The sequence below is a fragment of the Xenopus laevis genome, chromosome 7S, assembly GCF_017654675.1.
Source record: "Xenopus laevis strain J_2021 chromosome 7S, Xenopus_laevis_v10.1, whole genome shotgun sequence".
Classification (NCBI taxonomy): domain Eukaryota; kingdom Metazoa; phylum Chordata; class Amphibia; order Anura; family Pipidae; genus Xenopus; species Xenopus laevis.
In genome coordinates this window covers 23531053-23819410 of record NC_054384.1, presented here as the reverse complement: position 1 = coordinate 23819410, position 288358 = coordinate 23531053, and the positions used below count along the sequence as shown (strand labels likewise).

Sequence of the window (288358 nt, the reverse complement as noted above, 5' to 3'; positions counted from 1 at the left end):
ATTGGGCGCTTCATCAGAGGAGGTGTGGCTAATGCTGGTCATGTCCCTTAAGTACCTGCTGGATTACTTAATGCAGGTTCTAGGGTTGGATACGTGCACAATAGTTACCAGCAGAATTATTTTCTACAGGTTCAAGGGTGACATATGTGTTACATACCAATCCAAAAGTCTATTCAATTTGCCACTGTGTGCCCATTAGCCCCAGTTATTCTACTTATATTTCATTTCAATCCACATTGTAACATTATCTTTATACAAATCACTTAACAGTTCACTAATATCGGAGACATGACCATATAATTGCAGTGACATACAGGGGAATGTAATAAAAGTCGCAAAGAGCAAAACAATTCGCACCAATAAGACTAAAAATCCACATCTCGCAATGTAATATTGTTCCTTAAACTGTTATTGCATTGCGAATTTTAATTGCGCATTGCGAATTTTAATTGTGCATTGCGAATTTTAATTGCGCACTCATAAGAAGTGCTTGAAGGTGTCGTAATCTTTTGGAGCAAACATAACGACTTTTTCAGTAAGAAGTTTTATTACATTGACTGCGCATAGGCGCAAACTATAAAATTCGCAAACGGTCTTTCACTGTCGGAAGTGGTCGCTAAACAGTTTCCGTGCTCGCAAAAGCTATATTAAATTCGCACAAAGCAAAATTTGTTCGCGCAAAGGCATAACTTTTCGCATTGCGAATAGTTTTTCCGTTATCGATTTTTATTACATTCCCCCGTAAGTGAATAAAGTGCAATTGTGCAAAAAATTTATTAATTAATAATAAATCACTAATCAAAATACAATAAAAACATTTTTTATATAAAAATTCATTCACTTTAATCCCATACTGATGTAAGAAACGGTTTTAGTTCAAAATGGCTATTCATTCCCTCAGGTATAATTGTTCCTAACTTAAAGATCCAGTTAGATTCTAATCTTAGTAATTTTGTAGTTAAATTGCCCCCACTATTTTCATGTATTTTATCTATACCAAACATCCTTATTTTCTGGGGTATGCCATCATGGGCCATTATAAAATGTTTCAGAATGGGATTGTCGACATCTTTATTGTCAATACCTCTTAGATGTTCTCCCAGTCTGACCCGTAGCTGTCTGATTGTGCGACCAATGTATAAAGCACCACATTCACACTGCACTGCATATACTACATATCTAGTACCACAAGTGATCATTTTACCTATTTTTAACTCCTGGCTTTTATTTTTATCACTGAATTCTATAACTTTTTTACTTTTATTGTTTTTACAGACCACACATTTTTTACAAGGAAAAAAACCTTTCAAATCAAGCCACGTCTTTTTCTCTGCTTTTTTATTGTTTAGTCGATTGGGAGCTACTTGATTTGCTATAGACTTGGCTTTCCTACTAATTACCATTGGGGTTAAATTTAATGCTTTTATAGTAGGGTCAGTGTTTAAAATATTCCAATTTTTAACTATACTTTTTTTAATCTATCGGAACTGTACAGACAAGGAAATCTTTGCTCAACAGGCTAAGGAAGAATGCAATAGGTTAAAAAGTAGGGGATATAGTAAAAGAGACATATCAGAAGCAATGGAAAAATTAGAGAAATCGAAAATTTCAAAAAAGACTAAGGACAGTATGATAATAATGAATAAGCAAGAAAAAGGAGTAAGATGCATTTTAGAGTACGGACTACAATATAAAGCTGTTAAAAAAAGTATAGTTAAAAATTGGAATATTTTAAACACTGACCCTACTATAAAAGCATTAAATTTAACCCCAATGGTAATTAGTAGGAAAGCCAAGTCTATAGCAAATCAAGTAGCTCCCAATCGACTAAACAATAAAAAAGCAGAGAAAAAGACGTGGCTTGATTTGAAAGGTTTTTTTCCTTGTAAAAAATGTGTGGTCTGTAAAAACAATAAAAGTAAAAAAGTTATAGAATTCAGTGATAAAAATAAAAGCCAGGAGTTAAAAATAGGTAAAATGATCACTTGTGGTACTAGATATGTAGTATATGCAGTGCAGTGTGAATGTGGTGCTTTATACATTGGTCGCACAATCAGACAGCTACGGGTCAGACTGGGAGAACATCTAAGAGGTATTGACAATAAAGATGTCGACAATCCCATTCTGAAACATTTTATAATGGCCCATGATGGCATACCCCAGAAAATAAGGATGTTTGGTATAGATAAAATACATGAAAATAGTGGGGGCAATTTAACTACAAAATTACTAAGATTAGAATCTAACTGGATCTTTATACCTGAGGGAATGAATAGCCATTTTGAACTAAAACCGTTTCTTACATCAGTATGGGATTAAAGTGAATGAATTTTTATATAAAAAATGTTTTTATTGTATTTTGATTAGTGATTTATTATTAATTAATTAATTTTTTGCACAATTGCACTTTATTCACTTAGTCACTGCAATTATATGGTCATGTCTCCGATATTAGTGAACTGTTAAGTGATTTGTATAAAGATAATGTTACAATGTGGATTGAAATGAAATATAAGTAGAATAACTGGGGCTAATGGGCACACAGTGGCAAATTGAATAGACTTTTGGATTGGTATGTAACACATATGTCACCCTTGAACCTGTAGAAAATAATTCTGCTGGTAACTATTGTGCACGTATCCAACCCTAGAACCTGCATTAAGTAATCCAGCAGGTACTTAAGGGACATGACCAGCATTAGCCACACCTCCTCTGATGAAGCGCCCAATAGCGCGAAACGCGTCAGGAGGGTGTGGTTAACAACAGGTAGGCAGACTGGGGGGGAGACACTGCTTCGTGGTGTGTGTGATTTGAACATTGATATGTCATTTTTTGTGGTATATATGCACCAATAAATGTTTTTAAGCGAGAAACTGTGCATGTCTTTGATATTTACTATAATTAGTGAGAACCCCTAAGCTTAGCTTCTCAAGAGCATGTGAGTGTCACAGACACTTTACAAGATGGTGACCCCCTGTGACAAGTTTGAAGTCCTGGATAATTGCTGCTATTGACAAGCTGAAACTTTAGGCTGGTGCGATAAGTTCTGTATATAAAATATGACATTTTAGTCATATTTGTTTCTAGGGTTTAGTTTGCCTTTAACCGAACCTAAGAGCGATCTTTAGTTAATGCTTTAAAAATGTAAGACATTTAGATATGGAAATGGTTTACTGGATGCCTTAGAGAGGAGTTAAAGGTAATCAGGAGACAGTTCAATGATCCATTGTAGGTAATTCATCAATATCAATTGCTCAGGGCTGGCAAAAATGCTTTGAACACTGCAGACAGAAAATAAGAGAGGAAGAGAAGGGAGAGCAAAGGTGATCATTTAGCATACCTTGTAATATAGCACTAGAGCCAAGCCCATAATACAGGAAACCTGCATTCTATTAGGACTCATTAAGAATGGGGGGGGGTCAGGGTTCAGCTAGTCAATGCAGTTAGTTGTGTACAGCATATATATTAATCTGTGCCAGTATAGGCACACAGCAACAATAATATATAATATTGCAGATATATATCTATAGCTTAGCTACAAATGCCATATACATTTGTTTTTAAAGGTCTACTTTCTTCTTGTGCCTTCCTTATAAATATGGCTCTATGCCATGCACCTTACTTGTCTGTGTTGCTTGTATTAGAAATTGTTAATATAGCATACACAGACAATCCTGGGAACACTGGTTCAAACTTAGCCTTACGCCTTGACAAGGCCATTATTGCGAAACGCGCGTCAGCGTTTTGAGTCCTTTTAACCTTATTTTTAAAATCACTAGAAGTTAATTGGGGTTTTGACGGAATAGAAGGGGTGGGGAGGATTTAAACCTCAACCAGTGCTCGGTTCTTTACCTTTTCTCTGATACTAAAGCTCACAAGAGCCCGTGAATTTGTGTTTTTTTAGGCTTATATAGCTCTTTTCAAGTCTAGGACTTAGATTAACAATCGAGACCACAGTCCCTGGGTATTCTGCCTTCTTTGTCTTTGTGGTGTCCTTGGGATAGAATAAACCTAGGTAGTAGATTTGGGACAACTCCACCTTCTCTTCATTTCCATTTCTGACTCAATTCCTGAACCTGAGCATTGTGTGTTTTTTAGTAATTATTCTATTTATTGCGGTCTCTGTCTAATCAATTACCTTATTTATAGTTTATTGCAAAGCACTGTTAAGCACTTTAAACTCTATGAATTAATTTTCAAGTTTGAATGAATTTATGTTAATTACCAGTCATTATTAATTATCGAAACACTCAAGCACTCTAAAAGTATTGTAACTTAAACTGACTGGAGGAGGTTTATCAGTAACTTCTATGATAACACACCTTTTGTAAAAGGATATAAATGAGTGTGAAATAGAATTGATGGTAGCTAAGTTTACTTTTTTTAAACCCTACTATATACAATAGAATGAACTGTATTATATTTGTAAATTTATTCAATTAAATCAAGTTTAAATTAATTGGTATTTCAACCGGTTAAATTATAGCACAAGCACTTTTTTCTTAATTCTTGCGATTACCACAAAGTAATCAGTAATTTTGCATGCAATATAGAGTATATTCAATAGGTAGTTGAAATTTGATTTGAGACTGCTGAGCGAGTTTGAAGCAAGTGGGGTACTTTTTGCTTTCTTATTACTGGTTCAAACTTAGTCATCTCCCCATGTATTTCTAATATTCCAGTGCAAGTCCTCAAATACTTATTAACCTGCCCATGTATATTGATGCCTAGAGTGTTCTTCATTTAGAGATACATGTGAGGTGTAACCAGCATCAAAAAAGACAAGACAGATCTATATCACTGTCACTGTCTCATATGCATTGCCTTATATTGTACAAATTTCTTGCAAGAGTGGCAGCCATAAAAAGGGAACCCATTCTAACATATATAGACTGTATGTATAGGATCTATTACACAGGATGCTTTTGTAACCTGGAGTTAGATAAGCTAATTTGGATCTCAGTACATTAAGGGGCCAATTTACTTAGCTCGAGTGAAGGAATGAATTAAAAAAAAAATTTGAATTTCGAATTTGGCTACTTTGACCATCGAATAGGCTACTTTGACCTTCGACTACGAATCTAACGATTCGAACTAAAAACCTATTCGATAGTCGAAGTACTGTCTCTTTAAGAAAAAACTTTGACCCCCTAGTTCGCCACCTAAAAGCTACCCAAGTCAATGTTAGCCTATGGGGAAGGTCCCCATAGGCTTCCTAAGCATTTTTTGGTTGAACGAATAGCGATAAATTCTACGACTTCGATATTCGAAGTCGAAGGATTTAACTTCGACAGTCGAATATCGAGGGTTAATTAACCCTCGATATTCGACCTTAAGTAAATTTGCTCCTTAGACTGCTGAAAATCATGTAAACATTACATAAACCCAAAAGGATTGTTTTTATTTCACTAAGGATATATTATATAATTCAGTTGGGATTAAGTACAAGGTACAGGTATGGGACCTGTTATCCAGAATGCTCGGGACCTGGGCCTTTCCGGATAATGGATCTTTCCATTATTTGGGTCTTCATGCCTTAAGTCTATTAGAAATTCATTTAAACATTAAATAAACCAAACAGGCTGGTTTTGCTTCCAATAAGGATTAATTATATTTTAGTTGGGATCAAGTACAAGCTATTGTTTTATTATTACAGAGAAAAAGGGAATCATTTTTAAAAATTTGGATTATTTGGATAAAATGGAGTCTATGGGAGACATCCATTTCGTAATTCAGAGCTTTCTGGATATCGGGTTTCCGGATAAGGGATCCTTTACCTGTACTGTTTTATTAACACAGAAAAAAAAGAAATCATTTTTATAAATAGTAAATTCTCTAGAAGGAAATACATTTTAAAAATCTGAATTATTTGCTTAAAAGGGAGTCTATGGGAGATGGCCTTCCTGTAATTTGGAGCTTTCTGGACAATGGGTTACATATATGAGGGGATTAATTTTAATCAAGAGACTTTAATGGAGACTCCATTTTAATCAAACAATTTTTAAAATGAATTTCTGTTTTCTCTGTAATAATACAGGAGTACCTTACACTTGATCCCAAGTAATTAATTATTGTTGAAGGCAAAACATTATATTGGGTTTATTTAATTTTTAATTTGTTTAGTTGATTAAAAGATTTAAAATATGTGGATCCAAACTACAGAAAGACTCCAGGTCCTAAGCATTCTGAATAACAGATCCCATATATATATATATATATATATATTATTTTTATTTTTTCTGCTCAGTACATAGAAATGACAATTGTTTTTTCTTCATCATACAGTAGCCCTAAATTATTTTTCTAAACAAACTGGTAAAGAAAAAAAGTATACTATCAAATATTTTGGTTTTAAGGAATACGTTTTTTAAAATATTTGCCTTATTTTCCAGCACAAAGGCAGACAAGAGAGCGGCTGTTTCATTCCCACAGAGCGGTCTGATTGAGTCTCTCTGGGGAAAGCTCTGCTGCTACTGATCAGACAAAGCTGGAAGTCACATGGTTAAAGGGGGAAAACACGACTTTCCTATGAAGGAGTGTTTGTAACATTCTCACTCGGTGGCCTGAAAGGGTGAACAGTAAAGTCTGCATACACACATAATCACAGAGAGTTGTGTCTTGCAGAACTCTCTGGGTAATTTCGTCTACCACCTATGATATATGTGCCCTACAATATGTTGCACAGAACAGTGGCCCAAGCAATTTTAAGTTTTCTACTAGCCTTGCAGCAGGAGGCCAGAATCAGTTTTTGTGTCTGCATTCTCCTAATCGTCCAGTGCGTTTTTGGATACAGCAGTTACTGAGATAGATATTTATGGGGAACTAGGACTTTCTTTCTAAAAAGTTGAAAGTTCCCTATAGCTGTTATGGAACTACACTCCCAGAATGCCAAAAGCAGATTGATACATGTAGTCTGTACATTCCAGATGTCTATACAGTTAGACTTTATGCTGTGGCAAAACTGCGTTCCCATGAGGCCATGCAGTTGCCCAATGGCCGGTACATATGAACTCTCTGCTCCACAGAACAGTGAGCAAACCCAAGTTACCTGATTACAATGTTTTACAAGGTTATCGTGTGGTCCTGATAACAAAAGGTCGATGAAACCACTTTTTCTTATAACACAGCGATGTGTGGGGCCCTCCGACGGGCTTCCCTGATCAATATCTGTCCGAAAGTCGACCAGATGTCGATCAGGTCATGGCTGCATCTGTTTGTTGATGTGGTCCCGCAATCCAACCGCCTGTATTGCCTGCATTATGATCTGATCCTTGGATCAGCCCGATGTGGGCATATGGGGGAGAGATCCACTCGTTTGGCAAAATCACCAAACGAGTGGATCTCTATGTGTATGGCTACCTTTAAGGTGGATTTGGTGCATCCCATATCTAATTTTCTGGCCTAAATGTGTGCCTGAAAGGTTGCTTTGAAAGACAATCTGTGCCACAGGATTAGGAAAACTCTACAACTTATAATAATATTATGTCTATGCAGTGCAGTTTTGGACTCCAGTCCTTAAGAGGGATATAAATGAGCAGGAGAGAGTGCAGAGACTAAGTGCAACTAAACTGGTTAGAGGGATGGAAGAATTAAATTATGAGGGTAGACTGTCAAGGTTGGGGTTGTTTTCTCTGGAAAAAAGGAGCTTGCAACGGAACATGATTACACTTTTACAAGTACATTAGGGGACATAATAGACAAATAGCAGGGGACCTTTTTACCCATAAAGAGGATCACCGTACCAGAGGCCTCCCCTTTAGACTAGAAGAAAATAACTTTAATTTGAAGCAACGTAGGTGGTTCTTTTGGTCAGGACAGTGAGGTTGTGGAATGCACTGCCGGGTGATGTGATGGCTGATTCAGTTAATGCCTTTAAGAATGGCTTGGATGATTTCTTGGACAGACATAATATCCAAGGCTATTGTGATACTAAACTCTGTAGTTAGTATAGATATGGGTATATATAATTTATGTGAAGGTACGGAGGGGTGTGTGTATGGATGCTGTGTTTTCAGCTGGTTGAACTTGATGAACTTTGTCTTGTTTTCAACCCGATTTAACTATTTAATATGTAACTATCTCGGCACTGATCTTTTCCATAAAATCATAAAATGTTACTGTGTAAAATCAGGAAACACCTGCAAGTTTACCTTTTGAAACTGTCTCTATGTACGTTTGTTGTCTTCTTCCTGTTGTAAACACAAAAGCAGGCGTTGCTACTAAACACACTTTATATACTAAGATTTAATTGCATCACATTGACTATGCCAAAGGCAATTGTTTGTTACAAAAATCAGACAACAAAACTTGTTTTTGCACTAGAGAAGGTTCTTCTGTACCCCTAGTCAATTCTGGCCCCAAACTTCAGAGGGGGCTTTTTCAAACCATGAACATGGGTAAGAGGAAGAGAAATGTGAGATTAGTGTGAGGAGGTGTCACTTCATGTAAATGATGCAAATTATAACATGAATGGGGCAGAGATACCTATAAAATGATCTCAGAATTGGAATGGATCCTCTTATGGCACCACAGAATAGTATGAATATACCTTATGATATTACAGAATGATATACATATACCTTTTGACATCACAGAACGGGCCTGAATTATGTTGTGTGTCTGCTCATGCCTGGATAGAAAGAAAAAAGAGTTTACTTCTTGCCATTTACTGCAAATACATGACATCCAACAGAATTGCTAAATAACATTACAAGTAATACAGCACTACACAGGGTAAGGTTTATATTTATGTCAAGGGTATGCGGCCCCCCAGCTGTTGGAGAGTGCTTGTAGGTCTAGTTCTGACATCTGTTTTTGTGTAGAATTTATGCCCAGACTTGGGTCAAGGCCTTCAATTACCCTGGGACCCAACTTCTTTAACTTAGTTATAGAAAATAAAGTTATGCATACATATAACTCCAGGTCTAAATGAAATAGGACCTGTCTGGGTAAAAAAAGTGGTAACACTGCTGTGTGTAGAAATACCATACAATTTAAAAGAATGTTTTAGTGAAGATTGGATGGAAAAGGACATTGATTTGATAGGTTCAGACATTCACAACCCCCCTTTGTGGCTACTCACTAGTTTCCCTTCTGGCTCCCTAACATGAATCATATTTCACTCTATGTAACACTTACTCCTTGTAAATGAATGTCTGTGACCTTAAACATCCCCTAGATATCATTTACCTACCTACCTACCTACCTACCACTAAAAGCTGTGCCATTCATTAAATAATTTTACATGTATACAAGTGACTTACTTTATATAGTAGTCAGTGACCTGTTTGACTAGACTTATTTCTTCTATTAATTTATATTTCGAGTCATTTGTTTGCAGATTCCTAATGACCATGATTGAGTTTCTCAAACCTTTCAGGCCTGCTGTGCATTACACAATAACAATTAAGAATATATTTTCAAACTGTCATAATTTTTTGTGCACAGATTTTAAAGGTAACTTTATCTGTCATTATGTAAAGGGGGAACTGTCATACCTTTAAATCCAACTAAAAAAGTGACAATTCTCTGGTCATGTACCTACTGATATATGGTGATTCATATAAGCTCGTTGTGAGACTATAGCTTGTCAGTTTGTTACTCTGTTTAATGGCCTTCTTTCATATAAGCCTTTAGATTTCATGCTTCCCATCATGCCATGTCCAGGCATTATGCATATTTAAGATGAATATTATATTCATAATGTTATAAATGGTGCAAAATGTGCACCAGATCTAGTAACCAATGGCAACCGGCTTTTAAAAAGTTGACTACAAAATATTGCTTACAAAAGTTGAGAGTGCTAGAAAGTTGTTATGCAGTCCCTCAGTACTACCTGCACAATTGATATCTGGCCTCCAGGAAAATAGAAGGATTATACTGTGGGACTACAGAGGCCGGTGGGGTTAAGTCTGGTGACAGAAGAGGAGATTAGTCTCCAAGCGATAAATCGGCGCTACTGCGGGTGACTAATCTCCAGAAAATGTCTTCCCACTGGTGAATGTGAATAGCCTATGGGATGCCATTCGTGTTACTACGTTTTCCAAAGTCGCCCGAAGTTTCCTTGTGAGGCAACTTTGGAAAAGCAAAGGGACACCAATTGCATCCCACCAGCGATTTACATTCTTGCATGTGGGAAGGCATTTTGGGTAGATTAGTCGCTCGCAGAAGGGAAGATTTATCACTATGGTTCTCGCCCAATGGGTTTAAAAACTGCCCAATAGATAGGTGGACTACTTTTTTTCCCAGATATCAGACTTTCAGGGAGTCCTGTGGGCCTATAAGCTGTGGAAAGCTCAAGTCTGTAACTTTTTTCAGCGTGCGTATGACTGCTCACTTGGGTGGCAAAGAAACAAACTCCACCTTCTGCCAAAAAGTGAAGTGCAACACATACAGCAATACAAATGTATTACATAATGGAAGTCTCTACATTATTTCAAGTACTGCTAATTCCGGATTTTGTAGGACAATTACCTACAGTGAGCTGCCTTGGTAACGAAAAGTTTGAAAACCAGCTGAAGGCACAAACTGTGACCAATGGCATTTAGGCATTTTTTTGACATAACATGACATTCCTTTCAATAGTGTTTTTGCAAATGCGCAGTAAATAATACATTGGTCACAGCTTGTGCTCTCAGGCTTTGCTTTAATTGGAACTAAACAACTTGAAAAATGACTGCAAGATAACTGCTTTTCCAAGAACATTTACTATGTGTTTTTCGTTTGTCTATTTGTTTGTTTTTTTGTTTGTTTGTTTTCAGAATATTTGCTGTTTTGCGTTACTGATACTTGGCAGATAAAGTTCAGCAATACTTTGATAAAATCTAGTTGAACAACACTTGTTGCATGATTCTACATTAGGTAACAGAATGGGCAGACATACGACCACAAAATTTGACAGATTTACTAGAATTTATGGTTGGGATTTTGCAGTGATATAGAACAATCACAGTATAAAAAACAGGATTGAGACCTTTCATCCAAAAAATGCAATAACGTTTTTTGGCACAACTTTGTACGCTTTTGCTTACAGTTTTATGTTGTATTCTGGGTTTGTTCATTTATTGCAGGTGCTATATATATAGTGAATAAAGTACCCCCTTTTGTAAAATATAAGGATATTATAAGTTACCGAGGAGTTTCATGACCATATAAAAACACGAGGCCGAAGGCCGAGTGTTTTTATACAGGTCATGGAACTCCGAGGTAACTTCTAATATCCTCATATTTTACAACTGGGGGTACTTTATTTATTATAATACACAAATTTCAATGAGTCATGTGACAGAAATGACATCAGAACTCACCGTTTATAACTGATGACATCAGAACTCACCGTTTATAAGGATATAATTTACAGGATATTCATGGCTTTTGTGTATTATATATAAATATATTTGACATGTAAATAGCTAGTTATATTTCAAGGTATTAATTCTGTCCCCAAACCCCAAATACTGTGGCTTCTGGGGCACTTGGTAAGAATTCTACCACTGAAGTTGTTACCTTAGCAGATAAAGTTCAGCAATACTTTGATAAGATATTGTTGAACAACACTGGTCGCAAGATAGGCCACCTGGTGACAAAACTGTGCTTCATCCACACTGAGTGCAGTGTTTAACTGTTTTACATCATTCATTTCCAGCCTGTTCGTTCTACATAAGGTAACAGAATGTGCAGATATACAACCACAAAATGTAGCTGCTACAATAAATGCAGTTTACAAAAGCACTTTGCATGCTACCCTGCAACTTGCAAATGACTTACTGAGATTTTAATGACAGTGAGCTAATTTAAAGGAAAACTAAGCCTAACTAAAGAAGTATCTATAAATGTTGTACATTATGTTTTGGGCTTCTGCACCAGCCCAAGGCACCCACAGCCCTTTAGCAGTAAAGATATGTGTCTCCAAAGATGCTCCAGTAGCTCCCCATCATCTTTTCTGCTGATTCACTGCACATGCTCTGTGCTGCTGTCACTTGCTGAGCTTAGGGACTGACTAACAAGTTCAATATGTATAATATGATATTTTTAAACATATTCATTTTTAGGGTTACGTTCTCCTTTAAGGCAAGTAGTACACAAATTATTAGCATTTTTTTGCCCTTTGCAATCAATGGCTTGGTAGGCTGGAACAAAATCACCTGTAAGTGCTGGTGCAATCTTTTGTCATGGCGGTCTGTGCTTCCAAGCATAAAAGTGAAAGGGGATATATACATTTCATAAACGAATTTAAAGCCTGCAGGCTAACCCTATCCCAACCACTGCTCCCCCCTCATGGGGACTCCCTGCTTTAACAATTTATTCTCTAAAACTCAGTTATAGCCACAAGAGATTGCTCTAGAGCAGTGATCCCCAACCAGTAGCTCGTGGGCATCTTTCAAACTAATGAGATTTAATATTTTTTTTACTAGATATTAAATTGGAGTAATATAATGTAAAAACAGGGCTGTTTAGATGTTTGGAGCTCTCTTTGGAGGATCTTAGTGAGATGACTGCCATGGTCCTACTAGGTATGATTTTCTTGAAGAATCCTCATGCATATGTATTTAGTTTAAGATGCTTACTTTGGAGATTCGCATATTGCAAATGTTTACATCGTCTCTGTAAACCTGCCCTAAACGTACTGCAAGTTGAAGACCTTGGGGTTAGATGCAGGTGCAGCCTCCAAGGAGGGACCCAACCTCCACAAGGATCCCGTAGTTTTCTGTGTATGACATAAGTATTTGAAAATAACTTAATACGGTTGACTAAATGGAAAAGGATATTGTCAGGGGAATGGATGAACATGTGTTATCTAATATTTGGAGTCCATAGCCCTGCTACATTGATGAGACCAGCTTTCTCCAAATAATGCTGATTCGGTAATCTTCTGAATGAGACTGGCGCTTTGGCTATTTTCGTGACATTCGGCGCATGTACAGTTGTCGCGAAACAGAAACTTGCTCCAACTGCACATCCCCGCCACGAGAATATGGCGCCCGTGATCTCCGATGCCTGAATCTGAGCCGAGGGGTAAGTAAAACGTTAGGGGCATTTGCCCGGGGTAACACTGGGGGGAGGAGGGAATGGGTTTTAAGTAGGGTATGGGGGGTAAGGGTTTTTTAACCTTAGGTTCAAATTCTCCTTTAAAGATCTTAATCATGAAATTGGAAAAGCTGAAACACCTGTACAGTATAGGCTCTATTATCCAGAATGCTTGGGACCTGGGGTTTTCTGCAATTTGGATCTCCATATCGTAACTTGCTTAAATTAATTTACACATTAAATAAACCTAATAGGATTGTTTTTTCACAAACACGGATTCATGCAATTTAGCTACTATCAAGTGCAAGGTTTTGCTTTATTATTACAGAGAAAAGGGAAATCCTTTTTATAAGTGATATATAGCATTGGCAGTAGTTTCCTGTAATTTGGAGCTTTCTGGGTGATGGTTTCCAAGTAACGGATGAGATACCTGTACTTCCATGCCTTGCAGCGCTGTTTCTGGGGCTGATGCTGCCTGAGGCCACAGCCCAAATTCCACCCACTCCTCGCTTAAAACTTTTGAGATGGAGCAGGTCAAAAGGGGCCACATTGCTAATGCAGAGAGCGCTATTCGAAATCGAAATTTAATAAAAAAAAAAATCGAATTTTCCAAACTCGGGTGAATAGGATTGACCTGAAAAGTTTTAAAAACTCAATTTGAATGTCAGGAAGGCTGCAAACAACTCCAAATTGATCCCAAAACGTCTCCCATTAACTAAAACAGGAATTTGACAGGTTTTAGGTGGCAAATAGTAAAATTTGAGTTCTTAAACGGCCAGAGTATGATAAATCTTAAATCAAATTTGAAAAAAAAAAACTCGAATCGAATTTTAACAATTCCCTAGTCGAATTTGACAGTTTTGGCCATAAAAAAACTTGAAAATTCTAATTTTTCGATTTGACCCTTGATAAATCTGCCCATAAAAGTTGCTTTTTGCCTCCCCTGATATTGATAACCAGGTGTTGCTGTCACCTGGCAGGATTTTCCCTGATGCTTTGATGTAGTAGGTCACTATATAACCAGAAAGTATTAATTTGCCTCTGAGTATATTCAGTTATGGTCCTGCTACAAGAACAATATTACATCTTTGTTTCTGGCTCTGTTAGCCGCCACATGGAATGTGAAGCAAATTCCACCCAAATTTATGAAATTGTGAAACTCTGATGCGGTACATGTTTTCTGTGAATCCCATTATCTCATTTACTGGAACTTTGTTCTGAAAACCTTCCCCAGAAGCTACTGGGATAATACCTGTAGGGCAGTGTCCAAACCATATTGTTTTTACTATGTCCAGAATAGTTGATTCGGTGTTATTGAATATGTGAAAGAATTGGCTTGCAATTTCTTTCGAATGTTCCAAGCATCTAGCCAGCTAATTAAATGCCAGTAAATTTGAAAATCGCCAATGCACTTCAGCATTCATAACACTTTGGGCTTATAAAATGTTCCTATTCACTATTAAATCACCAATTTATTTGGCTTTTCTGAGTTATTACATTTCTTTCTATACTGCAATACAAAAAAGAGGTATTATTTTGTGTTCTGTGCTGCAGACATCATTTTGCCCGTGCATTGTTACTGTCTGGAATAAATGGGGGGAGATGTAATTTATCAAAGACATTGGCGCCCATTAGCAACACTTTAGCTTTCACCATGTCTGTAAGTAAGTGGGTCTGTATAGCTAATGACAAAACTTTCACTGTACAAGAAGTATTAGATTATTCTTAAAAAGCTAGTAAGTGACTGGCACAACTAAGTAATAAGTAGGTAAATGACATTTCCTGAAGTACAGGTATGGAACCTGTTATCCAGAATGCTTGGGCCTAGGGTTTTATGGATGAGGGATCTTTCTGTAATTTGGGTCTCCATACCTTAAATCTACAAAATAATTATTTAAGCAATAATTAAACCCAATAGGCTGTTTTGCTTCCAATAAGGTTTAATTATATTTTAGTTTGGATAAAGTACAAATCACTGTTTTATTATTACACAGAAAAAGGAAATCAATTTTAAAAGTTTTATTATAATGTATTACTGGATAATGGCTCCCAAACCTGTACTGCCATGTTTATGTATTTATAATTGCTTAATAAAGGTGACACAAACCATTCATAAAATGGATGTAATTTCACCCCTCAACAACAGAAATCCGAAAATTAAAGAGCACTCATCAGTTAGAATTATTGCTGCTAGTGTAATGTTGGGGCATTGTGTTGTTATGTAACATAGTGATGAGCAAATCTGTCCCGTTTTGCATTTGCCGAAAAATTTGGCAAACTGTGAAAAAATTCCCAAAACTGAGAAAAAATTGCGAAACGCATTGAAGTCAATGGGTGTTTTACGTGCAACTTTTTTTTACGCGCGCAACAATTTTCGTTACTCAAAATGCATGTCAATGGCCGTGTTTTCTTATGACGACTTTTTTTGTCCTAATGCATTTAAGTCAACGGCCATTTTTTCTTATGGCGACTTTTTTGTCCTAATGCATTAAAGTCAATGGGAGTTTTTTGTTATGGCGACTTTTTTCTCCAAATGCATTAAAGTCAATGGGCGTTTTTTCTTATGGCGACTTTTTTCTCCAAATGCATTAAAGTCAATGGGCGTTTTTTCTTATGGCAACTTTTTTGTCCTAATGCATTAGGGTAGAGACACACGTTCAGATTCGAGGAGATTAATTAGTCAGCGACAAATCTCTGCTTCGGGGTTCTCCCGAACTGCCTCCCGCTGGCTAGAAAATCGCCAGCGGGATGGCAATCAGTGCGCTTGTTTTCCGAAGTCACCTGAAGTTGCCTCACGAGGAAACTAGCCGGTAGGAGGCAGTTCGGGAGATTAGTTGCCCCGAAGAAGAGTTGATTTATCGCCGGGCGACTCAATCTCTTCCCGAATTTGAGCGTGTGACTCTGCCCTTTACATCAATGGGCATTTTTTCTTGTGTGACTTTTTTTATCCCTATGCAATAAAGTCAATGGGTGTTTTTTCTTATGGCAACATTTTTTGTCCTAATGCATTAAAGTCAATGGGCGTTTTTTTGCTGAATTTTTCCTGCGGCGAAGAAGATATCTCAATCTGCGCTGGGTTTCATGCAATAAATCAGAAGACTTTGTGGTTTTCAAGCAAATATGACAATTTCTCTAGCGAAAAAGCTGGAAATTTTCCAATACGTTACAATTTTCGCCAAAGTCTGCTTCGCCTGGTTCTACTTGGCAAATTGTTAAGATGAAGCTACATCCTCTACATCACTATGTCAGTGACATCATATCCTGTATTCAAAAAAGTCATAAAAATATAAAAACGCTTGTGTTTTTTCATATTTTAATGTGGGATTATTTTTTTTGTCTTTATTTTGCTTCCTTGGACATTTTTAACAATAAGTGGCCACTTCCAGCAACATAGGTACATATGACCTTTATGCCGCCAACATATTTAAATTGATGTAAGTGTAAGCATGTTAGCAAAGTTTTGCTAGGTAGAGAGTAACGCTAGAGAAAATTCATTAAGACACTTTCGTGCTGATCAATTTTATATACTCTAGCATTCATTTGCCAATACAAATTTTCACGTTTTGATGAATACACCTACTTGTAGTTAATTAATGTCTGATGTAGTTACGTAAAGTATGGTGAAGCTTTCCGAAGCGAAAATTTGAACCTAAGTAAATTTGACATGGCTTGATTCTTATATCATGTTTATAATAAAGCACACGTTTTGTTTGATTTCTTCTATACACAAAATGGATCCGTGCCTTTGCAGGTGAAGGACTTGGAGACTACCCAAATGGAACAGCCACTAAGGTTATTGTAAGGCCATTGGGAGGTGGGATACAAGGAGTCAAAAAAATCACTGCTCTAAGTCAAATATAATAAAGGTCTTTTGAAAGCAGAAGGTATTTCCATACACATTCACAGAAACTGTTCTAATTTTTCAGGTCTCTACTACATGATTTGGCTCAACATTATTTAAAGCAAAGGATTTGAAGAACATTCAGACAATACAACCATTAAGGTTATAGGGCAACTAAAGTGCAAAACGTAAATATCCTTGTTATCCATTCTACTCCCTTGAATGTGCTATGTTCTGCTCCGTTCAATGCCTCCTTGCACCACCTTTAGGCTTGATAATGCCCACTTTCTAGTAGTTCAATGTAATCAGGACCACCATCAGGAATCACTGGGCTGCTAAATTTGAGGGTTCCCTTCTGGTGTCCCAAATTATATATTCATTGGTTTCCCAGAGGAAAGCCTGCTATAAGTAGAATGGGGCCTCAAAAAAAAAAATGGCCCAAACATTCTTGACGTTTATGTTCATCCATGTTAAATTTTTGTAAAATACTTAGTCATTATAAGTTAATGTAAAGCAATGTGTAATTTGTTGGTGCTATATAAATAAATGATGATGATACACCTCACTGTTCAGAAGCATACTTTAGGACAAGTCTGATGGAATAATGGGAAGCATTTTCTGAGATTTATTGAGTTAGGGTTGGTATGTCACCAGCTGAGACAGTAATACTGTACATTTCTTTGGTCTGGGCTAATGTCCCCCTCACCAGTCTCCAATGCTGACCTGGATCCGACGACTCAGGGTCAGGGCAGACAGGCAGATTCAGGGAGATTAGTCGCCTGGCGACAAATCTCCTCTTCTTCGGGCAACTAATCTCCCCAAACTGCCACCCCTGCCTTCCCGCTGGCTAAAATGTAAATCGTCAGTGGGATGGCACTGGGCATGAGTCGTTTTCTGAAGTCGCCCGAATTTGGCTCACAAGGAAACTTTGGGCGACTTTGGAAAATGAATCGTGCCGAGTGCCATCCCGCCTTCGATTTACATTTAAGCCGGCGGGAAGGCAGGGGAGGCAGTTCGGGGAGATTAGTCGCCCGAAGAAGAGGAGATTTGTCGCTGGGCGACTAATCTCCATGAATCTGCCTGTGTGCCCTGACCCTAAGAATTTAAGGAAGTATGTACGGGAAGGGGAGGGAGAGGGGGAAGGGTATATGAGTGGAGCCAGTTTAGGGGCACCTAGTTTGTAAATCTGGGCCTGAGTCTGGGGACATTATTGATGTATACTGCTGTGTATACAAGTAGTGCAGGGTTGGACTGGGGGGCCCACTGGGACTGCTGTCCAGGGCCCCCTCCAGCCCCCCCCGCTCCCCTACTCTGACACGCCACAGGCATGCATGGAGGCGCTCGTGCGTGAACGGCACCACACGCAAGTGCTGCTCGGCGCGTATGCACTGATGGCGCTGCGCATTGTCGAAAAATAATTATTTTTTGTAGAGAGGGGTCTTCCGGAGAAGGGGTCTTGCCCAGCAGGGTCCCATGAGGGTTGTGGCCCACCGGGTTTTTTCCCAGGGTCCCGCCAGACCAGTCCGACACTGAAGTAGTGTAATATGTAGATAGAAAATATACTTACATGCTTATCAATAATTACATTTCTGTAAATTGAAACACCCCCAGCCACTCACCCAGTCCTCTACCATTATGCTCCTGGCCTAACCCAGCTCCCCCATATCACAAACTGACACCCCAAAAACACTCTAAACCATGCCCTATAACATCAATACACCACCTCCTTATGTAATTGTTATAGTTCACTTCCTTGGGACAACAGCTATAACATTTGAAAAGATGGCACCCATAAATTAATATCTATAGCAGATCTATTATACTGAAAATATAGAAGACACTGAGATATACAGTATCAAGCCTCTAGCAGAAAAATAACTAAGCCATACCAATAGGCTGATAATGATCACCACAGCAGGCTTCTTATCTCCAAGCAGCACCTACACTTGATCAGTGTTAGACAATTGCATATTGCCTTTCCAGTCAAGAGGTGTAAAACCATCCGAGTGGGAATTCATTTGCATTTGACAAACATTTGACAGAAGTGTAAAGCCACCTCATACTATGTACAGGGAAATATTTGTATTAAAATTGCTGTTTTCCTTATGTAAAGTGAAGGGTTTTTTTGTCTATCCGTGTTCTCTCTATAATAAAAGGCTGTGCATGAATAGAATACACAAGTTATTGCAGTCTAGTAGCTTTTCTGGTGCAGGATAAACTACAAAGCGTGCAATGTTGACTATAGGGATATTGTTTCAGGGCAAGTGCGGCAATGATCAGGCCAAAGAGTCTTGTTCTACTAAGTTCTAATGATCTCTCAAGCCTTAGCTACATTTCAGAACATTTCAGTGCTTACAGGGTTTCAGTGGGAAAACAAAATACTTGAAACTGAAGCCCTGCCTACAATAAATGTATGATGTTTGTAATCGTTATGCAAACAGTTACAACACATTCTTATTCTCTCTTTGTGCCTCATTATTTTTCTCAGTTACTTCTCTTTGTTTTAGATTTCTTCAAGGGTGATCCTGCTGCCCGAGCAATGCCACCCCTCTCCTGCTCTGCAATTAAAGGAGAATTCAACCCTAAACTTAAAAACCCCTACCCCCCTATCCTACATAGACCCCCCTCCCCTCAGCCTAAGTGTTACCCTGGGCAAATGCCCCTAACGTTTTACTTACCCCTCGGTGCAGATTCAGTCATCGGAGTTCATGGGCAACATCTTCAGCCGCTTCGGTAGATTTTGTAATGAGACAGGCGCTTCAGCAATTATTGGTGCATGCATGGTTTTCTCATTCCAAAGAATCGGCTGAAGATGGTGCCCATGAACTCCAATGCCTGAATCTGCACCGTGGTAAGTATAACGTTAGTGGCTTTTGCCCAGAGTAACACTTAGGCTCGGGGGAGGAGGTCTTTGTAGGGTAGGGTGTAGGGTTTTTTTAAGTTTAGGGTTGAATTCTCCTTTAAAACGTTAGCATCTGAGCAGGTCAAAGGGGGGCTGCATCACTAGTGTAATGAGCACTATAGTGCTGTCTGTACCAGCAGAGCCGAATTTCCGGTTCAAAAACTGCAAATTCGACTCTTAGGGGCAGATTTATTAACGGTCAATTTGGAAATTCTAATTTGAATTTTCAAATTTTTTTTTTTTATGGTCAAAACTCTCAAATTTGAATTGTGAATTATCCAAACTCAATTTGAATTTTAATTCCAATTTTCAGAGATTCATCAAGCCTATACCCTGGGAATAATTCAAATTCGACTATTGCCACCTTAAACCTGCCACGTTCATGTATCATCATTTATTTATACAGCGCCGACAAGATACGCAGTGCTTTATGTATAAGTCAATGGGAGATGATTTGAAGATGATATTAGCCTTCCTGACATTCAAGTTTTGTTCAGAGAAAAAACTCGATTCAAGTTTAGTCGAATTTGATTCAAATTCAATTCGAGTTTTCGGGTTGGTAATATTCATTCAAGTTTTAGATATTCAATTTGCTTAAATAACCCCCCAATCAAATATCGAGAATATTCAAAATTATTCTAATCAAAAAAACTTGAATTTGAAATTCGACCTTTGATAAATGGGCCTCCCCAAGTTACAGGAGATGGCTTTTTGCCACCCTTTGTTAATAGTCGCTAACTGCCGCCTGAAGAAATATTCTCACCTTGCCTCCTGGCAGGAGCAGTCCTGGATTTCCTCTCTTTGTATTCATTTACCTTCATCAAATGTATTAGGCATAGAATGTGCAGCAAGCACTACTAGTTAGCATCATATTATTGGCACCAAGGGTATTACATTTTTTGTAATGAACATCTAACCCACATTGTTGTGAAATTTGTCTATTACAAGTATGGGACCTGTTATTTGGAATTCTTCTGACCTGGGTGGTTAACTTAAGTCTACAAAAAAAAATATTTAAACATTAAGGGGGTTATTTATCAAGGTCCGAATTTATCTCCGAATCCCTGAGTGGGCCTTTTTTATGGAGAAGAAAGCCCACAAAAATTGGGTCTAGCATATTCTGAGCTTTCCCTGAAAATTCCGGATTGTTAGGAGTTTTCCACAAAAAAGACTATTTTTTCAGAGTTTTTTGCGCAGAAACCCGGAAATCATCGAATATCAGTACAGACATCAGCGCAGACACTGGGACTTTGCAAATTGACTTATACAGGACCTCGAGAGCTTTTAGATGCCGGGGTTTCAGATTCAGAGTTTTTAGACCATCGGACTTTAATAAATCTTGAAATATTTTTCGTTTTTCAGCTACTAATTATTTGGGGTTCGGATATTTGGACCTTGATAAATAACCACCTAGATAAACCCAATTGGCTTCTTCTGATTTCAATACGGATAATATTTTAGTTGGGATCAAATAGAAGGTGCTGTATTATTAAATGTCAGCTTTGTATTAAACTTTTCACAGCATCGTCATCATGTATTTAAATAGTGCTAATAAGTCACGGGACACTTCACAATATTTTATTACTTGTGGCCATAAAGGGTGTAACAGGTATCATGTGCTAAATTTACTATAACAGGTATCATTTACTATATTTTATAGTGTGACTCAACAAGTAGGATCCCTGCATTCCAGGTTAGTTTAAGAGAATCATATCACATTTATTGCGCTGTATATTCAACAATCATGCCTTTTCATAATTTGTTTTGAAACAATGGACTTTCCTACCCTCTGGGCTTTTGGGTTTAATACTCTATTTCGCAGATAAAGGACATGTGAGCTGCTTACAAAAAAAAAATAGATATTTGTTATCAGCATGCCAAAGGATTATAGAGCTTTTATATTCACTGTATGTTTTGTTTGTAACAATAAACCTGTGTGACAATGTGCTTTTGCAAACCACAGTTTTTCATACATGTATATATTGTTGCTTGATACTTTGAGCCTGGACATTTATATGTAGTTAATACTTGTGGTTAATTAATTAGTGAAAACCCATGTTTTGGGCTGTTGTGAACAGTTCGGTCTGTGTTGCAGAAGTCTTGGATATTTAATGATAAAACTCTTGAGTGTACTTGGGATCTGCATTTTATAATAAGTTATAGTCAGTCAGAACATCAACGGTAATACAGTATATTCTGATATTGAGATGATCCTTACCAGTGTAAGGCAAGTGTAATTTTCATGATTCGTTCACAAGTCTTTTGTAACTATTAATGCAAACTGCTTCAGGGTGGCAGTAGTTCTAGGGTTCCCCCATAGGTGCATGATTTAGTACAAGAGTTAGGATGCAATAGTGCTTGAAGGAGAACTAAACACCCAAATGTGAAAAGCCCCATCCACTACCCTCCATAGTGCCCCCTCCCTGCTTTCTCCCCTCATAGTGGATTAGTGAAAAATGCGCCCCTAATTGTGACTCTCTTGTATCCCTGCAGAGTAGTGCAGCAGAGCTCAAGGGCGCCATCTTCCGCCTTTGGTTTTGTTCGGATCCTCTTTCTTCCCTTTGACTATTTATAGAGCTTTCTGGCGCATGCACAGTTAGCGAGAACAGCAGACTGGCTGCAATGCCGCATGCCTTATATAGCTCAGTGTCAGTGTTTCGTTCCTGAGAAAGATGCAGAAGATGGCGCCCTTGAGCTCTGCTGCGCTACCAGGGGTGCTCCACCAATGAGGCGAGCTGAGGCGCTCGCCTCAGGCAGCAGCGCCAGATACATTTCCAGGGACGGCAAAAAGCCGGAAATTCGGCTTTACTAGTGCGAGAGAGCGCATTTGCACTCTCCGCACTAGTGTTCCTGCCTCGGATGCCTCCCCTCCGGATAGGTAAGCCGTCGAGGGGGGGCGGCATTTCTTCATCAGAATCGGCGCAGTGCGCTACTCTGCACGGATAGGTTAGCTTCACAATGGACACATTTTTTACTAATGTACCATGCAAGGAGGAAGCATGGAGGAGGGTACTATGGAGGGTAATGGATGGGGCTTTTCACATTAGGGGATTAATTCTCCTTTAATGCTACTACAGGTATGGGACCTGTTATCCAGAATGCTCAGGATCTGGAGCTTTCTTTTCATTTGGATCCAGTAACTTAACTATACCATGTGGGGCCCAGGTGCAGGCCGTGCATCCATCCACATGTGCAAGAACCCCCGGTGGGCCCCAGGGGGGTGCAGGCCCTGGTGCACCCCCGTAGTTCCGCCGCTGTTTGGATCTTCATACCTTAAGTCTACTAGAAAATCATGTAAACATTAAATAAGCCCAATGAGCTGGTTCTGCTTTCAATAAGGATTAATTATAAAATTAATGGAGTCTATAAAATGGAGTCAATGGAAGATGGCCTTTCCGTAATTCAGAGTTTACTGGATAACGGGTTTCCGGGCCCTGGCGCACCCCCGGTAGTTCCGCCTCTGGTTGGATCTTCATACCTTAAGTCTACTAGAAATCATGTAAACTTTAAAAATCAGCCCAATAAGCTAGTTCTGCTTTCAATAAGGATTAATTATATCTTAGTTTGGATCAACTACAAGCTACTGTTTTATTATTAAAATCATTTTAAAAAATGTAGATTACTTGGAACATGGTCTTTCCGTAATTCAGAGCTTTCTGGATACTAGTTTTCCAGATAATAGTTCCCATATCTGTATATGGAAATACAAGGAGCGTGTTTGGACACAAGCTCCTTTATCAGGTGTATTTACTAAAGTGTGAAGCTTCTCTTCGTCTAATTTCACCAAAGTTCACCTCAATTAGGCATATTTTCACAGCACATCTCATATTTATAAAAGATTGCAAGAACACTTTTAAAATGGAAATTAACTGAATTTTCTCCTGGCGTAAATTATCTGTGAAAATGTGTCTATTTTCCCCAAACAAATTCTCTAGAGGAAAATTCTCTAGAGAATGCTTGCCATGAAGAAATAATGCATGTGGGAAATTAGCATGAATGCTAAATGATGTAGGTAATGACATTTCTCATTGGAGAGAATTACCTCGAAAAAACATTTTAATTTTTACCAAAGCAAAGAGAATTTTTTTAAAAATGCTAATACAATTTACCAAAATTGGCCATACTCATATTTTAGTAAATTGCTGATTTTTTAGCGAATTATCATTTTTTGCAAAAATACACCAAGGGGCATATTTATCAAGGGTCGAATTTCGAAGTAAAAAATACTTCGAAATTCGACCATCTAATTAAAATACTTCGACTTAGAATATCGAAGTCGAAAGATTTTTCACCGGATTTGGCAATCGAATGATCGAAGTAAAATCGTTCGAATCGAACTATTCGTATGATTTCAGCGATCGATCAGAGGATTTTCCATCGACTTCTAAAGACTTAGAAAAATGTTGCAGAAGGTCCCCATAGGCTAACATAGCACTTCGGTAGGTTTAATTGGAGAAATATTGAAGTCGAAGTTTTTTTAAAGAGACAGTACTTCAATTATTGAATGGTCGAATATTCGAACGATGTTTACTTTCGAAGTCCTAGTATCCTATTCGATGTTCGAAGTATCCAAAAAATTGCTTTGAATTTTCTTACTTCGAAAATTCCCTCAAATTCACTTCAACCCTTGATAAATCTGCCCCCAAATTCATCCATTAGTAAATGATTGATATCAATGCATGCAGGTTTTGCATCCATTTTAGCGCAACTGTACTTGTGACTGAGTTTGTAAATGAAATTTTGTCAATTTTGTGTTGATATTTTGTGCCTACTTTATTCTGTACCATATCCTCAGAAGACTGTGTCCTGCCAAAAGTGATGTAATGTAATTTGAACTGCCTATTGGCTATAAACCATTTATGTCGCCTAAAATTCAGTGTCTACAAGAATTAATGATTTTTGTTCACTGAGAAGAATCTGCATTCCTGGCAACACTTGGGATGATGAACAGCAAAGGTGTAGAGTGAAGTCTATTTTCACACTTCTACTTTAATAACTTCTTACCTGTAAAAGGAACAGTAGCACCAAAAAAATTAAAATGTTTTAAAGTAATGAAAATATAATGTACTTTTATGCTGCACTAGTAAAACAGAGGTGTTTGCTTCAGAAGCCCTACCCTATATACACAAGCTGCTGTGTAGCCAGGGGGCAGCCATTTAAAGCTAAAAAAGAGAAAAGGCAAAGGATACACATCAGATAAGCTCTGGAGTATACAATGGGATTTTTCAAAACATATCTGTAATCTGCTGTGTAACCTGTGTGTGAATTGCTGCCCTCATGGCTACACGCGAGTTTGTTAAAATAAACCAGTGATTCCCAACCAGTAGCTCCTGAGCAACATGTTGCTCACCAACCCCTTGGATATTGCTCTCAGTGGCCTCAAAGCAGATGCTTATTTTTGAATTCCTGGCTTGGAGACAAGTTTTAATTGAATAAAAACTAAGAATAGTGCCACGTAGAGCCTCCTGTAGGCTGCCAGTCCACATAGGGTCTACCAAATAGCCAATTACAGCCCTTAGTTGGCACTCCATGAACTTTTTGCATGCCTGTGTTGCTCCCAAACTCTTTTTATTTTTGAATGTGGCTCAAGGGTAAAAAGGTTGTAGACCTCTGATATAAACTATAGATGTGATTCTGAAGCGAACGTGCCAGTTTTACCAGAGCCGGGCAACACTACATTATTGTTACGGACAGAGTCCCAAACCCAGAACTAGCACCAAGGTCCCATTCGTGGCTCACTCTTCCGCCTCGGGGGGAGCCCTCCGCTACTCGGGTGCTGCCAGGTCTTGTCTTGAGAGGACCAGGGAGAGAGTTCTGGGCAGGCAAGGTAACCGAATGTAGTACTGAAACTGAGAATAAGAAGCGGGGTCGAGGGACAGATTCAAAGGAATAGTCACAGGCCTAGTCAAGCATACCATTATAGCAGTACAAGGCAGTATCCGAGAAAGAATCGTCAGTACATGGGCAAGGGTCAGGACAGGCAGCGAACTAGACAAGGTCAGGGACAAGCAGAGTCAAGAACAGATCAGGAACAGACAGAAATAGACCTTATGGTGGGCAAGGAAATTGGACAAGGCCCCTTTAAATATTTTAAATTCACGGCAAGTGCGATGACGTCAGATGCAACACTCGAGAGAAAACCCAGAATCGGCGCAAGCGTGTGTCATTTGCACATTGGCAAACAAAGAGGAAGGAAGTGCCGGGCGTCCCCACTGGGACCACTAGACAAACAGGTAGCCTTACAATTTTATTGTCATTCCTTTAAAACACTTTCATTTTTTGGTGTTACTGTTCCTTTAAACTCAACTTTAGGGTACGCAACCGAGACAGCTCAACAAATGCATCCAGCTTCATCAGATCGTTATAATTTGTAGTAATTACCAGTCTGGGATATCTTGATTATTTGTACAGTTGTTTTGGTATAGGGTTGAATTCTGATTCAGAATTTTACAACCTCAATCTTAAATCACCACTGAGTAATTTAGTACAATCTTTTTGTAAATGTTTGGACAGAACAGATTCGTTTAGAAAGTGTCAGTATTGTTAAACCTATCATAATCATAGCCCCCCTCCCTGCTCCACCCGCACAGGAGTTAACACAAGTAAATACCCCAAAGCTGGTAATTACCCCTTGTTGCGGAGTCAGCGCAGTGGAGCTCACGGGGGCCATCTTTAGCCACTTCAGTAATTTTCTGGTCTTCTTCCTGCTTTTCTGTAATTTTCGTCACTTTCGGCGCATGCACAGTTGTAGCGAACCGGGAAAATGCTCCAACTTCACATGCGCTGATATGGAGCTTCCTGAGATTACCATAGCGGCTAAAGATGGCCCCCGTGAGCTCCACTGCGCTGACTCTGAAACAAGGGGTAATTACCAGCTTAGGGGTATTTACTTGTGTTAACTCCTGTGCGGGAGGGAGCAGGGAGGGGGGACTAAGGAGAGTAGGTGGTAGGGGGGTTTTATTAGAAAGGGGGTTCAGTTCACTTTTAAGGGCCCCTAGAATAAAAAAAAATTTTGTCGCTCGGACTTAAAGGAACAGTAACAAAAAATGAAAGTGTTTTAAAGTAATAAAAATATAATGTAGTGTTGCCTTGCACTGGTGCTTCAGAAACAATACTATTGTTTATATAAATAAGCTGCAGTGTAGCAATAGGGGCAGCCATTCAAAGGAGAAAAGTGTCAGTTTACACAGCAGATAGCAGATAAGCTCTGTAGAACATAAAGGTGTTATCTGTTATCCACTATTTAACCTGTGACATATAGACTTTTTTTAATTTCCACCATTACTAAACAGCAGTTTGTTTATATGAACTATAGTAGTGTTTCTGAAGCAAACAGATAAGTTTTACCAGTGCAGGGCAACAGTACATGAAATTTTCATTACTTTAAAACAATTCAATTTTTTTGGTGTTAATGTTCCTTTTAATCTCCTCCAGAGAAGGCAACAAAACATCCTAAGTTCTACCAATATTATTGTGAATCACCAGTGGAAAAACATATGCATTGCAAAGTAGCCTGAAGTAGCAACAAAACATCCAAAGTTATCTTTCTACCAATATTATTGTGAATCACCAGCACGGTCGGACTGGGGGGGGCCCACCGGGACTACTGTCCAGGGCCCCCCGACCCCCTACCGTGATGCGCACTGAGCGCCTGCGTGACGGCGCGGCTCAATGCTCCTTCTTGAAAGCCGCCGCCCAGGGCTCTGTATGAATGTTGCTGCGCGCATGTGCAGATGGCGCAGCGCGGCGCCTAAAGAAATCTTTTTTATTTTTTAACAAATGGTCGGGAGAGGGGTCTGGCCCGGTGGGGGCCCATTAAGGGTCGGGCCCACCGGCTTTTTTCCCGGTTTCCCGCCGGACCAGTCCGACACTGATCACCAGTGGAAAAACATACTGTATGCTTTGCAAAGTAGCCTGAAAATGTATTGAAAGGCAAATTTGTCCTACTAAACGATGCATATCTGATGCATTAAAAGCAGCATTACCAGTCAGTAGATGGTGCAGAGCTCAATTCCATGTGAACTGACATTTTATTTATCCTGCCACATGTCCCGGGTGTACATGGAATTGGCACTCTATTTATCCTTCCATGTGTTCTGCAGATATCATACATGGAGATGACACTATATTTATCCTTCCATGTGTTCTGCAGATATCATATATGGAGATGACACTATATTTATCCTGCCATGTCTTCTGGTGTATTATACATGGAATGGCATTGTATTTAACTGCCATGTGTTCTAGTAGTATTATCCATCAGTTTGGCATTACAATTATGTATGCATGGATTGCTTTCATTAGTCTCCCCAAACACTAAAATCAGCCTCTGTCTACGGGCAACACTGTTCAGTAAAAATAATAAAAAATAATAAAAAATAGTTTATTATTCTGTGCAATGCAACAGTCCTGAGCATCCGTAGCCTGCAAGGTAAATGAAATCAGATGTAAGGCTGATGTTGAAAGGTGGAAAGGAAGTCTTTGAAAATTACCAAGAGACCTCATTCCTGGATAAAATATGCCATAGCTGTATAATTATTTTTTTTATCCAGCAATTAGTAACATACTATATACACACAAATCTTTTCTTTTTCTTTTCCAAAAAAATAAGAGCATAAATTAATAGGAACTGCACAACCTGAAACGAGATTGTGTGGATTACAATGGCAGGGTACAAGCCAAGCTTCTCGACCCTGCAAATCCTTTTACATTCACCATTATTTCACAAACACAACAAACAACGTGATAATGTCATCCCCAAGGCCATATGGAGTCTATAGCAACACCAAAGACGTTGGGAGAAAACATTTCAAAGTTTAAATAACTGGAAAAATACACAAGAATATCAGATGTATCGTTTATTTATTTATATAGCAAAAACAGAGGGCATTTAAGGGCCCCTACCCTGCACATGGCATTCATACACTCATTAAATGGCATAATCTTTTTAGCATCATCCAGCCTAATTACAGTGTATCATATATATTGTATAATCATCCCTCTAATTGAAAAGGGCTAAGTGATTTATGTTATGCAGACATGTAGGACTCTAACGGGGGAAAGAGCAAAACAATTCACACCAAAAAGAATAAAAGTCCACATTTTGCAATGTAATATTGCTCCTTAAATTGTTATTGCATTGTGAATTTTAATTGCGCATTGCGAATTTTAATTGCCTGCTCTTAAGAAGTGCTTGAAGGTGACGTAATCTTTTGGAGCAAACATAACGACTTTTTCAGTAAGAAGTTTTATTACATTTACTGCGCATTGGCGCAGACTATAAAACTCGCAAACGGTCTTCCACTGTCGGAGGTAGTTGCTAAACAGTTTACAGGTTCACAAAAATATATTAAATTCGTGCAAAGCAAAATTTGTTTGTGCAAAGGCATAACTTTTCGCATTACGAATTGTTTTTCCGTTACCGACTTTTATTACATTCCCCCGCAAGTCATTGCAGAAGTGCCTAGAATAGACAAACAGTTCAGGTACTAAACTCATTCTATAATAATTAAGACCAGAAATCAATGCCCTTTCATGACTCAACTGCTTTTCCATGAGCATTACATACATCTGGGCTTGTGTCTATTGTACAGATTCCCAAATATCCTTAATCAACCTCTATGTTTAATAGCCCATAAGAACAGTACACCAGATGAATATTCAATCCAACGGCTTTCCTTGCTTATTACCTGAGGCTGGACTGGTCTTTGGGGAGCTTTAACAAGTTTATGCAAAGATACAGACGGCTAATACCAGTAAATCCATCCCCCCAGCTTCAATGAAGAGGATCTGAAAGACCATTATATATGCTGTATATTTTAGAAGTGGGATGAGGGGTTAACGAAAGGTTACTTGGCAAAACTGTAAACTCATGGTCCAGATGTGATTAGATCTGCTGATTTATATTGGAAAGATAAGTAACGTGAGTTGCAGGATATCCTGAAATTTGAGGGGCCCCTGATAGGGGAAAATGACAGACTGCTCATAACCATTTTGGATTTTGCAAGTTACATATCCCAGAAAACTATGTTTATCATACTGCCACCTGCTGTTCTTTTTGAAGGAATATTTTAGCATGTGAAGTGTATTTCCTAAGCAGATATTTACATAGTGAAGTTTTTGAACTGTTTTGCAACATTTCTAGGTTTACATAATATATTTGGTTTGTAACTGGACTCTGGAGATATGACACTTACAGAAACATAAAACCTCTGAAAGAGGGGAAGAATATACATTATTACCTCCAGCACTCAGTGCAGAGTTCCACCCCTTTTACAGTACAGACTGCCAATAAAGACAAATAATACATTGCGTTATACTGCAAGAGGTACATTGTATTACATAATAGCAATGCCCATCATTGAGCTTAAAGAAGGACACATTAAGGGCAAGGCCAGACATGGCGTTTTTATGTTGCATTTTTAAAAAAGTGTAAATACGCCACTGAAACCACACGCAAACGTCAATATGCGTTTTTCGTTCGTTTTTTAACACGTAGGTTTCTTTTTCCAACATGCACTTCTCATTGATCTCGTTCCCCATAATTCCGCTGGTTAGTAATAGAAAATAGAAAAGCTATTTACATGCAAAATGGAGCAGGAATGATCGTCAATACGCAACATAATTACGTCATAAAAACGTTTATGCGTCATTTATCTCGCAAGAATGTGGACGCCATATTTAAAATACTCTGCATATTCATGCAAACTGTGGTTTCAAACATGCAGATCCCATAGAGTCTATTGATTTGGTAGTTTCTTAACGTATTTGTCGTTTCTGCTGAAAAACGCCAACCGGATTTCGGTTTGCAAGCGCCCTGTGAGAATTGCCATAGTGTGTTTTCCATTAGTTTCAGTAGTTGTGCAGTTTATGCATATTTATGCCGGACAGAGCTTTTTTAAAAAAGCAATGTAAAAACGCAACTTCTGGCCTTGCCCTAAAGGTGACATTTACCCTCTCATTTGCACCCTAAATCTCCAAAGAAGGCAGCCCATACTGCAAGTGAATATACCAGGCAGAATCCTTCCTGTCAGTGCTACAGCAGTCATGTTTAAATTAACATAGATTACCATGCAATTTTTTGTTTGCTGCTGCTACATTATAATCAAACTTTAGAAGGGCAGATTTTTGGAGCCATTTAGTGACAGCAGCGGCAAGGTGTAATGTGCAAAATGCATGTCAAAGGCACCATGTTTTCTTTACTTTGACGTCAGCCCCACTGTCAGTAGCTATGGTTCTAGGTCTTCTCTAGAATGGAGTCCAAGAATCTGTGTTTCCCCAATGAATACAGAGATGCTGGCATTCAAAAGCTCTGAATTCATAAAGGGTAGGTGAAGCATGTAGGCATCCATCCTCCCAGGGTCGTGGCTGAGGGTCACCAAAATAAATGAAGCCTATAGAGTTGTTTAGGTATTCAGCCTGAGAATAAATACATGCCACCAGTGAATGCATGATTTGGGAGCAGGATGGAAAATGTCTCATTGCCATTAGCTTTAAAGGGATACTGTCATCAGAAAACATGTTTTTTTCAAAACACATCAGTTAATAGTGCTACTCCTGCAGAATTCTGCACTGAAATCCATTTCTCAAAAGAGCAAACAGATTTTTTTATATTCAATTTTGAAATCTGACATGGGGCTAGACATTTTGTCAATTTCCCAGCTGCCCCTGGTCATGTGACTTGTGCCTGCACTTTAGGAGAGAAATGCTTTCTGGCAGGCTGCTGTTTTTCCTTCTCAATGTAACTGAATGTGTCTCAGTGGGACATGGGTTTTTACTATTGAGTGTTGTTCTTGGATCTACCAGGCAGCTGTTATCTTGTGTTAGGGAGCTGCTATCTGGTTACCTTCCCATTGTTCTTTTGTTTGGCTGCTGGGGGGAAAAGGGGAGGGGGGTGATATCACTCCAACTTGCAGTACAGCAGTAAAGAGTGATTGAAGTTTATCAGAGCACAAATCACATGACTTGGGGCAGCTGGGAAATTGACAATATGTCTAGCCAATATGTCTAACCTGTTTGCTCTTTTGAGAAATGGATTTCAGTGCAGAATTCTGCTGGAGCGGCACTATTAACTGATTCATTTAACTTCTAAATTAGGATGGAGCATGTAGGAACTTGTAGTCCAGCAATATTGTGGTAGAAAAACACTACCATAGAATCCTACTGTGTCTTTGAAAAGCTCATTAACCTTGCATAACCGTGCTGCTGCCTGGCATTATCAATTGTTATAGCATGATAGGAGCTGTAGACCAGAAACCATAGCAATGAATTCTTAAGAGCTGCCAATAAAATATTTTCTAATTCCAACAGGTCCCGCGGTCCAAATCATTCAAGACAAACTTCCAATGAGAATGCACACTCCGTTTACCCTTTAATTTCCCTTCTTCTTGATCTTGTCAAACTGCCGTAATCACAGAACTGGGCATAGCTCAAAGACTCACTTAAACTGAATCATCACTGTGGTTGTGCTCTTATTATGGAGAAAAGATCATGGTTAGGTAGGAAACCTGGGATCAGCGAGGCAATAACCTGTGGAGAGTGCATCCCTAAATAATAATGTGGGCATAAGGGAGGTAACGTGTGTGTGTTTATGTCTCGTATTGTTTGCTATAATGAGTGACACAAGATAAAGGAAGGCAGCCTTGTACATAGGTTGTGCCTAGATATTGTAATTACTCAAAATCTAGGTAGAACTGTCTCTTTTTCACAAGTAAATGGGTGCTGAGCAGTTACAATCTAAGTTCACAAATTAGGGTCTCAACAGTTATGTATTGATGCTTCAGTATTCTGTATTGTTTTTTCATTTTGTCTAGCAATAAGCTTGATAAAATACTAAAGATCCAAACAAACCCTCTTGCCAAAGATCCTTGGCCTGACTATGGTCCCAAACCAACTGAATTTAGTGTAGCCATATCAATTATAATGTAGGGAGCTGTAGTTCAGAAACTATTGCATTAAATTCTAAAAGCAGCACTGCACAATAAAACATTTTGCAAGTCCTCCAGGGCCAGTGGTCCAATGGATGCAAAACGGTCCTCCAGTGTCAATGCCTGCTCTGTTTATACTTGGCTCTCTGCCTTTTGTTGGCAGTAAACACTCAGCAATGTATACTGTATGTCAAAGAGAAACTTGGAACAGTAGAATATATAGATACAGGATATATATATATATATATATATATGGGACCTGTTATCCAGAATGCTCGGGACCTGGGGTTTTCCGGATAACGGATCTTTCCGTAATTTGGGTCTTCATGCCTTAGGTCTACTGGAAATTCATTTAAACATTAAATAAACCCAATAGACTGGTTTTGCTTCCAATAAGGATTATTAAATCTTAGTTGGGATTAAGCACAAGCTACTGTTTTATTATTACAGAGAAAAAGGAAATCATTTTTAAAAATTTGGATGATTTGGATAAAATGGAGTCTATGGGAGACAGTCATTCCGTAATTCGGAGCTTTCTGGATATCGGGTTTCCGGATAAGGGATCCTATACCTGTACTACTGTGCTGCTAATACTCTAATGGTTGTGCTCTTATGGTTTTCCTTAAGTTCATTTTTAGCACGTTATAGAATGGCTAATTCTAAATAAATTTTCAATTGGTCCTCATTATACATTTTTAGTTTTTAATTATTTTCTTTCTCCTGACTCTTTGCAGTTTTCAAAGGGGGGGTTACCAACCCTGTCTAAAAGAACAAATGCTCGGTAAAACTAAAAATGTATTGTTATTGCTACTTTTGAATAATTTGGACCCTAGCAACAAGATTGCTAAAATTGCAAACTGCTGAATAAAAAGCTAAATAACTCAAAAATCACAAATAGTAAAAAATGAAAGCCAGTTGCATATTGTCTCAGAATATCACTCTACATCATACTAAACGTTAACTCAAAGATGAACAACCCCTTTAATGTGTGGTGGTGGTTATGTGGCATACATGGAAGTCACTGCATGTGATGAAGATAATAGTGTCCAGGAACTACTGAAAAAAAATATTTAAGAATAGGCAAAGAACACCAAATTAATTCCATAATAGAACACAGTATGGTTTGTCAAAGAGCTAGTATAAACAGATAGGCTCTGATTTTTTATTGAGTTTACATTTTCTCAAGTACAAACTAACAGAACACTTACATATTAAGACATTAACACTAATAACCTTCTAGTTTATTATTTTCTATTATTAACATTTTATTTTAATACAACAGTGGTGTAACAGAGAAACTTGCCACAATTACGCATCAGGCATTTATTATTTCAATTTCATATGAGTGAGGAATTGATTGTACCATCTCTTTTTTAGATATCATGAGAATAATTAAATTGTACATTTAAATGTAAAGACATTTAAGGAGCTTGTACCAAGCCGTGTGCCAGGCTACTTATCAAACCTTTGCCATCTGGATAAACAGCAGTATTGTACATTCCTACATAATAAAAGTATATTTATTCTCCTGTTACATTGATTGTGTATTATACAAAAGGCAGGATGTTTCTGAAGACAATGGCAGAGCTACACAGAACAGCAATTTAAGCATCTTTTGTGAAGCACAACAAGCTGGGAATAGCTTTGCAACGGATGCTTTTATCGAAAAATGTTTTGTTTTTCCACTACTGAAAAATATGCACTTCCAATTTAATATTTCACCTTGGGAAAGCATCTTATGTGTGAATACATGGTAAGGGTACACTTGAACTTATTATTTATCCCACGTATCATTCAAGTTTGAATCATATTGTCATAGGACTATCTTAGGATAACTAATCTGGAGATCAACATCATCTGGAAGACAACAAGTGGATTGTTGTGTTGTAGACAAAGCAGTGAGAGAATCAAGAAAAAAATACATTTGGCACAAGCCTGCGTGTGGCTTTATTAAATAGACAATCCATAATTCAGTTCTTTCTTCCACTGTAGTGAAATACAGTAGCTATGTGATAGGCTGCTCTCTGGTCTTAATCACTGCTCCTCTCTATAGAGGGTTAGAAATGTATTTTATTATTTATGTTGGGTTGTAATTGACTATATTCAACAAAAACAAAACAAAAACAATGACATTTGTTTCTTTTCAACTGCGATGGCAGCTGTTAATCTCCCTGTGTGATATTGGCATCAAGCTAATGAATTATTAGGCTTTGATGCCCGTATGATACCATCTGATGCCACTGTATATTTGAGAAGAAGCAGAGACACTATTAGCTTTATTCACATCAGAAAAAGCTGACTTTTCATAAACAAACTCAAACCATCAATACAGTTAATATTAGTCTTCGTCTCTTGACATATAGAAAAATGGATTAGGAACACTGGGAGAATTTGTCTCCACACTTCTGGACTTTAAAAGTCATATGCACTGTGGATATTACTCTTTAAAATAATATTAGTATACCAGCACCAGTGTGAAGATGTGGACCAGAATGGGTTATTTGGGAGAGGGATTAAAGGGGACCTGTTACCCCAGGAAAAAATTCTAAATCCTTTTCTATCATGCTAGCTGAGAAAAATACTTTACTTACACAATTGATATTCATTACATTTTGTTGCCTACAGTCTTGGAATTCGCAAACACGCAGGTGCCATTTTTAAAACACTGTGTGGCAAGTTTTGTATCACCCAAACATCTTGGGGCATATTTATCAAGGGTCGAATTTTCGAATTGAAAAAACTTCGAAATTCTAATTCAAAAAGACCAACCAAAATTAAGTCAAAGTTTTTTTTTGGTCGAATAGGTCCGTTTTCAATCAAATAGGTCAGTATTTGGCCGAATTCGAATCATACAAATCAAAGTAATATCGCATTTGATCGAATTTGATTCCAGATAGGTTCTAGGAGGTCCCCCATAAGCTAAAACAGCAATTTTGCTGGTTTTAGATGGTGAATGGTCGAATCTTTAAAGACACAGTACACGATAAATTTCTATCTTCTAGTTTTTAAATTTTTTTCAAATTCTCATCGAATTTGGACTATTCCCTTGTCAAAGTACACAAAAAATAGCTCGAAATTAAAAATTTTTTCAATCGAAAATTCACCTCGACCCTCTTGTGTAGGGATGTCGCGGACTGTTCGCCCGCGAACTAATTCGCGCGAACATCGACTATTCGCGTTCGGCGAATGTTCGCGAACGTCGCGCGACGTTCGCCAATTTGGGTTCGCCTTAGCTGGCGCTTATTTTTGCCCTCTCACCCCAGACCAGCAGATACATGGCAGCCAATCAGGAAGCTCTCCCTCCTGGACCACCCCCACACCCCCGGACCACTCCCCTTCCATATATAAACTGAAGCCCTGCAGCGTTTTTTCATTCTGCCTGTGTGTGCTTGGAAGAGCTAGTGTAGGGAGAGAGCTGTTAGTGATTTGAGGGACAGTTGATAGTAACTTTGCTGGCTAGTAATCTACTTGATACTGCTCTGTATTGTAGGGACAGAACTCTGCAGGGATTTGAGGGACATTTTAGGTTAGGTAGCTTTGCTGGCTAGTAATCTACCTTCTACTGCAGTGCTCTGTATGTAGCTGCTGTGGGCAGCTGTCTGTCCTGCTGCTGATCTCTCATCTGCATCTGTTCTTCAAACAACTGCCACCTAGCTGTCTAAATATCAATAATAATACCGTCTCCAGAAACACCACCCGAGTGACGTTTTTCAAGCAGCAATAATATATTCCGTATCCAACGGCTGTAGTGTATACGTTGCCCTTGCAGGCATTATTTGCCCAGTCTTTAACCAAGTGCCACCTAGCTGTGTGAGCTTTTTCACATTCCGTGTCCAGAAACATCACCTGAGTGACGTAGTGTGATTTCTGCCCTTTACAGCACAAAACGCAGCGCTGTGTCAACAATGGATTTTTCAGATACATTTTTGCCCTTGATCCCCCTCTGGCATGCCACTGTCCAGGTCGTTGCACCCTTTAAACAACTTTAAAATCATTTTTCTGGCCAGAAATGTCTTTTCTAGCTTTTAAAATTCGCCTTCCCATTGAAGTCTATGGGGTTCGCGACGTTCGCGAACTATTCGCATGTTTTGTCGCAAGTTCGCGAATATGTTCGCGAACATTTTTTCCGCCGTTCGCTACATCCCTACTCTTGTGTATGTATCAGAATGGAGAGTGCAGTGATATCTAGGAAGGAAAGTGAAAGTAATAGACCTTTATATATATTTACATTTTATAATGATTTATAGTATGTTATAGATGCACCTATTCCAAGCTACTTTTCATTTGAACTTTATTGTTTCTTGGTGCAGGCATGAGATCTATTTTCCTGGAATGCTTGGGACCTGGAGTTTTCTGGATGAGGGATCTTTACGTAATTTGGATCTTCATACCCTAGCTCTGCTAAAAATGATTTAAACCTGATAGGCTTGGTGTGCCACCAATTTAGATGCTTGCAATCTAGTTAACATCATGTACAAGGTAGTGTTTTATTATTACAGAGACAAAGGAAATCATTTTTAAATATTAGAATTATTTGCTTTGAATTCTTTCTGGCACTCTCCTGTTGATTTCTGGCCCTCTCCTGTTGATTTTATATTCTGACATCAGAATAGCTGCCTGGTTTCTAGCAAGCAGGTTTTATATACAATTTCCGAGCCTAAGGGTTATGCCTATAATGTATATATATAAATAATTGAGACTACTTGTACATTATAATAGTGATAGCAACAGCATAGCTTATTTTAGAGTGAACGACCCCTTTATAGGCATAGATTTGGTTGCCACGAGAAGGAACACTGCAGCACTATGCCATACAACTAATTAAATTAAACAGTGTTCTTCATGGGCTTTACTTGCCCTTTGAAGTGTTATTATCATTTATGATATAATAACCCCCTGTGCATTATCATACAATTAGATTTTTGTTGTTGGGTTGTGTTTTGTGACACATTAGAGGTAAATATTTCATATTGTCATATCTGTAAAATGTAAATGCTTTTATGTACTCTGCCTTAGCTAACCTTTCTTATCTTTTCTACTCTGATTGTTAAAGCGGTATCTCGGAGCAGCAGTGCAGGAAATGTTAATAAGCTTTCAAATAAAGGTAACTGATTACAGTATTTGTTGTTCTGCTAAACATTTGCTCTGATGCTGGGTTTATTCAGAACTAAAATTCTTGCCATTAAGCAGAAGATAGAGGAGCTGCTGTTGTTCAATAGAAAGCAAAATCATATGAATAGCTTTCATGCAAAATAAAATAATTTATATTTTGGCTATTTCTCTTTAATGACAGAGCTAAAGTGTGGTTGCCATTCCTAGATTATAACTAAGCCTCCCCTTATCTCTTATATACTGATTAGTAATGGGCGAATTTATTCGCAAGGCGCGAATTCGCGGCGATTTTGCGCGATTCGCGGCAGGCGAATAAATTCGCAAAACGCCTGCGAAAATTCGTGAAAAAAAATTCGCCGGCGTCAAAATTTCTTTTTGAAAAACCGGACGCCGGCGTCAAAAATGGGCGCCGGCGTAAAAAACGGGCGCCGGCGTCAGCGAAGCGAAGCGAAACGGCGCAAATTCGCCCATCACTAATACTGATTTTCTGGTTTTGACCCAGTGCTTGCTACTTGGACTTTGTTTGCTAGTTGCTTTCCCAGGCCATTGCCAGCCACTTGTCCAGACCACTGCTTGTTATATGGACTTGTTTTTCTGATGTAGTCCTTGTTCTTTAGTCTTTCATTACCTGGAAACGTGAGTGCTGCTGGGACAGGTCTTCACCAATGCCCTTTTGGGGACCCAGAACTTTCTTCTGGAGACTATCAAAGAGAACCTTAACACTATGGAATTTGATTCAAAACATGGTAAAGGCAAGGACTAAGCACAACTGTAAATTATTTTATAATTGGGAGTCCATACATCTGATTTCCGTATATCTTTAGACATAGCCAGAGGGACATGCCCCGACTCCAAAGGCAATCAGCACACAAAAAGTTTTATATCAAAAGATATACGTCCCAAGGCTTATTTTCAGTAACAATAAATTATTTATTAGTATTCACATTTTAAAAAGGTTTTTGACACATACTGACCCCACTGACCCCAAGGTGGGTCATGTGGGGTCAGTATGTATCAAAAACCTTTTTAAAATGTGAATACTATGCAGAACTGTAGTCAAGGACAGGCAAGGAGTCAGGTCAAGCAGAGTCAGGTATGGAGTCAATAACCAGGAAATCAGAACAGTAAACAAGGCTTGGGAAGGAACTGTAATAACAGATCCAGCTTCGGCAATGTCCATATTTTCAAACTTGGCAGCAACAGTGATGTTGCATGACGGAAAACCGCACATTTGCACAGATGGACCCAGGGACTGACATGCTGAAGGGTAACGAGGATTGACAGTTTCCCAGAATGCCTTTCAAAGGGTTAATAATAAATTTGTGCTCTGGCTATATCGCCTACAGTTTACATTAACCAGAAAGGGTGTTAGAAACTTTAGCAAATAAAAATATCGAAATCGTAGTCGAAGTTCGAAGTAGCCCATTCAAAGGTCGAAGTAGCCCAAAAAACACTTCGAGATTCGAAGTTTTTTTACTTCGAATCCTTTACTCGAGCTTGGTGAATTGGCCCCCTAGTGTTTATGCTGAAATACTGCCAATGTTCTGGGCTAAGCAGTAACCAAATGTAGCCTGTAGATGTCATATGTGAACACAGAGTTTTTGTTGTTGGATTTTAATAAACTGGGAGCTGGAAATCAGCTGGAAACCTGAATGTAATCAAGATAGTTTAGACAATAGAGTTTAGTTTATTCTATCATTCTATATTGCATAATTTGGAAACTGAACTTTTGTGTGACTTTGGCAAACAATAAAAGGTTGGGGTTACAGAATATTTCACTGAAATGTGTTCACATGCTTATACTACAATATCTGTGGCATTTATGGCATAGAATTAAGGGTAGAACGACACTGATGTTTTTGGCACAATCCGACGTGCTGCGGCGGAAATAAGGTGAGAGATAGAAATGTCGGATGAAGTCGCATGTTTGATGTGACGCGACACGACTATCGGATGCAGATGCTGCACGATGCATCTGCGTCTGCATCCGACAGTCTGTGACTTCATTCAACATTTCTATCTCTTACCTTATTTCCGTCGTATGCAACTTGTCGCAGGCATTTTGCCGCAGGCGTCGGATCGCGCAGTAAATGTCCGTGTAGTTATACCCTTAGAGATATTTTTACCTATTACCCTGTATTTTGCAACTTTCATCATATTTGCATTTACATAATATTGCAGTCTAAACCATTTTAAAAGAAGAGTCTCAGACAGATAAATATATACACTGCAATTTTAGGGGGTGACATGTAGGAGGTTATTTATCAAATTCGAGTTTTTTTACTATAAAATCCAAATTTTTTAAAATGTATTATACCCCGAGGATGAAAAAAGTCAGAATCTAAAAATCTGGCATCTCAGACCTGCTGAGGTTGTATATTAGTCAATGGGAGAGGTCCCTATTCTATTTGGAAGTTTCTGTGGTCTGCGCTTGAATTAGCCCGAAAATCAGACTATTTCGGGCTTTTCAGGCAAAAATCCCAAAACTTCTGACTTTACAGGAAAAAGTAAAAAAAAAAACGAGTGATTCAGGGAAAAATCTGAAAGATTTGGATTTTCGCTCCATTTTATCAAGTTTTTACCCAATCCGAATAAATCATGCTTTTTTAATAATAAAGGTCAATAATAATAATAAGGTCAAATCGTGAAGTTCTAATTTGCTTGGACTTTTTTAAATAAAATAATCAGAAAAATTTGGATTTTGATAAATATGCCCCCTCGGTGTTATTTTTAGATAATAAGTTGCTATTACGTATGTTAGTGCTTTTACCCTTTACTGACAATTATATGAATGAACTTGATGAACAATGATGGACTTGGCAAAGCTTTAACTGTTAAATGAAGGTGCAGTTATGAGTGACAAATGAGTATTTCCTATTCATAAACCAATTTACAATTCATAATAACATGGGAAATGCTGCTACTGTTTTGGCAAGACTACACAGACTTGCATTGTGTTATATTTAATGTGAGGCTTTTCTTTTTTTGGAGTGTGAAGGAAAGCCAAAAACTTTGTCTTAATTTCGTATAGAATTCCCTTTACTTGGGAGACTAATGACCTGTAGCTAGGATTAACAAGATTTAGCACAGTTGTGAACAATGCTTAAATGTCCTTTTGTCAGATCATCCTTTTTAATCTGGATAACCATAAACTATACTTTAGTCATGGCTATTATAAGTCATGTGAGTCATGTGACAAAAATGACATCACTAAGCTCCGTTTATAAGTGATGACATCACTAAGAGCCTTTTATAAGGATATAATCTACAGGATATTCATGGTTTTTGTGTATATGTATGGATATAGATGTGTGTAATTTGGAAAACTACATTATACAGTATTCTCCATATGGTAGTTAATAATGTTTCATCTATAATTAAGTATGCAGTGATTAGTTTGAGGCCCTAGGAGGCACAAATGGTAGAGATTTATGGTGTTTTCTCTACCTGGCCTGCAGGAAGTGTGAGCTAAACAGAATTAGCGAGCAGCTTCCAATTTACTGGTATTTTTTACTCTATAGTCTTTGTGCCTCTCTGCCCGGTTGGCTCACCTTAAGAAATAACCCCCATGACTGCCAACAGTGGTCCAGAGCCAACCCATCGATTTTACCAGCGCCACTCTTTTTACTACGCCTTATTTCTTATATGATGGATTCAGTGTATGCAAGAGAAATATAAGACCTGTGGATACACATTAGTGAATTACATGTAGCATGGTGAATGGGTGAGTGAGAAATTACCTTCTACCTTTCAATAATTCTACTATAAATAAAGGCTTTTAGTAACATTGCATTGAAAGAAAGAAATGTCTGCAGCTGTACATTAGAGGGAATTCACTTAATAAAGGGCTACTGACTAGCATAATGTACTTTTTATAGGCTGCCTTTGTAATTGTAATTGTAACAGAGCCAACATGCAGTTATAAAAAGAAAACATTTGCGGAGACATGCATTTTAGTCCAGCAATCCAGGGGTTAAATCATCATCATGTGGTAATTACTTGGGCTGATACATTCAGATTTCTATACTTGGACTCCCTTTCTATCTGCTGGCAGGCTCCTGCCCTTTCTAAAAACTGTAACAGGAATGTTGAAAATTAATTACTCACATTCCCCAATACAGCTCGATATTTCATTAAGGCCAAGTCATTACCTTTATCATGAACTTGCTGCCCAGAATAAACAGATACAACGATTCCCATAGGGAGGAAGCACACCAAACATATGATTTTGCCTTTTAGGACATTTATTTCAGCAGTGTTGGCACCACTGCTGTGTGCTGTGCCAACACTGCTGAAATAAATGTCCTAAAAGGCAAAATCATATGTTTGGTGTGCTTCCTCCCTATGGGAATCGTTGTATGAAAATCAGGCTTGGAAGTAGCTGGAGGAGTTGAATGCACCCTAAAGAAAAAAGAAAAGTAAGTGGTGTGCCGAAGAATATGTATGCTGGTATATGCAGAATAAACAGATAACAGGCACAACAGGGCAATTTTTGTGCTCACAGCCCCCTTGCAATTGTATCGTCTGCACATAAATGACACAATAAAATGCAGGGGAGTCATACAGCCCCCTATTATGAGCTGGCTGCCCCAAAATGAGCTGGCTGCCCCAAAATGTTCCTGTGCTTCCCCTAATAGTCTGTTCATACCTTCTGAGCCATAGAACGTTCTTGTTCTTCTTCAAAAAAACCTTCTTTAAACCAATAAGGCCTGTACAAATGAGTGGTTTACTAAATGGTTGTTCTGCGGTGAATCTTGGTAGCTGCTTCTCTTTATTATAGACCTAGAACATTTCATTCCAAGCTTTTTGCTTCTGGTAACTGCGATGGTGCAATTTAGCATCTGCTGTATGTTATGTGAAATCTGGGATACATAAAGGAGTTGCACCCGAATTCCTTTGCATGTAGCATCAATGTGCTTGTTAATATTAAAGTAATTGTTCAATATAAAAATAAAAACTGGGTAAATGGATAGGCTGTGCAAAATAAAAAATGTTTCTAATAAAGTTAGTTGGCCAAAAATATAGACTGGATGTCTAACATAACAGCCATAACACTACTTCCTACTTTGCAGCTCTCTTGGTTTCCAGTGATTGGTTAGCAGGCAGTAACCAATCAGCAGGCCCAGATTTGGGGAAAGGGCATAAAGGCCCGGGCCTAGGGCAGCAGAACTTTAGGGGGAGGCAACCCACCCGACTAAATCTGCATTGGTTCGGAAGCACTGGGGATTCGCAGGAGATACAATAGTTTTTAAAATTTCATGTGCACCAATCCCCAGTACTCCGGACCTGGTGCTGAAAATTTGCACATGTGCACAAAGGAAGGGGGAGACGGGGGCGATGAACAGCAGTGGGCCTAGGGGTGCCTGCTATGTAGATCCAATCAGTGACTCTGGGGAGGGGCACATGGATCATAACTGTAGCTTTTGAATCTGAGCTGAATGCTGAGGATCAATTGCAAACTCACTGAACAGTTATGTCCCATGTGCCCCCCCTTAAAGGAGAATTCAACCCCTTATTAAAAAAACCTTACTCCCTACCCTACATAGAACCCCCTCCCTCCAGCCTGCTGCTACCCCAGGGAAATGGCCCTAACTTTTTAGTTACCCTTCGGTGCAGATTCAGGGATCGCAGTTCATGGCAGCCATCTTCTGGGAGGGGAGTCTATGTAGGGTAGGGGGTACCGTTTTCTTTAATAAGGGGTTGAATTCTCCTTTAAAGTCACCAACTAAGAGTTAGAGAGCTGAAAAGCAGGTAGTGTAGTAGTGTTCTGTTATGTTATGTTGGACATCCAGTCACTCCCGTCTTTATACATTACATTTTTGCTTATTAGAAACATTTTTTATTTTGCACAGCCTAATTACCCAGTTTTTATTTTTTACACTGAACTGTTAATTTACTGTGCAATGCATGGCCATGTTGGATTTTTTCACAGAAGTTCAATCCAGGAAGAGAGAGAGAGGGAGAGAGAGAAAAGAAAGAAGCATCATGGGCAGTGCCGGGCAATGGCAGCTGGGTGCCCCAGGTAACCTGGAAAGCCACGTTGCGCCCTGCCCCCACGCATGCGTGTGCAATCGGGAACTGGCACTCGATTAACATTCTTCAGTAGTGGACATGGGGTAGGCTGCTTATGAGGTACGGGCCTGGCGCCTCCAAGCTTTGCACCCTAGGCAAGTGCCTTTTCTGCCTACCCCTAGTTCCGGCCCTGAGCAAGGAAGGAGAAGGACAGAAAAAAATGTTGATGTTATTCTGCTTGTGCAAGTGTAGGTGAGGTTATACTTTCAATCCAACTATTTCTGATCTGATCTTACTGGCATGTCTGTGGTTAATGGAGTGCTCACTTGTCAGTTCTACAGTGTTTTTTACTGGAACAGCTGGGGTTAATATGGGTTAATATACAATCCATTGTTTGTAGAAATTGCAATGACACATCTGAATTTAATATGCTGATTATCCATTCTCTGAAGCAATTACACTGGCACATCTAGGGTTGATATGTCTCCTATCCATTTTATGTAGTTATTATATTTGCACATCTTGAGTTAATATGCTCATATCTATTTTCTGTAGCAATAATACTGCACATCAACAGTTAATATGCCTGTTATTTATAGTCTATAGCAATAATTTGGGGGCGGCTTCGAAGCAAGCAAAGAACTTTTTTTCAGGCAGCGCCTTAATATTGGCTGCAAAAAGGTCCCCCCTAGGGTTGCCACCTGGCTGGTATTTTACAGGCCTGGCTGGTAAAAATAATGATTGATACCAATGTTACTAAAAAGAAAGAAAGATAAAAATATAATAAAAGATTGGCCTATCTCCTAGTACATGTAATTTTTTAACTTTGTTATTTTCATGTAGTATAATGCTCAGTATAAAACTCTCTACACTACCATTGTCATCTTATCCAACTCAAGATGGGTATGTGCAGGAGGAGTGGAGGGCAGCCCTGTCTCTTGTTTTAAGGCCCCCCAATAAACGGGCCAATCAAAGCTGCCGACAGATCAAGTCAGCAGTTTATTGGCCCGTGTGTGGGGCCATCCGAGGGGCTTCCCTGATCGATATTTGGCTGAAAGTCGGGCAGATCTCGATCAGGCAGGTTAAATAATCCCGTCGGATCGTGGCTGCATCTATGCATGTATGCGGTACTGCGATACGACGACCCGTATTGGATCCCTAGGGCCCGCGATTGGATCAGCTCGATATCACCCTCTTCAATGTAGGCATATTGGGGAGAGATCCGCTCATTTGGCGACATGTGACCAAAAGTGCGGATCTCTATGTCTATGGCCACCTTTAGACAGGTCCCTCCATTTTATCAAATAATTCAGATTTTTAAAATGTTTTTTCTTTTTCTCTGCAGTAATTAAACGGTAACTTGTACTCTATCCTAACTTGATAGTCCAGACCTGGACTGGCAAACTATGGGTTCTGGCAAATGCCAGAGGGGCTGCTGTAAGATGCCACAGACAGACACTATTTAGTTGGCTGTGAGTAAGGTTGCCACCTTTTCATAAAATTCATAACGGCCGTCATACCTCCCAACTGTCCCATTTTTAGAGGGACAGTCCCTCTTTTGACAGCTCAACCCGCAGTCCCTCGTTTGGAAAGTCCCGTTTTTCTCCGCACTGAACAGCCAGAAAAAGAAACAATGTTTCTAACTTAATTGGCCTTTGGCAGAGAGCCCAGAACAGCCACCGCAGCAGATAAGATACTTTTGTAACAATTTTAGTAATTGTAACAATATAAGATAACAGGTCCCTTGGGAGACGTTAGACTCACAGCTTAAAGGGCAACCTGAATTAGCAAAACAGTAATAACTGAAAAAAAACAACACAGAAATATGTTCAAACGTTCATAACCTGCCAATTTTTGTAAAATGAACATGGTAATTAGGGGGTGTGGCCACAAAAATGGGCATGGTCAAAAATTCACTGCGCTACGAGTGTGCCAACTTTTTTGTCCCTCTTTTTATTTCCAAAATGTTGGGAGGTATGCCAGTCAGTGGTGGGGGCGGAAACAAAAGGAGCGGGCCTTGACATAAAAGGGGGAGAAGCCACATCGTGATGGCCAGAAGGCGGAGAAAAGGTACGTTTTGAGCGGATTGGTGGTGGACCAAGGGCTTTTTTTAATTTACTGGCAGCTACATTGCCGGTAAATTCGTAATACCGGCCGGGTGGCAACCGTACTTGTGAGGGGCTGTTTGGGCCTCTGTGTACTTGAAATGCCAGGGCCTATTTAATTCCCAGTCCAGATACAATCAATGCTTATTGGAGGAAAAGAATCCTATTGGTTTTATTTAACGTTTAAATTATTTTTTAGTCTGGAGATCCAAATTACAGAAAGACCCATTATCCAGAAAACATCAGGCCCTGAGCAATCTGAATAACAGATTCCATACCTGTATCTAGAGGGTAAGTTGCATTTTATGTGGGTGCTCTGTAGCTGCACAACATCACTCATACCTCCCAACTGTCCTGTTTTTAGAGGGACAGTCCCTCTTTTGACAGCTCAACCTGCAATCCCTCAGTTGTACTAGAAAGTCCCTTTTTTCTCTGCACTGATCAGTCAGAAAAAGAAACAAAGTTTCTAACTTAATTGGCTTTTTGCAGAGAGCCCAGAACAGCCACCAAGTGCAACTAAGATACTTTGTAACAATTTTGAGATAAGCAAATAAGTAATTGCAACAATATAAGATAACAGGTCCCTTGGGAAAAGTTAGACGCACAACTTAAAGGGCAATTCACCTTCATTGGCAAAACTATAATTGAAAAAATGTTCAAACTTTCATAACTCTGCCAAATTTTGTAAAATGAACATGGTAATTAGGGGGTGTGGTCACTAAAATGGGCGTGGTCAAAAATGTTGTCCCCCTTTTTATTTCTAAAATGTTGTGAGGTGTGACTATACCATAATACACTGACTGAAATATACCTAGTTTGCCTTCATAGCAATTTCTATAGACATTAAAACCCTACAATCTAATTTAACATTCAGCCAAAAAAATAGTGAACTCATAAAAGCTCTTCACATTCACACAGAAGTACTGGCACCAGTATATTACGCAGTACAAGGAAAGCTAACTCCAATTTGTTGCTAATAAACACCGCCTCTTTTTTCGGCTCCAATAAAATCGGCCGCAGAGAGAGAAGGCGGGGGCAACACAGGGCACTATCATAGGCAAAACTAGAACAGTTGTGAAAGCGAGGCTTGGAACGCATTCCTGTAGTAACTTGTATTTTTGCTAAGGGTGGTCATAGCGGATTATGTGGCGTAAAGCTTATGGCCCTGCCATGACACGTGTTGCGTCAGTGCCTGTTTAGGACCAAGGTGGGCGGCAAATGGACCTGGATGAGGCTTTTCTTTATGTAGGGGAATTCGGCTGGTGCCAGAAGCGGCTGACTGGATTCCTGACGCTGCTCCAGGTCGGTAAATGAAGGGTTTAAGATTCCTGTCTCAACTCAGAGCTATTGACCATATGCTAAGTTGTGTGAGCTGTAGGATCGAATGTCTCCGCAGGCGGCGCTAGAGAGTGTCAGTCAGTGCAGATGCGCCCAACACAGGCGCTGGGCTGATTTATTAAATGACTGTAGTAGTCTCTGAGGGGAACGCCATTTGCTTATTGTACCATATACTTTAGCAGAGTTAAGGGAGCAAAGCTAGGTACTTTATAAGTTGTTTGCTAAGTTAAAGGCATCTTCATTAAAGGGGAATCCAAAAATAACATTTTGCCCCGAGGAAAGAAATTATTTTAAGCAACTTCATAGTATAAAATAATGGTGCTGTTAAAGGGGACCTGTCACTCAAAATATTATTCAAAATCCTGTTTTATTACATTAGTCAAGCACAATGAACTTTTATTATACTCTATAAATGATTTGAATCTTGTTTCCTTCAGTCTGGGAACTCCTTATTATAACAAGCAGGAAGGAGCCATTTTGTGGACACTGTTATTAAGACAAGCCTTGTATCATCTCAGAATCTTGTTTGTGCACCAGAATGGGGGACCTGATGTCCATCCCCATGCCCTGGCTACACAATTAAACAGTGAAGAGAACGGGGGAATGTGGGGAGAGAAGTGACATCTAGGAAGTGCTGAATGGAAAGTGATTTCCTGTTCCGCCTCAATGCCTAATGCGAATGCTAGGCCCACGATCGGATCTGCCCGATATTGCCCACCTCTGTCGCCAAACGAGCGGATCTATCCATGTATGGCCACTTTAAGGCAGAGAGGAGGGGCAGACAATAGTTGATTGACAGCTGAGATTTTGACAATTACTTTCACTTTCCATTCAGCACTTCCTAGATGTCACTGCTCTCTCACATTCCCCCATTCTCTTCACCATTTCATTGTGTAACCAGGGCATGGGGATGGAAATCGGGTCCCCCATTCTGGTGCACAAACAAGATTCTGAGATGATACAAGGCTTGTCTTAATAACAGTGTCCACAATATGGCTGCTGCCTGCTTGCTATAATTTTGAAATCCCAGACTGAAGGAAGCAAGAATTAAATAATTTATATAGTGTAATTAAAGTTCATTTTGCTTGACTAATGTGATAAAATAGGATTTTGAATAATTTTTTTGGGTGACTGGTCCCCTTTAAATTAGGGATGCACCAAATCCAGGATTCAGTTCGGGATTCGCCAGGATTCGGCCTTTTTCAGCAGGATTCGGATTAGGCTGAATCAAAATCCTAATTTGCATATGTAAATAAGGGGCGGAGAGGGAAATCACATATGCAAATTAGTATTCGGATCCAGTTCGGGATTCGGGGTTTCGGCCGAATCCAAAATAGTGGATTCGGTGCATGCCTAGTTTAAATCCCCTTTAACTAGCCCTACACAATTAGCACTCATTTTGAAGCCAGCGCACACCATAAATTGTGGAGTGCGCAAAGAATTTTTGTGAAACCACAACATTTAGTAGTAATTCTGTTCCGAGCACACCGTTTTTTAAAAAAAAAGTCCACACGAAAGAAGAAGAGATTGGAGAGAACATTTGTCCTACAACATTTGTATTGGGTGGTTCTGGTGTTACTACTAAATGAACCAATCCATTTAAGAGCACGAGTAAATAATTGTTTTATAGCTCTGATTGTAAAACAGCAGCAGCCATAAAGTTGGTCAAATATTTGTCTAACGTTAGCTGAAAGAACAAACAATGTGATGTAGTCCTTGTGGCACAGAGGAAGGCGCAGTATTGGCTCTTTATTTAGGGGAAGGTATAGATAAATAAAAGCTGCTTCTTATTATTCTTTGGGGTTAACTTTTAGTATGTTCTAATTCTAAGCAACTTTTCAGTTGGCCTTAATATTTAATATCTTCTTCCGACGCTTTTCCAGCTTTTAAATTGGGGCCACTGACCCCATCTAAAAACGACTGCTCTGTAAAGCTACACATGTATTATTATTGCTACTTTTTATTACTCCTCTTTCTATTCAGGCCCCTCCTATTCATATTCCAGTTTCTAATTCACATCAATCCATGGTTGCTAGGGTTATTTGCTGAAATTGCAAACTGGAGAGCTGCTGAATAAAAAGCTAAAAAAGGCAAAAACCATAAATAAAAAAATAAAAACCAATTGCAAATTGTCTCAAAATATAATTCTCTACATCATACTAAATGTTAATTTAAAGGTGAACAATCCATTCATGATGGGGCCAGCCACTTGATGAGATGATTTTGCTACATCATTACATATACTTAATGACATGCACACAGAGAGGCTCTTGTGGATTATAGTCTTTTGGCTTTTTCTGCTCATAAAAATGAGCATGTTTTGAGCAGTGCTGAGGCTCTTATGCAACAGTGTAATGAAGCTCAGCATTATGGGGAATGTTAAGAACTGATTTAGGCCAGTAGAGTATGGGGAAATTGAGAAAGTCTTGATGCCTATGGGATTTTTTTTTCAAAAAAGTTGAAAAACTGTATATGTGGCACAGCCTTTTAAGTGTAAACCGGTAAATTTGCCAGGTAGAAGACCTTTTCAGCCATACAGAATCATCAGTATAACCCTAAGGTGCAAAAAATGAACAGTGTGTGTATGGGGGGAAATGTAATAAAAGTTGCAAAGAGGAAAACAAAATGCACAAATAAGATTTAAGGTTTGCATTTCACAAAGTAATATTCTTTTTTAGACTGTGGTTGCATTGCAAATTTTAATTATGCGTCACACATTTTTAAGTAACCTTTCAGTAAGACGTTTTATTATATACTCTGTGCACTGGTGCAAACTATACAATTTTTCTTACACGGTTGAATGTGGACAGCAAACAATTTCCAGGTTCACAAAAGCTATATTAAATTCATGCAAAGGAAAATTTGTTTGTGCAGAGACATAATATTTTGCATTGCAACTATTTGGAAAGTAAGGGATTTTCTGTAATAAATATGCAAAAAATGTATTGCCCAGTAAGCCTACAGAAGGTTAAAGGGAAAGGAAACCTAGTCGGCGCAAACCCCACCCCCCCTCCCGTTTGTTGCCCACCCTTGCCTTACCCTTCTGCGCAGGTCCAGTCCAGGGAGTTCACAGACGACATCTTCTTCCACGCGATCTTCTTCCTGCTTTGAACGGCGTTTTGACGCATGCGCAGTAGGATCATTTCGCCTGTACGGATCTACTGTGCATGCGCCAAAAGTCACGCGCATGCGCAGTAGATCGTACCGGCGAAATGATCCTACCGCGCATGCGCCGTTCAAAGTAGGAAGAAGAAGATTGGTTTGCGCCGACTAGGTTTCCTTCCCCTTTAAGCCTAAGGGCAGAGACACACGCTCAGATTCGGGGAGATTAGTCGCCCAGAAGAATAGGCGATTTCGGCCAACCTTGGAAAATGATTTACATTCTAGCCGGCGGGAGGCAGTTCGGGGAGATTAGTCGCCCCGAAGAAGAGATTTGTCACTGGGCGACTAATCTCCCCGAATTTGAGTGTGTGTGTCTGCCCTGAAAGGTTGCCAAATGAGCGTCAACACACAGATGTGACCCAAAAATGCATGATTTTTACCCAAACATTGGTCAGGTAGGCAAGGGAATTCCCAGAGTAAGCTCCCATGTTGGGTAGTGCCTTATAATGCTTGTTGTGGCACTCACTCATTATGCGTGTGCCCCAAAATGGCCATTCCACCAGAAGCTCCCCCCCCTGTGTAATTAAAAAAAAAAAAAACTACTGTTACCCCCCCCAACCAGAGAGCAAGCGCTATTAGCTCTCGCCTTTGGTGGAGGAAACTATTTATATATATTTATATATTAACAGGTGCCCCGATTTTATTATAGCATATTTTCCCACAGAATAGCAGATCCTAGTTGTATCAGAGTGTATGTAGCAGCAGGAATACTTGTTAATAATTAAGTTTTCACTGATTGATTCATTGATAAGCGTCTGCACAGCAGCTATTTTACGTATTAATAATTAACCCTTAATTTTATGTGTTGGTCTGCAGCCGTTCTATTGTTTACTGTACAAGATGGGAAAGTAGCTCTTAGAATTCAGTTGGTATCCCCAGTATTAAAACAGAAACATTTAAATGCTAACATTCCTAAGAATAACATTTATTACAACAAAATAAAAAAGTATTGTAACTATTTTCAAATAGTAATACATATTAACAGGTGCTATTTTATGCACGGGAAGCATATAATCCTGGGGTTATACAGCAGGACAAGGCTACTGAAGGAATTCCTTGCTTGTTTTCAGCAATATTACCACTTTTACTAATTCATGTTATTTAGAAATTCCATTGTGAGCTCCACTGGATGTGCCATTGTAATGGCCTGATCAATTCACCCTCCCCCCCAGTGATCCCTGTTTTTTGATAGGAGTTCGATGCTAAGGATTGAGATAAGCCTGAAAAGCTCTGATTATATATTCTGCAGGTCTTTGCTGCTTGTTCACTTAAACAGCTGAAAACATCATCAAGACATCATAGATTGAAAACATAAAATAAACTATTGAACCAGCGTAGTAGGGGCCACTATAGTTTATTCTGTGTCTTGATGCACATGCTGAAGCTGTTTCCTAGTAAATAACCTGTAAGAGATAAAAATAATCGTATAAAAATGAATGGCAAAAAATTCGAATCCGAATCCTACTGAAAAAAGGCAGAATCCTGGCCAAACTAATCCTGGATTCGGTGCATCCCTATTACTGATAAATCCCTAAAACCAAACATAGAAGCATAATAATAAAAAAAAGTAAGTGGGCAATAACATTTGTTTTTAAATCCCCTGTACTCTACAAACAATCATGCACATGACCTGGCTTCACACTCCCACATACCACAGTGAAGTGTGTGCCTAGTGAATATAATTGTACACGGTTACCAGCACTGTGTCTAATGAGCAGGGTTGCGAAATATATCTACAAAAGAAATCTTACAACCAGATCACCTAAACACCATCTGTCATTATGTCCTGGGGAATAACACACCGTTAAAGTGTTTGCATATAGAAATAGTGTCCATATACATTGTACTTATGAGTCAGAAACAAAAACAAGTGGCGCATTTCAGCATCTTGCACAGCTATATACTTACTACCGCCTACACACCACTGCTGCATTGTGGGCCTCCCTCCATGTGGGGCATCACCCCATTTATACTTTTCCTGAACACAGCTCCGCTTGGAGGGTTTAGAATTCATATTGATTTTGTGAGGTTTTGAATCAAGGTAATTCATTTCTACTAAAGCCTTTATCTTGCATGACAAATATGTGTGTGTGTATAAATATATATATATATATTATTTTCCTTATTTTACTTTAAACCGAGTCCCAAGATCTATTTTGTATTGATGCATTTCCTGGGCATTCAGCCTGTTTTGAAAGATGTCATAATTACATTTGTAAGTTTGGCCGCTGTTTTGATTTCCCAGGTTGCAAAGAAGAAGAGCTGTATTCAAAATAAAAATGACTTTGGGGATGAAGTTCCCCTGTTACAAAAAAGAACAGCCTTCAAAGACTCCTCCTGTTTGCCTTATACTTGAAATAGCAAGTATAAGGAAACTGTATTGGATACATAGATTGAAAATGCTCTTCTTGCTTGAGGAGGGAATAGCTTGTCTAAGCAGTAGCCTGTTGTCTACTTAGGGTCTGGCCACACAGGTAGATTCGAGGAGATTAGTCACCAGGCGACAAATCTCCTCTTCTTCGTGGCGACTAATCTCCCAGATCTGCCTTCCGCCAGCTAAAATGTAAATCGCCTGGGGGCAGGCACACTGAGCTTTTCATTTTCCTCATGAGGCAATTACGGGCGCCTTCGGAAAACGAAGAGCTCCGTCTGCCTGCCCCCAGGTGATTTTCATTTTAGCCGGCGGAAGGCAGATCGGGGAGATTAGTCGCTGCGAAGAGGAGGAGACTTGTCATCTGGCGACTAGTCTCCCCGAATCTGCCCGTGTGGCCAGACGGTAACTCTGGGGATAAAGTCATACCCCCAATAAAAGTCATTTTTTTGGAACCTGGTCTACTAACCAACAGCAAACCCACTGACAGGTGCATTTACTGGTAACCTTTTTGACAGCATACATCTGATCTGGTTACTATGGGTTACAAGAACTGGCACAAATGTTTCACCTTTTATAACATAACCTTGTTTGTCTGCTAACTGTATTCTTCTGCCATAGAGTCCTTCAGGCCAGATTCACAACTTTAATTTTAAAGTAACTTAATGCAGTTTGCCTGATGTGTTTCTTCACAGGCTAAAATGTTGCCTGTTGCCTAATGTATAGTAAAATACAATATGACAATATAAAGAAAAATAATATTATAGAACCAAAACGTCACTGTTAAAGAGCTGTATTAAAGGACAAGTTAACCCGAAAATGGCTGGGTGGAATAGGATACGGAAAGTAGCAGAGCAGGCTGTATTACATATAGAAGATAACCAAAGATAATCGGGCATAGCAAATAGGTAATCTATAGACTCTCTGCTCATTTAAGTAACATGTATTAACTGTATTCTGCCAGACTGTTCAAAAGCCCAAAAGAATGGGCCCAAATGTCCTACCTACTTCGTTGAAGCCATTTTGGAATTAAAAACATGTTATAAGGGTCAGGCTAAATAAAAATGGAAAAACTGTTGTGAAAAGGCCGAATTACCATATTTGCATATGCGTGGAGCTGCAGGCATTGAATATTCCCTTTACAAATTTTCATTTCCATATGCAGGTGGAACGGGACCTGTCTTGGCTGAGGATTTCTTTAGAGATAGTCGTAGAACAGAAACATGCAGTCTTCTTGTGCTTGCTTCCGGTGTTGCCTATAGAAAATACCCTAGTATAGGAAAACACTGTGGCAATGCAGGTTTATTTGTATCCATTACTATTAAATAGTGAAAGACTGTTCTGTGCTTACATAATGCCATATAAGTTCAGTATAACTCCCAGCATCCCCTAACAGGCACAGGTTACCACTATCCACATAATTGAGTTAAGGTTTTACAATCTATTTTATTTCTAAAGAGTGTGTAACAATTCTCAAGATACCAAGCAAGTCAGAATAACACCCAGGAGTAACACCCAGGAATCCAGTGAACACAATACACCGAAGCAGTTGCTATGACAACTCATGATGTAAAATGTATCTAACAAGAAGGCCTCTCCTTTGTAGAAAAATAAAATAGGCACAATATTTAAGAAGAAAAATCTTATAAAATACAAAGTAATTTTTAGACCTTGAGAGAGTTTTCAGTTGGCTTCTCTGTTTGGCAGTCCCTTCCTTCCCCACTGAATATAATGCAGACCCTCCGGCAGGGAAAAGAGCATTTATAAAAAAATATTATTAATCGTGATGAACGAATCTGTCTCGTTTCACTTCGCTGGAATTGCTGGAGTCCTGTTTTCATTTGTAAGTAGCCTATGGAGGGATCGCACCAGCCCAGGGTGACTGAAACAACTCAGGAAGATGATTTAGTGGTGTCGGAGGGTCGCCGTTACTAAGGTTCGCCAGGCTGGGGGCTGCTTTGGGGAGCTTTTAGCTGCTTATATTTCTTGTGAAGCTTCTTTTCACTGAAACCGACACGTTCCTATTTGTATAGGAACGTGTCAGTATCACTTTAACTATCAGGAGCTGATTGATACCAAGATCACAGATTTGAGTCTGATCTGTGTATCTAGCCAGGGGCTGATGTGTGTGTGTATATATAGTAGGGATGCACCGAATTCAGGATATCTTCTGCCCAGCCGAATCCGAATCCTAATTTGCATATGCAAATTAGGGGCGGGGAGGGAAATCGCGTGACTTTTCAGAAAACAAGGAAGTAAAAAATGTTTCACCCTTCCCACCCCTAATTTTCATATGCAAATTAGGATTCGGTTCGGTATTCGGCTGAATCTTTCGCAAAGGATTCGGGGGTTGGGCCGAATCCAAAATAGTGGATTAGATGCATCCCTTATATATAGTGAATAAAGTACCTCCTATTGTAAAATATAAGGCTATTATAAGTTACCGAGGAGTTTCATGACCATATAAAAACAAGAGGCAGAAGGTGACTTCTAATATCCTCATATTTTCCAACAAGGGGTACTTATAATACACAAGTCCAAAATGACATCACTACTCACTCACTAACTGATGACATCACTAGTTGCCATTTATAAGGATATCATTTTACGAGATATTCATGGCTTTTGTGTATTATAGACGAATACTGCAGCAGCGTAAGTCATAACATGACATTCAATAGTCTCATTTTCTCTGTGCTGCCAGAAAGTGAATAATCTAGCTGTATATGCGCTTTGCCTGTTGGGATATGCTGATTTAAATTTACAGCCTTGGATCACAGAGTGCATCTCTGCAGGCAAATTTTTCTTAATTAAGCGACCTTAGCTGTGTTAGTTGATGGTAATAATTAGTAATCATGGTTCCATTAGACCCCTTCCTCTAATGTAGCTGAAGATTATTAATGAACTGGCTTTGCAAACAAAGCTTTAAAGTTCTCAAACCCATTGTGAACACTATACAGTGACTGCAATAGACCATGATTCTGACACTAAAAATGTCAGAAGATAAAGGTTATAAGAAATGTGTAAACTGTATTGCTGAATATATTGCTGGTCGGAAAGATGACCAAGCCCTCATGAAGGTAGAGTATTTACAATATCGCTGATGGTGAAGAACCATTGACTGAAAATCCCTTTCCTGTAATCTGAAGAGGTGACCTCTAATCCCTTCATTTCTTTAAGAAATGAAGGGATTAGAGGCTCTTTAATTTCTTCCTATAGAACGGTGCTCAGAACTTCTATGGTTACTCAGTTTGAAGTGTACTTTATTATCTAGAGATAGCACTGACTGATTAAAGTGTCGGAGTCTATCCACCATGATACCAAATCCTTCTCAAAACAAAACATTCAACACATCGCCCTTTTTTAGCATAGACTTTCTTTTATCTTATTTTATCTTCATACGCATTTGCCAATAAGGTGCCCAATCCTCCAGTTTATTCAGATTGCTTTGCAACAATTTTGCATTATCCTGTATGGAATTTTTTAAAATCGGCAGGAACCATAGAGTTAGTATTTGCAGTACAACGTCTAGCCCCCCCCCCAGCAAATCTAATTGCTAATTATTTTCCAAGGCCAGTGCTACTTTTAGGAAGAACTGTACTGGCCTAGGAAAAAATAAATGTATTGTTGCGTCGTCCTTTCCTTGTCCTATAAAATAATTGGGCCAAGATCCCCTATGGTACTCTAACTAACTTACTTTATTGGGTCAACAAGTCTTTGTAATATGGCTTTCAGTCGGTTCTTGTACAAAGTATTTGTTTGAGGACAATGTTCATTAATAGTAACCTTTGTGATAATGTATCAGTTGGTGTGGCTGAGTTGAAATAAAACTTCGTTAAATGATATATCTCTACCTCTCTACTGTTAAGGTTTGAAGCACCCACTTTTCAGAATACCTTTTGAATAAAAAGGTATTCTGAAAAGTGGGTGCTCCAAACCTTAACAGTCCAGCTACTGTGCAAGCTCAGGCCAACATATGAAGCAAGTTCCTCAATGAAATAACTTCAATAATGTTATCACATAATGAAAATGTTAATATGAAAGTTAATAATATGCTCAATGTTTTGGCGGTGGGGGCAGTGTTGTTTGCTATAATACTTCTAATGACCATGTTTTAACTACACATTATAAATAAAAAGCACAGTATTTACTAAGGATGCACCAAATCCAGGATTCGGTTTGTGATTTGGCCAGGATTCAGCCTTTTTCAGGAGGATTCGGCCGAATCCTTGTGCCTGGCCGAACCGAATCCTAATTTGCATATGTAAAATAGAGCAGGCTAGGGAAATCACGTGACTTTTCATAATAAAAGAAGATTTTTTTCCACTTTTTCCTTTCCTGCCCCTAAATTGCATATGCAAATTAGGATTCGGTATTCGGACAAATCTTTCACCAAGGATTCCCAAATAGTGAATTCGGTACATCCCTAGTATTTACATAAAAAAAAATGTAATCTGTTTTTTGAGATTTATCATACTCTGGCCCTTTCAGAATTGAAATTTGACTATTTGCCACCTATAACCCGACGCATTACTGTTAATGGGAGAGGTCCAGGGATCAATTTGGAGATGTTTGAAGTCTTCCTGACATCAAATCTAGTTTGATCAAATTCAATTTGAGTTTTCGGGTCTTATAAATTAGTCCGAGTTTTAATAATACCATTTTATCAATAAATTTCGCCAAGTCGAATTTTCGAATTCATTCGAATTTGAAGGAGTTTAAAAAAAAACTCACATGAATTCTAAATTTGACCCTTGATAAATGTGCTTCTAATTGTGTAATTTAGTATAATATAAGTGAGCAACCCGCTTAGTGCAAGGAGTTTCTTAATGGCAGCACCCGCTTGAATTCCAGGACCCAGTTGTCCCTTATTTTAAAGTCAGTAGTAGCGGTGCACTTCTAAGACTTTGTGGGTGCCTATGGAGAAAGGAGTGTGCCAATAGTGTATTAACTCTTTGGTGATTTAGCCGTGTGTCAAACTAGATCTACTCACATTCGGTAAAGGTGGTTACAGAGCAAGTATCAGTACTTGTTCAGGATCTTGATCACGATTAGACCTGCCAAGGGAAACTACTATAGTGAAGTACTGTAGATACCCCTCATGTGGCATACAAATCGTACTTACAGGGTTGAAATTTCGAGATCGCTTGGTCTGTGAGGATGTCCCCATCCGCTGGTTTTACTGCACAGGCAGCGCTTACCATACAGATTTGGAAATCACGGGATTTCTTTTACCGGTTTGGTTTCTTCCTCGTGGACCGCTACTCTGAACAGTTCCGCTCTGTAAGCGTCCTCCGAACTCTGCAAAACTTTGTCCAATGGTTGTTTTGTGGGTGCAGAAACTTAGATTTTAAACACAGGCTCATATATCGGGACTCCTCTCCACTTGAATAAACTTTATTTCCACTTAAAAAGCCCAACACGTTTCATATCAAATGAATACAGCAAGGCAGTAAGTCAATTAAAGGGGTTGTTCACCTTCCAAACACTTTTTTTCAGTTCAGTTGTTTTCAGATTGTTCCCCAGAAATAGACTTTTTCCAATTGCTTTCCATTATTTATTTTTTATTGTTTTTCCAAAATCTAAGTTTAAAGTTGAATGTTCCTGTCTGTGGTGTTTGAGTCTGGCAGCTCAGTAATTCAGGTGCAGACTCTAAACTGTTACAATTTTGCAACATTTAGTTGATACATTTCTCAGCAACATCTCTGGAGTATTAGCAAGTATTGTATCAATTCTAACAGCTGCCTGTAATGAAACCAGAGATTCTGCTCAGCAGGGAGAAAGATAAGAAATGTATCAACTAAGGGGCACATATACTATTGGTCGAATATCGAGTGTTAATTAACCCTCGATATTCGACCCTCGAAGTTAAATCCTTCGACTTCGAATATCGAATTTGAAGGATTTTAATCCATCGATCGAACGATTTTCCTTCTTTTCCAAATTGCCTAGAAAGCCTATGGGGACCTTCCCCATAGGCTAACATTGGTGCTCGGTAGGTTTTAGGTGGCAAAGTAGGTGGTCGAAGTTTTTTTTTTAAAGAGATAGTACTTAGACTATCAAATGGTCGAATAGTAGAACGATTTTTAGTTCGACCTTCGACTACGACTTTGGATCTAACGATTCGAAGTAGCCAAAAAAATACTTCGAAATTCAAAGTATTTTTCCTTCTAATCCTTCACTCGAGCTAAGTAAATGTGCCCCTAAATGTATCAATTTATAACAGTTTACAGGGTCGGCGACCCCCCTCCCAGAGCTGCTATAGATGGTGAAAAATTATACTTTACACTTCAATATTAGAAAAACGGTGACACATAAAATAGAAAGTAATTGGAAAAAAGTCTTTATTTCTGGTGATCTATCTGAAACCGAAAGCTGGAAAGAGTCAAAAGAAAAAGGCAAATAATTTAAAAACTATAAGAAATAAATAATGAAGACCAATTGAAAAGATGTTTAGAATTATCCATTCTATAACACACTAAAAGTTAACTTAAAGGTGAACAACCCCTTTAATGAATTTTAAAATTCTCTGGCTGAGCTATGGCCAGTTTATGATTGCTGTTACAGCCAGATATTCATTCACATTCTGGTTTTTGCAAGCCATAATAATATCTTTCATTTTTATTGGTGCCTGGTGGACACCGCTGATGTCATTGCACTGAAACCTATCATACTGTGAGTTGCAGTAGATAGATGGGCTATATATTTATAATTTTGTCATAGTTACATATTTGCAAAGTTTTTAGTCTGTATAATTTTGGTTAAAACGTTCCCAAAAGGACTGCTTTTAATTTGCTGTATCACTAAAGATTTATTTTTTTGCCTTGAAAATGATTGAGGCGAACCATTTTTATTTTCCATAAATGATGCTTCAGAGTGGCTCTTAGTGACATTTTCTCAAGTGCCTAACTAATGCATTTCCTTTTCAGTCAAAAGAGAAGCTAGGAACTGAATAGAAAGGAACTGAATAGATGCAAAGTAAGGACATGTGTGGGTTTAGGAGTTATTATGTTTGTGTTTAAATGAAGATATCCATTGATCTGTTACTTATATTTCCATTAACATATCTCTGTATCCTGTTTCTTTTTGTAAGATTTACGTGGCTTGTCAGTCCATGCTGATCGTTTTAGTGGGTGCAGTGCCGGAATATCTTATCGACAATGAAGATCTCTCAACCAGCAAAGAGGACTATATCAAGCATTTACATGATGCCAATAACTTCACTTCTATAGTTTCAGAGGTTAGTATGATATTATGTCATAACTTTCACAAATATAGTTGTCTACTCACTATTAAAGGTGATCCCGTGCTCCTCATTCAAACCACTGCCTGGTTGCTTGGGAAATTTGTATCCTAGCAACAGATACCTGCTGGAATTTCCAACTGGAGAGAAGCTGAACAAAAAGCTAAAAAAGAATAAAAAGTGAAATTGTCTCAGAATATCAAGCTATCATACTAAAAGTTAATTTTAAGGTGAACATACCCTAGTGGGTGTTAATGCTTTATTGCTCCATTCTTGTGTAGGGCAGCTGAACTCCTAAATTAAAGACTGGTATCTGCTTTAAGGCTTTTCATAGGCCTGCTTACTTTCATAGCTTCCACTGTGTTATATTGTGTTTTCAGGTGTGCTAGATTTCATGGAGTTAGCATTCCAAAATCGCCCCTAAACAGACATTGGCCTCCTGCCTGCCCCGTGTACCATTGCATACCTCCCAACTGTCCCGTTTTCAGAGGGACAGTCCCTCTTTTGACAGTTCAACCCACAGTCCCTTGTTTCTACTGGAAATCCTGTTTTTCTCTGCACTGAACAGCCAGAAAAAGATATAAAGTTTCTAACTTAATTGGCTTTTGGCAGAGAGCCCAGAACAGCCACAGCTGCAGATAATATACTTTTGTAACAATTTCAAGATGAGCAAATAAGTAATTGTAACATATAAGATAACAGGTCCCTTGGGAGAAGTTGGACTCACAGCTTAAAGTAAGAGTCCTGCAGCGGGTCAGGTACCCGCGGGTTACCCGCAAAAACCCGCGGTACCCTGTGAGTCGAAGTTCCGGGTGCGGGTATAGACGCAGGTTTGCGGGTTGTGGCTTTTTAAGACATTGATATTGGGATAGAAGATGGCGTTGGCTACAAAACATAATCATGCAAGACATTCAGCTCAGGACTGGGCATTTCTTCTGGGCATTTAAGAGTTTGCTTAGTAAATGTCAGAGTGGTTCAGCAGTGATAAATGCAAGGCCATGCATTTGGGGAATAGCAATCGGTAAGCAAACAACTACATGAAATGAGACTGTAATAAATATAAAGGAGAGGAATTGCTGTTTATTATGTATAGCAGACTCTGAGATTTAGCATAGATAATATTTATTGAAAGTTGTATTTTTTTGCGTAAAGGAGACGAAAGGTGAACTAAAAGTATTGCTGAATAGAAAGGCATCCTTGTATTTAACTTACTGGGCTTAGTTATTTGTGTGTTTTTTTGCTTGCTGCTTCAAGATAGGGAGTCTCTCAATTGGACGACGTCTCCAAAATAAGTCTCCTTTTCCTCCCCACTGCTTCGGGCTGCCTTGAGTCTCAGTGCGCATGCGTAAATAACGAATCGATCCTCCTTGCTACGATGGTGCGCTTATAGTTAGCTCAGGGCAAGGGGAGGCATGTAAAATGTAGGCATGGGACGTAGCGTTTACCTAACAAAGATGGCGGCGGCATTCGCAGACAAAGGTTGTAATTTTGATCAACAAGACAAATTATTTACTTAGATCGTGTGCTAAAAATGTAGTGATTGGCTAGAACAGTGTGTGAACTGTTACAGTGGGAAGTGGTTAGTTGTTACCTTTCGTTCTTCTTCAAAAACGCTATGTAATGTTTGATAGAGTATATTGACTGTTGTACATGCTATGAGTCCTCATTTAGAAAAAATGGGGAGAAAGCACACAATTGGCACTCAAAGGTGAATAAATACATTACTAGAGCTCAGATCATCCCCTTGCGTAATGAACTCCTCCTTATTTGTGCACTGGTAATCTATCAGCCTTACACGGACCAATCATGAAGTAGCTTCTGTGTTCCTATTTGCCCTGCAATTGGGAGGTATGCAATTTTTATAACAGAATTCTGACCATGATGGCTTTATTGGTATAGAAACACAACCCTGTGCTTTTGTGTTACGGTGATTCTTGGGCATACCCTACCACACCCCACCACATGCCAAGTCTTCTCTCTCTTAATAAAGAGAGAAGACCTGAGGCAGAAGCGCGCTAAGGGGCACAAGAGCTCACCCTTAGTGCTCATTCAGGAAGCATTTCTGCCCCAGGTCTGACTGCAGTCTGCATCTTGTACTAGTCATTTCTGTTCATATTACCTGACATAGGGCAGTCATTAAAGGGGAAGTATATGAAAATGTAATATAAGCTTCAGCGTACTGAAATCAGAAACGTTCTAAATACAATTCATTAAATATTCTGTACCGTTTCTGAAATAATCAAGTTTATCTTCACTATTCCTCTCTCGGCATCTGTTTCTCCTCATTCTGTCTTCATGCAGGAGTTGGGTGTCAGATGAATGATCCAATATATCTTATAGAGGGGCTCCTTTTGCCTAGAAGATGTATTAGAGCTCACTCAAATAATAAAAATCACCGGAAATCCTGTCTCTCTACATGCAGGATTTCTGAAAAAGGCAGTTATTTAGTTTAGATTTTGTTTGTACTGGAATCAGTTATTTGAGTGAGCTCTAATACATCTACTTGGAAAGGTGCCCCCCTATAAGATATATTGGATCATTCATCTGACACTCAACTGCTGCATGAAGACAGAATGAAGAGAAACCGATGCTGAGAGAAGAATAGTAAATATAAACCTGATTCTTTCTGAAACAATGAAGAATGTTTCATTGTTTGTATTTAGAAAGTTTCTTATTTTAGTATGATGAAGCTTATATTGAAATTTTCATTTTTGCGATAGTTATCCTTTAATTACCCTTTGTGTCCTGCATCTGTCACAGCTCCTTGATTTGTATGCCTGAATTGCATGAGCGGTAAAGAGAATAAGGAAGGACACCTGTGTGCCCCCCTCTCATGACCTCCCTCATATGAACTCCCTCATGAACACAGCACAGGGAGCACTGTATTCATGGGGCGACTGCAGCAATTATTTAAAACAGGAATGTCTTTTTAGTCATAAATAACCCCTATCATCCAAAACTCACTTGTATCCCTTTAGGGTTCTGAGCATGATTAGCAAAAGAAAGAAAAAGAAACAGATTTTCATATAAAATTTTAAAGGAGATATTTTGTGAAAAATAAGAAAGTACCAGTGCATTATACTCATTTAGATATAGAAGAATTGTGCTCAAAAAAAGTGTTTTAGGCTGATTTATTGAATATTTCTGCAAAACCGTAATGATCCCTCCCTTCCTTTCCACTTCCTGCTCCCTGAATCCCAGCTGTGCAGGGGAGTCGGCGGCTGGTCGGTCACTGGAGGACAGGAACCAATCAGCAGCTAGCAGGACCTGATAGGGAACTGAAGCCTGTCTGTGCTTGTGTGACTGCAGGGCTGTGATTGGCTGTCCCCTGCCTACTGTGCTTCTGGCAGGGACCGTTGGGACACGCCCACCCCTCATTTGAAACAGGGACCAGACAACATCTATAGGGAGCTCCAATAAAGGGGCTCTTTTTATTGATAATATTAATTTTTAGCACCATGTAAAAGCAACACCATATTCTACTTATAATTGCCTACAAAATTTGTTTTTTTTTTTTTCATTTATCCTATATGTCTCCTTTAAACATATTGAAAAAGGTAATTTTGTGATGTCAATAATAGAAGGTGAATATTCTGGCTGCTACTGCTTTATAGCCAACTAACTCTCCAGCCTTCGATATCCTATATACTAACCGAAGGCCTATCTATGTCCCGAGTGGAGGGGAGGCAGATGCGCACGCAACTTCGGTTAGGATCTATGAGATGCGCGCGCAACTTCAGCCGAAAGACATAGATGCGGCCTTCGATTAGCAGATGTGCTGGAAGGTTAGGATCAGAACAGGTTAGGATCGGGGAGGCAGATGCGCTGGAAGGTTAGGATCTAGGGAGGCAGATGCGCTCACCGTCTCCTTCTGCCTCCCGCCGCCTCTTCTTTCCTGCTCACTCAGGCGGCGACCACTGGAAGGTTAGGATCTAGGGAGGCAGATGCGCTCACCGTCACACTAGGGGAACCGGTTGCGTACCTGCACGAAAGTCTGTATAAGCGTCGGCCATCTTGCTACTCCTCTGCGACTTTGTCATCCGCCCACTGCCAAATCCGCCCACTAAAGTCTGTATAAGCGTCGGCCATCTTGCTACTCCTCTGCGAGTTTGTCATCCGCCCACTAAAGTCTGTATAAGCATCGGCCATCTTGCTACTCCTTTGCAAGTTTGTCTAATGGCGGCGCTAGCGTCACTCTAGGAGGGGAACCGGTTGCGTACCTGCACGAAAGTCTGTATAAGCGTCGGCCATCTTGCTACTCCTCTGCGACTTTGTCATCCGCCCACTGCCAAATCCGCCCACTAAAGTCTGTATAAGCGTCGGCCATCTTGCTACTCCTCTGCGAGTTTGTCATCCGCCCACTAAAGTCTGTATAAGCGTCGGCCATCTTGCTACTCCTTTGCAAGTTTGTCTAATGGCGGCGCTAGCGTCACTCTAGGAGGGGAACCGGTTGCGTACCTGCACGAAAGTCTGTATAAGCATCGGCCATCTTGCTACTCCTTTGCAAGTTTGTCTAATGGCGGCGCTAGCGTCACTCTAGGAGGGGAACCGGTTGCGTACCTGCACGAAAGTCTGTATAAGCGTCGGCCATCTTGCTACTCCTCTGCGAGTTTGTCATCCGCCCACTAAAGTCTGTATAAGCGTCGGCCATCTTGCTACTCCTTTGCAAGTTTGTCTAATGGCGGCGCTAGCGTCACTCTAGGAGGGGAACCGGTTGCGTACCTGCGTGGGTGGCCATTTTTAGCAAAACGGGCTATATTATCTCCAAAAAATATTGATGTTGACATGATAAACAACCAAGTGATTGCATTACTTCCTGGACAAAGCTGTGTCTTTCTGAGTACTGACTGTATTGATTCTGAAGACGAAAGTGAGAAACTTAACTTCCCATTAGAATATTTAAACACTATCAACAATGCTGGATTACCACAACACAATCTTATACTCAAAGTAGGAACAATAGTCATGCTGTTAAGAAACCTTAAGGGTAGGGGCACACGGCGCGATTTCGCCGCGATTCTGCGCTAAGCGAGTTGTCGCTGCGTTTTTTAAGCCGAAATAGCTTTGCTAACTTTGGCGCTGGCGTCAATGCAAATCGCGGCGAAATCGCTGCGCTAATTCACACGCGGCGATTCGTTTTCTATTGTCGTCCGAAGTTGCCTCGCTGAGCGTTTCCGGGCGACAGTAGAAAAAGAATCGCCGCGTGTGAATTAGCGCAGCGATTTCGCCGCGATTTGCATTGACGCCAGCGCCAAAGTTAGCAAAGCTATTTCGGCTTAAAAAACGCAGCGACAACTCGCCCAGCGCAGAATCGCGGCGAAATCGCGCCGTGTGCCCCTACCCTAACACTAAGCAAGGTTTATGTAACGGTACACGGTTGGTTGTGAAGAGCATGAGACAAAATGTTATCAAGGCAGAAGTGCTTACAGGATCCCATAGCGGTGATACTGTTTTGATTCCCAGAATTGACCTTACCAGTTCTGACCAGGAATTACCTTTTAAACTTAAACGACGACAATTCCCCATTAAGGCTGCATTTGCCATGACAATCAACAAATCACAAGGACAAACATTGGATAAAGTCGGCATTTACCTATCTGAGCCTGTGTTTGGTCATGGTCAACTTTATGTTGCATTTTCAAGAGTGCAGCGTTCATCTGATGTTAAAGTCAAGATTTTAAGTACAGCTCACCAGGGAGAACTCATTCAAGGACAGGAGAACATTTTCACAAAAAATGTTGTTTATAAAGAAATTTTTCAGTAACACTTTACTACCAATAAACTCAAAATTTAAGAATTCTAATAGCAGATAGGTAATAACAAGCAATAGGCACAGATTCACTCTACATCCCCACAAATTAGCGTCGCCAGTTGCTGCCTGGGGATGCCGAGTGAATCAGCACCCATCGCATTTTGCTGCCTCACTGTTGTTACCATTCTTTCATTAACGATTCTTTAGAGAATCGGGGGTTTACTGGTTTTTTATAAAAAAAAAAACATTTCTCTATACAATAAACAAACAAACTCAGCTGCAGAATCCTGTAATTTGGACCTAGGTAGTCATTATTAGTAACTGTTCAGCCATACAAATGCCAATAATAAATGCACAATTCCATAGCAACTGGATTTCTTAGTAGCCGGTATTTAGTTATCGGTGTTTTGTTGCTGAATGGTGACCTTTAGCACAGCATACATTGTCCAGATAAAGGGACTTACATTGTCAGCCTGCGCTGTTCTGTTGAGCCCTTAGGATATATATAACATTTGCATAGTGTACCTCATCATCTGGCCGCTTTAAAGGAATTCAACATTCAGTTTTTAAATAAAAAATATATTTGCTGTATTTTGTTTTTTAATTTAAACATTTTTTGTTTTGAAGCTATGGCTACAAGAACACAGATTAGAGAAAGCTGCTGAAGCAGAATCTAAACATTGACGAAGTCCGCATGATTTAAGCACCAGGGCCCTTCTATTTCTAAAATACTAGACACATGATTTAATTTGATGATTAAACAGGTGTTTTATCAGTTTTTATATAGCAGCGCTAGTTTTTCTGCAAATGTATGATAATGTATGTTTATTTTAAATCTGACGTTTCAATTTTGGAGCAATTATTCTCTGTGATGGCCCAGGAGACATTCTGTGCTTCCTATTATTTCATTGTGTTTTATCTGCAGCACTGGGTTCTTTCTTTTATCATCTTTTGCATGCTTCTCATCCTTTCCAATGCTTTGCTCTTGTTTAATGGTCAACTTGCACAAGTCTTTAAAGAGACAGTACTTCGACTATCGAATGGTTGAATAGTCGAACGATCTTTAGTTCGAATCGTTCGATTCGAAGGTTGTAGTCGAAGGTCGAAGTAGCCATATTCGAACATTCGAAATTCAAACTTTTTTTCCTCTATTTCTTCACTCAAATAAGTAAATGGGCCCTGAGTATTGGGGAATACACGTTCTGTGTTATTTTATGGTGTGAGAAATTTTGGAGGGTATTTTTGACCCCTTGGTTGGACCATGCTCCCACACTGACTTGGAGAAATCTATGAAAGTGATAAGAAAAACTGTTGCAAGTAAAGCACATTAAAAGGTAGTGGAAGATAGACTAGGGTTTCTTGCCTGCAGTGTGTTTTTAGCTTCCTAGACACACTGGGGCAAATTTACTAAAGGGAGAAGTGACGTCATTTCGGGACTTCGCCTATTTACTAACGGGCTCTGGTGTAAATTCGCTACAGAAGGAGATAGACTATCGCTACTTCGCACTCTTTTAACACCAAATTAATTTTTGCTTTGGCGAATGGACGTAACTACGCAAATTCACTAAGATGCGGATTTCAATGAACGTTACCTCTTGCGCAGACTTGCCTTCGCCACATCCGACCAGGCGAAGTGCAATCGAGTAGATAGGAGTTTCTCAAAAAAAAAATTGAAAATTTCCCAAAAAACGCTGGCGACTTTTCCTTTTTCCAGGGGGAAGATCGTACATTTTTTTAGGGTACCCGGCTTCTCCCCTACATTTCCTAACATATGGCACATAAACTATACACTGGGCTCATGTGTAGGGCATTATAACAACTCTATTTTATTCTATTAAAGGACAAGGAAAGTCTAAAATAGAATAAGGCTAGAAATGCTGTATTTTGTATACTAAACATAAGCATGAACTTACTGTACCACAAGCCTAATCAAACAAATGATTTATGCTTTCAAAGTTGGCCACTGGGGCTGTCATCTTGTAACTTTGTTATACATCTTGGCCTGACCCTGACGCTGCACATGCTCAGTGTGGTCTGGGCTGCTTAGGGATCGTCATAAACAAAGCTGCTTGAATTCTGCTTGGCTGGTAAGTAAGGCGGGAGCTCCCCCTGCTGTTCATAAGTATGATTGTTTCCCTGCTCAGCAGTTAGGGACCGTCTGACAATTCCTATCCACAGCAGTAAATGAAGGGAGAATTTCACTGCATACAGTCAGGTTTCTTATCAAAACTGTACACATTTTTTAATTAAAGTATATTGGAGAAAGATTTATTTTTCATTAAAGAATGTAAAAATGGGATTTTATTGTTTTGCCTTTCCTTGTCCTTTAAGGTTCCCTGGGCTTGTGTAGTGTAATGTATTTGCTGCAACATAAATTGTCCATTGAAATTTCACTTCTTGGCGTATGCAAATTAGCCAACGCTAGCGCAACTTCGCTTTGCTTGCAGAATTAATGCTAGCGAAACTTCGCCATCGTTCGGTACCCTGGATGCAACTTCGCATTTTAGTGAATTAACGTTGTCCTGGTGAATTTTCGCCTGGTGAAGTGTGGCAAATTTCCGAAGGTTACTGAATTTGCCCCACTGGGTCAAAACAACTGATATCACCTTTCATTTAACTCTCAGACAATTACTTGTCGATAAAGTGTTGAATTTACTACTCTCAGGCATTTTTCACAGAGGACAATGGAGGGTGAATTTGGTCATCCATTTGGGATGGAATTGAGGCTTCCATTTTATTGCTCTTATTTTCGACAAAGGTGCTGGTGGGTTCAGGCGGGAGCAAATATTGCTCCTGGGCCCATGGGGCTACAGTTGTTGGGCTACTTCTGTGTACTTTATCTTTTCCTTACCATAATCTCCACCACGTGTCCTTTGCTTTTCCAAGTGAAGTGTAGGCAGTGGCGATTAGTAGCAGTTACTAGACTTTTCTCAACAAGTTTTCCTCACTCCAGAGTACCATTGCTCTCATACCGCGAATAAGCACAAAAAATGTAACACTTGATTTAAAAAATGTAGCAGTTTAAATGTGCATGCAATATTTAAACACAAACAGGATTCCAACGTTTTCTTTACGATTCTATTTAAACCCCTGGACTACAGCCATTGTTCACATTTTACAGCTGCTCTTAAAGTTCAGCTACTGAATTCATGACCATGCTTTTTATTTATGGCACTGGCCTTAGTTCAATTCATTTACATTCACACATTGTGATTTAATAGTTAGAATGGCGTTTCACAACAGGTTATATTGTTATTAACCCCATGGGCTCCAGAGAGATCGCTGCATTTCGTGATGAATCTTCAGCAGGGAAGCTGGATTTGCCAGAACTGAATTTTAGTTAAGAACGCATTACCTTTTAACACATATTTTGCCTGAGGTCCACAACAGGGTGATGGTTGTACAAAGGAAACGGCTCTATTATTATGCGCCACTTCTAAAAATAAGATGCTATGGCAGCTTGTTAAGAAATATTCCAGCTAAACTATAGCTCTTGGCAGTCTCTCTCATTCTCTGCTCTTTGTTATATTGAGACATGAACCGTGAGTATAGAAATTCATTTTGGACAGGTGGCAATTCTGCAAATGTACTCTTTCTCAACAATGCCACACTGTTAAAAGGCCCTAGCTGACAACCCTGAAAATTGTCTCATCAACCGTTAGAAGTTGTGAATGAATATATTTTGTTTTCTTTGCAAAGTTCAAGGTGACTGGCACCTTACCTTTTAGAATGTACTCAATTTTTCCTCTAAAGGAAAAGTTCAACATACACAGAGTTCTAGAATAGATAGCAGAACCTTACATGCCATGCAACTTTTTAAGGCGGAAAAACAATTGGAAAAAAAAGTTGCTTTTTTGAATTAAACTGACATTATCCCCTATATTCTATATTGCTGTTGTAAGGCTTTCCCTGGCTTATAGAAAGGTATTTCTAGAAGTCCCCCCACCTCCATCCAAATTCTTAGAAGAAACTATACCCCTTAACTAGGGATGCACAGAATCCACTATTTTTGATTCGGCCGAATCCTTTGCCAGAGATTTGGCCAATTCGAATCCTAATTTGCATATGCAAATTAGGGGTGGGAAGTGGAAAACTTTTTTTACTTCCTTGTTTTCTGACAAAAAGTCACGCGATTTCCCTCCCCGTTGCTAATTTGTATATGCAAATTAGGATTCAGATTCGGTTCAGCTGGGCAGAAGGATTCGCCCGAATCTGAATTCTGCTGAAAAAGGCCGAATTCCGGACCTAATCCTGGATTTGGAGCGTCCTTACCCTGAACACACACAAAAAAGCTACAATGTAATACTTTTACTAATACTTTTGCATATAAATAAAGGGTTTTTTAATGAAAACATAATATAAGTTGCTGCAAAGTGTCTGTGAATTATAAATAGACTTTGTTTTATTGAAGAAATCAATTTACTTTTCAAAACAGATTTTAAAATGAACAAAGTTCGGATTTAGGCAGAAAGAGGCCAATGATCTTCCTTATTTTAGCCAAATAATATAAAGTACACCCAAAAGACAAATGAATATATACATTTATTCTCTAACTCTATAGAATAGAGATCTCAGGTGTTGATATGTGCAGGTGTACATACGTTCTAGTGAGGAACCCAATACTTGGAGTTGGTGTATAGACTATCAAAGTATAGAAAAATACAGGTATGGGACCTGTTATCCAGAATGCTCGGGACCTGGGGTTTTCCAGATAACGGATCTTTCCGTAATTTGGGTCTTCATGCCTTATGTCTATTGGAAATTCATTTAAACATTAAATAAACCCAATAGGCTGGTTTTGCTTCCAATAAGGATTAATTATATCTTAGTTGGCATCAATTACAAGGTACTGTTTTATTATCACAGAGAAAAGGGAAATCATTTTTTAAAATTTTGATTTGGATAAAATGAAGTCTATGGGAGACAGCCATTCCGTAATTTGGAGCTTTCTGGATATCGGGTTTCCGGATAAGGGATCCTATACCTGTATATGGTTTTGCATGTTTCTTCCATTATTTTAATTACACAAGAAAGTGTTACTTAAGTAACATGCAAGTAATGTGGAACTAAAAGATTAAATAAATGGCGTTCTGCTATAGACTGATTTGCCAGGCTATAACATAGAAAAAAAAAATAGTATTGTAGATATCAAGTGCATTCTCGTTTCTTCCCTCTTAATCACAGAAATCCTTATTCATCAACCTTGCCCGGGTTAATTAAGAGCCTGAAGTCACTCGATGAACTTTGTGATAATTGGGTGACCTAAAATGCCTTGTTGTCAACTAAAACTTGTTGTTGTGAAATTCTTAATACATTTTTTTAAAAAGTATTTTTGCATATTTAATATTGGCTAAAATGTTTTTTTTAAGAGCTTAATGTGATTCATGAAAACCAGTCCACTTCATGAAATGGTCTCTGCAGGTCATAGCTTGTGTAGTGTGTCCTTTTACAGCTACACAGTAAAGGCTATATTCTGCAAGGCCTTTAACCCTCAAGACGTTGAGTTTCACGCCTGGTAAGCACTTGTGCAATCAATGCTGAAAAGCCTTTTTTTAATATTAATTGAATAACTGATTGCCATTCATGTAATTGAGTGTCATTGGACCCTGGTTTTGACCTTCTGAATCTCTATCATTTTGTGGATGGAAAAGCATTCATTGCATATTGAATTAGTTTGGAAAAATCATTTTTAAACACAGTTTATCCACTGACAAATGCCCTTCACATTTTAAAGTCTTATGGTTAATCAGTGGCTCTTTTGTATTTTCCCTTTGGGAAATATGAATTGCTCTCCCCATGCCGCCTGCCACACCGATTTTAATGGAAACCACTTGAGTTGTACTTTGTCAGGCTCTGCTGGGGTTTGATCCTGAGACCTCCTGGTTACTGGCTGCTCGTCCTAACCACTGGGCCAGGAGAGCAGCCAGCAAGTTCTTATTTATATGGCTGGGTTTTGGGAATAGCCATATCACCCCATCATCCTTATTGGTGGATTGGGTTAGCCAATCATGACTAACCCTGCCCTATATAAGGACAGTCCTCCTTACAACCAGTGCCTGAGCATTGGCCTAATATGACCACTGTGGCATTGTCCCTGGCTCTGGTTCTCTAGCTCTGGTGTCCTGACAGCTCTGGTGTCCTGACCTTGCCTTTCCCTGAGCTGTGGCCTAACCTGAGCACTGTTGCCTTGTCCCTGGCTCTAGTTCTATATCACTCTTGTCCTGACCTTGCCTAGCCTTGTCCTGACCTTGCCTAGCCTTGTCCTGACCTTGCCTAGCCTTGTCCTGACCTTGCCTTGCCTTGTCCTTGCCTAAACTTGCTCCTGCACCAGTCCTGATTCTGTTCCGGCTCCAACTTTGCTGCTGTCTCTTCGCCTGCTCTGTCCTGTTCTGGTCTTGTTCCTGTCTGGCTCTTCACCTGCACTGTCCTGTTCCAGTCCTACGTGCATCCAGCTCTGCTTTCTCCTTTCACACCGTCCCACTCCTGTGCCTGTCCTGTTCCTGTCAATGCCGACTCTTCACCCTGTTCCAGTCCTTATCTCTCTCTGTATCCCGTGTGCACATACAGCGCTTGCCTGAAAGACTCAACCTTCTCACCTCTGCCTCCACAGCGCCCCCTACCTATCCCAGACATTTTATATCTGAACATCCACTAATGTCCACTAGGTCTACAAGGATGACATTTCCTCTGTCCAGTTTACTGGTCTCCATAAGGTTTACACAAACCCATCATTCTCCAGGTACTTAACTTGTAGTTATGAAAACAAGAGTCCAGCCTTTGCTTATGAAGTTACTTATCACTGTCAGCCTTGCTTCTAATATTAGAGGACTTATAAAGCCAAAAACACAGTGTGAAATGTGGAGAATAAAAGCCTGGCTGTTGTCATTGTGTGCGTTCTTTCCAAGCCATTTGGTTTGCAGACTACCATAAATATTCTGTACAAATTGGGGTGTATATATTAACATTGGAGACAAACATCAATGGTGGTTTCCCATAACAATCAATCAGCAATTAGATTTGAACAGTGACCTACAAGGTACAAAATCAAAGCCAAGATCTAGTTGGTTACTGTGGGCATCATTGGTGCCAATCACAGTTACCAGTAACTGCATCTGCCTTGAAAGATCAGTGGAATTTTGGATCAACTCACAGTTTGATCTGCTATCATTGGTTGTTCTCATATGGGGCCAGATTGCATTTCAATCAACTGTTAGGTTAGCACACACATGGATTGCAGTAGATATGGTAGTAATAAATATTTTGTCTAACAGTATTACGTAGAGTATTTACAATATTACCAACAACACAAGCGAGCAATAATTTCCTGTTTATTTCCAATTTGTTAAGTCTCTTAAAATAAATGGAAAATAAATTGTACTTTATAAACAGCATCAAGTTTCTCTTATTAAAAGAAAATCATGCAATCGAAGTAATTGTAGCAGCATTACATGAGATAATTGTGCATTTTATTGCTAGTAATGGTAACAATATATAATAGAATTCTTTATTTTTTTGTAAGCTTTTTAATGTCATTAATATATATTTTTTTATAGCAGGATCATAGCCTTTACAAATCCATCATTAATTATCTGTATTATTTTTAACAGTGGCACTTAATCAAGCATGAAGCATACAAAGTTAACTTGGCATCCTCATTGTTTTTCGCTGGTCTTCTTATTGGAAATGTGTTTTTTGGACCCTTGTCTGACAAGCTAGGAAGAAGGCCAGTATATTTATCAGGTATGTGTAAAATTTGCCATATGATTCTCTTTTTAATTGTCAAATTGTCATTCAAGACTGCTGCCATGTACTCTGGGGAAAATATGGTTGTAAGCAGAAAAATCTAGCATATTTATTTCCTCCAAATTCAAATACTCAACTAGTTTTATTTTAACCTGATGATTTAAAATGTGCCGTATTTTTTTTTATTAATATACATTTGTATTTTATTATATAAGTTTTAATATTATATTACTTTAGTCATATATAAAGTACTGTAAATATAAGAAATAAAGTAATATAAAAAAGGGGTTGTTCAACTTCCAAATGTTTTTTTTTGAAAGCTTTCCATCTTATATTTATTTACAGTTTTTCCAAAATGTAAGTTTAATGTTCCTGTCTCTGGTGTTTCAGTCTGGCAGCTCAGTAATCTAAGTGCACATTCTGAACTGTTAACAATTTGCTCCATTTTGGTGATACATTTCTGTGGAATATTAGCAACTGTTGTATCAATTTTAACAGCTGCATTTAATGGAACTTCTTTGTAGGGACAAAGATAAGAAATGTATCAATTAAAGTGTCAATTTTGAAGTAAGTCTGTGACCCCCCCACTTCCACCACAAGTTGCTTTAAAAAAGACCTAAGGAGGTGAAAACTGACACTTTATAATTAATATTGGACAAACGGTTACAAATAGAAAGTGATTGAAAAAAGTCTTTATTTCTGGAACTGAACTGAAGACAACCCCTTCAAAGTAAATTCATCTTCAAACGACCTGTCAAGGTATACAACTGATTCACATACAATTGTTTCCAACATTTGGGTCTACATCTATACACACACACTCATACACTCATACTCATGTATTTATAAAGCCCCAGCATATATATTCATATGTGTGTTCATTGAACATACAGATTTACATAGAGTGCACAACAATCAATAACTGATACAAGAGGTAAAATATAACTGTGAACGAAACATTTAGATCACATTGTATGGACATTTCTCGGGGCCAAAATATGGTGAAGGCCACACAATTTGCCTAAACATTGGGTTTTTTTATAATATGTTTTCTTTGTACAGAAGTCTTGTTGAATACAGTTTTATTTACATTTTTCTTGTGCCCAGGAAATGCACATTAGTTAGAATTGTAATCCTGTATGCTTTATAGATAGATTTATATCTGTGAGATGAGTCTTCACATTTTTTATGAAGGATAGACACTGTTCAGAGCACTTAGCACACACCAACATATTGATGTATTGGATGAGAAGGATTCAAGGCAGTGATTCCCAAATTCTAGGGCTCGCTTCACTTGGTAGGCCCAGAGAAGTGTTTGTTCTCTATATATTACTTGATATATATTTATTTTCAGTTCTGAATATCCAAAACCCCAATGTGTTCATATTTTTATAACCTTATTCATGGGTTCAGGGGACCCTTACAAAATGTTAAACTTCAAGTGGATACTGGGACTTAAACTGCCTCTCTTCTTTCCATACTGTGTGGTGCACAGACAATGCGGAAAGCAGATGGACAAGGTAAGGAATGTGTTGAATGACAGAGTGAGCCTAAGGAACGTTGGGAAATGGTTTGTTTGTGTTAGGGACAAACTCACCTTTTCTTTTCAATTTGTGGGATCGGGTGTGTCTGTTTAAGAATAGAGACAAAATTTGAATTTATTTTTGGAGGTTCATACTACGGATACATTGAATCCACTTTTGCTATTTTGGGCACAGAAGGGTTAAAAAGAAAATAAATCTCCTTGTTATGTGATGAATAGTCACATGATTTAAGGGGTTGGATTCAGTTCATCCAGGTACATGGATTTGGATGAATATAAATCCTGCTGAAAAAGGCCAAATCTTGGATCCGGTGCATGCCTAGACCAGACAGTGTTTATGTTCCATTTCCCAGAAGTCCAACTGAATGAGCTCATGTAAGAAAAAGGGTATATTTTCCCTTTAAGAAAAATTGCTACAATATTAGGAGTGGCAAAATCTACAGTTTGGTTCATCTGGAGAAAGAAAACACTGGTGAACTCAGCAACGCAAAAAGACCTGGACGTCCACGGAAGACAACAGTGGTGGATGATCTCAGAATCATTTCCATAGTGAAGAGAAACCCCTTCACAACAGCCAAACAATTGAACAACACTCTCCAGGAGGTAGGCGTGTAGATATCCAAGTCTACCATCTAGAGAAGACTGCATTAAAGTAAATACAGAGGGTGCACTGCAAGGTGCAAGCCACTCATAAGCATCAAGAATAGAAAGGCTAGATTGGACTTGGCTAAAAAAAAAAAAAAAAAACATCTAAAAAAGCCAGCACAGTTCTGGAAAAACATTCTTTGGACTGATGAAACCAAGATCAATCTCTACCAGAATGATGGCAAGAAAAAAGTATGGAGAAGGCGTGGAACAGCTCATGATCCAAAGCATACCACATCATCTATAAAACATTTGGGAGGCAGTGTGATGGCTTGGGCGTGCATGGCTGCCAGTGGCACTGGGACACTAGTGTTTATCCATCATGTGACACAGGACAGAAGCAGTCGAATGAATTCTGAGCTGTTCAGAGACATACTGTCTGCCCAAATCAAGCTAAACGTAGTCAAATTGATTGGAAGTCGTTTCATAATACTGATGGACAATGACCCAAAAAATACAGCCAAAACAACCCAGGAGTTTATTAAAGCAAAGAAGTGGAATATTCTTGAATGGCCAAGTCAGTCACATGATCTGAACCCAATTGAGCTCCATTTCACTTGTTGAAGACTAAACTTCGGAAGGAAAGGCCCACCTACAAACAGCAACTGAAAGCCGCTGCAGTAAAGGCCTAGCAGAGCATTAAAAAGGCGGAAACCCAGAATCTGGTGATGTCCATGAGTTCAAGACTTCAGGCTGTCATTGCCAGCAAAGGGTTTTCAACCAGGTATTAGAAATGAACATTTCTTTTCAGTTTTTTAATTTGTCCAATTACTTTTGAGCCCCTGAAATGAAGTGATTGTGTTAAAAAAAGGCTTTAGTTCCCCAAATTTTTATGCCATCTTTTTGTTCAACCCACTGGATTAAAGCTGAAAGTCTGCAGTTCAACTGCATCTGAGTACTTTCATTTAAAATCCATTGTAATTTACAGAACCAAAGTTAGAAAAAAGTGGTCTCTGTCCAAATGTTTATGGACCTAACTGTATATAGCCTAATGGGATGGCTTCGTTATTTTTAAATTGTCTTCCTTTTATGCCTGATTCCATCTTTCATATGAGGGGTCACTGACCCCAGTAGGCTAAAAACTGTTGCTCTCTACAATGTTATTGTTATGTTATGTTTTACTATTTATCTTTATATTCAGTTTTTTGCCTTTTGAGGGCTATTTGCCTTTTAAAGATCAAGTGCATATTGTTTCAGCATATCAGTGTCCACATTAAACTAAAAGTTAATTTATAGGTGAACGGCCGTTTAAATTGCACATTATTGAAAAGTTACACCTAAGGCTGATTTAGCATATACAGGAATATAGTATATAGGATATAACATATACAGCAACAGGCCCATGTGCCCTTTTAAGAGATATACAGACATAACCCACTTGGAGCTTTGGACATTTTTATCCATTCTGTAGGTAACAGTAGTTGGGTTTAATACGTGTTATATATCTTTATAGCAAGCAAGCACACATTAAGACATAACTATATATAACTATAAAATTAAAGTCCAGGAAATAAACCGAGTGGCTTACTTTTCAGCAAGACTGGTAGCCCCTGCTAATTTGAAAAGTGTTTTTTAAATTTGAACTTGACTGACTTTTTTGTCTCTTTTTTCAACTTACCTGCCAAGTGACTTTTCTCTTGTGTAAAACGCGGCAGGAAGGAAAAAATAACCGATAATTGAATCTGCCAGCTAGCTGAAAAAAAAAAATGTATGCTCTGCTGCATTCTCTCTATTTCTGAAGTCAGATATAAACCTTTGCATGTATATCTGAGAATATTGCAAAGTATCATTTTCTTTTATAGCAGGAAGATACTTTAGAAATACAGAAATGTACAATGTAACGGGAAGAAAGATTTAAACAATACATTTTGTTAGCTAATTCTAGTATTAATGTGATAATACAACTTGCTCGTGTATGAGCACATAAAACATTCCCAAATAACCAAATAATTGCTTTCCATACTTGGACTGACTGCTAGTATAGTTTTTTATAATTGCTCAGCCTCCTGAAACTAAAATAGCCTTTTCATCCTTAGATAAAATTTCCTTATGTCACAATAGGGAAAAAAAACCTTGCATTTAATCTTTAGCAAGCATTTACTTTGTGAAGGCAAAGCTATTTATTGGCTATTCATATTCTACTGTGCCTCTGACAGTTAAAGGGGGGGGTTCGCCTTTAAGGTAACTTCTATTATGTTATAGAAAGATCAATTCTAAGCAACTTTTCAATTGGTTTTCATCAGTGTCGGACTGGGACACCAGGGGCCCACCCAAAAATCTTAATCCAGGGGCCCACCCAAAAATCTTAATCCAGGGGCCCACCAAAGAACCATAGACCAGGGGCTCAATCTCAGTACTATTATAATTATTCTCCTCACTCAACCTCTATTCTCCTAGTCTCTATTCTTTACATACAATACATACAATCTATTATTCCATCTATTTAGCATCTTTATTCTCAAAGAAATAGGAAATGGCAATGTAATAGACCAAATCTTTAGCAGCAAAAGGCCTCCCTGACACCTGGCCCACCGGGAGTTTTCCTGGTAGGCCGGTGGGCCAGTCCGAAACTGGTTTTCATTATATATTTTTTATAGTTTTATAGTTATTTGAATTTTTCTTCTGACTCTTTGCAGCTTTCAAATGGGCGTCACTGAACCCTTCTAAAAAAACAAATGCTTTGTAAGGCTACAAATGTATTGTTATTGTTACTTTTTATTACTGACCCTTCAGACTCTCTCCTATTCATATTCCAGTCTCTTATTCAAATCAGTGCATGGTTGCTAGGGTAATTTGGGCCCTAGTTACCAGATTGCTTCAATTACAAATGGAAGAGCTGCTGAATAAAAAAAAACTAAATAACTCAAAAACCTTAAATAATAAAAAATGAAAACAACTTGCAAATGATCTCAGAATATCACTCTCTACATCCTACTAAAATGTATTCCAAAGGTGAACAAGCCCTTTAAGAAACAACCACCCCAAATTTAGCCTAAATGTCCTGTTTTAATAATCTTTCTATTCAGGTCCTTTCGTATTAATACTTTATTACGACGTTGAAATGAATACATTTCTTCTAGGGCGACTGAATGTAGCAACCCGATAGAAGTCTAAATTCTAGACTGCAAAGCTACCAAGGGAAACAATAGCAAAAACAAAAAAAGACAAATTGCATGCTGTGAATACTGTGAATTTTCAGTGAAACAGAAAACTGTCGTTTAAGCCTGGCTACTTGTAACTCAGGACCTTGTGGAGCCCACTATTTTTTTCAAATATTTAATCTTATGCATATTTAATCTTATGTTTTCCTGACTCACCGCTGTTGCTTCCACTCTCACATGCACACGTTGATTGAATGTGAGGGAAGATGGCTCGATGTTCTGCGATTCCTAGAAACTGATTTATTGGCCAATTATTTCTGGCTTGAGAAGGTGCATTTGTTTACGCGATATGCTCTATTCTTTAGATGGGTCAGTGACACCATTTGAAAGCTGGAGAGAGTGAAAAGAAAAGGCAAATCATTCTAAAACTATATAAAAAAAATTAATGAAGACCAATTGAAAAGTTGGTTAGACTTGGCCAATACAACATACTAAAAGTCAACTTAAAGGTGAAACACCTCTTTAATTTATAGTAGGGAAGAAACCAGTCTGAGTCAAATCAATAAAATTCACTTGTGAACAAAACATTGTTGCGTTTTAGTTGTCGAAGCTGTAAAATTAAAGCATGGGACCCGTTATCCAGAATGGCCGGAACCTGGGGGTTTCCCGATTTGGATCTTCATACCTTAAGTCTACTAATAAATCATATTAACATTAAAAAAAAACAATAGGCTGGTTTTGCTTCCAATAAGGATTAATTTTATATTAGTTTGGATCAAGTTCAAGGTACTGTTTTATCATAGATAAAAGGGAAATAGTTTTTTAAAGATTTAGATTATTTGGATATAATGGAGTCTATGGGAGATGGCCTTCCTGTAATTCTGAGCTTTCTGGATAACGGATCCCATGCCTATTTGTATGTTTGAATTCAGTTTAGCTGAACACTTAAGGACTGATTTATCAATATTTGAATTTGGATTTTTTTACCATTATTCAAGTTTTTTGGATCTAAAACTCACAAACTTGATTTATAACTTCAAATCAAATATTTATTAAGCTAAAAAAAACGTTGTATGTAAAACTTTGGCATCTAAAAACTAGATATGTTATGTTAAAATCAATGGGAATTGTCCTAGACAGACTATTTATTCAATTTTAGTTTGTTTGTTTTTTGAGCTTGTATACTTTATTTCGCTGTATATTTTTCAACGATTTTATTCATCTGAGTTTTTAATATTTAACATTTTTAATAAATAAGGTAATGTTCAAGTTTTTTTTTTTAAATTGTGTGTTTATTTGAAGTAGAAAACTACAAATTTCACAAACCTGAATTTTGATAAATAAGACCCTACAGGGCATATTTATTAAACCAAATTTTAAAAACACACGTAAGTGAATTGTGTCTTCTAGCATGCCCCCCAGTTAAGTGTTTTCCTGACTTTCATATTTATGAATACTATTGAATTGCAAAATAATGAGCTTGTGGAAGAAATACGAATAAAAACAAATAATTAAATAAAGAGCTACTTGATAGACAACTTATTTGAATGTTAAAAACACAAAGGGGCAAATACACTAACCTCCTGAAATTCGCCAGCGACGGCTTCGCTCACATCGCCACACCTCCTGAAATTCGCCAGGACAACCGTAATTCACTAAAATGCGAAGTTGCGTCCAGGGCGCTGAACGGTGGCGAAGTCTAGCACAAGAGGTAACATTCAGTGAAAACCGCATCTTAGTGAATCTGCGTAGTTACGTCCATTCGCCAGAGCGAAAATGTGCCTGCCGTTAGACTGTAGCGCTACCACACACTCTTATGTCCTTCACTAGTGAATTTATGCATGTGCCCGTTAGTAAATCGGTGAAGTGCCGAAATGACGTTATGCTGGCGAGTTTTCATTAACGTTAGTCACTTCGCCCTTTAGTGAATTTCCCCCATACTTCCTAACGACTACTAGACATTATCCATAACCACCATAAACCTTACACCCAGCTACTCCCACTCACATTTCAGCTTTTTTGAGACTATTATATTAACTAAGGACAAATCACACATCCCTGTGCCACAAACAATCAACTGCCCCGAGATAGAGCAGCTTCTTCCTCGAGCTAAATGTAAAATCCACAAGCTGCATCCAATGTACAACAACATCTGTTCAAACAACGAATGCAAAAACAAACAAGCACATTCCCTAAAGAGCACCTTTCTGAATCAACAGAGTTCTACTATAAATCAAAGTCACTGAGCTGTACACGTACCCAGATACCAACTCTAAGAATGCACACTGACTACTGAAGACCAGTTTTATTTATAATATATTTATTTACAACCCTCATGTAGAAGTTCTAAGGAAGGTAGACAGAGCCTTTCACCCCACACTGTATTGTTTTGTGTATTTTTTACATCTTGATTTTAATATGTAAGTTACTGTATAATGGATGTGGCTAGACAGGGAGCTATCCGTGAATTTAGGAATTTAAACACCCAAGGGGCAGCCAGGGGTGACCTAAACAGAGTTTTGATGAAGGCCCAGAGAGAGAGAGAACCGTGTACAGGTATGGGACCTGTTAACCAGAATGCTCGGGTCCTGGGGTTTTCTGGAGAACGGATCTTTCTGTAATTTGGATTTACATACCTTAAGTCTACTATAAAATCAGGTAAACATTAAATAAACCCAATAGGCTGATTTTGCTTCCAATAAGGATTAATCATATCTCTTTTTGGATTAAGTACAAGCTACTGATCCAAAACTGAAGTCATTTCTAAAAATTGGATTAACCAATGACCAATGGATTATTTGGTTAAAATGGAGTCTATGGGGCAAATTCCCTAACTGGCGAAAATTTGCCAGCGACAGCTTCGCAGCTATCGCAACACTTCTATTTGTGCTACTATTGTAGGCTTTTACCAGGTTAAGGGTTAGATATGCAGAAGGGAGGACCGACTGGTTTATCTACAGGTCGGTGGATTCAAATGAACTGATTGCCCCCTGTAACCAGTCATATGACAGGCCATATTTGCCAGCCCCTCCCTGATCTCCCCATCCTTTTCCAGCCCACCATCTGACAGCAAATGTGTCTTGCTTCTGTCCTTTATATACTTGCACCTGCTCTGCTTTGCCTCTCCGTTGACATTAAAGGATTGGTTCACCTTTAAGTTAAGTTTTACTATATTATAGTAGGACTAATTCAAAGCAACTTTTCAATTGGCCTTCATTTTTTCATTTTTGTCTTTTTTGAATATTTGCCTTCTTCTGTTGCCTCTTTCCAGTTTTCCAATGGGGGTCACTGACCCCATCTAAAAAAGAAATTCTCTGTAAGGCTACGCATTTATTGTTATTGCTACTTGTTTTTGCTCAACTTCCTATTTAGGCCCTCTCTTATTCATATTTCAGTCTCTTATTCAAATCAGTGCAGGGTAGCTAAGGTAATTTGGACCCTAGCAACCAGGCTGCTGAAATAGCAAACTGGAGAGCGGCTGAATAAAAAGCTAAATAACTCAAAACTCACAAATAATAAAAAATGACAACCGATTGCAAATTGTCTTAGAATATCCCTCTCTACATCATACTAAAAGTTAACTGAAAGGTGAACAACCCCTTTAAATATGGGTGGGGTTGTTGTGGCTGTATAAATAAGCACAGTGGGTCGGACAAGGTTTGTGTTGAGTTACACTGTAAATGTGTAATGGTCTTATTAATGCCCTGATGATTAACCCTTTAAGTGCCAGCAGAATTTCACATTTTGGTTACGCGAAATGCCAGCCGTTTTTGAAACATTTTGTGCTCTCTCACTTTAGGGGCATTTTCTGAGGGGAAACCTATAGTTTACCTAGGAAAACTATACATTGTTTTTTTCGGTAGAAACTGAGCTTTCTAAATCTGCCTGAGTTTTCATGTATTTCCACCTGTGCAAAAAAATTTATAGTGCTAAATACCAAAAAAAAATGAAAAATTACCATTTTTCATCGTATATCAATTTATACCAGAAAAATATTTCATTTTAGGGATGAAAATCCAACTGATTTGGAAAGCCTTATGTCTCTCGAACGTGCCAATACCAGATATGTATAGTTTTAGGGAGATTTAGGATTTCTGTACAGCAAAAACTCCCGGCAGTATATTACCGAATTTTGAAAGCACTAAGGCAGAAAACAGCATGCTTTAGATTCCAAGGCAAAAAATCCTGAAACCGTAGGTTTACCCCAGAAAACCATACATTTTTGAAAAGTACACATTCTGCCGATTACAAAATGGGTAACTGTCTCTCTACTCCCAACTACCAAACATAAAAGCTTGTCTGAAAATAGCGGTTTTTCAAAAAAAAATTCAAAATTCTGAAAAATCATTTCAAAGGTTTTATTTTGCTGCTCCGCATATCCCAAACTATATTAGGTACCAAGAAAAAGCACCTGAAATATGATTGCCAGGGGTCCACTGAACAGTTTGATACCCATTATGCATAGGTTTACCAAAGTATCTGGCATTTAGAGACACCAATATGAAGTTAGCACATCCAAATTGATCAGGACTTTACTTCAGCTACTGAGAAATCAACAGATTGACTGCATTTTTTGTGGGGTAAAAACACAGAAATATATGTTTACCCCCCAAACCCATATATTTTTGGAAAGTACACATTCTACTGAATCTAAAATGGGTACCCATGCCTTTCTGCTCCAAACTACTGAGTCGCAAGGCTTTCCCAAAATTGTCGGTTTTGGTGAAATATCTGAAAATTGCCTCAAACCTTCAACTTCCCAGCACCATATCGCCCATGTATCATTACGTACTAAGAAAAAGCACCCTAAATATGATTGCCAGGGTTCCTCTGAACATTTTGGTGGTCATTGTTCATAAGTTTACCAAAGTATCTGGCATTTAGAGGCCCCAAAATGAAGTTAGCGCATACAAACAGTCCCGTGGGTAACTTCAGCTAATGAAAGCTCAACACATTGACTGCATTTTTGTGGGGTAAAAACACAGAAATATATGTTTACCCCCCAAAACCCATATATTTTTGGAAAGTACACATTCTACCGAATCTAAAATGGGTACCCATGCCTTTCTGCTCCAAACTACTGAGTCGCAAGGCTTTCCCAAAATTGTCGGTTTTGGTGAAATATCTGAAAATTGCCTCAAAGCTTCAACTTCCCAGCACCATATCACCCATGTATCGTTACGCACCAAAAAAAAGCACCCTAAATATGATTGCCAGGGTTCCTCCAAACAATTTGGTGGCCATTGTTCATAGGTTTACCAAAGTATCTGGCATTTAGAGGCCTCAAAATGAAGTTAGCGCATACAAATAGTCCTGTGGGTAACTTCATCTAATGAAAAATCAACACATTGACTGCATTTTTGTGGGGTAAAAACACAGAAATATATGTTTACCCCCCAAACCCATACATTTTTGGAAAGTACACATTCTACAGAATCTAAAATGGGTACCCATGCCTTATTGCTCCAAACTACCGAGTCGCAAGGCTTTCCCAAAGTTGCCGGTTTTGGTGAAATATCTGAAAATTGCCTCAAAGCTTCAACTTCCCAGCACCATATCACCCATGTGTCATTACGTACTAAGAAAAAGCACCCTAAATATGATTGCCAGGGTTCCTCTGAACATTTTGGTGGCCATTGTTCATAAGTTTACCAAAGTATCTGGCATTTAGAGGCCCCAAAATGAAGTTAGCGCATACAAACAGTCCCGTGGGTAACTTCAGCTAATGAAAAATCAACACATTGACTGCATTTTTGCGGGGTAAAAACACAGAAATATATGTTTACCCCCCAAACCCATATATTTTTGGAAAGTACACATTCTACGGAATCTAAAATGGGTACCCATGCCTTTCTGCTCCAAACTACTGAGTCGCAAGGCTTTGCCAAATTTGGCGGTTTTGGTGAAATATCTGGAAATTGCCTCAAAGCTTCAACTTTCCAGCATCGTATTGTCCATGTATCATTACCAGCATAAAGCATCCTAAATATAAACATAGGGGTCTACTAAACAGTTTGATGCCCAATATGCATAGATATACCAAACTATGTGGCGCACAGAGACCCCCAAATGACAATATGTATAGACATTTTCACGGCTGACGCGCTGGCTGCTGCAATATAACCACTCGGTGTGTGTATTATGCGACATTAGACCACCTAACAGTACAGAGACCCCAGAAAACCATATATTTTCAGAAAGTACACATTCTGACGAATCCAATATGGGTAAATAAGTGTTTCTACTGCAAACTGCCAAACTGCAAAGCAATGCTGAACATAACGGTTTTTATCAAATTTCTGAAAATTGTCACAAAGCTTGAATTTTACCCCATTATATGCCCCACATTTCGTAACTTATCAGCATAAAACATCCTAAATATGAACGCCAGGGGTCTACTGAACACTTTGATGCCCAATATGCATAGATATACCAAACTATGCGGCGCACAGAGACCACCAAATGACAATAGTGTATATACATTTTCACGGCTGACGCGCTGGCTGCTGCAATATAAGCACCTGGTGTGTGTAATATGCGACATTAGACCACCTAACAGTACAGAGACCCCAGAAAGCCATATATTTTCAGAAAGTACACATTCTGACGAATCCAATATGGGTAAATAAGTGTTTCTACTGCAAACTGCCAAACTGCAAAGCAATGCTGAACATAACGGTTTTTATCAAATTTCTGAAAATTGTCAGAAAGCTTGAATTTTACCCCATTATATGCCCCACATTTCGTAACGTATCAGCATAAAACATCCTAAATATGAACGCCAGAGGTCTACTGAACACTTTGATGCCCAATATGCATAGATATACCAAACTATGTGGCGCACAGAGACCCCCAAATGGATATATAGTAGATAAAATTTACAAGGCAAAACAAAATAAGGCAGTAAAGGGTGAAATGCAAAAAAATCCAATAAAACCACAAAAATCAATGTTTTTTTTCCAGACTAGTGTTATCGGCTGTCAGAATCACAGTTTGAATATTTTAGATGGGCCAAACAGGTTCTACGGCTAGAAACAAGTGAACACAACATATGCAGAGCTGAAAATGCAATAAAATGGCTAAAAATTCAATAAAATGGCTAAAAATGCACCAAAATACCCAAAATTGCAATATAATCACCGAAATAACATACAAAAGGTATTGCACAGTACGGTTAGCGAATACGCTATGCGTAATGGCAATAAAACATTTTTTTCAGCCAAAAAAAGAAACGATGCGATAAGAAAAAAAAAAAAAAAGCCACAATGCCATGTATGTGCGTGTGCGTGTGTACAAATGGTAAATTACATGTTATGTGCGCGTGTGTGCGTGTGCACATGTGTGTAAGTGACCCCCCCAATCCCCAAAAATGTATGTGTAAGTGTGAATCTAAGTGTGTATTACTGTAATAAGTGTGTGTTGGTGTGTTTGTGTGTGTAATTGTTGCACTAACCTGAAAAAGTCGCTGGAGACTGTTGCAGGCGATCAGGAAGAGCCTCTGGAAGACATCTGCCTCGTGGTTCCTGTCTGTGTGCTGTGGGGGCGGAGATCGTCGATCCGGTGCAGGCTGCAGCAGCAGGACACGTATGTAACACGTGCCTGCTGCTGTTTTTGGGCCCCTGGGCGATCGCGCCCCAGGGGCCACTCGATCCCCTGCTCTGCTCGTTGCCTAGGGGCAGGGGATCGAGCAGGAACGGAGCGAACGGCTCTATCAGCCGCTCCTCCGCTCCTGAACCAGGAAATGCTGCAGAACGTAGAATCTACGTTCTGTGGCATTTCAAGTACCTTTGCCACAGAATGTAGATTCTACGATCTGTGGCATTTAAAAGGTTAAACCACATTCTCATAAGTATGATGAATACCTTTTAAAGCCATAAAAATCAGATTGAATCTCATTGCACATTTGAGATAATCCATTCCTTCAGTAATTATAAAATGTAATTATAAAATGAACATGGCGCTAAATGGCAAAAGTGTAGTTGCCAGTACAGGTATGGGATCCATTACCTGAAAACCAGTTATCCAGAAAGCTCAGAATTATGGAAAGATCGTCTCCCATAGACTCCATTTTATCCAAATATTTAAAAATGATTTCCCTTTTCTCTGTAATAATAAAACAGTTGCTTGTACTTGATCCCAACTAAGATGTAATTAATCCTTATTGGAAGCAAAACCAGCCTATTGGGTTTATTTAATGTTTACATGATTTTCTAGTAGACTTAAGGTATGAAGATCCAAATTACTTAATATCTGTTATCCATAAAACTACAGGTCCTGAGCATTCTGGATAACAGGTCCCATACCTATATTACTATAAGTTAGTAAATATAAATTCTTCTGTGTGTCCAATTAGTCATCCCCTATAAAGTGATATGTACTAATCTTTAAATATAAAAATATTTTTCTAGATGCGATTTAATGATTTTTTGCACCCCCTGTTTCTATTTTGGTATTTCTCCATAATGTGTTAATGTGTTTACTACCTGCAGGCCTGTTTTTTGACATCATATTTGGCTACTTTACTGCTCTGGCACCCAGCTATGAGGTGTTTGCTGTTTCACGTTTTTTTGTGGGCGTCATGAATGGTGGCATGGCTTTGGTGTCGTTTGTATTAACACAAGAATACGTTGGAAAATCGTACTGGGCACTGACTGGTAAGTCCATTTACAGTATATGTAGTTCCCTAATTTCAGGAAGTTTAGGATGCTTCAGGTCTGCGGTTGTGTTCTACTCCATACAGGTGTGTTTGTTTAGTTCATTACTAACACTTTTTTTTGTTAAAATCAACACTTATAGATAGCAACCACTGTTCTCAGAAGGAACAAGCTTTTAGCAAGCCTAGAAAAATAACTCCTCTAGCTGAAAATATATGTCAAGACTTTTTTCCCTATGAAGTAGGTTCTAAAAGAACCTCCTAATTAAACCTAAATTAAAAGGTCTCTGCTCTTTTTGTCACAGGTCAACATCTTTAATAAAAAGAAACTAAGCAACATTGTTGTTGTGTGACCTTTATTAAAAAGTCAATGTTTACCACTTGGGGTGCCAAATGTTAGGCACCCCCAAGTGAATGTATTTACTTACCTGAAACCAGGAAGGTCTATATAAATACACCAGTTAACCCTCAAAGTAATGCTGCTCTGAGTCCTCTGTCAAGAGAAACACCAAATTTCTTTCCTTCTATTGTGTACACATGGGCTTGTGTATCGGAATTCCTGTTTTCATCTTAAACCTACAGGGCTAGGGCTTGAGCATGCTCAGTTTGCTCCTCCCTCCTCCCCTCCCTGCTGTAATCTGAGCTCCGAGCTATGAGTGAGCAGGGAGAGACTCAGGCAGGAAGTGATGTCACTAAGCTAATACGGCAGATGCAATCTTAAACAAAACAGAGAGTTTCTAAAGCTGGTCAGATATGGTAAAGCATTCCACAGAATAAATATAGTATTCTAGCTTGCACTATTGCGGCTAATCTATTGGTAATAGAATGCTTTGGTAGCTTTCCTTCTCCTTTAAGATTAGGGCTCTGTTTAGTGAAATCAGGTCCTTTCTCTCCCAAATCAGCAGACAATATATTACATTTACTTTGTGAGCAGGGCTATTATCCAGCTGGAACAAGATGACCTTCTCCAAACTGGGGCCACAATGTAGAAAACACAGAATTGTTATTAATGCCACTGTATCATTGTAACTGCTGTAGATCTGTAACATTTTTCAACTGGTTGCATTGAGTTATTAGGCTAGTTCGACCTTTACATTTTGAATAACTGTAGACTTGAATATGGAATACGCTGTATGACGTTTAGACAGTATATGATACCTGACCATTCATTTTGCCATTTGATTTGTTTGAATGTTTGTTTCTTCCTTTTAGGTTCTTTAACCAATCTCATATTTGCAGTTGGTATAGCATTTTATGCATTGCTGGGATTTTACATCAGAAATTGGCGGACACTGGCATTCGTGGCGAACTCTCCAGGAATCTTCTTTCTCCTCCTGTCTTTGTAAGTTTTATTGCGAGATGTGTGTTTTTGTCTTAATATATTCATATTTTCATTATATATCAGCAAAATATGGTTTAAAGAACCCCCCAAGGTAATCCAGGGACAGAGACATCTTGCTGCCTTGCTTTCACAGAGCTAGATCATAAGGACAGGAAGCGCAAAACAAGATTTCCCTGTCGGCAAGCAAATTATACATTTCTTTTTCTAAAGAATGGTTAACATTAAACATAATTTTATGTAATTGCTCATGATGTAAGTATCGGGTTTAAAGCAGGGCCCCCTTGTGAGTTAATGTTGGGACAATTATCTCTAAAAGGATACAAACTCTAATGAGATACAATTTAACCTTCCCCTAGGTGCAGTTGGCGTGTATGATTAAATAATTTCTTCTTTTATATTAAGGGAGTACAGGGATAGGATCTGTTATCCGGAAATCGGAAAGATTCTCTGGAACCACAAGGACCAGAGCATTCTGGATAACTGTTCCCTTAGCTGTATGCAGTAACAATCCGCCCTTTCCAAAAGCTCTGTTTGGCAGCATGGCAATGGTTTATCCTTTGAGGTAGAATAAATTGCATAACATAGCTGTCCTTTAAAGAGCGTTTAAATTCTGAATTGACAAGAAAGGAAATGTACTAGATATGTTAGACCCAAGTTTGGAAGTAGCCACTGTAGGAGCAAAAAGACAGTGAAAAGCTAGTGGAACACTTGTAACCCAACTGACTACCCAGTAATGATGTGCGGGCCGACCTCTTTATGGGTGGCGGACGGGTGCAGGTTTAGCTCTTCTCCTGCTCTCCCCGCCTGCCACCGTCGAATGCTGGCTTCTGACTTCCGGGTTTGTCTTTTATAGACAATGTGCGTGCTCGCCCGCCCCTTTTGTGATGTCATCACCGGGGTGGCGCCAAGGGAGGGGTCTATAAAAGCAACCTGGGTGAGGACGGGTTAGCGCTTCACTGCTACCCAGCTCTCCGTTTAGAGAATTTACTCAGAAGTAGCAGAGTCCACATTGTGACAAATGTTGCATTTGATGAATACAATGCATCATCGTTGGATTTTTGCTTGTGAAAAAAATATACTTAATTTTTCAACAGATTAATATAAATTACACTGGTTTCTTTCCTATTGGAAAAAAAGTGGCAACATAATCTTCAATCAGTAAAGTGCAAACCTTTTTCGATAAAATTGTCAGTGTTGGGGAAAAAATGCAAAAAATATGGGCAAATTTTATTTCATAAAAAAAGATTTTTTTTCATCTTTTTGTGCTATTCTTGTTTTATAAAAACAAAAAATGAGCAGCTGTTTGTATAGCATTGATACTAGGGATGCACCGAATACACTATCTTGGATTCTGCCGAACCCCTGAATCCTTCGCGAAAGATTTGGCCGAATACCGAACCGAATCCGACTCCTAATTTGAATATGAAAATTAGGGGTGGGAAGGGGAGAAAATGTTTTTCCTTGTTTTGTGACAAAAAGTCACATGATTTCCCTCCCTGCCCCCAATTTGCAGGCCCGGATTTGCGGCAAGGCCGCATAGGCCCGGGCCTAGGGCGGCAAAAAATAGGGGCGGCATGCTGCCCAGCCGCATTATGGGGACGTTCGCGTCCCCATTCAACTACATCAGCTGCGCCGGCGATCTGGGAAGGTGGACGCTAGGACCGCGCGGCCTAGGGGTGGCCAGAGAGGAAATCCGGCGCTGCCAATTTGCATATGCAAATTAGGAATCAGGTTTGGCTGGGCAGAAGGATTCAGCCTAATCCGGATCCTGCTGAAAAGGCCGAATCCTGAACCGAATCCTGGATTCGGTGCATCCCTAATTGATACATGTTTAATTTAAATGTTACTGGTCTTTAAAAACACATGGAATTATGCACGTATTCCACTACTTGAGTCCGACGAGTCTGTAGCAATTTGTGCATTGCAAAACACTTGTTGCAGGTGGGCATGGTTTCATGTAAGTAAGGGTCATAGCTCAGCATATTTGGATGTATTGTTAAAATGTCACAATTTGTAAAAGGGGTAAAATTGTGTGTGGTCAGATTATATGGTATCAGTGGTAAAAAGGTAGCTGTGTAATATAAAGCATGTCTTCATTTTGTATACACTGCCCCGCAGGGCTAGTAATTTATCAGGGAACGGAATTAATAGAATTTGCATTAGGTTAGAAAACCTTACCTCAAAGCTGGTGATTTATATGAAAATTGCACATTGCAGTTTACAGTAAAACAGTCCCTCACAGTACTTATAAATAAAGAAATAAACACTTGCTGTGTACTACTGTGAATCACTTTCAGAAACTTGTTTTTAAACTTTTTAACCATTTGCCGGAAATAGATCGCTTGCTATTTTCTGTTAACAGCAATAAAAAAAAAATGTAGAAAACCTTTTTTGCCACATCATTAAAGGAACTATTTAGGAAATGATTTATGAAAGATCCATTTGGGAAGTAGATGCCATGTTTCATAATCTTGACTCCAACAGGTATCGATTTGTTCTTACCTACAATGCAGCAATTCCTACAGACAAAATAAAGGTGTAGTGTTATGTCATTTAGGGCTGATCTGCATAAGATTTTTTTCTTGAATACTCTCAGATCGACTAATCTAATTTTACAAGTCGGCTAAAGTTGCTCAGTTGTATAAAAATGAACTGATTTGGAAATCTGACCAATTCGCTACATGGAAGATTTGTAATCCAGCGTGACACAACAAGCTGGGAGCACACAACAAGCGAAGTACAGTAAACATTTGTTTCTTCAAATATAGTAAATGTCAGTGGTGAATGCATATTAACAAGATGGAATATTCTGTTTCATCAGATAATACATTACAGCTTGCAAGATCAGATTTTGCAGCATTCCATAATATCTGACATTGTAATGTGTAGTTGCATGATAGGATTTTGCTAGAGAGAGACAAATCTATTCAAGCAAGAGGTTTTTTTTGTACAGTTTTTCACAAAAAGAGTTTTTTATGGTTTTATAACTAATACACTATACAGGCCAACGGGGTTAACAACCAGCTAGTATACTAGAGCATGGTTTAAACTGGACTCTTAACACTTAAGGCAGGGCCTTCGCAAAGTGGAAGAAATGAAGGCGCAGTGTAGTGCAACTACAACTCCCACAGGGTACTGTGCTTTAACCAATAAAGAACTGGGCGCCAGGAGGTTCTTGCAGTCAAACAGAACAAACTTTTATTTGTCAGAGACAAATGATCCACAGGGTACTTACATCAGTTAAGCGACATTTGCAGAATATATAGGTACACCGCTCAGATAGTATATCGGATGTAGATGCAGGTGCATTCCCTGAGGCTGTAGTCAAGGCAGTACAGCACCTCCAGGTAGAACTACCTCACACGTGGTCTGTATCTCACCCAGTGGAGTGGTCAGGAAGGAGAACCTAAAGCCTGACACCCTATCCACTGTGTCGCTTCACTGTAGGCAAATCTTACAGCCTGGGAAGCTATTCCCTGCTACACTTCATTGATGGAGCACAAAGCTGATCTTGCCATCTTCCCTCACATTTATCAACACTGGGCAAATTTGCCCATGGGCTGTAACCCATGGCAACCAATCAGATTGCTGCATTCATTGTTCTACTTGCAGTTGGCTTTAGAAAGCTAATCACTGATTGGTTGCTATAGGTAACAGCCCATGGGCAAATTTGCCCAGTGTTGATAAATGAGCCTCAACTTGTCTCACTCTCCTAGAGAGTCTATAACAATTATATTCCTTCCACTCACTAGCCTCATTCACGGGGTCCCTGCTCCCTGACTTCCACACTAGAGGTTCAGGTCCTTCTAGAGCAAACTGACTTTACTGGGCTTTGGTGTACCCAGGCTCCCTGGAGACTTCCGGATGGGTCAGCAACCAGAAGCCAAGGAGGAAGATCCAGCCCTTCTTACTCACTATACCAAAGTATGACAGGATGCCTCCTGGACAATAACTGGGATATGTAAATTATAACTAGCTACATGGGCATCTGCCCAGCAACTAGGGAGATCAGGAGGTGTAGGGATTTAAAGGCATATGGGCACATTAACCCTTTGGGTCCCTACAGTTTTGTGGTTCAATGCAGCTAAACATACACTAGCACAGTAACACTTGCAAGCAAATATTATGCAGAAATATATGTATGAAGATGCCCAACCAAATATATTTAAAATACAGTTCATGTTTAAAAACAAACAAGATACATAATTTGGTCTTACTTGGCCTGCTTATTTTTTGTTTAACCCTGGGGGATAATCTTTAGACATACTGTACAGTAGGACCATTGTCTCTTTAAAGGAGAAGTAAAGTCAAAAATCAAATAAAGCTCTAACTGCTGACCATGAAATAAAAGTATCCTTGCCAGTAAGCATTCCCTCATTCATTTTTCTACTAAGGTTTGTGCTGTCATTGTTTTTGAAAAAAGCTCAAAGCTGTATATGGAAGCATTCCCTGGCTGCAGTCCAAAAACGAGTCCTATTAGGGCACACGCATGCGCAATCATTCACAGCAGTGCCCTGCACATGCGCATGAGTATATTGTGGCTTTCCTTTGAAGAGCTGCAGGCACATGATTTAGCCTTTCCTCATTCCTGACCTCTGCCCCCGCCTGCTTTCACTCAACCGCCAATCGCGATGCTTCTTCCCTGTTGAAGCTTACATGGTCCTGCACTTACTCCGGTTTTACTTTACAGCTAGGCAGTGAGCACAGGAGCTGAGCAAAGGAGGTCAGCTAAATATTCCCAGCGTTTTGGTCTGTCTGACAGAGGTCTGTCTAAATACATGTTTAATAAAAGGAAAACAGCGCAAATTAAAAAGCCTTTATTTTAACTTTGTTTTAATGCCTCCTTGTTTAGAGGCTGTCGGTCTGAAATGAGGCGCATGCGCAGTACAGTAGAGGCGGAAGTGAGGTACCGAATGGAAAATGGCGGCGCCAAAGTTTGAACTAACGAACAAGGGTACACAAAGCCACTACTAAATAGACACTTTTTAATATGGCGTTTCAGGAGGGGGGCTGCTGGTAAACAGAAAGAAATAGGTATCGTTTTTTAACTTTACTTCTCCTTTAAAATGACGGGCTAAACAACCTTTTTGTTTCAAAAGGAACACATGGTAATAGTATTTATGTAAAAAAAAACCATATTTTGCCTTTAGAGTGCGAAGGTAAAAAAATAATTCGCAAAAGTGTACATTCAGCCAAATAATGCTAAATGTTCATTGTGCTTCTGGTGGATTTTTTTTTATAGAGGTGAAAGATTTATTAAAATGTCACGAAATTTACCTTTCTTCTTAATTCAGAAAAAGGAATACCTGTGCAAAATAGATTAGTATTAAACTTGCTTTAGTTTATGATCAAGATTAAAAGGGAGGGTAGTTTAGCTTATTGCAGTTTGGAAATATAAATAGATATAGTCATTTAAATCATATTTGCAATTTGCTTTTATTAAAAATAAAAGGGTTGGTTTTAAAATCACTAGCAAAGGTAGTGGTACGCAAAGGGGTATATTTATCAAAGAGTGAAGTTAAAGATCGCCCCAGTCCTCGAGTGAAATTCCACCACTCTCCATTTCTATGGGATTTTGAAAGGCGTATTTATCAAAGGATGAACTTTTACTTTCACCCATTGATAAATACTTTTTCAAAAATCCCATAGAAATTAATGGAGAGTAGCGGAATTACACTCTAGACGACTGTGGCGATCTCTAACTTCACTTTTTGATAAATATACCCCTTTTCTTTCTGCCAGCCAGGGGACTCGCATTGGAGGGAGGTACAGGCAACGTTCACTAGTGCACACGCCCCATAATCAGATATGTAAATGAACGGAGCATGCACAGTAGCGATCTATGCCAGCACTTCCTCTGGTTCTTACTGCAATGTTTGTAACACCATTCTGACGTGGACAGGAACTTATACAGCCAGGGAGTCTGTGATCCTGCTGACTTGGGCAGAGAGGAGAGAACTAAGGGGCAAATTTACGAAAGGGAGAAGTGACTAACGCTGGCAAAAATTCGTCAGCGTGACATTTCGGGACTTTGCCGATTTACTAACGGGCGCAAGCATAAATTCGCCAGCGAAGGAGATAGACTGTAGTGCTACTTCGCACTCTATTGCCAGGCGAATTTGCACTCTGGCGAATGGACGTAACTACACAAATTCACTAAGATGCGGATTTTAATGAACGTTACCTCTTGCGCCAGACTTGCGTTCGCCACCTCAGACCAGGGGATTCGATTAGATAGGAGTTCCTCCAAAAAATTTTTTCCCAAGTCCCAAAAAACACTGGTGACTTTTCAGTTTTTCAGGGTGATAGGCTGCAAAAGATAGTAAATTTTTTTTTATGGTACCCGGCTTCCCCTCTACATTTCCTTACATATGGCACATAAACTATACACTGGGCACATGTGTAGGGCATTATAACAACTCTATTTTCTTTTATTAAGGTTACCTAGGCTTGTGTAGTGTAATGTATTTGCTGCAACATATACGTCCATTGAACTTTAACTTCCCTCTGTATGCGAATTAGCCAACACTAGCGCAACTTCGCTTTGCTTGCAGAATTAACACAGCAAAACTTTGCAAACGATCGGCGCCCTGGATGCAACTTCGCATTTTAGTGAATTAGCGTTGTCCTGACGAATTTTCGGCTGGCGGAGTGTGGCAATGTGAGCGAAGCCGTCGCTGGCGAGTAGGGATTTAAAGGCATATGGGCACATTAACCCTTTGGGTCCCTACAGTTTTGTGGTTCAATGCAGCTAAACATACACTAGCACAGTAACACTTGCAAGCAAATATTATGCAGAAATATATGTATGAAGATGCCCAACCGAATATATTTAAAATACAGTTCATGTTGAAAAACATACAAGATACATAATTTGATCTTATTTGGCCTGCTTATTTTTTTGTTTAACCCCGGGGTTGACAAGTTGAAAATATGATTTAAATATCTGTATGTTTATATTTTCAAACTGTAATAAAGGAGAACCGCCCCTTTAAAGTGGAATTTGCACTCCCTCAAATACAAACTAAATGCATTTATTAACCTTCACTCCTAACGCCTTTTCATTTTACAGTAATATTAAAGCCTGAATTCACATTACTGTTATGCAATTTGCTTTAATATTCCTTTTAGATAGAGGAATATAAATATTGTTTATAATATAAATGCACAATACAAGAGAACCCCTGGGGAATAGTACCGGTTATACAATTGTATTTTCTAAGTTATATCAAGAAAGTTCAATACCTTTCAACCAAGACATTATGAGAGCTAATTTTACCATTCTTATAACATCACTACAATAAAAATACTTATTATTGAGAGCAAATATTTAGAAAACAAATAACAAGTAAAAACTTTTATATTTTACCTTTAAGGTAAGAATAGAAAATTAAAGAAAGAAGAAGACATTAAAATTTTAAAATTCAAAGAGGAGAGAAATTCGATTTTTAAAAATCTGTATCAAATGTGAAATGGCAATCTTTATGTTAAGTAAAAGGGAAAAGGAAAAACCAATTGCAGAGCAAGGCAAATCAAGGTTCCAAAATGATTTAAGTATATCAGTTGTAAAACACTGGGGGCTGAGAGGGTGTGTTCACTTAGAGAACAAAAATTTGTAATTCCATAGAAATAGCCAACCAATTTCAAATCTTAATATATATTTTTAAATTAATACAATTAATGGCTCCAATTCAAGTCACTTCCATGTTTTGAACTTGCCACTTCTGAGGGACTCAAAAGGCTCAATCAAACTTTTCAACTTCTCTCTAAATATAGGTGCTTATAATTTTATCATGTTCAATAAAGCAAGCTTTTATGGGCTTATTTATCAAGAATTGAATTTGAATTTGTGAGGTTTTAAAGTTTATTTTCTACTTCGAATAACCAATTTGGGAAAACTAGAATTTTTGCTTATTTATTAAAAAAATCACAATATAAAAACTTCAACTGAATAAAATAGTGAAAAATCTCAATAACCTCAAAATTGTGAGTTATAAGTCCAAAAAACTCGAATTTGTCAGTTTATAAGCTGAAAAAATGAATTCAAAAATGGCTTGAATTTTGCCTAGGACAACTCCCATTGACTTTTGCATTAACTTGCAAGCTTTTAAATGCCAAAGTTCTACATTTACGTGATACTGACACTAAAAAAATTATTTTTTAAATATTACCGGTAATCGACATTAAAAGTTACCTATAGGTCGTGCTGATCACTTTTCACTGATCGTTCTGCTTTTGTAAGTAATTGTTACTTGAAGTTCCTAATGCTAATGGACTACTGCTACACAAATATGGCAGCCCCCTCATACAGGAACATGGGGGTAAGAAAGGTAATGTAAAAGCATCAGGCAAATCATTTTATGGCAAAATTATAAATAGCATTTAAAGGCAATGTTATTCTAGATAAAAAAAAAAGTTTATTTTCTGGTGTCAGTATCTCTTTAAGTAATACCAAATATTCGAGTTTTTGAAAATATAATTTCAATCTGTACAACCTGAATTGTGGCAAAAATTTTAATAAAACTATTAAAAAATCACTGCCTTAATCTTGCAAGCTGAGTGGTGAGGACTCTCACTGTATGATACAAAAACTGTACAAAAACATATGGGACATATCTGAAGACCCTGATGGAGTACTCCCATCAGTCCTTGGGGAGCTAAACCCTGTTTTCGCCAGGGCAAAACATTTTGTCTTGGAGTATATCTTGGAGCCACCAGAAATCACAAAACAGGGTCTGTAGTATCACCCCATATGTCAGATTCTCTCAGAATCATCTCCCATAGGTTGAAGCAGTCTTTTTTGTTGAGTAGCCGTTATGTTGAGTAGTCGGCTACTCAGAGCTATATTGGATTTACATTAAGCTGATGCCACACATGTCTAAAATTCAGCCAGCTGAAAACATGTGGGCTGAGAATTGGCCCCTAAGCTGCCATCAGACTTCTTCCTTGCCTGCACCCAGAAGTCCAAGAGATAGGCAAGCAAAACTTCTATCTAGAAGGGTCGTTAACATTAATAAGTGAAGACATTTTATTTACTTTTTAAAGTTTTCTATCTGTTCATCCAGCAGATATAGGTATGGAACCTGTTATCCAGAATGCTCGTGACCTGGGGTTTCCGGATAATAGATATTTACTTCATTCAGGTCTTCATACCTTGTCATTTAGAAATTTCTAGAAAATCATGTGAAAGTTAAATAACCCCAATAGGCTGGTTTTGCCTCCAATAAGGACTAATTATGCCTTGGTTTGGATCATGTACAAGGTACTGTTTTATTATTACTGAGAGAAATAATTTAAAAAAAGAATTGGATTATATGGATAAAATGGAGTCTAAAAGACACAAGCATTCCGTAATTTCTGGTTTCTGGAAATGGGTTTTCAGAATAACAAGAAATATCCTTTTTTTTTATGAATTGTTTTATGAATTTAAACAGGGTTCACATGAATTGTATGTGAACCCTGTTTAAACGATGAAGCCCTTTGTATTCTATATGATCTGCTATGTAAACATGAGCACTTGTTCCCATGGCTACACATCACCTTATTTATTTAAACTACAGTAGTGTTTCTGAACTTTTTTACCAATGCAGGGCAACAGTACATTATATATAAATGCATATTAAAACCCTTTAAAACCCTTTAAACCTATACATTTCTGATTCCCACTCCAGACTGGTAAAGGAAATGGATTACCTTACTGATAAGTAGGACACTAGGCTAAACTACATTGGAGATCGACAGAATACATCCTATAAGTCGGATGTACAATTTCAATTTTTTTATAGAGCCAGATGCAACTCAATAAGAAAAACTGTTTATCAGGTGAAAACCCTATTGAAGTCTGTGGGGGAAAACTGGTACTGAATTAGGAGAAACAGCCTTTTCTCCTCAAATTTAATCTCACTCATACATTTTCACATAATAAACAATAAAATAATTATTTTGAATCTGACCTTTTGTCTGATTTGACTTTGCATTACATCATGGGGGAATGAGATTTTGTAACACCCTACAAGATCTCCTGCTGTTGCAGGAAAAGATTTTGTGGGTCATATAAAGTCTCCCATGTAGTTTAGCCATGAGTGGATGGATCCCAAATAAAAGGATCCCTTGAGAGGAATTCCAGAATCAATGCATGTTGAGAATCTTATGGCATATATAAAAGTTGTGTTTAAGTCTGTACCTGTTGTACTAATTTACAGAGTCCCAAAACTCTGATTAACGCCTGTCTCTGTTTAAAGCGTTATCCATGGTAAATTCCAACTTTACCACACAACCCCCCCCCCCCAAGCGTATTGTTAAGGCAAGAATTACAGTTGATAAAGCTAAGCCACTCTAATCCTATAGTAAGCACTTCCCACACAGTTATCCTGCCTTCTGCTCCACAAAACACATAATATGACATGGTGTATTTGTGGTTCCTCACCCTAGTGGGAGATACTGTATCTAATGGGATTAGGTACACCGAAGAATAAATGTTGACACACTGATTAATCTATATTTCCAAAAACAAGGACCATTTATATCAGGGGTGTCCAACCTTTTGGCTTCCCTGGGCCACATTTGAAGAAGAAAAATTTTCTGGGGCCGCACATGAAATACACAACACTTTTGATTTATAAAAATAAAGGAAATACACAGAAATTAACTACAATACCAGCTAGATAACCATATTGAGCTATACACTGGAATATGGGACAAATATAGAGCAACCTTCTCTGCTATATGATTACTAATTGGGCAATAGGTAGTCCCCCTCCTCCCTAGGTCACCACATTGTTACAACCTGGCATAGTAAGCCTATTCCTAACAAGACAACAGACTGAGGTGGTAATGATAACCCGGTAATGATAATCATTACCACCTCAGTCTGTCATATTGTTAGGAATAGGCTTACTATGCCAGCTAGGCAGCTAATCATGTGTTTGGACAAAAAACAGAACAACAACATGTTATTTCACTCTTTTATTTTCTCCATACCTTTTATTAATTGTTCATTTCTTTCTTTTTTTCACTTACTTTCTTTTTCTCTCTCCACATGCAATGTGAAGCAAATATATGGTTGTACAATGCACAAAAAAGAAGATACAAGTAAAGTTTTACAAAAAAAAGAAAAGAGAGCAAAACAAACCATCCTAATGGGATTTTTGACATTGCACTTGACTTGATAAACTACTGCTCAATGGAACCAGATATTGATGCAATAAATTAGAAGTAGTTGCAATTCTCAGTGAATATTCAAGGTGCTCATCAGATAATTTGGTTCTAATTTTGTGGCAAGCAACTCCAAAAACTACATGACTCTTCTCCTGCCTAATGAAAGGCTAGCTTCAGCCTGCAGCTTACTGGTAAACTTTACAAAAAAAGTAAAAGAAAAGAGCAAATTAAACCATCCTAGTGGGATTTTAGAGATTGTGTTTGATAAACTACTAATCAATGCATCAATATCTGGTTCCATTGAAGTAGTTGCAATTCTCAGTGAATATTCAAGGTGCTCATCAGATAATTTGGTTCTATTTTTACTCTTAGTGTGCTTCATTCTTCATTCATAAGAAAAGAGAGCAAAACAAACCATCCTAATGGAATTTTTGACATTGCACTTGACTTGATAAAACTACTGCTCAATGGAACCAGATATTGATGCATTAGATTAGAAGTAGTTGCAATTCTCAGTGAATATTCAAGGTGCTCATCAGATAATTTGGTTCTAATTTTACTCTTAGTGTGCTTCATTCTTGAAAAAAGTTGCTCACAAATATAGGTGCTGCCAAAAAGTGATGACAGGAATAAGGCATGGTTGTGCAGTGAGGGATATTTATCTCTGGGAAGATAGGACCTATAAAAGTCCAGTAAAGACACATAGTCAAAGTTTTCCTTAAGTTGTCTACACATGCAATGTGAAGCAAATATATGTTTTTACAATGCAAAAAAGATGATAACTGTAAGAGTAAAGTTTACAAAAAAAGTAAAAGAAAAGAGAGCAAATTAAGCCATCCTAGTGGGATTTTTGACATTGTGTTTGATAAACTAATGCATCAATATCTGGTTCCATTGAAGTAGTTGCAATTCTCAGTGAATTTTCAAGGTGCTCATCAGATAATTTGGTTCTAATTTTACTCTTAGTGTGCTTCATTCTTGAAAAAAGTTGCTCACAAATATAGGTGCTGCCAAAAAGTGATGACATGAATAAGGCATGGTTGTGCAGTGAGGGATATTTATCTCTGGGAAGATAGGACCTATAAAAGTCCAGTAAAGACACATGATCAAATTTTTCCTTAAGCTGAAAGTCAGATTGCAGCTCAATGCATTCCATTTGAAAATTGGCAGGTAACATATTTATGTCAACTGAAAATGGTGTTGCAAATATAGCAAAATGTTGTTTATTTTCCCTGAAATCCTGAAAACGTTTTTCAAATTCTTGTATCAAATCATAAAGCAAGGCTGCATATTTTTCAGTGTTCACAGGAACATGTTTGGCCAATGTGTTGAAATGCATAAAATTGTTTGCCTTAATTTGATCTTCCCATAATTTTAGTTTAGTTTGGAATGCTGTTATGCCTTGGAACATTGTGTTGATAAGCTGGTTTTTACCTTGAAGACGCATATTTAAGTCATTCAAATGGGAGGTCAAATCCACTAAAAATGCTAAATCTGTAAGCCAGTTTTCATCATCAAGTTCAGGCACACATTTTGCTTTTGATACCATAAATGACTTTACTTCATGTCGCAAATCATAAAATCTTTTCAACATTTGGCCTCGACTTAGCCATCTTACTTCTGAGAAGTAAATGACATCACCACAGTCAGCATCTACACTTCTAAGAAATTCCTGGAACTGGCGATGATTCAAGCCCTTGGCCCTTATGAAATTCACAGCCTTTATCACTATTTGCATGATGTTATCCATTTTTAAAGCTTTTGCACATAAATTTTCTTGATGTACTATGCAATGATACTTCATTAAATGTGAGTTTTTGGCAGCAATTGCATCATTTTCTATTAATTTTACAAGTCCCTCTCTTCTACCTACCATTGCTGGGGCACCATCAGTAACTATACCAGATATGTTTTCAAAAGACAGAGAATATCTATTTAACATATTTTTTACTGCTTCATATAAATCTCTTGATTTAGTTGTGTCTTTTAATGGCACTAAAGAAGCCATCTCTTCAGTAACATTATATTCATTATCAATACCTCTCATAAAAATGGCAAGTTGAGCCGTATCTGTAGCATCAGTGCTTTCATCCACTGCCAAAGCATAATATTTAAATTTAGCAGCTTTACTCTTCAAACATCTTTCAACAGATTTTCCAATGTCTTCTGTTCGCCTGGCTATAGTCTGGTGTGACAAACTTATTTTAGAAATATCCCCTTTTTTTTCAGGGCAAATTATGTCTGCCACACTTTCCATACATTGCTTAATAAACTCACCATCAGTAAATGGTTTTGATTTTTTTGCTATTAAATATGTTACCACATAACTAGCTTTTACAATAGATTCTGTCTGAGTAATAACTTTTTTAAATAAATTTTGTTGAGAAGACAGACTTTTCTTAAGTTCCATTGCTTTGTCCTTACGACACATTCCTTGATACACAGAGAATTTTGCAGCATGTTTTTGCATATAATGCCTTTTTAAATTATAGTCTTTGAAAACTTGCACATATTCACCACAAATTAAGCAGAGTGCTTTACTGTTTGCCTCAACAAAAAAGTACTCTTCTGTCCAATTTTCTTTAAACACTCTTCCTTCCTCTGTAACTTTTCTTTTTCTGTGTTCTTTTTTCGATTCAGAGATTCTGAAAGCCATGCTAAAAAAAATAGGGACTATATTTATTATGTTGTTAATTGTGAAGCATGGCTAGCAATACTTAATGTGCTGCAGATGTACTGCTTACCTGCCTTTCCTAATAACAGGACTGTAGTAGGAGGTTGATGACTGCTATTTTTCTGCACTTTGAAGCTGCACACCACCACATGGGAACAAATAGCAAGAGTTTGCTAGAAGAAAAATAAGGACTATATTTACCAATTATGGCTGCCAACTGTAAAAAAGCATAGCAGGTGATGCATGAGGTGCCACTTAATAATGCTTACCTGCCTTCTAAATAACAACCAAGGCTCACTTGCAGGTTGATAGGTTAAAAATGATAAGCTGTGTTTCTGCTATTGGAAGCTGCACGGGAACGAATAGCAAGAGCTATAAGGAAAATATGTACTATATTACCATTTATGGCTGCCAAATGTAAAACCTAGCAGGCGATGGGAGAGGTGCCACTTAAAAATGCTTACCTACCTTTCCAAATAACCACCGAACGCTCACTTTCAGGTTGATCAGCTCAGTGTTTCTGCTGTAGGAAGCTGTGTACACCTCACAGGAACAAATAACTGTTTAAAAAAGGGAATGCTATGTAAAATGCCCGTTCATGGATGGCACACATCGCATACAAAAAGGGTTGCCAGGTCTTATTTTCAAAACCAGCCCAAAACTAGCCAAGTGGCATTCAAAGGTAGCCCAAAATAAATGAATGTATGAGAAAATATGCCTTTTTTAAATTTTCACTGTTTTGCTAATTTTCCAATAAAGGTAGGTACAGACTTGACCATCACCAGGGGCGTAACTAAAAGAGGCCCAATTTGTAACTGGCGTATTTTCATAAAAAATTATTTATTTCACTGCACATATTGTGCTATGTTTGGGCTACTTTTGAAGTTGAATAAACAATTTATTTATAATTCATTTTTCAGTTACAAAATTAATTCTCTATTTGATACTATGAACTGTGAATTTAATTAAGAAGTGATAATTCATTGCAATACACTTATAAGCTATTAAGTACATTTATCTCATAATTAATTATCTTAAAAAACAAATCAATTGATTATTGGGAATCACAGGGGGCTTGGGAATTCATTTCTTTTTAATTCATTTTTGTATTAATTCTAATTTATTGCACTGCTCTTTAATTAGCCTACTACAGACCTACACACAGTGAATTTAGTGAAAATAATAATTCCAGAAAATTGTGGAATAGGTATATGGCCCAGGGGTGTTATTACACAAATCCCTACTTCCAAATTTATCATGTCAAATACAAAGCACTAAGCCAGACTAAAACAGTAAAAAATTCTGTACCTGTAAAAATACTGTGCAGGTGTATTGTGCTGAACCAGGGGAGCTGAGGTAATAATAATCGGTTGCTGTGGAGTGCAAGAGTGCCAGACTTGCCAGTAAGCTGCAGGCTGAAGCTAGCCTTTCATTAGACAGGAGAAGAGCCACGTAGTTTTGGGAGTTGCTTGCCACGTAGTTTTGGGAGTTGCTCTCTCTCTGTGCCTTTTATCAAGCTGCCAGACAAGAGGGGGCAGGGCCCAGCAAAGGCAGGAAATTGGCGCCAAAAACACGCGCTGCTAGCTAGCAGCAGCTAGCAGCCGTTGGGGAGACTGGAGAACACAGGCGGTGACGTCATACGCAGAGCGCCGGCGCTGACGTCACACGCAAAGCGCCGGCGCTGACGTCACACGCAGAGCGCCGGCGCTGACGTCACACGCAGAGCGCCGGCGCTGACGTCACATGCACCGCACGCAGAGCACAGAGAGGCTGCAGCCAGCAAAACTGTGGGGAGAGGAGGCGTGCCTTTCCTCTGACACACGCTTCCTGCTGGGCCGCACGGACCTCCATTCCGGGCCGCATGCGGCCCGCGGGCCGCGGGTTGGACACCCCTGATATAAAATGTACATAAAATTGTTCCATGCAAAAGAATTCCATCAGGACTCCTAAAATACTGCCGAGGTCAGGAGATGGGAAATTTATAGTATTATTGGTTGCAACATTTAACTATAATATATTGTTGTGAAGTATTGCAATTTTGTAAATTACATTCTCGGTCTAGTATCAGTAAACATGAAAAATGATTTTTATGCTATTAATAAGCTATTTAGTAAACAATGCAGGAGGCAGCATATACAGATGGGGATAATAAATATTAGATATTAATTGACAATTAACATGGCACTCACCCTCTGTTTCTGATCTTGTCATCAATTTTTGCTTAGTCTATTTCTGGATCTCTATAGCTATATTTTAAATTATACTCCAATATTTACAGAATAGAGCTACAGACAATGATCATTGGCACAGATAATAAGAGGGAACATCTTCTTTATCTGGCACAGCTGATCCTCTAAATTACTTCTTCACAAACTACAAAGCAGTGATATGGATAAATGAACTAACTAGTTCAACTAGTCTGAGAAATGATTCAATGTACAGTACAGTTTTACCAGATTTCAGGCTATGGACTGTGGATTTCAGGCATACTCCTCCCATAATCCCATCCCACTAATGTTTCTCAGGACATGTCTACATAGCTTCATAGTAGGTACCAAGCGAACAATGCAAAAGGCCCAAGTAGAAATCTCTTTTATACTATGCCTTATCAGATTCAGTGATTTATACACTTGCACACCTACTGTAAATGACAGAATGATTACAAAATCCCACCTTTATCACAGTCTGTTATATTATTGTATTTTTTAAAGTGGTTGCTCACATTCCAAACACTTTTTTCACATTATTATTTGTTTCTAGATAGTACACCATCTAAACAGTTTTACATTTTTTGTTTTTCCACAACTGAAATTAAAATTTTAATGTTGCTTCTGGCAGGAACATGCTCTAAGTGCCACGCGTGTAGTACCTACATGCTTCAAATTAAAGGGCTTCCTCTCTGCACTAGAGGCATTTGCCGCTGTACAGTGAGTTTGATGCGCCCCAACCCCCAAAGCAACGAGCCAAGAGGGTTTCCATCTCAGTCCTGCAACGTGATTGTCACAGGGCCCAACTTCTTACTGGATTGTTGCAGGACCAGGTAGCTCTGCATGATTGACGCAGGACCCGACTTTAAGCCCCCCAAAAAGTATATTTATCTGCTAGTTCAATTGTTCTTAAAGGTATACAGTCACGGGAAAAAAATGAATCAGTTAATAGTGCTGCCCCAAGTCATGCTCTGATAAACTTCAGTCACTCTTTACTGCAAGTTGGAGTGATATCACCCCCTCCCTTTCCCCCCCCCCAGCAGCCAAACAAAAGAACAATGGGAAGGTAACCAGATAGCAGCTCCCTAACACAAGATAACAGCTGCCTGGTAGATCTAAGAACAGCACTCAATAGTAAAAACCCATGTCCCACTGAGACACATTCAGTTACATTGAGAAGGAAAAACAGCAGCCTGCCAGAAAGCATTTCTCTCCTAAAGTGCAGACACAAGTCACATGCGCAGGGGCAGCTGGGAAATTGACAAAATGTCTAGCCCCATGTCAGATTTCAAAATTGAATATAAAAAAATCTGTTTGCTCTTTTGAGAAATGGATTTCAGTTCAGAATTCTGCTGGAGCACACTATTAACTGATGAGTTTTGAAAAAAAATGTTTTCCCATGACAGTATCCCTTTAAGTAAATGGAAAAAATGTATGTCTTCAGTACTGAAAATTCTATTATCACCTAAAAATATATTTTAAAATAAATAGTGAATAATATGTTTAAATGCGGAGTTAAAAAACTCAAAACAGATGCTCTGTTTTCAACCATGACTATATGCTTGTTTTTCGGTCTACCCCAGCGGTGTCCCACCTGCAGCCCGAGGGCCGCAAGTGGCCCAGGATGGATATGAATGCGGCCCCGCTTGAAATGCTCAGTACCCGAGGAAATGTCATAATAATAAGCCTATTTAATATCCAGGTGTCCGATATTCCGGTGTATAGCTCCATCTTGTTATCCAACTGGTATTGTAGTTCTTTTCTGTGTATTTTCAAAAGTGTTTGTGTATTTCATGTGTGGCCCCAGACAATTTTTCTTTTTCCCCAATGTGGCCCAGGGAAGCCAAAAGGTTGGACACCCCTGTTTTATATGATAAACAATGAAAAACAAATCTGCCTAAGTGACCTTGCTGTTGTCCTGAAAGCTTGCAGATACATGCTCAGTAATCCATTAACGGTATCTCATTTAAATCACTCTGGGAAGTTTCTCTTGTCTTTTTCCCAACTGTGAAGTTTGAAAATATCTTCCACATACATAGTAGCGCAGAAATTTTCAAGCTGCATACAGGAAACCTTTATTAATAACTGGTGGCATGTAGAGCATAAACCATTTTTAAGGATTTTAGTAGTGATTTTTGTTTATTGTTTCTTTATAAGGAGTATTATTATAATACTCCTTATAAAGAAACAATAAACAAAAATCACTACTAGTGGATTTGGTTTATCTACAGGCTATAAAAGCTATAAGTAACTAACTTTCAGTGGTATGAATAACATATATCTGTGTCAAAAGCAAAAATAAAAACCCATGTGATAGTATCCTTTTAAATTATGCCTTGCTTCAGCATTCCCCTTGTTCTTGACACAATCAAGCAGAGCAAATGTATAAGATTGATGTTTTTTTAAAGATTGATAGCTATGACTTGGTGGAACAAACTGTATGTGACATCTTATGTTTCTTTAGAGAACAGGCCACTGTAATTAGAACCCAAACAATATTGGTTTTTTTGTAGCTACATAGCTTATAAGGCAGATTCAGGAATTACCAGTACCTATAATTCCTTTGCAGAAAACCTCACAATTTATATGTGTTTACATTTATTATGCTTTGACATTTAGTTTTGCCACAATTGCAATGGTCAAATTTTTTTTGCTTTTTTATTTTTAAAATAAATAATCTTACAATTTGAAACCTAGTAAGATTTACATATTTTGAACCGACGGTTAAGTAGAAAACATCCCGATGGTGTGCAAAGTTAATAAATCAGCAGCTAAAATGATCTTAAATGCTTTAAAATAGCAACCAAAACCTGTGGAAGAAAATGTAAAACTACAATTCGAATGGATAGAAGAATAGCCAAAATGGCTGCCAATGATCAGCTCCAGGAAGATTTAGGTTTAAAGTTACCTGTGAGTACTGTTACAATTAGAAGACACCTATGTGAAGCCAAGCTATCGGCAAGAAGATGCTGCAAAGTCATATTGTTGGGGGAAAAAAAATAGCTGAGAGGTTACAATTTGCCAAAGAACACATTTACTGATCTAAAGAGAAGCGGTGCAACTTTTTGTGGACTGATGAAAGCAAGATTGTTCTTTTCGGGTCTAGAGGCCACAGACAGTTTGCCAGACAAACCCCAAACACTAAATTCAAGTCATAGTACAGTGTGATGTACAGCATCATGATATGGGGATGTTGGGCCTATTTATCACATACCAGGGATCATGGATCATTTTCAATACATAAAAATACTTGAAGAGGTCATGTTGCCTTATGCCGAAGAGGAAATGCCCTTGAAACAGGGGTTTCAACAAGACAGTGACAACAGCACACCAGTAAATGAGCAAAATCTTGGTTCAGCCCAACAAGACTGATGTTGTGGAGTTGCCAGCCTGATCCCCACAATAGAAAACTTGCGGTGACATCAAAAATGCTGTTTCTGAGGCAAAACAAAGACATGCAGAATTGTGGAATGTAGTCCAATCATCCTGAGATGGAATTACCTGTTTACAGGTGCCAGAAGTTGGTCGACTTCATGCAACACAGATGTGCAGCAGTTCTTATACGACTAAATATTAGTTCAAGGAAAATATTGGAAAATATTGAAACATTTTTCAGTTTATACAGTCAATGTTTGAATTCGTAAAGAAGAATGCAGACACTGTTATTTTTTTGGAACTGCCTAATATTCCCTTTTCTTCACTTTCTGTAAAAGAATAACCCAAATTTGATAACATTTTCTTCATGTTTCGATTTGGAATAGAATGTGTATGGAAATAAAAGCTATTATAAGGATTTTGAGCTTTATTCGTTTATTCGTTTTTTAAACACACTGCTATTATGCTGAACACAATTGTAATTATAGACACAACATTCACTCAGGTCTAGTAATTTATAGCACTCAGGTCGAGTTTAAAATTGAAATGTAGAAAGTGGTACCTGTTTATTTTTTTTTAATAAACTGCAGACTGTGTTATTAGGCCCATAACTATTTGCTTTACGAGTAGTTCACAAGTAGGGTTGTCCTAGGTTGTGCAAGATTATAGTTTGTTTTGGGAAATACAATGATGCTGGGCCGAATAATTTTACAAAGTTAATTGCATTGCAGCTGCAAGATTTGGAGAGCAAGTTCATGAAGTCCCTGGTAATAATTCCTAATCACCAGGCTAAGGGGAAGAAATAAATACTGGTTACAATTACATTTAATTATTCCCACCCACCCAATGTGGTATAATTTAATTCCCAACCTGCACACAGGGAAGAAATTGTAGAAAGAGATGGAGTGACACCCACCAGGCTATTAGATGTTCTAGTAAAATAAAATGTATTTCAGTACAGGTATGGGATCCATTCTATGGAAAACCATTATCCAGAAAGCTCAGAATTATGGATGGCCGTCTCTCATTGACTTCATTTTATCCAAATAATCCAAAATTTTAAAAATTATTTTATTTTTCTTTGTAATAATAAAATAGTACCGTGTACATGACCCATACTAACATATACAGTAAGTAATCCTTATTGAAAGCAGAACCATCCTATTTTGGTTTAGTTAATTTTTACATGATTCTCTAGTAGACAGTGTATGAAGATCCAAATTACGGAAAGATCCGTTATCCGGAAAGCCCCAGGTCCGGAGCATTCTGGATAACTGGTCCTATACCTGTACATGTATTAAAATTGTCCTGTACTCATGCATGCAGCATATGTAGTTAAGGGATGTTTTCTTATGACATATTATAAACACAGATTTTACTCTGTACTGGCTTTCTAATAGCCAAAACTTGTGGAGGAGTAGGCACATTTTCTAAATTAAAGGCACTGTAACACCAAAAAATAAGTGTTTTAAAAGAATGACAATATAAAGTAGTGTGTTGCACTGGTGTGACAATATAAAGGAATATTGCCCTACACTGGTGTGTTTGCTTCAGAAACACAACTATAATGTATATAAACATGCAGCTGTGTTGCCATGGGGGCAGCCAATCAAAGTACAGGTTATGAAGAAGATAGCAGATGAAGACTTCCATTGTATTACCGTATATTACAGAACATATCTGTTAAGTAGCCTGTACCTTTTCTCCTTTTTTTTAACTTGAATGGCTGCCCCATGGCTAAACAGTAGCCTGTTTATATAAACTAAAGCAGAGTTTCTAAAGCAAACACATAACTTTTAGCAATGCATAGCAACAGTACATTATATTTGAATTAATTTAAAACTCTTTCATTTGTTGGGGTTGCTGTTCCTTTAAAATTTCAATGTCAGTGGTTTGAGACACTTTACAGGGTATTGGAGCAGAACCATAGGTCCACTGTTTACCTGGCAGCCTTTTAATAGTAATCTTTAAATGAGTCCCTTCAAGCCTGTGTTTTCTGTCTCAATATATACTGAATATTTGAAAAAGAAATGTATATTCTAAGCATAGTACTATTCTATAGTGAAGAAAACCATCTGCTCCTTTAAGAAATCAGGTTAGGGCATTTTATCTTCCATTGTTCATACTTCTCTCTTTTTGAAGACATTCTACCATTTATGATACCAATCCCATTGAAACTTTATTGATGTTCTGATTGAAGCTTGACATCTTTCTAAAAAAAAAATAATGGTATTTCTTTCTCTTGAAAATAATAGGCATTTGGCCAGTGCTCTTTGCGGTGAATAGAACAATGAATCATTGAGTCTCTTATCAATAACAGTAACTTTTGACTGTCTGACCTAATCAGATAATGGTATTGTTTTCTTATCCAACCCTACACTGTTATTTATTATTAACGTTTGGTTTTTTTGTTGTAATTTCTTTGGGGAAAATTTATTTTGCTGGAGAACATTGTTGAAAATAAGCCTCTGTAAAGTTTTAGCTAATATCTTCTATATTTTTATGGAATTTATGCAGTGTTGCTGCATCACATTGTTTTAGAGAATTTAACCAATTATGAATTTTGAAAACCATTATTCTATAATAGCAATCATCTTACAAATAACCTTTTGTACGATTTGGAGTTCGGACAATGACACTTGGGTCTTTAGTGTTTATTTTAAATGTTTATATAACTCACCCAACCCCTTACTATGTTCCTTTGTTGACCTGATCCTCAACTCTTCTTTCATCACTTCCTTACATGAATAATAAATAATACAAAAAATAAGTATACATATTACACCGAGCTTAAGTTCTATGACACAGTAGGAAGGAGGCCCCATAGAGCTTACAGTCTAAAGGTGGCCATAGACACACAGATCCTATCGTACAAATCGAGGATTCGTACGATTTTCGGATTGTGTCTGGCGGAGATCGGTCGTTTGGTCGATCGGTCAGGGTTGATCTTGACCTGACCGATCCCGCCAGAGCCCATTGCGCATCGTAATCGGATCGTTCCGCCATACGGCTGAACAATCAGATTACCCCTGATATAGCCATGCTCGTTAATGGCATATTGGGGAAAGATCCGCTCGTTTGGTGATGTTGTCAAACGAGCGGATCTTTGCGTCTATGGCCACCTTAAGACAAGTAAAGTAGTTTGTTGATCTACTCATAGCCAGCTTGACATAAGAGAAAGTCTTATATATATTTAGCAGAGAACTGGTCCATAACAAAAACCCAGCCCACTTCTAACAACAGCAACACACTTCATACATATCTCCAAACTTAATTGTTTTGGTTATTGTCAGTTTTATCACTTCAGTTAATCATTTCAATTGCGCTTTGTGTAACAACGTCTTATCCTGGCTGTAAAATTTGTTTCAAATATGCAGCACTTTTCATGTGAGCACTAAAGGAAAAAAAGACTGTAATGATTCTGGCAATAATTAAATTTTTCTACAAAGAGTTATTGGTTCTAATCTCTTCTGGTGAATTATTTGACTTTATAAAAGACTTGTAGCACCAGAAAATGGAAATGTCCTTAGTATTACACATCTGGCTCACTTGTAATATAATTATATTTCTATTTAAAAAAAAAACCTGTTTATAAGAGAAAGGTAATGCATGTGTATTATTAGTGGCCCCATTCAACAAAACTAATTGGGACATGTTTTGCAATGATGCAATTCAACAGAGAAAAGATGACTACGCGCATGGGATATAAATGGTATGTTCATTCAAATCAATAATGTGGGGGGGGGGTTTATTTACTTAAACTCAACTTTTTCTCACTTCATTTAACAAAAAGAAAAGTCGACAAAACTCCCAAACCCGAATTCCCTTAATTTTTCAATAATTATTCTCAATAAAATTGGTGTGACAAAAAGTCACTGCAAAATCGAGCTTTAATTTGAATTGTGTGGCTTTTTAGATTTTTCACTCAGAAAACTTGAATCGGCACCCCAAAAAATAGAATTTATCGGATTATAGTACAAAAACCAATGCAAACACCCCAAAACTATAGAGAATACTGAAGGTAAAAAACACGTTCCAGTTGTTAAAAGGGACCATCTTCTCTTGACTTAACGTGATTTCAACAAGTTTTACCTGGAGTATTTTCGGATTTGGATTTTTAGCATTTTAGAAGCATACTAAATCTCAAAAAAAACAGTGGGGGCAGAGCAAAGGGGCATGTCTAGGCGTGGCTGTAACAAAGATCAGCCATATTTGGTTCCCAGGAGGTTGACACCTCTGCATTTATATTTAGAATCCAATAAAAGATAACACGTATGCTTATAACCAGGGGTTGACTGGAAAGTAGAGGTTGTATAATTTGGTTTAAACCCTTAAGTGCCAGCAGAATTTGATATTTCGGTTACACGAAATGCCAGATGTTTTTGAAACATTTTGTGCTCTGTCACTTATGGGGCATTTTCTAAAGGGAAACCTGTAGTTTACCTAGGAAAACTATACATTGTTGTTTTTTTTTTTTTCAGGAGAACCTGAGCTTTCTAAATCTGCCTGAGTTTTCATGTATTTCCACCCCTGCAAAAAGATTTATAGCACTAAATACCAAAAAAAATTAAAAAAAATCCTATTTTTCATAATATATGAATTTATACTGTATCAGAAAAATATTTTATGCATGGAAATCCAATTGATTTGGAAAGCCTCGTGTCTCTTGAACATGCCAATACCAGATATGTATAGTTTTAGGGAGATTTAGGACTTCTGTACAGCAAAAACTCCCGGCAGTATATTACCGAATTTCGAAAGCAGTAAGGCAGAAAACGGCAAACTTTAATTTCTAAAGCCAAAAAATCCTGAAACAGTAGGTTAACCCCAGAAAACCATATCTTTTTGAAAAGTACACATTCTGCTGATTCCAAAATGGGTAACGGTCTCTCTACTCCTAACTACCAAACATCAAAGCTTGTCTGAACGTAGTGTTTTTTATAAAAATGTATTAAAATTCTGAAAAATCAAGTCAAAGGTTTTATTTTGTTTTTATGTTTACCCCCAAAACCATATATTTTTGGAAAGTACACATTCTGTCAAATCTAAAATTGGTACCCATGCCTTTCTGCTCCAAAGTCACAAAATTGGAGGTTTTTGTGAAATATCTCAAAGCTTAAATTTTCCAGCATCACATCGCCCATGTATCATTATCAGCATAAAGCTTCCTAAATATGAACGACAAGGTGTCCGATATGCATAGATTTACAAAACTATGTGGCCTACAGAGACCCCCTAAATCCAAATAGCGCATATGAATTTTCACGTATGACACTCTGGCTACTACAATATAAGCACCAGGGATGTATATTATGTGCCATGAGACCCCCTAACAGGAATCCGATCTGCTATTCAGAATGCTTGGATATGGAATCTTTCCGTAATTTGGATTTCCATAAGTCTACTAAAAAAATGTAAACCTTAAAGGGATACTGTCATGGGAATTTATTTATTTTTTTTTACAAATGAATCAGTTAATAGTGCTGCTCCAGCAGAATTCTGCACTGAAATCCATTTCTCAAAAGAGCAAACAGATTTTTTTATATTCAATTTTGAAATCTGACATGGGGCTAGACATATTGTCAATTTCCCAGCTGCCCCTGGTCATGTGACTTGTGCCTGCACTTTAGGAGAGAAATGCTTTCTGGCAGGCTGCTGTTTTTCCTTCTCAATGTAACTGAATGTGTCTCAGTGAGACATGGGTTTTTACTATTGAGTGTTCTTATATCTACCAGGCAGCTGTTATCTTGTGTTAGGGAGCTGTTATCTGGTTACCTTCCCATTGTTCTTCTGTTTGGCTGCTGGGGGGGAAAAGGGAGGGGGTGATATCACTCCAACTTGCAGTACAGCAGTAAAGAGTGATTGAAGTTTATCAGAGCACAAGTCACATGACTTGGGGCAGCTGGGAAATTGTCAAAATGTCTAGCCCCATGTCAGATTTCAAAATTGAATATAAAAAAATCTGTTTGCTCTTTTGAGAAATGGATTTCAGTGCAGAATTCTGCTGGAGCAGCACTATTAACTGATTCATTTTGAAAAAAAAAATGTTTTCCCATGACAGTATCCCTTTAATTTAACCCAATAGGCTGTTTTTGCCTCTAATAAGGATTAATTATATCTCAGTTGGGATCAAGCACAAGGTACTATTTTATTATTACAGGGAAAAAATAAATATTTTTTTTAAATTTTTTGGTTTTTAAGGAGAAGGAAACCCTGTAGAAAAAAAAACAGTTAGCCAGGAGGGAGGGGGGTCTACGTGGAGGGGGTACGGGTTTTTTTTCTACAGGGTTTCCTTCTCCTTTAATGGAGTCTATAGTAGATGCCTACTCGTAATTTGGAACTTTCTGGATAATGTGTTTTTAGATGACGGTTACCAGACCCGTATGACATAGGACTGACATGAATTTTTATTCTGCCTGAACATTTCAGTCACATGATAGCACATATGTTTTGATTATGGCTCCTCTTTTGGGAAATAATTGGTTCTAAGCTCTTCTGGTGAATTGTTGTTGAATGCCTATTTAAAACGTCAACCTAGTACAAACATAAAATATTCTGATATTGCTAGTTAATATTTTATGCATATGAGTTGCAGTACTTGTTTTTTTTTTTTTGTGCCTCAGTGTACTGCCCGAATCCCCAAGATGGCTGTATTCCCGTGGGTATACAGCAGAAGCAGAAGCCGTTTTGGAATCCATGGCTGCAGGGAATGGAGTAGAAAGGCCAGTTGTGAGATTGAAATCATGTCCAGGTACTACTGCGAATTCAGCACATAGCGTCTTTGATTTGGTGAAATACGGAGTCCTTCGCTGGAGAACCATTTTATTGATGTATATATGGTACGTACCACAGAATCGCATTGTTAAACAGGCATGATATTTACATGGGAATAACACAGTCACTGTGTATGTGTATATATGAATGGTCTGTTTCTGAATTATTATTAAGTTAGATTTTGCATCTGCAGTACAGTTAATGAAGGGAATCTCTTAATGTCAAAGAAGATTGTTAGGTAGTCCTTTCCTTGTTCTTCCGTTATCGCTTTCTGTTTTTTTTTTCATCTGGCTTTGTTAGCAAATGTTCTCTCTCTGAATTACAAATGTTTTTGTTTTACAATTATTTAAGATGAATGTGATATTTCTGATATTTGTATTGGTATGCAAGTGAGCTGTATTATTCATACAAAGCAGAGTGCTCATGGTGTTGTGTGCTAAGAATTAATTCTCCGCATTTGTGCTCTTAAACAAAAGTGTAGGAGCTTCCATTTTTTAAACTTGTATTGAACAGATTCACGTGTTCTTGGATAGTTTTACTGCTATTGATGTAGATGGGGAAATTAATATTGATTCTTCCACAAGGTATAAATAAACCATTCCACAAATAAGTGCCATTTCTGCCATGATGGAACCTGCCAATAAATACATTTTCCAGTGAAATAATAGTTTCCAGAATGTATGTGAATTAGGCCCACAGTTATGAATGGGTCAGTGTAGTCTGTCATTTATTTGACTGGAATCTGCCTGACACTATCTTGCATAAAGCATGTCTCCCAAAGTTATATATCATGATAGACACTTTGTTATAGTACCCTAGTCATACCTCCCAACTGTCCCGTTTTTAGAGGGACAGTCCCTCTTTTGACAGCTCAACCTGGAGTCCCTGATTTATACTTGAAAGTCCCGTTTTTCTCTGCACTGAACCGCCAGAAAAAGAAACAAAGTTTCTAACTTAATTGGATTTTGGCAGAGAGCCCAGAACTGTCACAGCAGCTTATAAGATACATTTGTAACAATTCAAATGTATCTAGATAAGTAAATAAGTAATTGCAACAATATAAGTACATGAATTCTTTACATGTTCAAAATTTTGAAATGAAGTACACTAATTTTCCTGAACTGCCTCCCCTGCCTTCCCGCCAGATAGAATGAAAATCGCCAGCAGGATGGCATTTAGAGCGCTTAGTTTTCCGAAAGTTTCCTCGTGAGGCGACTTTGAAAAACAAAGCGATCCGAGTGCCATCCCGCCTGTGATTTTCATTCTAGCAGGGGAGGCAGTTCGGGGAGATTAGTCGCCCCGAAGAAGAGGAGATGTCGCCGGGCAACTAGTCTCCCCGAATTGAAGCGTGTCTCTGCCCTAATGGACAACAAAAACAGTCACACTACTGACCTCATTTTTAAATAAGTAAAGCAAAGCAAAAGGTTGGGTAATGCTTTTGATTTACAGTGGAAAGACTGGCACTGCAAAGACATAAGCCATTTTTTGAGTAGGATGGCCAACAAGGGATATACTAGTAAGCTTGTCATAAAAGTGGCGCACAAGCATATATGTCATAAATGTCTTCTCTGCACTTAGTTCAAATTTATATTTTTTAATTTCCTTGATTCAAAATTTTGAACATGCAACGTGTCTCTTCCCTTAAAGGTAGAAAGTGCACATACAATAACCTAAAAAAAAAATAATGGCAACTCTTCACATCAGTGGTTTAAACTGTTAGGTGAAACAGTAAGACCTTTATACATTCACCTTAAACTATCCACTAGTCATAGGGATCTGCAACCTTGGCTCTCCAGCTGTTAAGGAACTACAAGTCCCACAATGCAATTAAGGAGTCTAATGAAGGAGTCTAAAGGCAAATGCATTGTGGGACTTGTAGTTCCTTAACAGCTGGAGAGCCAAGGTTGCAGATCCAGCATACAAAAGAAAACCTTTATGAAATTAATATATAGATTTAGAAGGCCACTCAAGTATACGAATGGCCTACAGCTTAACAAAGATAAATTCTGTGTCCATTTCCTTTTTTCTTTTTCTAGTTTTTTAGATTCAAACTCAAAATTACTGGGTTCAGATAGGTTCGATGTAGGAATCATTGGCAAAATGTAAAGTAACCTTGGTGCAAAAAATATCAATGTAAAAGATTGACTGTATATTTGCCAGTACAAATGGTGACCATACACTAAATGGGCAGATTTATCAAAGGTCAAATTTCGAATAGCGCTAAATTTTTATCTTACTCTTATAAATGCGAATGTACTCACTATTGAAATGGGAGCATTTGAACTTCTATAATACGATCGGATGGGAACGACCCAAAAATTAATTAAATTGAATAAGAAATAAACTTGAATCAAATTTTTCTCTAAATAGAAAAAAAACTTGAATTTCAGGAAGGCTATTAAATTATTCAAATGGGTCAACGGACCTCTGCCATTGACTTGTAAGTGGATTTGGCAGGTTTTAGGTGGCGGATATTCGAATTAGAACTGTGGTCGAGGTGTGATGAATCTCACATCCGAATTTACATTCGAGTTGGTATTTTTAAATTTGAGTTTTGACACACAAACAAATTAGAAAATTCAAATTTACCATTCGAACTTTAATAAATCTGCCCCTAAGTTTCTCCATCTTAATGTGAAATTTGAAAAAATGGGATAGCAAATGGGACTAACCATTGCGTGACCTGATGATCATAAAGATGTCCGTGGATGAGAAAAACGCTTGTTTTAACACCACTAAATTTAGTAACACAAACCAATTTAGGAATCTTATAGCCTGCAGCATAAAGATTGACAAGTAAATAATGAGCACTGATACTGCAATGCACACTTAAGGGTTTTAAGGATTTTAAATCTTAGTGAAATACTGAGATAGCTAAGAAATAAAAAGCTTTTTTGGCAAATTGTTGATAAAGGAATTAAAACAAACTTTGTTTAAAATCAGGACTGTGTGCTGAGGTTTTTTTTTTTCTTAAGGATTAAAAGTGGCAATCAGCAGGTTGACTTATTGCAGCAGCAGATACAATGTTAGTGACAATATAATGGATATAGTCCTGCAAGCTGCCGCTAACAGATTTTTTTCATACTGTTCTTTATCAAAGAACATTATGACAACAATTACAACTAAAAGAGAAGTAGCCTGACTGTGCACTGTCTTATGGAACACTAAATTGTGTAATTATAATGACAAGATTGATCGCTAAAGAATTGACTTTTGATTTAAAATCTTTCCATTGAACCTGGCAATGGTACAGTAGTTCTTTAATAATGACCAGGGAACGTTTCATCCCCTTTTAAATGCTATCCGAGCTCTAAAAAGAATTAAATGGAAGCACAGAAGCAATTAGTAAATCTGGTACATGATCATATTCTTTTGCGGCACCGGGTAATTGCCAGTTTCTCTTATTAAGGAATATGTTTAAAGGCAGCAGATATAAAGTCTGTTATGCTGCTGGGATCATAAGCTGTAGAAATCACTTGTAATTTCCCACATAATAAAAATGCAGCCGGATTTGAAAGGTTTTAATATCTGCTGTTCATAAAGTTATTCTCAATCTTTGCCACCAGTCGACAACATTCTGTCTTTAAATTTAGTAGGGATAAGTAAACATCTTTATGGTGTGATTTTTCTGGAAACAGTATATATTATGCAGGTTGCCAAATGATGTTACATTTCATAAAGCCTAAGCCAAAGAAAGGAAAATCATATATTAGCTGTTTAAAGGGAAACAACATCTGTTTAAAAATATATCACATACAACAAATGCATCTTTAAATATGTTTGAATATTAAAACATGTTTATACTAATATGTTCCATTGAATTATCCCAAAAGAAAATGCTGCCATTTTAAGAATCCCAATCCATCCCTCTTGCTCGATTGAGCCACTGCGACAACACACACCAACAGCATATCTACTGTAGTTACATCAGCCAGTTGATGGACAGAAACTTGTCTTGTGTGTCAGCCAATTTGATTATTTTTTGAATTACATATTAGAATTTCTGCTGGATGTTTTCATTTCAAATATATGGATTCCCTTAAAGACAGCAGCAGCTGAATGAGAAACAGTAGTAGAGACGATTCAAAGAAAGAAATTCAACCAAATGAATGAGTATTGCAGAAAACACTGCTGAGCTTCTAGTCTCCATTACTGGCTATTAGTGATGGACAAATCTGACCCATTTCGATTCATCAAAAATTTGTGAAAAGGCAAAAAAGTCACCAAAAGCATTAAAGTCAATGAACATCAAACCGCTAGACAATTTTTAAACCACGCAACATTTTTTTTACTATCCATTAAAGTCTCTCTGCAAAATCAGGCAAAATATTTTGCTCTTACTTATAGTGGCTCTAGGCAGGGCCAGGAGGGTTGTTGGGACTGAGATTTTAATGGCAGAAATAGTTGCTAAAATAGTCTCTGGAAGCAGTATATATTATGGCAACTTCTATGAGATGTATGTATAACTTTATTTGTAAAGCACTGTGCAGGAGCTGCAGCGCCGTACAATGCATAAAAGTACAGTATAAATAAAAGTACAAAATTACACGCAGGGCAGACAAGTCACAATAAATACAATAAATATGCACAGTACACAGAGCTCATATAAGGACACAGAGCTTAAGTGCTATGTGGTAAGAGACACAGTGGGAAGGAGGTCCCTGCCCTTTAGAGCTTACAGTCTAAGTGGATGGGTGGCTAAAATACAGGCAAATTGGAGGGGAAAAAGTGCACAAGGTAAAGACATTGTCCAGTAGGTACCGGGAGTGGACTAATGCCCCAGTGCTCCAGAAGGTAGACTTTATATAACCAATCTTTATAAGGTTTTATACTGAAAAGATTGAGAGATGACTCCTTATGGAGGAATTCAGGGATGGAAATCCAGAGGTAAGGAGCAGCAAGATAGAACGTTTTGAAATTAGAGGTGCCGGTGGATGTGGATGGTGTGAAAAGAAGTTGGCTCTGAGAGGAGAGTTGAAGATGGCCAAGAACGTACACTGAGACAAGTAAAGAAATGTAGTGAGGAACAAAGAAGTGAAGGCTTTGAATGTTAGTAGAAGGATTTTATATTCTATCCTTTGCATGGACAATGGAACATAGGTATATGAAAGGGACCCAGATTAGGAGAGAGATTGCTTGCAGCAAGTAACAGTAGAGAGAGAGTGATAGCAGATGGGAGAGAGAGTGAAAGCAGATGGGAGAAGAATTTGAACTTCCTATGTCTGTGTGAAGTAGTAGTTGGAGGTTCTAGATTTTTCAGAATGCTATGTAAGGTATAGAATCAGCTGTGTGTGGAATGGAGCTGGCTTCTTCCTGGTGACATGACTAGGTCATGTTTTGATCCATGGGTACTGAACAATACTTCTAGCTGGCAGAACTATTGCACTTAGCAGTGTGCATCATATAGAAGTGCCCTGGCCAATGTAGCACCCTGAGTGTTGCTCAGTGAAAAGGTATGCAGTTGACATCTGGTGGAATTGATGTTTTGATATACATGGATGTTCCTGATAACATTTGGCAGCAAGGTTCACCACACCAACTTGTATCCATATATTAAATATTTTTGGGGCTGTTGTACAAATTACAGGAAAGCCCTAGAAAACATCAGGTCCCCAGATAAGTGGCAGTTGAGATGAAGAAGTTCAATGAGCAAAGCATTCATTTTCGTCTCTGTATAACTGCATGTAAACCTTACAGATCTAACAAAACTGCTTGATCCTTCTCAATTTATCTTAGTGGGAATTTTTATGCAATTGTATTTTTTTTCCCTTTGAAAGTGTGAGCATAACAAATTTTGATTTAAACTGCCAGCTCTGACACAAAAGAAGATTGGATCTTTGCAGGAGAATGTATAATTGTTATGGTGCGGTAAGGTTAGGCGAAGTATAAAGCACCAGTTATGTAGGAACATCTGCACTGTAACATAATCAAATAGATGTACAGCACTGACTAGATGGTATAGCAAAATGCAGAGTATTGCTAAGAAGCAGCTTGTGAAAGGCTCTACTATATTTATGTTTTTTACTGTTTTATTATGGCAGAGAAAAGGAATTATTTTTAAAATTTAGAATTCAGAGCTTTCTGGATAAAGCGTGGAGGTCATTCCTTGTCTGTCTCTCATAATACAATGGGGATGGCACAATTCAATTAGCTGGAGTGCTATTTCCATTTGTACACCAATCTACAAGTAGGGAGGTGTAAGTACTGATGGACTGGGCCAACATATGGGGCAGTTTTGTAAAAAACATAGATTGTGACCCTTTACTAAAATGGACAGGCCCGGATTTGTGCAAAGGTCACCAAGGCTCTGGCCTAGGGCAGCAGGCTTTTAGGGGGCGGCATGCTGCCTAACCACAACCACATTGACTTGGAAGCTCTAGTGCTTTTTACAAGATACAATATTTTTTTTAAATTTCCTGTGCTCCAGACCCAATGCTGAAAATTTGGTAATGTGCACAAATGAAAGGGAGGGGACAGGGATGACGAACAGCAGCGGTCCTACGGGTGCTGTGTAAATCCGGCCCTGCATGTTCCTACAGGGATGTGACTTTAAATTTTATTATATCATAAACATTTTAGTCATGCACCAGAGATGTCCACATATGGGCCCAAAATGTCACCTTATATAAGGTAGGCTTATTATATTAGCCCCATAGATGCACCTAGTTATTTTTCTATCTGTTTATTCTGCATTTGTAAGAGAATTGTAGGCTTAAGACTTGAAATGTGTCTGGGATTTAATGGCATGTACAGAATTTGTTCCAATAATTAGTTGGTCAGGAATAGTTTTGCATTCTTATTTTGACATGTAAGCCTCTATGGTGATCATATAATGAGCCCTGCAGGCTTCAGCAGGCAGTGGCACTTTTATTCTTCTCACACTTCCTTCAAGCCTATGAAATAAATTACAAGATGTGATGGCATGGTAATGAATTTGTTCTCCATGTAGTGCTTTTATACCACCATTATCAGAGCCTAAAAAGAGCCAGTTTTCTTATGTTAACAAGCTTTTGCATTACTGCAAAGAAGTTACAATGTGTGGCCAAGTTTTTGTATTTCAAAAAAGGTGTATTAAAATGAATTTACAACTTCATTCATAGCAGCTGAGCTTGAGTTAGTCAAATTCAAACCTATGCATATCATCCATATTAAGTCAATGTAAAATTTAGCCTAAAGCAGGGAAAATAAATTCATTCGAATTACCAACCCGGCAATCATATTTTCATCCTGATCAATAAAAATTGAATTATTATAATACAAAATATGCATAAATACCCTTTGACATTAACAACAAAATCAATAAATTCTTAAATGTATCTACTGAAGGAGTAATTTACTAAATCGAGTAAATTTACAAGCCACATCCTTATTCTAAAGAACCCTATTATTTGCTGAAAATCAAACCTCATTTTCTCCAGTCACAAGGGATTGTGTTGTGCCACTTTCATGGTCCAAGGAATGAAATATTCCTTTGTTACTTTCTTATACTGACCTTGGTTGTACAGCATTTGTATAGAATAATAATATCAAGCTGAAGGTGCCTTTTTTCAGTTAAAATAAACCTAAGATGCAGAGATTTGCTTTATTTCCATACACACACATTCATTGGAAACACTGCACATTATATTCCCACATCAAAACATGAAAACATGAATTATCAAATTTGTGTTATTCCTTTACAGAAAGTGAAGAAAATGGAATATTAGGCTGTTCAAAAAATAAGTGTTTGCTTTCCTTTGAATCACTGAACTAATATTTAGTTGTATAAGCAGTGTTTCTGAGAACTGCTGCACATCTGTGTTACATGGAGTCAACCAACGTCTTCATTCCACAATTCTTCTGTATTTCTTTGATTTGTCTCCGAAACAGCATTTTTCATGTCACCCCACAGATTTTCTATTGGCTTAAAGGGCACCAATCATGACCAAAATCATTTACTAAGTAAATACACTATGTGAAAGTTCAAGAAATCCGATTTTTAAAACAGTTAGAATTGTTTGTATAATGTAAATGATCAGCTCACTATACCTTCTGCAAGATCTCCCCTATCTCCACTGCAGTTCTAGCTGAGGCAGGCATCTTGGATTTCACTGGCTCCTCCTACCTATATCTTCCCAGCCAACTGTAGCTCTGAAATCTCGCACATGCTCAGTTCAAATTCCTTGTTTGCTTATCAAACCTTCTAAGCTATTTTTAAATCAGCCAAACCTGTGTGTTAGCTGCTGTACAGTAGTGCTGCCACCTGCTGGAAGTTAGCAGGTGGCAGCACTTCTAGTGGATACTTCTAGTGGAGGAGTTTACTAAAACAAGGCATTCTGGGTAGAATACTCAAAGCAGTGTTACAATCTGAGCATGCTCCTGAAATTTGCACATTAGAGTCTCTGTTAGAGTCTCAACATGGCCTCCCTCAGTGAAAGAACCCATTTGACAAAGTAAGGGATTTTTTTAAAACCTGCAGTTTTTTCAAAAAACTATATATGTAGTTTGATTAAACGTGTTTAGCTTGTACTGGTCAGATTGTTAATATGTGTTTGATTTTGGCTGTGATAGGTGCCCTTTAAGGTCCGGGGATTGGGTTGGCCACTCCATAATGTCAATCTTGTTGGTCTGGAACCAAAATGTTGCTCGTTTACTGGTGTGTTTGGGGTTGTTGTTTTCTTGAAACACCCTTTTCAAGGGATTTGGGCATAAGTCAACCTCTGCAAGTATTGATGTATTGAAACCATAGTCCTATGCAATTAATAGGCCCAACACCATAGTATGAGAAACATCCCCATATCATGATGCTTGTGCCACCATGCTTCACTGTCTTCACAATGTACTGTGACTTGATTTCAGTGTTTGGGAGTTGTCTGACAAACTGTCTGAGGCCCCCAAAAAGTACAATCTTGCTTTCATCAGTCCACAAAATGTTGCGCCATTTCTCTTTAGGCCAGTCAATGTATTCTTTGGCAAATTGTAAGCTCTTCAGCACATGTCTTGCCTAATAGTGTCTCAAGCTGCACATCAAACTCTAGGGGAGACCTAATCCGACAATTATATGTTTTCATAAAGCGAATGAAGGTTGTTTGTGATTGAGGCCTTCTAAAGGAAGTCCTGCTAAAAACCCTACAATGAGTAGGGGTTGTTCACATTTGAGTCAACTTTTAGTATGAAGTAGAGAGTAATATTCTGCAATTGGTTTTTATTTTTTTTATTATTTGAGTTTTTGAGCTTACTATTCAGAAGCTCTCCAGTCTTCATTTTCAGCAATCAGGTTGCTAGGGTCCAAATTACCCTAGCAATCATGCATTCATTTGAATAAGAGAATGGAATATGAATAGGAGAGAGGTCCAAATAGAAAGACTATAACAATACATTTGTAGCCTTACAGAGCATTCGTTTTTTAGTTGGGGTCATTGACCCCCATTTGAAAGCTGGAAAGAGTCCAAAGTAAATATTTAAAATACTAAAATGAAGAAAAAATTAAAAGTTGTGTAGAATTGGCCATTTTATAACATATAACCGTTTGCATAAAAAGGGCCTTAACTCGAAAACATAATTATGCCCCTTTATAGGCACCTGGTAAGGCCTCATCTGGAGTATGCAGTCCAGTTTTGGACTCCAGTCCTTAAAGGAAAACTATACCCCCCCAAACAATGTAGGTCTCTATAAAAAGATATTGCATAAAAACAGCTCATATGTAAAATCCTGCTTCATGTAAATAAACCATTTTCATAATAATATACTTTTCTAGTAGTATGTGCCATTGGGTAATCATAAATAGAAAATTGCCATTTTAAAAAATAAGGGCCACCCCCTGGGATCGTAGGATTCACTGTGCACACAAACATACCAACAAACCATACATGTTAGGTCACATGAGCCAATTAACAGACAGAGTTGTGTCTTTTGCTTCCACACTTCTTCCTGTTACAGTTAGAGTTGTAGTATTTCTGGTCAGGTGATCTCTGAGACAGCACATAAACCATCACGAAATGGTGGCTCAAGGCAAGAGATGTAAAAGAGCAATATTTAATTAAATATATATTCCAGTTTGGTTAGATTCTTTAATATGCCACTTAATATGATATGAACTATCTGTTGCTTAAGTGTTCATTTTGGGGGTATAGTTTTCCTTTAAGAGGGATATAAATGACCTGGAGAGAGTGCAGAGACTAAGTGCAACTAAACTGGTTAGAGGGATGGAAGACTTAAATTATGAGGGTAGACTGTCAAGGTTTGGGTTGTTTTCGCTGGAAAAAAGGCACATGCACAAGACATGATTACTCTTTACAAGTACATTAGAGGACATTATAGACAAATAGCAGGGGACCTTTTTCCCATAAAAAGGATCAACACACCAGAAGCCACCCCTTCAGACTAGAAGAAAAGAACTTTCATTGGAAGCAACTTGGTGGTTCTTCACAGTGAGGACAATGAGGTTGTGGAATGTCCTACCGGGTGATGTTGTTATGGGGATTCTGTTAATGCTTTGGTGATACTAAAATTTACAATTAGTTTAGCTACTTGTATGTATAATATATATAAATTTATATGCGCCTACAGAGGGTTCAGTGTGCGTATGTACAGTATGTGCACTGGGTTTCATTTGAACTTGAGGGGTTGAGTTTGATTGACTTTGGTCTTTTTCCAACCCACCTTAACTGTATAATGAACTATGTAATAATTTCAGTGAAAATGTCTGTGGCACACCTGACTCAAATGGCAAAAACTTGATTTTTCACGCAGGATTGGCTTTTTCTCTTTAAGTTTTTTCTGCGTATTACTAAGTCAGGTTCAGACATTTCAGTCAGTGTAATAAATCATTATGAACCTTATGAGACTGGCTCTTATCCTCTATATGTATGTTTATTTTAATTTATATTGTGCTGTTTATGTACGGAATATACTTATATGTAAACGTGTATATCTATAATTCCTTTCATAAAGCAAGTTTTGCCAGAAAGGAAATGGAAATATAGGTATGATCACAGGCATAGTAGTGATACACAACCACTCTTACCACTCTTTGTAGCGTTGCATGCGAACTGTAACACTGTATGCCCAGGTTAGATATACACTCCAAGAAATATATTCCAGCAGCACTCCAATAATAGTGAATAAATGTGGTTTTATTTGTGCCACAAAACAGGCAACGTTTTGGGCTTCACCTGCCCTTTATGATGCTTGATAAAGGAATGGTGAAGCCCTTAAAGGGGTACTGTCATGGGAAAACATGTTGTTTTCAAAACGCATCAGTTAATAGTGCTACTCCAGCAGAATTCTGCAGTGAAATCCATTTTTCAAAAGAGCAACAAGATTTTTTTATATTCAATTTTGAAATCTGACATGGGGCTAGACATTTTGTCAATTTCCCAGCTGCCCCAAGTCATGTGACTTGTGCCTGCACTTTAGGAGAGAAATGCTTTCTGGCAGGCTGCTGTGTTTTCTTCTCAATGTAACTGAATGTGTCTCAGTGAGACAAGGGTTTTTACTATTGAGTGTTGTTCTTAGATCTACCAGGCAGCTGTTATCTTGTGTTGGGGAGCTGCTATCTGGTTACCTTCCCATTGTTCTTTTGTTTGGCTGCTGAGGGGGAAAGGGATGGGGTGATATCACTCCAACTTGCAGTACAGCAGTAAAGAGTGATTGAAGTTTATCAGAGCACAAGTCACATGACTTGGGGCAGTTGGGAAATTGACAATATGTCTAGCGCCATGTCAGATTTCAAAATTGAATATAAAAAAATCTGTTTGCTCTTTTGAGAAATGGATTTCAGTGCAGATTTCTGCTGGAGCAGCACTATTAACTTATTAATTTTGAAAAAAAATTTTTTTCCCATGACCGTATCCCTTTAATGTCGCCTGTTTTGTGGCACAAATAAAACCGCATTTATTCACTATATCAGAGTGCTGCTGGAATATATTTCTTGGAAATACAGGTATAGATCCCTTATCCAGAAACCCAATATCCAGAAAAAACTCAATCACACAAAGGCCATCTTCCACGGAGTCCATTTTAAACAAACAATTCAGATGTTTAAACATTATTTCCATTTCTTTGTAATAATAACACAGATCTTTTTACTAAGTTGCATCAATCCATATTGAGATAAAAAACTCTATTGCTTTTATTTAACGTTAATATTATTTTTTGTAGAGAAAGTATAGCAATCCAAACTACAGAAAGATCCCTTACCCGGAAAGCCCTAGGTCCCAAGCATCCTGGATAATAGGTCCAGTAGTAACTAGGGATGCACCGCATCCACTATTTGGGATTTGGCCGAATTCCAGAATCCTTGGTGAAAGATTCGGCCTAAAACCGAACTGAATCAGAGTCCTAATTTGCATGCCCAAATTAAGGGCGGGAAAGGAAAAAGAAGAAAAAATTCTTCTTTTGTGACAGTCACGTGATTTCCTTACCCGCCCTTAATTTACATATGCAAATTAGGATTTGGTTCGGCCAGGCACATGGATTCGGCCGAATCCTGCATGAAAAGGCGGAATCCCGAGCCAAATCCTGGATTCGGTGCATCCCTAGTAGTAACATGTGAAAGGAGAAGTAGATAACTACATCTAACCATAAAAAGTGCCACATGCTTTCTAAACTACTGTTTTATACAATATTGTGTATTCATTTTAGGCAAAAGTATACGCTTTCAATTCTAACAACACTATCCCTTTAGCTGTGACTACAATTACTGATTTGTCAACACAATATTTACTTTCATTTTTTTATATTAGGGAATCTTTAGATTTTTAATCTAGAGCCTAATTTGAAGATCGTAATATACCAAGAAATTGATTTTTTTTTAGGTACGTTTGCAGTTTGGTTTACTACGGCTTGACCTTGAATGCAGGAGAATTGAAAGGCAATCTTTACCTGAATGTAGCACTATATGGCCTTGTGGAAGTTCCTGCGTTTCCATTGTGCCTGTATTTTATAGAGAAGTCATGGTGAGTATCATTTAACTGTTGCATTTAAATGAGTAATTAGCTGAGTAAATATATGCCTATTACCTAACAAAACTATAGGGGAGCACAAAAAAAACACATTACAATACGTTGTTATATTGATGTGCATCTTGTGAGTAGCTCCCAATAAGGTGTACATTCTGTATGTACTTTTAAAGAGGCCTTTGCATAATGAAAGAATAATTCTAAGCTACATTGCAATATCCCTTAATTACACATTTTTATTACTTTTTAAGGTAATGGAAGTTAATATTTGCTATTGAAAGCAGCATAAATTTACTGTTAACTTTGTACTCCTGGCTCTGACTCCTGAAACAATTTTGCAAGCTAAATGATTTGAGGACTAAGACTTGAAGAAAGGTAGAACCAAACTTTTCAGTTGCTACTACATTTACAAATAATGTTAAAAAACCACTGAAAATGTAATGTGTCTTGAAAAGTTGTTTTTGGGTGGATGACCTTTTTAGGGTGATGGCACATGGGGAAATTTGTCATCTGTGGTTATGTCTGCATAACAAAAACTTTCCATACTATAAAATTAAAGGAGACATTTTATATTATATTCATCTTTAGATATATTATACATCCTTCATTAAAATATGTAATGATGCAGAAAAAAAATGTTTTAACCTAAAATTGTCATTATATCAGAGCTGCAAAGAGAACCTTTCTCTTCAAAGGCTAGACTGAAATGAGGAGGGGGGAGTGTCCCTTCATTCTCTCACAGGAAGTGGTCATAGCATTACCTGATAGGCTGAACTCTGCAATAGCAGGGAAACCCCTACTACCATTAACCCCTCCCACCCTCCTGCCCGTGTGTCTGTTCCAAGTACACTGCCTTAAAGGTAACATATACCATAAATGATCATAATGCTATATATTTGTTATTCTATTAATTAATATAAAACTGTTTTTTCTTATACCTTTCTGTTAAAACATTTTGTTTTAGTGAAGCCCACCTAACTAAACTAATTTTGTTCTTAGACTCAAAGTAGATATTAGAATCAATGTAATAATTATGTCCAGAAAGTGGTTGCCAGTGAGAGAAACCAAGAAACAGGTAGTGCCGGTGACAAGAAGGAAGAGAAGGGTGGCAGGCAATGCTGGTTATGAGAATGGAGGGAGAACCAGTGTGGGGCAGTGCCGGTGACAAGAAGGGATGGGGAGTGGACAAGCAATGCCGGTGCTGAGAAGGGAGAGGGAGCAGGCGGACAATACCGGTGGCAAGAAGGAAGGTGGAGTGGTCAGGCAAGAAGAGAGGGAGTGCGGCGGACCTGCAAGAAGAGAGGGAGTGGAGCGGACATACAAGAAGAGAAGGAGTGGAGCGGACAGGCAAGAAGAGAGGAGGTTGAGAAGGGAGGGGACGAGCAATGTCGATAACTAGAAGGGTGAGGGGGCAGGCAATGCTGATAAAAGACAAGAGGAGGAGAGGACAGGCAAGAAGAGAGGGAACGGAGCGGAGAGGCAACAAGAGAGGGAGCAGACAGGCAAGAAGAGAGGGGGCTGACAAGGGTGTGGACAGGCAATGTCAGCAACGAGAAAGGAAAGGGGGCGGGCAGGCAGGCAATGCTGCTAACAAGACGGGAGGAGGAGTGGACAGGCAAGAATAGAGGGAGCAGACAGGCAAGAAGAGAGGGGGCTGAGAAGCAGGCCCGGACTGGCACTCTGTGGGTTCTGGCAAATACCAGAGAGGCTGTTGTATGGTTCCATAGAAAGTTACAATATAGTGGGCTGGTAGGGGGCTGTTTGGGCCTCTGTGTACTTGGAATGGCAGGGCCTATTTTGACTCCCAGTCCAGACCTGCTGAGAAGGGAGGGGGCGGGCAATGCTGATAAGAAGATGGGAGGAGAAGCAGACAGGCAAGAAGAGAGGGAGCGGACAGGCAAGAAGAGAGGGGGCTGAGAAGGTAGGGGAAGGGAAATGTTGGCAATGCGAAGGGAGAGTGGGCAGGCAGTTAATGCTGGTAACAAGACTGGAGGAGGAGCGGCCAGGCAAGAAGGGAGGGAGCGGAGTGACAAGCAAGAAGAGAGGGGGCTGAAATGGGAGGGGGCGGGCAATGTCGATAACTAGAAGGGAGAGGTGGCAGGCAATGCTGGTAACTAGACTGGAGGAGGAGCAGACAAGCAAGAAGGGAGGGAGTGGAGCGACAGGCAAGCAGAAAGGGGGCTGCAAAGGGGGGGCAATGCCAATAACTAGAAAGGAGAGGGGCAGGCATTGCTGGTAACAAGAAGGGAGGAAGAGCAGACAGGCAAGAAGAGAGGGGGCTGAGAAGGGAGGGCACGGGCAATGTTTGCAACGAGAAGGGAGAGGGGGCGAGCGGGCAATGCTGGTAACGAACTGGGAGGATGATAATGGATCTCATGCATGTATTTTAACATATATCTAATAAAGAGCCTTTAAACCCCCTAGCTGCATACTAGTACTGTCTTTAATTATTTCTTACTTTTTACTTATAATCTTTAACAAGTATTGAAGTAACATTTCAATATTTTCCAATTTACAAAATGCACTTGTTTTCTTAAATTCAGATAATTGTATAACTTGTAGTGACTTGCCCCAGGTTTTATGACAAAAGGTCTACGCAGAGCAGCGCTAGCCCTATTTGTTGGCAAATCACCTTGAAGAAGAGTCTGACATTTAAATGTGCAAATCAATGTAGTAAATTAAGGCTTTTGGATATTTACATAGAAGAGAAACAAAACCATGAATTGTAAAATGAAAGGCAAAGAATATTGCAGACAGTAGTTCACAGAATTCTATACAAAGTGGCACAGCTGTTACAAAGAATACAGCACTAATCTTTATAAAGAGTGACAAGGATTATGCATGTGCCTAGAGAAGGCACTGCGAGACAGTGAATATTTCGGCTGTGTGACTTTAAACTGTGACATCTGAAAGCTAACTTTTTGATTAGATTTAGAGTGCCTTATGAGCCCCTGTAACAGCTGATTAATGAGGGTCAAAGAATGATCCTGCAGCAGTGTGCCTGCTGATTGTGGTCACATAGCAATGCAGAGGAAACTTTGGATTGGCACCTTAGTGATCACTGAAAGCTTTAATGCTCCCATCCAGCTGAGATCTTGATTCAACTTCACTGCCCGGCTCTCCGCCACATCTCACAAAGAAAGTCTTATATGCTAGCCTTAAATGCCAGTTTCTGATCCCTTGACCAGCTGTTTCTTAAGCACCCTAGTACTGTCAAAGGTAGCCTTCGGCAAATTATTTCCTGCAGATCAAGCATATCCTTGTATAAATGCAAAAAGATATCGCATAATAATATTAAAAATAATGACCACTACTAGAACTTTTGGATCTCAATGGTTGCTAGAAGTGGGTGCAGGTTCTCTGTTCGTAATGGAGCGAAAGAAAATACACTGTACCCTATAATAGCAGTAATATCGCTCTTTCCAGAGACCCCCTTTTAGCTTCCATGGTGTTCATGGTGTCCTTATAAACTCAAATGCACTTTTTAAGGAGAATAAAACACCTTAACCAACCTTGTTCTCCTGAATCACAAACCCCATGGCTCACGTGCCTTAAAGGGGTTGTTCACCATTGAGTTAACTTTAAGTATGATGTAGAGACTGATATTCTGAGACAATTTGCAATTGGTTTTAATTTTTTTCAGTCATTTAGCTTTTTATTCAGCGGCTCAGTTTGCAATTTGAACAATCTGGTCCCTAGGGTCTGAATTGCCTTAGCAACCATGCATTGATTTGAATAAGAGACTGTAATATTAATAGGATAGGGGCTGAATAGAAAGATTAGTAAAAATAAATAAAAAAAAGTAGCAATAACAATACATTTGCAGCCTTACAGAGCATTTGTTTTTCGATGGAGTCTGTAATCACCATTTGAAGTTAAATAATTAAAAAAATATAAAAAATAAACAATGAAGAACATTTGAAAAGTTGCTTAGAGTTGGTCATTGTATAACATACTAAAAGTTAACCTAAAGGTGAACCACATACAGTGTACCATAGCCCTAAGAGCCAAACCTCTTGTTAAAAAAACAGAAAGCTACATGCATTTTATGGGGTCATATATAATAAATCCCTGCAGGGGTGCTGTATAGGGATGGTTTTCCCTTCAAAAGGTCCCAATGTAAAAACCTAGGAAGGTTATTATCTCACCAGTAATACAGTATGTAGGGCTCAAGGTGGAGGTATCCAACCAAAGTTGAAAATGGCAGGCACTTCACAGATCTCACAAATAGGCTTGTAAAAGAACTGAGAACTTTTTTAGGCCACAAATTAGATTAATACATAGTCTTGCGCGTTTCGTGCCAGTAGGCACTTAATCATAGGCTGTACACTGTTTTTAGTTCGACTCATTGTAGATGTTTCCTCTGGTTCAAGCACAGCAAGAAATTAATTTAAAAAATGGCCAGACCCCATGTGGCTGGGTACACCTGCCTGAATGCAGCACTCTTCTCTTAGGTAATACATAGTAACATAGTAAGTAAGGTTGAAAAAAAGACACATGTCCATCGAGTTCAACTTTTTTTTTTTTTTTTTATTAACTACCTATCTGCCAGTTGGTCCAGAGGAAGGCAAAAAACCCATCTGAAGCCTCTCCAATTTGCCTCAGAGGGGGAAAAATTCCTTCCTGACTCCAAAATGGCAATCTGACTAATCCCTGGATCAACTTGTACTATGAGCTATCTTCCATAACCCTGTATTCCCTCACTTGCTAAAAAGCCATCCAACCCCTTCTTAAAGCTTAAAGCTAAATCTAATGTATCAGCCTGTACAACTGATTCAGGGAGAGAATTCCACATCTTCACAGCTCTCACTGTAAAAAACCCCTTCCGAATATTTAGGCGGAACCTCTTTTCTTCTAATCGGAATGGGTGACCTCGTGTCAGCTGGAAAGCCCTACTGGTAAATAAAGCATTAGAGAGATTATTATATGATCCCCTTATATATTTATACATAGTTATCATATCACCCCTTAAGCGCCTCTTCTCCAGCGTGAACATCCCCAATTTGGCCTGGATTAGTCTGGCTAATTCCAATGAGTGGTCAGCTATGGAGGCTGGGATATGGAATATTGCCTGGCTCAGGGCGGAACTATCTCTGGTGTTCAGCCAATTTTTGGGGATCCTTCATATGGGAATAATTTGTGATACCTAAAGATGCTCTGTGAAATATGGGCCTTCTTTTGTCTTGTTTCGCGATGAGTTGAATGAAGCCATTGGGTAATTGTTGGAGGCTTTCTCGTTGCATATAAGCTTTTCCAGCAATCTGTATTATGTTTAGTATGCAAATATTCCCTTCTGTGCCTCCTAGAGGCAACAGTTTTATTACATTCATTTTATTTCCACTTATGTTCACTAAAGGAGGTATTTGTGGTTGAGAAATAATATTATATGCTGTGTCATTTCTTAGGTCTGGGAGAAGAAGAGCAACAGCTGGATTTTTGGTTTTTGCTGGCTTTGCCTGCATCTTCACAATATTTGTACCTGAGACAAATGGTGAGTTAGATATATTTTAAAAGTTCAATCATTATTATAATTTAGACAAAGACATGCAATTATACAATTTAATCTAATTATTAAAGAGGTGGATAACGTTTAAGTTCACTTTTACTAATTTATACAATGGCAAATTCTAAGCAACTTTTCGATTGGTCTTCATTATTTTCTATAGTTTTTCAATTATTTGCCATCTTCTTCTGATTCTTTCCAACTTTCAAATGGGAGTCACTGACCCCATCTTAAAACAAATACTCTTGAAGGCTAAACATGTATTGTTATTGCTATTTTTATTACTCCTCTTTCTATTCAGTCCTCTCCTCTTCATACTCCAGTCTCTCATTTAAATGGTTACTAGGGTAATTTGGACCCTGGCAACCAGATTGCTAAAATTGCAAAATGGAGAACTGCTGAAAATACTCAAAAAACACAAATAATAAAAAACGAAAAACTATTGCAAATTGCCTCAGAATATCACTCTCGACACTATACCAACAGTTAACTCAAAGGTGAACGTGTTGAGTATGTAATTAATTTTTTAAACTGATATATCGTAGTACTGGAGACGAATTTAACATCTTGTTGGACCTGGTACAAAATAAGGTTGTAGGCTAAACAACACAACAGTAGATAAGTAGCTGCTTGAAGCTGACTCAAAGAGATGTAGCGTGGTGCTTGAAAGTTTGTGAACCCTTTAAAATTGTCTATATTTTTATGTAAATGTGACCTAAACATGATTTTTAAGTCCTTAAAGTAGATGAAGACGAAGTAGATGAAAACCTAGTCAAACAGATGAAATAAAAATTATTATATTTGGTCATGTTTTTATTGAAATAAAAATGATTCTATAACAAATCTTCTTGTGGCAAAAGTAAGCGAATCAGTATTCACTTAATTTGGCTCAGTATTTTGTGTGACCCCTTGTGCAGCAATAACTTCAACTAAATGTTTGTAGTAACATGATCAGTCCTGCGCATCGGAATATTAGCCCATTCCTCCATATTGAACAGCTTAAGTTCTTGGATGTTGGTGGGTTTCCTCTCATGAACTGCTTGCTCCAGGGCTTTCCACAACATTTCAGTTGGATTAAGGTCAGGACTTGACTTGGCCATGCTAGAACATTCACTTTATTCTTCTGTAACCATTCTTTGGTAGAACAACTTGTGCGTTTAGGATTGTTGTCTTGCTGCATGACCTACTGTCTCTTGAGATTCAGTTCACGGACTTCTCTGGTATAGTTCAGAAATCATTGTTCCATCAATGATGACAAGTCGCCCAGGCCCAGATACAGCAAAACAGGCCCAAACCAGGACACTCCCACCCCCATGTTTCACAGATAGGATAAGGTTTTTATTTTCGAATGCAGTGTTTTTTCTTCTCCAAATGTAACGCTCCTGATTTAAGCCAAAAAGTTATATTTTGGCATCATTCGTTTACAAAATATTCTTCCAGTATCCTTCTGGTTTGTCCGCCTGATATAGCAAACTGTAGCCGGTCAGCAATATTTCTGGGGGAGAGCAGTGGCTTTCTCCTTGCTACACTGTCATACACACCATTGCTGTTGGTGGAGTCCAAAATTATTTAGAGATAGTCATAACCTTTTCCAGCTTTATGGGCATCAACAACTCTTTTTCTGAAGTCCTCAGGCACCTCCTTTGTTTGAGCCATGATGCACATCTACAAATGTGTTGTATGTGTGATCAGACTTTGCTGGATCCTCGTTCTTTAAATAAAACAGGGTCTCTCACTCACACCTCTCATTCCATTGACTGAAAACACCAGACTGATTTCACCTTCATATTAATTCTAAGGATTCACTTAACCATCCATTGATCAGACCAGATGATTTACCCCTAGGGGGTTATTTATCTGATTTTATCCCAATATTTTCTACTACAAACTCCGATCAAATACACTTGGGTTTTTAAGCTTATTTATTATTACATTTTCCCGACAATTTGCTTTGCGGGAAAAAAACTGATTTTCATGATTTTTTTGGATTTGTCACCCAAAAACTCAGATCTCTTATGCTTTTTGCCGAAAACTTTGGGGTATTGCACGAAACCCAGCACACATCAAACAATCATTGGGACTTCTCCCATTGACTTATATGCAACCTCAACAGGTCTGAGATGCTGGATTTTCTGATTCGGACTTTTTCATCCTCGGGGTTTAGTAAATTCTGAACAATTTCAGGATTTTTTAAAAGTCTGATTTTATAAAAAAAAAAAAAATCGCGAATTTTTCAGGACTTTTGCATTCGGAGTTTAGTAAATAACCACCTTAATGTCCAAAATGAAATCTAAAACATAATACTATACACCTGACTGAGCCTGCTTAAAAAAAAATTACAAAACAATGATAATAAAAAGTGGCTTTCTGGGGTTATTCACCTGGCAACACTTTTTTTAGTTTATTTGTTTTCAGATAGTTCACTAGAACTATTTATGGCCTTTTCGACTCAAATGTGAAGGTTTGTTTTTTACCAAACCTTTTTTTTTTTTTTTACTCATGAGCCGCATTCAAATGTAAAAAGGGATGGAGAGCTACATAAATGTGGAAAAGTTCCTGGGTAGGTAAACTACCCCTTTAATTGATAAATGTATGTTTGGCCCTGCTGAGTGGAATCCCTGAGTTGCATTAAAGGAGAAGGAAAGCTACTGAGGCAGTTTATTGCCAATAGATTAGCTGCAATAGTGCAAGCTAGAATGCTATATTTATTCTGTAGAATGTTTTACCATACCTGAGTAAAAAGCTCTAGAAGTTCTCTGTTTGTTTAGGATAGCAGCTGCAGTATTAGCTTGATGTGACATCACTTCCTGCCCGAGTCTCTCCCTGCTCACTTATAGTTTTGGGTTCAGATTACAACAGAGAAGGGAGGAGGGGAGAGGAGCAAACTGAGCATGCTCACGCCCAGGGCAATGAGTTTTAAGCTGAAGGCAGGAAGTCTGATACAGAAGACCATGTGTACACAATAGAAGGAAAGAAATGCCGTGTTTCTTATGACAGCGGACTTAGAGCAGCATTATTTTGAGGGTTTACTGGTATATTTAGGTGGACCTTTCTGATCAGCCTTACTTAGTTTTAACCTTTCCTTCTCCTTTAAAGGCAGCTGTTAGAATTGATAGTAACCAATATTTCCAACATAACATGCTGCTAAGAAATGCATCAACTAATGTAGCAAATTGTAACCGTTCAGAATCTGCTCCTGGATTACTGAGCTGCCAGACTGGAAACACCAGATACAGGAACATTACATTTAAACTTCAGTTTTGGACAAATAAAAAAATAAAACATTGAAAGCAATTGAAAAACGTCTTTTTTTATTTCTGGCAAAGAAAACCATTGAACTGAAAAAAGTGTTTGGAAGGTGAACAACCCCTTATAAGTATACCAAAGAAGCATTTTGTTGTTTTTTTAGCCACCACCATATATTTGATACAAAATACACATTTAGGGGCACATTTACTTAGCTCGAGTGAAGGATTAGAATAAAAAATACTTAGAAAATAAAAAATAATTTCGAAGTATTTTTTTGGCTACTTCGACCATCGTAATGGCCACTTCGACCTTCGACTACGACTTCGAATCGAACGATTCAAACTAAAAATCTTTGACTATTCTACCATTCGATAGTCGAAGTACTGTCTCTTTAAAAAAAACTTCGACCACCTAATTCGCCACCTAAAACCTACCGAGCATCAATGTTATACTATGGGGAAGGTCCCCACAGGCTTTCTAGCCTAATTGGGATTGAAGGAAAATCGTTTGATCGATGGATTAAAATCCTTCGAATCGTTCGTTTCGAAGGATTTAATCGTTCGATCGAACAATTATTCATTCGAAGGAACGAATTGTGCTAAATCCTTCGACTTCGATATTCGAAGTCGAAGGATTTAACTTCGAGGGTCGAATATCGAGTGTTAATTAACCCTCGATATTCGACCATTAGTAAATGTGCCCCTTAATATCCTTGCATTAATGAATATAGAAACATTCTGTATTATTATCATCAAATATAGTCAGCGAAGGGCATATCGAACTGGTCACAGATCTGAAATTGAGATGAGGAGCAATAACATGTTACATTCATATAAGAATAAGATGCTAATAATAGGATTTGTATCTCAGGGAGTCAAGGAACCTTGTAACTCCCCTGCCTGCTTGACACTGCATGACTCACAAATTTTCCTGCTGGGTAAAACATGCTCCATACAGAACTTGACCTCACTGTGATACTTGATAATGTTGTATTTTCATTTCACAGTGTGTTCTCTTTATATAGGATTCTGTCAATCTAGAATTATGCTCTTTACATTACCTGCTCTTAACATTACCTGCTCGTTGCTTCATGACCTGACCTGTGATCATGGCATGTTATTGAGTTAAATCCGACATATTTCTAGGTTATGTTGGGGCAATGGATATTAAATGTAACACTCAATCGCTTCACTATTTCAAAGAAAAGTGGATTGGTATCCTTTTATGTACTCCTTGGGAGACGTTTACAGCAGGGCAGCACTATTGTATTTTACAATAATCATCACTTATTTATTTATATACTGTTTAGAGGCAGCGAGTTTTAAAACTAACAGTGTCGCCCTGTGTGTCATATGTGTTTGTCAGTTCCAAATTTGGTGCAGATGCAAAATAAAGATCAATCACATTTAAATTGAATAAAGTGTGCTTGGATTTGAGTGGCATGCCTATTTTGCCACTGGATATGCCAGTATAGCGTCACATCATTGCAGGTTCTGCTTTTCAGGTCGTTTGCTTCCATTATATGGGGGTCTAGCACACAGGGTCCTTCCATTTGTTTATGGTCCCACACAGTACATGGAAAATCATGATATCTTAGAGTGTTAGCAGAAAATTGCTTCCAGGCATTTTTGTATATCTGGGAATGAGTGCCGTTTGATATATATATATATATATATATATATATATATATACATTTTCAATTCAAATTACTAACACTCCCATTCAAGGCCCTTAATAATGAAGCCCCTCCCTATATTTCATCTCTGATCTCCAAATACTCTCCTTCACGCAACCTTCGCTCTGCTTCTGACCTTCGCCTCGCTTCTCCTCTCATCATTTCTGCCCATTCTCGTCTACAAGACTTCTCTCAGGCTTCTGCTTTTCTCTGGAACTCTCTGCATCGAGCTGTCAGACTTTCTACTTCTTTCCAAACTTTCAGCGCTCCTCAAAGACCCACCTGTTTAAAGAAGCTTATTCAATGTACCTTAATTAATCAATCATTGATGTATCATAAATTACAAAATTGTTTCTAAAATCCTAATGTCTCAATTGTACCCTAACTTTTAGTTGGAAACTCTAATTTGTAGGGCCCTGTAATCCTATTGTACTCTGTAACCCTTGTTTGTTATCTTCCATTTATTCCCTGTTTGTTCTAACTAAAGCACTGCGTATCTTGGTGCTATATAAATAAATTATGATGATATATATATATATAGATATATATATATATATATATATATATATATATATATATATATATATATATATATATATATATATATATATATATATATATCTATATCTATATCTATATATATATATATATAGAGAGAGATCTGGCCAGTTCTACTCTCAACTTGCATCTGATTCATTAAGAATTCATTATACATTTTACATTGGGACTAAGTTTTACCCACAACTTACTTGCTTCTTTTCAAGTTTAAAATTCCCAAACATGTTTGCCCTTTTATTGGCCCCCAGTGGGATCACCTGACTATAGCTGGGAGCTAGGGTGGGAGCTACAACATGGAGCTGGCCACTGCTCCTGTATAAACTATAACAAACAAGGAAAAGTTGTGCTCACCACTAATTTTTAAAACCATTAAGCGGGTTGCAATGAGGCTGTGATCACAAAATACATACAGGTCCTCTACACTCAACCCATTATCAATATATTTAGGACATTCAGGCATTTTGTGCCTTAAGCTACATATATATATATATATATATATATATATATATATATATATATATATATATATATATATATATATATATATATATATATAAACAAACTCACTGTACTATCTACATCACAAAGCACATTTTTTTTCAACATAAAGCAATACTGATTGGATTTTTTAACGAATATAGTGGTGCAAGTGGTAAAGAATTGTAGCAATTAGAGTCCATATGCCTAGCACTTGTGCCATATCCTTAGGGAAGATTAATTTGTATATTCAGAATAGTTTAAGGGCCCAGAGTACAGTGCAAGGGAGCCATAGACTTAAGTACTGGACTCTGGAAATCCTTGCTTCCCCTGGAACATATTCTTTGCACCTCCTGAATGACAAGTAATGGGGTATCAGTGGATGCCAATGTCCCACCTTTATGATTCTTCTCCTGTAAATAGCACCAGCAGCTTGTATAGTGTAAGGCGTGCAATTCTTTGCACTCTAAATAGCGAGTTTTGCACCAATATGCATGAATTATGGAGTTGAGCATTATGGGCCAAAAATATGAAGCCCATTTTTCACCTTTGTATTTTATTATCTTGAGAATAGTTCCATTTAAATGCTGCCTTAAGCTGTTGGGATGTCTTACCTGACACTGCCCGTTATCTTGGATTAAAAATAGAACATTTATAAATTCGAAGCATTTTATTATGGAAAGTTCATACACATTTACATGCATCTCAGACATGAAAGCTGCTGGAGGGCTTGATCAGCAGACCAGTATTTTCTTGCAAAGAATAAATTACCTAACCTTTTAAACACTATTTTTATTAGAGCTCAATTAACTCACAATTTGTAAGAGCGATTCAGCTGTATGGATGGATTTAGACTTAACCCACCTTTTAATATTAGATGGAAATGATTGCTGACTTTTATCATTCCTATTGAAAAGGCTTTTCGGTTTCAGAGGTGTAGCAAGTGAGGAGAGATAATATTCAACTTGCTTTTAAACGATATTGCGTCTACTTGCGTCTATACACACTTCTTTTTTTTTTTTATTTGGCCCTTGCACAAAAATGCTGTTTGATTCACTTTGCTGAATAAGGTTCAAGGTACAAAGCACAGGGAGCATGGATGTGAGAAAGCCCAATAATTAACACCCGCCTTGAGAAGGTGTTCTTTCCAGGGTGCTCCTGGTGCGCCAACACAACTGACTTTCATCAAATAATCTGCTTTCTTTAAAAGCTGTTTCCGGTGTATAAGCATTACCACGCATAGGTAAGTTGCACGCAATATGTGGTGCATGCTGCTTAGTGGGCACCTGCAATTACATTGGAATTCTGGCAAAAAAGTGCAGCATTGTGGGTGCATGTGTTCTTTTCCCTGCCTTTGCATTCGTAAAGGTTAATACCTAGATTGTCCAGCTCATTGATGTGATAAAGGCATCATTTTATTTGTCTTCTTGCTGCCACTGTGCATAGGGTACGTCTCACTTTCTTTCTCAATTATCTGTTTTCTTTAGGCAAATCCTGAATTTGTTTGCAGCAGTTTTGAGATCAGATAGAACCAGCACATCATTCTATAACTTTACGTTGACATGCTTTGTTGAGGTTTGCCTATTTTTAATTAATTGCAGTGCTGTGCATTTTTATACACTTTAGTAAGATTAGTAAAATGAATAAGGAAAACAGTGTTTTAGTTGCGTATGTCAACATATGCTCATTATTTTGGCAGACTGTATGTATACTATTTCCACTTTCAGATTAAAGCAATTTTTCTCCTTCTCAATGGTAAAAAATAACTGATGGTTTAATCTTACTTTCAGCTGAGGTTGGGCAAGAAAATGCATTGAATTGTATATAAAATAGTCTGATGTCTTATCCTTTTCTGTCTTGCTTAACGGCTCAGAACTTAACAGGATATCGGCTTTTTCATTTTCTGGAATATTTGATTTACTGTTACTTTTTGGACAGAAATCATCTTATGATGTCTTATCTGCAGTACCCCGCAATGCAAACCCACTTGATCACACTCTTACAATCTTCTTCCTCCCTGGTCACAAATTGGCAGTGCTGTTGCAACTTCAGAGTTATCTCCAGTAGTGGTGTTCCAACTTCAGAGAATGTCCCAGTAATAAAAACTTTCTGTGTTTATTTTATAGTTAATGTATGGATTTTTAACTTATTTTTTTCAGAAATGTCTATTTCTGTTAAAACTTCCAATATCAGCCTAAAAGTGTAAAATGTTTGTATCTCTTTACAAGGTTAACTATAGAAATTCAGAAAGGCAAAGCTTGCATACTTCCAACATTTTCTATTCAGGTTTGGGACCTGTTATCCAGAATGCTTGGGACCTGGGGTTTCCAAGATAACTGATCTTACTGTAATTTGGATCTTCATTCCTCAAGTCTACTAGAAAATCATATAAACATTAAATAAACTCAATAGGCTGGTTTTGCTTCCAATAAGGATTAATTATATCTTAATTGGGATCAAGTACAAGGAACTGTTTTATTATTACTGTATATGTTTATATTAATACACATTAGTGAAAGTTGCCATATTGCATGCAGCAAAATAGTCCTCAGGCATCAACAGAACAGAACAATATATTTACAACCAGTAGAGAAATACTGTATGGAGGTATGGACTTATTTCAAATAAGTATATATGAATTCTTGTATAGGACCCCTTATACTCAATACCCAGAAAGCTACGCATTAGGGCAAGGCCATGTTCATTACAGTCCATTTTTAAATAATAACAATTTACTTTAGGTCTGTAATAATAAAACAGTGAAACACACTCATACACCCTTCCAGGCCACAGAAGTAGTATAGTCCAAGCAGCTGAATTAAGCCTTAGGTGTTTTGTGCCAGAGGGGCACTTAATCACAGGCTCAACATAAACTAGAATACGTTAAAACTTAATTCAGTTGCTTTGACTCTACTAGTTCTGTGGTCCGGATGTTCCAACCTGTATTTTCGTGTTTCCCTGTTTGGCTCCCTATGCTGAAGGTCCTCTTGTTATTATTAAAGGGGTGGTTCACCTTTAAATTTACTTTTAGAATGTTATAGAACAACAAATTCTAAGCAACTTTTTAATTGGTTTTCATTATTTATTTATTTATTTATTTATTTTTTTGAAAAGCTTTATTAGAAACTTCCATCAATACAAAGTCAAAATGAAAGTACAATAGTGACATACACAAATTATTCACTCAAGTGTTTTCGTCTGCATGTACTTTTCCATCAGTATTACATATCTATCAATAAGATATTAAAGTACCGTGAACATATCCTACAGCATACCCTAAGGTGGTTGATATTCTCATCAAGAAAAGATTGTGTATTGTGGAGAGATTGAGAGAAGGATAAGTAAAGAAGGGGTAACAAGCGAAAGAGGGGGAAGTGGGTGCAGCAGGGAGTTACATGACTCGTACCTCTCATAGATAGGCTTTGTACACGTCTGTGTCTTTAAACAGAAGCCATCTCGTCCAAACCGATGAGAACTTAGCAAACTGATCCGCGGTATAAGACGACATTTCTTCAAATTTATAAATTTCAGAGATTTTATTGAACCAATCTTTTACTGTAGGAATATATGTAGTTTTCCAATGCAGCGGTATTAGAAGTTTGGCAGCATTCAGCAATTGCGGTTCAAGGCCAGAATTGAACGAAGCTGCTGGTTGCGTGTTATGGAATAGCAAAACGCGTGAGGGATCTGCCGGTATGTCCATACCAAGGATCTGGCTGGACAGTGAGCAAATCTCTACCCAGAATGGTCTCAAAAGGTCGCAGGACCAGAAGACATGAAGCATGGTACCTTTTTCTCTAGAGCAGCGCAAACAGGTGCCGCTTGAGTTTTTATACATATATTGCAATTTGGATGGCGTGTAATACCATCTAGTTACTATTTTGTAGTTTAATTCTTGTATCCGGCTGCATTTGGAGCATTTTAATAATCTGGATAACATATTTTCTATCTGTGTCTCTTCCAATTGGATATCTAGGTCTCTGGACCATCTATTTATGTAGGAGACTGATTCCCACTTGGTGGTCGGCTGCAGCAGTTTGTATAAAAGAGAAATGGTATGTCTCGGTGGGTCCTGTAGGGAGCAGGCTGTTTCAAATTTTGTAAGGTCTCTTCCTAAGGTTTGAAGCCCTCCTAAGCTATGGAAGTAGTGGGAAATTTGCGCGTATTTAAGGTGATCCATTCTCTTAAATTGTGTCGAGTTTTGCAACTTGTCCTTAGGGATAAATGTTTTATTCTCCATGAAATGGACCAATTGAAGGTTCCCCTCTATTAACCAGTCTTGGAAGTAATTAAGTTGTAATCCTGGGGGGAAGGCTGGATTGTTTATCAGCGGCAGCAAAGGTGATGGGTAGCTAGTGAGGGAATATTTTGTACGGCATTTGTCCCAAATCATCATTGTATTAGATAGGAGAGGATGGTCCGTATGTTTCAACCGCCTATAAGATCGATCTATCCATGGAAGATGCAATAAATATGTGTAAACAGATTGTTGCTCTATTTCTACCCATAATTTTGTGTTAGCGTAATGGGACCAGTCTACTATTCTTAGCAAGACCGATGCATAGTAATACATACGGCAGTCTGGCAACGCCACGCCACCTTGACGCTTGGATTTGACCAGCATATTGTGGCCGATTCTAGCTTTTTTTGTCCTGCCACACAAACTTCGTAATTATTTTTTGCAGTTGAGTAAATTGTGCCTCCCCTACCTGCAGTGGGAGAGTTTGGAAGATGTATAAGACTCTGGGCATAATGTTCATCTTAACAACATTCATTCTCCCGAACCACGAAATAGGCTTGTCTTTCCAAGTGAACAGGTCTTTTCTTATTTTCGATATCACATGTTTTAAGTTAAGCTCAGCCCACTCCGAGGAGTCTTTAGTGATTTTAAGCCCTAGATACGTAAACGATCTTTGCGCCCATTTATAGGGGAACCCCGTGGACAAGGTAGGGGTTGTTAGATCGGAAATTGAGATGTTTAGGGCTGTAGATTTAGAGAAGTTAATCTTGAAGTTACTGAGAGTTCCATACAGCTGAAACTCACTATTCAGTGCTGGTATAGATGTGACAGGGTTGGTAAGGAAAAACAGCAGGTCATCTGCATATGCAGCTATTTTATGTTGCGTGTTGCGTACGGGGATGCCCGATATATGTGCATTAAGTCTAATGTGGTTAAGTAGGGGCTCCAAAGCAAGTATGAAGAGTGTGGGGGATAACGGGCAGCCTTGTCTTGTGCCATTACAAATATCAAAGGATTCCGACAGGTAGCCATTTATTTTCAGGTGTGCCGTTGGTTTATCGTAAAGAGACATGATCCATGTCAGCATGTTAGGGCCCAGTCCTAGATGTTTTAAACATGAGAACATGAATTCCCAGCTGACCCTGTCGAAGGCTATTTCTGCGTCGGTAGATAAAAGCAAATTCTCAATTTTATGTTTTTTGGCCCAGAATTGTAAGTTAATTAATTTGTTCGTATTATCTCTACCTTCCCGTCCAGGGATAAACCCCACTTGGTCTGGGTGTATTAGGGTAGGAAGAAGAGCTTGTAGCCTACGGGATAGAATTTTCGCCAATAATTTTATATCTGTGTTTATCAGAGAGATGGGTCGATAATTACTGGGGTCTGTCGCATCTTTACCTGGTTTCAAAAGTATCGTAATATGTGCCGTTAGTGAGGACTTATCAAAGGTTTTGCCCAAAGAAATGCTATTAAAAGCTGAACACATATACGGCAGTAACTTGCCTTTGAAAATTTTATAGTAGGGGATTGTGAACCCGTCCGGGCCTGGGCTCTTGCCCGAGGCCGTATCGTTAAGGACCGATTCCACCTCTTCTATAGTAATGTTTTCTTCTAGCTTCGCTGTGAAATCTGAGGAAATATGTTGCAAATTTGCTAAGGTTAAATACTCGTCAATGTGAACTGACCGTAGGTCAGCGGGTGTCGGCGTTGAGCTAGGTAATTGGTAAAGCGACGTATAGAACTCCCGAAAAACTGAGGCTATTTTGTCTGAAATATGTTCCAGTGTGCCTCTGTCGTTGCGTATAGAGGGGATAAAGTTCTTGGATTGTGAGGATTTCAATATTCTGGCCAATAATTTCCCGCATTTATTACCGTGTTCGTAGAAGCGGTGTTTTGTCAATGTCAACACTTTGGTCGTATAGTATTCTAGGTGTTCTGCTAGCTGTTTCCTAACCTCCGTTAGTTCCCGAAACGTATCACGTTGCAGCGAATGCTTATGTGTCAACTCTAACGAAGCTATTTTATCTAAAAGAGTACGGTATTTTTGTTCTCTTTCTTTTTTCTTTCTGGCACCCATTTGGATCAAGTACCCCCTGATCACACACTTATGCGCTTCCCAGCAAGTCACCGGCGAAATTTCCGGGGAGTTGTTTTCATCAAAATATGTTGTAATTTTGGAGGCTAAAGCAGAGGTTAGCTGATCGTCTCTTAGCAGAGATTCATTGAGTCTCCCCGAATTTGTTTTAGGCCGGTTGAGGGGTGTGCGAAGTGTAAGAGTTATCATGGAATGATCCGACCACGTCCTAGGTAAGATTTGACTATTAAGTACGTCTTGAAGGGCAGCGTGCGAGAGAAAGAGGTGATCAATTTTGGAATACGTATGGTGCCTGTGAGAATAGAACGTGTAGTCTTTTGTGGTTGGGAAGAGTATGCGCCAAGGATCCGCTAGTAGCAGTTGGTGAAGGAGTTTTTTGACTTTGGTTATATGTGACCTGGGGACGCTGGTATGCTTTGCTGAGCAATCGAGTACTGGCTCCATGGGTAGGTTGAAATCCCCCCCGAGAATGAGGGTGCCTTCAGTGAAGGAGAGTAGTTGGTCTGTAATGCGAGAAAATTCTGTTACTTGTTCCGAATTCGGAAGATAAATGTTCGCCAGTGTATACATTTTCCCGAGAAAAGTACCTTTTATAAAGATATAGCGGCCCCCGGGGTCGCTTCTTCTATCTGTCAGTGTAAATTCGAAATTGCGAGCTAGTAAAATAGCCACTCCTTTAACCTTTGTGGGTTGAGACCTGCTACAATATATGTCAGGAAAGTGTTTGTTATTCCACTTGGGGGTGCACCCTACTTTGAAGTGCGTCTCTTGGACGAATGCAATACTCGCTTTTCTTTTTTGTAAATCAGCTGAGAGAAGAATCCTTTTTTGGGGGGAATTGAGCCCATTGACATTAATACTAACTATCTGGAACGAGTCTGGCCTATGTCCGGACATAGTACGTGCAAGTAATTAAGGTCAATTAAAGAAAGGAAAAGGTGTCTAGTACAGCAAAGTCCCCAGCTGCACCAAGAGGTTGGATAGAGATTAAGAAGTAAGCGTAGGTTGAAAACAAGGGTAGGGGGAAGGAAAATAGGAAAAGAGGAAAAGGAAAAGAGTAGCACAGTCTCCCCCCTTATTGGAAAGGGAAGAGAGTTGAAGTGCGCTTCTGCTCACAGGAAGCTTAAAGCATTCCCCGAGTAGAAAAAATTAAAGGCGCAAAAGGTGAGGGTTGGTGTTGGTGGAGGTCGTTCTCAAGAGGCCCAGCTAGAAAGCGACCGCCCTCTGGACCCTACTAGATGGGTGACCAAGCCGATGGGGATCCGACTATTTGGCTCTCTAAGAAAGTAGGGGTGCTACCTTCCAGTTGAGAGCGGAGCGTTAGTACCATAAAGAACGTAGCGCTGTCGTTTGTCCGCATTTGCGACGATCTATTGAAGAATTTATCTATGTCCTTCTCCTTTCGGGACGGCATAGATCTTTGCGATGTCCCCTGTGAAGGTTTCGCATGTGATTTCTTCATGATTTCGGCTGTTGCTATTATATCAATTAAGCTTTAAGGGCCAGTGAAGCGGGAGCTCAGCTAGATTGCGTCCGCTCACTCCGCCATCCAAACCACGCCCCCATTGTTTATTTTTTATAGTTTTATAGTTATTTGTCTTTTTCTTCGGATTCTTTGCAGCTTTCAAACGTGCGTCGCCGTCCCCTTCTAAAAAAACAAATACTCTGTAAGGCTACAAATGTATTGTTATTGTTACTTTTTATTACTGATCCTACTATTTAGACTCTCTCCTATTCATATTCCAGTCTCTTATTAAAATCAATGCATGGTTGATAAGGTAATTTGGGCCCTAGTTACCAGATTGCTTAAAATACAAATTGAAGAGCTGTTGAATAAAAAGCTAAATAACTCAAAAACCTTCAATAATAAAAAATGAAAACCAATTGCAAATTATCTCAGAATATCACTCTCATCATACTAAAAGTTATCTGAAATGTGAACAACCCCTTTAACATGTATTTACATAGCGCCAGCATATTTCGCAGCACTGTTGAGTTGTGTCAGTAATAAAACAGTACCTTGCATTTGATCCTAACTAAACTGCATAAATCCATATTAGTGATCCAAATTACATTATCTCCAAGTCCCAAGCATTCCGGATAATAGATCCTATACCTGTATATGCAGGAATGGTTTGTTCTCCTGGTAAGCTATTTAAGTTATTTAAATGTTGTATATTGCTGTTGAAGATGCATGGAAAATAAAGTGTTTGGGAGAATGTTATTATTTGAGTAAAATAATAGAGTTAAAACCACATTAGCCATTTCTGTCTAATGCCAGTAAAATGTACCACCTAGTTGATGCAGAGTTGTGCCTTCTGTTTATACATCTTGAATAGCAAAGTACCAATGAAGCCATATTTCCTACCCACAGTCAACCTTTTTTTAGCATTTGCAGAGATTACCAGATGAGTGGGAGCCAACTGTTCAACCAATATCTTCAAACATATCAGATGCTCATAAAGGAGAGGTTCACTTTTAGTATGTTATAGATGGAGCAACTTTTTAAATTGGTATTTATTACTAAATCTTTATACTTTTTGATTTATTAATATTCATTTTATATCCCTGCCTATTTTCAGCCTCCAATCAGTTGTCATTGACCTGATAAAAAAACTGAACTTGTTCAGTTTTATGACTGTTCATATTTTTTATTGTTTATATTTCTATTCAGACCCTCACCTGTTGTTCTACCGCAAACTGTAATTAAGCCTTAGCAACCAGAAAGCAGTTCAAATTTAAAGCATACCAGCATAAAAATAAAAAATGTTGATTGTATTAAAATATAGCCATTTATATGATGCTAAAAGTTAATTTCAGTTTGAATTAACATAACACATAGCATATGCGGGGCAAGAACACAACAGTATAGGATTTCCGTGGGTATTATAGTGGCTGGCAATGAAACACACTAAAATGTTTTTAGAAAATATCTTTATTATTTTATTATTACGGAGAGAGAGAGATAGAGAGAGAATGATGGATAATGGATCTTTCCGTAATTTGGATCTTCATACCTTAAGTATACTAGAAAATTATGTAAACATTAAATAAACCCCAGAAGCTGGGTTTGCCTCCAATAAGGATTAATTACATCTTAGTTTGGATCAAGCACAAGGTACTGTTTTATTATTAAAGAGAAAAAGGAAATCATTTTTAAAAATTTGGATTCTTTCATTATAATGGTCTATGGGAGATGGCCAGTCTGTAATTCAGAGCTTTCTGGATAACAGGTTTCCAGGCAATGGATCCCATACCTGTATATATGGGGAGGCATTGGGCATGTACTTGTTAAAGGGTCTTCTGTCTACCCCATGTCTTTGTTTGCTCTCCTCTGCTGCTCTCCCCTCTGTCGCAGTGTATGTAATAAAACATCTTACTGAAAAAGTTATGTTTGAGCCAAAAGATTACCAAGACATGTCACCTTCAAGCACTTCTTAAAACGTTTGCAATTAAAGACTAACAAAGCATATTACATTGCAAAACACATATTTTTGTAATTATTCTTATGAATTTGTATTAACTTTCCCCCCATGAGTCCAAACATGCCACGTAGGCATGTGTTAGCCTGGTCTGAACCAGTTCCAATTATCCTAATCAATTATTCTTATTAACGTGGCCATTGATGTTAAAGTTTTTAAAAGTTCTTTGTTATTTTAACACCAAGCTTATCTTGAAACAACAATCGTTTAAATGTCTGATTTGTCCATCAACTAAAAAGACCATTTCAAGCGATATCCTCTAGTTGAAGCCAGGAAAACTGTGGGTAGCTGCCCGATCAATTTTCTGACCAATGTCTGATGAAAAATAGTTAGATCCACGATCTTGCAGTTCTCACTAACCTCATAATAATTTGACGGATTTGATGAGTTGCACTAAAATCAGTCGTTAAAGGGGACCCGTCACCCGAAAAATTTATTCAAAATCCTATCTTATCACATTAGTCAAGCAAAATGAACTTTAATCACACTATATAAATACAGGCATAGGATCCCTTATCCTGAAACCCGATATCCAGAAAGCTCCGAATTACGGAATGGCTGTCTCCCATAGACTCCATTTTATCCAAATAATCCAAATTTTTAAAAATGATTTCCTTTTTCTCTGTAATAATAAAACAGTAGCTTGTACTTGATCCCAACTAAGATATTATTAATCCTTATTGGAAGCAAACCCAGCCTATTAGGTTTATTTAATGTTTAAATGAATTTCTAATAGACTTAAGGCATAAAGACCCAAATTACGGAAATATCCATTATCCGGAAAACCCCAGGTCCCGAGCATTCTGGATAACAGGTCCCATACCTGTAATTTGAATCTTGTTTCCTGTAGTCTGGGAATTCATAATGACAGCAAGCAGGCAGGAGCCATTTTGTGGACACTGTTATTAAGACAAGCCTTGCACCATCTCAGAATCTTGTTTGTGCACCAGAATGGCGGACCTAATGTCCATCCCCATGTCCTGGATACACAATTAAACAGTGAAGAGAACGGGGGAATATGAGGAGAGCAGTGACATGTAGGAAGTGCTGTATGGAAAGTGAAAGTAATTGTCTGCCCGCCTCAATGCCTAAGGCATAGAGGAGTGGAAGACAATATTTGATTGACAGTTGAAAATTGTAAATGAGCTTACAACAGCTATCAATGCTTTAATAAAAAATAGAAAATGTATTTCTTGTTTAATTTGAAAATTACTTTTATTAGACAGATTTTTGTGTCTGGGTAACAGGTCCACTTTAAGCAGAGGAAAATCTTAACGCCTATGGTGAGCTTTACACTCAGCAGATACAGTACTGTTATTCTTGGGATGTACAGATCGCTGACCACCCCTCCTCCTTCCAGCTTCACATAATGTAACAGTTGACCCCCAAATCTCAAGATTCCTAGAGAAAGTGTTAACCATCTTGTGAAACCGTATCCCTTTCGGTGTCCATCACGATTCAACTGCTAGTTGCTATGTGCGACTGGACCTAGAAACTTTTGCTGTTGATAACTTTATGGGGCCTTATACATGGCATATGCATACCCACAGTATTAAGTCCAATTTAGCTTTAGTAATAGAAAATGCTATTATTTATTTCCAAAATATATATTAGTTGGTGGTACTGAGTAAAGTAATTTTATTAAGGCACAGCCCACGGGCTGATGTTTCAAAGATGAAAATGAATCTTACATAACCGTTAGTATTTAATTTAAATGTAATGTGTATGTGTGTGCGCCATCTAATAAACAGGTGCTGATTTATGGAGGCTCTCTGATTTCCATTCTTTCACCGATGTACTTAATTGATTATGTGTATCAAGATTACTGTGTCTAATAATGGGATTAGTAATTTATAGATAGAGAATACAATTTAGTTTAGACTACAAGGGATAAATCAAAAAGATTCACAGACTAATTATCTGATTTCAGATGAAGTAGAATATTCGGTTCCATATAAAACACAAGGTGAATAGGAGGAGGGCAGGGACAGTTCTGTGCATTTCATAAGATGAAAATGCATTATGACTTATCAAAACAAAATCTAAGCATGTTTTATATATCTCTCTTTATATATCTATATATTTATAATATGGAGAGTTGCGTTTGCATATAGGTCAGCACTAATGTAAACATATATGTTAATGTTATTGCCCATTTTAAATGGGGTTTATCTCAAAGTAAACTTTTTCAAAAGAAATGTGGTAAAAATGTTTCCTAGTGTAAATTCTCTGTGAAAAATTGCCAGTATACTTTCCCCATATACAGTGGTGTGAAAAACTATTTGCCCCCTTCCTGATTTCTTATTCTTTTCATGTTTGTCACACAAAATGTTTCTGATCATCAAACACATTTAACTATTAGTCAAAGATAACACAAGTAAACACAAAATGCAGTTTTTAAATGAGGGTTTTTATTATTTAGGGAGAAAAGAAATCCAAACCTGTGTGAAAAAGTAATTGCCCCCTGAACCTAATAACTGGTTGGGCCACCCTTAGCAGCAATAACTGCAATCAAGCGTTTGCGATAACTTGCAACGAGTCTTTTACAGCGCTCTGGAGGAATTTTGGCCCACTCATCTTTGCAGAATTGTTGTAATTCAGCTTTATTTGAGGGTTTTCTAGCATGAACCGCCTTTTTAAGGTCATGCCACAACATCTCAATAGGATTCAGGTCAGGACTTTGACTAGGCCACTCCAAAGTCTTCATTTTGTTTTTCTTCAGCCATTCAGAGGTGGATTTGCTGGTGTGTTTTGGGTCATTGTCCTGCTGCAGCACCCAAGATCGCTTCAGCTTGAGTTGACGAACAGATGGCCGGACATTCTCCTTCAGGATTTTTTGGTAGACAGTAGAATTCATGGTTCCATCTATCACAGCAAGTCTTCCAGGTCCTGAAGCAGCAAAACAACCCCAGACCATCACACTACCACCACCATATTTTACTGTTGGTATGATGTTCTTTTTCTGAAATGCTGTGTTACTTTTACGCCAGATGTAATGGGACGCGCACCTTCCAAAAAGTTCAACTTTTGTCTCGTCGGTCCACAGGGTATTTTCCCAAAAGTCTTGGCAATCATTGAGATGTTTTTTAGCAAAATTGAGACGAGCCTTAATGTTCTTTTTGCTTAAAAGTGGTTTGCGCCTTGGAAATCTGCCATGCAGGCCGTTTTTGCCCAGTCTCTTTCTTATGGTGGAGTCGTGAACACTGACCTTAATTGAGGCAAGTGAGGCCTGCAGTTCTTTAGATGTTGTCCTGGGGTCTTTTGTGGCCTCTCGGATGAGTTGTCTCTGCGCTCTTGGGGTAATTTTGGTCGGCCGGCCACTCCTGGGAAGGTTCACCACTATTCCATGTTTTTGCCATTTGTGGATAATGGCTCTCACTGTGGTTCGCTGGAGTCCCAAAGCTTTAGAAATGGCTTTATAACCTTTGAAATTGAACTCAGGTGTGATAAACCACAGTTAAGTTATTTTTTAACAAGGGGGGCAATCACTTTTTCACACAGGCCCATGTAGATTTGGAGTTTTTTTTCTCCTTTAATAACGTAAACCTTCATTTAAAAACTGCATTTTGTGTTCAATTATGTTATCTTTGACTAATAGTTAACGGTTTTTGATGAGCAGAAACATTTAAGTGTGACAAACATGCAAAAGAATAAGAAATCAGGAAGGGGGCAAATAGTTTTTCACACCACTGTAAATGTAGTGGGGAAATGTCTCTAGAGAATGACGGAAATGTAGAAAATCAGCATGCAGGGGGTGATGTAGATAATGAGATTTAAAAGTGGCTGCTTGATTTTTATAATGCTAATTCGCCAGCCTCAACCTGGAGACATTATTTTTGGAAAAAATTTGTCTTGTACTCTATTTTATTTATCAAAAATGTATCAAAAATAAAATTGGTGAGTTTTTTTTTTCTTCGAATAAACTCACAATTTAAAAAAAAAAAAAAAACCACGGACGTTTGCTTTTTGATTAATAAGTCAGACTATAAAAAAGCTCAAATCATGGAAAAGGAATACCTCAATAGTTGACAAGCTCAAAAAACTCAAATCTCAAATTTAAAAAAAATGGCATGATTTTGCATACAAAAACTCCAATTGACTTCAATATAAAGCTTTTATGTGTTGAAAATTCTCAAGTTTTCTGTGCTTAATAAATACCAGACATTTGAGTTTTTGAAAAAATAATTGAATTTGTGAGTTTTTGTGCAAACAAATATCGAATTGTGGCAAAAAGATTTGTTGAAGTTGAAGGGAATCTACATGTTCGGTGAAACTACTCCAAATTTTCTCTTTCATCCTTTAATAAATATACCCTTTAGGCTCCACTGACAGCCCTGCTAATAGCATCTAAGAGGCTTATTTATTAAAGATTTTAGTGGTTTTAGAGATTTTTGAAACCACAACTAAACTTAAAAACTCTAAAAGCACGATTATCATTACATTTTTCAAAAGTTCAAATTTCAAAAAGTAAAAATGAAAAAAGTGCTGAACGATCTGAAAAAATACAAAAATCTGGAAAACTTAAAAAAAAAAGTTAAACGGACCTCTGCCATTGGCTTTTACATAAACTCGTCAGGTTTACGGTGGAAAATAATCTAATTAGAACAGTTGCCAGGGTCAAGGTGTGATAAATCTCATATTCAAATTCGAGTTGGTGATTTTAAATTCTAATTTGTGAGTTTTGACCAAAAACATTTTTAATTTGCCATTCGAAACTTAGTAAATCTGCCCCTAAATCTTTTAAAGATCTGCATCTCTATCCCCTGATGCCCTTTTATTAGAGTGCAATTGCAGGGATCACTTACTGGCTGCCTGATGAGGTGTGTGGGTTTTTGTTTTGTTATTGTTTTTTCTGCAGCCATAGGCATATTGCTTGGTTTGCTTTCCTAAGACTGCAAAATATTTTTTGTTTTCTTTCAAATGATGATAAAAGATGCCCAATAAATCTCTTTACATAAACCACTGGATAAAGTAAAAAACTTATCAGATAATAAAGAAAGAAATGAGGCATTTTGTAATATAAAAAAAAAGCTATTTTATAGAAGGTTGTATGTATTCAGGGCAATAAAGCACAAGAAACAGAAATATTTTATAAAGATCATTCAGCATCCACCAAGGCGAATCACTTGAACACAAAAGATGAGATGTCTGTTGAAGAGTTACTTGAGAATCCTCTTTGAAACATTTCAGACCTTTTCCACATCAATATTCAAACAATTGGCAATTCAAAATTTGGGCAAATGACTGCTTCGTGCTGTTCCACAATTACACAAACACAAAGAATTCCAATCTAATAGCAATTTCTTGGTTACTTCTAGTTACTGTTGCCATGGAGGAAGAGCGAGCAACAGGAAATATATTGCAATTAATTTTGTTTCATTAATGACTTTCATGGCAGATGAGCTTTTGAAGAAAAGTTCATGCTTTGAAGATAGACAGTGGCGGATTCAGTGTATATTTTAGATTTTGGTTGGCTGCCAATAAGCTGGCACATACATGAAATAGGTAGAAAGAGCTGGGCGGAACACAGTGAAGAACATCTCTGACAGTTTGGATGGAGATAAAGGGGTAGTAGAACTAAATTTCATGTCTTTATAATACAAAGCATATTTGGGGGTTCCACAGTGAAAAATAGAAGCCCCTTATTTACCGTTTAGTGCAGTGCAGACAGTATTTACAGGGTTCTCTGCTTGAAGATTACTAAACTTTTGCCTGATCATGCCAAATAAACATGATCGGTTTACTGAATTTGTAACCAAAAAAGAATGGATTACTGTGGAATCATCCAGTTTGGCCCAGTTAAGGCAGAAATGATGATTCTAAATAAAAGGGTAGCTTGGGAGGCTTGCCTGGTGATTATGGGGCATACGTATTTGGGGCATGCTAAAATAATAAAGTTGTAATGTGATTCATTTCCCTTATGTCACTAGGCTGTCTATTGGAGGCTTCCCTTTGCAGTTATTATGTATTATTGATGTATATTGATCTCAACCCAGTCCAAATGTCTGCCAATTTTAAACTTGTGCCCGCAGTTAACAGCATGTATGGATATGGCATTGCAGTCTCGCCTCTGCAAGGGTCAGGACAGGGAGGACTAATCACTGAGGGAGCTGGTACACTAGAGTGATCTAACCAGTGAAGAAGATCAAGAACCACCACCTATCCCCAATGTGCTACAGGGGATGCTTTGCCAGCCCAAACACACTTTACTAGCATACCAATAGTATGTTTGTATGTATTTGTATAGGACTGTTTGTATACACAGCACTGTACATTCTTACAACAGTATTGCAAATAGGGAGGACAGAAGTTGGAATAAAACACGAATATTAACATTTACAAATATTAGGTGTCCTGTGTTAAAAGACACAAGAGTATGGAAGCCCCTACTTGATAGAGCTTACATTCTAGAGTTGTTGCGCAGTTTACAGTAGTTTTACAGGACATAAGATACTGCCAGCAGTTATTAGAACTCTGGACTATTCATGCATTTCCTTTCTGGGCAAATGGAGGCTTTTAAAGTTTGCTACTGATAATAACTACTGATAATAATCCCCTGTCTAAATTGCCTCCATTGCTAATTTTGTCATGGCCAGGTGCCAGCAATCCTCCCACCAAGGGCCTATTTAAGCCAGCCTCTTTCTACCCCTCCATGCTGGATCACTGAGTCTAGTTCTGTGATCTAGTTCATTCCTTAGTTCCTGCCTTGCCTTGCATGCAAGCTTCATCTGATGTCCTGGTTTGACCCTGGCCTGCTATTGGGACTTTCTTGTTTGCTGCTTGCCCAGATTTTTTGCCTGGATTTGCTGTTGTTTGCCACCTGACCAGACCTCTTGCCTGCTTCACATACTTGTTATTCTTAGCTGCCAGCCTCAATCACTGGCCTTGTATAAGGATTTGTGTCTTTCATTGCACCTTGCACAGAATCTGTTGTGATTTTTTTTTGTTTCTTCTTTATTAATTACTTAATAACATGCCTTCTGCTTTTCATCAAGCCAAACACATGAATTACCAGGTCATGCAGCACAAAGGCTTCTACCTAACAGTCACTCACCTGTGACCAGACCTGACAGATACAAATTAGGTCACAGACAAATTGATACCAAGTTAATGAAAAATGGTCCATGGCTTTGAATTCTGATAATTTCTTTTTGACGAAGCCCCCAATATATATAAATCACCTGCATGTATCAGTTAACTAGTGTACTATGTGTTTTCTAATAATATATATAAATGCTTAGAAATATTTAGCATTTTAATTGTCCTTTTTATCAATAAAACAAAATTGACTTGAATAAATGGAGCCTGATGCTGTGTAAATACAAAATAATTGCTAGCTGCTTACAAAACAGTACTGTGTGTGCATATCTTGATCTTTGCAGTTATAAATTACTTTCATTTCTTTCTAATTTCAGGTGATTTCATAAATCCAACCGTTCTTGCCTTATTTGGAAAATTATCTGTCAGTGCAGCCTTCAATGTGGTGTATATTTATACTTCAGAGCTTTATCCAACAGTAGTAAGGTAACTATTGTGTATTTACTTTCTTAGAAAGGTCTTTTTATACAGTGATTGGCGTTAAAGAACAAAATACCCATACATTATACAGATAGGCTTTCTCTGAAACAATGTGCTTAACCAATATACACCTCAATTCATATTTATTGTGGTCTGGAAAATGACAACTTTAATAAGGCATGTTAAGTATTGATTATCTTCCCTTAGGTATTTATGACTGGAGGAATAGGGCTGAGGCAAATCGTAAAACCTAACAAAGATCAGATGATTCCTGTAGTTTAAAAAAAAAAAAAAAAAAATGCCAAACCATCTAAGTAAGGAACAGAAAAGGCAAATTTTGCAGAAGAGCAACAGGGCAACTAGCTCAAATCAAAGGAAGAAAACCGCTAACGATACAAGAACTACTTAAAATTAAGGATACATATGTGTCATTTTTGAAAATTAGCAATACCATGGGGCAAATTCACTAAAGGGCGATTTTTCGGCAACGACTGCTTACCACACTTTGCTAGCACTCTTGCTAGCACTCTAGCACTCTTGCGCTTAGGTTAATTTGAAGCGCTTAAAGTGGCCACTTTTTCAAACACATGTCCAATGAGCCATAATAAAGACAGAGGAGATCCTCTAATGTCCTAGACATGAGCCCAATTCCTCACACATAAATCTTTAATAGTTTTACAAGGAAAACAGACTAATACTAGCTTAAGATATAATTCTCCACTAAATAATGCAAATTTCAAAAGAAAAAGTAGTAACCTCCATTGTATGCTGGCAAATGCACAGAGTTTGTCAGGTAAAATGAGACCTATAATTAATTGCACCGATTATGATATAATTGGTATCACTGAGGCCTGGTGGGATAAAACATGTGACTGGACTGTGAATTTAAATGGTTATACCCTTTTTAGGAGGGACAGAGGGAATAAAAAGGGTGGAGGAGTGTGTGTATGTAAAGCCTAAATTAAAGCTGTGCACTAAAGAAATAACCATGGCTGGCACTGGTGAGGGTGTGGAATCCCTCTAGGTAGGGATTTTGACTGGGCAAAAGGTTACAAAGAAAATCATCATTGGTGTATGCTATAAACCACCTCGTATAAGTGAGAATGAAGCCCAGCTACTCTTACAAAAAGAATCGGCTTCACACCTAGGTCAAGTTATTACTATGGGTGACTTCAATTATCCAGACATTGACTGGGGTAATGGGGTTGCCAAGACAGAAAAGCTAGTAGATTTATAAATAGGCTGAATGAGAACTTTTTATTCTAGCTTGTTCAAGAACCTACTAGGAATAACTCGCTTTTAGATCTTGTAATAACTAACAATACTGAACTCATCTCTAGCATTTGTGTAGTTGAGCATTTAGGGATTAGTGATCATAACATGGTCTCCTTTGAGATTTTGTCGCAGAGGCAATTCTATAAGGGAGTAACTAAAACACTAAATTTCAGACGTGCAAACTTTGACTGTATAAGGGCATCTCTGCAACATGGGAAGTGGGAAATGCTTCACATAGAACAAAAATGGGAACTCTTTAAAATGCTGCTTAATAAATATTCATGTCAGGATATTCCCCTTGTAAGCAAGGAACAGTGTTGCAAAGCAAAACCTTTTTGTTTCAATAGAAATGTTGGTGTTGAGGTGGGCAAGAAAAGACATGCTTTAAAGCTTTCAAGTTAGCTGGGACAGCTGAATCATTTACAAGGAGGCCAATAAATCATGCAAAAAAGCTGTCGGGCAAGCTAAAATTGATATGGAAACGATATTGCAGCAAGCAGTAAACAGAATCCAAAATAATTTTTTATATATGTTAATAGTAAAAAAATGAAGCAGGAAGGGATGGGATCCTTAATATCAGAGGGGGTCAGTTGGTTGATGAGAACACAAATAAGGAACCAGTTAATGAAGGTTTCCTTCTTAATAGTCCCAATTCTAGTAATACAACTAATGATGCATGGTTCACACATGAGGAAATCCAAATGAGAGTAGAACATGTTAATATAAACAAAGGTTCAGGGCCAGATGGTATTCATCCCAGGGTACTTAGCGAGCTTAGCTCTGTGATTGCCAAACCTCTTTACTTAATTTTTTGGGATTCAAAGAGGTCTGACATGGTGCAGAGAGACTGGCAAATTGCTAATGTGGGATCCCGTTCTCAACCTCAAAACTAAAGGCCAGTTAGTCTGATGTCAGTGGTAGATTGGTAAATTTTTCTAAGGGTTAATAAAGGATAAGATACTGGACTTCATAGCAAATCATAATACTATGAGTTAGTGCCAGCATGGTTTTATGCTTAATAGAACTTGCCAGACTAACTTAATTTATTTTTATGAGAAGGGGAGAAGGGACCTCTATTCTGGGATGGCAGTGGATGTGATTTACTTAGACTTTGCTAAAGCATTTGATACAGTGCCACACAGAAGGTTACTGGTTAAATTAAGGAATGTTGGCCTGGAACATAGTATTTGTACCTGGATAGAGAACTGACTAAAATATAGACTACAAAGAGTGGTGGTAAATGGAACTTTTTTAAATTGAACCAGTGTTGTTAGTGGAGTACCGCAGGGCTCTGTACTAGGTCCCTTGCTTTTCAACTTGTTTATTAATGACCTGGAGGAGGGCATTGAAAGTACTGTTTCTATTATTGCAGATGATACTAAATAGTGCAGAACTATAGGTTCCATGCAGGATGCTGCCACTTTGCAGAGTGAATTGTCTAAGTTGGAAAACTGGGCAGCAAACTGGGAAATGAGGTTCAGTGTTGATAAATTCAAGGTTATGCACTTTGGCAAAAATAATATGAATGCGTGTTATACACAAAATGTGTTGTCTAATTCTGGGCAGTGTTATTCTGTGGCCACTAAAGCAAATAAAGTTCTGTCTTGCATAAAAAAGGGCATTAAGTCAAGGGATGAAAACATAATTATGCCTCTTTATAGGTCCCTGGCCTCATCTGGAGTATCCAGTGCAGTTTTGGACTCCAGTCCTTAAGAGGGATATAAATGAGCTGGAGAGAGTGCAGAGATGTGCAACTAAACTGGTTAGAGGGATAGAAGACTTAAATTATGAGAGGAGTTGGGGTTGTTTTCTCTGGAAAACAAGTGGACATGATTACACTTTACAAGTACATTAGATGACATTATAGACAAATAGCAGGGGACCTTTTTATCCAAGAGGATCAACGTACCAGAGCTGCCCCCCCCTTCAGACTAGAAGAAAAGAACTTCCATTTGAAGCAACGTAGGGGGTTCTTCACAGTCAGGACAGTGAGGTTGTAGAATGCACTGACGGGTGATGTTGTGATGGCTGATTCAGTTAATGCCTTTAAGAATGGCTTGGATGATTTCTTGGACATACAGAATATCCAAGGCAATTGTGATACTAAACTCTAGTTAGTAAGTTAGTATAGATATGGGTATATATAATTTATGTGAGAGTAGGAAGGGGTGTGTGTATGGATGCTGGTTTTCAGTTGGAGGGGTTGAACTTGATGGACTTTGTCTTTTTTCAACCTGATTTAACTATGTACAAGGTACTATTTTACTATTACAGAGAAAAAGGAAATCATCTTTAAAAATTAGCATTATTTGGCTAAAATGGAGATTTGTATTATTTGGTTAAATTGGAGATGGTCATTTTGTAATTCAGAACATTCTGGATAATGCGCTTCTGAATAACGGATCCCCTCCCTGTAATCTAAAATTGATCTCCTTAGAGTTAGTCCACACAAGGAGATTTATGAGGCAACTTCGTGCAACTTTGGAAAACTAAGCGCCGTGAGTGCTTTAGCACATGCGACTTTTCATTATAGCGGATGGGAAGACACGCAAAGGCAGTTTGGGGAGATTGTCGCCCAGAAAAAGAGATGATTAGTTGCCAGGCGACTAAATTTCCCCAAATCTCCTCGTGTGGACTTACCCTTAATGTAGCTTGCAGTGTAATAATGTTTGACACAAAGGAACAATTTCATCCTATTCTGTCTGAAAAATGGACACAGGGAGTTATTGTGTCATAAATTTCCATTTTAAATAAAGACATACCGTATATACTCGAGTATAAGCCGACCCAAGTATAAGCCGAGGTACCTAATTTTACCTACGAAAGCTGGGAAAACTTATTGACTCTAGTATAAGCCTAGACACAACTACAGCCCTGTCTCCCAGCAGCGCACATTCTGCCAAAGCGACCCCCCCATCGATCAACCGGACTTCTTTGCAAAGTTGATGGTGACAGAGAATTGCCAAATGGATTACTGTGTGCATTGTCCCACTGTCCCACTTCCATGTGCAGAGGGTGCTGTGTGATATTGCCATCACTGTTAATCCTTCATATAACAAACAGAGGGCGCTGTGTGATATTGCAGTCACTGTTATTCTTTAATATAACCAACAGAGGGAGCTGTGTGATATTGCAGTCACTGTTATTCTTTCATATAACCAACAGAGGGCACACTGTTATTCTTTCATATAACCAACAGAGGGCGCTGTGTGATATTGCAGTCACTGTTATTCTTTCATATAACCAACAGAGGGCACTGTGTGATATTGCAGTCACTGTTATTCTTTCATATAACCAACAGAGGGCACACTGTTATTATTTCATATAACCAACAGAGGGCGCTGTGTGATATTGCAGTCACTGTTAATCTTTGATATAACCAACAGAGGGTGCTGTGTGATATTGTAGTCACTGTTATTCTTTCATATAACCAACAGAGGGTGCTGTGTGATATTGCAGTCACTTTTAATCTTTCATATAACCAACAGAGGGCGCACTGTTAGTCTTTCATATAACCAACAGATGGCACTGTGTGATTTTTGCAGTCACTGTTATTCTTTCATATAACCAACAGAGGGCGCACTGTTATTCTTTCATATAACCAACAGAGGGTGCTGTATGATATTGCAGTCACTGTTATTCTTTCATATAACCAACAGAGGGCATTATGGGATATTGCAGTCTCTCCCCAAGTGAACTGTTGGTATAGGAATGATTAAAAGTGACTGCAATCTCAGCTACTGCCCGCTGACCCGAGTATAAGCCGAGGTAGACTTTTTCAGCACATTTTGGATGCTGAAAAACTCGGCTTATACTCGAGTATATACGGTAAACAGAAAATGTTGGATTTTACTTTGCAAATAGCAAGAGGTAAGACCTTGTTTGCTACAATGCTTTACTGGAAATTTAAATTGGCTGTTCCTACCCAGTGAGCACCAAGTACCGTACTTGTTGAATACTTATGGGATTCAACAAGTGGGATTACTATATGTGTATTTGGAAATGGAAATGTATAGCAGAATAGACAAAACATTATGCAACTCGACAAAGAAATGCTTCAAGGGCAACTAAAGACCATAAACAAGAAAGATCTTAAGGACAATTTTTAAGCCCAAGCCTCCTGTACTTTGTTGTTTAATACAGATATTACACTTTTTATAATTTTCCCACTGCTTATTAGAAAGTCTTAAAACCTGAGTACTATCCATTCTGTAGAATTTTCTCTTTTGTTCATCTTGGTTTTGAGACACTTACAATAGAAATGTCACAAGCGCATACTGTACTAAATTTAGTCTGAAAGATTATCGGTTTACTTTATTAAAATATCTCGGGCCTGGTGAGTCTTCCTCTGACATAATTATCTCATTAAATGAAAGTGTTAGATTACTACCCACAGTTAGTCACCCTCTTACATCTTCACCTAATTTATTGATGTTGTTGGATTACATTGATGTTGCCTGGTTTTAGAATTAATGAAAGTAAATGGCCTTCCAGATGAATGTTTCAAACTACTGAAGCTGAATGTTAATTTCCATTGAAATAGTAGGAAGCTAAAAGGCTGAAAGCTGTCTCAGCGAAAGGTACGAACTCTGCCCTTATTTGATTCCATTAGGAACCTGAAACTATAAATGTGTTTTGGTGAATCAACAGTACTTTTAACTATTCTGTTGCAAATGAGAATTATTATACTTTATGATTTTATTTTTTTACAGTTTAAGAGGAATGTTAAATATTTGTTGCCTAAAAAGTAAATAAAAAATGACTGTGTACATCAGCATTATCTTTGAAGGGACAGTTATAACATCAAGAAATATATAGCAAATATTCAGAAGGGTCTTTCTTGGTCAGTATAAGTATTTATGATTTCTTATAGCTATTAGTAGAAAATGGGTGTCATTTCCATTCTGCATAGTAACTTCAAAGATTGTGCCTTTGTTTATAGTTAAGATCTGTGTTGCCAATCATTGCACTGAAAGCAGTTTGATTGTCAGCAGTGAATAAGCAGGTATAGATTTCTCTGTTGAGCATCACTGTAGCAATTAGCCAGCAGGTAAGAGTTGCTTTAGGGAGTTAGACTAAATGTGTTACAAACCCAGGAATGAATCACTATATCACTATATTCAGCAAGAGCTCACCAGTAACAAAAACCTGAAGATGCTGTGTATCCTTAAAAGGTTTCAACTTAAAGGACCAGTAACATCAATTTAAAAAAAAAGAAGTTAGTATACATTGAAAGAAAAACCAAGATAAATGAAACTTTAAAATCGCAAAGTCTTTATTAAAGGGGACCGTCACCCCCCAAAAAATCCTAGTTTATCACATTAGTCAAGCAAAATTAACTTTAATTACACTATATTAATTATTTGAATCTTGTTTCCTTCAGTCTAAGAATTCATAATTATAGCAAGCAGGCAAGAGACATTTTGTGGACACTGTTATTAAGGCAAGCCTTGCATTATCTCAAAAGCTTGTTTGTGCACCAGAATGGGGGACCTGATGTCCATCCCCATGCCCTGGCTACACCATTAAATGGTGAAGATAACTGGGGAATGTGGGGAGAACAACGATTTCTAGGAAGTGCTGAATGGAAAGTGAAAGTAATTATCTGCCCCGACTTTATGCCTAAGGCATAGAGGAGGGACAGACAATATTTGATTGACAGCTGAGATTTTTAAATGAGCTTACCAGAGCCATGAATGCTTTAATAAAAAATAGAAATTGGATTTCATGTTTAATTTGAAAAGGACTTTTATTATACAGTTTTTTGTGTCTGGGTGACAGGTCCACTTTAAGAAACCAAAATTCCACTTGCGATCCATCGCGCATCGATCGATTTCTCCTCCCTGCCTTCCTTATAGGAGATAGCCAGGGTGGAGAAATCGAGCACCGCATGATGGATTGTTGCCCTGTCACCTTTTCTGAAGAGGAGTTTCAGTAAGTTATTTCTCAATAAAGGCTTTGCGATTTTAAAGTTTTATTTGTCTTGGTGTTGTTTTTTTTTTTTTCAATGTATACTAACGATAATGTTTAAAAAAAAATGTTTATATTACCGGTCCTTTAAAGGAGAAGTAAAGTCAAAAATCAAATAAAGCTCTAACTGCTGACCATGAAATAAAAGTATCCTTACCAGTAAGCATTCCCTCATTCGTTTTTCTATTAAGGTTTGTGCTGTCATCATTTTTAAAAAAAGCTCAAAGCTGTAAATGGAAGCATTCCCTGGCTGCAGTCCAAAAACGAGTCCTATTAGGGCACACGCATGCGCAATCATTCACAGCAGTGCCCTGCACATGCGCATGAGTATATTGTGGCTTTCCTTTGAAGAGCTGACGTTGCAGGCACGTGATTTAGCCTTTCCTCATTCCTGACCTCTGCCCCCGCCTGCTTTCACTCAACCGCCAATCGCGATGCTTCTTCCCTGTTGAAGCTTACATGCTCCTGCGCTCACTCCGGTTTTAATTTACAGCTTGGCAGTGAGCGCAGGAGCTGAGCAACGGAGGTCAGCTAAATATTCCCAGCGTTTTGGTCTGTCTGACAGAGGTCTGTCTAAATACATGTTTAATAAAAGGAAAACAGCGCAAATTAAAAAGAAGCCTTTATTTTAACTTTGTTTTAATGCCTCCTTGTTTAGAGGCTGTCGGTCTGAAATGAGGCGCATGCGCAGTACAGTAGAGGCAGAATGGAAAATGGCGGCGCCAAAGTTTGAACGGTGGAGAAACTAACGAACAAGGGTACACAAAGCCACTACTAAATAGACACTTTTTAATATGGCGTTTCAGGAGGGGGGCTGCTGGTAAACAGAAAGAAATAGGTATCGTTTTTTAACTTTACTTCTCCTTTAATGAAAGGCTCCTGCCAATGCCATATTTTTGTCTGTTCTCAGCCAAAAAAAATAAATAAATAAAAGCCTAAATCTCGCCTCACAAGGACAGATTGTCTTTTCACACCATTCACACTCACTTTAAGCACCTGCACTTAGTCATTTTGTCAAGTACCATATTTGACCTGTATACATTCCTGTATTGTAGTCCATATCCATGAACCTTCTTATACTTCATAGTGTGGGTGCCATCTCCTGTTGTGTGAATAATAGTGGGGGACACAAGGGTACACATACATCATCACAAGCTTCCTATTTGAGTACTACCTCTCATTGTTAAAGCTGCACTTTAAAGGAGAAGGAAAGGCTTGCAGCACTTGTGGGTGCCAAGTGTTAGGCACCCCAAGTGATTGTATTGATTTACCTAAAACCCCGGGCCAGTGCTCCTATCAGCAGAAAACTGCACCAGCCAAGGGTTATACCAGTGAGCACCACAGAACAATCCACTTCCGTCTTTTTCTGTCTTCAAATTTCCCGGGGCAAACGCATGCGCAGTTGAACGAAATAGCCGACTTTTTAGTTAAAGTTCGGCTTTTCGTTTTACTGTGCATGTGCAGCCCCGTAAAGGAAAGAGGAAGACAGAAGAGGATCACTCTGTGGTGCTCACTGGTATAACCCCGGGCCGGTGCAGTTTTCTGCTGATAGGAGCACTGGCCGAGGCTTAAAGTAAGCCAATACAATCACTTGGGGGTGTCTAACATCATACCTTCCAACTGTCCCGTTTTTAGAGGGACAGTCCCTCTTTTGAGGCTCAACCTGCAGCCCCTCATTTGTACTGGAAAGTCCCATTTTTCTCTGCACTGAACAGCCAGAAAATGAAACAAATTCTCTAACTTAATTGGCTTTTGGCAGAGAGCGCAGAACAGCCACAACAGAAGATAATATACTTTTGTAACAATTTCTATATAAGCATAAGTAATTGAAACAATATAAGATAGCAGGTCCCTTGGGAAAAGTTAGACTCACAGCTTAAAGGGCAATTCACCTTCTGTAATAACTGAAAAAACACAGAAATATGTTCAAACTTTTATAACCTGTGAAATTTTGTAAAATGAACATGGTAATTAGGGGGTGTGGCCTCAAAAATGAGCTTGGTCAAAAAACATTCACCACGCTATGCTGCAACTTTTTTTGTCCCTCTTTTTATTTCCAAAATGTTGGGAGGTATGTAACATTTGGCACCCCCAAGTGCTGCAAGCCTTTCCTTCTCCTTTAAGTGTAAATATTTTATCATAGCTCTGTAGCACATTCCAAACAATAAGACTCTCTGGATTTACTAACTACAGGTCTGCTCCTGGGAACTAAAATGGACTAGTTTGAAATGGGGAACCTTGTTAGAGAGATAATTTGTAGTGCAAAGCCTGATTTTGGAGCTCTGCCCAGCATCAGGGGTTATTAATTGATCACGTATAACGTGTGATAAGAACATTTCCGCAGTGCAGTAAAAGAATAAACAGAACCTGTCATGTTTCAGTCTGAGACATAGCTGGCATGAGCTGGATTTCTGTAGTTTATTCTTGTAGTAAATTGATGGTCCTCAGATAATTGCAGTTGCAAACAGGGTCACAAATGCTCTGCAGTTTTTTTTTGCTGTTGCCTGTCTGCAAAGAAAGCAGTGCTGGAACACATTCGTCTCATTCAAACTGCTATTCTCTATTTGTCATCCATAAACTTTATTCATTGAGTAAAGAGTGGGCAGAGAGAGTCACTATTGTGTTCCGTCCCCTCTTGCTCTGAAAAGGAAAGTCAAGCACAACTTGTAATATTTGTTGCAAAACATTATCAAAGAACAAGAAAAGTTCTTTTAAAAGGCATTTTGATTTTAATTAAAAGTGCTGGACAACACAGAGACACATACTGCAAGGTGCCACAGTGCTCATATAAAAGAATAATTCCCCAGACACAATCACTAGATATCCTTGATACTTACAGCATTGTGACATTGTTACTATATACATTAAACAGATAATTAGCCAAGTACACATAGCAGATTGACAAATTGTTCATATTCGTGTACCATTTCCCAGATGTATATAGCAAGATGAATCCTTTCCTGCATTAACATTTAGGGGCCCATTTACTTAGTTTGAGTGAAGGAATAGAGGAAAAAAAAGTTTGAATTTCGAAGGGTCGAATATGGCTACTTCAACCATCGAATGGGCTACTTCGACTACGACCTTAGATTTCGAATCGAACGTTTCAAACTAAAAATCGTTCGACTATTCGACCATTCGATAGTCGAAGTACTGTCTCTTGAAAAAATTCTTCGACTCCCTAGTTCGCCACCTAAAACCTACCGAGGCCAATGTTAGCCTATGGGGAACGTCCCCATACGCTTCCTAACAATTTCCTGATCGAAGGAATATCCTTCGATCGATGGATTAAAATCCTTCGAATCGGTTGATTCGAAGGTTTTAATCGTTTGATCGAACGATTATTCCTTCGATCGTTTGATCGTAGGAATAGCGCAAAATCCTTCGATATTCGAAGTCGAAGGATTTTACTTCGACCCTAGGTAAATGTGCCCCTTAATTGCCCAGGCTTACAAAGTAGTTACCCAGTGTTCCATAAATTCATTATCTACCTGAGATAAATGCTTATATACAATAAATAATAAAGATCAGCAATACATCATCTATTTTCTAGGAGTACCTTGGATTGTTTTTTTCTTTGTCAAAATAACTTTGCAGGTAGTTTTACCTACATATTTACCCATCCATCCAAAATATACAGTAAGCATCCTTCTAATTTAAAACTTTTAAAAATACTAGGGATGCACCGAATCCTTTGCAAAAGATTTGGCCGAATACCAAACCGAATCCTAATTTGCATATACATATGCAAATTAGGGGTGGGACGGGGAAAACATTTTTTACTTTCTTGTTTTGTGACAAAAAGTCACGTGATTTCCCACCCACCCTAATTTGCATACGCAAATAAGAATTCGGATTTGGTTCAGCCAGGCAGAAGGATTCGGCTGAATCCTGCTGAAAATCCTTGCCGAATCCCGAACCGAATCCTGGATTCGGTGCATCCCTAAAAAATACAATAAAGGTGTTGGAGAAGTACACATTGGGAGATTTATGGGTCCGTTTGCGTGGTAAAATTGACTATTTGTTTCTGCATGTTATCACTGTGAATATGTTCACGCCAAATTATTCGCAGCGACTAAGTTTACTAAACTGTGACGCGCTCAGAAGTCATTGTGATCACTGGCGGTAACTACAGTACATTAACGGACCATCTTACGTTAGCTGTAATTTCTGCAAGTTGCTAGTTTTCTGACGACAAATTAAGTTTGCGAATATTTATGCTATAAAATAGTCTTGTTTTATGGCATTTATTATGGCATGATTTATGGCCAGATATGTATCTTCAAAAAGGCGAAACTTTATAGATATTATCAACAACACGGTAAACAGATTTCACCCAATAAAAATGTATGCATCATATAAATCCACATTTCAATACATCCAGTCACAAGACTTAACCCCTGCCAATAGAATCATATAATAAAATTCATAAACAAGTTTTACCAATCAATCTGTGTGCATCATATAAATGTAGTTTAATCTAGACTGACGAAAGCCTTTGGTCCCTCCTAGCCATAATTCGTCTTTCAGTTGAAAAAGCTGCTGTAGCAGCAGACAAAAGAATAATCCAAAACATCTTTTTATCCTGTCACTTCTCTCTTCTCCTGTCAGGACTGGCAACAGGAACAATGATGGGTAAAACAAGGTGTTATGGGATATTTCCTGTCCCCTTGAGAATTATCTGGCGAAAAAATAATTTACCACCACTATATAGATGGCGGTAAAATTTTCTGAATATTCTGGCATTTATTTTGTCTTTCGCACATTTTGCTGTTTAGTAAACCGCCTGTAAATGTGTACAAAGCGTTATTTTCAGCGAATGCGATAACTGGCGAACACATATTCATGTGCAGAGAAAATTCGCAAATTTATATATACCGCAGGTTAGTAAACTGGCGAAAACATATTCGGCGATAAATTTGCCTAAATTTTATGCACATATTTTACCGCGCTTTAGTAAACGGACCCCATAGTAATAATTAGGTGTAAACTGCAAAATAGGCAGTGTTGCACCAAAATAAAATGTACTTAGTGCTTTTCACTGCTTTATTTATATGCTTTCGGTGTCTACAACAAGTGTAATGTGTTAGAGCTCAGCATACCTAACGTATTTTCAGCAGCATCAGAGCTGTGCTCTCTCTTATTGAATTTTATTTTAAGGTGTTATTTATTAAAGTCGGAATGGAAAAAAACACTTTTTTTAATATAAGACCCAAATTTTTAGTAGATTTTTTTTGGGGGGATTTATTAAAGCCCAATGCTGCAAAAAGTCCAAATTCAAAAATCCAGCATCTCAGACCTGCCGTGGTTGTATATAAGTCAGTGGGAGAGGTCCCTATCCTATTTGGAAATTTCTGTGGTCTGCGCTTGAATTAGTATGAAAATCCGACTATTTCAGACTTTTCAGGCAAAAATCAGAAAAATTCTGGACATTTCGGGGAAAAAGACAGAAAAATAGTACGATTCAGGGAAAAGACTCCAAAAAAATTGTACAATTCGGGTTTTTCCTTAGTGCGAATTTAATTAACATAAGCATTTATGAACAATAATTGCAAGTACTAATTACATGTAACTGAATATAATTCTTTAATGGGTATTATAGGTATGAGACCTGTTATCCACAATGCTTAGGACCTGGGTTTTTTTTCCATAATCTTCATACTTTAATAATAGAAAATCATGTAAACATTAAATAAACCCAATAGGCGGGTTTTGCCTCCAATAAGGATTAATTATATCTTAGTTGGGATCAAGTACAAGCTACTTTTTATTTTTACAGAGAAAAGGAAAATTATTTTTTTAAATCTGGATTATTTAATCATAATGGAGTCTATGGGAGACAGCCTTTCTTTAATTCAGAGCCTTCTGGATAATGGTTTTCTGGATAATGGATTCCATACCTGTACTGAATAAATATATATATATATATATATATATATATATATATATATATATATATATATATATATATATATATATATATATATATATATATATATATATATATTAGAAACACATGGTTATTTGACTTTTAAAATAATATTCTTTAACAGGATTTGTAGAACGCTTAGTTACTGTGCATGGTTAGTAGTGTACCCTGCTGTGCACAGTAAGGATTTGTTTTGGTAAACATTTATTATTATCATGTGTAGGTAGAGAAGTTTGAAAAAAAAGTTGAATATAGCAGATGCAATGTGACCTTGTCAGGATTCATCTATGTTCATACAAGTAGATTTTATTATCAGAAATGTGTTGTTTTCTCTGAGTTCCTCAGTACCACCTTGTGCTGATTTTAATTTTTAAATTACGGCGAGAACTGCAGAGCACATTCAGACCCTGGACAGAAGTTTTCCCTGAACGAGTACCAAGGAGAGGGTTTTTGTGCAGTAGTGCTGCGTACCTAAGTAGCATTACCGTATATAAATACATTCTCCATGCTCTTGCACTTCTGCCCTAGTTCTTTTTAAATAACCCTATATTGGAGGATGTAAAGATACTGTATAATAACATTTTGCATAACAACCAGACACATAAAAAAAGCTTTGCTACAGAGAGATCATCTCATTCTGCTGTGAATAAGTGTAGGCTTTATATTATTTCTTGTGATCATGAAAAAAATATTCATAAATAATATATAAACAGACACACAAGAAGATTGATGTGTCAGTACTCATACTGGGTATTTCTTTTTGTTTTGGTTTTAATTCTGTTTGCTGGAATCCCTTCGGGATGTGAAGAAATGTTCCATGCTTACGAGTTCTCCTATTATGACACCTTTTATTAAATTTTTGAAACAGTGCAATCAAGCCAGCGACATAGCACATCATAATGTATACTTGTTATTTGTTAGTTGTATTTTTTCATATTTTGCGTTGCTAAAAGAGCTATTATACTTAAACTTACGAGCAAGCGAACACCGTGGAGAGAAATCGTTTCAGTGCTTTATACAGGTCACTGTATGACTGAAGACAGTGCTGGTTACAAGAGGCTTTTGGTTTCAGATACACCCTATTTATAGAGTAAGTTTTATAAATCTCTAAAGTCTCTATTAATTGTACATAACTGGTGTGTTCCCTTGCTTTCTAGAGGAGGCCACTTTGTGCAGATTCTAAGTATCCCCAAACAGCTACCTTGGGATTCCTAAGAATTTTGTTTATGTGGTTGTCGCTATGCTGACTATTTATGTTTAATAATAAAATTCTATGAGCACAGTCCACAAAGGAGCATCAGGCACACTTCAAAGAATATCACACTACGCATCTACAAGTTTGAGATGAAGCACCCATCATTGCACCCTACCACAAAAGATAGTCTAGCTGAAAGTCCAGAGGATTATTGGATATTGGGGTTGCTTAGTAGAGATGTACACTGGACTGGTGGTATATTGTGTTATAATTTCCCCTTACAGTATTTTCTTAATTATAAGGAAAGTGATATTCAAATCATTATGATGAAATTAAGCATTGCAATTTATTGTGGATGTTTTGGCTCAGTGAAGTTTAAAGCAGCTTTTGATTACTCTAGTCCTTGATTTCTCTTAAAATGTCCCACTGTCCCCTTTTCACAGGTTCTTCCCCTTATAACATCTAGCCTATGATTAAGGCGGGTTCCCGAAAGCGTTGGGCGTCTAGCACACAGCAACCACTTGTTTTTAATGATACAATAAATTGTGGTTTTTACTTTATGAGACCGTGTGCCCACCAACTCTTTTTTTTTTTTATTGATTTGCATTTATAACATCCACCTTTATTTTTTTTCTTTTTGGAACTCAGGTGAGAACACTTTTCTTTGGGTGAGAGACCAAGCTGGCTAGTGAACCTGAAGCAAAGTGTGTAGATAGTGCAGATTAGTCAAGATAAATGGCTAGAAGAGATTTAGTGGTAGGGTTTAAGCTGAATGGAGCAGGAGGCGAATAACAGAATCCACTGACAAAGCAGAAAATGTTCCTATTAACATTTTATTAATTCTTGGTTAACAAAATTGCATTCTTCCTAGAGATTGAGACTTTTTTTTTTTCTTGCTTCTTCTTACTGGCATTTCACATAAAGAAAAATTGTGAGCTCAAAAATATATACATCAATTAAAACCAAAGTTTACCATAGAATTTGAATGGGAATCTTAATATACCTGTCAGTATTCAAACCCTGAGCTGTGTGGTAGTCTGTGCATTTCCCTGAGGAGCTACTGGAAGATATTGGAGCTCCCTGCTGTTGGTTATCCATGTTGTGCACAAACCTTTCAAACATCACTGAAAACCACCTCACACCGATGCAGGCATAGTCAGGAGATAATTAATATAATGAAGCATAAGCAGCATGAATGAGTTGTGTTCAGCTTAAATTCAGATTTGTTTAGTTTAACTCAATCATCAAAGTATATCTAAAGAATATAGCTAAAGATCACCTGTTTTAGTGGGATTGTGTGTTCAGTGTGTGTCCCAATGTGCACAAAGTAATTATGGCCAACATATAAAACCAGTGGTCTTTAGTCTGGTCAGACAAACAATGATTCATTAAGATGCCTGCAAATATTGTCATTTATAGAAAAGACAAGTTATAAGACTTGCCAGGCATGTAAAGACGCTAGTCAGGAACTTCATCCCTTTGATGATGATCACATTGTCTATAAACAAATAGTTATGATTTGTTACAGCAAAACAAACATGTTCATATGACTGTTCTGATTGTTCCTTGTTTATTTCCCAAAAGTGGTGCAAAATTTCCTATCTAATGACAATATTGGGGGAAATTCACTAAAGGGCCAATTTTGCCTTGGAAGGCTTCGCCCCACTTCGCACCATTTAGTCAGACGTTAATTCGCAGTGCATAATCTAATTAATCAAAATGCAAAGTTGCGTCTCGGCAGACGAATGCTGGCAACGTTTTGGCAGCGAAGATTCGTCGGCACAAGCATTTCATAGCAAACTTTCACTACAGCTCATTGCTGCCTAGCAAAACTTTAACACGCTTACGCTTAGGTCAATTTAAATACGTAGGGTAGATATAGGTCATATATATGTCTTTATTAGAGGTGTTGGTGAAATTGCAAAACAAAGACAAAAGAGATCCTCTATTGTCCTAGACATGAGCCCATCCTAAAACAAATGTCATGCCCCTCAAATGGTATTAAAAAAAAATATTAAAAATGTATATTTAACAGTTACAACTTTTAAACATAATCCCACTTTACATTTTTATATATAAATATATATACATATACATATATATATATATATATATATAATAACTTGGCGAAGCAGGTTCTGGAGAAAGGGGTAACGTAATGGAAAATTCACACTTTTGTAACGATCTATTGCCTGGTGAAAGGGCTCGAAACTTCGTTAGCAATGAATTAGAAGTACAACAATTCAGGGAAGCAGGTTTATCAATTTTTAAATACAAGGGGAAAAAACCTCCCAGGAAAAACAAATTGCATCCAAACTCAACTTTTCTCGGTGACTATTTTCATTCACCTCTATAGAAACTCTGCAGCGTTTACTTAGAAAGTTTTTTATTTTAAAATTAATCGCAACTATTCTCAAGCCTCTGATGAAGTCGGTAAGCGACGAAACGCGTAAGGCAGAGTAGGCAGACGTCACATCCAAGCGTCCAGAAAGGAATCAAGCAGCAAGCTGATCGTGGAGGAAACGCTGGTCGGGACCCCAACAGCATTTGTTAAAAAAGACTTGCAGCAGCACGGACTTACATGGAAAAGTGACTATATGCCTGGTTTTTACTACTGAAATGTGAGTGTAACCGATTGGTTTTTTAGATATTTAATAAAAAGGGTGTTACACTATTTCTGCGCATTTTTAACCTCTTCCAGCATAGAAGAAATATTTTGCAACTTTACATCATTCAACAAACGTGATGTGCACTTGATAAATTTGAACGTTTGTAAGTACCCATCTAATAGCCACCTGTGGTGATTCTTAAAGGGTAACTGCACCAAATAGAAATTTGTTTGGTTGTGGAACTACAACTCCCTACAAAATACTACACTATAAGAATTTTTTATCTCTCTCTTTTTTTCATACTTTTTTCCCTTGAGCTTTTAGTTAGCGCTGACCTTTTAAGAAAATTTGGACTGTATTCTCAAATATGTATTGCTTCACTTTTTCACGAATCCTGGCAATCCCCAGTATTAAATCCTGATAAATGTGCCCCTTGCTGGAAATGTGTTTCTGTGTTTGATTTATAGAATAAAGGGGCCATGTGCAGTAGGCTACTACAGTGCAGTTGTGTTCTGTTAAGTAAGCCTCAATAGTGTCATAAAAGTAATCTAATGAAATGTCTTGATAATTGCTCTGTGGCTCATTAAGTTTCCCAATTCTTAATGTGCCAATTGCTATTTTAATCCATTGAAGGGAAAATAAGATCTTGACAGTCCTAATGTTTAATTATAAAACTTCTTGTTGCTACTGGTTCTGCACAAGAGTCAAATTCCCCACTCCGATCATTGTCTCTAACGTTTCTTGGATTATCACTAATACATCATATGACCTTTTATGTTATTATCCTAACACAATCATAATCATTACTATAATGAAGGTATCCTTTATTCTTGTTAGATCTAATTTGATATTGTCCTGTGATTCATTTGCACAAGAACGGACAAAGAAGGAATGAGACCATTATTCCTCAAATGCCATCCTTTACAATTTTTCCATAAAACTTCATTAAGACAATTTCATACTATACATACTGTAAATATTTATTTTTATTTCCATGCTTTTTTTGCAATACATGTTTATTGTGGAACAAGCATGTTGTACTTTAAAGGGACAAATCGGGGAAGTGGTGGATTGTAAGGTGGTATGTTCATGGTCTTAAGGTGCTTTGTTTAGTTGATTAATGTCTATGATTAAATACAGTTTGGATAATTCAATTTTGCTCTGTATGCTAATTAAGTCTTGTAGTCGTTCTGTATTTTTGCTTCATTTGTCAGGAAATTTTCTTGTGCTGAGTTCACAATTTTGGAGTTGGAGCCCACAAGGTTTCTGGTACAGTATGTTATCGCTTGTGTACTTTATAATGTCAGTAACTCCTGTCTGCATTTTACTGTGAGTACTCTTGTTTTTTTATTAACGACTGCATTGACCAGAGACTTCTATATGAATGTATTGGGAGTAGATCTTGACAATTTTTGTTTAACATGCTGTATAGGGTACAGCAGGAAAATTTTTGCTTTTTGACATGTGTCCGTCCACAAGTGGGTCTCCATTGTTAAGATTTGTTAAATGTTCATATACAGAAGGGTGTTTTGTTTCCAGTTTAACTTTGTTGCATTTTATAGTATGGCAGATGCAGGGAATACATAGGGGCAAATTCACTTACCTCCGAAAATTCGCCAGAAGCCAGACGGCTTCGCTCACATCGCAAAACTTCGCCAGGCCTAGATTTGCCAGGACAACGCTAATTCACTAAAATCCGAAGTTGCGTCTAGGACTCGAACGCTGGTGAAGTTGAGCTAGTGTTACTGCGGCAAGCAAAGCGAAGTTGCGCTAGCGTTGGCTAATTTGCATATGGTGGGAAATTAAAGTTGATTGGACATATATGTTGCAGCAAATACATTACACTACACAAGCCCAGGGAAGCTTAATAAAGGAAAATAGAGTTGTAATAATGCCCTACACATGTGCCCAGTGTATAGTTTATGTGCCATATGTTAGGTAATGTAGGGGGGAAGCTGGTTATCCCACAAAAAATTTACGATCATTTGCAGCCTATCACCCTGAAAAATGAAAAGTCGCCAGCGTTTTTTGGGACTTAGAAAATGTTTCAACTATTTTTTGAGGAAGTCCTATCTACTCTATTGCACTTCGTCTGGTCTGAGGTGGCGAAGGCAAGTCTGGCGCAAGAGGTAAAGTTCAGTAATATCCGCATCTTTGTGAGTTTGCGAAGGAACGTTCTTTCGCCAGAGCGAAGCTTCGCCTGGCATAAAAGCGCTAGAGTCTATCTCCTTCGCTAGCGAAGTTACGCCAGCGACCATTAGTAAATCGGCGAAGTAATGAAATTACGTCACTCTGGCGCATTTTCGCCAGCGTTAGTCACTTCGCCCTTTAGTTAATTTCCCCCATAGTACTTTTCTCCAGCGGATAACCCTAACTTTGATTGTGTTTCTTTATAGTTTCATTATCCATTCTTTTACCAGTTTAGTGATAAGTCTTTGCATCTTGTTCGTTCATTGGTATCCTTCTTAAGGAAATTACTGGATTGTTAGGTTAAGGGCACACAGGTTTGCTGATTGTCATTTCTTCCCTCTGTAAACCCAGGTCTGGCTTCAAATTGTACACTGGAATGTGTCCTTTGCAGGTTTGAACTTCACTTTAAGCCCAAAAAGGCAAGTTGTATGAAAAGAGGTTACAGTTGACATTTATTTAGGGGGTTATTTATCATAATCTGAATTTATCTAATTATTTTCTGAAATATACTCCAACCAAATCTGCACGGTTTATTTCCCCTTATTTTTCAATATATTTTCCTGAAAAGTTCCAGTGTGGGAAAAAACTCTAAAAAATCATGAAAATCATACGAAAATTCAAATCTTGTGAATTTTTCGGATTTTCCACCCAAAAACTCTGCACAAAACCCAGCGAAGATCAGGATATCTTTGGGACTTCTGCTATTAACTTATGTTTTTGTCATTTAGACTTTAATAGACTTAGTATGGGGCTAGAGTGTAATGACTTTTTGCCACCCACAGCTGAAAGTTGAAAGGCACCTGCCAAGGCTGCTACAACTATTTCCTAGTTTTGCCAAATTGCAGTTTTTGACAGTCCAGTCATGTGTTTCCAATTCTTTCCCTTTTATTCCCAATCAGTGTCTCAAACCTCACTGAGGTGTCTTATTTACAATTTAGTTGTCTGGGTTCTCCAACTAACCCCATCAAAGCAGCTGCCGTGTGATTCTAGCTTTCAGATATTTATTCATAACATCTGGCTGCTTTCTGAGGTTTTACACTGAGGAAGTAATTAACTCTGGGCAAAAATGTGCCTTAATTCAGTCTAGAGAGAGACAAGGTGCCCCGGAATATATTGTAAATATCTCATCAAGTAGTAGATGTGGTCCGGGTGCACCAGCCCCAGACCCCCAGCTGTAGGGAGCGGCACGCCAGAAAAATCGAAGAAAGAACAGGACTGTCTAGCACTCAAATGGATCCACAGGACCAGAAAAGTTTTAAGTTAAAAAAAATATATCTTTATTATACAAAGTTAAAAATGTATACTTGCATCTCCATCCGCCCTACGCGTTTCGTACCCACCAGGGCACTTAATCATTGGCTATTAATTCAGTCACCCATGGTAACTTCAACAATGAATATGAGTGAATATAGTTTGTAATTCTCTGGTTGCTTTGGGTTCCCTGTTAATAACTGAACCCCTGTTTATGTCTGATTATGTATAACAGTTGAAATTGTACAATTTCGAATAATTTTCTGTGGAAGAAAACTAGACGTGCTATTTAAAAACCTTCATAAATTGTGAATATATTATAGTTCCTGCATTATCCTCTAGAGTTGTTATTATTCTGAACATTTTTACAGAAGCAGAGGATTTGTACTCATTGGAACTATTAGTCAACCACTTGGTTGGTCGCTTTCTGTAACTGTGCCATTAATTAACCTTAAGCATTTTCTGAATGTTACCCGTACGAGACAATATAATAATGTTGCACTACATAAAAAAAAGCCACGTGATCTTACAAAAAAACAGAAAAATACCCAAATGCAGACATTCATAAATTCTACATGAACAAATAAAAAAGCTCTACAAAAACACCAGGAAAAATGTTCCCCATCTATAAATAAATGCAGCCACAAGCTGAATAAAAGCTACAGAGCAGGGAGGAAAAGAGTTCAAAGGAAATGTGATATTTAAATAGATACTAAGCTAAGGAGAGACTTCAACCATGTTCCTTGCAACCCCCCCCCCCCCCTTCAACCTATGCATAAAAATTGCATTTAGCTGAGAGTTATGCAGAAGTGGCCATCCGATGTTATGTAACACCTACAAAGAAAATAATAGATCATCTGTGCCATATACAGTTAGGTCCATAAATATTTGGACAGAGACCACTTTTTTCTAATTGTGGTTCTGTACATTACCACAATGAATTTTATATTAAACAACTAGGATGCAGTTGAACTGCAGACTTTCAGCTTTAATTCAGCGGGTTGAACAAAAAGATGGCATACAAATGTGAGGAACTAAAGCCTTTTTTTAACACAATCACTTCACTTCAGAACCAAAAGTTTTCTCTGTCCAAATATTTATGGACCTAACTGTAAGCACTTGTCAGTCTTGTGTGTTTGAGAAAGTACAATGTAAACTGCACACAATATTGAAGCATAGACAGGTTTCTGTTCAAATTCTATTCTACTCTATTTACAACTCAGTGTGGGTGGGGAGGGCCGTCACCTCTGTACACCACTGGCATTGGTTTGGAAAATATTCTAGCAAATTAGTACTTGTCCTTTTTCTGATTCATACATTTGTCTGAAATCATTCCGTTTGTCTAAAATGTGCGTAAAACTTTGTTGCTGAAATGTTTTGCAGGAACGCAGGACTAGGTGTTTGTGCAATGGCGTGCAGATTTGGCGGCATCCTTTCTCCTTTCATACCTGCAATGGTAAGATCCCTCTGTCTTGTTTAGTTTGTATTAATTATTCAGTAGGAATCCAGTTTATTTTCACTTGCACTTTCTAAATTTGATGATGAGCTTACTTGCATCTTGCTTGATTGCAAACTGTGTGTCTTGCTTTCTGCACACTGCTCATACACTGCAGCTCCTTTGTTGCGCATGTAATGGCAGGGAAAACAGTCTTTTGCATATGGGAAGTATGCAAATGAGGGTTGCTCACTGGTGTGTGACTTCTGAGACTTAAAGGGGGAACTATCTCAAAAATGAAAATTTAATATAAGCTTCCTGAAGTAAGAAACTTTCTCATTACAATCAATAAATAATTCTGCATTGTTTCTGAAATAATCACATTTATATTTTTTTAATAGAGTAGGCTCTAATTTATCTGCTAGGAAAGGAAGCCCCCCTATACGATATATTTGATTATTCTTCTGACATCCAACTCCTGAATAAAGGCAGAATGAAGAGAAACAGATGCTGAAAGAGGAATAGTGAAAATAAACTTGATTATTTCAGAAACTGTACAGAATTTTTAATTGATTGTATTTGTTTCTTTTTCATTTTCGCAATAGTTCCCCTTTGAGTACACGCAAGCATTTATCCACCCTCCCATTTTGCTTCACATCCTTGTTAGTAAACTGTAAGTAAGACCTTCTTGAGTTACATGTAGTTAAAGTCATGGAGGACATGAGAAGCCTGCACTGAAGTAAATCCAAAAGGATTACAACACTGGTAGGTATGTATGTAAAATAGTCACCAGTTGAGACTTGTGTATTCCTTGACATGTACCATTTATTGATATGTTTGAACTTAAGAATGAATACTTTAAGAAGCTAAAAGCAACTGGTTAATTGATTCAATAATGTAGCTGTATGGGAGAAAAGTAATTAAATGTATTGATTGGATTTGAAAATGAATTAATACTAAGGCTTGTGTCCAAATCCATTATTCACTAAAGTGACACAGGATTAGATACCTCAGCGCTGAAAAAATAAACAAAGTACCCATATTGCAACCTGATCTATAGAAAAGGAGTCAAATGAAAACCATTGGAAGCATGGATATTATGAGTAAAAGGACAAGCTTACCGATTTCCACGATGGGTCCGGGTGCTCATGCCCCAGATCTTTAGCAAAGGGGAGTAACACAGAGACTTTGAATAGCGGGCAGGCACCACTCCGGAACACCAAAAGTAAATCAGTCAGTAGAATCCAGCTGTCCAAATTATTTTTTAAAATAGTACAAAAAGTCTTTATTTACATTATGTATGAAGTATAAAAGCCTGACGCATTTCGTGTCCATAGGCTAATAGGTTAGTGTCCCCCAAGGACACTTAATCATAGGCTAATAGGTTAGTGTCCCCCAAGGACACTTAATCATAAGCTAATAAGTTAGCCTATGATTAAGTGTCCTTGGGGGACACAAAACGCGTCAGGCTTTTATCTTTTATACACAATGTAAATAAAGACTTTTTGTACTACTTTAAAAAATAATTTGGACTCCTGCATTCTACTGACTGATTTACTTTTGGTGTTCCAGAGTGGTGCCTGCCCGCTATTCAAGGTTTCTATAGAAAAGGAGGGATTGAATGGGCTTGTGTTCAGATAAGTAAGGTAGAAATGTCTTCATGCTAGCCAAAGGGTCTATCATAGTTGTGCTTTAACCATTCCAATAGTATTTTATAATGCTAAATGTTCATTGTTTATTCAGTTGTATTTGGCATAAACTGACCAGGTTGGGGGGGTTTCCCTATAAAAGACTTTTATGCAGAAAATTGATCTTATTAAAAAAAAAAAAAAAAAAAAATTACATTTTGGCAAAAAGCCTATGTTCGTTAACTGAATAATGAATGCAGAATGCAAGGCTGCGATTAATTCATTTAATCACTTCAAATATAACTTTTTTCCTCCCCTATAGCTGGACGTGTGAATTAATAACTCGGTCGTTTCGACCTTTTGATGCACTGATTAATTTTTAGAGCTTATCAATTAAAGGCATATTTTAAGAAATACAGAGTGCCAATAATGTTGAATATTTTCTTCTCTTTCATTCATGGTGGCTACTTGCAGATGAAATCCACCCACGTATACAGCTCTATAAGGATCCGTAATCCCAGCCTCCTTTCTACTAACCCCCTCTGACACTAAGCTAATACTGTATAATGATGTCCATGTCTAGGAAATGAGAAACGTGCTGCACCTTCACTTATCCTAAGTAAAATGCGAAATCATTGTTCTTGGATAACCATCTGAAATCCTCTATATCAATGATAACTCTGGTTTAAGCTCTTGCCCATCCTGTTGTTGAGTTTTATATTTTCTTTCTGCTACTTTACATCTTCGTTCTGTCTCTTAGCCCAATCCTTCCTCCTTTTTTTATTATTTCATGATGCATTACATGTTAGGAGGGTTGGTAGTGGGAGGGCATTATACACAGAATACTAATAGAATAGTGCAAGCAATAGCTCAGCATGTTAAATACAAAAAAACACAGCAGTTTGATTTTTTTTACAAAAAAATATTTGCTTAGTGCCATTCATTAATCTCACATACAGTTTGTTTGTTTCATATATTTCATTCTGGCTTATTTCCCACAATCCCCTCAGGCTATACAGGTATGGGATCCATTATCTAGAGGCCCATTATCTGAAAAGCTTAGAATTACAGAAAGGCAATCTCCCATAGACTCTATTATAAGCAAACAATTCTTATTTTTAAAGGAGAACTAAAGCTTAACTGAAGAAGTAGCTAGAAATGTTATACATTACAGTATGTTTTGGGCTTCTGTGCCAGCCCAAGGCAAACACAACAGTAGTAAGTATCTGTGTCTCGAAAGATGCCCCAGTAGCTTCCCATCTTCTTTTCTGCTGATTCACTGCACATGCTCTGTGCTGCTGTCACTTACTGAGCTTAGGGACCCACGCACAAAATACAGTACACATAGAATATAAATGTCACAATTTAAGGCCGATTATTAATTAATACAGATAATTACTACATGGCAGCACAGAAACCAGCACAACTAGCAACATAATTTAATAATCAGCCCTGTAGCATCAGCTTATATTACAGACCAACCTCATTTTCTGCTGGATAATTTGTGACAACCCCTAAGCTTAGCTTCTCAACAGCTGCTCAGAGCCCACTGAGCATGTGAGTGTCACAGACACTTTCCAAGATGGTGACCCCCTGTGACAGGTTTGAAGTCCTGGATCATTGCTGCTATTGACAAGCTGAAACTTTAGGCTGGTGCACTAAGTTCAGTGGCATTTTTAGCCACATTGATTTTCAGGATTTAGTTTTTTAAAAATGATTTAATTTTTCTCTGTAATAATAAAACAGTACCTTGTACTTGATCCTTACGAAGATATAATTTATCCTTCTTGGCAAATGAAACTATTAGGTTTAAATAATGGTTAAATAATTTTTAGCAGACTTATGGTGTGGAGATGCAAGTTACAAGAAAACCCCTTATTCAGAAACCCCCAGGTCGCTAGCATTCTGGATAACGGGTCCTATACATATACTGCGTTCAGGAATGTACATGTTATATGATGGTCAGAGCATTGTTTTCTAATATGCCCAAGTGCTGCATCAATGCTTCATGGGTACTGAAGTCCGCCATGGGCTGGAAGTGAGTTACCTGATCAACTTTGTATTATATGAAATTCTTGTGACCTGGGCTTCCCAGTAAGCAGAATTAACTTGAGTTCCTTATTGGGGCCCCCGTTAGAGTTGAAATAATTTTTAAATTTCACGTGCAATTAATTTTCAAAGAGTAAATCTATAAAAACATCCCACATGTCCACAGATTTTGGCAGCTTATAGCTGGGAAAGCTGATCCAGCAGTTTCCGTTATCAGGATTGATGATGAATCATCAAGTTTTGTGAGTCACTCGTAAGGATGCCTGTCAGTGTAATAAATAGGTATGACAAAGAGAACCATGCGCACTGGCTTTTACTTTTTGACAGCATCATTATATCATTATATTCTGTCACACATTTGTACCCATCAAGGGTCATTTCCTAATGGCAATATTGTTCTCATTAGCATGCAGTTCACACAATTCACTTTCATAGCATAGTACCAGAATTGATGAGGTTAATCAAATTATACCTTTGCTTTCTAAGTGAAACTGCCAAGCTGCTGGTTGGTCCACATGAATATATAATATACCATTATACCAGCTTTCAGTATTTATATATGAAGCTTAATTCCACTTCTTGGTGGCTCAACCCAACACCTAGGGGCAGATTTATCAACGGTCAAAGTGAAAAATCTTAATTTAAAAATTAGATTTTCAAGCTATTTTTAGTGTACTGTGACTCGAATCGTCCAAAATTTATTTGAATTTGAAAAAAATTAGACTATTCGAATATCGAAATTTCTCATGTACTGTCTCTTTAAAACTTTGACTTCGACCATTTGCCATCTAAAACCTGCCGAATTGCTGTTTTAGCCTATGGGGGACCTCCTAGAACCCACTTGGAGTCAATTGGTGGACTTTGAAAAATCAAAGTTTTTTGGGGCAAATACTTTGGTTCGAATTCGATCTAAAGCGGTAAAACTTAGTTTTGATCGATTTGTATACAGCCTATTCACCTGAAGTTAAAAACGTAGATTTTTTAAATAAATTTCGATTGGTCTTTTTTTATTTGAATATCAAGTTGATGGGACTCGACTGGAAACAGGTAAAGCCGCGCACACTCTTAACGCTCCCTCTGCCGGATCGCCTGGTGCACAATGCAAGAGGGTACGGCAACCCCCAAAGTTTCAATGGAAATAGGAAACACTGGCACTCAAGGAAAAAGAATGCAGGGTTACCCCTTGCTGTTTATTTTGTGCGTGTGAGCACGTTTGCATGAAATAAACAGCAAGGGGTAACCCTGCATTCTTTTGCCTTGAGTGCCAGTGTTTCCTATTTCCAGTTTAAAAAAACTCCCATCACCTCAAAATTCATCCCTTGATAAATCTGCCACCTAAAATTCTCTATACGGGAGTAGTTAAAAAATAGTCAATACTAAAATAACTGCTATGGCCATTTCTTAATCGCTAAAAATGAATCCATTAGTTAAAAATCATTAGTTCTTGAATTCATTGGTAAATTTCTTTAAAGAAAACTATTTTTCTATAATAAGTCGGTTATTATAAAACAGCCTCAGTATTCTTAAAGGGATCCTGTCATCGTAAAACATGTTTTTTTCAAAACGCATCAGTTAATAGTGCTACTCCAGCAGAATTCTGCACTGAAATCCATTTCTCAAAAGAGCAAACAGATTTTTTTTATATTCAATTTTGAAATCTGACATGGGGCTAGACATTTTGTCAATTTCCCAGCTGCCCCAAGTCATGTGACTTGTGCCTGCACTTTAGGAGAGAAATGCTTTCTGGCAGGCTGCTGTTTTTCCTTCTCAATGTCACTGAATGCGTCTCAGTCACATGACTTGGGGCAGCTGGGAAATTGACAATATGTCTAGCCCCATGTCAGATTTCAAAATTGAATATAAAAAATTCTGTTTGCTCTTTTGAGAAATGGATTTCAGTGCAGAATTCTGCTGGAGCAGCACTATTAACTGATTCATTTTGAAAAAAATGTTTTTTCCCATGACAGTATTCCTTTAAAGGGGACCCGTCACCCAAAAAAATTATTCCAAATCCTATTTTATCATGTTAGTCAAGCAAAATGAACTTTAATTACACTGTAAAAATTATTTGAATCTTTTCTTCCATCTGGGAATTTATAATTATAGCAAGCAGGCAGTAGCCATTTTGTGGACACTGTTATTAAGGCAAGTCTTGTATGATCTCAGAATCTTGTTTGTGCACCAGAATGGGGGACCAAATGTCCATCCCCATGCCCTGGCTACACAATTAAATGGTGAAGAGAAGAGGGGGAATGTGAAGAGAGCAGTGACAACTAGGAAGTGCTGAATGGAAAGTGAAAATAATTGACTGCCCCGCCTCTATGCCTAACGCATAAAGGAGGGGCAGACAATATTTGATTGACAGCTGAGATTTTTAAATTTGTTTACAATAGCTTTGAATGCTTAAATGAAAAAAAAGAATTTGGATTTCTTGTTTAATTTGAAAAGGACTTTTATTATATAGTTTTTTATGTCTGGGTGACAGGTCCACTTTAAGACTAAAATACAGTGTGCAATAGCTCAGCAAACATAATGTAGATTATTTGCAATATATTAAGCCAGTAACACATCCACACTTAATTGAATAGCTGGGAACGACAGATGCTATCAAATCAATTGATAATTTCCTGATGAATTCGAGAATTAATCATTTAAATTATACAAATATGTTCATGATATATTGTTTATTGGTACTATAGACTGAATGAGATACATTTACTTAATTACGCTGCATAGTTTGTGTGTCAGTGGGTTAAAAAACAAAGGAACAAGGTGCATTGTGGGCAAAAGAACAGTGAACCCTGGGTTTTTTTTTTGCACTTTAGCAAATGAACGTGTAAAAAAAATTTATGGAATAAAGCTTTTGGATCAGTAATTATATTCTATACAATATGAGCAAATAATTCAGGCATAAGTTATTACGAAGAGTTATTACATAGGTTATTACATAGATATAGGTCTGTAGAACCTAAACTGTTTTCCGCAGAGCCAGGGAGAAGCAAATAACAGTGAGCACTAACTTCACAATGAAGGGTTTTGGAGTTTAAATTGCAGTTATCATAGACTAAACAGTATAGCTAACCCGCTGATTCGACTATGAAGCAACCATTGATCTGACTTGCTATAAAGCTAATGAAGTAATCTCTATCTACAGTAATAGGTGACACACTGAGAAAAAGAATAAAACAGTCAAAAATACCGTTTTAGTTGCACCTATAATCACTCTGTTTCCTTGGCTCATTTTAACGGTATAACAATAACAATCCTCCAGCACAATTAAGCAGGACTGTGATCATTGTAACAGTAACAAAAAGCACAAAATAGTCTCCAGCAATGAGGCTGGATTCCTTCTATTTTCTTCTTTCTTTTATGAATACAACTGCATTTGAAAATGGGTTTATCTTCCTTTCCCGTCTTTGAATCTCAACACAGACAGTTAAGTTCAGCCACTTTGTGACCAAATGACCATTGGTCCATCCATGTGTGAGGCTATCCCAAGTAAATATTTTAAAAAAAATCATACAGGATATCCTATACTAAAATTGCTTTTGAAAATTTGCTTCTGAGCAATAGCATTAAAAAAAAAAAAAAGTCTAGGGGGCACATGTACTTAGCTCGAGTGAAGGATAAGAAGGAAAAAAAACTTCGAAGTTTTTGTTTGGCTACTTCGACCATCGAATTGGCTACTTCGACCTTTGACTACGTCTTCGACTTAAAAATCTTTCGGCCATTCGATAGTCGAAGTACTGTCTCTTTAAAAAAAACTTCGACCACCTACTTCGCCACCTAAAATCTACTGAGCACCAATGTTAGCCTTCGATTCGAGGATTTAATCGTTCAATCGAACGAATTGCGGTAAATCCTTTGACTTCGATAGTCGAAGGATTTAACTTCAATGGTCGAATATTGAGGGTTAATTAACCCTCGATATTCGACCCATAGTAAATGTGCCCCTAGATGTCTGATGTTCCCTGTCTGAATGTGTATAAAGTTTTCAGCCAACCAGGAATAAGATGTGGGTCACACACTTTCTTTGTGATCCAGTTGGTTGGCCTGTGGATTTGACCAGTGAAGTTGCAGTAGCTGGACCATCCACATTTATTTCCACAGTATTCTGTTCCACAATCCAATAGAACTTATATCATGAAAATGAGACTTGTTCGAGGATGGCTAAGAATAAGAAAATAGCATACTGGGCAGACAGATATTTTTCTTGGATAAGAATGAGTGCTGAAGACTTCACGGGGCTAAAATAGCTACTAAATTGCCCATAGCAATCAGCCACCACCATAGCAAGTGAGCTTTTTTTTTTCTGACTAAAAGATTGATCAGCTGCTATGAGTAACTGTACTGGTATCAATTAAAGGAAAAGGCACATATTTTTTGCCTAATAAAAGAATTCTAAGCAGTTTTTCAATATACATTCATTACAAATATTCAATGGTTTTTAAGTTATATGTATATGTATTGCTACTGAAAGCAGTGTTTGTCTTTTCCTTTCTATTCCCTGACTGTTACCATATAAGACAAGGCAGCTGATTAACAGACCTGTCTTTGCTGGGGAACTTACAATTTTGCAACATAATTTAAAAAGTAACAACCAGGAGTTACGCAAATGACGCTTTTAAAAGTAATTGTTTTAACAAATAATTTTAAAAGAACAGACATTTATTAATGAATATATATTGAAAAGTTGCTTAGAATTATGTTTATTTTGGGGTTGACTTGCCATTTAAAGCATATGTTAACTAAACTAACTTGCCAAGTGTTTGTCCTAGTGGTGTACAGGTAAAAATAAGTTGTTGTTGTTCAGAGTTTGGGACAACTGTTCTTTTTAGAAAGAAGTAAAAAGGCTCCAGTGTTTCCAATTTATTCCAAACACGGCACCCGGACACATGGCAACATCAGGGGGGCAGTTGTCCCAGGCCCCACAGGGTTTTGTGTCACTTACTTGCTTAGCTGGGCCCCCCTGCTTTCCGCGTGCTACCAGCTTCAGAAAATAGGACAGCAGCTCCATGCATGCAAGATTTCCTCCTATTCAGATTTTCTGTACCCTCATTGATTCTTTAAGGAGAAGTCCCGGTAAAGCTGTACAGGGATTGGATAGGGGAAGTAGAAACTTCCCCTTCAGCCTATCCAATCCCAAGGCAGCTTTATATATTTTATATATTCACTTATATATACTTACCTCACACCACAGACCAGTGCTCCTATCAGCAGAAAACTGCACTGGCACCACGGAGCGTTCGGCTTCCGGCTTCTTCTTTCTTCTCGTGAGTGCACGTGTGCAGTAACGCGAAAAGGTGAACTTTAACAACAAGTCTGCTATTTCATTCTACTGCACATGCGTCTGCCCTGGGAAATTTGATGAACGAAGAAGAATAAGGAAGCAGATCTCCATGGTGCTCGCTGGAGCAACCCCTGGACTGGTGCAGTTTTCTCCTGAGATATATATATTTGACACTTCTGATTGGACTTATGACGTCATCTGGGCGCCAGAATACACTTATGGGGGGTGGGTATTTAATCAACACATTGTTAATGCACAATATCCTTGAGAAAGTTCCCCAGGTGGGACCGAAACGTCGGATTGAGATGTAATTTTGTTCACAATAAAAGAAAACGTTCTTCAGCAACAAGACCGTGTGTGCTGATCCTCCTTATACCATTTATACACTGTTTGATTGTGCAGCGCTGGAATAACCTCGTTTTGAGTGCTGGTACTGTGGGATAATATATATATATATATATATATATATATATATAGATATAGATATAGATATAGATATAGATATAGATATAGATATAGATATAGATATATATATATATATATATATATATATATATATATATATATATGTATATGTAATCACTTGGGGTGCCTTACTTTTGGCACCCCCAATTAAATAGGCCTTTCCTTCTCCTTTAACCAGATTGTGGTTTATCCTGTGCATAGAATATTCTTCCCTGGATATTACCAAGAGTTTTTTTATAATTTTTAGATCAGTAGACAAACACAACATGGATTTTTAAAGAACAAAATAAATGAGTTTCCATGCATATGTATGAATGTAATTTTAGAAGAGGAATCCAACAAATTGTTGAGCAATATGGCACACTGACTGCTTTACTAGAATGCAATTATGTTTTTTTATTTACTGTTGTATGCAAAATTCACATAGCAAGTTGGTTGTGTCCCAGCGCATGATCCCCAACTTGCTATGTGAATTTTGCGTTCTTAACAATAATATGTCTTATTAGCTTTCAGTATTATGGGCTTCTGCAATGTCCAGCATGTTTAAGTAACACTAAATCTCTTTAGCACCATGCTTGATCTAATTTATATTCCATTTCTTTGGGCAATTTTCCTCCTAGAAATCTTTTAATCCATCAATGCCATTTGTGGCATTTGGAATCAGTGGCATATCAGCAGGAATCCTGAGTCTCTTACTGCCAGAAACACGCAATAAACCTATTGCAGAGACCATCGAAGACCTGCAGTCGCCTGCATACCAATTGTTAAGCAGGGTAAGAGTAAAAGAAGCTGTGTTATTGGCAGGCCTGTGTTAGAAGTAACTATTTACCACTGACAATCACAGTGTTTAGCTAAGCTAATATACATTTTTCTGCATCAGAATGGTTTGTAATAAGGTGTTACTTGAGATATGAATAAGTTGAATATAATATATTCTTTACATACATTTGGAGGAATAGAAAATGTGTCATATACAGTTGAATAACTACTGCAAGATTTTGTGACATAAACAAACAATATATTTGCAAATTTTAATGTACAGTTGCATATTGTTTCATGAACATAGAAACCAAGAAAATAAAAATAATTGTGGCACGGGCAAAGGTTAGACCCCCTTCCACTTGTTTTTGCAAAGTCCCTGACCTTTTAGAGAGAGTTGCTTGTATGCCAGAGAGAAACACAAAAGCAAACCTTCATGATTGCATAGGACCTTCAGAAAGGGTTGGCTGACACAGAAGTGGTGTTGCACTGTCCCGCAGCGCTGCAAATATATCAAGTTTTAACACACTGATTTATAGGGGCAGATTTACTAAAGGGTGAAGTGACCGTCGCTAGTGAAAATTCAGCAAAACAGCAATTCACAGGGACATTGACAATTTACTAAAAGGCGTAAAGGACAATTCACTAGCGAAAGTTGCTCCTTTCCCAAGGCGAATTTTCACAAATTAATAAGATGAAGCTGCATCCTCAACAATCCTATGTCAGTGACATCATATCCTGTGTGCTGAAAAAGTCATAGAAAAGACAAAATGCTGGGGTTTTTTTCCTATTTTAATGTGGAATTATCTGTAAAAGTTGTACATGTTAAATATATGTTTTTTTGGGTTTTTTTTTAAATTGTTTACCCATTCCACATTTGTTTTAGGGCGGGCTCATGTCTAGGACAATAAAGGATCTCTTTTGTCTATATTTTGCTTCCTTAGACATTTTTAATAAGTGGCCAGTTTTACCTCTCTAATAAAGACATATATATGACCTTTATGTAACCACCCTATTCAAATTGATGTAAGCGTAAGTATGTTAATGACGTTTCACTAGGAAGAAAGTAACGCTAGCGAAAGTTCACTTTGAAATGCCCTCGCTGAGCAATTTTCTCTGTCGAGATGTAACTTTGCCAGTGTTAGTCTGTCGAGATTTAACTTTACATTTTGAGAAATCGTATGCGCTGTGAATTAACCTCTGACAAAGTTGTGTGAAGTATGGCGGAGCCTTCCAAAGCTAAAATTCACCCCCTTTAGTAAATTTGCCCTATACTTTAGGCATGGGGTGCCCAGACTTTTTTAATTCAACTGTACTATGTCTTTATATTAGATATTGTGGCCTTTCCTCAAAAAAAAAAACCTACCAAAGACTATCACACTACTATAATTCTGCCACTTTGTTTTGCTCCACCCTCACACTTACAAGTATAGTTGTTTGCAGTTTCAGAGTTAATAGAGTGCAGGAGTAACGATTAGCCAATCACTAATGGACATACCATCACTGGTTAATTCCTCATTCTAGTGATAATGCTGTAGTAACAGTCACTGGAATCCACTGGACACTGGCACCCTTTCCCCCTGTAGGCTAACTAAGGATTGTACAAAAAAAATCAATGCAAATTACACTTTGTATCTTCATTATTAGAAATAAGTCAGCAAAATAAACTGACATCACTGCTCTTTCCCTTGGTCATTTGCTCACCCTTGCCGGCAATCAGATCACACATGGTAATTGCATACGGACATGCCATCAGGATGTTGGGTAATTAGTGGTAACCAATGACTGCAGTGGAAAGACAATCCCAGAGGGATTTTTGGGAGAGGAAGCTCTTTTTTGGAGTTAATAGGATGGCAGTTTCGAGCAGAAGCCTCCCAAAGTTTAGGGTGCAGGTCGGTGGATTACTACTCTTATAAGATCAGCATACAGTATACTTTCATAGCTTAAGTTTTTTGCAATTGATTATTGCTCATTAACCAGTTACTTCTGCAATTGATATACCATTTCAGCCTCAAGTTAGCCAGTCATGACTGGCTTTTATTCTAATTTAAACAATCATACTTTGATCCGGTACATCAGGAATTCTACTTCTCTCCCTAACCATTAATTCTTTGTATCAAAACCAAGTGCAGTGCATTTGTGCAAAGATTATTTATTTTTTTTGTGCAGAGGGAAAAATATAAGCGAGATCAGATAGTTATGTAACACCAATTAAATCGCTTCTTGTCAGATTCTGTACAAAAAGTGACTTGGTAATCACAACCTAGCCAATTATAGCAGCATGGCTTTTAATAGAGATCTCCGTATGATTCATTTATTCCAGAAATCCAAATCTGTTACGTGATTAAACCCCTGGTCTCCCAGAGGAGGCACAGACACATTGGTCCTTAGTGCATTGCAGGGCCATCTGGAACAGCAACGGTGCATCTGCAATTTAGACTTACAAAAATACGTCATCGGTATTATCGTGTGTGTTTGTGCCTCTCAAATTTTTTTAGTGCAATATAGATATACAAAGGCAGTCACTAAGAAGGAAGTTGTTTACAAATTAAACCAGCAGTTTATACTTTTCACTCAACTCTATCCCCGATTTCAATGCAATAGCGCCTCCCTACCTTCAGATTTATGCAAATTAAAGGGTTACTTACTCCCAAATCCTTTTTGCATTTAGTTGTTTTCATATAGCATATCAGTAATAAAAACTTTTTCACTTGTCTTATATTTTTGCTGTTTTTATGTTTTTTTTTAAAATAGATTTTCTTCATTTCCACCCTCTCGTGCAGCTCAGTAAGCTTCAGTGACAACTTTTTAATCTGTACCAGTAGTATAAGAGGAATGTCCACAATTAATGGATCGATAACAGTTGCACTGTTACAGGTTGCAATGCTGAAGGAGCACACTCCGTAGTGGATGAATCTGCTGTCGTTGAAAAATGTGTCCGTTAAAAGGTTTCGGGAGCGGGTATAGACTCGGGTCTGCGGTTCTCTGGGTTTGCGGGTCGCAGTTCGGGTCGCGGGTCTTCTCAGTAGCGAGTTGTACTCCTTTTTTTCTGATCACGCCTACTTCCAATGATGTCACTTCCGGTTTACAACGACAACACTTCCTGCTTTACTCCTTTTTTTCTGATCACAGCAACTTCTAATGACGTCACTTCCGGTTTACAATGACAGCTCTTCCTATTTCTTGATGGTCAGCGGGTTGCGGATCGGGTTGCGTATAAGGTATTTGTGGGTCCAAGCTGGTAAGTATCCGGGTGCGGGTCACGGGTTTAACAAATTGGTTCCTCACAGGACTCTATGTTAATGTATTGTAATCCAATACAGAAAGTGTTGCATTCCATGCTTACTGAGCTGTGCCAGGACAACATGAGAGGGTAGAAAATATTTTTTTCACATCTAAGAGTAAAAGCAATCATACAAAGCAATTTCAAATATATATTATTTCTTGCATACTTTTTGGAAACCGCTGAAATTAAAAAAAAAAGTTGAAATGTGAACTTTCCTTTCTTGCTGATTGGTTGCTATAGGTGAGAACTCTAGCAAACTTTGCTCTTTATGTTACATGATACCCTAAGAAAATGTAAATAGCCAAAAATAAGCAGAAGACTCTTGGGACTGTATAATTGGTAAATCACATTTTTAAAAAATATATTTAGTCAATGTTTCTGGCCCTTCCGGGAGTTTTTCACCTTTAAAATTAACATTTGCATTAAGCAGGGAGTGATATCCCAAGACAATTTGCAATTGGTCTTAATTTTTTGAATTATTTAGCTTTTTGTTCGGGAGGTCTCCAGTTTGGAATTGTCAGGGCCCGAAGGCTCCGATGTAGTGCGGACCAAGGAGGAGGCAATAACACCAAGTTCGCGGTACAAAAGGATTTATCGATGGTCGAAAACAGGCAAATGGTCAAATACAGGCAGCAAGGATCAGAGTCGTAAAACAGGCAAGAAGTCGGTACACAGATAATCAGAAAGCAGTAAATCACACCCAGGAACTATGCAAGATAGACCTATAATTGGGCAAAGACAGAAAGGGAATTTGGGAATAAATAGTCCAAAAGTTGGCGCCAAACTTGACGCAGTGACGTCATGACGCAGACGCCGGCGTCCTCACGTTGGCGTTCTGACGCCGGCGCCCATTCTGACGCCGGCGTCCATTCCGTCGCCGGCGACCAATCCTAGGGCGACACGTTTCTGACGCCGTCATACTACGACCAGGAAGAGCCGCATGGTGGAGCAGGAGGTCGCCATCTTGGATGTCCTGTGGGGTAAGTTCACTACTTTCCATTACAGTACCCCCCTCCTTAGGGGGGGCCTCAGGACCACCGAGGCTAGGAGAAGAAGGAAAAAGTTTGTGGAACTTACGAACCAGGACAGGTGCATGTACGTCCGTGCTTTTCACCCAGGAACACTCCTCAGGACCGAACCCCTTCCATTCGATGAGATATTGAAGAGAGCCCCGGGAAATACGAGAGTCCAAGATTCTTTTGACTTCAAATTCCTTGTGATCGTCAATCAAAACAGGAGCTGGAGAGGAAGAAGAAGAGGGGCAAGACATGGCAGGTTTAAGCAGGGACACATGAAAAACATTGGGTATCCGCAGTTCAGGAGGAAGTTGAAGACGAACAGCCACAGGGTTGATGATTTCGATGATAGGGAAGGGACCGATGAATTTAGGACCAAGCTTGGGTGTAGGAATCTTGAGACGAATGTTGCGTGTGGAAAGAAAAACTTTATCACCAGGAATGTATGGAGGGGAAGAAATCCTTCTCTTGTCAGCAAACTTTTTCTGCACCAGGGAACTCTTCTCCAAGTTTGCCGCAGTGGCATACCAAATAGCCAACATGTGAGCAGCTTGGTCATTGGCCGCAGGTACATTGGTAAGAAGAAGATCCTGAGAAAATGCCAAGGATTGAGACCATTGAGACCATAAACACAGAAGAAAGGAGAGTTCTGGGAAGAAGAATGCAGGGCGTTGTTGTGGGCAAATTCAGCCCAGGGAAGGAGATCCGACCAATCATCCTGGCACAAGGACACATGACAACGAAGAAACTGTTCCAAGGCCTGATTAACCCGTTCAGCGGCTCCATTCGACTGTGGGTGGTAGGCGGAAGAAAATTGAAGAGAAATGTTAAGGGCTTTGCAAAGAGACCTCCAAAACTTGGAAATAAACTGGGACCCCCGATCGGACACAATCTCGGTAGGAAAACCATGAAGACGGAATATATGTTTGATGAAAAGTCCAGAGAGTTCAGGAGCAGAAGGCAGTTTCCGGAGGGGCGTGAAGTGAGCCATTTTACTGAATCTGTCGATCACCACCCAGATGACAGTGTGGCCAGATGAAACAGGGAGATCGACAATGAAATCCATCGCCAAATGAGTCCAAGGACGAGATGGAATGGGAAGAGGCAGGAGTAAACCCTTGGGGGGAGAATGTCCAGATTTGGAAACAGCACAGGTGGAACAGGACAAAACAAAGTCTTTGACGTCTTTCCTTAGGGACGGCCACCAGAGCAAACGGGACAAGAGTTCAGTTGTCTTCTTAATCCCAGGATGGCCAGCCTGTTTGGAACTGTGAGCTTGGGATAAGATGTCATGACGAAATTCCGGAGGGACAAAGGCAACACCAGGAGGGGTCTCTGCAGGAGCCGAAGACTGAGCAGAAAGTAACTGAGAGGCACAGGAGGGAAATATGGCGGCGATAATCTTGGTAGAAGGTACAATGGGTACAGGATCTTCAGGACAGGAATCTTCAGGGGCAAAGCTTCTGGACAGAGCGTCAGCCTTCCTGTTTCTGGAGCCAGGACGAAAAGTGATAATAAAATTAAAACGGGAGAAGAAAAGTGCCCACCTGGCTTGCCGGGGATTGAGGCGCTTGAGGGATTGAATAAACTCAAGGTTCTTGTGGTCGGTGAAGATAGTCACAGGAATAGAAGAACCCTCAAGCAAATGTCTCCATTCTTCCAAGGCCAACTTAACGGCAAGTAACTCCCGATTGCCTACATCGTAGTTCTGCTCAGGGGAAGAAAATTTTTTAGAGAAAAAAGCACACGGGTGGAGTTTCCCGTCAGAGGAAGATCTTTGGGACAGAACAGCACCGGCACCCACATCAGAGGCATCGACTTCAATGAAGAAGGGTTGTAAGGGTTCAGGATGTCGAAGAATAGGAGCAGAAGAAAAGGCTTCCTTGAGGGTCTTGAAGGCTTCGAGAGCTAGGGGAGGCCAGTGCTGAGGTTTATTCCCCTTACGGATCAAGGCCAGAATTGGATGGATCTTGGAAGGGAAGTTTTTGATAAATTGTCTATAATAGTTGGCGAAGCCGATAAACCTCTGGACTGCCTTAACGCTCGTGGGAAGGGGCCAATCCAAAATTGCAGAAACTTTGGCGGGATCCATCTTAAAACCTTGAGGAGAAATGATGTAGCCAAGAAAAGGAATAGAAGAAACTTCGAAGGTGCATTTTTCCAGCTTGGCGAAGAGATTGTTTTTCCTCAATCTGGAAAGAACTTCACGTACTTGACAACGATGATCGGAAAGGTTTCTGGAAAAAATAAGAATGTCGTCTAAGTACACGACCACACACTGTCCCAAAAGATCACGAAAAATATCATTAACTAATTCTTGGAAGACCGCAGGAGCATTGCAAAGGCCGAAAGGCATGACGAGATACTCGTAATGGCCATCACAAGTATTAAAAGCGGTCTTCCATTCATCTCCCTCGCGAATCCGAATGAGATTGTAGGCCCCACGTAGATCCAACTTGGTAAAGAAACTAGCCCCCTTGAGCTGATCAAAAAGTTCAGAGATGAGAGGAAGGGGATATCTGTTCTTTACGGTGATTTTATTTAACCCCCTGTAGTCAATGCAGGGCAGCAAACTTCCGTCTTTCTTTTCAACAAAGAAGAATCCTGCTCCAACAGGGGAGGTGGAAGGACGAATGAAACCTCTTTGCAGATTCTCCTGGATATAGGACTTCATAGCAGAAGTTTCGGAGGGAGAAAGCGGATAAGTGCGGCCTCGAGGAGGCATTGAGCCGGGTAAAAGTTCGATAGGACAATCATAGGGGCGATGAGGTGGGAGAGTCTCAGCGGACTTTTTATCAAAGACATCGGAAAAGGCTTGGTATACAGGAGGAAGAGAAGAATTCGAAGACACTGAAGAAACTTTGATGACAGGGGCAGCAGGCAAACAGTTGTGTACACAAAATGGACTCCAACGGGATATTTGTGAGATGGACCAATCAATAACTGGATTATGAACACACAGCCAAGGCAATCCCAGGACCACAGGAGTTGAAGGGCAATCAATAAGAAGAAAAGACAGTCTCTCCAAATGCATAGTGCCCACCTTGAAGGAAAGTTCCTGAGTAGACTGCGAGATGATGGCAGAAGAAAGGGGACGATCATCAATCGCCAGGACACGAAGAGGGGTTGCCAAAGGTTGAAGCGGAATGACATGGTTGTCAGCAAAGGCACGATCCATGAAGTTGCCTGCAGCACCAGAATCAAGGAATGCCTGAGAAGAAATCTTCTTGGAGCCGAACTGGATTTGAACAGGGAGAAGAAAACGTTGAGCAGATGGATGGGGAGAAGAACAAATTCCACCCAGGTAAGTCTCCCCAAGCTTACCTAGGTTTTGGAGTTTCCCGGCTTCACTGGGCATTCTTGGGCGAAGTGAGCTTTTCCCCCACAGTAGAGGCATAACCCAGCAGCCCTTCTCCGTAGCTTCTCCTGTTCGGAAAGGCGTGCCCGACCGATCTGCATTGGTTCTTCGGATGGCAAAGAAGAAGTAGCAGGTGTCACAGGAGGAGGAGGAAGAAGATTAGAAGCCGGACTGGGGAGTAGGGGTCTTTGGAAGCGTGGAGCCAGGGTGGGTTGAAACCTGGAAAACTTCCTGGCACGATCCCTGTCAAGTTCGACTTGGAACTCCCTCTGTCGGGTATCAACCTTTACAGCCAACGCAACAAGGTCCTCCCATCGAGGAGGAATCTCACGGGATACGAGATCGTTCTTGATGCGTATCGCCAGACCGTTGTAAAAGGCAGCATGGTATCCATCGTTATTCCACGAAGTTTCTGCCACGAGAGTTCGGAACTCAATGGCATATTCAGGAACTGAACGAGTCCCTTGCTGCAGCTGGAATAAACGGGCAGAGGCAGAAGTAGCCCGACCAGGAGCATCGAATACTGTGCGAAGGTCCCAAATGAAGGCCCTGGCAGCATCGATTACCGGATCCTCCTTCTCCCAAAGAGGAGAAGCCCACTCCAGAGCTTTCCCTTGCAGGCGGGTGATAATATAGCCCACCTTTGCTCGCTCCGAGATGAACTGACCTGGAAGCAGGGTGAATTGGATTTCACACTGGTTGATGAAACCACGGCATGATTCCGGATCACCGCTGTAGAGAGGAGGTGCAGGGATGCGAGGCTCGGAAACCTGGAGCGGGGTTGCAGGAACTGGCATAGGAACTGGAGCCACAGGAGATAAGGCAGACAGCTTCTCCAAGATTGCTTCTAGTGCCTGGCCGAAGTGGGTTTGCTGGGCTTCATAGGAGTGCATGCGAGAAGCCAATCCACGAACGGCTCTGCCGACATCGGTTGGAACTTGAGGCTCCTGAAGGCCTGAATAGAAAGATAAGTAATATAAAATAATAAGAACAATAAAATTGTAGCCCGACAGAGTAATTGCTTTTTTGGAAGGTGGAGTGTCTGACCCCCTTCTTCAGAAGAAGAAGCCAAATAATTTTTAAAAACTAATTACAAAAATTAACAAATCAAGACCAATCAAAATTTTACAATATCCTAAAAATTAACTTCAAGGTTGACTACTCCTTTAAGGGAGCCTTTATCAAGACAAACAATCCTTCTAAGGGTATATAAACTCCCAGAGCAGTCCTCATTAGAACCTATGTAGCTTTGATGTGCTAAACTGGAAGACCCTTGTCTGCTTTTTTGGTCATCCAAGGAAAGAAATCCAGTAGCACACTTGAATTGATGCAAAATCCATAGTGATTTATTTAGCCCATATATGAACAAACAAGGGCAACGTTTCAATCAATCACTACGGATTTTGCATCAATTCAAGTGTGCTACTGGATTTCTTTGTTTCGAAATTCCCATTGATGACATGATAATGCCATGCATTGCACATAATGTCACTATAATAACTGAACTTCAAAATATTATCCATGCTGGGCAAGTATCAATATATTGGTTTCGGAAGCAACCATCCATGGTTGCAGTTGCCAATGTGAAACATATTTAGGGTGCTCAATATACACAGGATTTCTAAATGAACCTCTTGGATTTGTTCAATATTTTTAAATTCCCATTATGGCTCTGTTTATTTTTGGATCTAATCAGAATATATATCTCAAATGATAAAAACAGACACTTTGTAAAGTCAATTAATTCTTTAAATAAACGCAATAAATTAAAAATTAGCAATGAGAATAAATTGCAAGTTAATTCATTGAGTAATCATTGTGCTTTGCTTGAATTGTCTTCAAATGTTTATGAATTTGTTAGGATGCTAATTAAGGCTAAATTCATAAAGTGATCCTTGTATTAATAAAATATCAGTTATTATATACATGAATCCATGAGGCTTAATCAATTACATGTTAGTGAATGGATGAAATAAACAAATTATTGTATATAAATACTCAAAATGAATGAAAGTGGATTAAAGTAACCGTTAAATGAAAGTCAATAACAGGCAGAAGAAATGCTCAAATTTAATTAGAAACTATAGTTTATTCCCTAACTTACAGGTGCAGAGCTACAAGGCCAGTGGCACACACAGTGTCTATTTACTCCTGCCCAACAGGCATGCTTAGGCCAGAAAATGCATAGTTTAGTAGTGTTTCTGTACTGAGATGTACATCTGCAAGTGCAGTGAATAAGGTGCATCTTTTGAAAGCAATTGGCATGTTTTTTTCCCACAATACATAATTTTTCCTTAAAATTACGGTGTCATTTGTGGAAGCAAATGGGCAATGCTCTTGAGGCATTTGTGCTTACTGCCTTTGTGTCTGATTCCCCAAGTTAACACAATTGCATGTGCACTTTTTCGCAATTTTTTCACATATTTTTTAAAGGAGAACTAAACCCCAAAAATTAATGTGGTTAAAAATGCCATCTTTTATATTCTGAACTTAATGCCCCAGGCTAAAGTTTCAACTTCTCAATAGCAGCAATGATCCAGGACTTCAAACTTGTCACAAGGGGTCACCATCTTGGAAAGTGTCTGCGACACTCACATGCTCAGTGAGCTCTGAGCAGCTGTTGAGAAGCTAAGCTTAGGGGTCGTCACAAATGATCAAGAAGAAAAAAAATCCCAGTATAAAGCCAACAAGTTGTTTGTGGGGTCCGGGTGCTCATGCCCCATACCTATAGCTCGGGTGGAGGTATCCAAACAAAGGAAAAAATTGCAGGCACTCACAGATTCCACAGTCTTGTAAAAAGACTGAGAATTTTATTTTAGGCCACATAGTAAATTAATGCATAGCCAGTGGGCACTAAATCATATGCTGTAAAAAAAAACACACAGGTATAGCAGATATATACCTCAAACCTACCAATCACCAGAATACATTTATTAAACAATAGAATAAAAGAGGGAAGGGGAATTAAAAGCAATGTGCAAACAAGTTGGCATCCAAGGGCATATATTCATAGGAAACCATTTCTGATTAACAAGGAGGGGGTGGTAGCCTGCATCAATAGGTGCAGCAGTGCGTGATTTGGAATGGAAAGCAGGAAGGACTAAGAGGAGCCAAGTGCAATTATATAGAAGTCCAAGTAATGTATTGTCGCAAAAGCCTTTTATGAAAGTGGTGTTACAAACAACATATGTACACCCTATTTTTCGGCACAACTGAACTGTAGCAATTGATGCAGGGCAGGAGGTGGTGGTACATATAAAGAAAAAAAATTCAGTATAAAGCCAACAAGTTTATAATCTTACAGTAGTACGTGGGGTCTTGGTGTTCATTATTTTTGGAAATAAAATCAGCTGCATGACTAAAACCAAATATAAATAACACCTTTCATTAGGAATAAGCAACACATAGCTACAGATGCACTTAGTGTAGCCAAAGAGCATATCACTCTTTACTTCTAATAGCAGTAATAAGAAATGGTGAGTATGTGTGTTCCGTAAAAGCTTTCTCAAAAGCAGTATTTTTTTTTCTTTTGAGAAAGCATGTTCGTAAGATGCACTTTAGGCAATATAAGTTTAATATTTCTAATATTTCCAATTGCTGATATTTGGAGTGCCGAATTATATACTCTTGGGATACAGTAGGAGCTCCATTAGCTGTGTGTCTCATATTTATCAGTTCTTTTTTATTGGATTATTTTTAGCCAATGTCATCAAGTATCATTTGTTTTTATAGCTTTAAAAGCCATATATTGACCAGCCTTCCTGGTGTCTGAACTGGTGGATTTTGTGCTGTTTGGTCATCCACGGGAAAGTTTAAACGGCATTGTTCTATTCGCTCGAGTGAACAAATATCATAGGAGGAACCACCGTTGAAATTCTCGACTGCCACACCTTATGAACTATACTATAGAAATTAAAGTCAAAGGCAAACGCCCAAGAGTAGGGACTTATTACCAGAACTAGAACCTTCTTAACAGGCAGGGAATACACCGGGCATTTCGCAAAATATACGATTTGTAATTCAAGTTCAAATAATCCTTGTCGTGTATATCTGCCCAGAAATGTATTTCGTTAACTTTTATTTGCCCTTTTTTCTCTTTCAGGGAAATGAAGTTCTTGCAAGCACATGAATAAAAGAGAATACCGTGTGTGTGTAAGGCTGTGATTTACAGGGACCAATCTTTTTATTAACAAAAAAATTGAAAAACATCTGAAGAGGAATTAAAAATCAGAGTTACGGTTGCCTGATGGATAGCCTTTAGCATTGCTGTGTATATGCTGCACAGCCTCCCCCCCCCCCAAAAAAAAAAGTCTACTTGGAGAGTTTGCAGCTCGCACAATCTATTTGAGCAGTGTTCTATTAGATGAGATGTTGTTGTGTGAGTTATTGCACCTATGGGTAGGACAATCAATTTAGCAACATCTCGTAGGAAAGGCATTTTTATGCCTCACTCGCTTTTGGCAAACCTGCTGTAAAAGTCCCGTGTCCTCTGTTTTATGGGATTTGTAAAATAGTATATTTAATGAAGACTGAAGAGACAAATCATGTAAATACTGTATATCAGCAGCAAGCGAATAGGCCATTTTCAAGGTCAGGCTTAATAGGTTTTTAAACAGTTTTTCTAGTGTATCCTCTCCTGTGTAGTGTGACCAAATATTGACCTGGTATTTTTGCTGTGCTTTTTATAAATCCAGAATGTCGGGGTTTTTTTACTCTCTTTAAGCTATTTTATACTGAAAAGCATTTGTGCACAAGGCATTTTGCAGTTCAAGCTTACATAAAGTATTAAATGTGCTTACATATTTTAGTTTACTGTATGCAGTGCCCATAATGGACAAGACACAGGTATGGGATCTGTTATCCAGAGACCCATTATCCAGAATTACAGGAAGGCTGTGTTCCATAGACTCCATTTATCCATATAATGCAAATTTGTAAACATTGTAATAACAAAACAGAACCTTATTCACATGTTCCCAGCTAAGATCTAAGTGATCCTTATTGAAGGCAAAACAAGTCTATTGGATTTATTTGACATTTAAAGGAAAACTATACCTCCAAAATGAATACTTGAGCAATAGGTAATTTATATCAAATTAAGTGGCATATTAAAGAATATTATCAAACTGGAATATATATTTAAGTGAATTTTGCTCTTTTACATCTCTTGCCTTGAACCACCATTTTGTGATGGTCTGTGTGCTGCCTCGGAGATCACCTGACCAGAAATACTACAACTCTAACTGTAACAGGAAGAAGTGTGGAAGCAAAAGACAAAGCTCTGTCCTAACAAGTATAGTTTGTTTGTGTGCACCGTGAATCATACAATCCCAGGAGGCTGCCCTTATTTTTTAAAATGGCAATTTTCTATTTATGATTACCCAATGGCACATACTACTAGAAAAGTATATTATTATGAAAATGGTTTATTTACATGAAGCAGGGTTTTACATATGACCTGTTTTATGCAATATCTTTTTTATAGAGACCTACATTGTTTGGGGGGGGGTATAGTTTTCCTTTAAATGATTATTTTTATACACTTAAGGTATGAAGATCTAAATTATAGAAATGCCCCTTATCTGGAAAACCCCAGGTCCTGAGCATTCTTTATAATATATTCGATACCTTACCGTACAGACTGCCTGAGATCTTTCTATTACTTATAACCCATTTCAATCTTCATATCATGCTTGGTCAGAAGGAGAATGTTACTTTTTTTTTTTTCAGGAACATTATAGAATGTGTATTTCTGTTATGCTGAAATCTTGATCGCTACCCAACTGGAAAGTCGTTTACAACAAATGAGAAGTGGTCAATGCCATTTTCTGTTACAGTGTTACTAATGCAGAACTGGACTGGTGCAAATAAAATACAGAATATACCACCTGTTGTGCTTCCCGTGAAAAGTTATTTGTAGAGGTACATAAATCTTGTGTATATTTTGGGATGACGCATAGTTATGAGAACTTCTGAATGGAAATGAATCTGTAATGTTGCAGAACCCCACGTTTTGCCGTTCAGATTGAAATATTTTCTCGTTCCGCTTACGGAAAAGGGAAGAGGTTTATTAATGTGGAAATGACACTGTGCTGTGGCTCAGTATGAGATGCTTTTACCATTTGTTTTGTTCTGCCTCTGCAGTAATTATTCTCGCACCTTTTAGAACACAGCTGAAAATATGTATTTTTTATTTCCCAATGGGTTTGCTAGTTATTCTGAGATTTAATTTAGAAAAGGGATGGAAACTCCACCAAGACTGAGCTGATGTTTTCTTGTAAATATTGTAATTTATATATGTATATTGTAATCAGCATGTGGATGTGTCCTTACTGCCTTCCCTAGAGGTCCCTGTTGTCTCCTGCACCTCCTACCACAACCTAACTTACACATCTGTATGACACAGACAGCCCTCTACTCAAGGGGTCAGCCAGTGGTGTAACTACCATACAGCAGAAACCCACGGTGGAGGAGGGACCCAGGGAACAGGGGGGCCCGGGCTGCGGGGTCTGCTGTAATGTAGTCCCCACATTAGTGTACTGAAATTCAGTGCTCACTCATTCGCTATACTTGCTGTGGGGAGGAGAGAGGACTGGCATGCACAGCTGAGTACACATGCTGGCCCCTCTGAAGATTTTTTTTGTCGGGGGGCCCAGTAGCTCATAGTTACACCAGCAGGAGGTCTCTCCCCCCTTGAATAGAGGCCTGCGGCCATTCAGCAACAGCAGTTACAGACAAGGGCGATCCTGTCCATTTTGCCACCTGAGGCGGCCTTCATTTTGCCTCCCCCCAACCCTTCCCAGGGCACTCACCTTTCAGCTCAGAGTGGGTCTTGGGCAAACTACGTTGTGCCGGGGGGGTCTCTGCAATTGCACTCTCTGCACTAGAAGAGCTCAATTTCCGGGTTGAAAAATGGAAATTCAGCTCTTAGTTACCAGGCAGGGCCGCTCCGGCCATGAGGCAAGGTGAGAATCTTGCCTCGGACCGTGTGTGGAGAGTCCCATCATTTTTCATCTGGCAGAGATCGGTCGATCGGACAGGTTAAAAGGTTTCTGTCAGCTGCCGATAATATCTCTGCGTGTATTGCCGATCGTACGATTTTCAGTGGGAGACTGTCACCAACTTTTGTCGGACATAACTTTCATACGATTGCTGTCAGGGGCAGAACATCGTCTACTTTATTTGTTTGGAATGGTTAGTGGCATGTCGGGAGATGGGGAAGTCTGATCGTTTGATGATACGTACAATCGGATCTTTGCATCTATGGCCAGTTTAAGGTGCAGCAGTCTGGGGAAAGATGTGCACAAGTCAGAACACACTATACTGCTAATTGCAGCCTTTGCACTGTGCACCCAACTTTTTGCAAATAACCCCTCGTGTCTTGAAAAATTATTAAAACTCCTAACTAATCCTCTAATTTTACACTGAGGGACAGATTTATCAAGGGACAAATTGAAAATTAGAATTCAAATTTTTTTATGGTTAAAACTCAAATGCGATTCGGGAGTTATCCATATTCGATTCAAATATTTTAAAAAAAATTGAATTCGATTTTCGAGATTTATCATACTCTGAATTTGACTATTTGCCACCTAACACCTGCCAAATTGTTGTTTTAGTCAATGGGAGAGGTCCAGGGATCAATTTGGAGATGCTTGCAGTTTTTTGGAGAAAAAAACTTGAATCACGTTTGATCGAATTCGATTTGAGTTTTTGGTACATTTCAATTCGTCAATAAATTTCGATTGGTCGAATTTCGAATTTATGGGAATTTAGGGGAGTTTAAAAAAACTGACATGAATTCAAAATTCGACCTTTGATAAATGCACCTCCCCATGTACATTTTTTTCGATTCATTTATTTGTAATGTAAATGTCCCATCAAGAAACATAAAAACTAAAATGTGTTATTTCTTTCATGACATATGAAACATGACATATGAAACACCTAAAACCTGCCAAATTGCTGTTCTAGTCAATGGGAGAAGTCCTGGGATCAATTTGGAGTTGTTTGCAGCCTTCCTGAAAAAAGAAAACTCGAATCGAATTTGAGTTTTTGGGTCGATCCTAATCACCGGAGTTTAGCAAATCAGATTTTATAAATAAATATCAATTCATCGAATTTCAAGTTTATGGGAGTTTTTCAAAACTCACATGAATTCAACATTCATAAATGGGCTTCTATGGGGCAGATTTATCAAGGGTCGAAGTGAAAATTCAAAGCAAAGAAAAAAAATTGAATTTTAACATTTTTTACTTCGAATATCGAAATGTATCATGTGCTGTCTCTTTTATAATTTCGATTTAAGGTCCATACACGGGCCAATAAAAGCTGCCGACCGACCGAGTCGGCGGCTTATTGGCCCGTGTATGGGGGCCCCCGACGGGCTTCCCCGATCGAGAGCTGGCCGAAAGTCGGGCAGATCTCAATCGGATGGGATTAAAAATCCCGTCGCATCGCGGCCGCATCTGTTCGTTGATGTGGTCCCGCGATCTGACCGCCCGTTCCTGTAGGATCTGATCGTTGGGCCCACGATCAGATCAGCCCGATATTGCCCACCTCAAGGTGGGCATATAGGAGAGAGATCCGCTTGTTTGGCGTATGGCCACCTTTAGACCATTCACCATCTAAAACCTGCCGAATTGCTGTTTTAGCTTATGGGGGACCTCCTAGAACCTATTTCGAGTAATTTGGTGAACTTTGAAAAATCTAAGTTTTTTGGGACAAATACTTAGTTTCGAATTCGATCGAACGTGCTAAAACTTTGTTTCGAACCATTCGAATACAGCCTATTCACCCGAAGTTAAAAACGTTGATTTTTTGAATACGCTTTTTTATTCACATTTTGAAGTTATGGCAGTTCATAAAAATTCCCATTACTTCGAAGTTCGACCCTTGATAAATCTGCCCCTATGTGTTTGGTGATAAGTATTTGCCAGCTCTGTTCCTTGTCTGGCAGTGATTTTGGCTTATTTCAGATGACACTTGTGCAACTCAATGTTTAAAACTGTCAGATTTTCTATTGGCTTGATATCAGGGCTTTTGGCTGCCTTAAAAATGGAAGACCTTAACTAGGGTGGAACTGGGGCAGCCGAGCTCATTTAATGTCCAACAGCCTCAATGTCCTCTTACTGAACCTTCACAATAAAGTTTGTCAATTCATTCATGGGCACATATAAGTCATTTTTCTAATATACATTCATCAGCAAACATTAAAGGTTACAGAGTTAACTAACCCGAAATAGGCAAATTAATTGTCAAACTTTATTGTGAAGGTGAACCATCCCTTTAAGGGAAACATAAAATATTATTTATACTCATGAAGGTTATCTTTTCTCTCTTTAATCCATGTAAGTCTGTTTCTCTAATCGTACTATAGAGACTGCAGTGGCACGTATAGGCATCTCGGTAGGAACCAGGCCTCCCTTTCAGCTCCCATCTTCTGTGTGTGGGAACGTGTTGCAAGAAGAAGTGCGCGCAATCCATTCAGACAGATGGAGACGCCGGGATGTGCGTTTTATGTTAAACTGCTGGAACTTGGAGTTTATTCGAATTCTTCTAAAATGGTTATTTCTAGCTGATCGTTTGGAAAACAAATGTGTTTATAAAATGAACATGAAATGGCTCTGAAAGTACAGAAAATGAAATGCAATTAAGAATAAGAAAGGAAATCATAACAGATTACAAGCAGCCCTAAAAGACATCTTCCCCTTTATTTATTATTAAGATGCCCGCCGAGGGACTTGCTTTATGTGCTCCTCTTAAGCAATATTAACAAGGGTATATAAATGCATTGCTGATAATGCACTTTATAAATCTGCTTAATGTCCAAGGGGGATTAATGTTTTTTACCAGGTGTTATCAGTTAATGCCACAACGCAAAAACAAATGAGATGCCTCGGCTTCAATGAACTTAATTAACTGTAATTAAATTGTTTTTGGGTTATCAACATGCAAACAATTATACTTAATTGGGCACTTTTATTACTAGGTTGCATGCAACGTTGGACAGAGAGAAGAAGCATGAGCTATCATAAATCCTATAAAGAGCTGCAATTAGTGCAAGTTGTCTTATGGCCCCCAAGGCATTTTTGCCACCTAGACTTGAGTTATCGGTAATGACACGGTCTCCCTAAACAACATATATATTAAGCAGAAGGCAAAAAAAGAGTAAGAGGCAAACGTCAAAAACATAAATGCGTTCATTTATACGTACAGCCATACTTCTCTTTCATTACAAAGCAGAGATTCATTTGCAGCCTTGCAGTGTGTTCCAAAACTGCATCTACCCGCACAACTAAAAGTACCCTTTCCAAAGAGCACCCCTTGGTGCTCATTACAGCACTTGCACCCAGGGTCTGCACTCTGCACCTTGCCACAGGTTGGTTAGGGGTTTAGATAGTATCCTATTCTTACCACCTGCCCTATGGCACAAGGCTCGATTTCATTTAGGGGTCCCTAGTAGCGCCTCTCAATATCATGCAAATTAGGGGTCGGGAGAGTGGATGCCTACGTGCCCCCACCCATTCCTCATAAATACAGCTCTGACAAAAAAAAAACAGCACTGTATTTATGGAGCAAATGCAGGTGTCTGTACTCCACTTTGGAGCTTAGAGACCTCTTCAATGCTTATACTTCTTCTTGTGCTGGGCCCATTAACATGTGAAACAGGAAAGACTGTTTCCACCAAATAGGAAGCATGGAATTGTCAAGAATATATTTGTATTACTGTATATAACTTTAAAGGGGGCCTGTAACCCTAAAAAATAATTCCAAATTATCTATTGTGTTTGTAAAGCAAAATAAACGTTTCTAACATTCTATAAATTATTAAAATCTTTGTTGCCAGTTGCCAGAATTCACAACCACAGCAAGCAGGCAGCAGTCATTTTGTGGACTCTGTTATTAAGATAAGCTTTGTAACACCTTTTAAATCTTATGTGCCAGAATGCCCGACCCTCCTGCCACCCACCTGAGCCCGACTTCCGGGTCTCTTTTATAGACCCACGGCACCTGCCGATGACTCCACAAAAGGGGCGGGGCGAGAGGCGCGCGTCTATAAATACTCAACACGAAAGTCGGAAACTGACATTTGGAAGGTCGCAGGCGAGGAGAGAAGTAAGAAGAGCTCAACCCGCCCACGACCTGGAAATGATCGTGCGAGGTTGGATCGAACCCGCCTGACCCATGGGTAAACCCGTGGGTCCCACAGGTATCGGGTCAGCCCGCACATCACTAATGCCTATGACTACTAGCTACACAATTATAGTCTATAAGCAGGAAGGGGGAATGTGAGGAGGGTAGTGACATGTAGGAAATATAAAATGGAAAGTGAAAGTAATTGCCTGCCCCACCTCTATACCTAAGGCATAGAGGAGGGGCAGACAATATATGAATGACAGCTGAAATCTTTAAATGAATTTATAACAGGAATGGATGTTTTAATGAAAAAAACTATTTGAGTTTCATGTTAACTTAATTTAAAAAGGACTTGTATTATACAGCTTTTCATATCTGGGTGACAGGTCCACTTTAAAGTTTTAGTTCACTTTGTTACCTTTTTGTAAGGTAACTATGAGAATGGCCAACTGTTTACTTTATTCTTACTTTTTATAGTTTCCAAATAATTTGCCTTCCTCTTCTGCATTATTCAAGGTCTCCAATGGGGGTCACTGACAGCCAAACAACTATTGCTCCGTGAGGCTCAGATTTTATTTATATTGCTACTTTTTATTACTTATCTTTCTATTCAGGCCTCTCCTATTCATAATCCAGTCTAATGTTCAAGCCACTGTCTGGTTGCTAAGGTATTTGACCCTATCGACCTGATAAAATTCCACACTGGAGCGCTACTAAACAATAAAATCAAACACACAAATACAATTAAGACCAACGTATCTCAGAATACTACTCTTTACTTCCAGTGTCGGACTGGGATGCCAACGGCCCACCAGAAACCCATAGACCTTGGGCCCACCAGAAAACCTAAAACCGTGAGCCCACCAGAAAGACAGTGGACCTTTCTAAGCTATTATTCCTCTTCTACTCACTCAACCTCTTTATTCTCCTAATCTTTTATATATAATTACAATATTCTCCCATTATTAAGCATGTTTCCCCATAAAGAAATAGAGAATAACCATGAAATAGGCCAAACTGACACCTGGGCCCACCGGGAGTTTTCCTGGTTTCCCGGTGGGCCAGTCGGACACTGTCTACTTCATACTAAAAGTTACGCTAATGGTGCTCTACCTCTTTAAGACTTGCTTCCAACAAATAGTCCTTTTGCTGACTGTGCTTTCTGACATATTGTGACACTCTGCAGTAAATATAGTTATTGAGGGCATGTCATTTAAAAGGGATGTCTGGGTACTTTTAGCCACACAATGTATATTAATTTTAGTGAAAGTGGCATTTGCTAAAACAGACGTTTGCTACTAATATCAAAGAGCCACAAGGAACATTGAGATGTGTAAATTCTATAATCTACAATAAATTATATTGATATTATGTTACAAGGGTCCAATGAACAAGATTTCACAGACTCCAAGGAAAAGCCAATAGTCTGATGTCCATTTGAAGTATTATTACAAAATTTTGTTGGATATACCCTATGAATTCAAAAGCAATTCTCACCCAACTACCAGACTTTTTGAAGATCGACATAGAGAAGGTTTATACTCCCAAGAAAGGTAAGGTTGGTGGGGATCTGCTGTACTCCGAGGCTCACTTGTAACCAGAGCTTTAGTGGACACTTGAGGGGGGGGGGTATATATACAATATAATGGCATATATAATATGGGTTATACCTGTCTTCATTCTTCTAGGCTCTAAAACATTTCTGCAGAAGACGGCCTGCAGTTGCTATGAGAGATTTTATTAAAAGTGCTAGGTAGAAGTAAATATCTCTGAGTGTATATATTATGTGTTGTCCTCTGGGTCCTCCATCTACATTTAGAATACTTTGCCGAATACTTTACATAGTGAGCGTGCCTGTTAGTTTATTCCAGCGCATCAACAACTCTTAACCCTTAGGTGCCAATGTTAATATGCATATAATGAGACATATGCACATTGGGATTAAGGTTCACAAACATCAAATTCACAGGCTGCTGGCAACTCATTAAGATTTCTTTTTTTCTTCTTGTCTGTAAGTGTACCTAAAGGAAAGTACATTTAAATGATAAAGTAGAACTATATGTAGGAAACATGCAATAAATATCCATGTTATCTTATTCAGTAGCAGAGAATTAGCGTAACTTTGATGTTTCTTGGGGTGAACATGTGATTAAATCTCTGTTATATATTGTATAAATAAAATTATATAATATATATATATATATATATATATATATATATATATATATATATATATATATACAAGTATGGGACCTGTTATCCAGAATGCTTGGGACCTGGGGTTTTCCGGATAACAGATCTTTCTGTAATTTGGGTCTTCATGCCTTAAGTCTACTAGAAATTCATTTAAACATTAAACAAACCCAATAAGCTGGTTTTGCTTCCCATAAGGATTAATTATATCTTAGTTGGGATCAAGTACAAGCTACTATTTTATTATAACAGAGAAAAAGGAAATCATTTTAAAATTTTGGATTATTTGGATAAAATGGAGTCTATGGGAGACAGCCATTCCGTAATTTGGAGCTTTCTGGATATCGGGTTTCCGGATAAGGGATCCTATACCTGTATATATACTGTAAATACACTTGAATTCCAAAAAGATCCACACTCACAGGTCTTATTCACATAAATAAAAATGTTTATATTGCAGAGCTTACAGACTAACGTTTCGGCCTTATCCGAGGCCTTTCTCAAAGAGAAAGGCCTCGGAGGAGGCCGAAAGCTCTGCAATAAAAACATTTTTAATTATGTGAATAAGACTTGTGAGTGCGGATCTTTTTGGAATTCAAGTGGATAAAGTTATGGATCCTTATAAGGTTGCCATGAGGTATAGTGGGCCAACATATGCCCTCTGTGCCATGGGTCTGACCCACCAATCCCTTCCTCAATACACCCACACCTTGCACAACAGGCTGGGCCACTAACAGGACACTTTCCTTCCCTTATGGCGGTCCAGTGTCCTTGCTTGCTGCTGAGGTACAAACTATCTCTGGAAGTAATGCTAACACAAGAACTATTCATAAGGGGCATTAGGCTTCTATTACTAACCATATACAACCAAACCTGACATAACTATGTGCAATGCCAATAGTCTGAAGAAGTATGAAATGTCACCACCAATGTACTGCGAAGTAGTGGAAATACATATTCTGGCATGACTTATGGTGTTTCACCATCTGTTAGTCTAACAGAAAATTCTGGGTTTGGCAGATGCTTTTGGGTGTGTTGGTTTTCTATTACTCTACAACACCTACTAGTAAATTATTTGCTATGTAGAAATAGAATTTCTACCAAAAACAGTGATTGTTCAGGTTAGTGATGTTGGACCGCTATACAACTGTATGTATTATGGTGTGTAAGAGGTTAACTCAGTAGAAATGCCTAAATTAAATTCTTGAGAATGATACAGTGTGCCCTTTCATATAAGAACATCTTTTATTTTGGCATTAGTGTCTATGTTTCAGTTGTTTCTAATATAAGTAAGGATGAAATGGAAATAGAGTAATATTTTATAAAGAGTTTTTGCTGATATATTGGCACAAATACAACATTGTCCTGAAACATTGGCGCTGGGAGCTTTGCTGTGTAAAGCAATCGCAATGCACCAATTATGCTCCTGTTAGATATGGTTAGATATGGTTGATGCAGTTATGTTACTGCTTCATCAAAAGTCATCCATTTCTGCTGCTATATGGAATAAATTCACTTTGCAAGAGTAACTATAACACAAAATTTTAGACGTGCAAACTTTGACAGTATAAGGGCATCTCTGCAACATATTAAGTGGGAAATGCTTTTCACAGGGTTAAACGGAACAAAAATGGGATTTACTTTGCTAAAGCATTCGATACAGTGCCACACAGAAGGTTACTTATTAAATTAGGGAATGTTGGAACATAGTATTTATACCTGGATAGAGAACTGGCTAAAATATAGACTACAAAGAGTGGTGGTAAATAGAACATTGTTGTTAGTGGAGTACAGCAGGGCTCTGTATTAGGACCTTTGCTTTTCAACTTGTTTATTAATGACCTGGAGGTGGGCATTGAAAGTACTGTTTTATTTTTGCAGATGATACTAAATTGTGCAGAACTATAGGTTCCATGCAGGATTCGGCCACTTTGCAGAGTCATTTGAATAGGTTCTAAAACTGGGCAGCAAACTAGAAAATGAGGTTCAATTTTGATAAATGCAGGTTATGCACTTTGGCAAAAATAATATAAATGCAAGTTATACACTAAATGGCAGTGTGTTGGGAGATATATCTAGGGGTTTTTGTAGATAACAAGTTGTGTAATTCTGGGCAGTGTAATTCTGTGTCCACTAAAGCAAATAAAGTTCTGTCTTGCATAAAAAGGGCATTAACACAAGGGATGAAAACATAATTCTGCCTCTTTATAGGTCCCTGGTGAGGCCTCATCTGGAGTATGCAGTGCAGTTTTGGACTCCAGTCCTTAAGAGGGATATAAATGAGCTGGAGAGAGTGCAGAGACTAAGTGCAACTAAACTGCTTAGAGGGATGGAAGACTTACATTACGAGGATAGACTGTCAAGGTTGGGGTTGTTTTCTCTGGTAAAAAGGCAGAGGGGCCATGATTACACTTTACAAGTACATTAGAGGACATTATAGACAAATAGCAGGAGACCTTTTTACCCATGAAGTGGATCACCGTACCAGAGGCCACCCCTTTAGACTAGAAGAAAAGAACTTTCATTTGAAGCAACGTAGGGGGTTCTTCACAGTCCGGACAGTGAGGTCAGTGAAGTTGTGATGCTGATTCAGTTATTGCCTTCAAGAGTGGCTTGGATGATTTCTTGAACAGACATAATATTAAAGGCTAATGTTATACTAAAATTTATACTTAGTATATATATATATATATATATATATATGGGTATTTATAATTTATGTGAGGGTGTGTGTATGGATGCTGGGTTTTCATTTAGAGGGGTTGAACTTTATGGACTTTGCTTTTTTTCAACCAGATAGAGAATGGAGAATCCACCTAGAAGGCCTAATCCTTTTATTTAGATGCAATTAGCTATGCTCTGTGTTTTTATTGGTTTTCTATAGGTTTTTGTAATTTTATGGTAACGTTAGCATGAAAGAGGCCATTTTCTTGTCTGGAAAAGACTAAAAGGTGCTGTCCTCCAGTAAATGTGACTGCAAACTAGTTATGGATGCTGCCCTTCACTTCATAGCTCAAGGGCCTCGGCCAACAAATTAATTGGTCAGATTTGGTTTCTTTTTTTTGGTGTTTAAATTAATTGGTTGGTGGAAATAAAGATCATACAAGTAACAATGAATATCTTTGGTACATCCATGTCACAGAAAGGAACACGTTGCATCTGACTGCTCAGTTAGCGCTTGCTGGCTGTGTCACCGACCTTGTTGGTTTGTCGTGTGTCAATCATGCAATGTTGCAATGAAATGGAGACAATACATTGGAACTTGTAAATAAAAAGATAGGGAGAGTGATGGGACATATAACAGGGATGGGTTAGTCAGGTCCCCATTTAAACCACCATAGAAACACAGAGTATTCTATGTCATGCATATAGTACCTCCGATCGCATTATTAGTTCCAGCTTGCATACTCTCCAGATTCTGGGCCCACGGAGATCACTCCTATCTAGAAGTTTGTCTCTGATGGATTCAATCGCTCAAATCCAATCTTCCTTTGTTATCAGTGTTTGCAATCCTGTAATATTTGGTTGCTTCCAGCTCACAGCTGCCAGAGATCTTACGGCTGTTTGGGTAGTGGCAGACAGGGAGATTAGTCACCCAGCAACAAATCTCCCCTACTTTGGATGAATAATCTCCCTGAAATGCATACGAATCGCTTTGGATTTCCTCGTAAGGCGACTTCGGAAATGTATGCCATCACGTTGGGCGATTCGTATTCTTGCCGGCAGGAAGGCATTTGGGGAGATTATTCGCCTGACGCAGAGAAGATTTGTGGCTGGGCTACTAATCTCCCTGTCTGCCACTACCCTTAAAATATGAGTGGCTAAATGTGGGGATTGTTTTTGGAGTGTATGGCTCTGATTTTCATCCCTAACAGAAAGGTATGTGGTGCTGCAAATATGGTGCAATGTACAACCTTGGAGAGTAGCAGAGTTGCTACCATCTCCCAGAATTCTTAAACCACCGTGTAGGCCCACCAGCCACAATGGGCGGATCAAAGTGGGGACGTATTGCTAGTGCAATGAGCAGAAGACAAATCTACCTTTAACTTTCCCCATCTACCTTTAATTAACTTCAGCCTACTTTTAGGGACTAGCAGCACTGACGTCACCCAAAATACTACTGAAATCACTACTGAAATCGCTTATACAAATATGTATGTCAGATATAAAAATGTGTCCGTTATGCCTAATGGCATCTCCACATATACTAAATAGTTCTATTTTCCTGATCCTTAATTTTTATTACAAGAATTTCTGTTACCTATTGGGGACATCGAAAGAAATAATTAGTGATACAGATGGAAGTCCATCTGTAGCAAAATCCAATTTCATTTCTGTGGGAAGATAAAGAATATCTTCAATGTTTAATAGGTCCCTGGTCATGCAGCAGTTTTATACAGCTTTAAGTATACAATATTCCTGGAATTTACCCAGAATAACACGTTGAAGTATGTTGTAGTTGCAATTAACCAGTATTTCTTAACATTTGAACTTTTGTCACATAAACCAATTCATTAAGCAAATCTTGATAGTGATCACGTAGACACAACATTTTATCACCATATTTAGGGTCAGGGTACATGCTTAGATTCGGGGAGATTAGTTGCCCGGCGACTAATCTCCCTTGAACTGCCTTCCCATGCACTCAGATCGCTTCGTTTTCCGAAGTCGCCCGAAGTTGCCTCACGCAAAAACTTCGGGCGACTTTGAAAAACGAATCGCTCCGAGTGCTATCCCGCCAGCAATTTACATTCTAGCGGTGGGAGGCAGTTCGAGGTGATTAGTCGCCCTGAAGAAGAGGAGATTTGGTGCCGGCCAACTAATCTCCCCGAATCTGAGCATGTGCCCTGACCCTTAGTGAAAACTAGAATAGATGCCATTGCAGTGATTAGGGAAAGTAACCAACCACATGTGCCCATGCCATTCAGTGCCATTTATTAAAGCAATATTTTTGCATTTCTCCAAATCTTATCCAGATTAATTTTTGTTTAGCTTTCTATCCAGTATATATGAGACCATTAAAAGATGACGTGTTATTGGTGGAGGCACCTGAAACAATCGTACTCTGTTTGCCACTGGCTTTATGGTTAATTACAGCTAAAACTCCAGCATCTTCTCTAGAAATGACCCATGAACCCCAAATCCATATTTGCCATAAATACTGGAAATGTCAGAATATGAATAACCTTGCTATCCCAACAATAAATGATCTCCTTTACTGAGCCATGAATCCCCTTTTAAATCCAACTGAATGGCCTGAAAATTATCTGATCCAGACCAATAAACTTTAAATCCAGCATTGTATTCAGTGACTACTCATTTATCTTACAAACCTAGTAACTGGAATTAATACTGTTGAAAATTGCCTCCCAACCAAGATAAATATACTCTACTTTGGGTGATAAAATGTCCCTATTTTGCCTCCACCAAAACAGTCGTTTCAGCTTCCAAACTAGCTTGGAGATACCCAAGGAGGCAACGCATTTTCTACTGTGCCATCAAACTAATACAAATATTTTTATTCCTTTGGTTGCAGCTGTCGCTTTTAGCTTTTAACTGATCTTTCGCGGTCTCTATCTAAGCTTCTCCCCACTTCCATGTGTTCTAAAATCCTCCGTTGACCAAGGTAAAGACTGTGTAAGGTTTTTTCAACCTGCTGGAAATTTACCATAATGCAACTTTATGGGAAACTTATGCAACATGAAGATAAAAATCACAAATTTAAATAATAAACCAAGTTGATCAGATCATACTGAGGCCCCCTAGAGACCCACCAATTAGATGCCAACTTGGTCTGGAGGGAAAGCTTACATTGCTCGCCCACTTAGATTGGGAATAAAGATATGGGTCAGACGCCTTAATCCTTCTTTCTATTAACACTTGCCACTTAATCTTTTTACATATATTTGTATTTTATGTGTTCATTCTTATTAATGTTCTATTTATTCTATTTTTATGTTCTATTAAACATGTTGCAAGAAATGTACAGCACTGTGTATACACTCAGGGCCACATAAATACTAATGTACAAACACACATACAAGTTTTATTCAAGTTTAATTGATTGAACCTCTTGTAATTCCTCTATAGATTGTTGGCCAGAGTTATACATTGGCAGATTTATGTTAGCATGACTTGGATCAAGTTACCCTTTATTAATGTTATTAGCCTTGGATACATTTCCTTGTACATTTGTGTTAAATTGACAAATGTCATCAATCATTTTTTTACAGCCTTCACCTCCAGCCTTGAGGTTACTGGTGCAAACTATGCACATTGCAATTTTTTCTTTGGCTGATCATTATTTTGGTTGAAATGATATTTTCTGTACTATACTGTGTGCTGGGTAGGCTATCATGCAGTGATTTCATTTTACTGTGGAATTACCATTGGGGCTGACTTGCCCCTTGTATTAGCTGGTATAAAGTACCGAGTCCCTGCATGCATTGGGTGCTTGGCTTTTATCTAGATATAGCTTTTTCATAAATCCACTATAAATAAAGTAATTTGTGGGGCAAAGAGTTTAACATTGGTAAATCAATTTGTATATAAAATGTACAATAATAAAATGAAATACAAGAAATCTCGAAGATATAATATCCTACAGCTACAGTATATTAATATATGTGACTTCAGGTTGGGTTTTTTTGTGGCCCAGTTTGTTGCAGTTGCACAAATATTGAGCAAAGCCATCGCACAAGCTGACACCATTCATTAAAGGCAGTTTTCTCCAAAGCTACTCCTTGTAATTTAGTTATATTCGGAACCAATGCATCTGTCCTGGTTTATGTTCTGAAACATGCACAAGTGAGGGAAGCTTGGAAATCTAGTGCCACCTTAAAGACGGCAGTAGTTATAGGGTTCCTCCATTGGTCAGCATTAATAAACTCAGTGGAATTGTGCCTAAAAGATCAGACACTGGAGCAAATTCACTAACCTCCGGAAATTGCGCCATCGACGGCTTCGCTCACATCGCCACACTTCGCCAGGAGAAAATTCGCCAGGACAATGCTAACTCACTAAAATGCGAAATTGCGTCAAGGGCACTGAACGATGGCGAAGTTTCTCTAGTGTTAATTTGACAAGCAAAGCGAAGTTGCGCTAGCATTGGCTAATTTGCATATGGTGGAAAGTTAAAGTTGAATGGACGTATATGTTGCAGCAAATACATTACACTACACAAGTCCAGGGAACGTTAATAAAAGAAAATAGAGTTGCTATATTGCCCTACACATGAGCCCAGTGTATAGTTTATGTGCCATATGTTAGGAAATGTAGGTGGGAAGCCGGGTATCCTAAAAAAATTTAGGATCTTTTGCAGCCTATCACCCTGAAAAACTGAAGTCGCCAGCGTTTTTTGGGACTTTTTTTTGTTTGAGGAAGTCCTATCTACTCTAATGCACTTTGCCTGGTCTAGGTGGCGAAGGCAAGTCTGGCGCAAGAGGTAACGTTCAGTAAAATCTGCATCTTAGTGAATTTGCATAGTTACATCCATTTGCCAGAGCGCAAATTCGTCTGGCGTTAGAGTGCGAAGTAGCACTACAGTCTATCTCCTTCACTAGCGAATTGGCGACATCTCCCGTTAGTAAATTAGTCGAAGTCCCGAAATTACGTCACCCTGGCGAAAATTTAGAAAAATAGTCACTTTGCCCTTTAGTAAATTTGCCCCACTGTTTTAATGCCAAGGGCTTGCAATTATGGCATCTGGATTTAGAACTTTTTTTAGCCCAATGGCATCCATTTCAATTTAAAGGCCAATTGAGCACCCTTTTATGCATCAGGAGCGAGGCCACTTGTGCTGAATACAACTCCCCCTCCTTTTCGGGGGGCGATGACTGCATTTTGGGTAAAAAAACCATTGTGAATTGCATCACAAGTTGCATTTATCATGTTGCAGTTAGTGAACCCTGTTAGCCCCATTGAGCTGCCTGCTTCTTGCGAGTAACATGCTAATGCTGCTGTGACAAGGGCATTGGGACTGCAGCCACTCTAAGGGGGTATATAGGTAGGTGGGATATTATTGCATAAAAATTAACATTTTTTTCCACAGTGAGAAGCCCATTGGACAATCTGACAATACACATGTAAGGGAGACTTTATATTACAGAGAACAATCTATTACCTGCGTGAGACTCCAGAGCAAAGTGTTCCCCAGTGAAAGGACTAGTAAGGAACTTGTAGAATTAGTCTATGGAGGCAAATATAAAGAATCTAATAAAAAGTTATCATTAACACAAAGTGCCTTTAAACAGACTTCAAAGACGATTGCAGAATCTCTATAATGTGGGTAGAAAATGTTTCAATTAAATGTGTTTTGAAGTACAGCCTAATTAAATCAGCCCGCGTATATTGGAATCTCCATCTGAATTCTATATTCTCTACAGTTAGAATGTCAGAGCCAAAAGCATTGTGGGTATTTAATTATATCCCGAGCCCACTTGTTAGTGGAGTCAGTTATGTACTCGCTGACAATCAATTCTTTTCCGGCGCTGCTAATTCAGCAAGCCATTCTCATTACAGGTAAACTTGTTCAGGGAATTATTAGCCAATGTACGGTGACTGATTAGCCGGCATTATTATTTTGTGAATAACCAATGTATTCCTCTACTGGAGGATCAGAAAGTGCCAGTGTCCCTAATTGGTGGAGCACCTTTATTCCTAAAGTGCTTGTTTGCAACTGGGAGTTGAAGGGGGAGATCAAAAATAACCAGAGAAGGAATGTATGAGAACTGACTTCAGTTGCTTTGTATATATTTAAATGGATGCAGTGTTATCTTTTACTGTGTTTTCCTATTGCCTTTGTGCATAGTGTCATTTTTCTAGGTACAGCCAAGGAGTTGTGTAACGTGATTGCATGTACAGTATATATACTTTCTAAAATCTACAAACTTCATATGAGCATAAATATATAAATGTATATTTATACAGAAAGACAGATGAATGTCAGCTCCCTGGGGTTTAGTGAAGGAAGTAGCAGGGGATTCTCTTATTGGCATATAGTATACGCAAAGAAGACAAGTTCATCCCATGATAGTGGGAAGTTTTTAAGACCAGGAACAACAATTAATTAAAGGGTTTCTTTCATGATTTTTATTTCTCAATTACACTGTTTACACTGCTAATAACTCAAATAAAATGTCATTCCTGAACCAGCAAGGGTATTTTTTTTAGTTGTAATATTGGTGTGTAGGCGCCATCTCAGCCCATTTTGCCTGGTCATGTGCTTTCACATGAGCCAGCATTTTAGGATGGAACTGCTTTCTGGCAGGCTGTTGTTTGTCTAACTGAATGTGTTGCAGTGGGACCTGGATTTTACTATTGAGTGTTGTTCTTAGATATACCAGGCAGCTGTCATCTTGTGTTAGGGAGCTGTTATCTGGAAGGGAGGGGGGTGATAACACTCCAACTTGCAGTACAGCATTAAAGAGTGACTAAAGTTTATCAGAGCACAAGTCACATGATTGGGCGCAGCTGGGAAACTGACAATATGTCTAGTCCCATGTCAGATTTAAAAATTAAATATAAAAAAATCTGTTTCTCTTGAGAAATGGATTAAAGTGCAGAATTCTGCTTCAGCAGCACTATTAACTGATGCATTTAATATATATTTTTTTTTTTCCCATGACAGTATCCCTTTAAGCATAGCACTCTTATACAGGCTCCATGTTTTAAAGAATTTACCACAATGGTGAAGGACAATAGAATATAACTGGACCATTTCCCATAAGACATAGAAACAGAAAACTCATCACTGTATAAGGCAAGTTTTTTACATGATAAAGAAACCAAAAACCCATTATATTCTTAAAGGGGACCCTTTATCCCAAAAAAAATTTGAAAATCCTATATTATCACATTAGTCAAGCAAAATGAACTTTAATTATGCTATATAAATTATTTGAATCTTGTTTCCATCAGTCTGGGAACTCACAATTATAACAAGCAGGCAGGAGCCATTTTGTGGACACTGTTATTAAGAAAAGCCTTGTATCATCTCAGAATCTTGTTTGTGCACCAGAATGGGGGACCTGATGTCCATCCCCATACCCTGACTACACAATTAAACAGTGAAGAGTATGGGGGAATGTGTGGAAAGCAGTGATATCTAGGAAGTACTGAATGGAAAGTGAAAGTAATTGTGGCATAGAGGAGGGGCAGACAATATTTGATTGACAGCTGATATTTTTAAATGATCTTACAACAGCTATGAATGTTTTAATAAAAAATAGAAATTGGATTTCATGTTTAATTTGAAAAGGACTTTTATTATACAGATTTTTATGTCTGGGTGACAGGTCCACTTTAAATGTGATGGTGATTGGTGTTCGTTATTGGACTGGCATTTGACTCCCAAAAGTATTTATTTTCTTATCTAATTAACCAGGGGAAAGCTGTATCTTTTCTACAACCACAATCAAACCCAACACAGGGGGACCATCCACTGTACAGCCTTAATGAAGAATGTTTTAGCTGGTCTCTTTCTTTCATCCATACACACATACAAAGAGCAAGAATGCTTAAAAATGTTTTTATTCTGTACAGATGAAGGCAGATCTGGTAAACCCTTTGTATCGAATGAGAAAGTGCATCCAAATATTAGATCAAGTCAAATGTGCTGCCAAAGCAAATGTCAGTGTAAATGTCAAAGTCAGCAACACAGTGAAATTCAACCTCCCGAACTGGAGAAATAGAAGGTTCATATGTAAGGTTCACAGAACCCAGATTATCATCAACAACGTTCGACACTGGAAGGTGTCGCTCACAGTGTGAGCCGGAGAACAACGCGGCGATTGTTTGAGTGCGAGCAAGGACGTTATCTGCTAGTTCCCAACACTCCATATACTGTAAATAAAGTGATCAAATCTCTCTATTTTTGTGTGCCCAGCACTGAACTCAACTAGCTTGTATGGCAATATGGTTATGATGGATTTACTGCACTAAAAGAAGAGTTTATTCAAATTATACCATTGGATATTTCAGGCACAAAATTGTGGGATTGTTTATTAAGTGGATGCATTAAACAAAGTGCCACAATTGTTGCAAGATATGTTTGCACTGCCTATAATATCCACCTCATGTTAGACTGCCTTTCTCATGAGCAGACTGGTTAGTCTCTACCTGTCAGGGCCCGAAGACTCCGGTTGGAGTTGCGGACCTTGGAAGAAGCTGTAGACTCCAAAACAGTTGGTGGTAACAAGGGTTTAAGAAGAATAGTCAAATCCAGGCAAAAGGTCAGTCCAGACAGCAAAGGTTCTTAGTCAGGATACAAGCCGAAGTCAAGATCAGGAATCACAAATAGTTGAATAACACACCCTGGAACACAATGGACTTGAACCTATAATCGGCCAATGAATGCAGGCCTCTGGCATCCTTTTATAGGATGTTGCGCGTTGACGCTGCATGTTTTGGCAAGGAAGGACGCGCTGGCGAGCGCTCCTTACACTACCATTATTGCTCCTTCCAAAAGTTACCTGACAATCAGTCCTCTCCAAGTCGATAAAGGAGGAGGAAGAAGGCTAAATCCTTGGAGACTGCCAAAAGTTAAGGGCCCCCCAGTGATTGTATTTATTTACTGATACCCTGGGCCGGTGCTTTTAGCTCAACCCGGGTTCTTGTCAGAGAGCATCAAGGAGCGACAGTCTTCCTCTTCTACTTTTTTTGCTATCGTGGGGCAAACACATGGGCAGTGGAGTAAAAAAGCTGTCTTTTTTTTTTTGTTAAAGTTTGGCCTTTCGATCTACTGCCCATTTGTACCCATGTGAATAAGAAGATGCAGGAAGAGGATTACTCTTTGAGAAGTCCCCGGGCTAGGGCCACTCTTTGCTGATAGGAGCACTGGGCCGTGGTATCAGGTAAATGATTACAATTACGGGGGATGCCTAACTTTTGGCATCCCCCAGTGATTTCCTATTACTTTAAGGTCTTTGGTTTTTTGGCAGGATATCTTACAGACACAGATACTGTATACTGAAGTTTAGAATTATTAAGGATTATACCCCCAAATTTGAAAAAGTTGACTGGTCTCTCTATTGTAATCTCTCTGTTCCCTGTAGACTTTCTTCATTGTTTGGTCACTGGGATTCCACCCACCTTTCCTCTCTTCCCTACATTAACTTCCCAAATAAATAATGAGCAAAAGTTCTTGGAAAAAACGTCTGTGTTAGTTACAGTATCTCATAGTGTCTGCCCCAAGAGCCCATTGCATTTTCTTCATTCTTAGCTCGCTCTTTGTAAATTCCCTTCCCTATGAACAAAGAGCCATTCAGCAAAGAGCAGATAAATCAGTAAAAGCAATAACCATCCCATGCATCCGCAGCTACTAATTGGATAACTAGGAATTCCAGCTGAGCTTTAATAATTGTAACATGACCTTGTAAATTGTAATCATTGTTAACAAACGTATCAACCTCTGATGTGTTAATAAGATGAAATTACAAGTGATGTCCCTGCTCATTGCGGAATATTTGCAGCTTCATGGTTGGCTGAATATTATACAAGGCTGCTAAAAGGCCTCGTCTGATGGCTTCCTTTTGTTATTAGTAGATATAACAAGACAAGCGGCTCTTTGGCTCTGATGCAAACGGACCCACATAAAAAAGCTCTTTTAATGTACTTTATTGTTTTTTTATTTTAATATATTGTACATTTCAGAAGCTCTGATGTAAATTTGCTCAACGTCTTGCTTGTCCTTTTATTCTTAAAATCTAAGCTTGTTTTGCTGCACAGTGTGGCTGTACTATTCACTTACATAACCACATTCTCCCACCTTATATACCATCAGATTCTTCAGGATAATATTTGTGCAAATATATGGTTATAACCCATTGTGCAGGTAATTTGCCCCAAGCCTGCAAGGAAGTGTTGGATCCACAAGGCATCAGCAGAAGAAGACTGAGGAAGCTTTTTTCCCCGATTATAGCTAAATGTGCAATGCATTGGGTTTTGATCCAGAATTCCAGTGTAATAGTTGCACAGGGGTCCCTTTAATAAATCAGACCGCACATTAAGCCACTTTTTGAAATCAAACTGATGCTATGGAACCATTGAATTACAGTACCACCAACTTGGACTAGGGAGTAATACCAGGGTACAGCACCACCAGCACACCCTGGCCTCTGAATATTGTTGTTCAGTGCTTTCCCTGAAGATGGCGCCTGTGAACTTTGATTCCTGAATCTGCACCGAGGGGTAAGTAAAAAGTTAGGGGCATTTGCCCGGGGTAGCAGCTAGGCTGGGGAGGAGGGAGGGGGTTCTATGTGGGGTGGGGTTTTTTTTCTAATAAGGGGTTTGTTTCTCCTTTAACCACATTCTGATTATAGTGGTTTTAGAGTTACAGTATTACAAACCATGAAAAATCGAATTTTCTGTAAAACCACAATTGCCAATTAATTTATTAAAATAGCCTGATATAAAAAGCACAAATAAATAAAAATGCAGTTTCTGAATACTGATCTGGAAACCTAAAAATCCCTATTTTGGACAGATAGCCACACTCTCAGGATACTATGAGTCTGTGCAATTACTGACCAAGATTACATTTTGGGAATTAAGATTTATGAAGAGCATCACTTAAAGGGGACCCGTCATTTAAAATCCTATTTTATCACATTAGTCCAGCAAAATGAGCTTTAATTACACTGTATAAATTATTTGAATCTTGTTTCCTTCAGTCTGGGAACTCGTAATTATAGCAAGCAGGGAGAAGACATTTTGTGGACACTGTTATTAAGGCAAGCCTTGTATCATCTCAGAATCTTGTTTGTGCACCAGAATGGGGGACCTGATGTCCATCCCTATGCCCTGGTTGCACCATTAAACAGTGAAGAGAATGGGGGAATGTGTGGAAAGCAGTGACATGTAGGAAGTGCTGAATGGAAAGTGAAAGTAATTGTCTGCCCCGCCTCTTTTCCTAAGGCATAGAGGAGGGGCAGACAATATTTGATTGACAGCTGAGATTTTTAAATGCGCTTACAACAGCTATGAATGCTTTAATAAAAAATAGAAATTGGATTTTATGATTAATTTGAAAATGACATCTATTATACAGATTTTTGTGTCTGTGTGACAGGTCCACTTTAAGTTCTGTAAACTTAGTATACAGAGAGAAATAATCTGACAGTGAGACAGTGGGGCTTAAAACTGTCAAAAAACTATTTGGTTTTTACAGGGTCAAACATATGATAGTGCTGATCCTTCCACTGTGATTGTCCCACATGAAGGGGGGGTCAAAATGTACATGAAAAGCACTGACATGCCCTGTAAGCTAAAATGGACAGTATAGGTGTAGTTATAGAGCAGATATGAGTATCACAACTGTCAAACAATTGGCATTTTAATGGCTGTATCTTTAGGGAGTGAATGCAGCTCTTAGAAGACACTTTCCTGCCATGTACTGTAGCAGCACTGTACTAAATGCTTAAAATGGTGATATTGCACCTTCCTGTTTGCTCCGATCATGATGTATCTGTACTTATATTAACCTTTTATTCTCTGTAGTGCTATCATGGATTTGTAGCTCCTTATACTACACTTCTCCTGAGAATCCAATAGATTAAATAGCTTAAAAGCTATGATTCTTACCTAATATCCAAAGAAAATTGATCTTTTAGGAAAAAATCCTTCCTGTTTGCTCCAATCATGACATATCTGTACTTATACTAACCTGTTATTCTCTATAGTGCTATCATGGATTTGTCGCTCCTGATACTACACTTCTCTTGAGAATTCAATAGATTAAATAAATGCTTTGTGCAAAGTCAATTTAGCATCTTTTACAATTGGGATCTTTACTTGCAAGATTATCTTTAAACATTCATATTCCATTTCAAGTTCTGTCTCTCGGGACAGGCAAGGTGTGCTGTAAAATGTTACATGATATGTTGGACACAGCAGCAATATTATACAGCAGAACACTATGGGGTAAATTCACTAACCTCCGAAAATTCGCCAGCGACGGTTTCGCTCACATCGCAACACTTCACCAGGCGTAGATTCGCCAGGACAGCGCTAATTCACTAAAATCCGGAGTTGCATCAAGGACACCGAACGCTGACGAAGTTGCGCTATCGTTACTGCGGCTAATTTGCATACGGCGGTAAGTTAAAGTTGAATAGACGTATATGTTGCAGCAAATACATTACACTACACAAGCCCAGGGAACCTTAATAAAATAAAATAGAGTTGTTATATTGCCCTACAAATGAGCCCAGTGTATCGTTTATGTGCCATATGTTAGGAAATGTAGGGAGAAAGCTGGGTACCCCAGAAAAAATGTAGGATCTTTTGCAGCATGTCACCCTGAAAAATGAAAAGTCGCCAGCGTTTTTTGGGACTTTTCAACTACTTTTTCAGGAACTCCTATCTACTCTATTGCACTTTGCCGGGTCTGAGGTGGCGAAGGCGAATCTGGCACAAGAGGTAACGTTCAGTAAAATCTGCATCTTAGTGAATTTGCAAAGTAACGCTTTTTCGCCAGAGCGAAACTTCGCCTGGCGTAAGAGTGCGAAGTAGCGCTAGAGTCTATCTCCTTCACTATGCCAGCGACCGTTTCGCCAGCGTTAGTCACTTTGCCCTTTTTTAATTTCCCCCTATATATATATTTCTATATGAGACCCACCCAAGTGATATCAAGGGAAACATCTCCTATTTTCACTATAAACATTGTTTAGTTAATCTCATCTAATAAATAGAGTAACACCTCTTGCTATCTCATAAAAATTACTATTTGTAGCCTGTGCCTGTAATGAGTTGCTCGATAGTGTTTGAAAAGGGAACAGAGATTAGAGGTGTTATTATGTGAAATTAGGGACTCCCTGCTTTCCCAGTAATGAGATAAAGAAGGTTCCTCCTCTCCCAGTAGCTTTTACTTATCAGGGATTTGTTCTGTGTTCTGCGGGTATTTGATTATTGTCCTATTTAGACAGTGTGATGTGTACCCTGTGCCAGTAACCAGGAATTATTTATGTTAATAGTTTGTACTTTGTATATAAATATATAGAACTTAGTAGCACTGTGGTTGTAGCATCGTCTGACAGTGTCTATCATCACAGTGAGGAGGGTCTGTGAAGTCCAACAGCCAATAGGGTCCAACTCTATTCACTGGCCAATCAGAGGGCTCATAAGAAGTCAGTGACTGAGTTCATGCAAGAACTTGCCAGTTCGAGTTTTCAGTTGGGGCTTCGACTGAGATAATAATAAAGAAGTTATTTCTTTTTGCTCCTATACCTTGTCCACACTCTCAACATCTTTAAACAGATTAAATCCAAAACCTAGAGATCTTCCTGTATTTTTATCCATCTTAATTGTGTAGTCAGACACCTCACCAAACTTTGAAAAGTAGTCTTTCAAGTCCTTTTTGCTCAAGCTGTCAGTCTAACCCCCCAACTGAAAACTCCAACTGGCAAGTCCTTGCAGGATCTCAGACACTGGAGGTCATTTATCAACACTGGATCAAATTGTTGCGTTCATTGTTCCACTTGCAGTTGGCTTTAAAAAGCTAATCACTGATTGGTTGCTATGAATAACTGCCCATGGGCAATTTTGCCCAGTGTTGATAAATGAGAGGGGTTCTACTCTGGATATTATGGGGCTCATTTACAAAATCCCCTGCCATAAGCACGAGAGCACTAAGGTACCCCTTAATTCTGATATACAGTACAGGATACTTGCTGCACTGATTACAGTATTCACGCCAATATACAGAGATATATATATATATATATATATATATATATATATATATATATATATATATATATATATATATATATATAAAACAACAAATTGACGTAGCACCATTTCTCACACATTTCATTGAGTTGTCCACGATGGAGAGGTAGGGGGGTTGAATGAAAACATTTTATGGGGAATTTACATGACACAATGCTTTTTAGGCACTGACTATATAAGAACATTATCAATTAACAGTCATTCAGCTTCCAATAACTATTCCCAGTCTAACAATGTCCAGAAAGCTGGAGGGAAACAATATAAATATCACAGCAACAGTCAATTGATAGAGGTACATATCCCTCACATCATCCAGCTTTATATACAGTATAAATCTTACAGCTCTCACATCTAAGGGAAAAATCAATAGAATGTCTTCCACAAAATCCTACTTATTTAATTAAAAAAAGTAATTTCATTTTTTATGAGTGGGTGGAAATGTAGATACAGTACAGACAGACTGACTTCTGAGTATAGTCACCCACTTGCACAGACCTGTAGTGAGACCCCCAGAGTCCCATTAAAAGCATATATAATAATACACACACACACATACATATATATATATATATATACTGTATATTACAATAAATGTGAGACGAACGATAGATAGTGTAAACAGAAGCAATAAACAGCATGAAAAATGTTCATACATAGATTTAAACAGTTTGTTTAAAGCGTATGTACAGAAAACTAGGGGCCACGGGGGAGGGGGTTTGTGGTTGGGTTTAGACCCCCTTCTAGTGATGGGCAAATAAATTTGGCAGGCAAGAATTTGCGGCGAATTTCCACGTTTTGGCGGCGGCAAATAAATTTGTGAAACTGCGGGGAAAATTCGCCAGTAAAAAATCCCCCACATCAAAAAAATTGTGTGCCTATCGGGCACTGCCACCAGCCAGGCTGCCTAGGGCGCCTGACCGGGCTGGCCCAGTCGCTGACCCCCTCCCCCCCACATCAGTCCATCAGCAGAAAAATGGGAAGGTTACAAGATAAGAGCTCCCTGGTAGATAAGATACGAATATCACTCAATAGTCCCATGTCCCACTGCGATTCCTTCAGTTACATTGAGGAGAAACAACAGCCTGCCAGAAAGCAGTTCCATAGTGCAGCACTGGCTCTTTCTGAAAGGACATGACCAGTCAAAATGACCTGAGATGGCGCCTACCCATCAATATTACAGCTAAAACTTGTTAGCTTAGGAATGAAATGGTAGAGAAAATTATTTGTAGTATAAACAGTGTAATTTAGAAATAAAAAACTACACCATAAAAATCCTGATAGAATCCCTTTAGTTAGGGTAGGGACACACTGGGCGATTTGGGGAGTTTTAGTCGCCTGGCGACTAATCGCCGCGACTTTTCTCCCCGAATGCCTCCCCTCGCTCTGCGCCTGGCTAAAATGAAAAATCGCCTGCGCTAATCACACGCGGCGATTCGTTTTCCGAAGTCGCCCGAAGTTTCCTCGTGAGGCAACTTTGGGCGATTTCGGAAAACGAATCGCCGCGTGTGATTAGCGCAGGCGATTTTTTGTTTTAGCCAGGCGCAGAGCGAGGGGAGGCATTTGGGGAGAAAAGTCGCGGCGATTAGTCGCCAGGCGACTAAAACTCTACAAATCGCCCAGTGTGTCCCTACCCTTAGAGGTGCATAACCAATTTAAAAAGGGAAGAGTTTGGTGATAATATCTAAAAATTATCATTGATATCTATGGATACCATAACTCTGTGCCAAATAGAATTTCATAAATGGTGTATACAGGAAGTTTTTATAATAAGCATTGTTTCTTAGCCTTGCTTTATTTGATATATGGATATGAATTATTTAGTTGCATGTATTGTATGTTCTGACTTCATGAATTATTTAAGACGATTGTTATGTGAATAGTGCAGTTTATAAGTGTTAATATGAAGCTGGAAGTGTTGTTTATTGTATTGTTAGAAGGCTGATTGTTTAGGGTTAGGCCACTCTTTTCTATTTCTCTAAAGCAAATGTATATAAAGTTTAACTACAGTGAAGCAAAAATTACATTTGTAATCTCAGGGCAGAGACACACAGTCAGATTCGGGCGACAAATCTCCCCTTTTCGAGGCAACTAATCTCCCCAAACTGCCTTCCCCTGCCCCTGCCAAAGTTTCCTCGTGAGACAACTTCGGAAAACGAAGCGCTCCGAGTGCCATCCTGCTGGCGATTAACTTTCTAACTGGCTGGAAGGCAGTTCGGGGAGTTTAGTCCCAGAAGAAGAGATTTGTCAACGGGCGACTAATCTCCCCAGATCTGACCGTGTGTCTCTGCCCTAAAGAATAATAATCAGTGGGGCTGTATTTTTTCTGAACCAGTGATAAAGACCCCCTATTGTTTGCCATTCTCTATCAGGGATCAGCTGTTGTTAAACTAAAACTCCCAGCATTCCCTGAGAGCCGAGGGGAGTGTTGAGATGAGCAACAGATGGAGACCCAGAGTTAAGGAGGGCATTGTGTATTCTGTATTCTGTATATTGAACATTATATTTCCCATGTACATATATTCATGACTAGGCAATGAGCTGCTCACTTTTGTTGTGACATACCTTATTTTTGAACCTTGGGATCCCCGCCTAGATTTTATAAAAATGTAAGTGTACCTATATACATTTATACAGATGTCTTCAAAATAACCAAATACAAAACAAACACAACGAAATGTCCAAAAATTTTTTTTTTTAGTTTTCTATATTTTAATTTTTATATGTAATGAATTCGAAGCAACAGCACCACCTGCTGGTCACCGGCAGTTTCTAAGGTCAGTTCAAAGCAGGGCAACATCACGGTTCTTTAGGATATTAGTAGAAATAACCAGCAGGTGGCAACCTTTATGACGTTGGGAGTTTTAAAACTGCTAATATCTTGAACAGTAGAAAAAAATGTATGGAAATTGCAAAAGTGCTCTCCGAGCAATATTTTTATATTCATTTGTTTTGAAGGTTTACATTACCTTGCCTCAATGTCGTAAAGCATGTCGGTGCATGCCCATGTTTAATTGAATTCCTATCAGGGCCAGAAAGTGTAGACAGAAGAGGCACATGCCTACGGCACAACACTAGGGGAGCGCTGAGCACATATCAATTCTGTCTGCATTCCTCTAGGCTCCAATCCTTATGTAAGTCAGTGTACCAAATCTCCTTATAGCTTTCCTATAATTTCTAGCTCCCTTTTTTTCTACTGACCCTTTCAACTCTCCCTATATCGTCTCTCCATCTTAAGCCTCTTCTCTTATTTTTATATAATGAGCTGGAAGCAGAGACAATCTGCCACTCTGAGGTTGCAGTAAGACAAGGGAATTCCACGTGAGATACAGAAGGCAATGAGACAGATGGGCAACTGGGTGACATTCTCCCAATCCTGTCATTGAACTCATGTAGACCTTTATTCTATCAAGCAAAGTGAAACTGCATCAGCCACATTTAGAATATGAAATATACAGCTGCTAAATGCAATTAAATTCATGTTTTACCTTTAGTATCCATGGGTGAGTATCTCAAGTGGCTCACGCTCATCTGCGGGGAGTAATTGTAACAAGAGGGTGCCTCTCAAGTCCCAGCCTTACATACCATGTTGCACTCATTGAATACAGACATAAAATAGATAAAATGACATCATATTTCACATTTCATCTGATATTTATTTTGCTCCAAGATTTGCTTGTTTTCAATCAGTTATTTAAGAAAAGCTCATAAAGGACAGAGCTTCAGATATAAATCTTCAACCTTAAATGTACAGGGCTCCATTGCTGCTAACCTCCATAAATTACATGAAATGGATTATGTCTGTGCGGCAGAGGCAGCCATATATACTGTTCTCTATGATTATTGATTTAAACAATCAGTGGGTCATTTCAGATTAACCTTTGCTCCTACCAGGTTGTATTTTTCTTAAACTGTTGTATTTGCATTCTTCTATAATATGTTAACATGGCAATAAAGGTTTTCTATGACTTGGACTATTCTACGGTAAACTACTTTTCATTTAAAGGACTTGTACCACCAATAAAATACAATTTTTTTTCTGTTACTTATATATAAGGCCAGTGCCACATAGGTGACTTATTGATATGTTTAAAGGGCATGTAAAGGCAAAAAAAAATAAAACCCCATTTTTTACTTTCTTTAATGAAAAAGAAACCTATATCCAATATACTTTAATTAAAAAATGTGTACCGTTTTAATAAGAAACCTGACTGTGTGCAGTGCAGTGGATAGGAATTGTCAGACAGTCCCTAACTGCTCTGCAGGGAAACAATCATACTTATGAACAGCAGGGGGAGCCCTCGCCTTACTTCCCAGCCATGCAGAACTCGAGCAGCTTTGTTTGTTTCCCTGTAGAGCAGTCGCCGACTGTGTAGAGATTTGTATTGGATTTTATTTTTGCCTTTACATCCCCTTTGCTGTTTCCAACTCCTGCTGCAGGGACAAAGATCATGGATCCAGATTTAAACAGATAAACTGGGATTCTATTTGAAGGATTATTTTGCTGCAGCCATTGGTTCTGCAGAGTTGGAGAAAGTTTGTATTAAACAATACAAAAACTATAAAATCCACATTAGATTACATGACAACACAGAACCCAATGCAGTCTGTATATTCTGATTATTAATCAGTCTTGCTGTATCGGCTTTTGGCAGATATTATTTGATTTGTGCTGTTTTGATAATTTATGACAATCCCTAAGCAGCCCAGACCACACTGAGCATGTGCACAGTCTTGGTCTTTCAAAGATGTTTAACAAAGTTACAAGATGGTGACCCCCTGTGGCCAACTTTGAAAGAATAAATCATTTGTTTGATTAGGTTTATGGTGCAGTAAGTTCATGTTTATGTTTAGTATACAAAATACAGCATTTCTATCATTATTCTATTTTAGACTTTACTTCCCCTTTAAGTCCAATGAAGAGTTAGCTATCTGCGTGGGTTCTATATTCAGTGTTTGGTTTTTTTGGGGTTGGGTGGGAGCATGTCAGTATGCAAGCTCTTGTGATATCAGTGGTGACATCATCAGAGAACTTACATTGTGTGTTTAGGTCACTAATGGGCATAAGCAATGTTGTGTTCCCAATTAGATGGATGGTTGCTTTACTTTGATGTGCCCATCATGTTGACTTTGTGTTGTGATATATATTTTTTTGTATTTATTTACAGTGAGGTTTGGTATTAATTGCATAGTTTATATTTTTTATATTACCTGCTTCTTTGACTTATAAGAGCAGTTGTGGGAAGGAATGAGGATTTGGAAAATAATACGATTCTTATTCCCAATGTTGGGGGTAGTACGAGCCACATAGCCTCTGTAGGTGATTGTTTCCTGAAGACCCTCCAGAAAATATTTTTAGAATTTTAAACCTTTCAAGGTCTGCTCACTGTGCTTCCCTTTTTTTGTCAGTGGTAATTGACAGATCCTGGCTTTTCGATTTCCCTTTAAGGAATGGGGTGCCAGATATTATGCATATTTCATTACTGTATATTACAAAGTTTGAGAACACTATTATACTCCATAAGGAATGCAGGTACAGACAAGGAAATGTATATACAATAATTACATACAGTAATTTATAGGCACCACTTCCATATATGCAAATATAGGCGAATAATGAAGGTACAGATAGGGGATCTGTTATATGGAAACCCGTTATGCAGAAAGCTCCGCATTACGGAAAGGGCAATACAATAAATACGCCTAATTAAATAGTTTTTCCTCCATAATTATTATTAATAATATATTTGTTGGGATCAAGTATAAGGTATAATTTATTGTTACAGAGAAAAAAGAAATCGTTTTTAAAAATTTCAGTTATTTGATTAGAATGGAGTCTATGGAGGATGGCCTTCCCATAATTTGAAGCTTTCTGGATAACAGGTTTATGGATAACAGACCCCATACCTGTATAGGGCTCCCTATGTGCATTGCACCTATAGGTGCTCTCTGTGAAGCTAACTGTATCACTCATAGACAGTTACTTTTAGCAATGTATATATTTCAGCCTTCTATTACAGTTTCCAAAATGCATTGGCCACTTCTGTGATTCTCAGAACATGAAAGGCATTGTGGGAACTGGACTCTTTTTTTTTTTTTATTGGGAAAGTCCAATAAGTAGGGCTATTGTGTGTACAAGAGGAGCACCGCGGGGAGTTGCAAAGGACAGTCGAGTGCTGCTTTTAATACATTGAGAAACAGTTCTAAAAGGACTGAGCATTTCCAATTAATATACTTGGAAAGCTGCTTGGAAGTGCATTAGCCTCCACTATGCAGAATTTTATATTTGGGTTTACTACTCCTTTAACCTGTATATGTTGATGGCGCAGTAGATAAAGAGGATTCTAATTGAGTCAAACTGACGAATTATCATTTGCTTTTATTCATTGCGATTCTAGGAGGTTTAGACTTTCAAAATAAGAGAATGGATTATACTTTGGAAAATTCATTTCTGCAAATGGAGATTAACAAAACAATTGAATTCTCTCTTTCTTTACTTGAATTAAATGCTTTACCCACAGTGTCGCAGTTAAAGGGGAAGCATACCCCCTTTTCAACTTTGTTCATTAAACAGGGCTTGCGCTGAACATACTTATTGCCTAACGTTTTGATTTAGAAATATCCACTGTATTTCTACAAGTGAAAAAGTATCTAAAAGTGAAAATACAATTAACCACAATTAACCAGAAGTCTACTGAAAAGCTTCTGTATAATGAGCTGCTACTTATCTGAAAGTCTAACAAAGGCTTTTAGGGAAGGGAGGGATTTGTTTCTACAGATTTATCGCCCTCTTCTTCGGGCGACTAATCTCCCTGAAGAGCCTTCCCGCTGGCTAGAATCTAAATCTCCGGCGGGGCAATTCATTTTCTGAAGTTGCCTCACAGGGAAACTTCGGGCGACTTTGGAAAACAAATCGCTCCGATTGCCATCCCGCCGGCGATTTACATTATAGCGTACGGGAAGGCAGTTCAGGGAAATTAGTCGCCCGAAGAAGAGGTGATTTGTCGCCGGGCGACTAAATCTCCCCGATTCTCCATGTGTGTCTCTGCCCTTCGTGGACTAGGGTTAAGTGCTCATAATAAAGCTATAGATCTTTTTTCGTGATTAAAGGGGCAGTTCCCCCTTGTTCAACATGAGTCCAATGAATAGGGCTTGTGCTGAATATACGTTTTTGCCCATCTGGTTTAAAGGACTCCCCTTCCCCCAATGAAAAAAGGTTGCAAAATAATAAACCTTACATGTTCTTTAAACAGGGAAAACAGGTAGATAATTAGCTTCCAGCGCACAGAAAATCCTCCTGCATAGTATCTAACAAAACAGTCACAACAAGGGGTGAAGGGAGGGGTTTGTATAAAGGTAATATAATTATCTACCTCACATGGACAAATCACGGAGTAGCTATAGTTTTCCTGTGTGCCCTTTTTAGCTCAATAAAATAGCAAAAATCATAGATTTTTGGTGTTTAAACAACAGGCAAAAAAGTATATGACCACAAGCTCTATAATTTGACAATGAAGGGGTGCGTAGTGCTGCTTTAAAATATAGGCAAAACAAGGTTTTTATAAGAAATAACATAAGCTTCCCAGTATAAGAGAATCTTAATGAGTTATGTCATAAGATTTGCATCAGGCTTAATAGCAGATACCAACCAATTAAATGTTTGCTTTCTAATAAGTAACCAGCAAGTACTCCCTGCTGATTGGCTGCTAAATCTAGTGCAAACATAATGCGACTTTTATTACAGTGCCCCATTTTTACACAGTCAGACGACATTTTCTAGGGAATAAATTAAATTAAATTGTCCAAATATCATTTTGAATGAAAAGCAGCTGCTACTCAATCACAGGGCCCGCAGCTCTAAGCTCTAGTGACGCCAACTGGGAACACTGCGTTAGCTTCCGATTAGATTATTGTTTTGGTTAAAACAGGCTATAAATCCTGACACCTCTGAATTAATGTATTTGGCATGAAAATGCATTTGACCCTTAACCTGCCAGAGAGTCCTGACAACAGCCCCGCGGGTCGAGCTTCAGTACTTGGGCAGGTTCTGACTGCGCATTCACTGGCCATTAAACAACAGAAACAATAAGCCAACGCTTGCAGGGAAATTGGCATGCAACAATGTCAGCCTTCAAATGAGCAAACATCATTCTCATTCAGAAACTGCAGAAATACAGTTTCTGGCGGCAAATATATATTGCTTGGGACAGGTGGATAAACAGACAAACACACAGGGGATTTTTTTTTCCATTGCTGTACAATAAACAGTTTTGCTTTTCAATCAAATTTCCATTCACTGTTCTAAATGTGTTTACTTGAGATGAAAAGCGATTCTGTCTTTTCTCTGCAGTACATAAAAAAAATCTCAGGCTGATGAGCAACCTTGTAAATATATATATATATATATATATATATATATATATATATATATATATATATATATATATATATATATATATATATATATATATATATATATACACACACACACACACACATACAGCAAGTGAGAGATGTCAGGGCTCTATAATGTGCACTACAAACTTTTATTCAGCAGAGAAACTGCTCCTGCGTGAGGAGACTTACATGGACAGAAATTAGCTTCTTTTAACTCTGTCTGTCCTTATGATCGGGAAATCAGCTTTTAATTGGACATAGTGGAAGATCCAATTGGTGGGGGATTGCATTGGATCATGGATGCTTATCTCTGATCTACTTGTTGTCCAGTATTGGACTGGGGGACCTGGAGCTCACTAGGGCTGCAAATTCAGGGGCCCCACACCCACCCCGGGGCCCCCTGTAACAGTTATGTTGTCATTGAAGGATGCCGCAAACCTTATAGTCTTCTTAGCAGCCGTGGTTGGGAGGAGAGGTCAAAGTAGAGCACAAATGTTTCAGGCATGGCCTACAAGGGATGGATAAAAGTGATTTTAATGGCCATAAGTGATGAGTGAAACTGGCCCATCTGCCTTGCATAAAAATTCGTAAATTTTTCTGAGCTGCAATATTTTGATGAAATTTTGCCAAATGCATTGGAGTCAATGGGGGAAATTTACTAGCCTGCGAAAATTCGCCACCGGCGGCTTTGCACCCATCGCTAGACTTTGCCAGGTGAAAATTTGCTCAGACAACCCTAGTTTACAAAAATACGAAGTTGGGTCCAGGGCGCCGAACGCTGGCAAATTTCCGCTAGAGTTACGTTTGCAATCAAAGCGAAGATGCGCTAGCGGTCAATTATGCCTAGGGCAACTTCATTAGAGGTCTTCGCTCAGGGTAATTTGCATATGGCGGAAAATTATAAGGTTTAATGGACGTATATGTTGCAGCAAATAGATTACATTACACAAGTCCAGGGAACCTTAATAAAGAAAATAGAGTTGTTATAATGCCCTACACATGAGCCCACTGTATAGTTTGTGTTCCATATGTTAGAAATGTATGGGGGAACCCAGTTACCAAAAAAAATTATTTTAAGCACTTTTGCAGGCGATCACTCTGAAAAAAGGAAAAGACGCCAGCAATTTTTGGGACTTAGAAATTTACCACTAAAAATTGAGGAAGTCAGAAGCATTCCATTGCACTTCACCTGGTCTGAATTGGCAAAGGCAAGTCTGGGGAAGAGGTAAAGTTCAGTAAAATCTGCATTGAATTTGCAGAGTTATGTCCATTCGCCAGACCGAAAATTCGCCTGGCATTGGAGTGAGAAGCAACGCTCGTGTCTATCTCCTTCACTAGCGAAGTGATGCTTGCACCCATTAGTAAATCGGAAATGACATCACGCTGGAGAATCATCGCCAGCGTTAGTCACTTCACCCTTTAGTAAATGTGGTGCTTAATCTTGCACCAAATACATTGAAATCAATGTTCTTTTTTCCTCTTATAAATGCATTGGAGTCATTGGGCATTTTTTATTGCTCCAAATGTGTTTCCAAATGTGGAATCATTGTGCATTTTTCTCATTTTTTATTCCTTCAAATGTATTGACCTCTGTGGCCATTTTTCTTGCTTCCTGTTTTTTCCTGTTGAAACAAAACACATGGTTAAATTCTGCATGTTTTTTGTTATTAACCCATTGGCTGCTGAAGAGCTCTTAGTTGCCTGTTGCAGAACACATTGCAGTAGAAGATCTGTTGAGTGACTATTACATATGCTAGGCTCAAAGGATATAAACCCCTGGTGCCATACAGTACAATACTATCCACATAGGTCTATTAAAAGTATCTGTAGAACTAAAAATATTATAGATCATACAGTTCTATTGAAATCATTGTTAAGCTGGCAGCATATATGGGCCAGTTCCTGTGAGATCCAATCAACTGCAAGCTATGTTACTTAAAGGAGAAGGAAAGCTATGGAGGCCTTTTATTGCCAATAGATTAGCTGCAATAGTGTAAGCTAGAATGCTATATTTATTTGTAGAATGTTATACCATACCTGAGTAAAAAGCTTTAGAAGCTCTCTAGAGCTTTTAACTCAGGATAGCAGCTGCTGTATTAGCTTGGTGTAACATCACTTCCTGCCTGAGGCTCTCCCTGCTCACTTATAGCTCTGGGCTCAGATTACAGCAGAGAAGGGAGGGGGAGCAAACTGAGCATGCTTACGCCCGGGGCAAGAATGTTTAAGATGAAAACAGGAAGTGTGATACAGAAACCCATGTGTACACAATAGAAGGAAATAAATGCAGTGTTTCTTTTGACAGAGGACTCGGAGCAGCATTACTTTTGTTTACTGTTGTATTTATATAGACCTTTCTGATAAGGCTTACTTAGTATTAACTTTCCTTCACCTGTAACAAGTGGTCACTGACATCAAACCCAGTGAACACACATAGAGAAGAGATGTTAGATGGTTTCTCACAAATGTCTTTCAAATTTGTCCTAATAAAGAGCAAATAAAGTTGGTTCAAATTGCCAGAGGGCAACATTAGGAAAATATCTTGTATTGTGTGTGCAGAATGGAGGGTGATTTCTACCAAGTGTTGAATTATGTATCCTCCTTGCTTAGAAACACTGCATATTGTATTGCATACTCTGAACTGACAACATACAATATTTATTACATGCTAAGTGCATACAACATCTTGTTGTACTCGACTCTAGAGCCGGTTGTGCCCACTGGTGTCACTGCTTGTGTATGCACGCTCTAGTGCACACATTACACTGACCTTAGTTTAAAGTATATGGGTTCCAGGTATTCATACAAAATAATTCACTTATCTTGTAAAAAAAAAATTATATTTTTTTAAATGAAGCAGAAATGGCACAAATGCTCGAATCGTTTTAGACTACAGGCCAATTAAATATCAGCTCTTGCTCGTGTCTTGTCTAAAAATAGCTATGATAACATTTTGTGGCAAGCATCATAATATTTAATGAAAAAGCTTTAATGCTGAGCTACGGAATCCACAGTTGACAGAATGAGTCATGTAATGTCATAACACCAGTGACGGGTACACATTGTTTAATGTATTTTTCCTTCTATGCTTAAGTGGCTTTTATTTAACTTTGCAACCTTTGAAAATAGAACAATATATACAGTACATAATGTATCTGTGGATAGAACTGTGTACAGGTATGGGACCTGTTTTGTTCGGGATCTGGAGTTTTCTGGATAAGGGATCTTGATCTCCAGAAAATCATCTAAACATTAAGGGGCACATTTACTAAGGGTCGAATATCGAGGGTTAATTAACCCTCGATATTCCACCATCGAAGTTAAATCCTTCGACTTCGAATATCGAAGTCGAAGGATTTACCGCAATTCGTTCGATCGAACGATTAAATCCTTCGAATCGAACGATTCAAAGGATTTTTAATCCATCGATCGAACGATTTTCCTTCGATCAGAAATTGCTAGGAAAGCCTATGGTAGGTTTTAGATGGCGGAGTAGGTGGTCGAAGTTTTTTTTAAAGAGACAGTACTTCGACTATCGAATGGTCAAACGATTTTTAGTACGAATCTATTCGATTCGAAGTTGTAGTCGAAGGTCGAAGTAGCCAATTCGATGGTCGAAGTAGCCAAAAAAGAAGTATTTTTTATTCTAATCCTTCACTCGAGTTTAGTAAATGTGTCCCCAAATAAACCCAATAGGCTGGTTTTGCTTCCAATAAGGATAAATTATATCTTAGTTGGGGTCAAGTACAAGGTACTGTTTTATTATTACAAAGGGAAAAAAAATCATTTTTAAAATTTTGGATTATTTGGATAAAATGACGCCTATGGGAGACGGCCTTCCTGTAATTTGGAGCTTTCTGCATAACGGGTTTCCGGATAACCAATCCCATATCTGTATGGGTTTATCATTTTAGAGGTCAATAACTATCTTGACAAGCTCCTATGTTCAATCATACTGAAAATTACTCAGATAGTGGCTCTATAAACACCTAAATTCAAAGTCAATGAAATGCAACTAAAACCTAAATGTGAGCCGTTGAGCCAGCATGACCTTGATTTATTACAGTAATTACAGTCGGTTCAAGTGATTTAAAAACGAGTTTCATTTTCCCAATTTGATATCAAAACAAATCTTTAAATGAAGTGTAATTAAAAAGAAAAAAAGATGATCAGGAAAGGAAAATATTCATTCTGTACCGTACAGATATGGGACCTGTTATTCTGGGGTTTTCTGGGTAAGGGATCTTTCCGTAATTTGGATCTTCATTAGTGATGGGCGAATCTGTGCAGTTTCGCCGAAAAATTTGCGAATTTCCAGCGAAACGGCAAAAACTTCGCGAAACGGCGGCGGCATCTTGTTTTTGATGCTGGCGCCTGTTTTTGACGCCGGCGCCCGTTTTTTTCTGGGGCGTTTCATGAATTTATTCGCGCAAATTCGCCGCGAATTCCCGCCTGGCGAATAAATTCGCCCATCACTAATCTTCATACCTTAAGTCAACTAAAAAATTGTTTAAATATTAAATAAACCCAATAAGTTGGTTTTGCCTCCAATTAGGTTTTATTATATCTTAGTTTAGTACTATTTTATTATTATTATATTATTAGAGAGAAAATATTAGAGAGAAAAAGGACATCATTTTAAAAATATTGGATTATTTGCATCAAATGGAGTCCATGGGAGATTGCCTTTACGTAATTCTGAGTTTTCTGCTTAGCAGGTTTCCGGATAATGAATCCTATACCCGTACTCCTAGCCAACACCACGGGGATTATTTATCAAACTCCAAATACAAAATTAATGAAAAATTCTAATTTTTTTTTTTCAGTCCTGAGACTGAAAAAAGTTCAGAATTCGAAAATCCGCCATCTCCAAGCTGTCGGGGTCCTGTAGAAGTTAATGGCAAAGGCCCCATTTTGCCCCGAAATTCTGGCTCCAAAAGTCAGATTTTGGCGGGTAAATCTGAATTTTTGGGTGGGAAATCAGACTTTTGTTTTTTCTGATTTTTTGCCCAAACTGATTTTGCCAAGCTTTTTCTATGATAAATGAGGTCCAATCGGCAATTCGGAGTTAGTCGGGCTTTTTTAATAGAAATAATGAGATAAATTTGGACTTTGATACATAACCCTCCATATGTTTAAATATGCACAGCTTCTGTGCGTAGAGATACAGAAATTCTCGTTGCAATAATTTCCACGAATCTGAGCAAGAATATCGCCATAAACTTTGTTTTCCAGGAAAAAAAATATTTCGGCAAATTTATACAAATCCAATAGGATTGTTTTGCCATCAACATGGATTTATGCTGAGTAATTAAAACAAGGCACTGTCTTATTTCTAAAACAAATCAGTCAAAAATAAAGAATTGCTTAGAGACTCAGTGGGAAATGACATTGGGGTAGTTATGGAGAATTCTGGGTAAAGGGGATTACAGATTATATATCCTATACCTATGTATATACTGTATATATAGAGAGAGACAGGGAGGCAGAGAGAATAGAATGCTTGGTACTTGGGTCTCTCTGAATAAGAAGTAAGGGATATGGGGTATTTAGTATTTTGGAGCTCCGCTCCAGCCTACAAAAATCATGTAAACATTAAAGAAACCCAACTGGATTGTTTTGCCACTGAAATGGATTCATGCAGTTTAGCTACCACCAAGTACAAGCTGCTGTTTTGTTACAAACAGAGAAAAAGGAAATTAAGCAAAAAGAAAGAATTGTTGCTTAAATAGCGCTGTATGGAAAATGGGCTTCCTGTAGTGTTGAAACTTTCTGGATTTCTACATAATAGATGGCATAAATAGCATTTAATATTCTACATTATCTACAGTTAAAAAAAATGTCAACTATAGTAGTTAAAAAAAAAAAAGAAAACCAAAAAAAAAACTCATTGAATAAAAGTACAGGTATTGGATCTGTTATCCGGAAACCTGTTATCCAGAAAGTTCCAAATTACAGAAAGACTGTCTCCCATTGACTCCATATCAATATCAATACCACAATCAATAATCAATATCAATAATCCGAATGTTTAAAAATGATTTCCTTTTTCTCTGTAATAATAAAACAGTACCTTGTACTTGATCCCAACTAAGATATAATTAATCCTTAATGGAAGCAAAACCAGCCTATTGAGTTTATTTAATGTTTATATGATTTTCTAGTAGACAAGGGCAGATTTATCAAGGGTCGAATTTGGAAGTCATGGGAGTTTTTTTGAACTCCCATAACTTCAAATAAAAAAAGGCCAACTGAAATGTATTAAAAAACTCCACGTTTTTTTTCCTGTGGGTGAATAGGCTGTATTCGAATCGTTCTAATCGAAGTAAGATCGTATTCGATCGAATTCGATTCGAAGGGGCAAATTTATTTAGCTCGAGTAAATGAATAGAAGAAAAAATACTTTGAATTTCGAAAGTTTTTTTTTTGGCTACTTCGACCATCGAATTGGCTACTTCGACCTGCGACTACGACTTCGAATCAAACGATTCGAACTAAAAATCGTTCGACCATTCGATAGTCGAAGTACTGTCTCTTTAAAAAAAGCTTTGACCCCCTACTTCGCCAACTAAAACCTCTTATGATCGAAGGAAAATCGTTCGATTGATGGATTAAAATCCTTCGAATCGTTCGATTCGAAGGATTTAATCGTTTGATCGAACGGTTTTTCCTTCAATATTTCGAAGGAATTGCGGTAAATCCTTCGAATTCGATATTCGAAGTCGAAGGATTTAACTTCGACAGTCGAATATCGAGGGTTAATTAACCCTCGATATTCCACCCTAAGTAAATGTGCCCCGAAGTGTTTTAAAAGAAAACAAAAAACTTTTGTGAAGTCCACTAATTGACTCCATATAGGTTCTAGGAGGTCCCCCATAGGCTAAAACAGCAATAGTTGAAGTCGAAGTTTTAAAGAGACAGTACATGATCAATTTCAATATTCAAATTTGGAAATTTTTTTCAAATTTGATTGGAATTTGGACTATTCCCTAGTCGAAGTACACAAAAATAGCTCGAAGTTCAGACCCTTGATAAATCTGCCCCTTAAGGTATGAAGATCCAAATTACAGAAAGATCTGATATCCGGAAATCCCCAGCATTCTGGATAACCGGTCCCATACCTGTACTAGACATTTGTGCCTTAGCCCCATCAGTGCTGTGATCCTGACTCACCGAGGATCACTTAGGCTTCAGTCTGAATCAATGAGTCCGACACATTGGGGTTGACGCTGCATTTTGTTAAAGAAACTATTGACTTTGGATAAGTGGGAATAATGATGACAGTGAGCCTTTAACCTCACTCACATATTCAGTTGAGGTGTAATTGCATGGTCGGCTCTATTCATGGTGCTTTTCCGTGAAGCTGATAAAAGTTCAGCTCCCTGGAGCACATGGCAGAGAGTATGAGCATTTCCTAATCAGAGCAATGGCCAGCTCTATGTAATACTAAACACATTTACAGCCACACAAACAGCCTCAATAGGACAATTAATGTTAAACGTTAAAGGTTCGTGTTTATTTTTTAATTGAGGTTATTGAATGGTGATAGAATACACTTCCCAACATCTACAAAAATTCACAGGTTTTTTGTTTTTTTTCATGCTAAAACATCACCATAAATATACAGGTATGGAACCCGTTATCTGAAAACCCATTATCCAGAAAGCTCATAATTAAGGAAAGGCTGTCTCCCATAGACTCCGTTGTAATCATAATAATCAATAATCCAACTTTTTAAAAATGATTTCCTTTTTCTCTGTAATAATAAATCAGTAGCTTGTACTTGATCCCAACTAAGATACAATTAATCCTTATTGGAAGCAAAACCAGCTTATTGGGCTTATTTAATATTGATATGGTTTTCTAGTATGAAGATAAAAAGTACAGGAAGATCCATTATCCAGAAAACCCCAGTTCTGGATAACAGGTCCCATACCTGTATACATTTTCAATCTCACAACAAAAATCTCATTGTATTAGTTTAATAACCATTTATTTCAATTCTTATGGTAGTTTTCTTTATCTGTTTGGATGAACACATTTGGGGGCAGATTTATCAAGGGTCGAATTTCGAGGGTTAAAAAACCCTCAAAGTAAAATCCTTCAAATTCAAATATCGAATTCGAAGGATTTTAGCGCAAAAGGTTCGATCGAAAAATCGAATAAAAATCGTGCGATCGAACGATAAAATCCTTTGACTCGAACGATTTTAAGCGATCGATCGAATGATTTTTATTCGATCAAAAAAAAAAAAACGTAGAAAAGTGCTCTGGAAGGTCCCCATAGGCTAACATTGCACTTCGTTAGCTTTAATATGGTGAAGTATGAAGTCGAAGTTTTTTTTAAAGAGACAGTACTTCGTTTATCGAATGGTCCAATAATCGAACGATTTTTACTTCGAATCGTTCAAATCATTCGATTTCATCCAATTCTTTCGAATCTGACCAATTCGATGGTCGAAATACCCAAAAAAATACTTCGAAATTCGAATATTTTTGCATTCAAACTATTCACTCGAGCTTAGTAAATCTGCCCCCCTTGGTGTGCTTCCTTATTTCCTTCTGTTTCAGTCTCTTCAATAACAAGTCCGTTCCATTCTACAAGGGCCATGTCTATAGGGGTGTTTCTGTGCTGGTGTATCTATGATGATCCGCATCCTTTTACCTTAAAATTGTTTACTTCTGCCCAGTGTAACAGACACATCATCAGTCTCTTAAGGGCCGATTTATCAAAGGTCAGATTTTAGCAGTTTTAGAATTTTTTTTGAAACCACAACTAAACTCACAAACTCTAAAACTATGCATGTTATGAGATGTATTAAAAAATCCAAATGAAAAAAATATGAGCGGAAAATTACACGCTAAAACATACAATTCCCAAAAGTCCGAATTGACTTGGAGTGGTCCAATAGGATCAGTTCAGCTCCCATTGACTTCTATAGGACCTAGACATATCTACACTTAGGGGGTTATTTATCGAAGTCCGATTTTATATCAACATTTTCTGCTACAAACTTTGATCAGGTTTTCTACGCTTATTTATTAAATTTTCCCTGAAAATTTGCTTTGCGGAAAAAAAAGTCAGATTTTCACCTGAAAACTCAGATTTTTTCATATTTTTTACCCGAAAACTCAGATTTCTTATGCTTTTCGCCCGAAAACTTCGGGGTATTGCATGAAACCCAGGGCACATCAAAAAATCATTGGGACTTCTCCCATTGACTTATATGTAGTGTTGGGCGAATTTGCGCTGTTTCGCCGAAAAATTAGCGAATTTCCCGCAAAATTCGCGAAACGGTGAAAAATTCGCAAAACAGCGCCGGCGTCTCGTTTTTGACGCCGGCAGCCATTTTTTCTGCGTCCGTTTTTTCTCAATATTTTTTTGACGCCGCCAAATTTTCGCTGGTGTTTTGCGAATTATTTTGCCAGTGGCAAATCGCGCAAATTCACAGCGAATTCGCGCCTGGCGAATAAATTCGCCCATCATTACTTATATTCAACCTCGACAGGTCTGAGATGCAACTTGCTAAAACTGTTTTGCAAAAAATGTTCACAGTCGTGGCGTAACTCAAATGCAGATTGTTCGCATATGTATTTTTGCCATATTTAAAAAGGTCTTATGGAAAATCACAGTTTGATTAGAATTCTGTTTGCACATTCTCATCCAGCTTTATAAATATAACCACGAGCAGGGCAAATATATTCATTGAGCGAACCAGTCTCCCTGCAAAAAAGTTTATAAATGAGCCCCACTGTATTTTGGGGCACTTTGTTACTCGCAGGAGAACACCCTGTCTGCCATTGCTATTAGAAAATGTAATTAGTTTAATGCTTCTATTAGGAACCTAAATGCTAGGGGCCGATTCACTAACTTCGAGTGAAGGATTCGAAGGTAAAAAACTTCGAATTTCGAAGTTTTTTTTGGGCTACTTCGACCATTGAATGGGCTACTACGACTACGACTTCGAATCAAACTAATCGAAGTAAAAATCGTTCGACTATTCGACCATTCGATAGTCGAAGTACTGTCTCTTTAAGAAAAAACTTCGGCCCCCTAGTTCGGCATCTAAAAGCTACCGAAGTCAATGTTAGCCTATGGGGAAGGTCCCCATAGGCTTGGCTAACTTTTTTTGATCGAAGGATATTCATTCGATCGTTGGATTAAAATCCTTCGAATCGTTCGATTCGAAGGATTTTATCGTTCGATCGAAGGAATTATCGTTCGATCGAACTATCTGCGCTAAATCCTTCGACTTCGATATTCGAAGTCGAAGGATTTTAATTCCTAGTCGAATATCGAGGGTTAATTAACCCTCGATATTCGACCCATAGTGAATTGGCCCCTTAGTGTTTTCTTTCTTGTAGAAGAAATACTTTTCCACTACGAACTGTTGTCTCTCTACTGACTGGTGAGCCTCTGAGTACTGTTAATTAACATGAAATATGTTTAAAGGAAAATAGTTGCCACAAAGGAAAAATTGTTTGCGTTGCTCATTTTTTTTTTTTTTTACTGTTAACTGGGGGAATGTAATAAAAGTAAGTGCAATGTAAACAATTTCCCTTTGTGAGAATTTTTACTTTGCGCATATTTAATAGAAATGTTGTGCCAGCAGAAGAAAGATGAGATCTTTTATAGTTTGCACCAGTGTGCAGTGCGTTTAATAACACATCTTACAGAAAAAGTTGTTGTTTTTGTGTTAAAAAATACATTTTCAAGCTATACAGTATGTAATTAAAATGATCATTATATTTTTTCCATTTATGACTTTTATTAAATTAAAGCAAGTTCTCTTATCTACTCTTTTGTTGTCTTTCATTTCATATTAAAACATTCCTTTGCCCTTTCTCTTTTTTGTGCTTTCTTTTCTTTCTCCTTCTATTTCCTTCCTCTTTATCCTTTTTGCCTCCTTTCTGTTCACCCTCCTCTACCAACTTTTAGGGGGTTATTTATCAAGCTCTGAATATCTGAACCTCAAATAATTCGTAGTTTTCGGAGCAAAATAAAAAACTTTGAATTTTCCGAGATTTATTAAAGTCTGAATCTGAAACCCTGGCATCTAAAAGCTCGAGGTCCTGTATAAGTCAGCAGGAAGGTTTCAGTGTCTGCGCTGATGTCTGTACCGATATCCAATGATTTTGTGGTTTCTGTGCAAAAAACTCAGAAAACTCCAAAAAAACACATAGTTTTTGCCCAAAGCTCTGAACAAAGTTTTCAGGGAAAGCTCCAAAGTTTGCCCGACCCTATTTTTTCTGACTCTTTTTTTCATAAATAAGGAACATTCGGGAATTCGGAGTTGCTCGAAGTTTGATATCAGAAATACTATAAATTCCAACCTTGAAAAATAACCCCCTTAATCTCCTCTCTCCTTCAGTTTGTCTTATCTTATACCTACTGCCACCTTATTATTTTTTCTCTCTCTTTTTCTTTCCTTATTCTCTTTTCCGCTGTTAGCTTCTCCTCTTCTGTGAATATTTGGTCAGTCATTCTGTCCTAGTTCCTTGAGTTTTTTCAAACTGGAAAGTAAGAAGGGAAAGAGAGGAGGGGAGAAAAGGAAGAAAAGTGTCCAGACTTGTCTGTGTGCTGTTTTCAATGTGCGTTTTTCTGCTGTGCTACTGGAGACTTTTGGAGTTCACTGCTGCTGGATATCTACATGAGCATATGCTGTATGTCCTCTCAGTCTCCTCAGTTGTCTGTAATCTCGTTATCAAAGCCCTATTTAAGTTAACTTGCTCCTCCTGCCTCTTTGCTGGATCATTGACATCCAGTTCATGCCTTGCCTTATCCTTATCATCTGATTTTTTTACTTGACCCGTTGCACACCCCATGGACTTGCTGATGTTTGAAGCCTACCTAGGCTTTTTTTTGCCAGCAACACAGACTTTCTGTTGTTTGCTGTCTGCCCAAACCGTATGCCTGCTGCATAGAATGGTTATTGTCTGCTGCCTGCCTAGACCATTGGCTTATCATTGCACCTTGCACTTGCTATTTTGTAGGGATGAACCGAATCCAAGAATCGGTTCTGGATTTGGCCAGAATTCGGCCGAATCCTTCTGCCCGGTCGAACGGAATCTGAATCAAAATTTACATATGCAGATTAGGGGCTGGGAGGGAAATTGAAGTAAAAGATGTTTTCCCCTTCCCACCCCTAATTTTCATATGCAAATTAGGATTCGGATTAGATTCAGTATTTGGCCGAATCTTGCGCAAAGGATTCTGGGGTTCGGCCTAATCCAAAATATTGCATTCGGTGCATCCCTACTATTTTGTTTACTGGCTTATTCATTAATTTCCCCATAACGTGGCTTCCAACTTCATCAAGTTACTAACATGCCTTTCCGGGGCTACACAGCACATAGTGTCCTACCCACCAGACTTACATCTGCGATCATACCTGACAAAAAGTTGGCTAAAGCAAATAAGAGAAAGGGATATATACATGCAAAAATTTCCAAAATAATCTAGTTGCTTGGACAGAGGATAAGAACTTCTTCCCTGCATGATACTGAAGTGAAGAAGTTTTAATCTGGACTCTGATAACCCACACGGACAGCCCTTGTGAGGCAACTTCACGCGACTTTGGGAAACGAATCGTTCCGAGTGCCACCCCGCCTAGAATTTACTAGCTGGCGGGAAGGCATTTAGGGGAGATTAGTCACCCGAAGAAGAGGCGATTTACCGCTGGGCGACTAATCTCCCAAGAATCTGGCGTGTGTCACCACCCTAAAAGATAAAATACTGAGTGGATATGCAGCTTGTTATTATATTCATGTACTTGTTTTGTTTAGTTTCAGCTGCCTCTCCTTTTATAACGGGGGCACTTTGATGGTAAAAAGAAAACCAACAGCCCCTTTTTTGCAAACCAAAATAACACAGTCTTTATATGAAAGCTAAAGTGAAGGGTTAGAGCATTACCAAGCTTTACAATGTGCAGAGACTATTGTTGAATTGCATACTATGGACTTATATATGAGCAGGTTAAATAAATATAATTTATAAAACCTTTGCCATTAAAATTGTATTCAAAGGCTGTACTAACATAAGTGATGCAAATCAGCCTGCATATTTGTCACTGGTAGTTCTTGTACAGGTAATCATTTTATTTTTATTAATATTATATATATATATATATATATATATATATATATATTTTTTTTTTTTTTGATATATCAAAACCATTGGAAAGGGGTTTCGGGAGAAAATTTGTTTGTGAAGAAACTAAGAGAAAGTCATTTACAAATGCTCTTGATTAAAAATTAAATTTCCCTTTTGTGCTCCAAGCAGGCTATAGATTTTATATTTCCTTATTTTTCATTAATAAGAATGCATGAAATGAAATGAAAAGTTAAGGATTTGCGAAGCCTCCTTCATAATCATTTCCCACTAGGGATGTAGCGAACGTCGGAAAAAAAGTTCGCAAACATATTCGCGAACTTGCGCAAAAACGCGAGCGGTTCGCGAACCCCATAGACTTCAATGGGAAGGCGAACTTTAACATCTAGAAAAGACATTTCTGGCCAGAAAAATGATTTTAAAGTTGTTTAAAGGGTGCAACGACCTGGACAGTGGCATGCCAGAGGGGGATCAAGGGCAAAAATGTATCTGAAAAATCTGCCTGTGTGTGCTTGGAAGAGATAGTGTAGGGGGAGAGCTGTTAGTGATTTCAGGGACAGATGATAGTAAGTTTGCTGGCTAGTAATCTGCTTGATACTGCTCTGTATTGGAGGGACAGAAGTCTGCAGGGATTTGAGGGACATTTTAGCTTAGGTAGCTTTGCTGGCTAGTAATCTACTGTTCTCTTTAAACAACTGCCATACGTTGACCTTGTAGGCATTGTTTGCCCAGTTTTTTTGGACGTAGCCACTGAAGCACAGTTGCCATAAAAAATATGCCATATAAATGCTGAAAATAGTAATTTTTCGCCATACGTTGACCTTGTAGACATTGTTTGCCCAGTTTTTTTGGTTGCAGCCACTGAAGCACAGTTGCCAGAAAAAATATGCCATATAAATGCTGAAAATAGTCATTTTCTGCCATACGTTGACCTTGTAGGCATTGTTTGCCCAGTTTTTTTGGTCGCAGCCACTGAAGCACAGTTGTCAGAAAAAATATGCCATATAAATGCTGAAAATAGTAATTTTTTGCCATATACGTTGAGTCAACGTATGGCAAAAAATGACTATTTTCAGCATTTATATGGCATATTTTTTCTGGCCTCTGTGCTTCAGTGGCTGCGGCCAAAAAAACTGGGCAAACAATGCCTACAAGGTCAACGTATACACTACTACAGCGGTGGATACGGATTACGTAAAATATATTATGGCTGCTTGAAAAAAGTCACTCCGGTGTTTTTTCTGGAGACGGTAATATTATGGATATTTAGACAGAATGTGAACAAGGTCACACAGCTAGATGGCGGGTTGAAGAAAACAGTGTGCAAATAATGCCTACAAGGTCAACGTATACACTACTACAGCGGTGGATACGGATTACGTAAAATATATTATGGCTGCTTGAAAAAAGTCACTCCGGTGTTTTTTCTGGAGACGGTAATATTATGGATATTTAGACAGAATGTGAACAAGGTCACACAGCTAGATGGCGGGTTGAAGAAAACAGTGTGCAAATAATGCCTACAGGGCAAATAATGCCTAAAAGGTCAACTTATACACTACTACAGCGGTAGTAAAATAAAAAAAAGTAAAATAAAAAAAAAATGAATATTAAAAAAAAAAATTAAAGTTGGTGCTGCTGAACTACTAGGAGCAGCAGATTAGCACACCAGTCCCACTCCCCAACACTGCTAGACTAATAGCACTGGGCTCTTATAGTAGTAGTAGTAGTAGTAGTAAAACAACAAAAAAATAAATAAAAGCAGTCCTTACAAGGACTACTGTTATTGCAGCAGTCAGCAGATGAGATCAGAAGCAGGACAGCTGCCCACAGCAGCTACATACAGAGCACTGCAGTAGAAGGTAGATTACTAGCCAGCAAAGCTACCTAAGCTTAAATGTCCCTCAAACCCCTGCAGACTTCTGTCCCTCCAATAACAGAGCAGTATCAAAACGATTACTAGCCAGCAAACTTTCAACTGTCCCTGAAATCACTAACAGGCAGCAGCTCTCTCCCTACACTATCTCTTCAGCACACACAGGCAGAGTGAAAAAACGCTGCAGGGCTTCGGTTTTTATAGGGAAGGGGAGTGGTCCAGGGGAGAGCTTCCTGATTGGCTGCCATGTACCTGCTGGTCTGGGGTGAGAGGGCAAAAAAAAGCGCCAACAATGGCGAACCCAAAATGGCGAACGTCGCGCGACGTTCGCGAACTTCCGGCGAGCGCGAACACCCGATGTTCGCGCGAACAAGTTCGCCGGCGAACAGTTCGCGACATCTCTATTTCCCACACATCTATCACTCTAAAATGGGAGAGGAAAGAAAATACAATCAGTAAGACTAGTGTCCACTAGTGTACACACTATGGGGGTTATTTACTAAAGTCAGAATGCAAAAATCAAGAAAAATTCGTAAATTAGTCTTTAAAAAAAATCACGATTTTTTTTGGAATTTATGAAACCCAGAGGGTGGAAAAGTCAGAATCTGAAAATCCGGCATCTCTGACGAGGTTGCATAGAAGTCAATGGGAGGAGTCCTGATGATTTTATTGATTGCGCTGGGTTTTGTACACCAAAAAAATCGTAAAATTGGATGAAAAATACAAAAATTTGTGAAAATCGGATGAAAAATCAAAAAAATTTCGAAAATCTATTTTTTTCCCGCAAAGCAAGTTTCTTGTAATAATGTAATAATAAATAAGCTTAAAAAAGTTTGTAGCAGAAAATATTGAGATAAATTCTGACTTTGATTAAAAAAAAAACCCAAATGTGCAACATCTCTTGTTGTCTCCCCTCTGTGCTCACCTTCATCCTGAGTTAGCGTGAGAATAGAATGAACATTAGATGTTCCCACTGATAAGCCCTTTGTAATAAAACAGATGACTTGTGATCACTGCTGATGATCAATGATGCCAAGGTCAGGACAGATCAGTAATAATGGTTTCCTCAGAATATAACAGGACCATAATAACTATAAATCACTCGAAATATATTGAGTCTCTGCGGCTCATTATGTACCTTAAATTTTTAAAAACGACCCAAGCTCACTGAGGAGTGATCGACAGACAAATAGACACTCACAAGCACTTGAAGAATAACGCGTGACGGTTTTATTTCTTTACAAATACTGCAGTTTGGCTAAAATGTTTGTGAACCTTGGGGGATAAAATGTTTTGTTTCCTTGTATTGATACAGAGATTTTATACATAAGAGGTACTTTATCAAACTCATCAATATGCAAATATTAACAGTGATTTTGTTCGAGGAAGTTAAGCCGCCGCAGCTCCATTCTGAAAGTTTTATGAATTCACAAGAAAAAAACCCTCTATTTTCTCTTATCATAATATCCCCCAAATCCATATGGGTTTTAGATTGATCTCAAGAGGCTGACGACAATCACATTTTTCTTATAATTCTCATATTTCCATGAGAATTATAACCACATCCCCAGAGCACTTTTATTTTGTTGAAAGTTGCTCGTCTTTTCCGGAAATGATTGCTGCCCTATTCATTAAATCGTTTTTATGGGATTCCAGGGAATTCTGGATGGCGATATAAATGATCTGCAAATGTCTTAGGCCTGACAATATACACAGTTTGCTTTATCTGTATATCAGCAGCATCATATTATAAATTAGTTCCATTAGTTGCGATTGTGTTGGAATCTGAATGAGATAAATGAACTCTGACACCATCATTTCTTGTCAAACAAATCAATACCAAGCCAAGCATTTTCCAGGCAGCCTCACAATGTATCCGTGCAATACCAACGTGTTTTTTTTATTTGCTCCCTTTTTTATTCTCTTTATTTATATGTATATCTAATATCTCACATACGTATAAAGTCCGTGAGACTGCTGCACACACCTTAAAGGAGATACTGCCCTGGCGCTAACAGAAATAATATACAAAGCTTGCAAAAATGCTGTTGCATTCTAGGGACTTTTGCAAGTACAAAAAGAACTTTATTTGGATCCAATAATCTAAATAAAGTTCTCTAAATTCCCTAGAGTGCAACAGCATTTATGCAAACGCAATATCTAACATATGTATATATATATAAATATATAAAATCATACAAAGCATTACAAGTACCAAGAGATTGTGCTAAGCTGGTAAACGCGAAACTGAACATAAACATTCTAATTTATAGAAGAATGATGGACTAACAGAATAAGTGCCTAGCATGGTCATTTCAGAGAGAATTCATGTTTTTATTTTTCTAATTTCATTTCCAGAAAAACTGAAAATACTCCTTAGTGTAGCTCCTTCCTGATCATTTTGGGGGAGATTTATCAAAGGTTGAATTTCGAAGTGAGATATACTTACCATTGGAATGGCTATACTTCGGGGCCCATTTACTTAGCTCGAGTGAAGGAATAGAATAAAAAAACCTTCGAATTTCGAATGATTTTTTTGGCTACTTTGACCATCGAATTGGCTACTTCGACCTTCGACTACGACTTCGATTCGAACGATTCGAACTAAAAATCATTCGAATATTCGACCATTCCATAATCGAAGTACTGTCTCTTTAAAAAAAACTTCGACCCCCTACTTCGCCACCTAAAACCTACCGAGGTGCAATGTTAGCCTATGGGGAAGGTCCCCATAGGCTTTCTAATGTTTTTTTGGTCGAAGAAAAATCGTTCGATTGATGGATTAAAATCCTTAGAATCCAACGATTCGAATTTTCGTTTGATCATACTATTTGCGGTAAATCCTTCGACTCCGATATTCGAAGTCGAAGGATTTACGTTCGGCAGTCGAATATCGAGGGTTAATTAACCCTCGATATTCGACCGTATGTAAATCTGCCCCTTCAACTTCGAATATCGAAGTCAAAGTTTTTTTTACCGTTTTGCGGTCGAAGTCAAATCGTTCGATCGAACGATTAAATTGTTCGAATCTAACAATTTGAATGATTTCAGCGATTGATCAAATGATTTTACTTCGACAAAAAAAAAAGTAGAAAAATGCATTAGAAGGTCCCCATAGGCTAACATAGCACTTCGGCAGGTTTAATTTGGCGAAGTAATGAAGTCGAAGTTATTTTAAAGAGACAGTACTCTGATTATCGAATGGGCGATAATCTATGGTGATCAAACAATTTTTACTTCGAATCAAATTCGAAGTCGTAGGGGGCCGATTCACTAACTTCGAGTGAAGGATTCTAAGTAAAAAAACTTCGAATTTCGAAGTGGTTTTTGGGCTACTTCGACCATCGAATGGGCTACTACGACCTTCGACTTCGAATCGAAGGATTCGAACTAAAAATCGTTCGACTATTCGACCATTCGATAGTCGAAGTACTGTCTCTTTAAGAAAAAACTTCGACCCCCTAGTTCGCCATCTAAAAGCTACCGAACTCAATGTTAGCCTATGGGGAAGGTCCCCATAGGCTTTCCTAATTTTTTTTGATCGAAGGATATTCCTTCGATCGTTGGATTAAAATCCTTCGAATCGTTCGATTCGAAGGATTTTATCGTTCGATCGAAGGAATAATCCTTCGATCGTTCGATTGCACTATTTGCACTGGGAATTAAAATCCTTCAACTTCGATATCCGAAGTCGAAGGATTTTAATTCCCAGTCGAATATCAAGGGTTAATTAACCCTAGATATTCGACCCTTTGTGAATCGGCCCCCAAGTATTTGATGGTCGAAGTATCCAAAAAATTACTTCGAATTTAGAATTTTTTTACTTTGAAAATTCCCTCTTATTCACTTCGACCCTTGATAAATCTGCCCCTTAGTTTAGCTCCTTCCTGATCATTTATAGTTTATCAGAGACTTCCTAGTTGTGGCTAGTGATGAATGAAATTTTTTGCCAGGCATGGAATTGCAGCCAAATTCCCGCAGTTTGCCATCTGCCAAATTTTTTCACTAAACTGCGGCAAAAAATTCACCGCAATGAAAAAGTCTCAAAGACAAAAAAGATGCTGAGACAAAAAGGTGGCCGCAAGAAAAAATGCCCACTGACTTTAATGCATTTAGAAAGTGAAAAAAAAGTCATGCACTTAAAAAATTGTCACAAGTTAAAAAAAGTGCCTATTGCCTTCGAATTTTGTGAAATTTTCAGCGGTTTCGCAAGTTTTTTGACTAAGTGAAACAGAACAGATTTGCTCATCGCTACTTGTGGCCCTCCAGCTGGAATTATAACTCCCACCATCCCTTTTTCTGAAGTTAAGGGGGTATTACAGTGCCTCTATAAGGTCTCCTTGTTGCACATCTCTGCTGCATATGACACTTTGGGGCAGAGGAATCAAACATTAAAAATTCAAGGTGAGATTTCTTGGTAATCTCCTCTGGTTTATGTTACCTTATTTACCAAAGTTCTTGATTAGGTTAATTGGGTCTGGACCAGTCCATATTGATCATGCTCATTTGAAATTGGGATGGAAATGGCAACATCCTCTAGTGATGAAGGATAATGTCAAATTTCCAACAAAAAAAGCGCAAATATCTATTTTCATTCATTTATGTGGCATCTTGGTAAGTCTGAGCTGGAGGGATAAAACATACTGTAATTCATAAAGCAGTTCATTCTTAAACATACTGTAAGTAGAATTAGTTGACATTTGTGGCAAGAAACAACATAACATCGATAAACAAATCATTAATACATCTCAGGATAAAATCGTTTGAAACGTACGATCGTAGTACCATCAGAATACGATCGTTCGATTTTTGAATGTCGGAGGATTCTATTCGATGGTCGAATTTTGAAGTATTTTCCACTTCGAAATTCGACCCTTGATAAATCTGCCCCTAAGTCTACTAGAAAATCATGTAAACATTAAGGGGCAAATTCATCAAGGGTCGAATTTCGAGGGGTTAAATCCCTCGAAATTCGACTGGGGAATAGAATCGAATAGGCAATTCGGACGAATTTACGCGCTGGCGAATAGTCGAATTGGCGAATATTCGCCAGATGAACAGGCGCTCGATCGAATATTCGCTCGAAGGATTTTCGTTCGATCGAATGCCTTTTTATTCGATCAAAAACTTGGAAAACAAGCCTATGGGACTTTCCCATAGGCTTTTAAAGCATTTCGGTAGGTTTTAGGTGGCGAAGTAGGCAGTCGAAGTATTTTTAAAAGAGACAGTACTTCGACTATCCAATGGGCGAATATTCGCAGCGTTTTTGCGCTCGATCTATTCGAATCATTCTACTCAGGCGAATTTACGCCAATTCGATAGTCGAGGAGTACAAAAAACCACTCGAAATTCGAAGTTTTTTACTTCGAATCCTTCACTTGAGCTTGGTGAATCGGCCCCTAAATAAACCCAATAGGCTGGTTCTGCTTCCAATAAGGATTAATTATATTTGAGTATAAAGTACTGTTTTATTATAACAGAAAAAAAAGGAAATGATTATAAAAATTTGGATTATTTGATCATAATGGAGTCTATGGGAGACGGTCTTTCCGTAATTCGGAACTTTCTGGATAACGGGTTTCCGCATAACGGATCCCATACCTGTACTGAGATAAATTCGGACCTTGATAAATAACCCCCATAAAGTCCGGTGATCCAAATTACAGAAACATCTGTTATCTGGGAAATCCCATGTCTTGAGCATTCTGGATAACAGGTCCCATGCCTGTACCTTTATCTGCAGCTCATGTGTGTATTATTTCTGATTTGACTATGAATACAAAGGGTTACTAAATCAGAGCAAACAAAACCAAGGAACTGTGAAAATACATGAAATGCGAATGTCTAATGGGACAGAAAATGACATGGGATTATAAAAATGCCTCGACAGTATGATGTAAGTATTGGCTCGTGTAGTATGTGATTGTCTATTTTAGGAAATAGTAATAGAATAGAAATCATAGTAGCAGCAGCAGGAGGCTCTGTTTTATTTCTCCTTTTACTCACTAGATGCTTTCTGGCAAAAGTGAAGTATTACAATATCCTATTTCATAGAAGGCCAATAGGTATTTCAGTATTACTTTTCTAGAAGGCTGATTGATACGTTGTGTCAATGTGTTGATGGAATGGACGAGTAAGTGGCTGGGAAAGGATGTGCGTTTTATGTTGAGACAGTGACCGTCATCTGTCCAAGAGACACTCGTACAAAAGAAAGATGAATATGGAGTTGCTACACCGACCCCTAATTGATAGCAATGCCGACATGCTTTTTAAATCACAGCTGCCCAGTAGAACTTGTGTAGGGCTATAACACGAGATTGTATTTTTTTTTTTTTAAATGACGATGCATCTAAGTGCAAAATTACCTCTAGCAAACTCACTTGGGGGAATGAATGAAAAAGACTGAGGATGCTTCCTGCAAGCTTTATCCTGTCATTGAGTCTGACAGTCACCGTAAAGCATCCAGCGACGTTGTGCAGCTCACGGATAGGAATCATGTAGACGATACAGACAGATACTGTACAAGTGTAGCCTTTATTTTCCTAACATATGTGAACAAAAGCTGGGCCAATGCCATGGCGAGAGCAGATCATTTATATAATGCATTTCCCCATTACTATAGATTGTCTTATTAGATTATCACCTCTATTTTCCTTTCATAGTTTATTCATTTTGCTTTTGTTTATGTTGCCTTGACATTTTTCCCTGAGACGTATCTGTCAAGAATATTATCCAATATGGCTCTTTGGAGATAGTAGTGTCTGACGTTTACTCTGTATGTGTCTGTTCCGCTTGCTCAATTTATACTCCTGCCAGAATCCTCCTCCATAACACATTGCCCTGTATTGAAAGCGCTAAATCTCATCCAAGATTAAACACCATCATTCTTCGGTTCTCCAATTTGGATACTTGAATTGTCCATTTATTTTGACACCAATTTGGTTTAAGTACAATGCTTCACATGAATCTAATACAAATTCTGTGTTTTATATTAATTAGTATATTTTTAGACTTAGGAGGTTATTTACTACGGATGCACCCAATCCACTTTTTTGTATTCCCCGAATCCATCTTGGAAGAATCGGCCGAATACCGAACCGAATCCTAATTTGCATATGCAAATTAGGGGCAGGAAGGGAAAAAGTGGAAAAAAATCGGTTTGCTTCCTTGTTTTGTAATAAAAAGTCACGTAAAATCCCGCCCTCCAAACAATTTGCATATGCAAATTAGGATTCGGTTCGGCCAGGCACAAGGATTCGGCCGAATCCGAATCCTGCTGAAAACGGCCAAATCTTGGCCGAATCCCGAACTGAATCCTGGATTCGGTGCATCCCTATTGTTTACTAAACTCCGAATGCAAAAATCACTACAAATTTGTGTTTTTTTTTTTTTTTTAGAAAACCAGACTTTTAAAAAATCATGAATTTTTCGGAATTTATTAAACCCCGAGGATGGAAAAGTCAGCATCTGCAAAATCCGGTATCTCAGACCTGTCGAAGTTGCATAATAAATCAATGATGTGCGCTGGGTTTCGTGCAATACCCCGAAGTTTTCAGGTGAAAAATCTGAAAGGTCATGAAATTCGTGAAAATTGGATAATAAAATCCCAAAAAATCATGAAAATCTGATTTTTTCCTGCAAAGCAAATTTTCGGGAAAATGTAATAATAATTAAGCATAAAAAAACCCAAACAGATTTGATCGGAGTTTGTAGCAGAAAATATTGAGATCAATTCGGACTTTGTTAAATAACCCCCTAAATAAAGTACCGGCATATATTCTGTAGAATTAAAGGGCATTTAAACTAAACGGCCATTTTTCTGACCATTCTGACCATTTTTGCCCTTCACGTTAAATTTCTGTTATTTTTATTTTCACAGATATTAGCAGTTTTATATAACTACTATCATAGTTATGCAACAAAACTGATACACTGGCTGAGGGCTAAATGACTAATGTAGTTCAGAAGCTGCTCTGTACAGGTCTCTCACCACTTGTAAAGGATTTTATACATGAAGAGTGATACAGCTTTCCATTTCAGTGTATACAATGAATATACGGACTACACGCCATAAAGTAAGACAGAGCTGTTGTAAGTTTTCAAAAAAGGATATAGAACTAGTCATGAATATCCGGAAAGAGATTCTTCCATGGACAAATATAGAAAGACCAGAACTTTGTCATTAACATATTTATTGTCAGACATAAAGTAGATACAGATATGGGACCTGTTATCCAGAATGCGTTGGAGTTTTCTGGATAATGGATCTTTCCGTAATTTTGATACCTTAAATCTACTAGAAAATCATTTAAACATTAAATAAACTCAAAATTCTGGTTTTGCCTCCAGTAAGGATTAATTATATTTTAGTTGGGACCAAGTACAAGGTACAGTTTTATTATTACAGAGAAAACGAATAGTGATGGGCGAATTTGCAAAAAATTCCGCGCGAAATTCACGAAATGTCGAAAAATTCTCGAAACTATGCCGGCGTCTTGTTTTTGACGCTGGCGTCCGTTTTTTTGATGCCGGCGTCTGTTTTTTTGGCGAAAATGCTCCGGTGTAAAAAAAACGGACCATTTTTCTATGCCAGTGAATTTTCGCCAGCGAATTTTCACACCCATTTTGCGAATTTATTTGCCGCAAATTCGCGCCTGGCGAATAAATTCCCCATCACTAAAAATAAAACTTTTATTAAAAAAAAAAAATTGGATTATTTGGCTAAAATGGAGTCTATGGGACACTGCCTTCCTGTAATTCAGAGCTTCTTAGATAATGGGGTTCCAGCTAATGGATCCCATTCCTGTACTTTTTATTGTGACACACTGTTTATTGATCTGCATAGCAACCACTGGCATATTTCTATTCATACAATTTTTAATTAGATAGCGGTCATCATACTAGCCATTCCTCATTAGCACTAATGGGTTTTCACAGCTCTGTATGCAGAATTGCTCTGGATTAGGAAGTTCCTGCTCCACAGCCTTAAGGATTCTTATGAGTAAACTAACAGTTCATTCTTAGGGGAAACAGCTCTGCTAATTAAGAGAAGAACTTCTGCAATTGGTTTTATTGATGTATTTATATTGAATATTCTTGAAGTTTTATTTAACAAAAGTGATATGGAGAGGGGGAATATAATAAAGGCTGCCAGGTTGGGAGAGAAGATGTTCCATGCTTTGATGTTTTTCTTGAAAAATGTGGAACAAGGCATTACATATTATAAATGTTACATCACATGTTCTGGAATCTGCAATTGGTCTTCTTTTTTTATATGTCATATTTATTTACCTGTGTCTATGTCAAGTTCTAAAGGAACTTTAAAAACTACTCCTAATATTATTTTCGTATTCAGTTTTGATTGCCAAAAATGATAATGACCTATAAAATACACAAGAGCATCTTTTTTTTCATTTCATCTGTTATACACCTGCAGTGCAGAAATTTTAGTTTTTATTCTTTAATCAGCAAGAAAGAGCAGTTTTTGTTTTACAAGAAACATTTAGGGGCAGATTTATCAAGGGTCGAAAACTTTGAAATTCGACCATCGAATTAAAAAGTTTCAAATTCCAATATCGAATTCGAAGCTTTTTCAGCAAATCTGTCAATCCTGCGATCGAATAAAAATCGTTAGAGCGAACAATTAAATCCTTCGAATCGAACGATTCAAAGGATTTCAGCGATCAATCAAACGATTTTTATTCGATGTGTAAAGACTTAGAAAATGGTTGTAGAAGGTCCCAATAGGCTAACATAGCACCTCGGCAGATTTAACTTGGTGAAGTATTGAAGTCAACGTTTTTTTAAAGAGACAGATTATCGAATAGTTGAATATTCGAATGATTTTTACTTCGAATCGAAGTCGAAGTAAATTACTTTGAATTTCAAATTTTTTTACTTAGAAAATTCCCTCGAATTCACTTCGACCCTTAGTAAATCTGCCCCTTAGTAAATGTACAGGTAACAAATGAATGTCTAATATATGTTCAAATATACTCAGTACTGCTACTGTTACAAACTCGCCACGTTAGAGTCCTGCAGTGGGTCGGGTACCCGCGGGTTACCCGCAAAAAAAGCGGGCACCATGCAGAATGAGGGGAGGATTTTCAGGTGCGGGTATGGATGTGGGTCGTGGGTCCATGGGTCGCGGGTTGGTTTGCGGGTCTTCTCTAATTTTCTTATCTTATGTAATATTGTCTATATAATACTCCTTTTAAAGTTTTACAAAACGTATTTCTGTCCCGCCCATTTATGGTGATGTCACTTCTGGTTTGCAGCATCACTTCCTGTTTTATGGTGGTTGGCGGGTTGTTGGTCTAGTTGCAGATAAGGCAGTTGCGGGTCCGGGTCGGGTAGGGATCAAAATGGGTTGCGGTTTGGGTCGCGGGCTTCAGGTTCAAATGGGGTTTGGGTCTTAGAAGGAAGAAAGTGAGAACGGTCTAGAAATTAGATAATGAAGTAAACTTAGGAAAAGGAAATAAGAAAAAGAAATATAAAATAGGAAGTATAATGCCACTCAGCAGTTCATTGGTAAGGTACTAATTAGTATTTTACTAACTGGGGTAAAATCGCTTAGATCAACATTATACAGTAACCAAACATGTAACCAAGCTGCTAGTCTGGCTGTTGTTGTTTATATTGTTCAGATTCTAGGAATCATCTGAACCCATGCTGACTTTATGAGACATTTTAAGAGAAACGTTTATGATTTTTTTTGATAAAAATGAATACGTTAATGAAATTAGATATATTATTGCTTACTCATCTATGGCCAGGATTGAAGAACAGGTTTCCTCTCAGTGGTGGTAGGCGGGTGCGGGTTGAGCTCTTCTCCTGCTCTCCCCGCCACTTTCAAATGCCGGCATCTGACTTCCGGGCTCCAGTTTTATAGTCTCGCGTCTGCTTGCCCCGCCCTTTTTGTGACGTCACTGTGACGTCATCGGCGGGGCGGCGCAGGTCTATAAAAGGACCCCTGCAGGCGGGCACGGGTTGTAGCAGGGCGGGTTAGGGAAACTCTGACCCGCACATCACTACTGTGCACGTAACAAAAATTATATATCATTCTTTCGCCAGCGTCAAAAAAATGGACGCCGGCGTCCGCAAATTTTTCGCCCCAAATTTGCCCATCACTACCTTTTCCTTGGTCCAGACTTCTCCGCTAATTGGGCCTTGAGGCCCTGACAAGCATTGAATATGCAGTAAGCCTACTTTACGTGCTTTCTGGGATATCCCATCTACATATAAACTGAGTTTGTTCAAAGTTTTCCTTTATGAAATAAAACAACCCCCAAAAATGCCAGACCATGATTGATAAAAGCATTGGAAGTTTTTTTTATAACATTTAGGGTCAGGGCACAAGCTCAGATTCGGAGAGATTAGTCGTCTGGTGACAAATCTCCTCTTCTTCGGGGCGACTAATCTCCCCAAACTGCCTCCCGCCAGCTAGAATGTAAATCGCCGGCGGGATGGCACTCGGATTGCTTCGAAGTTTGCCTCACGAGGAAACTTGGGCGACTTCGGAAAACTAAGTGCTCCGAGTGCCATCCAGCTGACGATTTACATTCTTGCCGGCGGGAGGCAGTTTTGCCCCGCAGAAGAGGAGATTTGTCAACAGGCGACTAATCTCACTGATTCTGAGCGTGTGCCCTGACCCATAACAGTACCATAATTAAACATGGCAATAGAAAAATAATATTAGCACTATCCTAGCTATAACAAATTAATGAAACAATATTTTGCCATTGTATCTTACCACATTGGGTTCGAACATCAAGAAAAATGGGTGCCCCAGACAGTGACTTATTGCAGCTGAATATACAGTCATTCCCCTGCTATTCTATTTGTGTCAGACACAGAGCCCTGGCATATCCCACAGCGTATTATAGTAAAGAAAATGATTTGACCCGTATTGAAGTAGAGCAGGCACTCACAGAGCAGTCTTCCAGGCAGACGTGTAAAAAGATTATAGTTTATCTGGTACACAAAGGCACAGCCTTTACGCCTGGAGTGGCTTGGATTATTTCTTGGGCAAGCAGAATATCCTATACTAAAATCTACAATTAATATAGATAACGGTATACTTTTTTCGACTTTTTTCGCGTCCAAAAATTTTTTCGTTTTTGCGAATTTATTCACCCATCACTAGCAGCATGCATATTAAAGAGAAATAGTGAAGGGAAGGGTAACACAAAGTTGCAACCACCCCAGGTAAGGATAGTCCCATCACACAAACCACAAATTACAATATAGCACCGCCATCCATTTCTGAGTCATGTGTCCCCAGTCAAAGAACTTTCAATACTCTCGACACACACACACCAAGGGGCACATTTACCTAGGGTTGAATATCGAGGATTAATTAACCCTCGATATTCGACTGCCGAATTGAAATCCGTCGACTTCGAATACCGAAGTCAAAGGATTTAGCGAACGATTAGGAACGATTCTAAGGATTTTAATCCATCGATCGGAGGATTATCCTTCGATCAGAAAAACCTTGTAAAGCCCATGGGGACCTTCCCCATAGGCTAACATTGGCCTCGGTAGGTTTTAGGTGGCGAACTAGGGGGTCAAAGTTTTTTTTAAAGAGACAGTACTTCTAGTATCGAATGGTCGAATATTCGTTCGATTCGAAGTCGAAGGTCGAAGTAGCCAATTCGATGGTCGAAGTAGCCAAAAAAAAACATTTAAAATGGTCGAACTAGCCAATTCGATGGTCGAAGTAGCCAAAAAAAACATTTGAAATGGTGGAAAAATATTTTTCCTCTATTCCTTCACTCGAGCTTAGTGAATGGGCCCCCAAGTCTATTGTGCACATGTATTTGAGTTGTAGCTCACAAACACCACAGCATCCCCCGGGTTCGCTAAACCACTTGGGCTTATGATTGCCAGTGATTCCTCAAGCGAGCAGAACTCAAGTACCATTTTAGCAGTGTTAACGGCAGGATTTGCGAGCTAGTTTAATAATAATATACAAACTCTTGAGTAATGTTGGAATAAAACAGGATTTAATAGTCTTACTGCTTTTACTGTCCCGAAAATCAAACCAAAGAGACAATTTGTTTATTCTGATTTGTGCTTTTTTTCTGTCAAGTGGCAGTGGGACAAAGAGACATCATTTCCATCTGAACAAATAAAAACAGTGAAGCAAATTCTTTGTATCTCCATGGCTTCAAATAATCTAATTTGGATACTGTAGATACGCTACTGAAAAACAAATCTTTTACATGTTCCAAATGGTTACTTGGCGCTGTGTAAAATATATACTTGGAAGATAGGTTTATTTAAGAAGTTCTCTGTTTACTGACAGTATAAAACAGAAAGGGGCTTATTTATCAAAGTCAGAATTTATCTCAATATTTTCGGAAAAAAACTCAGACCAAATCCGCACGGGTTTATTGGGCTTATTTATTAATACACTTTCCCGAAAATATTGTTTGCAGTGAAAAAAAACGAAAAATTTGTGAAAAAAAAGATTTTCGCGATTTTTTCGGATTTTTCATCCGATTTTCAAGATTTTTTCGGATTTTTCACATGAAAACTCTGAATTCTGCCCGGACCCACAACCCGCAGCCCACAACCTATACCGCAACCCGCATATTTATCCACTTTGATCCGCTACCCGACCTGGACCCGCAACCGCCTTATCCACAACCCGGCCCGCAACCCGCCAACCACCATCAAACAGGAAGTGATGTTGCTGCAAACCGGAAGCTCCCCTGGTAGCACTCACGCCAATCATGCACAGTTGGAAGTGAGGATAACAAATCGTATTTGCAGTGGAAAAGCAGAAAAGACTTGTGACCCTGTAAATATCCAAATTCCCCCACCCTGACAACTGGCATGAGGGAATATAGGAAGTGCAGGTAGTAACAAAATGAGCGCGGAATTATTGTGAGGAAGTTTTTGTTGTTTCTTCTCATTATTCAGCTTTCGGTTCACGTTCTTGTAATTATCATCATCATCTACAATTTAAACCAGAGCAGAGGAAAAAAGTGAAATGTTAAGCAAATCTCAGTCTGCAAACTGTCAGAGTACCGCTATCTACATCAAAATGAGAGGTAATTATAGTTCATTTGAATGTAAATGGCTTGTTGTTTTTTATTTTAATGATATAGCAGGCTTTGTTATTAAGATGCATAAGTCACATAGATAAGTCTGTCCCATTTGTTTTATATGTTTTTAGGGTTGAGATATATATATATATATATAGATATCGTGATGAAGACGCACTCACAGGTCTTACAGTAAGACCTGTGAGTCTGGGAAAGACTGGGTTCCAGCCGAAACGTTAGTCACAATAAAAACGCTTTTTATTTTACTGTAAGACCTGTGAGTGCGTCTTCATTACGATATCTCTGTACAGCTAACCAGAGGATTGGACCCAGGCAACCAATACCTCTTTTTCGTGAGTGCCGGTAATCATCTGAATTACACGGCAATTTATTTTGTCCCTTATGTTGGGAGGTATGATAAATATATACAAGCAGGGTTGGATTGGCCCACCGGGTTCCAAACCTCTGGGGCTCCGCGCACATACAAAAATACAAGGCCCGTTGCGTGCATGTGCAAAATCAGTGCACTGCGCCACACGGATTATTTTTTTTACTTTCGCCCCATCGATGATCGGTTTTTTTCCTGATGTCCCAGTCTCACCCTGTTTACAAGATGTTTAATTGCTCCGATAGTCCATCAAGGTCTTCCCAGAACACAGAAGTGGCTGAAATGAAGATCAACCAATAAGTAGGCTGATCCTATAAGCCTCATTCAGTAATTCTATATATATATATATATATATATATATATATATATATATATAAACACACACACACAGGCACATACAGGGCCTACATATACATGCACAAAACTAACTAACTAAACATGCACTGTAACCCTGCATTTTATTAATTGCCTGTCCAAGATAACTTCCAAGCCCTTTAAAAAAAGGCATTCGTCGTCACAACATCCCCCAGCAGGGCATCCAACAGCCTCACTGCCTTCAGAGTAATAAACCATTTGTGCTGCTTAATTTCAAAATGGTGTACTGCAAGCCCTTTATATGTAAAATAATATCTGTCTATTATGACCTTTAATATACTTATAAAGAGTAACCATGTCCCCTCGCAAGTGCCAAGCCAGAGAACACAACCCCAACCTTCACAGTCTTTCCTCGTATATCTCCTCAGTATATGCCCCCTAAACAGCAAGGCTTTATGAGCAGAGCTCTCTCATGTCATTTCAGACATTTGTTGTCTTTATATTATTTATATAAAATTTTTGTATTGTATTTGTTTTATAAAGAAACTAGTTTTTATTTTAGAAGAAACCTATAATATAATTGTCTCAATTGAAACATTTTTAGTATGAACCCAAAGACCTGGAAAATGATTGACTTTCATTTTTTTTAAAATAGATTTTTATTTCCTTCTTCTTCTGACTCTTTCCAGCTTTGAAATGGGGGTCTCTGACCCCATCTAAAAATGAATGCTCTGTAAGGCTACAATTGTATTATTATTGCTACTTCTTTTTATTACTCATCTTTCATTGCAGTTCCTCTACTATTCATAGTCAATCACTTATTCAAATCAGTGCATGGTTGCTAGGGTAATTTGGACCCTAGTAACTTGATTGCTGAAATTGCAAACTGGAGAGCTGCTGAATAACTCAAAAACCATAAATAAGAAAACATGAAAACAATTGAATATTGTTTCAGAATATCACCCTCTGCATCATACTAAAAGTTAATTTAAAGGTGGACAACCCCTATGCTAATATATACACACCACCAAATTATAGTAGATACTATAGTAGTACAATACATGCTTTGTACAAATATGTTTTATATTTTCCTTTTTGATATACATAATTTATTAGTGCTCTTCCTCAAGCTAATTTATTTTCCTTATGCATAAAGTAATGCTGTGTCAGTAGTACATTGCAACTTTCTCTTTCATACTTAAATGAACCATTCAGAGCAGGTGCATTATGTCACTGACTCACAACATGATTGTGTTGGCTGCAGCTAAATGTTAGTTTGAGGAATTCTACATTGTAATATTATAAGTGTAGGGATGTGAAAATCTTAGACACCCTTACACTTTACAGACAGGCACACCCCTAGTTATATGGACACCTTAGTGGGTCCTTATGGGGACCTTGTGCTTATGTAACCCCTGCAGTTCACACAGTGTACACCAGATGGCACTGTGCCAGAGTATAAAAGGTTTAGGAACCATGTGCTCTGGGTCCATTGCTTTAGCCTAACCAAGCAGGCTGGAAGGGAATGGGTAGTGCTGACCCTAGGCGCCTTGGCCCTAGTAATTAGACAGCTATACTCGTTTAATAGATCGCTCTAGGAGTGATAGAGAGGTTAATTAGTTGAGCAGCTCAAGGCTCCACCAAGGAGATTAGAGGGATTAAGATCCCAGGGTATTACTGACCCAGAGTAGGGAACTAAGTGTTGAGATAGGGATGTCAGGAGTTCCCCTAGTCTGCCACTGGAAGATATCCTGAAAACCGGGCAATACCCATCACATGCTGTCAACTTACTCTCTGCTGTATATTCCCTAGCCTGTGGGGATTCAGCCTATACGTGCTGTGAGTATATGCTTCCTTTATGCTGCTGTGTATGTTCTATACTCCATTGTAGATCAATGTGCTAAATGATCTCTGTGCTATTGTTCAATAAATATTGTTCTTGGTTCAACTGTTAAAGAACTACTGGCGCCCATCATTGTGCTATCGCATATCAGGTTACAGTTACACTACACCCTTGCCTCCACCCCGCTGCGAGGGCTTACCCCTGAGAAAGAGAGCTCATCGGTGGTCTCAGCCCACCAAGGAAAGTAGCTAAAGCTGCCCTAGCACAAGTCGGTTTACTATAGCACTACATAAGCATGGCTGTATAAAAGGAAATGTAAACCTTCAAACCAAACCAATTGCTCAGCACACACTTCTAGGCAATTTACATTTTGCAGGTTACATTTTTATTGTATTTCTAGTGTTCAAGATATTTGCAGCTTTTGAAATATAATAATTTTGAGACAACATCTCCACCTGCTGGCTATTTTGGCTGACTAGCTGTAAGTTAAAAAAGGAAAGCCTTGTGATGGTTCTCTGCTGAAAACCAACCAGTGAAACATCAGATGACTCAATTCTTTTAGCAGAGCAACATAACAAGACTTTTCTAACTTTTGACTGTAGCCAGTCAACCAAATTGACCAGCAGGTGGCACTGTTGTTGCAATTTCAATACATTATTTAACTGCTAAGATTGAGAAAACTAGAAAAAAAATGATGTAAGCTGCAAAAGTACTTAGACTCTTTGAGCAGTTTTGCATTCATTTGTTTGATGGCTTATGTTTCCGTTAAACATCCAGTATAGTATACACTGTAGTTAATAAAGTGTAATTTTTAAAATTCTGCAAACCTAGGGTTGCCACCTGCCCAGTATTTCTCCGGAAAAGGTGGCAACCCTATGCAAACCACCAGACTACAGAAATAAAATGTAATTTTTAAAATTCTGCAAACCACTAAGCCCAGACTACAGAAAATGGCTATAGTTCTTTAAAAAAACTGCAGGCATTTTGGGAAGGTCTATCTATGGAAATGTAAACATTTGAACAGTGGTGGTGAGGCAGTCATTGCTATTCCACAGTGAAAAAAGTAGTAAAGGCACAGGATACTCAGCAGATAACAGATACGCTTTGTAGAATTGGATTCTTAAGAATTTATCTGTTATCTACTGTGTATCCTGTGCTTGAATGGCTGCCCCCATGGCTACACAGCAGCTTGTTTATATAAACTATAGTAGTACTTATCTGTTATCTACTGTGTATCCTGTGCTTGAATGGCTGCCCCCATGGCTACACAGCAGCTTGTTTATATAAACTATAGTAGTACTTATCTGTTATCTACTGTGTATCCTGTGCTTGAATGGCTGCCCCCATGGCTACACAGCAGCTTGTTTATACAAACTGTAGTAGTGTTTCTGAAGCAAACACCCCAGTTCTACCAATGCAGCATAACAGTACATTATATTGGCATTCCTATAAAATGCTTTAATTTTTTGATATGACTGTGCCTTTTCTTAAATTGAATTGAAGTCTAATTTATAACTGCTAATATTTTTCCCATTAAGACATTTTGGAAACTCTATATAATGCATATGATTAGGGCTGTATCATTTGAGGCCATGGAAGTGAATGCTGTCTTGCAGCTGTACCTTCTTTATTGCTACAGCTTGACAGCTATATGTGCGGTTATTTAATTCTCTATATAATTCCCAGCTTGCCAAGCATGGCCACTGCTCACAGTACTTAACTGCTCAACCTATTAAAGAACACTTTAATACTGCACTTATCTCTGTAGGTGTATTTTCTACTAATGTGAACTTATCATTGGGAAGTTATAGTTTCTATAAATGTTAACGAAAAATATTATGGTAAAAAAACGAAAACTTCCTTGAGTAGCAGCCACAATTTAATGACTCTTACGGAGCATGGTTTCATACTGATATAATTAATAGTGCTTTCATAAGTTATTTTATGTAAAATATTTTTTTCATGTTTGGTGTTACTCTCCTTACTATTTTTTTTTTTTGCTTTACCCCATAACATTGTGGGACACTACAGAATACGATTACCATTCGTCCCCGTTTCAGGACCTGTGAAACATCCCCGTCTGCAGAAAAATCTTTAAAAAATGGACCCGCACTGCATAATTCTACAGGCAGGGGGCGCAGGAGAGAGAGAGCAAGCAGGCAGCAGGTTGATGACATCACTAACATGAGCTCGTGAGCTGAACATTCTCCCCTGTCCCCGGATTTCTTTCCAAAAATCTGGTCACCTTACTACAGAATTCTAGCAATCAATTCTTGACTCGTATGAATCACAAGCTGGCTAGGCATCAGCTAACTCAAACTAAAAGGATATAATTCCAGAAGAGGTGATTCACCTGCACGCAGGCTTTAAACTATCCGGATCACAAAAACCAATATCCTAATGTTTTATTTTATTTTAAAATCAACCTAGTACCTTACTTTTATGAGATGTAGCTTGGAACTTTATAATGCAATTTTCTAACCTTAAAATAGAACAAAGGGCATGTATACAAGTTAATAGACCCTCTAAATACTGCAGGGGTCCCAAATCTTTTTTTTACTTGTGAGCCAAATGTAAAAATAGATGGGGAGCATCATAAGCATGCAAAAAGTTCCAGGGGGTGCCAAATAAGGATTGTCATTGGTTATTTGGTAGTCCCTATTTCAGGGATCCCCAACCTTTTGAACCCGTGAGCAACATTCAGAAGTAAAAAATAGTTGGGGAGCAACACTAGCCTCTATGTGGATTGTCAACCTACATTGAGGCTCTGTTTGGCAGTGCACCTGGTTTTTATACAACCAAAACTTGCCTCCAAGTCTAGAATTCTAAAATAAGCTCCTGCTTTGAGGCCACTGTGAGCAACATCCAAGGGGTTGGAGAGCAACATGTTGCTCACAAGCTACTGGTTGGGGATCACTGCTTTTGGAATGGCAGCCTACAGGAGGCTCTGTTTGAACTCACACATGGTGTTTGTGCAATAGAAACTTGTCTCAAAGCCTGAAATGGAGCAACATCCTAGGGTTTGGTGAGCAATATGTTGCTCAAGAGCCACTGGTTGGGGAACGCTGAAATACTGCTTCATTTGTCTTACATGTGCTCAAAAATAAGAGTAGCTCAGCAGGGCTGCTGGGTGCCATCTCACAATGCTTAATCTTCCCATCCAAGTAATCACAAAGAGCATGCGTTGTTAAAGGGATACTGTCATGGGAAAAAACACTTTTTCAAAATGAATCAGTTAATAGTGCTGCTCCAGCAGAATTCTGCACTGAAATCCATTTCTCAAAAGAGCAAACAGATTTTTTTTATATTCAATTTTGAAATCTGACATGGGGCTAGACATTTTGCCAATTTCCCAGCTGCCCCAAGTCATGTGACTTGTGCTCTGATAAACTTCAGTCACTCTTTACTGCTGTACTGCAAGTTGGAGTGATATCACCCCCTCCCTTTCCCCCCCCAGCAGCCAAACAAAAGAACAATGGGAAGGTAACCAGATAGCAGCTCCCAAACTCAAGATAACAGCTGCCTTGTAGATCTAAGAACAACACTCAATAGTAAAAACCCATGTCTCACTGTGACACATTCAGTTACATTGAGAAGGAAAAATAGCAGCCTGCCAGAAAGCATTTCTCTCCTAAAGTGCAGGCACAAGTCACATGACCAGGGGCAGCTGGGAAATCGACAATATGTCTAGCCCCATGTCAGATTTCAAAATTGAATGTAAAAAAATCTGTTTGGTCTTTTGAGAAATGGATTCAGTGCAGAATTCTGCTGGAGTAGCACTATTAACTGATGCGTTTTGAAAAAAAACATGTTTTCCGATGACAGGATCCCTTTAAAGTCAGACCTGGTTTGGCTTGGTGTTTTGTGTTGGTGATACCTTGGAAGAGAAGAAGTGGCATAAGATGATACCCTAACACCATTGCATGACTATGCACCTACAGAACTGGAATGACAAACATGCACTCGCCTCAGGTGGCAGCCGCTTCTGGTAACTAAGAGCCGAATTTCCGGTTTTCAACCCAGAAATTCGACTCTTCTAGTGCAGAGAGCACAATTGCGCTCTCAGCACTAGCGACGTGGACTCCCAGACCCCCGTCCGGCACTGAAGGTGAGTGCCATGGGGGAGGCGGGGGCAAAGGCCGCCTCGGGTGGCAAATTGGGCAGTATCGCCCCTGCAAACATGGTAGTAATAGTGGGGGAAATATGGAGGGAGGAAGGTACGTAAGAGATCTTACATATATGCCTTTTGTTCTTCTTCAAGCTGGCCATGCACATGGGAGAGATCAGGTAATATTAATGTAAGAAGCAAAAAAAGTTACAAACCTGCCTGATCAACAAATTCACTGATATTGGTATTACAAATATTGGTCAGGATCTTCTTCCCAATATAAAAGTACAATGATGTGTCTGATTTTATCAGTACTGTATGTGCATGGCGAGCTTTAGTCTAAGTAGGGAAAGTCTGTTTCTATAGCAGATGTGTCTTAAGGGTCAGGTAAATAGTTGGCTATGATATATGGTTATTATATAACCCATAACAGCCATAATCTTGGGATGACAATGGAATGGAAGAAAATATACAGCTCAGATTATGAAACAATCATCCTTTAGGCTTTAACATTTGACTGCAACAGGAAACCAACCTATTATATGGGAAAATGCATTAAATCCCCAATAAAGATTCAAAGATGCAGGATAAATGTAAGGAAAACGAAAAACATTTTTAGTCAAAATAAATTTTTCATCAATTGGGAAAATGTAAAAGCTGCAAAAATAACACCTGAAGGGTTACTGTAAAGGTTCGTGGCATATATGGCAAATAGGTTACTTCAGTAATGATGGGCCAATGTATTCGGCAGGCGCGTATTTGCGTGTTTTGCCACCGGCAAAAAAATTCACGATTTTGCCATGAAAGCTCGCTGGCGAAAATGTTGGCATTTTTTGATGCTGGCAAATTGTCGATGGCGGCAAAATCGTCATATCACAAATTTTTCGCCAGTTTGGTGATTTTCGCTGGAAATTCAGGAAATTCGTGGTGAAGCGAAACGGGACAAATTCGCCCATCACTATACTTCATTACTATGGATACAAACTCCATTTACATTGTGAAAGGCAGGGTGTCTGAACTAATACTCTATAACTGCGTTATCAATCACCTTTACTTTCTATTTCTTATGTGTAGACCACCCTGTCAATGTAAGCGTTGTGTGCCATTATTTGTAGTTATAATGTCTATGTCTGTATATGTTCTTCTATGAAATATATACCAGGTATAAAAAAAAAGACAATACATAAAATATGTTGTTTTGTGTCAAATACATCTCTATGTTTTGTTTTATTTATTGTTCCCATAGTCTCTTCTATGAATGTATTATTTGAAATGTGCAGCACTATAAAGAATAAAAGATACCTACATAAAAGAAACAGCCAGTGGTGCAGGTAAACAGGGATGGTGAGGCTTTCAGGTGAAATTATTTATGGAGATGTGCTCTTCCTAAAGAACAGTAGATGCTGCAGTAGAAAATGGTCAGGATAAATCCATGCAGGCTATTACTGGCTCCTGAGTCTGTAAAATATATTATCACGGCCCTTTTGTTAAATTGCTAAAACAGGACAACGTTCTGCAGGTCTTCCGGGAAATGCAAATTCTTATCTTTCTATTGTATTGTGGAATGTAAATAAATACATATCTCTAGGTCCTATTGTCTTTGACTCAGTGCTGAAAGGCCTTATCTGTGCATAAGTGTATCTAGCATAGTTCTACATGTTCTACAAAAGAGAGCTATAAGATTCCGGGTGATACACTATGGAGGAGGGTTACAATATGCGCTGCCCATCTTCAATGTAAATCAGTTATGGGATCACCACATTCACAAAATAATGTGCACCAGGGCTGAGCACAAAGTCTGTTTGCTGAAATCTGTAGGTTCAGTGCTTAAAGTGGACCCGTCACCCAGACATAAAAATCTGTATAATAAAAGTCCTATTTAAATTAAATATGTAATCCAACTTCTTTTTTTTATTAAACCATTCATAGCTGTTGTAAACTCATTTAAAAATATCAGCTGTCAATCAAACATTGCCTACCCCGCCTTTATGCCTAGGCATAGAGGCGGGGAAAGCAATTGCTTTCACTTTCCATTCAGCACTTCCTAGATGTCACCACTCTCCCCACATTCCCCCGTTCTCTTAACCATTTAATTGTGTAGCCAGGGCATGGGGATGGACATCGGGTCCCCCATTCTGGAGCACAAACAAGATTCTGAGATGATACAAGGCTTGTCTTGATAACAGTGACCACAAAATGGCTCCTTCCTGGTTGCTATAATTATGAATTCCCAGACTGATGGAAACAATATTGAAATAATTTATACAGAGTAATTAAAGTTAATTTTGCTTGACTAACATGATAAAATAGGATTTGGAATAATTTTGTTTGGGTGACGGGTCCCCTTTAATTCCCATATGGAAAAAGGGTCGATCAATATTCAGTCCTATTGTAGTAAACACTGTACCTTAAAGGGATACTGTCATGGGAAAAAACATTTTTTTCAAAATGGATGAGTTAATAGTGCTGTTCCAGCAGAATTCTGCACTGAAATCCATTTCTCAAAAGAGCAAACAGATTTTTTTATATTCAATTTTGAAATCTGACATGGGGCTAGACATTTTGTCAATTTCCCAGCTGCCCCAAGTCATGTGACCTGTGCTCTGATAAACTTCAATCACTCTTTACTGCTGTACTGCAAGTTGGAGTGATATCACCCCATCCCTTTTTCCCCCCAGCAGCCAAACAAAAGAACAATGGGAAGGTAACCAGATAACAGCTCCCTAACACAAGATAACAGCTGTCTGGTAGATCTAAGAACAACACTCAATAGTAAAAACCCATGTCCCACTGAGACACATTCAGTTACATTGAGAAAGAAAAACAGCAGCCTGCCAGAAAGCATTTCTCTCCTAAAGTGCAGGCACAAGTCACATGACCAGGAGCAGCTGGGAAATTGACAAAATGCCTAGCCCCATGTCAGATTTCAAAATTGAATATAAAAAAAATCTGTTTGCTCTTTTGAGAAAAGGATTTCAGTGCAGAATTCTGCTGGAGCAGCACTATTAACTGATGCTTTTTGAAAAAAACATGTTTTCCGATGACAGTATCCCTTTAAGCACACCACACAAAAATCAGAGTGCTCCAACCCCGTTTGCCGGTTTTTTAAAAGTACACGTGTGGGGCAATTTAGTACGCCAACTTTCATTTAAATCATTAAAAGGCAATTCCCCAATGGCTCACCAAATGGATAGCTTGGTAAGGTTGCTCATGCCCCGAACTATCCGCTCCTTTTCAGTGGCCCGGGTGCTGCGCCCGAACCCTCAGCAAGTGGAGACATCAACTCATCAACACCGGACGAAAGGCACGCACTCTACGGAACTCCAGGCAGCGGTAAAATCCAAATTGCATTATTTAAACAAACATGTTATGTACACTGTACCTTGTCACATCCAGATTGGTCTTGTCAAATTTTATTTACGTATAATCATGATTTGCACATCTGGCCATCTCCACTTAGAAATAACCGCTGCTCCGTCTGCACGTTCTGCTCTGCATTATGGAAGCCAAGAGTCGTTCTCTATGATTATCTGATAATGAGGAACATACATTGTAATGTATTTATTTACACATGGTTGCTTTACAATCAATAAGGTACATGAGACTGGACAATAACACTATTCTTAGAGAATGGAAGATTCTCTCTGAGAAAACTGGACAGAACCAATTTTTAATTCAGAATTTTGGAAGATGGTACCCATATTTGTTTGCGTTTGTGATCCAGTGACTTCTAATATCCTTATAAACAGTATATATATAAATCTGCTCTGCAACTGGAGGCCATCCAAGAGAGTATAATCACAGCATACCTAAAATCTCTTTCTATGACCAATTTATTTTAGAATAATCTGCCTCTTTGGGCATGGGAAATCATGGACAGCATTGCTATAAATGACCAGCAGGAGATATGGGCAAAGGTTATAAATCTGTATTCTTAGATCTAATAAACATCAAACATAAACTACTTCTTTAAGTTAAACATTTTGCAGACATGGTGCCCTTGTTTTACTCAAGAAAGAATTCCACGCACGTGAGCTGCCACTGTTCCTTTATCAAAAACGGCATTTCATGTAAAGAAAGATTACAATTAATTATCTCAAAATTCCTATATTTTTTTTTAAAGAAAAACAAATAGTAACTACTAAATATGAGTGCAATTAGACCAATGACGGGGGGAGTATTAAAATATAAAATCATCCCTGGTTCTGTTGCATGACGATCAATCACAATTTGGTCTCCTGTAAAGCCCTTTATGTAAAGTAATGCAGTGCAGGTCAAGCAGAACCTTCTTCCAGAAAAGATCATTTTATTCTGGTTCGAGCATCACTGTATCAGTCTAACGTTGAAACCTTCAAGGTAAAAGAAGCACAGAAGTAAATGGGATCTCTTCAGAATTCATTTAGATAAATGCTCTCCCCTGGATATATGATCAGGTAACAAATTGAAGTTCACCTTCATAAGGCTCAACAGCAGAGCCATCAAAGCCATCTCATTCAAATATTCAAAAGAAATACAAATGGCTTAATAAAAGCAGTCAACCACATTTAATAAATAAAATATTACTGGGGGAATTTAATAAAGCTTTTGCGAACCCGGAAACGGTTTAGCGACCACTTCCGACAGTGGAAGAAAGTTTGCGAATTTTATAGTTGGCGCCAGTGCGCAGTGAATGTAATAAAACTTCTTACTAAAAAAAAGTTGTTATGTGTGCTCCAAAAGATTACAACACCTTCAAGCACTTCTTTGGGCAATGCACAAATACAATTCGTAATGTAATTACAGTTTAAGGAAGAGTATTACATTGAGACTTTTCATTCTTATTTGAGATAATTGTTTTGCTCTTTGCGACTTTTATTACATTCCCTCATAAGATCACTGTTGAATAAAATTTTATTTTATCGGAATATCAAATGCCAACTCTCTTCTAACCAAACTCACTTAGAATCATCTTCCTCATTCCCTCCTTATCCTATTGCAGCCACTGTGTTGTCCTCCCTGTGCCAGGTCAGCCACAATGTTGCTCCCTGCCAACCTGCCGTATGAACAGTGTTGGACTGGAGGGTCCCAGGCCCACCAGGGCTACCAACACATGGGCCTGCACCCCCTTCCGGGCCCCCGGTCACAACCAGGTCCCTCCATGCCCCTGCAACCCCCCCTCTCGGCCCCCCTCGCTGCCGCTACCCCCCTACTGGCACCCCACACTGCTGCGCATACCTGGGGGCAGATTTACTAAAGGGCGAAGCGCAGGCCCGGATTTGCGGCAAGGCCACATAGGCCCGGGCCTAGGGCGGCAAAAAAATAGGGGCGGCATGCCGCCCAGCCGCATTATGGGGACGCGTGCGTCCCCATTCATTTACAGCAGCTGCGCCGGCGTTTTTTCGCCGGCGCGCTGGGAAGGGGAGGTGAGGTGGGCGCTAGGACCGCGCGGCCGCCTGGTCGGACCGCGCGGCCTAGGGGCGCACCGCATTTAAATCCGGCGTTGGCGAAGTGACTAACGCTGGGAATGATTCGACAGTGTTACTGCTTTCAGGCACTTTGCTGATTTACTAACGGGCACAGGCATACCTACGCTAGTGAAACAGACAGACGCTAGCAGTCATTCGCACTCTATCGCCAGGCAAATTTTCGCTCAGGTGAATGGACGTTACTCCACAAATTCACTAAGATGTGGATTTTACTGAGCGTTACCTCTTTCGCCAGACTTGTCTTCACCAGCTCAGACCAGGTGAAGTGCATTAGATCTTCCTCAATCTTCTGTTACTTACATCATATTTTTAGTGGAAAAAGTTTCCAAAAACACTGGCGTCTTTTCCTTTTTTCAGAGTGATCGCCTGCAAAAGTCCTTACATTTTTTTTGGGTAACTGGGTTCCCCCATACATTTTCTAACATATGGAACACAAACTATACACTGGGCTCATGTGTAGGGCAATTTAACAACTCTCTTTTCTTTATTAAGGTTCCCTGGACTTGTGTAATGTAATGTATTTGCTGCAACATATACGTCCATTAAACTTCCCGCCGTATGCAAATTAGCCTGAGTGAAAACCTCTAATGAGGTTGCGCTGGACATTATCGAAAGCTAGCGCATCTTCGCTTTGATTGCCGAAGTAACGCTAATGAAAATTCACCACTGTTCGACGCCCTGGATGCAACTTCCCATTTTAGTAAATTAGCGTTGTCTGAGCAAATTTTCACCTGGCGAAGTGTAGCGATGGCTGTGAAGCCATAGCTGGTGAATTTTCGCCGCTTAATAAATTTACCCACTGTTCTCCTAATCCGGCCTGGGAGGGGGAAGATCAGGAGGCAGCGGATGGGTGTGGGTCTAGGTCGGCAGGTCCACAAGGGCTGGGGCCCATCGTTTTTTTATCCGTGTGTCCCACCAGGCCCAGTCCGACCCTGCATATAAATCTCTCACCGCTGCAGTTCCGCCACTGTCGCTGGCTTAAAGGGGACCTGTCATCCAGACATAAAGAGCTGTATAATAAACGTCTATATAATTAAACCTGAAACCCCAAATCTTATTTTCATGAACACATGCATTCCTGTTTAAAATGTATTTAAAAATCTTAGTTGTCAATCATATATTGCCTGCCCCACCCATAGAGGCGGGACAGGCAATTACTTTCACTTTTAATTCTAAACATCTAGACATCACTCTGCTCCCCACATTCCCACTCCCTCCTCTCTGTATATAACTGTGTAGCCAGTGCATTGGCCTGGACATTAGGTGCCTCATTATGGTGCATAAACAAGATTTTAGCATGATGCAAAGTGTGCCATTATAATAGTGTACAGAAAATGGCTGTTACTGTTGATTTCAAAAGAATGAAGGAAACACGATTTAAATATTTTTTATGATGTAATTAAGGTTTACCTTGTTTAATGAACTCAATAGAAAAGGATTTGGCATTATTACTTAGGGTGTCAGGTCCCCTTTAAAACACTCATTGCAAGTGGTCTCATTCCCAGTACAGACCCAGTAGCTTCAACTCTTAGCAATTAAGGGGATTCTGGTTATGGAATAGAATTACGTCTTTACTTGGTAATTGGTAGTGATGGGCGAATGTATTCGCCAGGCGCGAATTCGCTGCGAATTTCCGTGTTTCGTCTCTGATGAATAAATTCGCAAAATTGCAGCAAATTCGCTGACATCAAAATATTTTTGACGCCGGCGACAATTCTAGGCGCCTGTTGACTTTAATGGGAGTCAGAATTGTCGCCAGCGATGGAAGTGTCTCCAGAGTCAGAATTGTCGCCAGCGTCAAAATTCGCGTTTTCCAAATTTTTCGCCGTTTCGCGAATTTCACAGAAAAAAAACCCTTTTGTGCCAATAGAAATAGCAGGTGTACATGTTCATCCCTATTAATTGCACATTTAATACAAACAGTATATGACAGGCTGTAACTCACAGTGAGCAATACATCAGCAGCAGGGAATGAGGTTTGCATGGGAATTCACATAGGAACAATGTTATGTTTGGCACATGGATTTATTGCTGCGTAACAGGAACTAATACACATGAGATAAAAACACGCACATTAACTCATGCATATTTTATCACATTAGAACCAATTCGATTTTAAGTCATACTGTGTTTTTTTTTAACATTGTTATTATTCTAGAAAAACACTAATCTCCAAAGGCCTTTTTTCTCTTTATTAGAGTTGTTTACTAAACCAGGTGTCTGTGAGAATGAAACCACTAACAATAAGATGTTCTTATTCCTTACAAGCATTAAAACAACCACATCAGTTTGCTAATAATTATTTACGGCATTCCATCTGCTAAAATGGAACATTTGGCCCTTTTTACGTTAAAGGGTTACTGTCATGGGAAAAAAATTTTTTTTCAAAATGAATCAGTTAATAGTGCTGCTCCAGCAGAATTCTGCACTGAAATCCATTTCTCAAAAGAGCAAACAGATTTTTTTATATTCAATTTTGAAATCTGACATGGGGCTAGACATTTTGTCAATTTCCCAGCTGCCCCTGGTCATGTGACCAAGTGGGGCAACAGATACAAACTTTGAATTAAAAAAAATCACTTTGTATCATTACTTAAATGATTACTTTAAAGGATAAGTAAAACTTTAAAATAAGTGAATGTAAAATTGATGAGGGTGCTATTCTAAGCACTTTTGTCATTTGCATTCATTATTTATTTAGTTTTTATTCCAAATATTAAGAGATACATGTACTGTTAATATGAATGAATTTTGTTCCAACATCACCACCTGCTGGTCAGTTTCCCACCAGTCTGACCACCAAGTAGTCAAGGGAGTTATCAGGAGAGAGAAAGAGGCTGCTGTGATGTTCTTCTGCTTAGGAAAAAAATTAGAAACCTCTCTTAAATCTTTCCTAAGAACATAATTTCTTTCAACTGGCAACTTCCTTGACTACTTGGGGGTCAGACTGGTCTGAAACTGACCAGCAGGTGGCGCTGTTGTAAAAAAACTTCATTCATATTAACAGTACATGTATCCCTTAATATCTTGGAATAAAAAATAAATAAATAATGAATGTAAATTATAAAAGTGCATAGAATAACCCCCTCATCAATTTTACATCCACTCATTTTAAAGGTTTACTTATCCTTTAAACATCTTATAGATCCTAAATGTGATTGTCTCTGTATAGAGGAACTGCACATTTTAAGAATATGACTATCCAAAGGTGGTTGACCTTTAAATTACATTTTAGTATGTTATAGCATAGCCTATTCTAAGAGACTTTCAATTGGTCTTCATTATTTATTTTTTTGTAGTATTTTTTTTAATTATTTGCTGCCTTCTTCTGACTCTTTCCGGCTTTCAAATAGGGGTCACTAAACCCTTTTAAAAACAAATACTCTGTAAGGCTCCAAATGTATTATTATTGGTGCTTTGTATTATTCATCTTATATTCCAGGCTCCTATTCAAATCAGTGCATGGTTGCTAGAGTAGTTTGAACCATAGCAATCAGCAAACCCTTAAACCCCCTATTCACTTAAGTGTTGCACCTACTGATTATATGATAATACTATTCCTCTCTGCACCTGGTGTAGGGTTAGTACCAAAGTGTTAAAAGACATTGGATTCCTGGATATAATTCCTGCCATACTTCTCCCTACTTGTTTGTTCTGAATTATAAACAAGCTGAGGGGATCTGACTGTGCCACCCATCCCTGGTGAACACAGGCATTTGTTTGTGCAGAGAAAGACTCGGCTGAATAACTGTTCATCACTTTCACAATCAGGGATGTAACTACAGATGAAACAGACCCTGCAGCTGCAGGGGGCCCAGAAGGTATAGGGGATCCATGAGACCCTAATTCATTTTAACATATCTTGGTAAAAAAAGACAACTAGATATGTTTGGGCCCTATAAGTTATTTGTGGTGGGGCCCAGTAACATCTAGCTACGCCACTGTTCACAATTTTTTACATACATGTAGGGATTTGGGTTAAATTACTCAGGCAGTTCCTGCCTGAGTAAGGGTCCTTTAGTTAACTCAGGCAGCTATGTCCCTTGCTGGGTCCACATTAGTTCACGGAGTTTGTCTACTAGGTGGCACTGTGTGATAATATAAAGGGGTTTAGCACCATGTGGTCTGGGTCTGTCCTGGGAGGTACTACAGGTCCAGGTCTGCTGTTGAAGTTAGCGAAGTGTGAGTTAGTGATAGTGAATATGGTAATAGTCACTCTAGGAGTGAGAGTCAGCACAGGGTAGCTAGTGAGCAGATGTGGCTCCAACGAGGAGAAATAGTGGGGGTTAGGACCCCCGTGGTATGTGAATCACTAGAGCAGAAACTACAGTGGGTGAGTTGAGGACCAGATAGGGTGCCAAGACCCAAGACCCCAGGCTGAATACAGTGGGTGAGGTGAGGACCAAGTCCGGTGCCAAGATACAAGACCCCAGGCTGAGAAACCCAAGCCTTACTGTTCATCTGGAGGGATAGTGCCTAGTGAGAATGGTAACTATCTCCTAAGTCTATTATTGCGGTTACTTTGATATATTGGATATTAGCTCATCTGGAGCACCTTGTACCCCTGGAGGTAATACTGCTGTTTGAAGCTATCCTATTATGCCTGTGAACATCTAAGTACCTGTGAACTACTCCATTGCAACAGTTCTCTGTTAATAAACAAGTTTATGTTGCTGCAAAGAAACTTGTCTGGCTGATTATCCTGCTGCATTGATCTACACCAGGTACCAGGAGTTGAAGGGAGTTGCACGGGTACACTGGGAGTCCGGGGCACACTACAAGCAGTTTTAGCCTGGTCACTCATCGCCTTAATACACAGCAAAAGTACACTCAAGGGTGTGCTACATACACCTGATTTTTTAGCTATCAGGGCTTCTTTCTATTTTATTCTGCAAGACACTGTCCATGTAAGAGAAATATAGCCGTTTTTCATCCTTTCTAGAACATTATATAAGTCTGTTACAGAGCAATTTCCCGAATAATTTAATAGGGTTAGAAGAAAAAAGAATGTGTAATAGCTAGGGACCATTATAGCTGCATGAGGGTAAAGAGAGGGAGCCAAAGAGGATGTCACTGTTCACAAAATCTCATATCAGATAACTTCATTGTTACAGTCTGATACTGGAGGAAAGTCTTTCCCTGACAATGATAAAACATTCAAATAACATCTTTGTGCTTTTAGCCCTGATAGCTCTGTGTCAGCTTTAAGATTTATGTGAGTTGGTATTCCAACTGTGCACCTTACCTCTATCTCTGCTATTATCATTATTATCCTTTTTTTATATAGAGATGATATATTCTGCTGAGCTTCACAGGTACTGATTATCCTGTTGATGCCTTTATTTAATTCTATTAAAAGTTGATTATGATTTCCTGCCAACATCCATTTTGCAACATTATCTTGTTTTTAGCATTAGAGATAATCACTGAATGAACCCTAAACTTAAAAAAACCCTACCCTACATAGACCCCTCTTCCTCCTCCCCCCCAGCTTAAGTGTTACCCCGGGCAAATGCCCCTAATGTTTTACTTACCCCTCAGTGCAGATTCAGGCATCTGAGTTCACCGGCGCCATCTTCTTCTCTTCGTTAATCTTCGGAATGAGACTGGCATGTTGGCGCATGCGCAGGTGGAGCAATTTTCTGTTTCGTGACAACTTCGCATGCACCAAAACTCGCAAAAATTGCCTAAGCGCCGGGCGCATAACGAAGATTACCGAAGCAGCTGAAGATGGCGTCCGTGAACTCGTCCGTGGCAAGTAAAACATATGGGGTAACACTTAGGCTGGGGGGTCTATGTAGGGTAGGGGGTAGGGGTTTTTTAAGTTTAGAGTTGAATTCTTCTTTAAGATTCGCTATGCAATAAAACCCTAATGTAGATTATTACGTTGCAACAGGTGAATTTTTATTCGCAAAGTTTTGCTCTTTGAGAATTTTGTGATATTTCCCCCATACCATGTTATCTGAGATTCAAGAGGAAAGTGATACAGGAAACCGTCCTATCAAAGTGGTAATAAGAGACCCACTATCCAACTTCTCCAGTGCAATTCAAGGAATAAAGTCCTTTAAAAAAAAAAGTAAGCAATAATTATTCATAGTCCAAGAATTTAAAGTCTCTGTAAATTTTCAAGTGTCTAATGTAATTAAAACTCCCAAGTTTGCCCAGGTTTAAAAACCCACAACAACTCATGAAATACTTGTTTACAAACAACTGACCAGTACTTGCTGATTTGTTACTATGGGTTACTAGACCAGTAGCAAACTTTGAAACGTGTATTACTTTAGTCAGTTAGAGCTTTAGGCAGTTTGAGTGTGGAGCCTTACCTACTTGGATCAGATAACAGGAACTGTATATATAGGCTATAATAATTCCTTAGATTTAGCCATGTAACACCTTTACAATACAAGACCTGTACATGCATTGTTTCCTATGTACAATCAAATCTTGTCTCCCTTCCCTGCTCAGCTCCCTGGCTTATCTCTGCCACAGTCCATCTTGTTTCCCTGGATCAGTTGTGTCACAATCCTGCTCTGTCCTCCCCTACCATGCTCTTTGAGTTCTCTTTCAAGGAAGCAGGTGAGAAAAGATAGACTGTGAGTTACATTTTTGTAATTTTCTTGGATCAAGTTGCCCTACTAGTGGCTGCGCCACTGTCAAAACTTCTGAGGTATTCAGCTTGCCATTGGATTAGTCTGTTCTGGTTGCAGAACCTATGCAGTATGCATGAAAAAGTGCCAAGAATGTGGGAAAACCATGCTATGAATAAAACACAGGCGAATACCTGCTTGAAAATTACATCTGTCAGTGTTTCTGTCTTTAGAAAGATATTGACACTTCTGCCATTTGATTGAATTCCTACAATAAGTGTTTATATATATATATATATATATATATATATATATATATATATATATATATATATATATATATATATAAGGTCCATCCAAAAGTGACGGCACTCACAGGAAAAAGGATTACAACAATTCAATAAGGTGAAACCAAAAGGTTTATTGTGATCCAACGTTTCGGTTCCTTCTTGGAACCTTCGTCAGGGAAAGAAAACAGAACACAAACAAATCAGTGCAGGGTTTAAATGGTGTAAAATGGCGCCAAAATATGGTTGCTAGGATGCCTAGCAACGCGTGCACAGGGAAAGAGGTGTGCGCAATGGGTTAAAAAACTGTATGGGGGGCAAAGGGCTAAGTAGATGGACCATCAGAGGAAGGCTGAAATAAAAGAGCAATCCAACATTACAACCGCCGTATACAAATGCAGAAAGCCGAAATATCGGCTGTCATTACCCGTCCTGCGATCTGTGAGTGGTGAACCGGAACTGCGATGAGTTCCCGGCGCTTCAGTGAGCAGCAGCAGAGGCGCGTTGCCTAGCAACGCCAACGCTAGGTCCGTGTCGGTGCTATGCGCTGGCCCTTCAGTGGGGCTATTTAGGCTGTCAGTGACAGAATCCTCAGTGCTTTAGAAGCAGGTTACTAGGGGCCTCAGTGGGGGACACCAGCAGCTATTTAAAGCCACCAGTGGCCCCACTATTCAGCCATACTAAAACGGACTGGCGATGATATAGGACTTATGGCACCTCTGGTCTACGCTGGTTCACCTGGGTGCCGTATTCACATCACAGACTGGGGTACTGCAACATACTGGTAGGGCTGCCAACCTGGACAGGTTAAGGCAAAACGTGGTGTAGTTTTGTGGATATGCGCTCCAAGGTCGCCTGCGTGGGGTACTCCTGCTACCCGCACGATGATTTAGGTGCCCAATATTTACCCCAATACATGCAAACAATAAGCACAGATGTGTCCTGTGCCAATAAAGGGGGGGAAAAAAGGAATAGGGAAAAAGCGGAGGGCAAAGGAAGGAAACAGCAATGCTGCAACACCAACATACATATGTTGAGGAGAGTCAAATAAAGCACCCCAATGGGAGTGTCTCATTAAGGCCCCGAGGGGCCACAGTATCCAGTGTGAAGATCCATCTTGCTTCTCTACGGAGTAGAGCCTGGTCACGGTTCCCTCCTCTATCTAGGGGAGGCTGAAAGTCAATTATCATGCACCTAAAAGTGGGTAGTGTGTGTCCTTTCAGCAAAAAATGCTTGGCCACAGGTTGGAGAGCCTTCCCCTCTCTTAAAGCCTTACTGATGGCAGATCTATGGTTGCCTATCCTCTCTTTGGAGGTTGTTCTTGTTTTGCCCACATAATATAGACCACAGGGGCAGGTAATGATATAAACTACAAAAGATGAATTGCAACTCAATCTATGCATGATTTTAAACCTTTTCCCCGTATGTGGATGGGGAAAGTCAGAGCCTGTCATGAGACATCTGCAGGTCACGCAGTCTGGGCATTTGTAGCATCCCATTTTTTTCTTTTGGGATAGCCAGTCTGTGTCTGTGTTGGCAGGCCTCAGGAAATCCGTGCGCATCAATTGGTCTCTCAGGCTTCGGTCTCTCCTGTATCCCATGATAGGCTTTGGTGCCTGGTATAGGGACAGCGATTCGTCCATGTTGAGCATCGGCCAGTGCTTAATCACACTAGCTGTCAGTTGTCGGGATGCTGCTGTGTAGGTGGTTGTGAAAATCATTGGAAGAGGGGGGCTCTGTGTACGTTGTTTTTTAGCTAATAAATCCGATTGAGAACATGTCAAGGCTCTTTCAAGTTGTCTGCAGAGTAATTCATCCGAATATCCTCTGTCCAGGAACCTGTTAAACATTTCACGTAACTGGATCGTAGCAGTTTCCCTTGAGCTGTTGTTCCTAATTACCCTAAGGAATTGTGAATAGGGTATGCCCCTTATGGTGGCAGGAGGGTGGTTACTCCCAGCATGCAATACCGAGTTTCGATCTGTCGGTTTTCTGAATAATCTGGTTCCTAGCTGCGATCCTGTAAAGAAAATATTTAAGTCCAAAAAATCAATATTGTCATTGTCAGAGTTCAAGGTTAGCTTGATCGGGCTATCCAGTTCATTAAGCTGTTGATGAAAAGATAATAGTGTATCTTTGGTATCAGTCCATATCAGGAAGAGGTCATCTATATAGCGGAAATACATAAGGATTTCTTTTCCTAGTCTTGGGCATATGTGGGCAGATTCGTATTCCAGCATAAAGATGTTGGCATAAGAGGGCGCAAGCGCACTACCCATCGCGGTCCCAGAGGTTTGTAAGTAGAAGGATTTCTCGAATCTAAAAAAATTTCTCGTGAGGGTTAATTCCAACAAATGTAAGAGAAAGTCAATAGGCACTTGGTGTGTATGTGAGGCTAATAAGGCCTTCCTGCATGCCGCAATTCCCTGGTCGTGAGGTATAACCGTATACAGGCTCTTGACATCCATGGTAACTAATAAGCTGTGAGGAGGAATATTTTGTAGTTCATCCAGTTTCCTGATGACATGGCTAGAATCTTGTGTGTAGGATGGCATCAATTTGACTAGCGGCTGTAGGTGATGGTCAACAAATGTAGCAACAGATTGATATAGGGAGCCGACTGCAGAAATAATTGGTCTGCCAGGTGGTGAGGAGAGAGACTTATGCACCTTGGGTAGTGTGTAGATGATGGGCGTACGAGGGTATTCTGTGATAAGATAGCTGTATACATTCTGATCAATCCAACCCGCATTTCTGGCCATAGTTAAAACATCATCTAATTCATGCAGACCTCTGACTGGAGATCCCACTCTAAAATTTAAGCATGAATTAGATGATGTTTTAACTATGGCCAGAAATGCGGGTTGGATTGATCAGAATGTATACAGCTATCTTATCACAGAATACCCTCGTACGCCCATCATCTACACACTACCCAAGGTGCATAAGTCTCTCTCCTCACCACCTGGCAGACCAATTATTTCTGCAGTCGGCTCCCTATATCAATCTGTTGCTACATTTGTTGACCATCACCTACAGCCGCTAGTCAAATTGATGCCATCCTACACACAAGATTCTAGCCATGTCATCAGGAAACTGGATGAACTACAAAATATTCCTCCTCACAGCTTATTAGTTACCATGGATGTCAAGAGCCTGTATACGGTTATACCTCACGACCAGGGAATTGCGGCATGCAGGAAGGCCTTATTAGCCTCACATACACACCAAGTGCCTATTGACTTTCTCTTACATTTGTTGGAATTAACCCTCACGAGAAATTTTTTTAGATTCGAGAAATCCTTCTACTTACAAACCTCTGGGACCGCGATGGGTAGTGCGCTTGCGCCCTCTTATGCCAACATCTTTATGCTGGAATACGAATCTGCCCACATATGCCCAAGACTAGGAAAAGAAATCCTTATGTATTTCCGCTATATAGATGACCTCTTCCTGATATGGACTGATACCAAAGATACACTATTATCTTTTCATCAACAGCTTAATGAACTGGATAGCCCGATCAAGCTAACCTTGAACTCTGACAATGACAATATTGATTTTTTGGACTTAAATATTTTCTTTACAGGATCGCAGCTAGGAACCAGATTATTCAGAAAACCGACAGATCGAAACTCGGTATTGCATACTGGGAGTAACCACCCTCCTGCCACCATAAGGGGCATACCCTATTCACAATTCCTTAGGGTAATTAGGAACAACAGCTCAAGGGAAACTGCTACGATCCAGTTACGTGAAATGTTTAACAGGTTCCTGGAGAGAGGATATTCGGATGAATTACTCTGCAGACAACTTGAAAGAGCCTTGACATGTTCTCAATCGGATTTATTAGCTAAAAAACAACGTACACAGAGCCCCCCTCTTCCAATGATTTTCACAACCACCTACACAGCAGCATCCCGACAACTGACAGCTAGTGTGATTAAGCACTGGCCGATGCTCAACATGGACGAATCGCTGTCCCTATACCAGGCACCAAAGCCTATCATGGGATACAGGAGAGACCGAAGCCTGAGAGACCAATTGATGCGCACGGATTTCCTGAGGCCTGCCAACACAGACACAGACTGGCTATCCCAAAAGAAAAAAATGGGATGCTACAAATGCCCAGACTGCGTGACCTGCAGATGTCTCATGACAGGCTCTGACTTTCCCCATCCACATACGGGGAAAAGGTTTAAAATCATGCATAGATTGAGTTGCAATTCATCTTTTGTAGTTTATATCATTACCTGCCCCTGTGGTCTATATTATGTGGGCAAAACAAGAACAACCTTCAAAGAGAGGATAGGCAACCATAGATCTGCCATCAGTAAGGCTTTAAGAGAGGGGAAGGCTCTCCAACCTGTGGCCAAGCATTTTTTGCTGAAAGGACACACACTACCCACTTTTAGGTGCATGATAATTGACTTTCAGCCTCCCCTAGATAGAGGAGGGAACCGTGACCAGGCTCTACTCCGTAGAGAAGCAAGATGGATCTTCACACTGGATACTGTGGCCCCTCGGGGCCTTAATGAGACACTCCCATTGGGGTGCTTTATTTGACTCTCCTCAACATATGTATGTTGGTGTTGCAGCATTGCTGTTTCCTTCCTTTGCCCTCCGCTTTTTCCCTGTTCCTTTTTTCCCCCCCTTTATTGGCACAGGACACATCTGTGCTTATTGTTTGCATGTATTGGGGTAAATATTGGGCACCTAAATCATCGTGCGGGTAGCAGGAGTACCCCACGCAGGCGACCTTGGAGCGCATATCCACAAAACTACACCACGTTTTGCCTTAACCTGTCCAGGTTGGCAGCCCTACCAGTATGTTGCAGTACCCCAGTCTGTGATGTGAATACGGCACCCAGGTGAACCAGCGTAGACCAGAGGTGCCATAAGTCCTATATCATCGCCAGTCCGTTTTAGTATGGCTGAATAGTGGGGCCACTGGTGGCTTTAAATAGCTGCTGGTGTCCCCCACTGAGGCCCCTAGTAACCTGCTTCTAAAGCACTGAGGATTCTGTCACTGACAGCCTAAATAGCCCCACTGAAGGGCCAGCGCATAGCACCGACACGGACCTAGCGTTGGCGTTGCTAGGCAACGCGCCTCTGCTGCTGCTCACTGAAGCGCCGGGAACTCATCGCAGTTCCGGTTCACCACTCACAGATCGCAGGACGGGTAATGACAGCCGATATTTCGGCTTTCTGCATTTGTATACGGCGGTTGTAATGTTGGATTGCTCTTTTATTTCAGCCTTCCTCTGATGGTCCATCTACTTAGCCCTTTGCCCCCCATACAGTTTTTTAACCCATTGCGCACACCTCTTTCCCTGTGCATGCGTTGCTAGGCATCCTAGCAACCATATTTTGGCGCCATTTTACACCATTTAAACCCTGCACTGATTTGTTTGTGTTCTGTTTTCT

The 288358-nt window shown here is 38.6% G+C and overlaps 2 protein-coding genes across 7 annotated transcripts; one reads left to right on the top strand and one right to left on the bottom strand.

Moving 5' to 3' along the window:
- Positions 1 to 47069: 47069 nt before the first annotated feature.
- Positions 47070 to 200645, top strand: slc22a15.2.S (solute carrier family 22, member 15, gene 2 S homeolog; the record flags this gene model as incomplete). Its single annotated transcript, NM_001086152.1, is given in 12 exon segments — positions 47070 to 47226; positions 59889 to 60035; positions 73398 to 73530; positions 87312 to 87476; positions 88688 to 88817; positions 114854 to 115069; positions 127802 to 127942; positions 133351 to 133436; positions 156640 to 156748; positions 178545 to 178617; positions 188649 to 188801; positions 200550 to 200645. Coding segments are annotated over 12 exon segments (1464 nt in total). The 3' UTR covers positions 200577 to 200645.
- Positions 99734 to 104543, bottom strand: LOC121396229 (general transcription factor II-I repeat domain-containing protein 2-like). Of its 6 annotated transcripts, none has more exons than XM_041571009.1 (5): positions 103957 to 104543; positions 103113 to 103208; positions 102918 to 103020; positions 102719 to 102839; positions 99734 to 102631 (listed from the first exon to the last, which is right to left on the bottom strand). In XM_041571009.1, the coding sequence occupies exon 5, from the start codon at positions 102628 to 102630 to the stop codon at positions 100813 to 100815; it is 1818 nt and encodes a 605-aa protein (XP_041426943.1). In that variant the 5' UTR covers position 102631; positions 102719 to 102839; positions 102918 to 103020; positions 103113 to 103208; positions 103957 to 104543; the 3' UTR covers positions 99734 to 100812. The 6 variants fall into 6 exon arrangements, with proteins under 6 accessions (XP_041426943.1, XP_041426940.1, XP_041426942.1 ...); XM_041571006.1 differs by having other exon boundaries at positions 103117 to 103208; XM_041571008.1 differs by having other exon boundaries at positions 102719 to 102821; positions 103117 to 103208.
- Positions 200646 to 288358: the final 87713 nt, after the last annotated feature.

What these genes read in the sequence shown, in the direction of transcription:
- LOC121396229 (XM_041571009.1), bottom strand. Translation starts at nt 102,630, where the DNA reads ATGGCTTTCAGAATCTCTGAATCGAAAAAAGAACACAGAAAAAGAAAA.